Here is a 288,358-nt window from a genome sequence, read left to right as displayed (position 1 = left end):
ATTAAAAAATCTATTCCATGTCGTATCTGAGTCAAATCCTTTTTTTATGGGTTAAGCCGATAAACGACCAAACAGATCACCTGATGGTAAACAATCGCCGCTGCCCATGGATACCCGTAACACCAAGGACGTTACAACTGCATTTTGGGGTTAGGTTAAGGGTTGTTGGGGAATCGGGGATTGGGAAGGGGGTAATTGAGCCTCCGGTAACCTTACTCACACAACGAAACACAACGCAAGCGTTGTTTCACGTCGGTTTTCTGTGAAGTCGTGGTATCACTCCCGTCGATCCTACCCAAATGTGCCAAACCGTGGTTCTTCCATTACTTTTATCCCAGATTTAGCAACACCTGAGTTTTAGTTAAATGCTTAATTAGCCTGAGTTTTTCAGAGGCTGAAGGCAACAGCGCGTTATTTTTACTGAAGCGTGATGTTTGACGGTCGTATTTGCGTTCACCTCGGGCCTTAATAAATTAAAAAGGTTACAATATTGTTTTAACGTTAGTATAAAAACATTTGATCGCACTATTTACTTTATATTTTAGTAACGGAGAGTTAATTTAATTATATTGTTTCTTGAATAACTAAAATTTAACTAGAAGTCAGTTTAAATAACTATAGCTTATAAATGATAAAGTATAAATGATATTTATTTTTGCAAATAGGTTACAATGTAACTCTTTTACATGTCAATCTCTTAAATAACTAGATGAGGCCGGCATTTCCTATCGGACTACTCTGAGAAGAAATGCCGAAACAAACTCAGAGGTCATATAGTTATATTAATGAATATCTTAAGGTTTAAGGACATCAGATGTGACCTTGAAACGTCTCTTTATGATACTGGAGTGAAACTAATGCTGGAGGGTCCTTCAGTGTTAGTTTCAAAGGGACCATTAATACAAAGGAAATCCACGCTATTTGAGTTATCTGACAAATTTCTTCGAACTCTCAGATACTCCGAGAAATGGATTCGTGTAGTATTTGTTTCCCTTTAAGATATAAGTAAATAGAGATGAGTACACATTTCCAAATAGTGTGTTGTACCTTATGTTAGGAGCTCGTTATAAGGGACAAGTTTATTGTTATCGTAATGGCATGTTGAGATAATGGTAGATAGATAAGACGAAATGTATTCAATAAAATATATTTTACTTATAGTACTTACTTTATAATTTATTAGTTAACCATCTCTGAGTGTGTAGCATATTAAACTGAAAGCATGGCATAATTTTATTATGAACACATTACAATCACATAGTCAAAATAATTATCGAGTCATTCACTCGAATTCGACAAAAATGATAAAGTAAACGATTTTATAGTTTGTTGCCTACAACGCTTAATGCTCATGCCATCAGACAACCATAGATGGGGCTCAGTAGGGCTGATGCCCGATCTGAAGCTACAGACTACTTAGCGGGTTTACTGGGTTTCCGACGCGAAAAGCAGGTGTAGGAACTGGGTGGTTTGTTTTTAGTCAGTAAGTCTAATACTCCCTTTCGCCTCACCAAAGGCGGAATAAGTTATTGGATGATTTTCCATTCTTAAAAAAAGTCCAGAATAAACTGTCCAATAATAAATTTTGTGTACCTAACATATGAGTTTATTTTTTAAAGACCTACCCTTACAATTACGTACCAGCTCTGTGTCATATAACATCTACATGACATCGGCACGTTTTGGACCCAGTTCCGACACGTCCCCGGGCCAGTTTGTTTTCAATTACATTTCAATTTAGATTACGTATTGAATCACGCGTTTCCCAATTTTTCCCGCGAATCCCGTGTTGCGTAAAATCCGTGTTGTGACGTCATTTGTCCCCCGAGTTTGTCATTAAAGTGATATAAAGTTTTGGGCGCTGTGGAAGGAAGTCGCGGAAAGTGTTATGCTTGTTGTGTTACTAAATATTTATGTAGTCTTCAAAGTTTATTTACAAAAGAGGGTTCGTTTTTGATATCCATAAAAACTAAACTGATTTGACTAAATTAACTACAAATCACGGTTTACTCACGTCCGTACCATTAATGGAGAAAAGCTCTACTAGTTTCGAGTCACAGAGAGACTCTTTTCACCATTAATATGCGTGAGTGATTCGACTATTTGGAAAGAAGTCAGTCTTTCAATGAGAATTTCCTTAAAACCGAAATACCTTAATAACCCATTGCCTAATCTAGCAATCGGATCCGAGTTTGCTTGATATTTGCAACATCAAAATATAAGTTACGAGACAGACTTACAATCAAGAAAACGTCGCATAGTTTTAAATACTCTAAAAAGTCGATACTTCTAAAGAATCGGTTACTATCGAACTTTTATCTATCAGTATTGGAGCTAATAGTCTAGTATCAGTTAGCGACATTACTATTGTAAGTAGTTAACTATAACTGACGCGGCGCCTGTCACGTAGCGGCGCTGTACGTGCCGCGGGCAGGGTTGCTCGGTGCTCCGTATGTTCATTATTGATGCTCATTTACTAATTGTGTGTTATAAGAGCGATAAGAGATTTGTTATTTAAAGAGAGATGAGACTTGCAGGTTAGAGAGGGAGAGAGGAAAGAAATAAGTGTTTTGAAAGTTTTTAGTTCAGGTATACTAGTAATCTAGGTAGGTTGTTTTGGAGAGGAAATCATCCAATGATTTTTCTCGCCTTGGGTGAGACGAGAAGGAGTGTCAGACTCTTACTGACTAAAAACCATCCCGTTCTTACTCCTGCTTTTCGAGCTGGAGCCCCAGCAACCAGTAAGGTCTGCCGCGACTTTGTAAGCTATATAGGTATTACTTTTTGTTCAAAAAGGTTTTAACGATTGTAAATTGTATTCATTTTCATAACTTAATAGGGGTCTTTTACTAAACAACACTATTTTATCAATGAAAAAGCAAAGTATGTTGGTTGACGGTTTATTTGAAGATTGTTGTACCTTACTGGCTGAGGTAACAGTGAGGTGAGGTGCTACTGCTACGTGCAAATGGCGGTATCTTATCATTCATCCCTTCGTTTTCACAAAAACTCTTCTTTGGTCATTCTTTGTATTTCTCGATTTCTATCTAGACGTGTTTAAATCTAATTATAACTTTATAGTTCCCTGTAGAGTTCTTACAAGCAACTTAACAAAGAAAAGCTATTATTGTGTCCATTTTGACCCTTCACATTTATTTATTAGTTAATTACACACAGCCACACACGGCCGTGCAGAATTAGCATATTTACGACAAAACTAATGTTAGACGCCATACTACGAATATGACGTCACAATACATGTGTGCCGTCAGGAATGTTGGCGCAGTCCACACTAATTAAATACAACGAAACGCAACGTCACGCCTTTTATCCCCAAAGGGGTAGGCAGAGGTGCACATTACGGCTCGTAATGCCGCTATACAATGTACACCCACTTTTCACCATTTGTGTTATAAGTCCCATGTAATAGGGGTTGAGCCTATTGCCATATACTGGACACAATTCCAGGCCCCGTGCTACTACTGAGAAATTTTTGAAAAACCGAAAAAAGCTCAGTAATAATTTGCCCGACTCGGGAATCGAACCCGAAACCCCTTGTCCGGTAGTCGCACCTGCGACCACTCAACCAATAAGGCAGTCGTATCTATAATTGGCACTGCGGATGGCTCGGTTCAACCACATTGGCCGAATAGGGAACAAACTGGCTTCCTACCCAGCGGGGAGTAAAGCGTTCTGGTCCCTAGCCAGGGCGGTTGAATCGAACTTCTGCCGCCCCTCACTTCCGCCTCTCCTGGGGCCTGACGGGACGCTGGCTCACACCGCAGTAGAGAAAGCGAACTTGTTTGCTTCCCTATTTGCGGAGTCTTCACGTCTTGATACTAGTGGCGCTATGCCTCCTTCTCTACATAACGTTTGCGAGACAAAAATGTCGAAAATTCGCATCCGACAGAAGGAGGTATATAAGACGTTGCGTAATCTCAACGTGAACAAGGCCAGCGGACCCGACGGAATCCCAGCCGTGGTTTTAAAAACCTGTGCGCCTGAGTTGTCTCCAATCCTGACACGTCTGTTCCGCCTTTCCTTAGAGACGGGTCAAGTGCCGGTTGCATGGAAGCTGGCCAACAGCCTGTGCCCAAAAAAGGTAGTCGTGCCGACCCCAATAATTACCGACCTATCTCGGTCACGTCCATACTCTGCAAGAGTATGGAACGTGTGCTTAACAACAGGCTCATGGCATACCTTGAAGGTAACGACCTCCTCAGCGATCGGCAGTATGGGTTTCGCCGCAACCGATCTACTGGGGACCTTCTTGCGTATGCCACTCACATTTGGAGCGAGGCCATCGAGAAGCACGGGGAAGCATTAGCTGTCTCGCTCGATATATCTAAGGCCTTTGACAGGGTATGGCACGACAGTCTTATCGGCAAGCTTCCTGCGTATGGACTTCCCGCTGATCTGTGCAGATGGATTGCAGACTTCCTGACGGATCGGTCAATTCGAGTAGTCATCGATGGCTGCTCGTCTGACCAATTTGGCATCAACGCCGGAGTCCCTCAGGGGTCAGTACTTTCAGCAACGCTCTTTTTGCTGCACATCAACGACCTGCTTAAGCCCGGTATCTTTGGGTATGCGGATGACAGCACAGTTGTTGAAAGGTATGTGTCCGATGCGCGGACTAGCGGAACACAGATCCAGTCTCTAAGAGAATCAATGGTCGAACGGTTGAACTCGTCCTTGAAGGCGGTCTCAGATTGGGGTGACGCCAACTTGGTCAAGTTCAACGCTACCAAAACCCAGGCGTGTCTCTTCTCTGCCAAACGGAGTCAATTTCCGCTGACTCCTACTTTCCGAAATGTATCCGTTCCAGTATCGGATCATCTTGAGCTTCTGGGCGTAACTCTATCGCCAACGCTAAACTTCGGTTCTTATATAGAGTCGAAGGCGCATCTGGCTGGTAGGAAGTTGGGTATCCTCTCGAAGGTGAGACGGTACTTCACACCGAAACAACTACTGAGCCTGTACCAGGCGCAGGTTCGGTCATGTATGGAGTACTGTTCTCACCTTTGGGACGGCTCGGCTAGACACCAGTTGGATGCGCTCGAGCGCATTGAAAGGCGTGCCAAGAAGCTCATCAATGATGATGCGCTTGTGGAGGGCCGGCTTCAAAGCCTTGAACACAGGCGCAAGGTCGCAAGCCTTTCCGTTTTTTACCGGATACATTTCGGAGAGTGTGCAGGGGAACTGCACAACTTGATTCCCCTAGTCCTTTCCATCAACGAACCACAAGACAATCGGCGAGGCGTCACCGTTTCATGGTGGATATCCCACCCACTCGCACGAAACGCTTCGCTTCAAGCTTCTTTGTGCGAACTGCTAGGGAGTGGAACTCCTTGCCGGAGTCTGTGTTTCCTGATGGGTACAACCTGGGTGTCTTCAAAGCCCGAGTGAATAGGTTGCTTATGGGCAGACGTGCTCCACCGTAGGCCGCATCATCACTTACCATCAGGCGAGATAGCGGCCAAACGTCGGCCCATTCAATATAAAAAAAAAAATAATAATAATTAAATACAAACAAATAATATTTTAACTTTCTGGAAAGAAAACGTTAACTTAATGAACTCGTAATGACGTCAAACGCACATATTTTTCGAGTCTACTATACTTATATAGATCTGATTTGCATATTTATTTTTATGACGTATACTTAAATCACATTAGGCAGCATTCCGTTTTTTTATACGTGTAAAAAAATTACGCATATTTTAAGCACTAAATATAGTAAGTACGTAAGTAGTAAGTACGTAGTTTCTTATGTTTTAATTCATGTTTTTTTTAACGTAGGTACTTACACCGTAGGGGGCAATACACGATTGTGAACTTTTTGTTGTAAGTACTTATTTTTGAATTGCGCCACGTGTAGCCAAGAATTGGAAAATAACTAATTATATGTATTTAAAATTTCTTTGTACCTATATTTGTTTAACCTTTTGCAGCTCCTCTGGTGTGTCGAGTGTCCATGTGGAATGGTGGTGCTAGTCGCTTACCATCACAGTGAACTGTCTGTTCATTTGCTTTATACTCCATAAAAAGGTTTTATTATACTTTTCGTGAGAGATACTCAATTAAGTAATTATTTTGTTATCGGCTTACTCACGTAACTGTTTGACGAGGAACTCTACAAATTTCACACACGACGTAGCGATTGTCGCGAAATGCTGCTCATGAATATGAGCCTCTAGCATGGCTTGAAACTAGTAGAGTTCCTCATCAAACGATTATGTGAGTAAACCGATAACATAATAATTATTATATAGAAAGGTGATTGGAAGCTCGTCTGCTACGTTCAAGATCTAAACGTTGAACTCAGTATTATACTTTTTTAAACGTAAAATGTTTCTCTAGTAGCTCGGTTAATGACTGCAGTACGTTTGATGAATATCGATAACTTTGCTCCTATTTATATTTGGCACTTGTATCAAAAAGTGCACTTAAAATCAAAACGTGGTGTGACTACGGTCGAGTCGGTCCATTCGTGCCGAAGCATGACTCCCGGTCACTCACTTAATGTTCATCATACCTTGAATTTAAGAAAAAATATAATTTACTTATCTGTAGTTTTAGTCCGAGTTTGCTTTACGTTGAATGAAAACGATAGCGATCTGATTGGTTGCTTCATTCGAGCTGACCAATCAGAATGTCAAACAGTAATGAAAATGTTTGTTCTCTACGATACACGAGAAAATCCTAACGTGTTTTTTACAAACTATAAATATTAAGACTTTGACTGCCAACAAGAATCTGTTGAAAGCGACTCCTCCGCTAGCGCCGTTCACTTTTGCCCCCACCCAACATATCTCCTCCACGGAGCATCCTCAGGAGGTGCGCGGCGGCTCCCGCAGCTCGAAGCAGTTTAAGAAAAATACATTTATAAGCGGAATTAAAACAAAAATGTTATTGTTTTATTATTATTTAGTACTTCAAATGGTTCCTCAGTTCTATGCTGGAATGTTGACACCTAATACTTATTTACGTAAAGATTTTTCTCGACCTTCCATTGAAGTTGTTTTGCTAAATATTTGCCACGTTTTTATTGTTTTTCTACCAACAGTCCTTGTGTTTATTGGAATGTTTTGAGGCCCATTCTATCAAGGACAAGTTCTCTTTTAACTTGAACGGTATCCAGTTACGTTTGTGCTGTTATTCGATAGTATTCCAATATAAATGACTGTTTATTTATATAATATGAGTTTGTTTTTTTAAGTTGGTTGTTTTTACCAATTCTTATTGGAGTAAGTATAGTTATATTTTTTTGTTTTTTACTTTGCCAGCGTCTTACTCTTATATCTCTTTACCAATTATTAAATGAGCATTTAATAACAAGAGTCTAGTAATATCCAACACACGCAATTAATTTATAATAATCTGCAACGCATTGTGCCAAAGTTTTTATGAATTCCAATCCACCATTTTTTAACACACCATCTCCAATTACTCTCGACCCATAAAAGAAAAAGAAAAAAGGAAGACGGAACCTTTATCCCCATTAAACCACGCCGTGGCCCACCTACTTCCTAAACCCGCCACACGGCGCACACACGAACATTAAAAAACGTCACGTTTTTGCACCCTGCGTCTTCCTACGGAAGTACCACAGTTAGAAAGAGACCACCGATTGTATTTTTATATGAGGGAGCGAGACAGAAGGCGTGGGAACCGCAGGGGTAGCGATATCCCATAGGATCATTGAAGTGGGACGGTCAATATGACCCCATGGATATATGCATGTGTCCATCGGGACTCGGGTCCACACTAACACCTGTGGCGATGCTTATCGCTAATTTATACGACAAATGGCGAATCCGTTGGTATAAAAAGCTTATTAGTTTTAATTACAGGTGCAAAGGGTTGGGCGATTAAAAAGAGTGCAATGTACTGTTTGAAAATAATTTATTTTTTTCTCTTTTTTCCGCAAGCGACGCTTTATTTACATGATATGTACATTATGGTGCACGGAATCGTTTTAATTATTTTATTGTATTTTATGTTTAAAAGTTAGGGTTCAGTCTACAGTTATAACTCTATTTTTACTTGTTAAAAAGGTTTGATTTCGTGCACCTCATATTAGCCTATAGGCAATAAGCTATTCAATTCAAATACCTCAGTAAGCTTAGACAGTTATTGAAAACTTCACAACCTTTTTATCATAAGATACTATTTAGATTTTATTAAAAGTACAATTTTTAGAATATTGATATCAAAAATAGGAAACCTTATATCGAAATGCAACTAGTTTCGTTTCGACATATTTAAAGCTCAGTTTTTTGGTCCAAAATACATCTATACATTTATATATAGTGACTGGCAATAAACTTATACAATATAATATATAACTATCACACAACTTACAAAATAATACTTTATATAAAAAATATTTTACAACAGTAGGTACAGTCTCCAAAAATATAATTTAGACATTTTAAACTCTGAGATCGTTACAACAAGGTCCTGTAGCTGAGACACAAAGAAATATAATAATTACGTACACAGTGGCTCATTGTGAATACACTTCATTTCTTAAAACCATTTATAAAATGATTTTAGAGGGAAGGAGAGAGGGCGGACGGGGTCGAAAGCATTGCAAGAAAAGGTCAAAGCACTTGAGTGGACTCTTGAAACCCCTTCAAACAAAACATTAAAGAAATCCTTACGTTCTGCGCGACGTAAGTGCAAAGTGACATCGCCTTTGAAGGCAAAACGTTTCGATGGACCACTGAGATGTACTCGTTCTTTGTCACCCAGCCACAAGACAATAATTCTGATACGTATAATAATTTGTACACTCCTAGTAAGCTAGTTCAGCGCCCCACGGTCGGTAGGGCTTCGAACTGTTTTGGGAGTACTGGTGGTGAGGCGGATGGTGAGGGTATGGAGTGGGGTAGTGAGGAGCTGGAGGAGCAGGGTGAGGACCAGGAGGCCCTGGGGGCGCAGGGGGCGCGGGGTAGTGGGGATAACTGGGGGCAGCTGCTAAGGGAGCAGCGATCGCTGACATGGCAGTAGGTGCAGCAACCGTGGTCGCCGCTGATGTCACTGGTATGTCCTGCCTCGGTCCTCCCAGGTCTGTGTACCCGTGCTGCGGCTGAGGCACTGGCGTCGTAGGATATTGAGGATAGCCCCAGTTCGTTGACTTTGCTGCCAATTCTCTTTGAGCTGCGAAGCACTGGAGATGGCTCATGAGACGAAGTCGTAGGGGATCTTGGATGTCTAATCCTTCGCAGCTGACGAGGTACCGCGCCACTTCAGCTGCACACTCCCGGAACCCGATGTTGTGGTAGTCCATGGCGTAGCGTTGAGGGTCATAGGCGAATGTATCGAGTCCTGGAACAAAGGAAAGTCGAGGTTAGACACATTATTAATAGCCACATCGTTGTATGACGCAATCGTATAATATTAACTCCGCTCCGAGCTGTTTGTTTGAAAATTTAAATACAGAGAGTGCTCGAGGGGAAAGCGGCATGTTTCATTTAGAATAATTAACGACATTTATAAACGTTTCTGTTATGTTTTAAACTCGTGTTGAAGTATTTTTCTGGTCTTTTTTTAACTCATCGGACGCTGCAGATGTTATTTTACATATAAATAAGAATTAGACAATGGTGCCTCCGAATAAAGAATTGGGTCCTGGAAACGACCCTCCAGTCACCCTTGTGATTGTGCAATAAGAAAGAGATGGCAGATGCACATTTGGTCACGTGTGTAAGGGATGCAAAACCGTAGTATTGGTAACGGGAACCCCAAGTTTCCGGTCGTCTTCCGATAGGGATGGAGACAAATACAAGATGAGCTCTCCGACCCTTGGGATTGTTAACAAGATGTTTGAGATAAACGGTGTTTCATTGATGAGGGAAAGGTCAGGGTGAGTGGTGCTGCCAGTGTGCCACCGGGCCACGAGACCGAAGGGTGAAAGAAAACTGTCTGCAAGCATTTTTTATAATCACTCAACCAGTTTAATTTCTTTTTGATGTTTTTGCTTTGTCTGCATCGTCGTTTCTTCATGTTAAACTTTGTTTTTATTGTTTGCAGTACGAGTAGGTACAGGTTTTTGTTGAACAAAAATAATAGTTAGTAAGTATTCGGTCTGTATTTTTATAAATACATTTTGTTCTACATCTGTCTGGATTCGAAATATTTTATTGTATTTTCTGTTTTGAAATATCAAGTAACCCTTTTATCCTTATATATTTTAAAGGCTTGTTTTGATTAGTTTATATTTCAATTTACTATAATATTTTATACGTTACCATTACTTTTAAAATCTTTTATCTATACGTTTCTAATAAAATAATGCAAATACAATCGTAGATATTTTTTACAAATCCATGTCACATTAAAATTTAATCTACCTTTTGTGCACACATCTCTACTGAAGTATACAATTGTGTTCACTTCCTCCTTCCTAGGATCGTTTTGTTTGTGTGTGCGCGGGCGCAGGTGCGACAACCCTTTGCGTTAGAATCGCTTCCGCTTGTCACGCGGGACACAATGCATGCGCCACGTGATTGCGCGGCAAGAATGTAGATTAGGAGGTCTTAGTTTTTTGTCATAGAAAGAAATTGATGTAATTACACGTTCTAGAGATTGGTGGATCCGGTATGGAATTATTCTTTATCACATTTGAATGTTTCGTATTTTTAACCAGTCATAGGGTCATATAACTATCGTAGTTTTATTTATAACTAGTCTCTGTCAGCGGCTTCGTCCGCGTTCCTGGGATAAAAAGTCCTATCACTTAAGTCAGCCCTGTCTATACAGATACCTACATCTAAATCCATTCAGTAGTTTCAGCGTGATTGACGGACAAACAAACAAACTTTCACATTGTGTGATACTCATCTATTTTTAATTTCCCATTCCCACACAAAAATAATAGAAACCATTGCTAATTCGCCCACTATAATCACGATCCCTTAATCCCCAATCACAGTAACATAAGTTGCGATTAATTCCCCCTCGGGGTCAATATCACCATCCCTTGCCGTTTAGTGGTTAGCAGGGTGAGAGCAGCTCGGAGCACGGTTCCCACACACCCTGTATAAACTCGGTTACTGATTGATTGATGTGTGGGTGTGTGTGTGAATTAGTTTTATAGATTTTTGCCAATGCGAAAATAAGCTTTATGTTTCGTTTAATTGGGGTGATTTTGCGTGTATGCTTTTGTGTGTTCTAATATTTTATTTATATTGGTGCACGATAGGTATTCAAGCTCAATAATAAAAGTCAAAACCACACTATGTAAAGATTTACGATACACTTTTATATTGAAACTTTTTTTCTATATACCATTTTTTCATATTTTTTGTAAAGCAACAACCTAAAATACAAAATAATGTACCAAACTCAAAAGTTATTTAAAAACACATTAAAGTATCCACACGGATACCACACAAAGCCCATATGGGCAGTAAGCTGTTTGTTGACCGCCCGCGCACCGCGGCCTGCGCGTACGCATCATTTACGTCACACCTGGCGCCTACAAAAACTCAGGAAGTCGCTAACAGGATTGTGCTGATCCAGTTTTTGTCTCGCTCGCGCCGCGTGTGGGAGAAAGAGATAGCACTAGTAGATGAATATCGATACAGTTGATAGGGTGTCAATGTTGAAATCGATAGGAATTTGATGAAGTGACATCATTTGATATAAAAACAGATATGATATGGGTTATAAAAAACCCTTTGAACACGACTTCCGATTCCGACCGCGGTATCTTCTTGGACACAAGACTTATTAGTAAGAGTAAAAAGATAAAATAATATCAATATATTCATTAGCAAATTTTCTTCTTGAAACAAGAAGAAGTTGTAAACGTTTTACCATACATATATCTGTAGTATGTGGTGACACTGACCTTTTATTCGTGGACATGGTCACGAATGGCCGGCAGTCAGCCCAATTGTGGCCGGAAACTACTTCCAAGTGAGGAGGATGCGGTTTATCGTGCACTCAACTGTACACTGGATGGTGAACTACTTTTCAAGTTAAATGTTAACCGCAAATTGATTGAATACCACAGATTCCGTTGCAATGGAAGGATGGGACTATTATTTTAATTTGTGATATTTTTAAGGCTACGTTGATTTTGTAGTCCGTCGGCTTTTTAGAAGACACATTGAACAGTCTAAGGATTTAAAGTTCCATATATTTGTGTTTTGTAAAGGAAATCTTGAAAGTCATTTATTTTACAAAGTGAAAGTCATATCGTCACGCCTTAAATCCCCAAAGGGGTAGTAGGTAGTGCAAAGGTGCACATTATGGGAAAAGTTAAAATCAAATCATTTATTTCTATTAATTAGGCGCTTTTGAAACGTTTGTTTTGTCCATCAGTCTGTCGGTCAGTGAAGCGAGTTGCTTGTTCCAAAGTATAGCAAATTAAAAATTATCTCGTTTTATTTCTTTCAATGTTAACAATGTTACTGAATAGATTTTAATTAACTTCCCTATGATAAATAAGTATCATTTTCAAGTGTATACAATGCAAACTCATTTTTTTTAATCTCCACGAGATCATTTACAGGGTGTTACAAAAACTTGCGGGTCCACCTGCTCGCGTATGGACCCGGAAGGGACCCGTGGGAACATATGCAAGAGACCATTTGGCGATGACAGAGATAGCACTAGTATTGTGAAACAGCTGACTTTGTTTATAAGGGACATCGTAAATTAAAACTGCATTCCTAAGTTACTGATAGAAGCAAGTAAGTTCTTGCTTGATTTTTGAGTTTAATAATAAAATTTATTAAAATATGTTATGAAGAAATATTGTGGTTTTTATATGATTAGAGTTATTCTTTACAATTATTAGTTTCCTTTTCACAGTCGGGTAAAAATTTAGTTAAATGGAGTAATAGAGCTAAGAGAACCACATAAAAAGTTCACAACACAATATTATTCATTACTACATTAAGTTAAATGGGATCAAAAATCAATCACCCAATAAGGGCGTCAAATCAAATTCTGTTCAATTAGGTCAAAGCTTCTTAACACAGTACAACACAATGGAACGAGGTCATTGCCCTCGTTAATTAAGTAACAGCAAACTTTGTAATATTTCTTATTAAACAGAATTTACAGTATCTTGACTTTCGGTGAAATATGATCAATCAATTAGCGAGATCGAAACCCAATTAATACTGGTACAATGGATAACAAGAGATAGGATCAATACAACCTTTGATTGGGATTACTTCATTAAATATTTAGTAATTACAAGGTATCTATTGTTTCTAGGATATTATGAGTTCAATAGATTTACTTGGAAATCTGTATCGCTATTATCTACTCTACTACTCCTTGCCACTACTGATAAATTTTCGAAAGTCCGAAATACGGCCAACAATGCTATGCCTGATCTGAGAAACGAACCCGAGACTCGCGACCACAAGACCAATGAGGCAGTCAACTTGGAAATACATTGATGAAATGATATCATAAGAAGATGTGAAGGGCTGATGATAGTGAATATAAGAAACACAATATAACTCTTTTTTTAAACTTGGTTAAAAGTGAATCAGCCTTTTATTGCAAACATTTACAGTTAGGGAGTGAAACCTGTTTGATAATTTCTATTTGTACAAAGAGAACAGTTGCAGGTATCACAAAAGACAGGAAAAGCGAATCAAATGTGCTTGCTTTTGCTTTTTAACATGTTTTTAGCGAATCACCGTTACGGTCGCATCTTTTATTAATTTGAAGGAAACGGAAACGTACTGAACAGGTTTCTGACAATTTAATTATTGCGTATAAGTAACGGAACGGATAAAAATTTTACTTTTTCGAATCCATTTTTTTTAACGATGTTTTTTTTTTATTTATAGAGATTGGTTTTGCATTTGTATGATTGTTTGTTTAGTTTTGTTTTTTCTCGTTACAGCTATAACTTTGGGAGAAGGTTTATTGTATTTTTCAGTAAAGAAAACATAAGCATTTATTTTGTTTTATAAAATAACAAGCAGTCATTATAAGTACAGTTTGTAAACACTTAAAATGTTCACCATTACCTTCTTTACTAGGCTTCGTTTTGTATTCAAATATTTTTCACTTTTTATTACATTTCATTCGAATTCGAGACGAGGTTTTACTTTAAGGAATATTGAAATTAAATTAATCCGCCAGACAGAGCTAAAAACCTTTTAAATCTAATATTTCTATTTGAATTACTTGTGCCTATAGATCGTCTTTTTGACCTGAATTTCTATGAAGTTTTTAGTAATTAATAAATTGTTCGGATAGATAGGATTGGTAACTAGAATACTAAACCAATTATATTGATTTTTACCAAGTTTATTACTTGTTTAGTTAGTTTAGTTTCTTGTTATATATTGCCGTTTTTACAATGAAATTGTCGTTGAAAAACCACAAATTCATAAATACGTAATAAATTACTAGTTTCTGCCATCGCCTTCGTTCGCATTTCCATTGTATGATAGCCTATGTGTTATTCCAGACCATAATCTACCCCTGTTCTTAATTTCACCCCGATCCCTTCAGCTATTTCGACGTGATTGAGTAACAAATATACACACAAACTCACTCACAAACTTTTGCATTGACAATAGTAGCTAGTACTAAAGCGAAACTAACCTTTGGCATGTAACATTTTCAAGTGGTCCACGGTAAGCTGTAAGATCTCTGCTTTCTCCAGTTTGGCACTGCCCTGCTTCTCACACGCAGCTGGTACCAACCTCTTCAGTTCAGTGAGAGAGGTGTTGATGCGGTCCCGTCGCTTCTTCTCGATGACTCCTCGGCGACGCTTCCTCGTCATCAACTGACATGAGTCACCTCCTGGAGACCTGGAAATTTTGGAAAAGGACTTTAAGATAATGGAGATATGGTTGGTTTTAAGTACGATGGTATTATGTTACGTTTTGCTAGACTTAAAGTTGTTGATTGCGCCTGTGGATTTAGTTAAAAAATGTAGTTGTTTTTTATTATTTTGCTTACACCGTATTTAAGTAAGGATAGTTTTTGGGACTACAATAGTATACGTATCATATTGATTAATGTAGGGAATACATTAATCAATATTATATAATAAGATACGTATCGTTTAAACCGGTTTTAAATATCTTACTGCCGTACTCAGAGTCATTTAACAACTGTTTTCGGAACAAAATTGTTACTAAGGAATACTTTAATTAATCATTAAATGTCTCTAAGTGCGGAAGTTAGACAGTTTAGCTGGTTTCTTCAAATAATCAGGAAGACAAACGAGTTGATAGAAACAAACATAGTAGCATAACAAAGACAGTATTAAAGAAGTTAGTGTTATATGAGTAACCGGTGACATGTTTAACTAAATTCTTTGATAAAGTAAACAGTTAGTGGGAAAATTAGATAGGAGATAAGAATGACTGCTGTATGTTTGTCGTGTCATAATAACCTTCTAAACATATTTGTTTAGCAAAGACAAGTAAAATCGCAATTTTTCCTGTACTTTTAATAATATTGTAGGCTTCCTCGTTATCTGGTCAAATTCTTCCGACAATTTGTGATTTTAAAAAGGGTAGGCTTCCTAAGGATTTGTGCGCATGCCTGTCCCTGATATAGAACATTTTGAATATAGGCCAAATACGAAAAAGATTGTTAATTGCTACTGAGAAAATATTATATCGGATTGTCGTTTAGATGATGATGAATTCGTCGACTCTTAACTGACAGAGTGATAACTAGAAATACATTATTTAAATATAATAATATACCTACTAAATAAATCGTACACAGTACTAAATCTTCACAAACACTGAAACATGAACGTTGAACGCGTTACTCGGAATACAAAATCACAGTAATTTCGTAGCAGTTGCTACGAGCGTAGCGTAGCTCGCTACGCGGAGTTATATGGCGGAAAATTATAATTACGATCTGATTGAAAACTCATGTTTTATTTAGCTTATTATATCATCATTCTTGTATTAGTACTTTTACTAGGATAAAGCTAACGTACAATAATTTTTCTCCGCTTAATTAGATATAATATAAACGAAATATAATGTTATCCTGATATTACATTAGATGTTATTCGAATACAGAAATACATAATATTGTTTAATTTACTGGTAAATAATTAAAGGTAGGTAATAGGTAAAGGTTCTCGAGCCTATCTTTAAGAATCTGGTAATTTTCAACTTGTACTTACTGCGCATCTTTGCTGCTTTCTTCAGAAAAGGCATCGTCTTCACTCTCGGAATGAGTTCTCTTGTTACGTTGCGCAGGCGCAGGCGGTGCTGGAGCTGGTGCTGGTGGTCCCCAGCCGTAGTTCCACTGCGACTGGCTCTGCAGCTGCCCTGGCTGCTCCATATGCCGGTGGTGGTACTCCATTGTCCACAAAAACTTTTTAACACTTATAAAGTCAACACACAAAACCACTGAATTCTTCTTGGCCTAGTTTTTCAGTTATCACTCGTCTTCATCGGAAACTTGGTTAGTTAGGTCGAGGAGTGCGATCGTGTACGTAGGTCGGTCACGTGCGCGCGCGCCGGGCGACTGGCGCGGAGTGTGTGGCCGCGTGGCGCCCCGTGTCGCCTCGTGCGCCGCCGCCCCGAGCGACCTACCCTACACACACACCGCTTTATCTATCCCTCAACAACTATTGCTCACATTGCAAGTCATTTTGCACCTTATTCGTCAAGAGATAAGGGTTTTAAAAATTGTTGTTGTAAACTTGGTAATTTTTTTCACAGCCAAGATTGTAATTGCGTTTCTGATTTGCAAATATCAGCTTTATGTCGTTGTGGTAGGGAAGTTTCGACTGCGTTTATGGGTCACTTAGCGATATTAAAATTTATAAAGTTGATTTTTATTATAGTGCATACGAAAATGAGATTTGATATAGAGTATGTAGAGTATAGTTTAGTTTGGTGATTGTATTTGAGGGTGTATGATATAGCCGCGTGGCAGGCGTACGGTGGGAAACTGCAGACAATTAGGTAACGCAATTTATTCGCTCCAATATTTGTGTGAATGTGTATTTCATAGGGGAAGGGTTCCGGGGTAGCTGGAGAAGCGTGGGACGAAGGCACGAGGATTAACTAGTCGAGAGCATTACGTGCTCGGAGGGATTAGGACATGAAAGGAAAAATATGTATGAAAACATTTCAAATGAGAACCACTCTCACGAACTTTAATTAATTAGTGAGAGGGGCCAAAAAACTAATTCTACTGAAGCACTTAATGAGTCTGATTTGAAATCTAAAATGACTGCAAGTACAATTAAGACAAACATCTGCCGTCTGCTTGTCTTTGATCGTGACCTTAGAAACTAAAGACAAGAAACTAAAAACTTTATTTAAAACAATTTGAAAACCACAGCTCTGAACGCTAAATTACAGAAGTCACAAAACAATCTAAAAGTAATTAGAGAGACGTTCAATACCCTTAGTACGAGCTTGCTTTACGTTGAACGAAAACGAAACGAGAGCGCGTTCGGGGCGCTCTAATTGGTTGCGCGCATTCGCGCTGGCCAATCAGAGCGCTGAACGCATTTCGTTCAATGTACAGCAAACTCATACTAAGGGTACAGTTAACTAATTGTTACGTAATTACTGATGTCATTTAGCCGTCGCCGGCCGCAAGCCGCAACGACCGGGCCGGTCGCCGGACGCCCGGTCACGAGACCTGCACAGGCCGTGCACGGGCCGCACGAGCCGACAACGATTGGCACACGACCGCCGGATGCATGGCTTGTTGAGGTTAAATGCTGCATTGACACCTTTTTGAGATAACATTATTATCTAATGATGAACTGATTGCTCTTGTGAGTAAGGAATTTTGGAAACTGGATGCCCCTTGATTTTCTCCTATGTTATGGGTGCGTTTACAAACATATAATTTCCATACACATGATACCCAGACCTGAAACAACCATTTATGAACCACATAAAGAGTTGCTCCTTACGGTAATCGAACCCGCTGCTGATGGTATGTAATGTTTTTCTACACATAGATACTCGCAACACCAACGGAGTTTCAAGAGCATTGCCAGCCATATGTCATTGAATTACATGTCATCAATGTGTTTCCACGAAGTACCTTTGTTTCATTACAAGCATTTTCTTCCAATTTGTCCTTCTAGGAAATAATCTTATGTTCACTGTCGCCCATAACCCGGTGACTATCGACTTGTATATACAGCGTGAAACAAAATACCCATGAAGAAGCACTGAAGAATACAGGTTGAATAGAATCTCTACACAAAGTTTCAGCTTAAAATACGTTTAAAAAAATTGGTACCAAATACTTGGTGTCGCATGGTTCTTGATTTTATAAATTATTAAAACGTGTCACAACACTACAGGGGTAACTCGTAATTACAAAACATTTCTTCTGTAAATCTGATCGCCTAGTACCTGTACCTACCTAATTTTGATGTTCGGTTTCTGGAATTTTATGTATTGGAAAAATTCATAACTTCGTTCCATGAAAACATGAGTTTAAAAAACCCTTCCCATATCGTTTGTTATGTTATCTAGAAACCGTGCACTTGATATGTATACCCCTTTTTGTTACACCGTGTATAATATGTGCTCATTATTATAATATTGTTATTATGTAAACCGATATTATAGCAGAAATATCATTATTACGGATACTATCATTACATACATGTCAATAACCATTTACGGACATAAACGTATCTTGACTTTAGTAGACCGGATTGGTCACTCACCCTTGTATCGTTCTAAGAAAAAGGTAATTTATTTCAGAAGTGTACTAAATAAAATAGCACCTGTAGGATCAGAAGGGTCAGACGTGACCGGATTGAGGTAACGCTCAATATTCCGCCCTAAATACATGGGTTATGAAATAAAAGCATATTTTTCGTAGTACGTGGAGATCATATTAATCAATTCGTCTTGAGTATCTGAAGAGTATAGGTAAGAGCGCTAAAGAAGCAATATTTGATAGTCTTTGATCTACGCTACACAATTTTATGTATTCAGATTCGTTAGATCTACGAATATGAGTTTTTTTTTTTGAGTGGGGAAAATCATCCAATGACTTCTTTTACCTTGGGCGAGGCGAGAGGTAGTGTCAGACTCTTACTGACTAAAAACCACCCCATTCTTACTCTTGCTTTTCGAACCGGAGCCCCGGTAAACCCGCTAGGTCGTCCGCAGCTCCAGACAAATATGATTGGAGTAATGAAAATTAAAATCAAATTGCGATATTTTCCTTAACAACAAGCAATTTAACTAAACTAATTACTGCTACAGATTTTTCGACATAAGTTACATCCACGAGGCTCTTACAAGTAACAAGGTAAGCTTATTGAGTACAATACCTAAGCTTTATCCTTTGCTCAAAAAACCGGAGATTACTGCCGCCTCCTCGAACAATCTTGGCTACACATTACGGTTGAAAAAGCCGATCTTTGCAAACAAGATTCTTATCAAACAAGGAGTTTGTTGACGCAAAATCAGGAGAAAAGAAGATCTTACTAATCTCCTCCTACGCGTGAGTAGCACACAATCTAATGAGATATGATCACAGCTTCGGAGCGTGGAGCCGTGAAATCGTACATGCATGTTGACGTACACCAATCTTTAAAACTTCTTCAATAGATTTTCTATCTAATGGCTTAGGAATAATGTGGAAATTGTATTGAAGAAATTTTGCAGATGGGAGTAGGTTAGCCTGCTGTCGGTATATCACATAGAGGCCGGTTTTCATTGAGGTAAAACGGAGTACGGTATGTTTGGAAGATTTTTGCAAGACACGGTTTTTTTTTCTTAACGAGGCATTTGTTTTAGCGATTGATAGGGGTGAGAGAAGGAACCTTAAATTGGTTTCAGCTGATATAATCTTTCCTTGGTTTCCAGCTGCAAAAGCCTCTATTGTATTTACAACAGATTATTTAATTTTCTCTAATAATAGTAAAATGAATTTATTCATTTATGTATAATTCAAAACGATTTATACATATCTGAATAAAATTATCTTTTTTTACAAAAGATGACGAGGAAAACAAATCGCGTATGCTACAAAGTCTCCTTATTACTTTTTGATCAGATTAAACTATTTTTAGCAAATTAAATCAGAAAATCTTGTACAAAACTCCACACGATACCATTCCCTAATCTTTTTTCACAGTTTTGTAGCCTTTTTATCAAACAATAGTGCCGCGAGTGTGACAAGAGCGATCAGATTCTGCGTCGCACAGTCAACGAGTGGCATTGTGCTGTAATCCGTTTACTGATGATATGAAAGGGTCCTTTGTTGGAACACTCTCAGTAACTCCACCGACTGTGAAATTAGAGATCTTTAGTTCCAATGACATAAGGAAGAGTTCTTTAGTGGTATTGTTTTCTATCGGGTCTAAGAATGAGGTCTTAGCGTTTGATCTCCAGTTCAAGAAAAGTTTATTTGGACTTTATTAAAATCCTCATAAGTACTGTTAAACCTAAAAGCATGATTGGTGTTTGGGAATATTCTCATCTCCTATAAGATTTTTTGTAGAATAACAGACACAACATTTTTACCCAATTGTTAATATTATCATTGTCCCTCTCATGACTGACTGACTCATGTATCATTGTCATTCACATCATAAACACTACAGGTCCGACCCGGAGCTGTAGACTCCTAGCGTTACCGGGGCTCCGGCTCGAAAAGCAGGAGTAAGAACGGAGTGGTTTTTAGTCAGTAAGAATCTGACAATCCCTCTAGCCTCGCCCAAGGTGAGAGAAGGCATTGGACGATTTTCCCTACCTAAAAAATAAAGAAAACCGACTACAGACATCTTCACACCTACAAAACTATCAGACAGTACTATTACGTTAGGTACTTATTATTCCGACATCATCACTTCATTATCATTGTATCATGACGCAATGGCGAATGGCCATAATACCACATTTACCAATTGACCATCGTATCAATAAACGGGTGTGTACTGACGGAGGTAATAAGCTTTATCACTATACTTCACCTTGACTTTGCGCAATTTGGGGCTAGAGCGCGTCATGAGAGAATATTTGGTGATGCAAAATTAGGGTGTATGCCCATAATTAAAGTTAATTGGCTACTTAGAATGGGCCAGGAGGAAAATCTAGCTGGTGTCGATAAGCGAACTTAAGTTTGAAAATGATTATGAGCTAAAATGAAGAATTAATGTTTTTTGTACCGTGTAGTAGCCGTAGCCGTGTCCCTTCCACCTACAGCACGCTTCCTGGCTAGCCATGCGACTTTGCTAGTCAGGATAGTACGAGTGCCAATTGCGGGCATTATGCCCACTACCTTTTTCTAAGTAAATTACTTAGTGCTGGCTATGTGGTATTAGTTATTTATTTAATCGCCGCAAACTTTAGGTTTTTTTTTGTTAAATGTTTTATAGAAGTTAATATTCAAAAAGAAACTAACGGGACTGCAGCATCAAGTGAACTGTAACAATATGATATTCATGAGAGTAGTGTACACAATCATATCGACTAGAACTCGTCCGCGAAGTCGATCATGTATCCACAAATACAAAGGACCGTCGCATTCATTGTTACATTCAAAAAATTAAAGCAAAAACTGTGAGAGTAGTTTTTTTAATTCATCGAGTATTTGTGTATTAACCCGTTTTTTGTGGCGTGGGCGTGGGATAGTCCATGGGACTTTTGGACAGGTGGCATATAGTGGGCTGTAATCCCATTGTTGGGCAACACGGAAGGTTGGCCCAGCAGTCAATGGATACAGGTTTATTTTTACTAGTATTTACTCAGTCCTGTTTGTGTTTGGCGTTCCAGTCAATATTTGTGTTTATAATAAGCCCTAGGGCTTATGAGCCAGTCTGTTGTATTTTGCGGAATTGCGAAATGAAAAGGCAATTTGGGGCAACCAGCCTGGAGCACTGTCCTCGTTAAAGCTCAATAAGCAAATCTTTATAGAAAACAGATAATGTTTGAATGGAATTTATTATTTGCGAAAATTGATAGCTGTATAAATATACCTACCGTGAGGTATGGCTGTAAAAATAATATTGCTGTGTGACAGGTATATAGGGAATCCAAACAAACAAAAGAACAAACAAATAAACCTGGTTATAATAAGTAAGTAGATCACATTGATGACGTATATACGTATACCTTTCCGTGCTTGATAACAATGGGACGATATTACACGAGGTATCGTGCCACCAGGGTTAAACGCTACAAGAAAAATGTTCATTTTAGGCACTAAAAGACATTTGCATTGAAATATAATACCTAATGTTTGTTTGGTGGAAAGAATATAAACAAAGGGTTGATATTTACCTACTCACTGCGATGCAACTGGGTTATCTACCTAATGGTTTTCGTTGCTCAGTTCGTCTAGTAATCACAGTGTAGATTTGTTAGGTAGCACTCACACAAGAGCATTTTAGACACCTTTTTCTAAAACTAAAGTTATCTACTAAACGTATTTCAATTGACTCACACAAAGTAGGTTTACAGATCCTTTTGAAACGTCTAAACAGCACCAATACATAACTTTCCTTATTGAAGATTATAAAGGTAGTCTTTTTTTTAGGGAAGAATCATCGTTTGGCTTCTCCAGTCTTGGGCGAAGCGAGAGGGAGTGTCATACTCTTAATGACTAAAAATCACATACCTAGTCTGTCGTTCCGAGTCCGTAGCTCCGGGGTAAAGGTAGTTTAAGAGCTACTTCTTCTTCTAATATAATGAAAAGACACGATACAGAAAGAAGTAGAAAATGATCCTTTGTAGCGTATTTAATATTAAGGCAAAAATTATACAATTTTAATTTCAGAAAAAAATACCTAGAAAATTATGCTTGTTAAACATTGCATTAAGGCAAAAATAACATAGAAATGTAATTTGTATGAAAGGTAAAAAGAATAAAAGATAGAAAAAGCAATATTTACCCATTTACCGTTTCATTTCTTTTACGACAGGCGGTAACAGCAGCGATGTTTGTTTAGGTTCGTCTTTCATGATATCTGATATTACGGAAATTGTATTGGTAAGTACATAGGTAGGTAGATTAAGGTTAGAATGAGGATAATGATTTTTTTATGCGGTGTAAGAACTGTTTTCTTTATTTTTGATGTAGGTAATTAAGGTAAAGTGTTGTGTTTGAAGATTACATACATAGTGAAGAAATTTCGTACCCCGGATCAGTTAATTCTATTTGAGAACATAAAGAAGTTAATTAAACTGCATTTAAACTGGTTCCCAAATACATCTCTGCGTAAGACAGCGACAGAGATCAAAACACACATAGATATTTTTGGATGAAAAAAATGTAGGTACTCATATAATCTACAATTTAATTTACTATCTTCAAACACAATACTACTGCCCATTAAAGCCATTGCAGATACATTTAAAGCTCCTTATTTACATTTCGGTTTAAGTTCATATTTTAATAATCATCAGCGCCTACCTAACAGTTCATAATCTAAAATAACGAAATTATTATTAAGTGTAGAATTTTTTTACAAGGGAATTAGGTATCAAATATCATCACGCTTTACCATTAGTTACTTTACACGTCCCAATTAAACTTCATTTGTTCTTACACTAGAATATCATAGTGACGTCATCAATCATCCCTAACACAATCATTACACTCAGCCAATAACATAGAAATATACAAAGCAAACACTATTTATTATAAAAACCACTTATTTACCGTGTATACTATTACGACAAACTTATTCATACATACTAAACAACCCTTATTACTATAAACTTAAGGTTGATTTTCCCTTGATTGTCTGTAAACGTATCTTTGTACAAGGGTTCGTTCCCGTGTGAATGTGTATTGGGGGTGGTTTGTGGCGCCCAACGTGGGACTCAATTTAACTTCTTGAGTCATCACGAGCGCTTGGTATTCATCTATGTTAGTGTGTAGTTAGGCGTTAGGTGGATCCTTAGGGGACTTAGGGACTTACCTATAAGTCGTATAACTTTGATTATCGTGTCTTTATTTATAGACCTTTGATTTAGGTAGGTATTTCGATACGTAGGTACTTACTAGCAATATATACGCTTTCTGCTGCTTTGGCTTCTTTTAATGGTTTTGTAGCCTATAGTTTTCCTCGATACATGGGCTATCCAAATTTTTGTAAATGCGAACAGTAGGTAGTTTTGTAGTTTACCGCATTTAATCCAACAAACAAACAAGCTCGTCTTTCGTATACTAGCTACTCCTGTGAGTTTCCTATTTATTATGTCGTAATTTGTAGCACAAAAATAATTATTCAATTCCAACAAGTAGTTGCGGAGATTAGCTGTCTGTATGCCTAATTTCATCAAAAACCGTTCAGTAGTTTCAGCGTATAATTGACGAACAAACAACCAAACATCCAAACAAACATACTTTTACATTTATAATATTACGATTTACGAGTAGTGTGATTAGTTATATACCTACATATAAGTAAAGTTGTAAAAGTTTAGTAAACAAAATATAGATTACTATGATTAGATAATATTAGATGGGTACGCCGTAGTAAGCCACGTGTGTTCGTGTTTATAAGTAATATCCCCTCATCATTCCAGTTCACTGATTACTGAATCACGTGAGCGAATACTTTGAAAAGTTTCGTACCAACTACCTACAGAACTTTGTCTTGGCATGCAGTGATTTTTTTTTTTTGTTTTTAAGACTCCGTTGTTACTGCTATACAAGTGCATTTAATTCTACGTTTTATGTGTATTTTGATCGTTATTTTAAATTCATCAAAGCTTGGACAAGAGTCCAGAGTTCTGTCAAGCGACAGAAAACTGTGTAGGGCAAGTCCTTTGCTATCGTGGCCCATTGGTTCACACCTACTTGTGTTGTCCTCCAAGGTGTAAAAAGGATTAGTTTTAATTTCTTGAAATTAAATAAGAAAGTGTATACAAAATAGTACCATTCCAATATTTTTTTAGTAATTTCACGTACCTATCAACCAAAATATTTTTCCGCTCGATTGATCCAGACCCGCAAACTATAATGTTAGCTATCGGTCCCCTCCAATCATGTGTCGCGTCAAGTGAGAGTCGCGTGCGCAACGTGTGAGCTAGCGCGCGCCGCGGGTCGCACGCGCCGATGTCGGAAGTATACGGAAGTGACGTCGCGTATGACACTGCGCCGGCGCAGACCATCCGATACTGCTCACTCGCAGTTAGTTGGGGGAAGGGTAAATGATAGATCGTTTAATAGGTTTTTGTTGAGATTGCCTTTTCTTCCGGGTTATATTTTTAAATTGATATGATAACCATTTTAATTTTTTGGGGGACAGTTGAAAATGACGTGACAAAGGACATTGTATCGCCAAGTAATAGATTCCTTCTCATTCAAGTTTTATTTTCGTAAACTTGACTTAAGCAACCACTAAGGGTTTTTGGTGCCCGATAAAAGTAATATCGTCCCCGCTATAATTCAGTTAAGTACCTAGTTAAAGCGAAAACGTAAAGGTATAAAAAAACGTTAATTGAGAACATGCAAAAAATATCAAAACTTATAAATTATTAAAAAAGTTATGCTAAACCTACGTACTACAATATTAATCCTGGGCGATGATTATCCACAATTATTTAGTGTTGTCTGTCAATATAAGTCTCATATGAGACAACGTGTCAAGTGTAGATCTGCGTTCCGACATACAACGGGTTAATGTTTTAGTGATAATATACATAGAAAATAGAAAAAAACGCTGTAATTTTTCCTTTCAAGTTTTCATTTACCAACTATAAACGAGTAACGCCATCTAGCTTGGAGATTGACAACTAATCGCAGTTTTATACTACTGCCCTCTAGTTTAAGAAGAGGTAATCACGTTATTTTTTTGAGAGGAAGATAACTCCCGAGCGATCTCTGCATCACCCATAGGTTTTCATTCGTTATTTTACTACCATTTAGGAATGTTATAATAGAATAAAAAGTCAATGTTGATTCTTAACAGTTTTTTTATTAATATAGGTATATTTCTTAATCAATAACTAATTACTTAATGCTATTATTTAATCTATGTTATTTGTCATGACTCGACCGTGAGTCGGGATCCGATGCTACATCCCGATGTTCATTCATTTCCATTTCAAAATCATCTACGGCCATTGGGGTGTCTGAAAATAAAAGGATTTAGGAATTAAATTGCAAACCCACGCTCAGCCTTTGTGGTCCGTTGTTAAGTAACATTTTAGATATGTTTACTTCCCAAAAAAGGTTACTATTCATTTGAGATATGTCTCACTTGAGAAATGTAGTAGCGGCCCGAATGTTTAATACACCCGCTCCTCATGCACAAAAGCGCGGGTTCGAAACCTACCAACAGCAACCCGCATTGAGCAAGTGTGGTGATTAATGCTCAAAAACCTTCTCCATGCGAGAAGAGAGCGTTGGTCGGCAGTAGCCACTAATAGGCAGTTGAAGTAAGATAGAAGTTACCACGGTACTCACCTAGATGATCGAGCGTGACCCCCATGGCGGCGCGCAGCGCGGCGACGGGCGCGACGTGTCGCGGCGGCACGCGGGCCAGCATGGCGCGCAGGCACGCCGCCACCAGCCGCGCCAGCTCGCGCTCCGCCGCGCCCGGCCGCGCCGACAGCGACAGGTGCCACGGGGACGCCGCCGACAGTCTGGGGGAAATAGAAGATGTAATATTATTTTACAAAACAAAGCCAGACGCGTATTTTCATATAAATCAACTATCTTAATTCACATGTGTTGTAATTAATAATAGAACTTGGGTTGGTTTCCAGCATTTAAGTATAAGCTTCCCTGTTTTACTGCTAACAGCTTGTACATAGTTATAAGCTCCTATTTATTTTCTATACTCTTTTTTTTACGGAGTAAGCCGGCAAACAATCTCTCAGATCACCTGATGGTAAGCGATCGCCAACGCCAACATTCATGGACACTTGAAATACCTGATTTTATTTTCTCAAAGAATTTTCTGAGAGTTTCTAAATTGCAAACTGCATATAGTATGTTATATTTCTGATTATACCTGTCTCTCTGCTCCTTCTCGAGTTTGGCGAGTAGGTCGGTGGTGTGCCGCAGGGCGCCGGCGATGCCGTAGTCGTGCTGCGAGGCCGCCACGTCCTCCTCGATGTCGTTCAGGTACTCCACGTCGATGCCCAGCTCCGACAACGTGCGCAGCTGCTCTACGTCCACCTTCACCTTCGACAGATCCTGGAAAATAATGTCACGTTGAATAATTCTATACTTTTAGGTAATAATCTTTTCTAGTACATACTTCTATGATATCAAGCCTCGGTCACCTGATCAACATTAAGGCGGGTCCAGACATGTATCATTTGCCCGATCCGATCACCGCATCCGATCACCGTATCCGTATCTGCGTTTGTATCAAGCCCCGTATCAAGTTTTGGACGCCTCCGATTTGCTCCGTATCCGTATCTTCACAATAGTCATGATCGCGTATCAAATTTCTTCAATTCGCCAACTGGACACTCCAGTTCAACGGAGAGTTCATCCCAGGCCTCCTGCTTCAGATTCCTGTTGTAATAGCTTTTGTGGCTGGGGTCCCATAATACTTGCTTTTCTTTATAGGCCTCGATAAATTTAATAACATTTTCATTGTTCCAATTCATTGTTTTTACTTCACGGCAAGGACTGAAAATGACGCGCACGTGCAACCGACCGAGCGTCGCGAGTGACGCGTCCAGACTGACCCACGTCCGTATCTGTATCACCTTTGATGATCGGACAAAAACCGACATGACATGGGACGGGCCGTATCATAACAGCGTATCGAGATCGCGTATCATGATACGCGTATCATTCCCCGTCCACATATGCGATCATGATACGCGTCGACGATACGGATACGGTGATCGGATCGGGCAAATGATACATGTCTGGACTCGCCTTAATGTATAGTATTATTAACTATAGTCGGCACAATCTAAGAGGTCAACTCTGACGTTTGCCAGTCTGTGTACTGCTATAATTTGTTATGAACATCCTGGAATGCAGACTATAAGTTTTTCATTTTCAAAACAGTTCCGGTTTATGATAGTAAACAATAGACTAATGGTTTCTAGTGCATTACTGCTTAAAAGTGATTAGAAGGTAATATTTGATAGCAAAATGATTACATTTTCAGGTGGTGGTGTTTGTTCCTGATTCTTCTTATCCGGGAAGAGTGTCTCCATGTCGTATATGAGTGCCCACGGGGAGTCCGGGGCGAAGCGTAGCGGCTCCTCGGTGCTCTGACCTGTCTCGTACGCTGCACAATAACAAAATAACTAATTAGTTTCTAGCAAATAAACAAGTCATTAAATTGGTATAAAGTTTTGTTATATTGAAAGATTCGATAGACAAAAAGGATTGATAAAACATCGTGCAACATGCATAAACTCAACAAGCTTTGAAAAAGTTTTGAATTGAAATTCATGTGGTACATAAGTTAAATTGTTATGTATTAACTTCTAAGATAGTATAAATGGCAGATGGCCAATGACGATGTATGTGTACTCACGCAGTGTGTGGTACAGCATATGTGACTCCTCCTTGGTGAGCGTGGCGAAGGTCCCGTCGTAGGACGGAGCATACGAGCTGAAGGGGCCGTAGTTCAGGGGCTTCACACCTTTAGCCACATTGCGGCGGTCTTCGCGGGGCGCTGGAGAAAAAGTTGTTGGTTAGTGTTAATGCAAGACTAGTATCATTTTAGCTTAAAACGATATTTACATAATATGTGCTTTTGTCAAGATATTGAGGTGAAAATATACCTACTTATAAAAGTATATATTCTTAATACGAATAGTAGTACACGAAAGGATGTTATTAGTACTTCAACGGTTTAAGCTGTTTATATCCTTTAGTCAAAAGGATAAAAAAAGCTTGTAATTGTAACTTGCGTCAACGTAAAATTATTACTTACTATGTAATGTGCCAGTTCCTTGGGTAAGCTTCCCGATATATCTGCCGAGAGTGAGCGGCTTGTCGTCCCCGGACCCCTCCACGGTGTTGGTGACCAGGCACAGCGTCGTCTTGCCTTCCGCGTCCATGCGGGGGAACGCTGGACAAAACATATTCCATTTACATGTAGAAAGACATAAAATTAAAGACCTTGATTTAAATATCTAATAAAAAATAAGATAGGTAAGTCTAAACTATATTAGTTGGTAGTAGTATTAAGTGATAAATTAAATTGGTGTAGGTATGCATTAGTAGAACATACCTAGAATATTGGGCAACAGACTGATTTGTGAACTACAAAATTAACTAACAAATATATTAAATCCATTCCGCCATAAGCATTTGTGCTGATATTATATAAGAGAGAGAAAAACGTTCAAGACTAAAATATAATATAGAGTAGATATAAAAGACATAGTATGTAATTTTATAGCATGTGTTACCTTTCTTGGCGAGTCGTCGTCGATGCTGTTCCCTGGCAGCCTCCATCTGTATCTTGACGGTGTCCCCGGCGTGCTCCCCGCCGCCGTCGGAGGCCGCCTCGGCCTCGGAGCCGCCCGACTTCAGCGGACTGCTGCGCTTCAACACCTTGTGCTGCCACACACGGACAGTACACTGCAGCTGGCGCCGCCGCTACTTACTAGCTACGCGGGCCTACCGCGCGCACTGGACTGGGGCTTACTCACACTACTTTATACTTAGTAGCAAAGTATTCTTTGTGAAGTAATTTCAAGTATTCAATACGAAGTTTGTGCATGTAAATAAGTTACAAGTAAGTGCCACGTCCACTGCGCGCTAGCAGTCCGCAGCAGTGCGCATGCATTGCTCTGACGCCGGCGGTAGTCGCTCCTACCCACACCACAACACAGACGTCAACCGACAGAAGCAAACAAAATCTCGCTAGACCTCTAATACACGACTACGCTCCTATAATCTATTAATTATTTAAAGTATCACCTTTCTGCCGTACGTCCTAAGAGGCTGCGATGCAAAAAGTCATTTTATCAACATGTTTAGTTCAACTTCAATATAAATAAATAAAAGAACAAAACGCTTCTTTACTTCAAATACTCACTAAGCTTGTTTTCACAGGTATAAAGTTTGTTTTTTTGTGTTTAAGTAATTAGGATGGCAAGTTATGTGCGCGTCTGGGACTTGACTTTTGGCGTATTACAACATTTATTTGTACCTCGCAAAATAAAGTCGCATTCTCGTTTGTAGATGTTTTAAATAACAAAAGCCATGAAGGAGTACAATACCCATTGTCATGAACATGACTTACAGATAGCCAATATCATGTATAATAGACACAAGGATTTCAGCAACTTTATAATCCTTCAAATCCATTGCAAGTTAGCATTCTTTACTAACAACTAACGCAAAGCCAATACTGGCTATACCGCCTACACAACTTTACTTTGCGAGGCACATAATAAAACAATAAATAGTACTCACCACATCCATCTTGCCGATGTCAAAGCCGAGCTCCTTGATAGGTATCTCGTACATGTAGGTGAGCATGTTGCCGAGCGGCCTGAGTTTCTGCGGAGTGAGTTGCTTGAGGCCTGCGTGTAGCAGTCTGCGCGCCGCCTTGTGGTACACTGTACCGGGCTTGTTGTACTTCATTGCATTGTTGCACATTAGTTTGAAGTCACTCTGTGGGAGAAGGTAGACTTTAGTCCTTTTTTGCATTTATAGTTTGCAGTAGAAGTGGCTAATTATATTTATGTCTTAAAATTGTTAAGTTTTACCACAATGGGTGTACATCTTTTATAATGAGTTGTAAGCTTATTGTTATTGAATTCTTAATCTTTCTTTCAGTAACTTCTTAGGCCATAACATATTAGTAATTAATAAACAAAATGATATTTTTTAGCTATTTCTAACAAGTATTATGTTAACTGACTACCACTGCCCAACAGCTAGGACCAACTTTTTCAAATAAAACATTAAAACTTGAAATATGACTTACAATAAAACAGTTGAGTGACTTGTACTCATTATCATCAATCTTTTGCTTCATGGTGGAGAAGTCCATCGGTCTTCTGATGATATCTGAGTAGCCCGGTGCAAAGTTGTCGTTCACCGGCCACGCGAAAAACTGGTTGGGATCCCTCTTCTCTAGGTTGCGGAGTAGCTGCTCTAGAAGGCGGGATAATGGACGCCGCTTCTGACTAGCCTGCAGAGACAGAAATTAGAGAATAATATATTTTGGTGAAGAGTTAGTGGCAATATTTCAATTCTTTTCTATTTTTTATTAAGTATAGAAGTTAGTGGATAAAAGAGTAAAATAGTAAAAAAAGAACAATTAATAACCCAGATTTGTGAATGTTACAAGAAAACTCAAAGTGTCACAACAAAAGAAAATCAAACAGAAGAAAGACATACAGGAACGTAACAATCCCATTAGCATAACACAATGACATCAAGCAGTTTCAACAGTTACCTTAAGCACACAAGTGCGAGGTTCCCTGTGAGAAGCAGGAGAGATGGGCCCGGGGCCCGGACTGAGCCGACGAATGAGCTTCTTGGCCAGGCCCTCATCATCCGAATCATCGTCATCTGACAATTTAATCTGGAACAAGCCGTTCAGACATATTCAAGTAATATGGAATTGACGATAGGACAATTTACTTAGTTCATTGTTTACTGGAATTAGGGGAAGTGTTAAAAGGATGTGAGTGTTTGTGAATGATGTCACAGAAAGATGAATTTGCAATATTGTGCATTGTGCATAAAGGTTTATTGTTGATAATATGCTTTGTAGTGAAATAGATAAAATAACTATCAGGGATGTTGTTTGCTACTTAATAAAAGTTGATGTGATTTATTTGGTCTGAGAGATTTAAAAATAGGGCCCTTAATTTTGTTATGACACTTGTAAATTATGAATTTCTATTTGGAAAATAGGTATTAATTTAGAAAATGGCTCTAAGCTCGTCATAAGTGTTTAACTATGTGAAGAATTAATGTAACAATAACAAAATGGTTTCTCTGTATGACTATCGATCCTTACCATGTCAATTTCACGGCGTCGTCTTTTTCTTTTCAAGTTGGGTTTCTCTTCTATTTCTTTATGGTCGTCTGTGGCTGAATTCTCAACATCACTTGCTTCTAATTCCTCTTCTGTAAGTAAAAGGTTTTGGGTTAGCATCAACAAAATACTGCAACGAAAACCGCACCAGAATAAAGCCGGTTTTTACTTACTGCAGGTTATATTATCTATGTCATCCATGTTTACCAGATTTTATTTAATATTTCTACACCTAATTTAAGTTATAACAACTGTTTATATGGACAATAATCTGATTTTTTACAAAATAAAATAATTTCAAACATCCATTACGTTTACCAAGCCATTTGACAGTTGAAGATTTTTGAGTTCCACGACAAAAAATAACAATCATACAATATCTTGCATTAGAAAGAGAGATCCAATCATTTTATACGTGCATTAGAAAAAGACAAAACTATTAGAAAATAAGTATTTGGAACGCGCTCGATAGAATGTTCTCTATTACCGTTTTGATCATGAATCAATAGGCCGTTAACCTTATACAGGATTGGTTAATAATTCACATTTGTCGCCTATTGTACCAATCACTGTAGGTTAATTATACTATACCATGGTCTGCAAAACGTATTGTTATTAAATATAACGACTTCGTGTGGAAAATGGATAGACAGAAATGTCTTTAAATGCGTTTGCTTAATTATTTAAAGTTTGGTACGTGTTATTTTTTTTAATAACAAGTAACGAACGATTTGTGCCATAGTGCCTATTTCAGTTACTCATAGCTATGCTTGTGTAGATTCATATCATGCGTGTTATGGAAGCCTCCTCGGGTTGTCACGCTAACTAAAACCTTAATAAAAAGTAATAGATAGGCGATTTGTAATTAATTCTCACAATTATTAAAGAGAAGAGAAAGTGTGTTCTTTCTTGTAAGTTAAATAATAATAAGATGATGGTATAATGGTTATTGAGCACGAGCCGAGCCATAAATACTCAGATAAAACCTACTTTTACGAAGTAACCTATATTATATTATAGAGAATAGGTAATTGTTATATTTAGATACCGACTGCTACCGACCGTTTACCCGTCAATGCGTGTTTTTAAATATGCTAAAGTAAGTATTTTATATGATTTGATTAGTAAATGAACGGTGAAGTAGGTATTATTTAGATTAGGTAGATTGGGCCTGTAGCGGCATAGCGTATAAGTACCTACTTAAGGCGTGTCAAGTTGCAACGTAAACAAAGTTACAGTTTATATTTCGGATGTAATAAATTATAGGTATTGTTTATTTATTTCATTGTTCATTATGTGAACACGCGCACTGTGTATCCGTCTTATTAAGGAACAATATACTTTCAGTCGTCATCGGTCTTTCATTTGGTCTACACCTCAGATCACACACTACCACCCTCCAAATTGGTGTACCCGACGTGATTATTTTTCCGTAGTTGTGATAGTGTAAACAGTGCGCAAAATGGCTAAAAGTACAGTAGAGTCATCAGTGGATCTCGCAGCAATTACACTTACATCGAAGATCCCCGAATTTTGGGTCGATTCGCCCCGCGTTTGGTTTTACCGAATAGAGGCCATGCTGGCACCGCAAAAGTTATCGGACGACTCGCGTTTCGACATTGTCGTGTCGAAATTAACCAAGGAGGCCATCCAGCAAGTCACAGACCTTCTAATGGATCCACCCGAAGGTAAAAAGTTTGAATCGCTAAAGACACGACTTCTCTCTATTTACGAGGAATCTAAAAACAGACAACTACAAAAGTTGATAAGCGAGATGGACCTGGGAGACCAAAAACCTTCGCAACTTTTGCGTCGCATGCGAGAGTTGGCGAAAGAAAAGATTCCCGACGACACCTTAAGAATGCTGTGGCAAGGTCATCTACCTTCTCCGTTACGTGCAGTCTTAGCGGCCACGGAATTAAAAGATCTAGATAGCTTGGCCGTCCTTGCAGACAATGTATTTGAGACCACGCGCGCAACACACGTAAGCGAAGTGAGCCAACAGCAGCCAAGCACGTCCAAGGAAACAGACCTCATCATGGCTGAAATAGCCAAACTCACTTTGAAGGTGGAGCAACTAGAAAGATAAACGCTAGATCGAGACCGCAGCAACGGAATTGGAATCGTTCGAGATCAGCTTCCAGAACCGGTAGCCGAGCACGATCTGCGTCACGAAGAACTCCTGAGAGCCCTGACTGGTTGTGTTTCTATCATTATCGGTTCAGAACAAAGGCAAAGAAATGCAATGAGCCTTGTTCCTGGAAATCGTCCCCGGAAAACTAGCTCAGGTACCAACTGCGGCGGAGGTTTGTACCATCGTACCTAGTCACCGCCTCCGAGTCACGGATCGCAACAGTGGCTTATGTTTTTTAGTGGACACCGGTGCTGACATTTCAGTGCTACCTAGTAAGTTAGTGTTAAAAAACAATAAAAATAGTGAGTGTCAAGACTATTACCTATTTGCCGCCAACGGAACTAAAATAAAGACTTATGGTGTCAAAAGTTTAGTGTTAGATTTAGGTTTACGTCGCGCATTACGGTGGACATTTGTGATAGCCGAAGTGAATGCGCCTATATTAGGTGCCGATTTTTTAGCGAACTTTAAGCTTTTAGTGGATATAAGTGCCCGTAGATTAATTGACGAAGTCACAAACTTAAAAGTTTTAGCTTCCGTTGTAAGCAGTAATGAGTCGTCGATCAAAACCGTTGATATAAGTCACCCTTATCATGATCTGCTCGCTGAGTTCCCGGATATAACTAAACCTGTTTCGTTTAAAGAGCCACCGAAACATTCTGTATTGTATTACATAGAAATCAGCGGCCCGCCGGTATACGCACGATGCAGACCGCTGCCGCCTCATCGCTACGCTAAGGTAAGAGAAGAATTTAGGTTAATGCAGGAATTAGGAATTTGCAGACCGTCAAAAAGTGCATGGGCTAGTCCTTTACATATTGTTAGTAAAAAAAATGGTCAGTTACGTCCTTGTGGTGACTATAGAGCGCTTAACGCAATTACAAAGGCCGATCGCTATCCTATCCCGCGAATACATGATTTTACATACTCGCTAGCTAACGCAAAAATATTTTCACGTGTTGATATTTGTCGTGCATATCATTTTATATCGGTTAATCCTGCCGATGTGGAAAAGACGGCAATTATCACACCTTTCGGTTTATTTGAGTTTCCCCGAATGACATTTGGACTTAAGAACGCAGCGCAAACTTTCCAGCGGTTTATGAACCACACAGTCCTATCTGGTTTAGATTACATTTACTGCTACATCGATGACGTCGCAATATTTAGTAAAAATAAAATCGAACATGAGCAGCATTTACGAGAAGTTTTTAGTCGTTTAAGTAAATTTGGCTTAACAATTAATCTCGAAAAATGTGAATTTGGTAAATCAAAAATCGAGTTTTTAGGTTACGAAGTTTCCACGGAAGGCATTCGACCTCTACAAGAAAAAATGGATGCTATAAATAATTTTCCTAAACCAACAACTGTCGAACAGCTCAGACGATTTTTAGGAATGGTAAATTTCTATCGTTTACATTTACCTAACGCGGTAGAATATCAAAGTCATTTAAACCAGTATCTAGTAAAATCAAAGAAAAAAGATAAAACTAAAATAGAATGGACCGAAAGTGCAAACGAGGCATTCTTACGATGTAAAGCTGCGCTACAAAGCGCAGTGACGTTATCGTATCCACAACCTGATACTCCTTTAGCACTCATGACTGACGCGTCGAACACTTACGTAGGAGCCGTTCTTCAACAATTTATAAACAATAAATGGATACCTTTAGGTTATTTTTCAAAGAAGATGTCAAATCCGCAAACTAAATATAGTACTTTCGATAGAGAACTTTTAGCAATTTATTTAGCCATAAAATATTTTCAAAACATGGTAGAAGGAAGACATTTGATTATTTATACGGACCATAAACCATTAACGTTTATGTTCAAAAAATCCAATTCTGATAATGAATTACCGCGTCGCGTTAGACAAATTCTCTATATAAGCGAATTCTCTACCGACATAAGACATATAGATGGCGACAAGAACGTCGTAGCCGACACATTATCACGGGTTGAAACAATAACATGCGCTACAGTATTAGATTACGCCGCGATTGCCCAAGCTCAAGTAGACGATACGAACTTAAAGTTATTGCGTAATCAATGTAACGATAACAAACGTAATTTAATTTTCAAAGACATAGCGATACCGACAAGCCACCTTCCGGTAACGTGTGAAACATCAACAAATAAGATTCGCCCGTATATACCGCTAAGCTTTAGGAAACAAGCGTTCGAATCAGTTCATAACTTAAGTCATCCAGGAATCCGTACTTCGCGAAAATTAGTCAAGGAAAGATTTTTCTAGGAAGGAATGAATAGTGACATAGGTAAATGGACAAAAAGTTGCATTAAATGTCAGCGTGCAAAAGTATCCAGACATGTAAAAACTGAATTAGGACATTTTTCACTAGCAGAGCGATTTTCCCATATCCATGTCGATATAGTAGGCCCTTTACCTACCTCCATACAGGATTATAGATATTTAGTCACAATAATAGATCGCCAAACGGGTTGGCCCGAAGCTTATCCTACAAAGGATATCACAGCAGAGACTGTAGCCAAAGTAATATTCGAAGGATGGATTGCACGTTTTGGATGCCCTGTTAAGCTGACAAGCGACCAGGGTAGACAATTCGAAAGCAGTGTTTTTAAAGAACTTATGCGATATTTAGGCATCGATAAGAAAAGAACAACGCCTTACCATCCTCAGTCGAACGGGATGATCGAGCGTTGGCACCGTTCTTTAAAAGCAGCTCTAATGGCTAGGTTAAATTCAACGACTTGGGTAGACGAGCTACCAATGGTTTTACTCGGCTTACGTGCTGCCAATCGTGATGATACAGGTGTTAGTGCTGCAGAGTTAACTTACGCAACACCTTTACGTTTACCTGGCGATTTCTATAACGATACAGACACTAAAATTTTAGATAATTGCCAATATGTACAGAAATTACAAAATATCATTAAAAACTTAAAACCGAAGCCGATGCGACATAAGGACGCCCGCACATTATTTGTATACCCGGATTTAGACAAGTGCACGCATGTGTTTGTACGATCTGACAGAGTAAGGAGACCTCTAGAACCTCCTTACGATGGTCCCTTTAGAGTGATAGGTAGAAAAGATAAGACTTATTTAATAGATTTCTCTGGCCGTACGGCATACATATCCATTGATCGACTCAAACCTGCTTACATGTGTAAAGAATCGACAAGTAACATAGTTAGTAATAAAAATAAGTTAGATAATAAGAATATAGATATAAGTACAGGTCCGGCAACAGCGATTAGCGATAATCGTTCCGCGCTCGCTAATGAATCTGCGCCTTTGCTTACAACGCGCAGCGGCCGAGTCAGTAAAAAACCTGTACGTTTTAATTTTTAAGTAAACATATTATAGTAATAAGTTAATGTTATTTGTATTTCCTGTCTAATTTAGAGTTAAGATTTATTAGTGATTTAAGTGTATTTGTATAAACCTATTAAATTTCGAACCATTGTTAATTGTTAAACTAGAGTGTACTTGATAATAAATATACCTATTGTTGGTTTGTTAGTTTTAGCTATAATATTGTTTTAAGTGATTGTTAAATCAATACCCCGCTTTGTTTTGTTAAAGTGTTTCTTTTAAAAAGGGGGGGAGTAGTGTAGCGGCATAGCGTATAAGTACCTACTTAAGGCGTGTCAAGTTGCAACGTAAACAAAGTTACAGTTTATATTTCGGATGTAATAAATTATAGGTATTGTTTATTTATTTCATTGTTCATTATGTGAACACGCGCACTGTGTATCCGTCTTATTAAGGAACAATATACTTTCAGTCGTCATCGGTCTTTCATTTGGTCTACACCTCAGATCACACACTACCACCCTCTAAAGGCCAATGTATCCTGGAGACAAAAGGTTCTAAAATTGTGACCAACTACCACGGAGTGGTCATCAATGCCAGTAGTCCACAAAACTGTCCTTTAAATAGAGTAAGTGAGAGTGTATTAATTTGCTGTTGTTAACGAGCATAAGCATTCGAATTTTATTGCTAAACAGTCAACAACAATTAGCAATAAATGCAGCTATCACTGCGACACACGAAAGCAATTAATTACCGCATTAATTTCCCGGTAAAACAATAATGGCGATTTATGACTAAATACTCGAGCTGTCGATGAAATCGCGACATTATGACACCTCATACCTTGACACATGAGGCTTCATATCAAGATATACAAATCCAGTATAAACTGACCGTTGAATGATTGGAAATTTCATACGAAGCGAGACCAAGATTAACTGGTTTTGTAGAGCTTGAGTTGTCCCCGTGTCTGACAGGTCTCATGTTTCGAATTTTCGATATGAAGTAATTGCTCGATACATCGGAATCGGAACGCACAGTGTTTTAGAAACCCTTGGGGGAGGACATTTTTAGCTAATGGCGTATATCGATGTAGTTAGTCCTAATAACACAAATTGCAAAAGAAACCCCATGTCAATTATTTTTAGTTTTTGAGAAAAAAAATACTAAAGTTGCTAATTCGGAGTGTGGTTTAAATAGGTTTTTCTTTTATTTTTCTTTTATCTTTAAAATAAAGAGCAAAATTTGATATCCGGATTTTATCACACATATTTATGTGTTATTCAAGCTTTACAACACGTATGAATTGTAACTAGGTACAAAGATATTTGCAAAAAATCCAATTTTAGTTTCTATTTTTTATTTTTGTATTGACATAGTTTCCGCACGAAATCTTCATGGTAAATGATAGTTAGCCTTTTGTACTATGTACTTAAATAAAATAAGCCACATAATCCGTGGTATTACAAAATTATGTACAATTGAAAAAAAATCTAAGCGCCTTTATTATTACAAATAGCAAAGTCAACAATCAGCACTTTGCTTTTTAAATGATACTATAATTTTATCTAGAGAAGTCGACATTTTAGAAGATGATGCTTAAAATAAATTCTTATTTAATCTACCATTTAAATCTGTTTAATATATGCATGTTTTATTGTGTATTTCTTTCAATTACGTAGGTCCTAGTAATAGTCACCACACGATTTTTAATTGCAAACTATCATGACATGACTTTTGCTATATGGTAGATTAAATAAGAATTTATTTTAATCATCATCTTCTAAAATGTCGACTTCTTTAGATAAAATTATTGTATCATTTAAAAAGCAAAGTGCTGATTGTTGACTTTGCTATTTGTAATAATAAAGGCGCTTAGATTTTTTTTCAATTGTACATAATTTTGTAATACCACGAATTATGTGGCTGATTTTATTTAAGTACATAGTACGAAAGGCTAACTATCATTTACTATGAACATTTCGTGCGGAAACTATGTCAATACAAAAATAAAAAATAGAAACTAAAATTGGATTTTTTGCAAATATCTTTGTACCTAGTTACAATTCATACGTGTTGTAAAGCTTGAATAACACATAAATATATGTAATAAAATCCGGATATCAAATTTTGCTCTTTATTTTAAAGATAAAAGAAAAATAAAAGAAAAACCTATTTAAACCACACTCCGAATTAGCAACTTTAGTATTTTTTTTTCGAAAACTAAAAATAATTGACATGGAGTTTCTTTTGCAATTTGTGTTATTAGGACTAACTACATCGATATACGCTATTAGCTAAAAATGTCTTCCCCCAAGGGTTTCTAAAACACTGTGGAACGGTATCGCTTACCGGAATGTCATTGTTTGCGAAAATCAGTTACCAGAACCTAATTAAGTGTTACCTGCTCTCTCTTGCAAGACTGGTGACACAATTATTTACATATCTGCAATGTTTAGCAATATAGCATGAATGAGGAGCTAGTCAACTGATAATAAAGTCTTTATTTATTTTTATTTGGGTAAATATGAGTATATCAGGAGGATTCCTGAATTCCTGGTGGATAAAGATTTCAAAAAAAATTCTTCAGAGGATCTTCATTCTTCCGCAATTTTAAAAGCAACGGCAATTTTGATACGATTGGCATTTTTTAGATAATTTACCTAATTGATACATTTGAATATCCCATGCATTCTAATCGGATTCGGACACACTTGGAATATTCAAATTACCATTACAAGCTGGAATTAATCCTGCAATTTGTAACGAAAGAGACAATCTAATCGTTTCAGCACGATGCGACGCTTTGTACCAAAGTAGAAAATAAAATTCCCATTGAGGCAAGTGCTAGAAATATCAATAGCAGTATCTAATACCATTGCATGTAGCCTCACGTAACAAATCTAACACTCTACACTTTAATTTATAAGAATCGTGAACATTGTATTTGCAGCGTTGAGGTGCGCGCGCGCAGGTGCGCGGCCGGCACGAGCGATGATCGATACAGCTTCGCTATCGCTTTCGGCGGGAGCGCCCGCGCCGACGACCGACAATTAATTTAGAAGCACCATTTGTTCGCTGATAACACAGGTAATGCTGTGTGTTGTTTCTTTGATTGGGATGTGTTCCTAGTGGACACGTTCAAGTTTGACCTTCTTGTACAGGAATTTGAATTATTTTTTTAAACGTTGCCCCACACCACACTATGATTTTCTCCTGTATATTTTGTTTCTCTCTCTTCTGGAGACGAGGTCTAGGCATTCGGTGATGAAACATGGCAAACTAGATCAGATTATCAGAATATGCTCAGAGTGTTTTTAAAAGTTTTTCAATAACATTTGACCTAATATAGGACAAGGGTCCTTTACTGAGATTCACAACGTGATATGTTCAACAGAATCAGATAATTTCAAAGAGTTTTGCGTTCAAACAAATGTATCCACTTAATTCTACGTCTTTATCTTAGTCTATATCCACTTATAACGATTTCTAGTCATATAAATCAACTATGTAATATAGTTTCCCGACGTCCACAAACCTCCAGCCTGAACAAGACCTTATCAAAAATTCAGTTTGTTCTGTTGCCATTGCATCCTTCCGTGTGATCGGCTAATTAAATTGGCCGCAGCTGGCTAGCTAATGGAAAATCGCGGCAAATAAATCTTAAGTCGCGTCGAGTTCCACCCACCGAGTTAGATAGAGGACGACCGTGCTGTGTTCGACGCGCACTCATTAACGGAGATAGCTCAAATTCATTGTTCCACCTCATGCTGCAATTGCTTGTCTGATCTCTGGAGTCTGGCGTTTGTTACTACAGTTGTCTGTGTTTCCACCGCCAGATAATGGTGAGCTACTAGGTACTGTTAGACCAGAAGATACGTTCGTGTTTGAAGTTAATCTCAGATGGACCAGCTCAATCTTTTTTTGATAAAAGTTCCCAACTAGGTATCTAGCTACTTAACAATGTTAATGGAATGTTACACTGGTTACTAAGTACAACAAGCGTGCAGGCAGATGGAAGTGTTGAGAAATTATGAGCTAACTCGTTATTGCTACTTTGTTACCAATCTAATTGTGGAGAAGGGCTCCAGGGTAGATAGCACAATATGTTGTGCGCCGCACTCATAAAGCAATCTAATTTATTTTCCCGTAAAACCTTGTTTACTTGCTTCAGCAAAACAGAAAAAATATCGGAGCTATCTAAAAAATTCGATTGAGGTCCGTGCTGCCAATTAGCACTGCCGATGAAATGTGTGATGGTGTGATGAACAATGAGCATCTGCGACACTCCCGCGCAGATCGTCGATAATGGCGAGGTGCGCGGCGCGGGCGCAGCGTAACTTAGCGCGCTCTACACCGCGCACCCGCACACACGGAATTTCACCTTTCATTAACGCCTGCGTATTCGACCACACGCCGCAATCAATTTGCACCCCCGACACAAAAATATATCCGAGGAATTTCGATTCGGATTCATTCATCGAAAGTGTTAAATTCTGACTAAGAGGTGCGGGCATAAAGATATCTCGAGTGTTGAATGGATAATATATTTAGCAGATTTCATAACAATTGGACAGCGACACCCAAGATGTGGTGAGATCATCTTAATCTTGTGCTAATTGAGTATTTTGTAAGTCATTACCTAAAAGCCTAAACACTAATGACATAATAGATTGTACAAAAACATCTGGATTGTGAAAGCCGTGTGAGAACGGTGACATAGAAACCGTAAGACCGGCTTCTTCACTTCAATGATATAATAATCTTAATATATTTTATGTCTTTTTATAGATAAATTATTATAAAATGGTGATAGGAAGTAAAGATTAGGGTAATAGGCATTTTATTGAGATGTTACGATTTCAATTTAAGATTATCTGTCAAAATACCTAGTAGTAGAGTTTTAAGATGTCTAAAGCTTATGATTATTATAAGAACGTAGTGAAATCTTTATCGATTAGAGAAGTAAAGTTCAGAATTTTTATTTAGGTAGGAGGATTATTTTTATGATATGCCCATGGACACCCGAAAAACCAGATGCGTTACAAGTGCGTTGCTGGTCTTTTGGGATTTAGGAATTTAAGCGATGATGGGGAATCAAAGATTGGAAAAAGTGGGAAAGGTAATCGGGATTTTTAGGACCTGCAAGACTGAACATAAGTAGAGCATCAGAAAAGAGTGTCAAGTATCTGATCAGTTGATTTCAAGTAAGACGATCTTGTAACACAATGACAAAAATGGAAAGTGATCAAATTTTAATGTACAATTATGCGTACGTCGCGCCGTAAGGTTGACATTACCGTCTGTATTGGCAATCAGACTCGTGTTCGGAATTAACCAACGCTTTGTATTGTGTATTGTATACGCGACGATATGGAGTAAGAGTATTCCCAAATGACAAGTACTTATTGTGTCCAAGTAATTTAAAAATGAATGCAGCATTTGGAAGTCTGAGATGACAAACAGCACCGTTGGAATCTACTCTGTCAGTGGATTCCTGTTAGACAAAGGGCCAAATTTCTTTTTTATGAGTATTATGGGTGTAAGGAAGCACCCACTTTCTGTCTCTAAAATCACGCAGAAAATGCATTGTGTATATTGTTTATGTATTTTTTTTTTATATTTGACGGGTCGACGTTTGCTGCTGTCTCGCCTGGTGGTAAGTGATGATGCGGTCTACGATGGAGCACGTCTGCCCATAAGCAACCTATTCACTCGGGCCGTGAAGACACATAGGTTATACCTATGAGGAAACACAAACTCCGGCAAAGAATTTCAGTCCTTAGCAGTTCGCACAAGGAAGCTTGAAGCGAAGCGCTTCCTGCGAGTGTGGTGAATGACATAAATGGTTTAATCTAACAACCAAACCATTCATGAACCGTTGCCCAACACAAGATGATATTGGAAAAACCTGGATTAAGATGAACACAGTTAAATCCTACCAAACTTTTCAGTCTACCATCGACATTCCAAGACCTGGCCATGGTCACAGCGCATCAAATCCAGTGTATCTAGCCAGAGTGTCTCATCGTCCATGCACACATACCAACCCCGCCGCGCGGCGTTCCTCGCATTCCAAACTCCTTTAACTATATAATTCGGTTGCTTACGGCCGGCTGATAATCTGGGCCTTTGTTCCGAAGCCTTCATAAACATAATTGTGGAGTCAGCTCGAGTTATAGATGTGAGGGAAAAATTCTAGTGTTCTATCTTGCAGGAATTTCAACATTTTGTTAGATACGAGCCGGCTGCTCAGTGGTTAGTTATGCGGGCAGTCGCTACGGAAATTGGCTCATGTGTTCTGCTTGTTGAGTTAGGATTGTTTTGTGATACGTTGATGAGTACCTGTGTTACTGAAGGTTTCATACATATCATATTGTGTGGCATTTTGGGAAAATCAGTTGCTTTACATCTAGGGGTATATTTAGTATTATTTATTATGTTATCGGCTTACTCACATAACTATTTGACGAGGAACTCGACTAGTTTCAAGCCATCCTAGAGGCTCATATTCAGTGCCGGCGTAGGGGCCAGTGACACCCCGGGCGAAAATATTGTGGCGCCCACTTGAGGGAAGCAATACTAAGTGTTAGTAGTAGTTTTTAATGATTTTGGCTCCCCCCAGAATTTGTCGCCCTGGGCCATCGCCCCATCACGCCCCCCTAACGCCGGCACTGCTCATATTCATCAGCAGCATTCTACGACACACGACGCGGCGATTGTCGCGCTGTTAATAAAAAGGTTCTATATTTATTTTGAACTAATTTATCGTACCTAGATGTAAGACTAAAGAAGATCAATAATACCGTGTGAATTAAAGAATATCGATAGGTAATACCTACACTTTTCGATCCCGGAAAATCACAGTAGAAGTTTCACTCGGTATTAACAATGATTATATAATTTTCCACCAATGATCTATAAATTATACAGGTTCTCATATTTTTTGCGTGTACCTATACAATATACATTCATTAATTAAATTAGGTAATTCCATCAAAAGTAATCGTAAAGAATCAACAATATAACATGTATTTATTACAGTTTTGCACTTAATTACCTTCATAACGTCTGATTAGCCGAGTAACGTAACTTGCACACATACTGTATGTGTAACGCATGATGTAAGGACACCCTGTACTTGTAACTGCGTTGTAACGTTTTGGAGAAATGAGCTGCGTAATTTTTCTTGTGATTGAAAATGCACACATAAAGTTACAATTTATTTAGTTACAACATCATACCAATTATAATATTTTTTTTAATGGTAATTCGTCGTTTATGTACTTAGGTATCCTGTATCTTTGTTTGACGATGATGATTATGAAGTACCTATTATATTGATACAGCCTATAGGTTGTGGGCGGCGCGCGTCGTCGAATCTAATAAAGTTTAGGATAAATAAATACCTAAGTCTTATCTTTAATCCCATAAAGTCGAAAATATCCAAGGAAAAATATCAAAATTTCATAGGTAGTACATTGTATCAAGTTTTGTTATAAATAGTAAAAATAATTAAACTACAACATTGCATGCTCACGTTTTTGAAACCGTTTAGCAACGTTTTGTAAAATTTTATCTAAATCTGAAACCGTAACAGTGTCGGTGTACATGCGTGTGCGCAACGAAACAATTTTTACACAACACGCAGTGTTTCTTAGTAACGGCAGTAAACTTGTGATTTTGGTTATACATACGCGCAGACGTATCAGCTGGTGGTAAGCAATTGTGACCCTCACAACGCCAGAGGCGAACTTACAGGTGCATTACCGGCATTTTGGAGATTGGGGATGGGGTTTGGGCCTCCGAAACCAACACAAGCGTTGTTTTACGCAAGTTTTCTGTGAGGTCGAGATATCACTCCAATAGAGCCAGCCCTTTCCAATCTAACTGAACGAATCAGGAAACTATAGGAAGTGTGAAGATCAAATTGCATTTAATTTGTGTCCAGATTGTTGAGAGATATTTTATTTTTATTGGTGAGTTCTGGTCGTCGTGCTTACTGCTCCATATTTGGCGCGACAGATCGGCTATCAGCTTCAGTCATGTGGGTGTCAACTGCCACAGCTTAGGGCTGCGGGATATAGAGATATAGCAGAAGTGAAAAAGACTGGACATAGGTATTTTTATACAGTTGTCAATGATGGGTAGAAACTGTAGAGTATTATGATGAGAGGCGTAAAGAAAAATGCGTAAGGATATGCACATTTCTTCTGTCCTTTAGCTTCCACCTGACTTCATGCATCAGGTCAAAGAAATCTTTTGGTAAGGATCACTCGTCAAACAACTCCAAGTTCCACTTCATCAAAGTCAACTAAGCTTCATTTCCAATCTCGTGACAGCCCTATCAGAATAGCATCTCGCGGAAATGGTTCGCGGTGACGCAATCAACTCTTGCGCCGATGTTATAATAACAATCGCTTTAAAGCTATGCAAATTAACCACAAACTCGAACGATTTAGATGAATAATTTGTGAGATGGATCTATGTAGGACTCAGGGATGCTACGCCGATAACAACATGATTAATTCGGTATGTTTTGAAATCTGGTTGTCATTGAAAAGGTTATTAACTGTGAATCACTAAATCAAGAACCATTAATTTTCTTTCAAGGGGGAAATTCATCCAAATTTCTTCTCCCACCTAGGGCGAGGTAAGAGCGAGTGTTTTACTCTTACTGATTAAAAACCACTCCGTTTCTACTACCTCTTGTTCGTTAATCCGGGGGCCCAGTAAATCCGCTATGTAATCCGTAGCTCCGAATCATACGCCAATGTTAATTTTTTCCAAATTCGTATCTTCTCAATTTTTCATTTCGTCACTATCTGCTGTTCAATTTATTTATAGGCTCGTGACTGCATTATAATGGTTTCCGAAAGCGACAGTATTTATAATCAGGTGTTCTCCTGTATCTATTAACATTAGAACCGCATAAGTTTAAGCTTAGGGGATTATTGAGGTGATCCTGTACTTTATGATATGGTGAAGTGAAGGGTCCTCATTACAGACTCTTATCAACTTATTTATAACAGTTTCTAATGTTATTTATATGAAAAATAAGATTTATAATCGGTGGGAATACTCCTGGAATTATCTATATGATGTGAGAACTTATAATCGGATTACAATATGACTTGATAATATTTTAAAGGTAGTCATTATCATACAGTTTTGTGAGGAAGTCTGGCTGGTAGGCAAAGGTTGAGAGAGGTGTATTGAGTTATTTAATGCTTAGTAAGTGTTTTATGTAAATAGGAATTAGCCATTAACAAGAAGACTTAATGTTCCAGCGTTGATTTACAGTTGAGCTTGAACTTGTTTAAAAACAAATAGAATACCTAGCTATTACATCATATTACATTAAATCACATAACACATAATCCAAGTTAGATCATCTTAACATCGTTAAAAATACAAAACTCCATCTATAATCCGTTATTTTGAAGTTGATTCTCTATAAAAAGGTGCAGTGTGAATAAAACGGACATTTTCGTCTGACTCAGGCAATGAACCGCGTCCCACGCGTCTTACTACCCTAAATATCACTATCAGACAGTATTTATGAAGTAAGTAGTGTTACATAGTTGCTTATCTGTTTTGTAATGCGATGCAAATGTTATTTACATCTCGATAACACAGGTTTGGTAATCTTATACGAAGGCATTAGAGTATCGGTCGGATAAGTTACAAGTACTTGATTGTTTCCTTACTTTGGGGGTGGTGATAGAGTAATCTGTATACAGGATTAGCTGTTGTTAATATTTGAAAAACTATATTTTTATAATAACTATCGTGAGACATACTAAATTAACGGTCTACTCACGTAAATATATAGAGATCCAAAACTCTACGACTTTCGAGTCACAAAGGAACTCCTCATGAGCAGCGTGCGCGGACGCGGCGATGATGCGACGTCGCGCAGCCCACTCTGTATATTTACGTGAGTAAACCATTATTTTTAGTTAATTCAAAAGACTGTTGGAAATTGCAATGTAGGTTGTCTAGGTCAATATAAGGTCAAATGCGATTTGTTGATGTTTTAAGTTAGCACAATATATGCATGTCTGGATATTAATCTGAATTAATCAGCCACTTATGTCTAGTTTCTAAGCATTAATATCAGATGACTCAGTATATTCCAAGATACCTAGACCGCTAACAACTTTTGGTGCAACGACAGGACATCTTCCATCAATCTTTGCAAAACTCTCACTGTTCCACAATGAATCTTCATCAGATAAAGTTTGCAATTTCTCTAACATTCTTTGTCCACATCCTGATGACTTCATAAGTTTCTCCTGGTTTCTTTGACCTTGATTTGAGATCATTTGCACGTGTTGGCAAGGAGTTGGAGTCATTTCCCCTTGTTTAGTATGCGCCTCGCTCAAGGCCAGCGGTGATGCTACCGGCATAGTGATGAGCGGTGCGCTCTGTTCGAGAACTAATGTTTTGGTAATAAATGGGCGCTCGGCTGTTGCTTGCACTTGCAAATTGTTGTGGTCTACTTTCGTGTGGATTCTTAGAGGGGGTTATTAGAAAATGGTTGTGTGACCCGGGATTTACCCTTTTCGTTAAGTGAGAGATAAGCATTTGGTTAGTGGTTTTAATTTTCCTAACATGAGAAATGAGGCGATTTTTTGCCAACTGTGATTTAGACAGGCGTTTTTTTTCAGTTGCTACTTAGTTGCAGCAGATAAAAAGGGAAATATCCTGCGTGACCTAAAGTGACCCTTTAGAATCTCAGTCTCATATTCTCCAGTTCTAATAGTTTTTCTATTGCCAAACAAAATAACAGATATTTACACAAATGATCGCAAACGAGATACCAGGTAAAGGAATGTAAGGCGTAACTGACCTTTTATAAATGGCGAGAATGTTCCAGATCAATTACTTGAAACACTTCGGTGTAAGAAGTGAGGAATTCTATATGATTACGGTAATTATAAGGATGAGTGATAGGCAGAGATAGCGGCCAACTGGTCAAGTGATTGTTTATCTATCAATACTGAGATTTACTTACAGTTATGGAAATTAACGGAGCTTTAGATATTTTTCAACGGAATTTCAACCGCAGTGTCGTTCTACTTGATTGCAGAGAAGGGTTGCTTACTTTGCTTAGGTATGGCAACGTCTGCTTGCTGTGGCTAGGTACAGGAACTAACTTAGGTACTAAGGTCAATGGCAGAATTTTTTATCTGTTGTAGAATGCTTTTGTTGTATTCCCTGGTTTTCCCTCTTTCAAACGTCATAGTCAGTCATGGTACAGAAGATGTATAGTTCATTTCTTGATTTAAAGACATCCAGGTTGTACGGATCTGAAAGCAAGGAGTTTTAAAATTAATTTGTATGAAGATATTACATATTACAGATTATACATTAAACTAGTGGCACTTTGCTGATTGTAACGATGATGAATGCGATAATGAAATAACCTTATAACTGAACAAATCATTACTGGAGATTATTCGATTTAAAAATCGAAAAGTATTGAAACGATATTACCTATTTCCAATATGTTATTGTGTTTGATAATAATTAAAAAATGTAATTAGCAATAGACTCGACCTTTAACAATAAGATTCGTGACATTACGGTCTTTTTAAAATTGTTTATATTTAGCAAGTTATTTTTGAAAGACAAATTATAAATAGCTAAAATTATTATGAAAACTATGCGAGTACTGGGAATGCCTTCTGCATCAGCTAAGAATCCTGGAATGAGTCTCGTTATCATCATAAGACTAACATCCCGATAACATAGTATTTGACAGAAAGACCATCTTATAACAAACTGATGGATGGGCAGCCATGGTCAAGGTTTCCATTAGATCCCCATCAATGTAACAAAGAAACTGTTTGAGCTGGCCCTATCGTGTCATCTTCCATTTCAATAGATAGGAGATCTGCCGACCATAACCTAGGGCTCCTTGATGTGCTCGTGCCGTCCACTTTCCCTCCGATCGACAGCTTCCAGATAACATCGACCATCTTCATTGATAACTGGATGTGCCATAGAGTAGTGAGTGCAGATGTGTGGGTAGGTAGAATAGTGATACGGTTTGTGATTGAATTAATGTGTGGTTCCATGCATTATTGTTTTCGAAGTTAAATTAAAAGTTGATTTGTTTATTATTGTATGAATGTGTGTGCATGTGTGTGATCTTTTTGAAATGATCTCTTTGGTTGGTTAAGGGTCTACGAAAAATTGGTACGAAATTTTCATTTAGGCTCTACGAAGCCTACTACATATGTCATGTATTTTGCTTATGATATTTGCCTTAAGCACATGTTATGTTGCGAGCTCCATAGCTAATATCCGAGCTCCAGTTTCCAATGATACTGCCGTAACAAACAAATACAACAAACAGCAATAGGTAAAATTCGCAAACTTACAAAATGAAATCGAAATGAAGAAGATCAATGACTTGTTGCGGTTACGTCTGTGTCATTAACCGAGACGGGATGCAAACTGTAAACTTTCAGGTACACTCCGCTTGGCGAATTAATATCAAACCTTAGGTGGGACGTTCACGTAATTCATAGAGATCCCGTTAATTAATCTTTCGCAAGAAGCCATTACTTTTTGCCAAAAGAAATTATTGTCCAACGCGGGGATCTGCGTGTAATTTAATCATATTTTTTGTAAGTCACTTCTATCGGTGTACGTTTTAATCTTTGCGCATCAAACCGCGACCGCTTTCCAGGCTGAGCGCGCGCCGGGCCGACATAACGGCGCGACTGCCGACGACGCGCGCACGTACCGCCCACCTGCGCACGCGACGCGAGTGAAACACGCGTGTGAACATATACTTACGATAAAAGTGACTGTGCCAGTGAATGCTCCTGCTTACCCAACTCTTTGAGGTTCTGATAGACCAGTGATTGGAAGGTGGTCACCTGCCATCATCTTTAGGTAAGTGAGTTCGATTTCGCGTGCTGTTTGTAATGATTCGGCCTCTTTGATGCTGCAGGAATTGTTCTGCGGAATGTTATTAAGTATTATTGACTTTCTAATTGTGTTTGAATATGTTGATTTAAACATTTTCTTAATTATTCACATCGAATTATTTACGCTGCTTCTTTTTTTGGTGTTTTCTATTTGTTTGTAAATTTTTTGTTTATTAGACAAAATTACACTAAATCTATGACAAAATAGATATTTGTTTATATTGATGTTCGTTGTACATAAATTGCCTTATCATATTATTTTTATAATGTTTAATTTGTTGATCGCAATGCGCATACGCATGAAGTTTGCGCATTAAGTATTCGGCATCTACCCGCATTTGGTACCGCAAGGTCGACTTTTAAATGGGTAAAAGTTGTTTTATACACAGTTTCAATTTTACAACATGTTTGGCAATACGTTTCTCATATCAGAAGAGATCTTATGATTCCTTTACTAACTGAAGATGCTGAAACACTAGATATCTCAGAAATACAAAATCACTTTCCAACACATATTTTTTTCTAATATCAAAATTCGACAATCTACTTAATTAAGGTAAAAAATACCTTTCCCAAGAATAACGCATTCGTTTTAACAAATCACAATTTGCATGAATTTTCTTTGATTTTCCTCACAAACAATTTTACACAGAAAAACCTCATTGGTAATTCTTTACGGGTACCTAATTATTTATTTTGTTATAGGTAATTCTTTATTTTGTTATAGGTAATTCTTTAAGGGTAATTCTGTCTATCCTCGTATGTTATTCGTTAAGGGTAATTCTTTATTTCCTCATAGGTAATTCTTAAAGGTTATTTTATTCTTTACACTAATTTTAACATCATTATATCGTTATTTACTTGTCACAGATGTAGTGTGTTACTTGTAGGTGTAGTTGCGGTGTAGGTGTGGAAATCTGTCAAACGCTAATATTTGTTGCACGGACTAGAGATCGAACCGCAACACTTGTGCACACACGGAATGTAGGCTAGTGTTTCACATGCGACGCCTAATTTATTAACTTCACACTCGTTCCTACTTCATATTGCTAGTTTTGATAATTCTAATACTGTTTGTTGGTTCCTTCCTGGGAAAAGAGGGAAATTTTAAAGTAAAGAGAATTTATCTGGTTAGTTTTATGTGATTTGGTATTACTCCTTATTCCTGAAACTTGTAATGACAGTTTGTCTTTTTCAAAAAAACATTTTATTGACAGTTAAAAGGCTGATAGATCCAAGCGACATTCTTTTTAATGTATTGAGTACTAGCTTTTGCCCGCGACTTCGTCCGCGTGGTTGGTGGTCAAAATTAAAACGCCGTTCCCCATTAAGTGTCTAAATACAAAGTTTCACTGTTACAACTTTAAAAATGACGAATTTCCATATGACCATTCATCCCCTATTTTTACCCACTCTCCCCTATATTTTGCAATAAAAAGTAGCTTATGTTCTTTCGTTTCCCATTAAGTGTCTAAATACAAAGTTTCACTGTTACAGCTTTAAAAATGACGAATTTCCATATGAACATTCATTACCCGTTCTCCTCTATTTTTTTGCAATAAAATGTAGCCTATGTTGTTCTTCGGGGTCTATTCTATCTCTGCACCAAATTTCATCAAAATGTTCGGTTTACTGGTTTAGAACACCGTAATATAAACAGAATCACGACTTACTTTCGCGTATTTAGTCTAACTACACTAAATGTAAATGATACACTATTCACAAAAATATTACCTTAATTACAGACCATCTTCGCCAACCACCGCGATGCGAAACAAAAGCCTGTAGTGTGTACATTATGACTGTGTTAATTACATTCAATACTCGTATTAAATTTACCGAAAACGTTATAAGCGTTAACCTTGATACGAGTTAAACATTTAACTTTGTAATTAACTTTTGTTATTAAAATATTTTCGGTGCGAACTCACGTGTAGCGTGCATTGACTATGTTGCTCTTTCCAAGTGAAAACGGTTTAGGAGTAAAGATACTGATATATACTAACATATTATTAAAGTTAGTAATTGACTTATAATATAACATATATTGTGAAAAGTGGGTGTAGGTACATTGTACAGTAGGATTACGTGTCATAATATACACCTCTGCCTATACCTTCGGGGATAAAAGGCGTGATGATGATTTGAGTTAGTAATTTCAAAAAGTAAATAAATAGATACTACATACCATAAAGCATATACGGTGCGAACTCACGTGTAGCGTGCATTGACGGTACTGCTCTTTCCAAGTGAAAACGGATTTGGAGTAAAGATACTGATACATATTAAGATATTATTCTAGTTAGAAATTGACTTACAACATTATATTGTGAAAAGTGGGTGTACATTGTAAAGTGGGTTTACGTGTCATAATGTGCACCTATTTCCCTTCTGGAATAAAAGGCGTGATGACTTTCAGAAAGTAAATAGTTACTACATACCATAAAGCATATACACTTTATCAACAAACCACATCGACGGTATGTTGGAAAATAGGGAGGTCATTTTCCAACATACCGTCCCATACTACAAACACGTTGCCAATTGTCCACACTTCAATATGCCGCTTTCTGAGCACTCATTTGTTTTGTGCACAATCTCTACTTTGTACTTGCTTCATGGTCCATACTTATTTCACCGACTTCATCATAATATTATGATAAAGTAAAAATAAGACAAACATATCGATCCATACACCACCACCCAAGGGTCAGACAGGTAGAAAATGCCAACGGCATTATGTCCAATGTCCACCCATGTACATGTGCATAAAGCTTTAAATAAATAAATAAATAAATAAGCTGATGTTTTTTGTTTTCACTAGACTGAAGATTGAGTCTTTTTATCATACCATTACACTACAATCCTTAGTCATTAAGAACTTAGCTATAGTAATGTCTTTTCTCTGTTTCCGTGAACATCATAAAGTAAATGAGGAACTAGAGTCTATCGCCACATCTTCATAGATATGTAACATAAATACATATGTCATAGGAAATACGCCATACAAAGACAGTAACAATTAACAAGTTACTATAGGTAATTACTCTGTAAGTCTGTTCGTGGAATTGTGGATAGACTATCTCTTCGGTATAGTGTTTGAAAACGTAGTTATTCGTTAGGTTCTGTTAACAATATTATTGGATAAAGTATCTAAAGAGTTATTTATTGGACTTTCCATTTTTCATATTGTTGAAACAGCAAAATGTAGAAATGCGTTTAATGTATAGTGAAAATTATTTATGTATTAGGTTTTTTTTTTCTATTGGCAAATTATCGATTTAATAACAATTTAAAAGGTTAAGTTTGTATACACTCAGTACCTATAATACAAGTTATTTTCAATAAAGTGTAAATATTACAAATTTCACATTTGCCTACGTATGTTATCGAAAAATATTGCACCTGATGATCATGACATTAATTATATCAGAAGTTATTCAAGACAGACGAACTCAACGTGAAACGTTACCCCTCTGCCTACCCCTTCGGGGATAAAAAAGGTGTGAGGTTACTGAAGAAGATCAACTTTACCATAGTGATCCAATAACCAATACCACGCTGACATTACCAATGGTACATCAGTTCAAAACTGGGTCTGTGTCGCTTTCCACGCTCCATATGATCTGAACCATTCGCAATTACATACAATTAGCAGATACCTACATACATACATGTGCTATGTCTACTTTACTTGATACCTTACTTAGTACATACTTAAGAACATTTCTTAATTAGAGAAAGCCAGGTAAATTGATCGTGGATTATCTAGCTGCTTGGATGGTGGGCTATCGAAGTTAAGTTACTATAATGCTATTACGATTCTATTACATTAGATTTGGTTAGGTTAATTCGTAACTTTGAATTGCATTAATCAATGCTTGATTGAATTAAATTTGAAATGTCATAAAATAGCAAAGGTTTTAAAATTTTATGAAGAAGAACGGATTGTCATTGTATTTTACGAAGGGTGAATCTATTCATGAATATCATTCGTGTTTTGAGAATAATGGAGATGGTACCTATTATATTATGAAGATATTCGTATCCATTATAAAAACTATCAAAACAATGTTATTAGTTAGATATTTTCACGATTTTAAGATGCAATAATCAAAGACAGAATCGAATTTGAATATCTATATATATATTAATACGTGATGCAAAAACTTTGGACCGCTTTTTACGAAAATTGCGCGGACGTAGGAGCATAAAATTTGGTACACTTATAGTTTATGTGTAGGAGAAGTACAGAACGCTAATATTTTTCATAAATAATGCTTATAAAGTACATTAAATCAATAAATAAAACAATACACACACATGCATCTGACCATATTTGACAAAACGTCAAAATCGATAGACATTGCGATGATATTTTCACGTCTCATATGAATAGAGTTTTATAAAAGAGTTTGTTTGAGTTTGAGTTAAATAAAAATTATTATCCTTGATCGTATGTTAAGTGGTGTTGTAAATTAAATCGTAGGTATATGGTCGAATTTCGACCACTAGGCGACCACTAGTATTTATAAACATTTCAAGCAGTAGGTAATTAACTACAGACTACATGTATCTAATATTTAAGTACGAGCACATAACATATTGTACCGACTTTAGAAATCAGGATATTGTATCCAAAATAACTTCCTAACACAATCGTAAACAATCCATTACTTAAATCCTGCAATACTAAAGTTTTACTTATTTTTATTTACCTATACTTTGCCTTTACCTTTTAATAACTGCTTATTACTTGAGTGGTTCTAAGTATGATAGGAGTAAGATAGATAGATAGATAGATAGATAGGAGTAGGAGTACTATAGGAGTCTCAGGTTCACACAGGACCACCAAATTGTCCACCAAGGTCTGACATTGAGAGTTTTCAGTCGAAATCAAATCGAGAAAATGTATATTGGCGTTCTAGGCAGTATTACATATCTTGTACGTCTGTAGTCTTCGTATAACACAAATACACACACAATGTTTTGGTACCGGTTACTTAGCTAAAGTTAGTTTTAAGTTACAAATGCCCATCTGGTCCCTAATCCATGGTAATGTGTAGGGCAAACTGTCCGGAAGTGTATGCTATGCGCTAAGTGGCCGGCTTACACTCAGACCTTACGGTTTCTTTAGCTATGTGTTAATGTATGTAGCTGTCGTTTAATGTTCTTCCAGGCCCTAGCTGTGTTTATTTGTGTTATTCAAATGTATCTATATGAGTTCAGCCGTTTTTGAGCCAATATTTTTATATTTCGAACTTTTTATAAGAGTATAAGTCTAAGGAGGTTTTAATACTCTGTGTTAAAAAAACAACTGTTGGGGTTTCCAAATTCGAAATTTTCGCTTTATCTTTCCAAGGAATAAAAAGGTTGATAGTTAGTTTCTAATACAAGTTAACAGCTACGAAATATCTTATCATTACGGCCTGCGGATACTGAGAACCAGATATTTTGTCGCAATTCTCAATATTTGTCGCAACCACTCGTTATGAGTCTACTGCCCATTTACACATACACATATAAACCTACATACTATATACTTACACAATATATAACTGGTAATCACATTTTATACATACCTTATCCTGTTATTAGAATTAACAATTAAGCAGACTAAACTTGGTGATATATTAGAGAAGGGCCAAATTAAAAGTACCTTTAACCGACGAGCATGCATGAAAAGACTGATGACTGTTGATCAAGCGAAAGAAGTATGTAAGAATCGTTGCACATGCATAGCATAGCATAATAGTAGACTTAAGCTTTAATTAGAGTGTCCATCATCAGCACCAATAACACGCCACTGAGTTCCATCTTCAGCTCTTGGCAAATAGTGACTGCAAGTCTACCATAGCCTACTTATCAGATCATTATTGTTACTAGAAAATAAATTTTCGATATGTCATTTACCCCCGTACTCACAGTCATTTAATGATTACTTCACCCAATCCTTAGCAATTGTTTTCGGTACAAAATAGTTACTGAGAAATGGTTAAAGTAATCATTAAATGTCTCTGAGTGCAGCAGTTGGAGTAAGAATACCACGGATTTATTACAATCAGCTTTAAGATATTAAATGCTTCATACATACATATCGTCACGCCTTTAATCCCCGAAGGGGTAGGCAGAGGTGCACATTATGGCACGTAATGCCACTGTGTACACCCACTTTTCACAATTTATGTTGTAAGCCCCATGCCGGGCACATTTCCAGACTCCGTGCTACTACTGAGAAATTTTTCGAAAAACCGAAAAAAGCCCAGTAATACTTCGCCCGACCCGGGAATCGAACCCGAGACCCCTTGCCCGGCAGTCGCACTTGCAACCACTCGGCCAACGAGGCAGTCTCAGTCAGTAAATGCTTCATTAAGGTGCCACACAGTGTTTCTTTAAACACTGTTTCACATACTCAGTACATATGTATTTATAATTGTATTTACCTCGATAGCAAGCCAACCGTCATCGAATATCGTTCATTGTGCGTTTCCAACATTCCAACGCATCTAGTGTTTGCTGGAAAATTGAGACTGCATCAAATTATGAGCACATTCTACAGTTTACTGGTTTAACACGAATAGTATGTGGTTCTTACTACTGTATAGTGATTTCTACTATTTCGTTGAAGATAGAAGGGGTTTTTAAGGGGCGAAAATCATCTAATGCCTTCTTCCGCCTCGGGCGAGGCGACAATGAGTGACAAATTATTTCTGACTGAAAAGTTTCTGCCAGCGGCTTCGCCCGCGTTCCTGTGGAATAAAAAGTCCTATGTATTATTCCAGACCACAATTTACCCATATTCCAAATTTCACCTCGATCCCATCAGCCGTATTGACGTGATTGAGTAAACTCACAAACTTTTGCGTTTATAATATTAATAAGATTACAATCACATGTTTACTGACGCCACAATCAATCTCAACAGCTGAGCTTCGTCAGTTCAATAGTAAGAGTAAGAGTAATAGTACGACAACAATGTAATCAACAATTATTATGTGCACAACACAATATTGTTTATTGATAATTGTCGTATCTGCAATTACCTACCGGATTGTTATTGCAGCGGCTACAGCGGCTACAGCGGCCGGTTCACAAAAACAAGATACATTGTCGCAATACTCAATATTTGTTGCAACTCGCTACTACGGTATGAAAGTGTGGAAATTATTGGACCACGCTATATGTTCCTAGTTCCTAGTTAGGCTGTGTTTACGAAATGACAGATCGATTGCTTGCTGACTGCTGATACATTGGCTCGACTCGCTAATGATTGACACACGAGCACCAATGTTCTAATAGTCTAATAGATGCCGCATGACTGCTATTTGGGTTAAGTTGGGGTTGGTTTCTTGTTGGAGGAATGATTGTGGTTTATTGAGTAAGGTTTTGAGGATATTATATGGAATGAAAAGTAGGGTTATGTGACTTCCTAATGGTGACGTTCTAGCCTTCTTTGTCCCTTAAAAATTATTAATAACCTGATTTGATGATGACCGGCAACGCACGCCTCTGGTGTTTCGAATGTCCATGGGTGGCGGCGATTGCTTACCATCAGGTGATCCGTCTGCTCGTTTACCGGCTTATACCATAAAAATAAAAAAAGACTACGTATTTCAATTACCAAAAGGCTCGATGTACACTCTCAAACTAAGATTTTAAATAAAACATCCAAAAGTTTATAAAACTAAAGATTTTTACTTCCACCACAACCACGTAATACTTACCTAATTCCCAAAACAAAAAAAAGGGTGCAAAGGGCTTTTATTGTCATGGGAAATGTCGTAACACGGCTTATCTTTTATTGAATTCTATTACATCAAGAACAATTCGGATTTGTGAGTGAAAAAAGCAATAAACTAGCTCTCATATCATACAGAATATGTAATGTAAACAATAGATTTTCGCGTGTTTCTTACGTCTAGTTTCTCGTGGAACAATGCTAGACATTGTAGTCCGCCATGTTGGAACAATATCTAGTAGGTTCGTACCTACTTCTCATACGGCTTGCACTCGTTTTTGTTAGACTCAGAGGTCATTTGATAGCTTAGGATTATTGGATTGTATTGATTTACTTTAATTAAACTTTTTTGACTGCACGGTTGGTGCGGTGGCTGGGCAACTGGCTGCCGCGCAACGGGTAGCGGGTTCGATTCCCGCACGGAGCAACTCTTTGTGTGATCCACAAATTGTTGTTTCGGGTCTGGGTGTCATGTGTATGTGAACTTGTATGTTTGTAAACGCACCTACGACACAGGAGAAAATCCTAGTGTGGGGCAACGTTTTTTTAAAAAAAAGAGTGAAACTGATTTATTAAATCCATGTTGTTAAGTTTTGAAACTTTCATAAATACGTAAGTCTAATTTTAACGTAGGGATAGTTTTTGCTAAATAATAATAATATTTTGTTTTGTATAAGGCGGTTAAAGAACTTACACCTGATGGTAAGCAATACCGCCGAAGCAATAACTCTCCCACACTTAAAATAGCCATAAATATTTTGTAATCTATATTAAATAATTGAACATGCAACAATTTCATCAAAATTAAATAAACCTATCATTGTTTTGTGTAACATTTACATCAGCATTCCTAATCTAATTTTGACCGTATCAACATCTAAAGCAAAATACCTCACAAACTCAAAATTAAATCAACCTCAATGTTTCCTCTCGTCGTCCGATGTGGGGCGACCACAGCAGTGACAGTTTTACAATAAAAAACCATCGTTTAAATGCCATTAAGTTTGAATTAAAATCTAATAGTATTTCTCACGCTGATCAAACTCCTCTCCGGTTAATAGTGAGTTGTTTTTTTATAAACTTTCCTTTTCAAATTTCTTCGGCATTGTAATAAACATTTCGTGTAACTGGGTCACTTGAAAATGTTTTGAATTATTTTAGTTTTTGCTTTATAATAAAGATTATCTTTAAAAGTAAAGATTATCTACTATAGTACGAGTATCTTCTTAATAGATTATTAGTTTTGGTAAAGGAGTAAAACACACACTGTGACATGTTCAGAAATTGTGTTGACAACTTCTTATTCAATAAGAGTCAAATTATTCAATCTGTCACCTGTTCCTCATACGACTCATGAATAAAAGTCCAAAGTATCAAACTCATTCATACGAAAATGACTCACGAAATTTCACCAAGAAGGAATTCACAGAAATATGACATAAGTAATATACTTTCTACGGACACACCTGTTTCTGCTAAGCATAAATACCTGCTCATCAAACTACCCTAAACTGCCAAATTACTTCAATCAATGTTCAACCATATCCCTTTATAATTAAGTTTGAAATTACTTCGCTGTATATTTTCAGTACAGGATAGCTTGAAATGCAGTACAGTTATTATTTAACCAGGTGTGTTGGTTGCATCATAGTGGCATAGTATGCCAGCAGGTATCGACAAAAACCGTCCGTTGGGTAACTCGAATAACGTTAGTTCTTGGTACGGCTGCCTGTATGTAGTGCAGTAATTACTGATTGCTGTGCATCGGTAGTGTAGTGCTAGGGATTATGGAAGCGAGAATATAATAAAAAAAAAAACATTTGAACATTCGAAAATGGAACCGCCTCGAAAAATCTTTGAATATGGAATCAAACATAGCTGATGTTGGAAATAAAATTCATTTTAAAGATGTTCTGTAGAATTTGGGATGTGAAAAATTAAAACAATTTTCGTATTTATGAGATTCTTAACAAATGTTTTAGTTTTTCTAACTAAAGGAAGGTAGATGACTTGGAAAAAGATCCTTGATGGACTTATGATACATGACTTCCCATAGCGATTTCCTGTCATCACAATCTTACCCATGAAAGGCCACTTGTGTTTTTACCTTAACCAGTGATATCGACACTTGGTTCTTTGGATATTTATGTTTATACCAGCCACGTGACTGGGTGTATATTACCATTTTTTTGATGACAGGAAGAAACCTTCAAATAGCGCCTAGGATTTTGCGAATAAAAGACTAGGGTTAAAAGACTAGGGATAAAAGACTAGGGATTTTTACCCTTACTACCCTTACTTACACCTTTTGCACCTGTAAGGGGTACCGGGTCCTCTAAGTAGACCTCCTCGGGAGCCCCCACGGTACGGGAGAGTCACCCTAATTGATCCTGGATGCGACATAACTTCTTACTATCTTTAAACACATGAAAACCTTAGATTTATTCCCCCACACAACACACGCGTACCGTATCACAATTTGATCAAAACACATTAATATTTCCGCACCGCCATATCTAATGTAAGGCTATGTTTATTAATTAGCCACGTACACTAAGTACATAGGAAATACTTAACTATGTAGTACAGTTATTAAAGAAACGAACAATTAAATTGCTCTGTGTATAATGTTCATTCATAATCGGTAATTAGGGAGTTTATATTTTGTTGTAAACAACATTTTGCTGGTTTATTGGTGGATGTTTTCTATCTGACTGCACGAGAACCTAGTTTCACTGACAGATAGACTGATGGACAATTCAGTTGTGACGCTTCAAAAGTACCATAAGGATTAATTGAATTTAATGCTTTGACTTTGACTAAATTAATGATAATTATAATCAACTTTTCTTGTATAATCAACAAATTAATTATATTATAGGCAGATAAATGATCATAATTTGAGTATTTAAGATACTCTAAGGGAAGTTATTACTTAAATCGACACATATCTTAAGTACTTCATGCTCGATTTCACCATACTAATGTAATTATACCTAACTTAATAATGAATAGTGTTGTTTTTATAAGTCTTGTACTAAGTGACAAGAGGAAATCATTAATTAAATTACATTGCATCGCAATCCTAGAGGTCTAGAGGTCTTAATATATCTTTGAATTTGACTGTCCAATTTAGAAAATCCATTAATTAATTATTATGATGATATCGGCTTACTCACGAAACTGTTTGACGAGGAACTCGGCTAGTTTCAACTTTTCAACTTTACTAGAGGCTCATATTCATGAGCAGCATTCCGCGACACACGACGCGGCAACTGTTGCGCTGCTACTGAAAGTTATAATTAAATTAAAGCTGATTAGAGTTAGCTTTCAGGCTGAGAATTCACCGGTGAGTGAAACTTAAGTCATAGGTATTATAAAAGGCCTTATTTCTTTGTTTACCTATTTATATACCACGCATCCCTTAAATAACTTTAAAGTCTTTTTAAGTGCACATAATATTCAAGTTTCTGCTATCTAGATACCACAAAAGACCGGATTTAACCTAAAGATTTGGCTTCACTAAATGTCAAACGAGTTATAATTTTATGAGAATTCCCAGTACGGCCGAGTCTGTGCGTATATTTGATATCTTGACGACTGTTGCACGAGATTTCCATCTCGCGTTGCAGCGGCTGCAGTCCCTGCACAATGCTGAGATGTTCTCAAATGACGACACAGTCCCACCATCTTGCTATCTGATGGAGAGCTTCCATCCATTAATCTCGGCCGCGATCAGCAATCAACCGAGCTATTACAAGTTATTATAAACTTGTGTTATAAATTGCGTGCTGGAAAAGCCGCAGATTGCGACGTCTTTATGCGCCCTGTTTTGTTTATTGAGAGCTGTTCTAATGAAATAGTTTCCTTTTGTGGATGATTTATGATGAAGGTGGAAATGTTAGCTTATTTCAAGAGTTTGTCTGTCTACATAGTTGTATGTCTGAGCAGCTTCCTGTGACTATTCGTTTTGGTTAAAATTGGTGAATTCTCACGAACACATTGCGTGTGCCCGCGCCGTTTAGCGGTCCTTTTAGACGGTGAGTTAAGTTTTAAGATACAGCGAACTAAATCAGAATCACGAACCTTAAACATACTAAATCATTATCTCGCATTTAGCGTACCAAATTGCAAGCAAAAGCTAGCTAAAGATGAGTCTGTCACAAAGCTATTACTCCACAACAAATGAGTTGTCAAATCGATCAACTAATAAAAAAATACGTTCAATCCGTCAATGAAGCACAAACAAAAGCTACATCTGATGACTTTAACCTTGTAACTATTAAGATAAACGTACTTATAAACGTTGTATCCAACGACATGCGATATTACACAATTCGACCTGCAGTTACTGAGTCAATCAGAGCTATGAAACAATTGACGAGCGGATTAGATGTATAAGTGTAATATGTTTAACAACCGTTTGCAACACATGTAGCTACAACAGTGTGAGTGATCACTGTGTTTGTGGGAATAATATTGCAACAATATTATTTAAGACAACTTGGTATTTATATTGTTTTTTTTGTTTGTCTGTTATCTTTAGGACATTTTTTGACTAATGAAAGAAGTAATTAGGAACTGAATATTGGAGTAGATAAATATCGATCTCACTATTGGAGGTTGGAAAGGCTTGTATCGAATAATTAGGAAAAAAATGATGGAGTTACATGCTGATAGAAGAATTTTACTATGTTTATATTGATCTATAAGGTTAAAGGAAATTGATTTACTTAATATAGAATTTTGCTTTCGTAAACCATTATAATATTTAAACGTAAATATAGATAATGGAAATAATATGCATATATGCATAGATATTTTAGACTATTGTCTAAATAAAAGAGAAACAGCATGTCTGCATCCATTTTAAAATACCAGAAATTTATGTTTATTTATATGTAAATAAATACCCATAATTTATGTATTATTGATTCTGCTTTAGATGTCGATATAAAAACTAAAAATACAAGAACTTTTTATTTTATACTGTTTTATGTGAATACGTATAACTTTCTCCTGTCAAACCCACAAATAGTTATCAAACAAGATTCGATTTCGTTGGCAACACAACACGTGTAGTTGTTGTCTGCGCGCGCGCCGGCGCTGCGCTAACTGCGGCTGCGCAGCGCGCTGTGACTGTAATACTGTCGCCAAACAACTAACTGTTTCAATTGAGACTTGTTCCGTAGCGGTAGCGAAGCTTTACGAGCTGAGAAATATGGAAGCTACCGTGCTACTTACTGCAGAATAAAACTGAATACTAATAATTATTATTTTACGCTATTTTTCATCAATCATCATCACCATGATCCAATGATAACCACAAGCTATTCCTTGGGAGTAGAAGATATCCCCACGTCTGGCTGGTGACTTAGGGATCACAATTAAATTTTAATTGTTTAAATAATTTCGATATACTGGTCCTAACGCTACAAAATCCTTAAAATCATCCACAAAAACAAATATAGGAGTTACCATACTATTCTATAACGATAAGCACAATCGCTTTGTACAGCTTACATCGCTTAATAACAAAACTTAATTGTCGCTAACTTATTAGTTCTACTTCGTGGCAATTACTAAGTAAATTATTCTCCAGTAAGCCACAAAAGAGATTGGTAGGAAATAATCTGACGATTGTTTGTTCCCGTAGCGGCGTTTGCGCAGTGGGTCGTCGGTAACTGACACAGTTGAAATGGACGATGGATGCCGTTATTGTACACTTGCGATTAGACGATCATGATGTACGGAACATTCATGTTCACTGATTCGATTCGGTTAGCGTTCATCTTAACTCTGATTGCTCCGTTAAGGACCATAAGCGTTGTGATTATGATGCTGTGCTAGTACTGCTGCGATTGGAGTTCGTGGAAGTCGGTTAGTGAGCGTTTGATGGTGGTGCTGGCTTAGATTTTATAGAGTCTGTTCTTCTTAAAGTTGAAAATAGGAATCCCACCAAAAACATTCTGTAAAATACTAGCCAAGTTTCGATGGAGCTAATGAAATTAGACAAACAAAGATAAACACGCAGCTTCATCGGAGCTTGGCTAATTTTTTCTTCGCACGCGTCACGACGAGGACACTGCCGTGGACCCAAATTATGAGTTAGATTGGTTAATTTGTGAAGATGTAATTAGATAATTATTGATCTAGTATCTCATGTTTTATTATTTTATTACAATTATACAAAGTTTAACTTAGCTCATAATATTATATTTACTAAAATTGTTCTATGCTTGTAAAATAACACAAATAGTCACGTTCGTATTAGACATAATAATCAATACATATCAATAGTAGCTTGAATAAAGACATTTTCATATGAAACCTAGTAATAACTTAAATAAACACTAGAATACTAATAACTATCTTTTGATGATTTCGCAATATCGTTATGGAATTGTACCACTAGGTTACCGATGTACGTGAATATTATACTATTTGTCGAATCAGCACAGTGTTGTATGGCCTTGCATCAGCTTGCTCAGGAATGCACACTGTTCATGGAAAAATACATACATATTTACTAATAAATATAACGATAATTTTATTTTCTTCTTATATCATAAGCCTGCTTGGCTTATGATACAAATACAAGCCAAGGTTCGTCGGCTTCAACTCGAAAAGCAGAAGTAGAAACGGGGTAATTTTAAGTTAGTAAGAGTCTGACACGCCTCGCCCAAGGCGGAAAAGTAATTGGATGATTTCCCCACTCGCTACTTTTATAAATAAATAAATACGAATGATTGTTTGTCGATATCTATGGAAACGATCGTAATTGTTTTCTCATTGAATCGTATCAATCAAGATTTTTTCATACAGATTCCTTTCCGTCCCATTCGCAAAAACAATACATAGGTATCTGTGATATTATATTACTATCCTATGTAGGATTAAGTTCAACAATCTATTCACAGCCAAAACTGTCCAAAACAATATGTAAATGCAAACAACACAGCTATTAGCAGAAGCGTGCCATCTGCGATCAGGTGCCATATTCGACGCGAGCGCCATCTACATTGCCGAGTTATGACGTAACTAGCGATCTAGCTTGCCTTACACATCAATAAAGTTAGATTTTGTAACCATTTCGTGAGAAATACATTTAGTTTAGATATCGTGATGTGTATAATGTCTTAAGTCGAGCAATTGTCTACCTACTGTGTAAGTACGTGCATGTTTAATGCGGTACATTGCTCAGTACATGTAGGTTATCTGTGCTTGTATTAAGATGATTTAGATTCGTTCGTGTGCCGGTAATTTTGCCGGCACCCGAAGGTTTTGTTGAGTTACGTTCGGCGGGTAAATGTAGCTACATAGAGGAGTATTTTGAGATCAAACTGCATTATTTCATTGATGCAATGTTTGTTTAGTGTATTAGATATAATTTTATGAGTAGAAAATAAAAAATAAACAATGTTTTTACTGAACGTTCACGTGAGTATTAAGAAGCAATGAAAGTAAAATAAAAAAAATCACTTAATAAGATAGTTATCGTAAATTGATCTCCAGAATCGGTGGACACGTGAGCGCGGGCGCAGAGTGCGGCCCACACACAGTCGCGTGCATTTTCTACAAAGTTTACTCTCGAAAATGGAATAATTTTGGTCTTGGAATCTGATTTTATATCTTGAATATTTGCACGCATACCCTGGGCATTCTACAATGTTTCAATCCAACCTGTTTTGTGGGCAAACTCCTTTCCTAGATCAAAGAAGTAAACGACACGATCTATCATCATTTCATCAATTACGTCTTCCCCTATATTTTAATTTCACTCCGGCAACAAAACACATAGACGCTATTATTTATCGTTTTATTGTAACAATAATTACATCCTTAATGCACCATGCAAATTGTGTGACTTTTATACAAAACCTGTTCACGATAGATTATGTAGTAATAGTCACATGTGCGTTTTTCTCAAGCGTCGACTGTGCGTAACAATACCCCCTGGTGGTGGTACCGTGGTACCGTGGTACCTAGCTTTCTACCGACGACAATGTGACGTAAGGGTGCGCCAATTAACGGTGTCATGCGCTTCAATGGAAGCTCTCACGGTGCTCCAGCATGTGATGCTCAGGTGCTGCTGATCAATCAGGCTTGGTTACTGCATCTAGTAACAAGATGTAACGGTTGATTTTCTTCAATTGTGGAACGTTTGGTAGATTATTTGTTTTGTATTTTTAGGGGAAATGTGGAGATCTCAAGGTTATGTAGATAGATGGTGTTGGTTTTCAGTACGAGAAAATTGTAATTGAATTGCTTGAACGATCTTTCTGCTTATCTTCACTCAGTTGACTGTAATGGCTTGTCAAGGTTGGTAAGTAAGGTTCAATTTGTAATTATCGTTGGATATCTTCTAGTAATCCAAAATATATCACCGATTAAAGAAGTGCGTCTTTTCCTCTACTACACGACTCAGAAGTTCCCAAACGCCAAGGATAAGTAGAAAATAGTCTTTCTCCAATTCTCGTACGTATTCTAATTCAATTACATGCTTTGCGGTAAATATGTGAATGATGTAATGTTAGCGAACTCCGAGTAAATAGACGTTTGTCGTGAAATTTCGATAGTATTGTAAACAGCGGGCCTTAAGTGGTGGGTTATATAATATATGTTTACATAGTGGGTACGTGTGGGTAATCAATTGTTGAATTAGCCTGTACGTGGCATTCTCACGCCAGTCACTTTCCTTGTACATTTGCTTATGTTACGCGCTGTTCATACATTCATATGTCTTATGTATTTCCCGCTAAAGGTCGCTCGGGGTGTTGGTCAATTGTTTAACTTATGAATACTCGATGTTCCTCTTAGATTAGTAATGGTTTACTTATGTCATTCAGTCTTTCTTTTTCATAACATGTTTTGTTCGGTAAATCTGTTATTCTTTCCTGTATAGTCTCCATCTAGGCTAGATATTAGATATAATAATTAAAAACATAATAAACAGTTCTATGAATATGCCATAAGTATTTCTTTAGTTGACTCATAAACAAATCACCAGTGAGTACAATACTGTATCAAGTAATTACGGCGGGTCTCGTCGGCTGCGCGGCCGCCGGTGGTCGGTGGGTGCTTGTTGACCGGCGCGGCGCATGCGCGCCACACCGTGCGCCCGCGCACTTGCGTAAGATGCACGCAGTACAAGGTATAAGCGAATAAAAGACAGTTATGGTTAAGAAATTATAAACAAAGTTGTAATGTTTGTTAAGAGCTGCGTAGTTCAACTAAAAATCGTCCTTAAATTCGCTACAAGAGCATTGAGCAGGAGCTATAATATCAGTAGTTAGATTGAGTTTAAAAGAATTTTGTCAGAACTATAAACAATGCTCCACAACTTAAGACGAACTGCGTGCAAAGATCACATCATTAGATGTTCTTGTTCTTAAACTACATTTTTGTTACTTCTGTAACCGCGTCCTCCTGTGCCCTGAACCACGCACCCGCCGAATTCTCCCACGGCAGTCGAGAAATGGTGGAGCCTCACCTTGGGCCGGCAACAATTGCCACAATTAACCAATTGTGTTGCAACCTGTGCCATAGTCTGCAGTTCCATTGCTCGCCACCCAAGGATCCAGATTATTGCAGGGTTGGTATGTCTTCAAATATAACAATGGTTAATAGACACAGTAACTAAGTGGTATACTTACAAAGCATGTTTATTAAAATTATAGACTGAATGCCAGATGTGGGAATTTTGTAGTACTCGTATATGGTAATAGGCTCACCCTCTATTACATTAAGACAAATGGGGAAAAGTGCATGTTCATTGTATAGTTTTTTTTTTAAGTTGGATAATCATCCAATTGCTTCTCTCGCCTTGGGCGAGGCAAGATGGAGTGTCAGACTTTTACTGACTAAAAATCACCCCGTTCCTACTCCTGCTTTTCAAGCCGGAGCCCCGGAAAACCTGCTAGGTAGTCTGCAGCCCTGGTATAATGTACAGTGGTATTACGTGCTGTAATGTGCACCTCTACCTACCCTTCCGGGGATAAAAGGCATGACGTTACGTTACTAAAACGGCAACAGTCAAGCAATAAATTTCCACTTTTAAGTTGCTTGCTTAGTTTTTGTTCACCGAAAGTGTACATTTCGGTTGAAATTAGAGGTTCGTAGCAGCAGGCTGCTAATGATAGGCATACTGCTTCACGTTTTCATGACTCATTATTTTTTGTTTCAACATTCTCGAGATGAGCTTATGGGATTCGTACTGAGGTCACAGACCCCAAGTACTTACCAATTTTACTAAAATCGTTTTTGGTGAATATTGTTTACCAATATAGGTCTGTTAAGACGACCCGGTGCCTCCTATCCTGCTGATGATGACCACCAAAGTGGTTTGAATCAGGTAGAAATCCTCAAACTCCCAATTCTTTTTCTCCAAAAAGGTTTTTAAATACTTTCGTATTTCCCCGAAAACAGTTCTAGTAGACACTAGCATATCAAGTTACTCAATATCACAAATCGATCTTCATCTTTATTAATTAGTATTACAGTCGAAAATCAATTAAATAAATTGGTATAAGTTGAAGTGCGTCTGCACCTACTACACTTACACGCGTCACGCCCTCAGGCTACGGGGTGATTCGATAGAAAAGAAAGTAGTAAATATACGATTATGTAAGTAACAGTTTTATAATATTAGGCGTCGAATTCACAGGTGGGCTGTTGGTAGAAAGTGGTCACTTCATTAGAGGTTGGCTATGTACTTATGTATGTACCTTTTATTATAGTTCCGTGTAGAAAAGGCAGTTAAGTTTCGACTCCTTTGCATAAAGGTTGTATAAAAATAAATGCTACAAAATGATGAAGTCGGCAACCCTACTAATAAGGATCGGTCTACACGTGCAACATATTAAAAACCTGTAATTACATAAAGTATTGTTTGCATGTCAGTACATGCTACATACAAACCACTGTGTAGTGTCTAGTGTACACTCCACACACTCACGCTAAGGTTACGGCCTCAAATGTACATATAATATCTATATAATGACTTATGGGAGATCTGCTCGTAATATGTAATTATACATAATTATACACCTTACGTCACTCATATTACGGCTTATTTCACTTAATTACTGATTGTTTTTTATGTACTTTTCGCTTAATTGAACTGAGTATAGTGTTAGGTAATATTTGTTTAAAAGAAAGTCTTTATATTCTTAATAGTGTGTGACAATAGACGATGATTAATGTGACTGGAGTATGTGAGTGCTTTTTTCGATTCTATGAGATTCGCTTTACGTAATAATGTACTTGAATACATTCGAAACTTTGTGAACAGTATTTCATAACGAAATATAGGAAGATTACTAAACTTTAGAACAGAGATTTCCTGCATAGAACTATCTATGTTAATACCATTCATTCAGGAACAGCAACCCAAACATAGTAAATATAATCCGTGGCTGATAACGCATGATTCAGTCGTAAAGAATGGAGTGGTTTCTTAGTTCCTGTATCCCAATAATTACATAAGTTTATGTGTTTGGCTGGGCGGGGTTATCATTGGACTGCGTGGCCCGCCATTACACGTAGAAGTAACGCCCGCTGCCGGTGAGGCCACGTTCCCCCTTATCGCCGCATATCGCATAAATATCGGAAGGACACGGCGGCCAATTACACATATCTATGTGTTTTAGGGTTGCCAGGTTAGATCTGTATTGGTGTTAGAAGCTGTAGGCTGTATTTAAGGATGTTATTTGGACTTTTTTAGAGTAGATTTGTCTTTAGTCCATAAATATCGATGAAATCAATAGCGTGTGAGATAGTTTTCCATAATTGTAATTGTAACGATCTGTTGATTGCCAGACTTGGCAAAAGCCTTAATCAAGTCCTAGTATTAGTCGACATGGACTTCTTCAAAGTGTTTTTTAAAAACTGGGAAAGAAAATCTTTCTTATGACAAATTCAAATCTATTTGGAATATTTTTTCATGTAGGAGATATGCAATTTACTTTAGTTTAATTAGATTAGACTATTGATATAATAATAATTTACTCACATTAAAAATAAAATGTCAACTTTCAACCGCACAGTTTCCATGGCAACCATAGTATTTGGGCACGCACGGCTGCGCCCACGCAGGCGTCCGTCTTCTCACCTAGATCACACGATACAGCCATACAGCCAGATATCTGACTTACTCTGTGTTATCTAATGGTCGGTCTCACTCCTATGATTTCTAACGTTTTATTGTAGCTCCCATATTTATAGGAAATATCAAATTTATTCTATGTATTGTAGGCTGTAGGATATAGAAACTGATTAGTGCTGAAAGTTAGGGCTTAGCTTAATACCCTAAGTTCAGTTTCTCCATCAAAAATTTTGCTTAACGTATGGGGCTACTTTTTGAAACCACACAAGAATTTTCTTCTGTATCGTGACCCGAAGCAACAATTTTTGGGTAACATAAAAAGTTGCATTGTGCGGGTATCTAGTTCGCTACTCTTTGCACGGCAGCCAGTTGCCCCAGCCACCGCACTAACCATACAGTCGCACTATACAAAGCATATGTTACAAATTATGTCCACTCTGATCACCTCCTCACGTAGTATTTTGATTCTTAATTAATGCTAATCTAAATCACAAACGCTTATAGGAAAAGCCTAAAGAATCTAGACACACGGCAGTGTGTCCGCCAAGTTCGAGCAAAAAACCGACACACCGGCCGTGGGTTATATTACACGAACCATTTCGGGCCAAGTTCGACCCACCTATAACTCAAAATCTATTTTATCTACGCATATGAAATTTCTAGTATCTGTCGAGATCTACTTACTTATCTAAAATACAAAATTTCATTGAATGTACCTATTGTAGGTCTTGAGATATCGACGTCAGAAAATCACTATTTTTACTATACACTCACTGACTGACTCACTCATCAAAAACCTAGACCACTTCCAATGGTCGTATTGACTTGAAATTTGGCATGGAGGTAGGTCTTTAGGTCAAGGTAAAGGAAAAAATCTGAAAATGGCCAAGTGTGAGTCGGTTTTAAAAATAATGAAGGTGTAAATTCATACCCCTAAGGAACTAAAACAAAAAAAATATCTATATCTTCCAATGGTCGTACCGACCTAAAATTCGTTACGAAGGTTTGTATTTAGTCAAAGTAAAGTAAAATAAGAAAAAAAGAAAATAAACCTTACAAAAATAAATGAAATCCCACCCAAAACATAAATGTGAAAGGCTGCCAAGTTCGATAATATTGGAATGCTTCGCCTATAAAAGAAGTGAGATCTAAATAAATACCAAGTTCCATACACAGACTTCAGTTAAAAATGATATAACTTGGCAAGTTTTAATAGAAAATTATATACTTGACTCATTGCGTTTAGTAGGTTTATAACAAAGTGTGTGAAAACTTGCCAACTTGTTATATCATTTTTAACTGAGTCTGTGTATGGAACTTGGTATTTATTTAGATCTCACTTCTTTTATAGGCGAAGCATTCCAATATTATCGAACTTGGCAGCCTTTCACATTTATGTTTTGGGTGGGATCCAATAGACTAAAGTTCCATAACATTTTAACAGCTAAACTAAGCTCATAATGTTAAACGCAGTTTAAGTACATAATACTGTATTAACGTAAGACGATATAATAAATGCATTTTACTTGGCCCACCCACTTATAAGCACTAATGACAGCTTTTCGATAACCATGTATAATAATATAATAGTATTTTAGTACGTCTGTCCATTACTAGACGCATTACTTTATCATTTGTCGTCGCCTGTCGTTAAAGATCATTGCAATATGCTTTCTATAGCAAATGGCCTGTTTATTACTTGTAAATGAACAATTTAAATCTCTACATATCGTTTGTAAGGCTTTCTAATATGTATGAGAATCGTGGATATATTGGAAAATGTTGATATGTCATAGAAAATGTTGGTAATCATGTTCTTTTTAAGATGATTGACTATAATTATACAGGGTATTTGATAATGGCTAATCTATACGTAATTAATATATAAAGCTAAAGAGTTTGTTTGTTTGTTTGAACGCTGTAACCTCCATATGTCGAGGATCACTATAAAAACATCACGCTACGATCAATAGGAACCGACCAAAGCGGGTAAAACCTTGTGGGAGTAGCTAGTTGTTTAATAAAACGTCTCAAAACTGATCATAAAGTTTTAAATCTTAGTTTTTATGTAGTTAAAAGAGTTCGTATATTAGTCTTTATGTATATCACTACCTATAATGTGTATGATTTCGCACGTATTCCAGTTATTGTTACTAATAGACTATAAATTATGACTATCTAATCATGTATCTACCTAACTTCAATGTGTTACTTAGCCCTATGTAGTAAAAAAACTGCGTTATGCGTTATTTTTTACCTTATAAACCCATAAAAAATCAACACACACGTTTATCGATATCCGTATTACGCACAGAAAAATATTTTCTCACGTTATAATAAAACACATATCAAGTACTAAGGTATTTCCTATTTCCTTCCTTGCTTACAATAATAATATAAAGACCAGTACACACATTCACCCTACACACCCACGGCCGCAATCAAATCGGAGTTTAATAAATAATTTCTATAATAAATTACGAACTTTCTCCAAATGAAACTAATTGCTTTACAAAGTATCCTACGGTTACGTAACTCGGTTTAGTTAAACTAAGTATCGGTATCGGTTTAATCTGACCGTCGTTTAATGTGCTTACTATATTGTAATTAGATTTGAAGACAGTAGAGATATTTATAGTCGTATTAAGAATGTTATTCAATTAAATGATATTTTGACTTTAAATACTGCCTCGTTGGCCGAGTGGTTGCAAGTGCGACTGTTGGGCAAGGGTTCAGGTTCGGTTCCTGGTTTTTCAAAAGTATTACTGTCAGTATGTAAATGTGCACGGTAGTCTGGAAATAGGCTCACCCGGTATGACAATAATGAAATGTAGGTGTACATTCTACAATGGCATCACGTACCAAAATGCGCACCTCTGCCTATCCCGTCGGAGATTAAAGGCGTGACGATATAAAAAAACTACCTCAAAAATACTAAGATATACATTCTATGTATTTGTGTAGTAATTAATACGTAGTTAGTCAACCTACGTTTTTAATGCAAATTGATTCGTGTAAGGTTAAAAATGTTTTTATAAATGGATATAAAATATAGACTGGTGTGATATGGTATAATAAATAGACTGAATTAACCTTAACTTTTTAAAATCTTAGACAAAATATCAGATATCGCAAATATTGACATAATTTATGAATGAGTAACGATTTTATGAAAATAAAATATGTATACGAAAGTTAATTAAAATTCAGTCATAACCATTCAAATCTCTCGTATAACGCATATTTGGCAATAAATTATCATATTTTACAAGTGATTAAAATAACAATATCATAATCCGATCCGGCCATTCATTCCGACCAGGTAAACAATGGACATTTTCTAAACAAAATTATACTAAACTGTAAACTGCGTATTGATTTAAGGTGTAAAGCCGACAATGCGGTATTCGATCATTGTTACATAAGACGCACGTTGTCGCGCAGTGAATGGGTAGCTTCATTGCTAGTGAAAGCAATGACCGGTGTCATCTTTATAAAGAAAAAAAAAAGAAAAATAATCTTCATTTTATTTATTTATCTATGGGAACTTAGCGGCAGGTCAACCTGCAATCAGACAATTTCTATTTTTAAAGATTTTAACCTTATAACTTGGTGTTAAAGTTCAAAATCTTTTAAATGTTTGTTGGGATAGCTTGATGTGCTGGTCTTTACAATAGTATTGAATCATACGTGTGTTATATAATTGTTTTTTGTTATGTTTACAAAGGGCACGAGTACGACAGGTTACGGAAGTAAAAGATTAAAAGACAATGAAAGTTTTTGTTGCCGGAGTCGTGAACCGAAACTATTCAATTGGGGGACAGTCCAAGTACCTTTTGTACTTGTGGGTTAGTGGTGAGAAGTGTTCAAATGTTTACTTTTCTTATATTTAATTTTACTTTTAATTAGTCAGACAATGTATGAATGGTCAGCTATTGTGTAAGTTTTGTAATTTCGTAGTCTATTCGAAGCTGCACTTTGGAATGAGCTCCTAGCTTTACTGCAGCTTTGCAGTGTTTAGTGCATCTTTATAAAAAGTAAATCATAAGACAAACTAAATTAATTAAAAATCACGGTTTACTTTCGTTAATTAATGGAGAAAAGCTCTACTACCTTTATGAGTAGCGTGCGCAGACGTGGCGATGTCGCGCAAACTTAGGCCTTATTAGAAAAAGAGATGAAGTATGATGAAGAGACCCTTTCTGACTCGAAACTAGTAGAGCTTTTTTATACAAACGTAAAACCGTGATTTTTAGATATTATTTTTTTACCTTAAGTGACTATCGTATCTCATAAAGAAATTAAGCCTTACTTACTTATATCTTCTCTGAGACTCCTTAATCAGAATATTATACTTAAGTAAATAATAACTAATGTCTTTAACTTCTAAATGACATAATGAGCAATAATGCCTATTCTAACCGTTAGCGACGGATGCCACTGAGTTATGTGTATAATCTGGATCAGTGTGCTTAATCTCAATGTATAACTGCTTAACTTGTAGGTACTGATTACACAATCATAGCTTAGCTACGGGATTGTCAACATTTTTGTAATAGTTATTTAAAAAAAGGTTTTATATTGTATTGACTGTATACATATGTTTCAAGAATGAAATTAAGAAATGAATTTTGTTTGATTAAATCAAGGGTATGCGATAACTAATAATTATAAACAGAAATAATAAATTAGATTTTTTTAAATCATTTACGCAGCTTAATAAAAAATATAATTATAACAAAATTTGTATTGATTGATTGTATTTGTAACTAGCTTTTGCCCGCGACTTCGTTCGCGTGGAATAGTGACTTCCGGCAAATTTTTGGTTTTAACCACATAGTTCCCGATCTCGCGGGATCTCTTGAGATGAGATGTGGAAGATATTCCAGGGAACTCTTCAAAAATCAACATAATGAGCTCTGCGTTTGAATTTAATAGATGTATACTCACTTAGGGCATTGAAAAAATAGTTTAAAAACGAACTTAAACTAACTTAAAACTAAAGAAAGCTACGAATTACGAATTTATAACAATTAAAAAAGAAACTATATTACAACCTATCCTCTATGCTATAATAACCAAGCTTAAACTAAATAATTTAAAAGAAACGACTTAAATCTAATCTAATTAATTTATAAATTAGACTTACAATTTTATTAAAAAAACTAACTACAGTAACTACTAATAATCGATATCAAACTAAACCTACGTTAAATAGTTTAACCAGAAAACCAGGAAAACCCAACAAATAAACTTATTAATTGACAAATACAGAATATACGAAACAGCAGGACCACTACAGACAAATAATCATACGACTGATAATACACTTTTTCTCCGAAGACCGAAAAGCGCTCGGCCGATACCCAACCAAATGAATGTAACGAAACCATAGCGCGATCTATTTCGATCCCAACGCCATCTATCGAGGATAAAGACAACTTGGATTATTTATTTATACTCCGTTCGGACATTTTCTTTGTACTAAAAGTTTAATTATATTGATATTATTTTTTCATACCTTTTTACTATTTATTTACTTTTTTTCGATGAATTAAAACAATAACATGAACCGAAGTCGTGTAACGATCGACATAGAATTATTTATAAATGATTTATTTCTTATTTTTATTTTTTGATTTTTGAAATAAAAATATATCTATGTCCTTTCTAAGGTTCTAAACTATATCTGTACCAAATTTCAACCAAATCCGTCAAATAGTTGCGGAGATTAATGGTATAAGCATAGAATGTTCGACGTGATTCTTTAATTTGACATAACTTTTTTATTTATGAACCGATTGACATGAAACAAACACTAAATGTAAATTTAAGCATCCCACAATATATTCGCGAAAACCGCATCCAACTCGGATCAGCCGTTTCTGAGATTAGCGCGCAAAACAGACAAACAGACAAAAAAAAAGTTAATTACATTTTTGGGTTCGACATCGACATAACAATAACCCCTGCTATTTTTTTTATTTTTATTTTCAATGTACAGACAGCACTTTTCTACGATTTTATTATATGTATAGATCTATACATTATTATTGTCATACAAAAATAAACAATTAGAGAATATTATTCTAAAAATTTTTGACAATAATTCTTACAATCTAGAATTTCAAAATTTTCTTTTTATTTTTCAATTACGTAGTAGTTTTGGTTATACCAGTCAAAGGTTGAGCACCCCTGCTCTGGATTCAAACCTGCTACCTTGATGACCGTGTCACTAATGTGCGGGCGGCGTGCACAAAGAGCCTGCCATATTATTGTACTACAAAAACATAGTTTGTGACCAGTATATCTTGACACTTGGAGGAATACGGAACCTGCATACCACCACATCTTATTTCTATGTGTTCTAATAAACTTAGGCACATTTAATGTATGTTGTAAGAGATAAGCAGCTGCTTAATTTTGACTTATACTGCAATTAAATTGTTTTAAAATGTTGTTCAGCATATTTACATAGAATGTCTCTCCTAGTACTGTACCTATTTTTACATAGAATATTTTCTGCTTCTAGTTTTAAACTGACCTTGTACCATCGAATCATAGTTTTAGTGATGTTTACAAATATTTAATTATACTCAATGTAATTTAATCTTTTTACTTTGAATGACATCTTTAACTTATTATTTATTTGTATGATCTTCTCATCTAACGAGGTAACATATATAACACGTATCTGACGCACTCTAGAGAATAGTTTTAGTGCTATTCCTATTACTTAAACTATTCTTTAGTACACAGTGTAATTTATTTTTTTAACAATTGCTATGGCAATCCAGTAACCATCAACTTAATCCAACTTGTATGAACTAATCTTTCAACGAGACCAAGTACGTAACTGAGGCGGTAACTAATTTGCAAGTTCAAAAATGAGGGATCAATTTACCCTGGTCGACAGTAGCGCCACCATGTCAGGCCGCGGTAATAGGGTTAGGAATGTCGTCCCATTTCCTCGGCGACTGTTTGTAGCGCGGCCTGTTTTAGTGCATCGTAGATTTAATGGCCCAGGTGTCGATGTCTACGCGATTACCAGCAAATGATAGTGTCGACACTTGTGTCTGACATCTCGTAAATGTTTGCTTTAGGGCTGTTAACTTGAGTTATGTATCGAGGTTTTTTTTATATGTGTATCAGGTGTGTGGTAAAAGAAAATTTTATATGTAGACTTTTTGACTGATGTAAAATATTGTTTAGAGAATTTTAATTTGTTATTACCATAGTTTGTATCTATATATTATTATTATTATTCGTTGATAATCACTACAATTTTGCACCAATGAAATTATGATTTTATATGTTGTTCCTATTAATATTGCTAATTTCAATTGTTTTTGTTACAGGTGTTTTTCTTTGGGATTGAACAGAGCAGAACAATACACTGTAAGTTGTTTACATAACTATTACTATATCTATTAGAGCAGGGATAGCGAACCATTGATACGTGTGCCTTTAAGGGTATGTAGCACAATATTTTGGGCCCTTTATTGATCACAAAATACGAATAATAATATTATTATGTTTAACAAACAACCAAGAATATTTAATTATTATTTAGATGGAACATGTAGCACCTCAAAAACATTTCTTTAAAAAATGTCACGTAGTTACGTAAAGTTTCGCCATCTCTGTACCAGTGTATATTGATAAATCAACAAGTGATAACACATTAACTTTATGAGCAGCGTCAACAAAACCATAAACCAATCACATTTACACGTGACTACTGTCAACCACTATAAGTTGATCTCCATTAAACATCTTATCACATCTCAATCAAAAATCCTCCATAAAAACTATGAAATAAGTTCGACTTTCCTCTCATTAAGGTCTGCCACCCGGATCCTATCACAAAGCACATCTATGCCAATAGTTATACAGAACATGATCAGACTTGCGCATGAGTTGATTTTTTTGTTGCACGTTGCAGCGACATACTGACTCCAATGACTGCTCGTAGGAAATCTGCATGTATAATTTTAATTTACAATTGAAAGTTGGTGAAGTACACTATGGTAGAAATTCAGGTCTGTTTTACATAATTGCATATATGTTTAATTTCACGGAAAAATTGCAATATGTTTAGTTAAAATTGTAGATTGTATATGTTATTAACCCACCCACTATTATAAAGAAAGCATTCGTAATTTACAATTTATAAAATATATACCTATTTTCTCGGGGATCAAATAAGCACCTACTTTTCAAGCCAAGTTCCTTAAGTGGATTTTCAGACCCCGATGGTTAGATAGGTAGGAAAAAAGATAGGTTGAAATGATTTGTTTGTATATTCGCATTAGTTTTCTTCACATATTTCTCTATTCAATCAAAATTCTACCAGTATAGTCTGGCTTCCGTAACCGAATGTAATCTAATAATAAGCATAGTAATGTATGCTGGCAAAACATGATCATGCGCAGCGAATATCACTCTTCCGTAGTAAGTACACACGGGAGTACACATCAAGGTATGCACCCAGTATAAGCTGACCTATGAATGTGCGGACAGATCTTACAAAGCGGGACCATAATAAACTGGTTTTGTATAGGTTGATGTGTAGTCTGTTTACATGGCTATATATGTACTTATATCGTGAGTAGAATTTTAACTATGTAGCAAAATTTTACGTTCGTGCCAAACTTCAATGTCATGAATAATATTATTATTATAATAGTGTTTGTATTTGAAAAGTACGGAAACAGCGGAAATTGTAGTAGGTATATTTATATGTATGTATCTACGTTTTATAGTTTCGACACGTAATTAAAATTTATTAGAGTTTAACTTTGGCTTTTGTGAAATGCGGAGTTTGTAAAACATCTTATAATATTAGGACTTAAATAAAAACAAACACCTTTGTGAATAAATACTTAACTAATAAAAACTACAATTTAAACATTTTCATAAAAATTTTCATTTTGCCTCAAGAAAATCACCGATAGATGGCGTGGTGGCCAATTGAGCGTGGCGATCGGTAATGGCGGGAAGCGACCTGCGCAGGCGCATAGCTTCCGCTGCTGACGACACAGATGCCGTTTTAATGGTCAGAGAACTCAGTGACCATTACTAATATGCTTTGAATGTACTTAAGGGAATAGGTCGACGAACGAACTGATTGTCTTATTTTTTTATAATATTTTTCATCTATAACTGTTATGAAATATTTAGGAGGAAAACTCAATATTCTCTATATACTTCGTATCAAGTTTTCCGATGTAGGTTAATTTTTTGGGGTCTCTCTGTTCTGTAGTTCACTATGCCAGAAAGGTGACTAAATACCGTACTCAAAGTCTTTATTAATGATAACTTAACCCAATTCCTGGCAATTGTTTTTGGGACAAAATCGTTATTAAGGATTAGCTTTAGTAATCATTATTAAGGATTAGTTTAAGTACTCATTTAAATGTCTGAGAGTGCGGCGGGTCTTTGCTCAAATAACAGAATAAAATCAAGGTATACTAAACGCTGCAAACATTTAAGACCTTAATTATAAATGATATATTCGATAAAATATTTTCACTTAATGGCTTTTAAATTAGACTCAATAAATAACGAGTTTCATATTGGTAATTAAATCAAGCAATAAATCACGTTTTCTAAAATATATCCTAATTTTAAACAATTAAATATTTAACTGCAGCTTCTTCTGAATAAACTAATGTTTTTTTTTAATAAATATTTCTTCCGTTGCACGAAAATAAATTGATTATTTTAGTTATTTACTCACACGTTATGTTGGATAAACACGCAATCTATCCTATATTATTTTATACAATGTGATAGGGGTGGGACTTCTAACCCGTTAAGACTGAGTACTACATCTAATTTTATCGACAAAAAAAATAATATAGGGGGTTGAACCCCTAATTGAAAATATTGCAAAATAGTGATTTTTTCGGTAAGAATAATTCACAAATGATTTTTTTTTCTCACCAAAACATTATCAAACATATGAAAAAAGTAATGAATTAGTTAGCCAAGGTTATTAGCTAACGTTTGTCGTCTTTTTTTTGTTTCTACGACGCATACAACCTTTGATATCAAAAAAAGTAAAAAAAATATTAAAATAGCCATAATTTTTAGGGGGAGGGGATTCGACCCCTTCGACCCAGGACTTTTGTCGATAAAATTAGATGTAGTATTCAGCCTTAACGGGTTAGAAGTCTCGCCCCTATCACATTGTATAGGTATAATTACAACTTAAATATTTAAATGTTGACGATCTCGGTAATTTCTAAACGCTGCCCCATTACACATTAGGGTTTTCTCCTGTGTTGTGGGTGCGTTTACAAACATACAAGTTCACATACACATGATACCCAGACCCGAAATAAAAATTTGTGGATCTCGCAAAGAGTTGGTCCGTGCGGGAATCGGACCAGCTACACGTGGCCCGGCAGTCGCTTGCCCAGCCACTGCACCAATTGTGCAGTCAAATGTATACTGTTTGGAATTACGCCCGATATATGGTAATGGGGTTCACCCCCTCTAATACTTGGGTTTCATAATATATTATACGTTTTCCTCTGCCTGCCCTCTCAGAGTGTAAAAGGCGTGACTTTATGTCATATTAATACCTTACAAAATAAGTAGTATAATCCTTCACTTAATACTAAGTTAAGAATAAGTAAAGTAATCACATCTAGTCCGCTTCGCACTCATTGCCCCCATTTTTTACTGATTTGTGGTTTTAGAAACGTGACCATTTTCAACTGTCTGCTACACACAGTAAACATGTAGCTTACTTTGTTTTAACTTGCAGTTTAAATTATTTAGCTATGTTTCTAACTAGTCTTGGACAAGTTAGGATTAAGTTTAATTAGGGTACGGATTTTTAATCAAGTTTTATTTATTTCAGATTAATATTGTTGTTTAAGTTATATAGAATTACCATATTAGTAATTCTTACTCCATTAAATTATATCTACACTTAAACAGCATAAAAAATTATACGTATCAGTGCCTATCAATCAATCAATCAATTTTAGTGCTTTTAATGTCATTTGAACTTGTAAAACAAATCTTAACATACAAATAACAAGGTCACTAAGATATACAGAAAAAAAGTGCAAAAAATTTTGCGAAAAAAAAACATCGTCACAGATATTGATATCATAAAAATCCTACACCGACTTTTTTACAAAAAGATCCGGTCGAATTACCAGCAGTTCCGCTCTATTGGTCTCACACATCTTCCGTTATCAGTGGCGACTGGCCAGTGAACACGATCGATAACACATTCCAGTGTAACAGCCTAACAGCCGGTACTGACCAGTAGTGATTGAGGATTGAAGTGCGTGCGCGCAGCTCGCGTCATACGATCTCATCTGCCACATAGCTGCGCCGGCGGAGAGTTCCCACGAAACTGCAAACTATTTGCTAGGTGAAAGACATTTCGAATGATCGTGTTTTTAACAAGGATGTTGAGTTTGTAGACGTGCTGTCTAGTTGCACTAACTTCGTATAAAATACAGTAGGTAGCTACCATAGAATCCTTGGTAAAATTTCATTCATTGTTTTTATATTTGATGGGTTGACGTTTGTTCGCTATCTCGCCTGGTGGTAAGTGATGATGCGTCATACGATGGAGCACGTATGCAAATTGGAAACCTATTCACTCGGGCGTTGTAGACACCCAGGTTATACCCTTCAGGAAACACAGACACCGGCATTCATTTATAGCCATACAAGATACAAGTGTACAAACTTATGGTCTTACCAGTAAACAAAACATTTTTGCCTATCACAATAGGAAATATCCAAGGTTTCAATTGTATTCTTCAAGTAGCTACTACTACTATAGCTATACAAGTATACAACATCAATAAACTCTTCAGTTGCAACATTTCAATTTTCTTCTACTTTTTCTCAGATAGCCAGTTAACACAGTCGATAAACTTATCACAATGCCTTGTTTGGGAGAACCGCGTTAACATTGCTCTGCACACATTAATCTTACAAACATACGCATGTGTGTGTGTGTGTGATTTTAATGAAAAAAACAAAATCAGCGATGATGTGTGATCTACCTTCTACAAGTAAATAGTTCAGTGTGTGTGTGTGTTGTGTATCGAGCCGCGACGCCGCAGCTTCTGCGTCGCGCTCCATTTCCTGCGCCGGCGCATTGCACAAGCCGGACAATGGCGCCCCCTACACATGTGAGGAGCTGGCTACCTACTTGTGGGGCATTGTTTGAATATCACTATGACAATGGATATGGATTATGACCTGCCCGTTAGATAGCCGTTATTTGAATTCAAAATAATATTGAATTATTTTGCAAGCATCCGGAAATGTAAGAAATGTAGCTCAAGAATCGTGCTTAGTCATTTCTAGTTGTAAAATAGAATATCTTTTACTTTACTATCCTTTCGTTTATTCGTGAAACAATTACCACCTATAAATGTCAGTATACTGGCACTATTACAAACTTGACATGGTAACACACATTCACAATAAGAAAAACAAAGAGTTAAAAAAGCAATGTAACAATAACCAATAAAAACAAACTATATTTCTCCATTTTGAGTCTGAACAAATTTTCAGCACGTAAACATTAAGAATGATGCGACAACACCAACGACACACATGTGAATGTTATTTAATATATTTACAAATATATAAGATTGTTTGTATGCGTATGCGCAAGTATGCGATTCAATTTATTCTCGTCATAAAGTTGCGGTTCGTATCCGGGCTGAAGGCACCTGTGACGGCGCACGTTGTAAGAAACTGTCTGGACCTAACTGATTTGTTCTTGTATTTCCTGGGTTCGGTTTTTAGTTAATACATATAACAGTGATTATTGAGCTGTGGTGCAAATTATATAAGTAGATTTGTAGGCTGGCAAAGACTGGCAATTAAAAAATTCAAAATACAGATTATTCGTGGATTATTCTATGTTGTCCATCATTTCTAAGCTTAATCAACTTTCTACAGTCTGAATATCAAAATCGAGAATACTCAGCATAGTCAATAATGAGGTAAGTATTCTAGTCAAGTTTTCATTTCTTCCTAAGTACTGCTACAATTCCAAATTCTTACTAATTCTTACTCTTCTCTTTAATCTGATTAACGCTCACTCTCTATTTATTCCTTTTGCGTCTAGTACATAATCTTCTACCATACCTACATATATTACATTGCTATGCAATCAACAAAATGTACAGCTTTAACTACTTTACAACACTTGTTAGTCAGTTTACCCATATCGGTCCATTGCAAATACGTTCGCGATGGTGACTCATACTAGTATGAACACATCATCAATCTAAACGACCTGGCTCTGGGCAGACCTGCTGCGGAGCTACTTGAGAAAGTGGTTTCACTTTCATGGGACATTAGGTAAAGCTTGTAAGATAGACTTGTAGATGGCTAATTTGTCCTGTGTACCTATGTCGCTTAATAGACGATCTGGGATGAACATTCACAAGTATGTATTTTTTTACATCGTCAAGCCTTTTATCCCCGATGGGGTAGGCAGAGGTGCATATTATGGCACGTAATGCCACTGTACAATGTACACCCACTTTTTACAATCTATGTTGTAAAGTCCCATGTAATAGGTGGTGAGCCTTTCGTCATATACCGGGCACAGTTCTAGACTCCATGCTACTACTGAGAAATTTTCGAAAATCCGATAACAGCAAAGCAATACTTCGCCCGACCCGGGAATTGAACCCGAGACTCCTTGCCCCTTGCACTTGCAACCACTCGATCAACGAGGCAGCCAGCGAGAAGTAAGTAAATTAATTGAAAATCGTAGGTTCACTACATACTAATTTGGTGTTATCTTAACTTCTATAGTCGGCCTATTAATTAAGGACATGACTCAACTAAATACCATTAGCAGAGTGTCCCACATTCTCAAAGCGATCAACACCAAACATGGATACCTTACTGAATGGATTACTTATGCGGTTGCGCAATAAATGGCTAGCATCCTTGGACCATGTGAAGTTAACAGAATAAATATTTAGCTAATACAGGTAATGGAGTGACGGCGAGGTCGCCGAATGATTCTGTGTTGCCTAGACTTACAAACTTACAAACTGCAAACATCGTGATGGGAGTTATCAGATTGCAATAGACAAATCGATGCAACATCTCGCTCCGAGGAATTCATCGCACAGTAAAAGCGGCGCATTTTGCAAATGTCTCTCATTGCGGCCCGTTTTCTCGGCAGCAGGCAATTTCTCTCTTGATGCTTACGCCAACATTCAATACATTAGAAATAAACTATAATTACTAGTCCTCTCCTGTTGCTGTTTTCATTCTAACTCAAAGAGGCTCTCTCTCGGCTTTTCATCGCGATACGTCAGCGGCGATACAATCTATTAGTCACATAAAAGCGAATAGTAATTATTTATTGGCAACACCTAGCCAGAGAAACGCAGCCAGTTATTAATAACTGAAGAGTTTACCTTTACCTTATAAGCACCTGTTATAGTATTTTTATTAACTTAGAAAGTTAACTAAGTTCGAAAGTGGTTTGGTGTCTTATCAAATGGGAGTATGTGGTGCGAATTCACGTTTGCTGCTATAAAACGTAATGATTCACGATAATGGGCTTTATTGGTAGAGAGGGAAGGTTGATTGGCCATTTAGGGTGTGGCGTGTGTATGTTTGTGTGTATTATTTCGTAGATAGCGACAGTGGTTTGCCGCCGAGCCTTGCTTGTTACGTTCAATGGCGCCGTTGTTTTTGTTTGGTTACCGTAATGGTTGCATTGATCTCGAGTGCGTCGGCAGACATTTTTATAATAATAGTATATTGTGTTCAGTCGGTTTGTCTGAACGCGCGCCATCATCACGTTTTGTGGCACAACTTTAAAAAGTGAAACCAAATATTTGTACGATTAAATGTATTGTGTCGACATGTTCTTTTTTTTTAGTACGTATTATTGTATTGTTTTGTTTATGAAATCGATTACTTCAATTTAGTGGAAACATTACGACATGTAGGTATTAATAACTAAGTTGATACTGCGTTGTGTTTCGTGTGCACCTGTTGCAATTACCTGCCCTAAATACCTATTAACCAAACTACAGGTAAAGGCTTAATCAGAGCATTATTCTACATTGTTATTGACTACATAGTCATCACACAATCAGCAAATTCTTGAAGATGTTCCTAAATCCTAACAGTGTCTTCTTGTTTGGCAATCAGCACCCTTAGCTATGATTGGTTAGTTTATTTGAGCCCGCCAATCAGCGCGCCGAACGCGCTCTAGTTTCGATTACTTTAAACGTAAAGCAAACTCATACTAAGCTGTGTATATGAGTGCGTGCGTACTTACGCTACTTACCGCATCCATTGTACCGAATCTTGTAGCAATTTCTACAGATTTGTACCTTTCTTTTAAATTATTCAAAGATAATATACAATACTGACTTATTACAATAGGTTCACATTATTATAGTAAGTTGAAGTTAATCCCTAAGATCTAACGAACATGAATGACCATAAGCTCAGCCTCGGTTTATAATATTTACATATTTATGCGCTCTGACCCACTGAGACAATGCCAGTCGTCTCACATCGCCATACATACGCACTCTTGCGCAAACATTGCACTACATATTATTTTATAAAAGAACGGTTATTGAAACTTCACAAACCAACAGATAACCAAAAATAATGTCTCTATTTTTTAAAGCTTCTATTCTAGGATCTCGTTTATAGAATACGGGGCAGATAAGCTCAAGTTTTTTTAAAATTACTCTTATAGTTAGTGATCAAGGAACTACTACACTAAAATTGCTGAACCTGTGTTGATAAAATTGTCATTTAAATAGGTGACACACAGAATCAGGTGTAAAAGTAATTTCAGCTACCAACACCAAAACCATTGTATTCAAATAACCAAACATTGTTGTGTATTTATTGGCATGTCACTCAAAAAGCCACAGACAGCTTTCCCTGTAAACAGCCTCAAACTGTCCGTCAGTAGTCAGTGGTCACAAACATATTGGAAAATACACATTGCACTGTGTAATTTACTTTAAAAACTATGGTGGCGCCACTTGTGCACATCAAACAAGAACTGTCAAAACTCTTCAATCGAATAGCAACCTTATACTTGAGTTACAAGGTTGAAAGTCTATTGAAGAGTTTCTCAACTGACAGCTGTCAAATGGAACATATATTAGTTCCCAGTTTTCCCGCTACAAAGATGTTATGGCCACGCGTGTCACATTCTGCGGTCTAACCGACATTGTGCGAGAGAAAAGCGTATAATATTTAACGATAAACTGCGCTTGCGTCTATTAGTTTATGAAAGTTATATGCGTTTCTCCTTCATAGTTAGAAATTGGCTGGTCATCCAGGTTTTTAATACCTGGGCTATAACCCTTAGTATCAGGAGCAGCGCAGCGCCATATAATCTCTTGTTAATTTATGACTGAAAGTAATATCTACCTATGTATATTAGAAGGTAAATAGCTTATTTAGTTGGTTAGTTACGCACTCAAGTTTATGAAACTTTTTTGCACGAGCGGTGCCCGGGTGGATTATTTACTAGCGCCCTATACCCTTTTCAAAAATATATTAAGGGTGTTGAATTGTTAGAGAATACTAAACGAAAAGTTCTTACAGAAAAGGATCGATGTAGGCTTAAACAATGTCGTAAAACCATTTGAAATAGATAATTATCAACATTACTGTCATAAAAATAAATTAATTACTATTGGTGTCAATATCAATCAGTAACTTCTTGGTAATCAAAGGCTTAAGGTGTTATCCAAGGGTTTTTATAGCCTATTAAAGTATCAACCACCATGTATCGGCTGCTACAAAGTGTCGCTTCTGGTAGCTTAACTTTTACGTCCGACGTAAAATTTTCTATTATAATTGATTGGTTGATACTCCATCACATTAAATCCTTATTTATATGTTGTGCCGTAACATCTTAGCTTAATGAACAGTAATGTTAATGTCGTTTTACATGTTTATATACTACCTATTAATAAATAGTTGAGGTCAGATGAAAGTTTGACTTAGTAATAAAACTGTTGAATAAATTATGTCGTTTGGTGTTTAAAGGAAGATTTTGAAAAGTATTTATTTCTAAGTTTAATCTTAAATAGGAAATTATCGAAAAAGTTCCTGTGTATCTTATAGGTATATGGGCAGTTTAACTGCGATACCTTTCTTGAACAAATGGACTATCCGATGCAAAAACATTTTTTCAAATCGGGTCAGTAGTTCCATAGATTAGTGCGTTCAAACAAACAAGCTCTTCAGTTTTATATAATAAGTATAAGACTATAACGCTATCACAAATCAGCATCTAGCTTACCTAGTAGATCTACATATGTATCTTTCTAATAAATTAAGGTTCCCATTAAACCATTTTCTTCAATATATTCATAACACAGGTACCGACTTTCAACCAAACTTGGTACAATTGTTTTTCATACTCCTGGGCAGGTTACAAACTTTTCATCACGTACGATTAATAGGAGCAGAGCAGTGAAGGGAAAGTTGGGAAAACCGGAACACTCCATTTTTTAAGCGTCGGTCCGTGTGCAGCCTTAATGTTTAAAGATACTTAGAAATAATGTATCGACGAAAGTGTTCGCCATAAAATGCTGTACAAAATATTCCAGCGACAGCAAATGTCTATCTCTTATGGTTGACCCACAATAACACGTATAACTCCCGAAGCTTAGCAGTTCGGAGCTTTCTGATTATATTTGTCTACCTATTTTACGTTTATAACACTCATTCATTCCTATTAAAAAATGTTTACATTATTACCTATTTAATAAAAAGAATCATAGAAATCGGTACAGAAACACCAAAGATATACATGAATTACACTTAGTTTATATTAAGAGTTAAAGGCGTAAGTTTATATTAATTATAGGTATAGGTATTATTAATTATAGTAGTTATAGGTATGTAGTTTTATCTATACATATAATAAATCTGAAGAAGGGTCAATTCTGTACGTTGAAAATATTGAAAAAATTAATTGGAGGAGGAGGCGGGGCGCGTGAGAGAACAAACCTCCTCACGCCCCAGCCGTCGCGAATCCGGGCGTCGGGGATCGCGCGACGATCTTAAGTGCGGGTTTGCGGACGGCGAGCAAGGGTAGCTCGCCGCCCAACCAGAACCAGACCCGTGCGTGGGACGCTTTGTGCTCCGCGCGCGCCTCCAAGAGCCATCAGACCATCACAGGGGCCCAGTAGGGCTGATGCCTGATCCGGAGCTGCGGACTACCTAGCGGGTTTACCGGGGCTCCGGCTCGAAAAGCAGAAGTAGGAACGGGGTAAAAAATGGAGAAATAAAACATCCACGCGAAGACCGATATCCACGCGAAGACCGACATCCACGCGAAGACCGACATCCACGCGGACGGAGTCGCGGGCGGAAGCTAGTTGGTATAATAAAAGTATAAGACTATAATGCTATCACAAAGTACTACACTAGCCGACACATCTAGCTTACCTAGTAAATCTACATATGTATCTTTCTATTAAAGTAAGGTTCCCATTAAACCATTTTCTTCAATATATTCATAACACAGATACCGACTTGGCAAATTACCGTTAATCAACAACAAACAAATTACCGTAACAATTTCAATTGAGAGAGAAATCGTAACAGCCATGTCTGTTTGTCCGTGTTTGTGTTTACTTAAAATTGTATCGAGAAAGTGTGCGCCATAATGCTGATACATTAGCTGTAGGAAAGTGCTGATATTTTGTTTAAATTTCGAATAGGGCTTCGTGATTGGCCAGTTAGAAATGTTACGTGATTAGTGACCTCAGTACTTATAAAACCTGATTTAAGATGAAAATAATACAAGTAACACTTTAAACGCCGTGGTGGTCACCGGTGACCGACGTTAGCGTAGGATTTGCCTTCAATCTATTGGCAGTCAAAGACTTAATTCGATAAAGTAACGTAACAAAACCAAAAGCATATTTTGCCACTGGAAGTTTTGGACTAATTTAATTGAAAGTTTGGAATGTTCTAGTTGGTTAACTGCACGGTTGGCGCAGTACCTCGGCAACTAGTTGCCGTTCAACGTGCAACAGGTTCGATTCTCGCACAGAATAACTCTTTGTCGGATCCACCAATTAATTTCAATAATGATATCGAAACCATAAGTAAGATCACAACACAGATGAAGAGAGGAATGTTTGAATTGTAATAGTAATAGGTAATTAAGTATCGTCTAATTGAAAAATCAAATGAATTCATAAACACTGCTCAATCACGCGGTTGCGTGCACTGCACGATGTTCGCTATCAGGCAATTTGTCATGGCGCGCGCCGAGCTAAAATATGGAAAAAATAAATCAGAACTCAACGACGAATATTAAGTAAAATTTAATTACGACTTATGTATGATGGAGAGCCTATTATATTAAGATGTAGGTACAGTTAGCACTGGATTAAGATGCTAAATCAGTTGGATATATTTTTCAAATTCAGTGCAATATGAACACTAAGATTTTTAGTAGTCAAAACAAACAATGTTACTTGGTTGGACCCAAGAGCAAAAGGCACTTGCTCGGTTGTTGCATATTTTTTTAAATAACGTTATCCCATACTAGTATTTTTTCCTGTACGATACAGGGTACGTTTACAAACATACAACTTCACATAGATACACATGACATCCAGACCCAGAACAATAATTTGTGGATCACACAAAGAGTTGTTCCGTGCGGGAATCGAATACCTAGCCTCCGCGCCAACCGTGCAGTCAATGCAACATTCAACCACTCGACCAAGGACACAGACTGCTATTTACAATAAGCTATTAAAATCCTTTCCTTACTCAATAAAACATCTCTAAAACATCTGAACGAAAACGAAACAAAAGCGCGTTCGGCGTTCTGATTGGCCGGAGCTAATGAACCAACCAATCAGAGTGTCGAACGCGCTCTCGTTTCAATCTCGTTAAACGTCAAACAAACTCGTATTAAGCGTACAGATAAAAGTAACGTAATCATCACCCAAACATAACAACACAAAACCAAAAAGATAATGACAGCTGATCAAAACCACACAAAGAATGAAAAAGGTTAAAATGTCATAACATTTATTTAACGTAACAATTATAAGTGGTTGATACACGATCAAGAGGTGGCCGATGACTTTCTCGAATGGGCGCGTCTGCTTTCACAAGGCACCGGGTCCCACGACGGCCCGTGGTGGACCGTCTCAAGTGGAGGATGAAAGTCCCACATTGTTATGGAAATCTTTATTCAAATATGTGATTTATGGTTTGTGTGGTTTTGTATGTATTTCTAAACTAGCGGAGAAAAATTGTTAGGTTTATTTTTGAGTGTGTCAACTGTTTTGTCTACCTCTATTTCGCGTTTCTGGCTAAGATAATTTCATCGTTGTTAGGTTTCTGTAAAAATATACCTTATTTTAGATATTTAAGGTCGTATAGACACTTTCAGATTTACAAGCTTAACCTATTTATAATAACTGCCCTTATCAAACAAAACAATTGGCTGTTATCTAAAGAAAAGGTCGTATTCTAGTTAGGTATAATAAAACCTTTGATCCTTTGCTCACGATTTCGAGAAATCCTAAGTAAGCAGTGTTGTGCGTGTGCGTTGACACACAATATTTAATTTTCACAGTATCGATAAACCACAAGCCAAATATCCGATAATGTGACACCTTATGTCTTGTTAGGGTTGTCATCTTATATGTAGATCAATTTACTAAAGCTTAAGAGTCTGTCCAATCAGTTAGATAGGTATGCTTTGAAACTATTAATGTAACTCAAATTGTATTCTTTTTATGTTTCGTATCCTATAAGCAACTTCATATTGGCAAAAAATCAATAAATTCATCGATTTATAAATATCTCTAATGTTGGTTGAGAATATATCCCAAGACACTGTCAGAAACATTGAGAATTTGTGTCTATTCATCTCGGAGCATCTGTTTGTATGAAAAAAAAAATTAAATAAAATGAAGTCGGTAAAAATACAGATACCAAAGGGTCAGCCCTGCTGCGGTCGTGGTGGGACGAGGGCGCGGCCCTTGGCGCGTGGTTCGTGAAATGTTGACCAAACCTTCACATTTACATTACACCGCCGCCGCCATACCAATCCGCTGAGAAAAAATATTTACACACTATTTCGATTGTTGGAAATAACTAGCAGACATATTATCATAGTTTGAACTCACAGACTTACTGCAGTACTCAGATTAATTTAATGATTACTCAACCCGGTCCTTAGCAATTGTTTTCGGAGCAAAGTCGTTAATAAGGAATAGTTTAAGTAATCATTAAATATCTCTAAGTACGGCAGTTAGATCTCACGAGTGGCAGTGTGGATAGGTTACATAGGTATATGGCCAATCTAATCTAGAACACCCATCTGTCATTCGTAATCCTCAGCTACTATAAATCAACTCAACTCGTTTGACCAACCATTCAATTTGTGAACCAATTAATTATCCAAAATGCATCTAGTTTGTCCAAAATTAATTTTGCTAAAATGGACGCTCATTAATTATCTACCAATGATGAAGATATCAACATATTTTTCAACTGAATAGAATGCTGTATTGTGTAATGACAAATTCATGATGCATGAGACAGAAGTTTATTGTTTAAGTGTTCTCAATGACAGGTTGATTCAATGATTACAACGTATCGTAATTAATAAGTTATGAGATTCCATGTTACAGTAATCAGTGTTTATGTTGACGGGATGATGTTGATGTTACGACTGAGACTGTGTCACTACTTCGACACTCAAGATTTAATTTTGTACATCGAGTAGGTACTGAGATTTTTAAACTTTTAGGCAACAGATTTGTTCCGGAGCTGCGGACAACGTAACAGGTTACCGGGGCTCCAGCTCAACGCAGAAGAAGGAACGGGGTGTTTTTTAGTCAGTAACAGTCTGACACTCCATCCCGCCTCACTCAAGGCGGGAGAAGTCATTGGATGATTTTCCTCCCTCAAAATAGGCAACAGATTTGTAATTATCGAAAAAAATTTGTACCCTGTAACTCTTTGTATACCCTCTACCCGCACCACGAGACAATAATGACGAAGCTAAATAATGATAATCCAGATATTTCTATGTTTATCTTTACAACGTTGACGAAAGTTTAAGGTCAAAACCTAACTATGGATTTGAGTGAACTGAAGTGTGTCGAAGGCCCATCGGCACACATCAAGTGGCTTCCAATCAGATGGAATAGCAGGCCGTGCGTAAACTAACAATGGCGGCAAGGTGAAATCCAACGCTGTACGGACTCCGAAATGTGATACACACCAGCGAACAAATTATACCATGCTATCAGAATTAGCAGCAAAAAGAAGTACAGGTATCGACGCCGAGATGGCAGACATTAAATATAGCTACTCCCTCGCGGTTTCACCCGCTCTGCTCGGCTCCTATTGGTCGTAGCGTGAAGTATTATAGCCTATAGCCTTCCTCGATAAATACGCTATCCAAAAAAAGAATTATTCAAATCGGACCAGTAATTCAGGAGATTAGCGCGTTCAAACAAACAAACAAACTCTTCAGCTTTAGATATTAAGTATGGATTTTATGTCTCTACGAAATGAAGTATAGATCTAATGTTGAGCCTCTGGTTTACGATGTGCAACGTATGTTATGACTTATAGCAAGCATTCTTTAATACACAGAACCATTAAAATATAAATATGGGAAAAGTAAAAGAAGATGTCTTGAGCTCATCATCACAAGACTGCGGAAGCATCAAACTTCATTACAGAGAGGTACAAAGCGCAGACGACAGCATTACAAATCCTTTTCAAGTTATTGAATCATACCCACTTAATAGCATGAAACCAGTACTATATAACATTAGCATTCAAGCATTAAACGTTAGCGGAATTATGTAAATGTCTTGTATAATTTTGTTTTAAGATGATTCACGAATGGAAAGACTTTCTCTAGTATCCACAAATGTATTAGGAAACCAGATTTATTATGAAAGTCGCGTTGATTTACGATCGTTTTCGTGTCCCACCTGTCTTAAGACTCTTAAGTCGCGGTAAGCAACTTGATACGAATTTGTTCGTAGATTTAAGTTAAAGATATGTAGCGTGTGAACTGTGGCACGCTTTTTGGAATGGAAAGATGCTTGTAGTGTTTTGTTTCTGAATTGTATTTCATAAATCACTGAGTGTTGTGTTGTGTTATGTATCTAAATAGGGATCTATTAAATTAACCGACTTAAGGTGTGTGTTGAAAAAAGTGTATCTTCTTATCTTAACAATTATCTAACCAAAGTTTGATCATCGTTACCTTTTTTTTAATGTTGTTTTAAATACCGTGTTTATGGTGGGACAATTACAGGCGTATCGTCACGGTGCACATTACGGCACCATTACATTTCACCATTTGTGTTATAAATCCCATGTAATAGAGGGTGAGTCTATTGCCATATACCTGTGCTACGGCACGGAGTCTGGAATTGTGCCCGGTGTGCCTCTAAATTTTTCAGTAGTAACTCAAAAAAATTATAAAATCCAAACCCGACCCGGGAATCAAACCCCAACCCCTTTGCTCGGCAGTCACACTTACGACCACTCGATCAACGAGGCGTAAACTTCTACTTATTAATAAATAACATAAACCTCCAAAAAATATATCTAACGACCTCTTATAAAGATGTCATCCTTAACTCCTAATTGATACATTGCATTCAAATGTCAAACTCTGTCCAGTCGACTGCACAGATGAAGAATTCGGCATCAATGGCAGCTGACCCACACCCAAGGATGCGACCTCACTCGGTAACAAGCACAAAAACATCGATAAAAACTATAAAAACCTATCGATTTTACGGCACTAGTCAAATTACGCGCGACCGTTTTTTGTTCGACCGATGAATGGCTTCACAACCATTGTGTGGATAGTAAATAATACTGAAAATAGAAATACTTATTGATTTTTGGACACGTTTTCGTTGTAAGTGTAATCTCTATATTATGTAGCATTATAAGAAGCTCTCTTATTGATCTACTTGTTAGGAGTTAAGTGGCAGAACGCGATGACGTTTGGCGCAGAAGATATTTATTTACGTTTATCAATGAAAAACTAATGTTTTTTTAATGAAATTGTAGAGCGTGATGTGATTACGTTTGAGGTTGAAAGTATATATGTATTAGTTATTCGATGCATAAGTATCTAGGAAAACCTTTGGCATAAGGGATTTCTAACATGACTTATACCATCTTTAAGTATAATTTACTCAAGTATCACCTCATAAAACATCTTCCAAAACCTAATCTAAGTAGAAATCCTATCTCCATACTTCACCTCGAACTTAATCTTCGGAAACCACATCATAAAGTACACGAACTATGACGGAGTGCATCTTCAGTCATAACTCGAGCTGATGGGGCTGATAGCTCAATGGTTATTGGGTATCACTCCATGTAATACGTCATACAGACTTCCCAGCACTTCAAGCTACCCCAGATAGATCAAATTGTTTATTTGATTTTCAACTTTGTTGTCAAGTGGTAAGGTTGAAACTCTATTGAAGAAATTTGGTAAGGTCAGGAGAGCTTGATGTGCTGTTAGTGTAGTGTGTATGCAATCGACTCGCACAACTGTCAGGAATGTACAAGTCATGCGTAATTATGAGCCAATCGCATAATAGCCGTAATAATCGTAACAATATAACCGATTATCGAGTTCATAGCAAGAAAAAATGGTTTTGTATGCACGCATTTAGTATTTAATTATAGTATTCCGTGCTATTTTCTATTAAAAATCGATTAATTCCTTGTTTAGTTCCGTTTTCCCAATTTTTCGTATACGTGACATATTAACAAATTGTGTCAAAATTTGCAGCTGACATGACATGACAATACAAAAACAACCGCTATCAATGATTGCAGTCAAATTGTAAACGCAGTTGCAGTCGCTGTCATATTTCCCAACAGTTACACATTGAATTTTGGAACGTGCGAATTTGTGCTACTGTTTTCATTCATAGATTTTTTTTTCTATTACAAAATGAGGTTTTATCTGTTAGCGATAATTTCCAGTGAACGGCATTAGACGCTTACTGTTGCAAAGATCGTGATCTTAACAATGTAACAACTAGTTGTTTATTTTGTATTCACTTGCTTTGGTTGTTTTGCATTATTTTTGTATCGAGTTAAACTAAACTCTTAGAATATTAGTTACACTGTTCAAATAATAGTATTTTAAAATTAAGACACTTTTTATCACGATTTCGTATCACTTTCGTACGCAAAGTTGTGACACAAGTATTTTTTTTTGTCCATTATAATGATGATTATTTAATGCTATACTCGATTGATTGTTAATTGTAATTCTATATACATAATTATTGTTAATTATAATTCTATATCTGTTAACTACATTTTTTGGCAAATAAATAATTTCTTTCTTTAAAAAATGTATGTTTTAAGAGAGATTTCCTTTACAGGCCACATACAAGGTATTACATCGCTTCGCAAACCTGAATGAAATCAATCGTATCGGAAATATGCGAATGAACGAGTACACGTGTGGCTCCCAACGAGTATTACGAAATGATACGAAACGTGTTGTGATTGGTGCAAGTTACAAACTGGTTACTTATAAACAAGTACTGTAATACATAATAACATTACTTTCCGTTATGATTTATCATCTTTTTTATTCAATTTGATACTTTAGTTATTGTAATTAGTTTCATTTTTCTTTAACGATTGATAGTCGATGCCTATTTACCCGACTGCACCAGAAGAAGGGTTATGTTTTTCGAGTGTATGTATGTATGTATGTATGTATGTACGTATGTATGTATGTATGTATGTATGTATGTATGTATAATTGTTTGGCACGCTCTGCAGCCTAAACGGCTTGACAGATTTTGGCTTGAGAGGTGTCGTTAGATTCGTATTTACTGTGAGAGTGACACTGGATATATAAAAATAATAAAAAACAAAATGGCGGATTTTTGGCGCCAAATTCGAATATTGCTCACTCTCTAGCCTGAACGACTCGATGGATTTCCGCTTTATAGGGGTCGTTTGATTCGTATTTACTGTCAGAGTGACACTAGATATATCAAAATGAAAAAATAATAAAACTAAAAATAAATAAATAAAAAAAGTAATTTAAAAAACTAAAAAACCCGACTGCGTTTCTTTATAATATTAAAATGAAAAAAAAACCCTAAAACAAGAAAGTAATCGTAAAATTTAAGCAGTCGGGACCCATTCTAGAAAGCAAGCCGTATGTGCCCTCACAAAGTCTTTATATTTAGAACGGGTCCCGACTGCTTAAATTTTACGATTACTTTCTTGTTTTAGGTTTTTTTTTCATTTTTATATTATAAAGAAAGGCAGTCGGGATTTTTAGTTTTTTAAATTACTTTTTTTACTTTATAGTTTCTATGAGACAGGGATTTTAAGGACAATAATTTCAGTTTTAAAAGCAACGTCACGCCTTTTATCCCCGAAGGTGTAGGCAGAGGTGCTCATTACGACACGTAATGCCGCTATGTACACCTACTTTTCACCATTTGTTTTTTAAGTCCCATGTAATAGGGGGTGAGCCTATTGCCATATACTGGGCACAATTCCAGACTCCGTGCTACTACTGAGAAATTTTCGAAAAATCGAAAAAACCCTAGTAATATTTTGCCCGACCCGGCAATCGAACCCGTTAATTTCAGTCTTCTTAACATGTAAAGTCTATAGTTTGTACCGACACAAACTTGCGGTATGTAAGCAAAGTAGCCGGCCATTATCGCGGTGAAAGGGAATCAAAATATCACATGTTTTGTGCCGCGGCGTGTACTGGCTCTGTGTGCTGGTAACAGTCACTAACCGTACTTAATTAGAGCACCGCTTGTTGCAGCTTGCAGGAAATGTATCGAGCCTTGCAAGTATTCATACTAAATTTTGTAAATCTTATGTAAACTAAGAACCAAAACCGCCATGTTGTTATAGAAGCATTATGTGCTGTATATTTGCTGTTGACCAATATTTTCAGAGACGTTGTCTTAGAATCATTAATGAGGCTCAAATTTTCCATAATTTTTAAACACATTAAAATAACATTTACCTATTTACTAGTCAAGTAACATTCTTGTCCATTATTTGGGCCTATGCAGTGGCGTCTTGTATCAATAGAATAACAAGCATTGCTTATCGCATTTGTAATTAAATCAAAATTAGACTCACAATGTTTATACATATTATACAATCATCTCAGACCTTCAAGTCAATCGGAAGACCAGTCCTGAACGCTTCCACTTGTGTTGTCCATTGCACAACTGATTGATTAACAGCAACCGGTCGCAGTTGTTAATTGTTACGTGAGTTTCCTGCTAGGGTGGTTGTACCACAAACATATATACTTATGTAATGTTTGTCAAGATGTTTTGGGTCATCAATTAAGTAAATGTAATTATGTTATCAAGAAACGTAATTGATTTTGATGATACCTACAATAATTTGATGTTGATGACAGCCATTTTAATTGAATTTTATTTTGACCACACTTGAAACACCAGAGGGTGTATAAGTTACCGGCCTTTTGGGGGTTAAAAATTTAAGGGTTGTTAGGGAATCGGGGATTGGGAATAAGGGGTAATTGGGCCTCCGGTAACCTCACTCATACAACGAAACACACGCATGACTCTCCTACACTTTTTGTCTCGCGATTGACGAGGTAACTCGACTAGTTTCAGGTCGCGCTAGGGGCTCATAGAACATTGATTGTGTGACACTTACCACGCCAATAATGCAAACATTGTTTTCAAAAACCTTACATAACAGTAAGATAAGGTCGATGACTGACAGCTGGTCAGTATTCACTCAGCCAGTTCCGGTAGTGTGGGACCGAGGCAGTTGGCAGCCACTGCGGGTGAGCCTGCCAACCACTGAACACGGAGTCCACTCCTGGTTACTAAACAGTTAGCACCGTTAGATTAGGTACACGGATTACTTAATGGTTGTGTCGTGATGTGTTTTGTAGATGAGGATTGACGCCATTTAACAGATCTTGTGTAAAAGTATAGTGTTTACTCATTTTTAGACCTGTATGATGTGATTTAGGTCATTGCCAGACTATACGACGCCGCTATAAGATTTATTTTAATCTAGTCTTATTTATCTTTTTAATTTGTTAATGGACATCACAATAAGTCATAAAAAAACAAAACATCAAGTTTTGATTTTTTTAGCTACCAATGGTCTAAACAGTATGCTCTATGAAATTATGGTTTAGTTAATGTATTTTAAGTGAGAGTTCTAGAAAACGAAACTTGGAATTCATTTAAGAATATATTGATAGACACGAAGAAATATATATCTATCAATATTATAATGTTAATTAGGTATTTTAAAAGCCTAGAGCATACCAAACAATATTGTAATGTTAATTGACTGCACGGTTGGCGCGGTGGCTGGGCAACTGGCTGCCGTGCAACGTGTAGCGGGTTCGATTCCCGCACGGAGCAACTCTTTGTGTGATCCACAAACTGTTGTTTCGGGTCTGGGTGTCATGTGTATGTGAACTTGTATGTTTGTAAACGCACCCACGACACAGGAGAAAATCCTAGTGTGGGGCAACGTTAAAAAAAAAAATATTCGGAAAATAAATATTCGGAAATTAGGCATTCTAAAAGCCTAGAGCTGAAACTTTTTGTAATATTTACAATCCAGTTATTAATGCGAACGTTGAACTTATTTTTACAAAGAATCGTCTGCTATTTCTTAGTATTTTATTGTAAAGTTTTTCCAGTCTGTGGTCAGTAGCTGATGCTTTATTGTCTTAGTTCCAGAGAGATCAGTTTTCCTCGTTAATTGTTTAATCAACGTCTCGCTTCGACACAGCTTCGTTGAAAAAAGTATCAAAATAATGCCGTGGACGACTCGTGTAATCTAAAAATAGATTCAGTGTCATGGTTCGACACTAAAAATAGACCTTCAATTGTGATCATTTGTTACTAGTTTAGTATTTTTGGATTAAACTACATTAATTGTTTTTAAATTAAAACATTTGTGAGTAAAATTCTCACCATGTCTTTTTTGTCACATAATGTTGCTAATGAATATGAGCCTCTAGCGTGGCTTGAAATTAGTCGAGTTACTTCGTCAAACGGTTACGTGAGTAAACTAAAGAAAAGTGATTTAGGAATGTTTATTGACATCTTAAAAAGCTATGAACTATACACAGCCTACTTAATTCATCTTTATAGTTATCTCATATTGATTGCAAACAACAAAATAATTAAAACTAACCAAACAATATTTCGTAAAAGTGAAAACGTGAGAACAAACAGCCTATGGTTGTGAGATGTCATCGGTTTACAAGCATAACACTCGATGGTATGGAACGGCCGCCATCATCGGGCCACATTGTTTGTACCCACACCAAGGAACATCAAGCTCCATGGCTCCGTAGCCAACCACCATGATTTGTTAAACTCTTGTAACAGCTATGACGCAACACAATTTTTCGATAATTTCCATTAAGTAATTAAAATAAAACGAACGAGAAACTTTAATAAGAACGTCTGGGGAAATTGTTTGTTTTTGTCTTCGGATTTATATTTGTTATGGTTTGCTGTTGTTTATTTGTTTGAACGTAGATCTTGTAAGGAATTTGTCATTTATTTCTTGGTTCAGAGTTTCTTACTCTTTCTTCTTTGTAGGAATCTACGCTTTGAAATGAGCAGGACCGACTGACAGACAGACATTTAGTTTTTTTAATTGTAATATTTGCTTTAACGTTCAAAAGCGCCTTCCCGGTCTATTTGAAATAAATAATTTTGACTTTGACTTCGACTATGCAAGTTCTATTTCAAAGCCTAGATGATGAAGGTTGACCTCTAAGATGAAAGGTCTTCCACCCAAATACGGTAAACCAAGACCTAACTGTGTTCTAAGCTAAAGGTGTAAATAGTGCTTAAGTTAAAGTTAAGTTGTTTGCATGCGATGTCTCAATAACTCGCCAGTTAAATGCTAGTCATCGAACTTAACCGTACAAGTTAATAATATGGTTTAGTGAGGTACTTTATAATGCCAGCTATTGGTGATACACCTTATTGATATTATAATTAAGTCTAACTTTAGGAATTATGATTATTATAAACTGAGAGATCGTAATCCTTATTTATGTTCCAGTTACTGCTAGAACTAGAATAGGTACGAGTATACTAAAGACATTGAAACTGTATGATGACAGCATTGTAAGATACGATTGTTTCCCAGTTCTTACCGTGGGTATCCGTAGGAGTCGATTCATCATCATCACCAGCTGAGAGACATCCACTGCTGAACAAAGGCCTCCCCCTTAATTCTCCACGTAGAACGACTCCAATAATTAGCCATAAATTTGACAGAGACAAGGAAGCAGTACTCTCTGATAAAACTGAGCCTGTTAAACTGGGGTCTCTATCCTACCCGCCAAGAATGGAGATTATTGCAAACCTTATATGCTAAGGAGGCCTAAAGTCCAGGAGTATGACTAGAGTAGAGTAGACTATCACGGACTATCGACGATGATGATTGTCTAGTCACCTAGTACCTATAGTAGGGGCCGTAGGTACCTACACAATTCAATGATTGTACCTATACCTACTTCAATCGAGGAAAGTAAACATTTCTTTGACAGCTTCCGTACGCAATAACAAAATATTTTTTGTCACTTTCACTCTTTGTGTATCTCTTTCTTCAATGCCCTGATACGTGATCCCATTGTGGGAGGTACGTGAGCTCCCAGAGGTTATGGCAATAACAACTCAGTTCCGTGCCAGAGAAAGTGTGTACAATGTCGGATATTTACTTATTTATTTATTAGTGTAAATATAAAGCTTATAATTAATATTGTGATATGATGAAGAATATTTCTATTATTAATATGAATTAATAAAGTGACTTTCATAATGGAGAATATGCGTGTTTTTGTAATGAAATATAATTAGGTTTTTGACTAATGCATTTTTGAAATGCACATTTGTCACCACGGAATACTAAATAACTAGATTAATAATGTGACTGGATAACGGACAACTTCAAAAGAAAGTTACTCAAAGTTACTCAAATTCAAACCTAAAAGCTTTTTTCTATGATATAGGGGGCAAATGAGCAGATTGGTCACTTGATGGTAAGCGATCAGCACCGCTCATAGATAGGAACACCCGCTTCACCAGCAGAGTCACAGGTGCGTTACCGGCTTTTAAACAAGGAATACGCTCTTTTCTTTAATGTCTTTTCTTTTGTTTCTTTAATGTAAAGTTCGTAAGTAGAGAATAATAATGTACTCATAAAAGAACAGAGCTTAAAAAATGTAGCCTTGTAAAATAGACTACATAAATCTTGATTGAACTTAAATAAACTAGACATATAAAGCTTAATAAGAAACCGATAAACTAACGGTCGGTATAAACTCCCGTTTAGAGAGCGTGACAGACGCACAGACGTCTTCACGTTGCGTTCTTATGTATAGATCAATAAACTGCAGTGCTTTAGTAATCAGCTGTTGTATTGAGCAAATAGTATACAATTAGATATTAGGTGCACATACACACACACCAACACACACATTGTTTAGTTTTGCTTTGACACGTGTGAGAGTAAATAGTTAAAGGTACATAGAAAGTTACTGAAAATACATATATTATTATGATATGTATTAATGTGGTTAACTTAAGACACGTTGAGCTTTTTGTCTTTTGCATTTAAAGTTAACTGGTATATCTCATGATAGGATTACTTACAATACATATAATATAATAAATGCATAGTTAATACATAATACATTATAGGCATATTGTAGATGTACCTATTAAATAAATAAATACAATAGTGATTAAACGATAGGTATTTGCTTGAAATATTTTTTCAGATTTTTTCTGGAGTACTTACTCTATATGACTTAGTAGTTAATGGCGAACAAAACTATACTAAACTAATCTTAATAAATTGCTAAAAGATTAACTTGTCTAACAAAATGAAAAATGAAGTCACATAACGTACTATTAACTAACAACTACACGTAAAAAAGTTCGTGATAATCTGTATTTAATATACAATCGTAAATCGATTGTAATTCGATTACGTTAGCATTACATTCGCAAAAAAACTCGATGCTTTCGTTCCGTAGGCGCGGGCGGCGAATAATCGTGCGTTTTTATCGATTACAATTATCGATTGGACTCGGTGTCGATCACACGAATGTCACCAGGTGGTACCTTGGAAATCGATCGTTCTCACACATTGTTACGTAATATATAAATTGACTTGTGTATGTGAGAGTTTCTTCGTTTGATCTTTGTGTCCAATTTTCTGAAGATATTGTTCATCTTACTAATATTATAAATGCGAAAGTTTGTGTTTGTTACTTAATCACATTAGAAGGCTGAAGGGATCGGGATGAAATTTGGAACAGGGATAGATTATGGTTGGGAATAACACATAAGGTACGTTTTATTTCACAAAAATGTGGGCGAAGTCGCGGGCAGAAGCTAGTATTTTACATAAAGAATTATATTATACGTTTTGTATTATATACGTTTTATGTTATGTATTGTAATTAGTTGGCATGTAAAAACAACATAAAAATGATAAAACCCAGTCAGTTAAGCTAGTATTTTTCCATCTTTACATACCTAAACGGTTTATGTATTACGCAGGTCATGGTATACCTGCCGTTTTTGCCTGACTGAGACTACTAATTTATTCTGATGTCTATCAGGATTTCGGAATTATCGAGATTTCTTGTGTATTTTACATATTTTAAAAAATATAATAGAATTAATTCTCATTTTTTTTAACAACGTTGCCTCACATTAGGATTTTCCTCCGTGTCGTGGGTGCGTTAACAAAGCATACAAGTTCACATACACATTACACCCAGACCAGACCTGAAACAACAATTTGTAGATCACATAAAGAGTTGCTCCGAGCGGGAATCGAACCCGCTGCACGTTGCGTTGGCCGCTACCGCGCCAACCGTGCAGTCTGGTTAATAGGACTCATATTACAAGTTAACCCCTGTTCCTGAGCCCTTAGACTTCATAATATTTTTCACAAAGTAATATCAAATTACTATAATATATAATAATAAATGATGGTAAGCACCATGGTATCGATTGCATTGCCACGTCCCTTTCTGTATCACGATTTAATAACGCGAAATATGTTAATATTGTTAATCCTGAGCCGCCATCTTGAAATTTGATACCCTTGTAACACTGTGATGTCAATACTGTTGTTTATTTTCGAAGATTTTCTTTTTGTTTTGTCGATCTGAAAGCGTTAAATGGACATTAATGCATTATTAAGTATTTTTATTATTTATTTTCTTCAGTTTAAACAAGATTTTACAAAAATGAAATGATATTAAAATATTGTCTTCTCCACTAATCTTTAGACTTTTATAATTAACTAGCGATCCGCCCCAGCTTCGCATGGATGCAATGGTGATATATTATGCATGTATTATACATATAAACCTTCCTCTTAAATTACTCTATATATTTAAAAAAACCGCATCAAAGTTAAGCATACAAAGGGGACATGGAGACAGAAAAAGCGACTTTGTATAATACTATGTAGTGATATGATTTTAAACCTAAGTATTTACTTATGCATTATGGTTAAAAATGGTGTTCAAAATAACTAAACTATATTATAATACAATATCAATCTTTAAATTAAAATAAACACACACCAAAAAGTACGACACAAAACGTACGCAACTTTTTTAAAGAAAAGAAAGATCAACTCTTTCTCGAAGGCTGTACAAAAAACGAGCCGACAGTAGGTATTATATAAACTGAAAATAGTATTGAAGCAAAATATCAATCATCGGTTCGGTAATATAGTGAGCAGGTTCCATACTATATGTTACATAGCTACTATGTATTGCTATATACTATGTGTGGTCGAGGTCATTGGCCGATGTGCTGCGCTCTGAAATTTCACTTTCAATCGCTTCGTCTCGACCAGTGTCGCATCGGTGATAGGGTTGTTGATCTATGTTTGGGAATTTTGTTTTTTTGTTTGATGCTTAGTTCTATGAACTTAAGTGTTTGAAGAAAAAAGAAAAGATTGAAGAGTATGAAACACTTTTATGAATTTACATTCGTTAAATTGGAAATTAAGGCAAATTTCAGTATAACTAGACAGCGTGTATGTTCTGAAATTTGAAATCGCACATTAGATTACTCTAACAGAAATTCAGTGTTTCTTTTTATTATCATCAACCAGTTTCCGACCACTACCGAACACACGTCTTATTATTATTACGACCAAACACGATCTTTTATTACCTTTAAAGCTTTTTTAAAATACTTTGCAATATAACTGCAGTCAATTAACACGTGCACTAGACACAAGCACAGGTGCACTAACTTACTACCTATTATCTAAATAAATATTATCAATCAAGTAATATTTCCTATTAAACTTTCCCGTACTAAGGAAGGCAGATTTCGATACAAAGATAAAGCGTGACAGCCCTAGTACCGTTGGCAACGAAGGAATGTTGTTAATTAATTATAATATCTGAATGTTTTGCTATCCGTACTTTCTAAATCTTAAACTTTATTATTCTTAAATTGTTAGGAATTATTAAATAAATATAGACAATATTCATTAATGTTAATATGTGATTCATTTCACTCTTTGGCTTACCCCAAGGAGACTGGATGACATTTTACGTTAGTTTCATTTTTTTCGGAGAAATTTCTTTCACTTTGTCATGTGCATGTGTGTGTGTTTTGTGTTTGCTTTATAAATGTGTAATTTTATATGTATTTCAATGAAATGTTTTTTTTTTTTAATGGAGACACCACAGGTATAGTTAAAACTTGAAGTTCTTAGTGTTATCCTCAGTGTTCATGTGATAAATTGTCTATTATTGTGATTTAAAAAACTTAATTTCTAATTATTACCTAACTGTTTGACGAGGACAGAAACAGTTACGCGAGTAGGCCGATAACATAATAATTAATTTAGTGCCTCACGAAAGTTATAATAAAACTTTTTTTGTACTAAATTTAATATTTGTATTTACAATGGACTTATGAAACTATTGATAACAGCCTGCGTAATATACCTACGTAATTGACCAAGCGGTGCGCATCGAAAGCAAGTGTTGTGCAAATATGCGCGTGCGCAGCCGGGGGTCAAGTGCTGTTACGTCACTGCGCATCGTGTGCATTTTGTGCATTTCGGTGCATAATGCGTTGTTCTGATGACCCAGATCGATCGGTGGTGACAACGCATTCTTATGACCTGACCTTTTTAAATAAGTTGCATTTTGCAATATCTTTAGGTCTCCATTTTTTCAGGAGTATGGCATTTATTTTAATTTTTTTGCAACATGCTACCTTGCTCGTTTTGTGCTACTGTGCCAAATTATCTATATCAGAGTATGGTATGCTATGGTTGCTTATGGGCATACATGCCCCATCGTAAGCCGCATCATCACTTACCCCCAGGCGAAATAATGGGAAAATTTCGGCCCATCAAACAATAAAAAAAAATATCAGCGCAATCCTACAAACCAATAAACTTCACTTTTGTTACACATAAGTAATGTGATTAAAATCAAAATCAAATGTTTTTTTTATGTAGTATCAAACAACTTTAAGACCTAGTAGTTGCTTACAGTTACCGCAGACTATAAACGCAAATTAATTCATTGGAATACACCAAAGCTACTCGCATAAACGCAATTTAAAAAGTACCCAAAGAAAAATTCAAACAATTTCAGTGTATAATGTGGTATTTGTCGGGAGGTGACTTACAATATATATTTTGTTGTACAGGTGCTGAGCATCAGGTTACAGCCTCCACGCACTCCTCTACGTGACCGAACCACGAGTCGTTAAAGGTAAAGGCTGCTTAGTATTTACTTTTCTACCTACTTTGTAACCTGGCAGTATTGTTCTAGGATTAGGGAAGGTAGGAAGCTGGACTAGGAAGGTTTTCTTCGACGAAAAGTAACATTTACTTGCTTTGCTATAGGTATTCACTACTTCTCATAAGTTGTAATATGTAATTTCGTAGTAAAACAACAATAGAGTAAATTAATGACAAAGAAATTTCAAAAATCTTTTGAAATCCTAGTACCACATTACATAGAAGTCATACGTCTGTACTTTCGTAATGGTCCAAGCAATTGACCACGTCAAAGGTTTTCCACATCGGCGGTTATTGGAAGGGATTCCTAACTTCCAATAATTTCGATAATTAAGTTATCGTTACTCTATTTGAAACTTCCGCAAATTACGTGATTGATCAATCATCAGTCAATCAGTCAGATAATTAAATAAATTAACTAAATCCTCATATTTTAGACGTGTTAATAGAGAAAACTTGGGATTTCCTATTGTAAGCAGTTAAACGTGTGGTTGGAAATTTTATTTTGATGTCCGTTAAAGTATAAAATTGTTAAATCACACGGCTTCTCTAGTTGACCGTTTTCTGAATATGACAATATTAGAATTTACAATAACAATATTCTTAATAATAGAATATTATGACATATAGACTCACTACCTGGTACAATAAAACTTACAATTAGAGACAAGTTTGGAACCATAAATATGTACTTATACCTGAGAACGCTTCAAAAACACAAGAAATACTGCAAACGCAATGGAAGCCGACAATGCAAATACAGTTCAAGAAGATAATCAAACCGCTGAACTAGAAGTAGGGTGGTGTTGGGTCGTGGGTACTATAAGTACCGCGACACAATAGTAGCTCACATCACGGCCAGTGTGCGCTGATCGTAATGTGAACTGCATTGTTGAAGCTTGTTCTTTAGCTTATCTAGTGCCAGATCCGGCTGCCACCATCGAGACAGTAATTGCTGGAAAATGTACCCGTAATTACACTAATTAACAGTTAGCTCTTGACTTAATGAAGTACAGATTTTAAATTTTAATGAGGACTTTAGTTCACCTATAATTATAATACTTATTCCAATAAGCATTATAATGAAGCAGATTTAGAAACTTTATATGATGCTGCTGTCGTAAATTGGAAAAGAATAAAGGATTGAGAAATCAATTCAGTGGTTGACGTGAAACACAATATAGCTGTTGCAAAGTTTAACGAAACCTTCCTTTTACCTGAACTCAAACGACAAATGCAAACGTATTTCACACAAGCCCATGAATCAATTGAATGTCAAATAATACCCAAACAATACGAGAACGGTCAAAATTTCAATGAACAAGTCTTTAAGTCCAGTTTCACGAATGATTTATAGTTCCTAAATTACGCTTGCCCTGAGAATTTCAGATCGCATATCATTGTGGTGATATTTTAAGTCTGTGAAGGCTTTGGCTTTGATCACCGTAATATACTCGATATTGTGGAATGTGGAACTGTATAGATATTTCAGAATGATAAATAAACTCAACAGGCGACGGTATTAAGTGGTTGTTAGGTGCTGGTCTAGTCTGTGATGTATTTGCAAACTCTTTAGTATCACTATTTGCATTGTCTTCCTAAACTGATTGAAGTGATTCATTGTCTTTACTACATTTAATATTTACTTCTTATTTACGTTCAACTTCATTTTTATATTTCATTTTACCACCGTTCTATGTTTCATTCATTTGAAAGCTTGTAAGCTAGCGAGACATTCTGGTCGCAAAGCGGTTGCATATTAATTAAGGCTTCATTTCGCTCTCGAAATACCAGAGATAGTCAGCCGCGAGATGTATCGAGTTCCCACAGGCAACGCCGGAGTTTTTACATGTTATCGCCACCTCGCATCTGTGGCCGGCGAGTGATTGCAATGGCCGCCAATATCTGTAACACTGACTGTGGGATAAGTGTTAGGAATGTACGGAATTAGATAACTACCTGGATGCGCTTGTTTCTATTTTGTTGCGTCGTGTGGTGTGTGGTGCAAGTTTTTAGATTCTGTGTGAGTTTTCTGTTTTGCTTTTTCTTAATATTATATTATTATTGAAAGCTTTGGTAATTTAGAAATCTGGACATACTTATAATTTTAAATTATAAGTTTGCATCGAATTTAATTACCAGTCTACGTTGAGCAAGCGTGGGGATTTATGTTTCTTCATTATCTATATGTAACCTTTACACAACAATGAGGATGACAATTATAAAGTCAAAAAATTTAATAAAATATTCTAAACCAACACACAATTCAAAATCGCTACCGCTTACAACAGAAGGCACCGTCTATAGAACCGACCGGGCCGGCGCACGCGCTCCGCGTAATCTCAGCCATCGATCCTTGTTAATTGATCACCCGCACCTGTCCGGTGTCTGCCGTCTGTCCGGCCGTCCGGGTCGGTCCGGCCGGACGCTCTGTCCGGTGGCACGCCATCTGGCCGCGTGCCACAGCTATCTCATCTTCCACCTTTTAATATTAGCCGCGTGTTATCTGCCCTGAGGTACTCCTTCTTTTACCATCAACTGGTTTAGCATTGAATGAAATTTTCTCAGTTAGTATTTATTAGTTCTAACCTCAGTCTTACCTATGTCCTGTTTGTATATTTTTACTGTTTTTATTGTTCAATGTTAATTCTTACTTTTTAAATGTTGAGCTTTTCATATACAATCAGCTAAGAATTCGTTTTTATCTTCCACTCATTAATGAATAGTTAAGATTTACTGATAGAAGTCCATTAAACTTAAACGACCTTGGAACAAACCCAAACGATTGCGACTATTAGATACAACAACCATAATTTAATTTTCCAATAAATTATCGCCGTTGCAGTAACGTGTCAGATAGAGTAATTAATGATAGAAACATAAAAATCAAACATTTCAAAACTGGAGGTAATAAAGCAACCGAATATATGAATGGCAAATGTGTGTCGAGTTCACTTGGCATGGGCACGCTTCGAAATAAAATGCCATGAAATATCAATTTGTAATTCCTGCGACATGGTGTTGAGTAAGACTTTACCCGCACGGTAACAGTAGCATGTGACCACATACAGTAGAAGCCAGAAGGTTAGGTACACGAATACATGAAAAATGAGTAATTGAGTGAAAACATATTTCTGCTAAAGAGTCGGGTTTTAACTGTCTGTTAAAAATAAGGATGTATCTACCTACTTCATTTGTACTATAAGTGATAACTTAAAAGCTAAACCTTCTGCCCTTTCCGTATCGTAACAGGTCGAGCAGGGCGGGCCCAACGTATGCGCATTGCAACACACGCCATTCTGATTGCTCGCCGCCACAAACACATGTCCAACGTTTTGTAATTATCAATTGCCGCTTTTAATTGCTCTGTATGTCACGGAATTTTGTAATTTTCGTAGTTTTCTTAAAAAAATAGTACGCGCAGGTCACGATGGCTGAGATTAATTCACAGTTTAACACCAAACGTTTACAGAAACGCAATCACACGACGCAACAACTAATAAACGAGCAATAAAACGAACACCTTGTAGTAACACAGCACTTACGTTCTCGTACAATTTACATATAAATTGCTGAACAAGTGCCTGACGCTGCAGCCAGCAACATTCGGAAACGAGCGAAGTAACAAAGACAATACATTACAATCAGGATACTTGAGATTGTTGTACGCAGATACGACGTTACCCTTGAATAGAGCGAAATATAATTGCATAATGGCTCACGCAAGTTGAATGCGCCATTAGTAAAGTGGTGAAGTGGCGAAAAAGTTGTGTGAAACAATAGACGCGCGTGCGCAGGCCGGCCTAGCGAACAATGAGCGAGCAGCGCCGCGGGCAGAGGTGGTGCCGACCATCTGACCACCGCACCACACTGTGGAGATGGCATATTTAATAGTTCCGAGGTAGAGAGTTACAATGCGACATAGTTGTGATTCAATCTAATTAACTTACTACAAAATAATGTCATCACACTAAAACAAGGTACAGTGAGACTACATTTAGACATGAGAATGATAAGAAAAACGAGAAAAAATAAATAACAAACAAAATTGACAAAACATTTCCGAGCAACGAAACAAATATTGTATACAATATTCCTTCATTTACAGATATTCCTTCAAATGTTTTGTTTCTGAATCCCATGCCGCATCCAATGATTCCTAGCTGTGATGGTTGCGCGCTAGCTATTAGAGCGTTTGGTAGACAATATGGGAGATGTTAGATTGCGCCCATTGTTCCGGCGTCGCCTGCCGGCTGCTGGCGGCAAAAAGACCACTCCGCGTCGGTGCAGGACCACACCGAGCTGTGGGTCACTAGAGAACACCATGTTTAGTAGTTGCTACATTCTTATCCATTGTAACTCAGGAATGCAAGCCTTTATCACCTTCCACAATATCTTTTGTAAAAACGTCTACATCAACAAGCCGTATAGCCTCTAAAGCTTCATCAAACTGTGTGAGGAAATGTCTAGCAATCTGTCTTGAGTTCTGTCCTTCACTGATTCCTTCCATTGAGAGTCCATTACATCTTCACTTGCATGTAGTACCAGTGCCAGGTGTTCCTGCAGATCGCTCGTTAGATTACAGCCTCGCTAATCTGAAGGCAAATCTCTCCAGCATCTGTCGGTACTAATTCAAACTTCTAAAATTTCCTGTTCATGTTTCCTGGATTCCTGATTGACAAATAGATATGGTGTTTAGGGTTGCCAGTCTATCTTGGACCATGTTTCAGTTAACCATAGTCATATTTTTACTATTCTGTGGTTTTTCTACAGACTTTTCTGTGACGTTCAACACATGATTATCATTTATTGTATCTTATATAACTATGGTATTGTTAACATCTTCTTTTTGGTAGATGACCTTAAATAGATTATTACTATCAGTGTGAAATTTTAAAATGCCGCAAATATATTTGGAAACATTATTTGGCGTCATACTTAATCTCCTATTCAGTATAGAAAATCTTTGGCTAGCGGTTATTAAGGAGGAAGGGTATGCGGTAACTTGAGCTGATCGTCGCACGCGCAGGGAGTGATGTGCGAGCAGGAAGCGACCGCGACGTGTGATAGCGCGGCTCAAGTTACTGCGGCCGGCGATTTTATAGGAAAACTCAGATCGCGTTCCAGGGGCTGACACGTTCCTTACTGTACTTGTCATATTTAGATAGATCATCTACCAAAGCTATTATTTCTAGCTCATTCAAACTGCCCTATAGCTTCAATAGATTTCAAATGTATTGTTTAAGTCACAAATTAAAAATTTACTTACAAAGTAAATTGTGGATATGGCTAAAACTTAAGTTTTTATGTGGTCTAAATAATAACTATAATGGGGATTTATTCAGAAAGTCTGCTCAACATCGGAGACTTCAGATAAAATCTTAAAAGAAAACATAATTGCTAATATAAGCTTACGGTGTGACAAGTTAATTTTCTCTTACACTTTCATCAGTCCGAGCCTATTGTCTGTCATCAGCAGCTTCAACGTCCACTTTTTCTAGACCTCTATACTTAAAACAATCTAGAATACATAAGCCTGTATCAACAGGTCAACTTTCCTTGGTCACTTTTATCTTCAACCCTTTGTGTGGCATTTTTAATCACCAATTCTTGCATCATCATTCATATGATAATATTGGTTTTCAGTTCAATTTGAAACCTTAAACATACTCCAGTAAGGGTTAATTCATCCTGTTTTAATGATATTGTTTTAATTCCATGATTATCGCCAAGTCGTTATGGGAATGAGTAATCGATTTTGGTCTTTTGAATGAAGAAATCAGAGTTCATTTTAATTATCGATTACATGTGGGTGATTTTTATTAAGCCTATTGTGTTGGTTGTTGGGAGTTGAAGGGAGAATAATAACACATTCGTTTGGTACTTTACTTTTGATTATATCTTTAATGGCCGCTGCGTGATCCTTGGGCGCGGAGAGGACCACCTCAAAGCTTCTCAGGTTCATGGGAGTGCTGAGTCAGGTTATGTCAAGGTGGGCATTGAGTGACGTGTCAATGTGTAAAATAATGTGATATTTATATCCCAGATTACTGAGTTTGTAATTTGTCTTTTGTTTTATTTTTGAAACTTATACCTCTCAGCAAATATTTGCACCGAAGTGTCCTTTATAAAGCTGATATCTTGTCTGATGTAGTCACATTCTCACATTAAAGGGCTAATTAAGGTTCGCAAATAAAAAGTAAGGATGGCACCGCACCCTGCTGCCTCGGCCGGCTCGCTCATTACGCCATGTTTATCGCTTGACATTTCAGTTGCTTAACTCTCGTTTAACTACCGCAACGCATGTAGATAATTCCGAGTACTCTGTATTACACCGAGACACAGATTAAAAATAAATTTTAATATACTTATATGAAGATTCTCACGAAACAAAGCCGTATTAACGTACACAAAAGACGTTTTGTTCGTCTGTCCGTCAGCCGTCAGCAGCGGTACAAATAATGTGACATTTTGAGATAATCGCCGGACAGTTTTTCTAGAGATTGTCATTGTTGCGACCGCACGAATTACTATGTGAAGGAATGCCCGTTTAATCACACCACGGTGTAATTATTAAAAAATAAGCAAAATTTCGTTTGAACGTGTTTTCGTAATTAGTGGATCGTGTAGCGAGGGGGGGGGGGGCATTAGCGAGCCTCCACCGACCATTGCGTGAGGGTAATTGTTATCGTCTTTTGTTTTTACATTCGCCCGAAATTGTCGGCAAACTTGCCTTGAGGACTGACCACGTATGGGCTATTATCTAATATTCAAATTTCAATTTATTTCTCGCATACAAGACGGAGCTTAAATGGCTTTTACAAGGTGGAAAAATGTATTTCATAAGCATTCCATCTTGTAATTGAATTTAATCTTTTTCATATTACAAGAAAGACATAAATTACAGTTTGAAAAGTATCGCTAATAGAAAATAACTAAAGGCCTAATGGTATGTCTATTACTTTTTTTTCTTTTTCTTTACAACCATTTGCAAATGAAGAGAAGGCAGTTTAAAATGAAAAGTGAATGAATGAGGAGCAGCTTTGAGCCGGTTTATTATCATAACAGGGACATATTAATACATCAATGTGTTATGTCGCACCCACTCGTGCGCAGCGCGGGTGACGCACTCTAATGGAGATTGTAGATCTATTCATATGTAGATACTGTACCTAATAGATTTTTAATTTTATGGTATGTTGTAGACGTATCTTTACTTTTGTTTGGTTCTAGAAGATGTTGAATTAATTTAAAGATATTATTATTAATTATAACTGAATTAATTAATTATGGTATGGCTGCTTCCTTCTGCCCTTATTCCAAGCTGCTTGTGGTCACCATCTTCTTTGCCATTTTCCCTTTTAATCATCATTCTGTCACGAATATCTTTCCCTATTATGGGTTCTTTTACAATCTATTGTATCTTCTTTTAGTCGTCTTCCTTCTGTATTATCAGTAATAAACTCAGCAGTGACTCCTCGTTCGTCTATTAATTATATAGCAAATAACGAATAAAAATCTACAATAATTTATTCACCATGGAAATAACCGAAATCGAAAGTTATTTAAAATAGAAACTCCGGTACATGTGTCAATAATCTCAATAAACTGTAGTCCCAATTTGAAGGCCGTACACAGAAGAGGCTGGACACGCATCTAAATTCTGAAAACTATTAACATATTCAACCTACTAGTTCCATTACAGGCAGTGTCATGTCGACCTGTCCCGAGAAAGTGCGGATGCTTTTGTTGTGATCACTTTATGAGCTGTCAGTTTGTACAGTGCGTGGCGATGAATATTGCACATCGATCTGGGGAAAGGGACAATCAGCCAAATTACTGAGTATAGATACAGCTCAAGACTAAGAGCCACCACGACTAGTCGAGCAATCATAAAAAGTTTCTTTGTTATTTTTAACCGACTTCAAATGCAAAGGAGGTTCTCAGTTTGACCTGTAGTTATGTTTATTTGTATGTATGTATGTGCGCGATTATCTTGCGTTTAAGTCTTTGACTGCCAATAGAAAACTGTTGAAGGCAAATCCTCCGCTAATGTCAGTCACCTGTGACCACCACGGCGTTCAGTGTGTTAACTAAACGGATTTTGTTTTTAGCATAGTATTTTTTAGACTTACGAGAAGGTTATAAAAATATTCATGGAGGCATTAAAAAAATTGAAGGCTGTTCTCTTTTTTAAGTTATTTTAGTTAAATATGGTTGTGTTGTAGTGGACAAATATACGCTGTGTATAAATAGATGATCGTAATAATAACACAAAATTTTCAATATCCGATGTGCAATATTTATCGCCGTGCACCGTGTGCATGTATTAGCATACACGGAGTGCCAGCTTATTGTTTCCCAGCTAAATGTTGGTTTATTTTAGTTTTATGATCAGTGTGGGACTTTCACTGTAACTAGGTGGGATGAGTTGGGGGGCAAAGTGGGGATGAAATTGGTTTGGCTTTTTTGAGGGGTAAAATCATTTAATGACTTCTCCTTTTGAGGCGAGTGGGAGTATCAGGCTCGTACTGTCTAAAAACCACCCCGTCCCTACCCCTGCTTGTCGAGCCGGAGCTAAATCCGTTAGGTAGTCCGCAGCTCCGGATCAAATTGGTTAAGGATGTTCCTTGCTTGATAGCGATGTGTGATAGTTGAGAAACCATATTTGTGATTAGGTCTACTGAAATGTAATAAGGCTTTTAATTTGAAGTTATAAAATAATATTATAGCCAGATTATCGGTAAATGTCAGTTGCGTAGTTCTAATTTTATGCTCTAATCCTAAAAAAAAAATAAACCTATTTGTGTTTTCTAGTCGTGCATCTTTTAGATTCTAAGAACAATTTATATTTATCATCTAGTTTTATAACTTTAACATAGTGAACAAGAACAACAGGAAATATAAATTTTAAACAAATACTAAACTACGCATCTCGATCTTAAAACATGGCGTGGGTGCCCAGCGACTTATATGGACATGGAAGATCACAAATTAATTCTAAAGTTGATATCGAAATGTCATTTTTAATTTATAGAAATTACCTTACAAGGAATAAAAACAGATTTTTTGCATATACATATTTGTGTGGCCTTAAAAAATATGGTGATAGGTAAAACTAGTATAATTACATGATAATTTGGTTATAAATTAAGGACGAAACGCACACGACTGGTCCATTTACTTTGCATTGCTGCAAAAATGTGTGAATTATTTATGACGCAAGCAAATTAAGAGTGGAATAGTTAACGAGATGAATGATTTAGAGTCGAAATTTGAATAACAAATGACGTTGTAAATAAACTGTTAATAAATAGGTTACGGTTATTTATGGGTCGTCAGCTACAGCCTTGCATACTTGATATGTATATAAATAAATATTGTTAATGAGATCTCGAGATTTGCAGTTCCGATAAACGTGATTAGCGTGCTTAAAGTGATCACTGCTTATATTGTTGTCTAGAGGACGTACACACACATACACTAAGTTAACGCTAGATATAGTACCTAAGTGCTCACCAAAATTTGTTTTTGTTTGTAGTTTACACTCCAGAGCCTTTTAAAGTTTTAATTTGGTCCTTTGAAACACTTTGGACCTTCTAGCTTCACTGACAGACTATTCTTAACTTTTTATTTGTTGACATTTCAAAAATACCTATTTATGGTTTAATAGGATTACTCTATTTGATTTTGACTTTGACCTTGACTACTTTTCAAAGTTCATCAAAAGACAATTATGAAATTTACTGTTCCCAAATCATTCCTAGTAATAAATAGAAAACGGGGTTTATAAATCACAGCATATACGGAGAAAATAAGCAGGCTTTACCATGAAACCATGGAGGTGAGAACCTGTGACTCCCATGAGTTCCCAGGGAGTGTCGCAAGCAGTGGTGTAGGAATGTGTCGGTCAGCGCGCGGCGCGGCGCCCGCGTCGGTAATGCACGTAATCATTACAATTATATGCGCCTGCGCCGAACTTTGTCGAGCTCCAGATAGAGCAGCGGGACCGCTGCAGATTGGATTCTGTTAAGGAGAAGATGAGTTAGTAGAATAACTGCACTGGTATTAAATTGTAGGATTTGATTAAGGAGTGGTGAGAAACGTGTGGAATATGTAGAAGTGGTAAGGAGTGTGTTGTTTTAGCATTTAAATATTATTTATATAACTTACGTCATAGTTTTTTCATTAATTAATTTCTGTCAGTTAATCACCATCATGAGAATTTATTTAGTAATCATTTAAACAAAAAGCAAGCTCTCAATACACATAGCTTTTAAAACTTAAGTCGACCAACAATAAACACATACAAATCGTAATTTTTCACGTTTCGATTGTTTTGGAATAGTTACACAGTATGACTTCGCCTTAACAAATGTAGTGTGAATTCCGACAAATGATCAAACGCGCCGGTAACGTGCCACAGTAGGTACCACGACGCTCTATACTCTATGGTATCACTTGGGTGCTATAATTTTGGAATAATAGAGGCGCCATACTGCTCTAATCTAATTAAAATTGTATAGCACAAACATCTTTGTTACATCACACTTTGGTGCTATTCCGAGCAGAGATACGCAGAGAATAGAATACTTATAGGATGAGAATATTGTGCCCAGAATTGTGTACAATGTCAGATTTCATGCTATTACTAAGATCAAAATTAAAAGTATCTAAAATTATTTTCCCTTTTTTATGATATAAGCCGGTAAACAAGCAGTCGGATCACCTGATGGTAAGCAATCGCCGCCGCCCATGGACACTCGAAACACCGGAGGCATATCAAGAGCGTTGCCGGCACTTTGGGGTTTAGGATTTTAAGGTTTGTTGGGGAATCGGGGATTGGGAAGATTGGGAAAGAGGGTAAATGGGCCTCCCTGATTTGGGGATAATCTAAATATCAAAGAAATCATTGAAACGGTACCTAATCTAAGTACGTTAGACCGAAACGTGCACTTTCAAGAATATTGGAATTTCAAAGGACTGAAGTGAATGGCACATTCACGAGAACAATTTACTCAGTCGATACTGAATGTACTGAGTGTACTGTGTGCTGTGTGCTACTGATGGAATCGTTACGTCCTTACTTGGACTCACTCGGACACTTCTAAGATCTTAGTTAGGCTAGATCTTATATAGACATGCGTGGTTACGGAGACTTTAGACTTAGTAGTAGGTAGTACCTGTAAAATATATATGTACCAATGTCAAACGCAGCTACAGCAATGTAGCATAGCACATCTCTGGAGGAAAAAAGCAGTCTTAGATCGGTTATTGAAATTAGCAGTAAAGATAAACAATGACAGTATCAATTCATTTCACAATTTTGATGATTTACAACATTAGACATTTTGAAGGTCGATGGCACGGCTCCAAATTTTTAAAATTTAGCCATCCTAAATATTATCCTTATCAAAGACTAGGTCTAAAAGTACCTATGTGTTTCTAAAAAACACATAGGTACTTTTAGACTTAGGCTAACATACGTAACGTATCTATGTGAGTATATGTTAGGATTTAATCCTTAGTTTAGAAATAAATGACACATTCGTATTCAGGTCACCTCCAATGTACCGAAGGACTCAGTAGTATATTTACTTCACTGAGCACTTTATCAGTGCACTCAGCAGACTCAGTGCTGGCCACAAACAGCTGTGAACGCTCTCGTTACCTTTTAAAGGTGAGCGCATGCGCATGAGCACCGCCATTTTTGTTTCATTGACATTTTCTGGTCCAATTACGCACAATCTTATTGATGTGTTTAGATTGTTATCTTATGTGTTTATCCTCTTTATGTCAGGATCGGTAAAACGGTTGTATGAAATGTGTGTGAAGTAGCTTTTTTCTCTCCATAGGAATCTACACTTTGAAACGAGCAAATAGCTTCACTAGAGGACTGACCGATAGACAGATATTTTGTTTTTTTTTTAATATTGTAATATTTGCTTTGACGTTCAAAAGTGCCTTTCCGGTCTATTTGAAATAAATAATTTTGACGTTGACTTTGACTTTAGAGTTTGCCACTTGAGAAATTGAGTAAGTAGTCAACTCGGACCACATGCCTACGGCCCATTTGGGACGAGTTGGGGTTGACGGGAAATTAAAAATAAATTAAATTTTTAGTGGTCAACTCGTCCCACGTCACTACCACAATGAGATAAGGTACAGTCAGTAGCAAAAGGGTTAGTGTGGAAATAATAAATTTCTATTACTTTGTTGAAAACAAAAGATTTTCTAGGAACTTCATTCTATCTATGTTATCATTTACTTCATAAGTGACCGCCATGACCATTGTTTAAGCCACACATGTTTACTATTCTTAGTTATTTTGGAAAACACATGAATTTGTGCGATTGCTAAAATAAATTGAGCTAATAAATTATTTAACCGACACTAAAAAAAGAGGTTCTTACTTCGTAAGGATGTTGTAATATAAAATAATCTATAAATAAAACGAAAGTAAAGAAACAAAACAATAAAAAAATATTTTTAATCTTGTGTTGCTAACTGTACCAAACATTGATAAAGTTTAAAGATCCATACAAAAAAAAAGTGGGACGAGTTGACCACTAAAAATTTTATTTATTTTTAATTTCCCCAACTCGTCCCAAATGGGCCGTAGGCATGTGGTCCGAGTTGACTACTTACTCGAGAAATTTCCGTTTCTACGGAAATTATTAGTAGCAGTTTCTTCTTCTGTCACGTGTATTATTCGAGAAAGATTTTTCGGTACCAACGTTTCAGTACAAAAAGTGAAATTCACTATAATGCACACTGGTTAGAACAAATGATAGATAACAAGCAATTTATTTTTCTAACCCGAATAAAATTTTAGCATATGAACGAATTCTAAAAAAATCCGCCTACCATGTAACACACCGGAGACCGGACATCTATTCCACTAAACACTTCAATTAAAGTTATTAACAGTCCATCTAAACAGCACGTGCCAAACCAGTGATTTAAAAAAAATCGTTGAATCTCGAACTATTATGAAAGAACTCGGTCAGTCTCAATCGAGAATGAATACATGATGAATACAGAATATGGCGGTGGGTCGCCTTGGCCAAATTATCTACAGGTACCCACGACTACACATCAAACTATACAATACCAGTATAAACTGACCGTCGAGTGTGTGGAGAGATCATATAAAGCGAGACCAAGATAAACTGGTCTGTATAGCTTGTATCGCCGCTGGCCGATCTGCTCGCATACCACGAAAATAAACGGCTAATGGCAACATTCCCCATGTAATGGATGGCATTTGGCCACATTAATGGCATTTGATAGTTTTACCAACATTTGCACTGGAATTGAACGAGATCCGGCGCAATTTGACATGTTTATAGTCGTACATGGAAAAATAAGGACGCATTTCGCAATGGCGCATAAAAATCTATTTATTTTTTACAAACACGATTATCAAATTAACTTAAATCTTAAAAACAGGTATCGATTTAAAGAAATAAACAAAAACTAAGCAACTAAATAAAAACCTGAATAATTTGAGATGTAAATAAAACATAAAATAAAAATCGATATTCGTGACCCAAAATGAAATCGAAATCGGTACTTAAGTTAATCAATGTATATTCGCATAGCTATGCAAATCGATCTAATCAATAATATAAGGCGGGGCACAAACGTGGACACTTTTAAATCCGGAGCTGCGGACTACCTAGCGGGTTTACCGGGGCTCCGGCTCGACAAGCAGGAGTAGGAATGGGGTGGTTTTTAGTCAGTAAGAGTCTGACCCTATCGCCTCGCCCTGGTGAGAGAAGTCATTGAATGATTTTCCGCCCTTAAAAAAAACACACATACATACTCATTCGGAGCTGCGGATTACCTAGCGGGTTTACCGGGGATCCGGCTCTTTTAGTCAGTAAGAGTCTGACACTCCCTCTCGCCCCTCTCAAAGCGGCAGAAGTTATTGGATGATTTTCTCCTCTTAAACAGAACACACATATTATAATACATACATAAAAGCTTATAAAAAGTCTCTACGTCTGTACAGAGCCTAAAAGCTCTACGTCAGAGTCCGAGCTTTCGTCAATAATACCGGTTGTCATAACAACTGTTGTTCTCTAAGCGTTGCAAAACAACAGGTGCCGATTGGCTGCTGAGTTTAGTATGTGTGTGTGAGTGGTGCGTACGCGCATTAATGTGTTTTGATACTATCATTTAAATGTTATTGAGATGCGATTAAAGATTGTTTTGGTACTTAGGAGTAGATTAATGAGTTATTTTAATGTACATTACATGTTGCATTATCTACTAATAAAATGTTCTGTTGGTCAGGTTGTCCTTGGCCCTTTGTTTAGTTTTGACTATCACTATTATTAGGCTGGCATATACAAGGATTTTTGTCTGATTCTATCATTGTATTGTTGGCTGTGATTGGCAAAAACTGAGCGTCCTTACTAATAATATAAATGCGAAAACAATTCTGTACCCTTAGTACGAGTTTGCGAGAGCACGGTCGGCGCTATGAGTGGTTGGTTTATTCGAGCCAGCCAATCAGAGCGCTGAACGTATTTTCGTTTCGATTACCTTAAACGTAGCAAACTCATACTAAGGGTACTGTTTGTTAGTTACCTACCTACCTATGTAGCTAATCTCCTTGAAATGTTTGCATTACAAATGTATACGACAGAACTATGAGTGAAAGTCAGTTTAAGTGGTACAGAATTAATATTTATTGTCCAACGCTGACAATAGAACTTCATTTATTTCATTAAACTATTCTATAGTAGAAGAGAATTATGTTTACGTTCAATTCAGTCTTTATTTCAATACAATTCGAATAATGATAGTTCTCTAATAGGTAATTAAATAATAGTACCGGATTATGTCACTAGAACAGAGGTTCCCAACCTTTTTCTTGGAAAGGACCGCTTTTATAATTCTTGTTAAGGAAGGGGACCATAATTTAAAAGAAAGTCTTGTTCCACTATAGGATTTTATCCTGTATCGTGGGTGCGTTATCAAACATACAAGTTCACATGCACATGACACTTAGACCTGAAACAACAGTTTGTGGATCACATAAAGAGTTGCTTCGTGCGGGAATCGAACTCGCTTTGCGCGACAGCCGATTGCCCTGCGACCGCAAACAACCATGCAGTATTTTTATGTGATTTTCTAATAGACTGATTGTTGTAGTCTTGTGTATTTAATTTTCATTTCGCGGACCATTTTTTATTTCTTCGGACCACCAGTTGGGAACCACTGGACTGCAGAATAACTACCTTATACAATAACTATGACCTATAGCACATTTCCTCAATAACACCAGCTTTTCTTCCGTCACACTTAAATCATAAACAATTAATGGCACACACTATACAACACCTGACTACACTTACTTATGTAACTGTCGGAAAACATAAAAAGAGCTTCTCAATACCTTTACAGGCGAATAATAAATTGTTTTTACCTTAAAGTTACGCAAATTGATGTGAAGAGGACAGCTTATTAAGTTACACCACCAATATAAATTGATCTCTTATTATACGGGAAGTTTGTTGATCGCGAGGTCAGGTTATATTGGTGGGTCATGTTGTACTGGTCGCATGAAGTGCATCTTTACGTAATATGTCAGTTGTTGATCTCTCCCTGGAGCTGTCATCGCCGTGACGCATTTGTTTGAGAATCCGTGACGAGTATGTGTGTCATTTTGTGGGTAGGGTTGACACTGAAATCATATAATTATGACAAATTATGATAACAGTAAAATATTTATATTATAGTTATTCAACACCTTGAAAAATTATATTTATTATTTATTTAACGTCAGCAAACGACTGTTAACACATTACATTTTATAAATCGGTCTACAATATACATTTGCTGGTGTAACAATCAATTATAGCGATAACATTAAAAGTAATAATTCATTATGTCATCTTATTAAGAAACAAAATATTACTTTAATTACCATTTATTAAACCAACATATACCTATAAAAAGTTTACATTCTAATATTTATAGTATAAATCAATCTAACTACGACAAAAACAGACAGCGGAATTGGCAATAAAAAGGAAAATTGCGGATGTTGAGCAGCCCTACGTTGAGCGAAAGCTATCACATCACATAACAGTACATACATACCTACATAGTAGTATGTACCTACTTCACGACACACCTTGTGTGATGGGATGGGCAGTCGGACATACGCTTACGTGAACTTCCGAATGACTCGTGAGAGCTTTCCAAGCTTTATTAAAATTCCCAGCTTTTACGATAAATGTGTGTCGGTTTTGGTGGAAAAAGTTTTTAATTTTTACAGTAACTATCGTGAGACATACTAAATTAACTAAAAATTACAGCTTTTTTCCATTAATATACATGAGTCAACCGTGATTTTTAGTTGATTTAGTGTGTTTATTGTTGTAGTTCGAAGCCGCTCGTTTTGCTTACTACCTGCTGCTGGTTGCTGTCTTGAAAGAACTTGACGACTAATTCCATGATATAATACGATCTTAAGTTAACTGACATCATTTAATTCATGATAGACATTTTAAACAAAATAGAAACGAATATCTTGACTCCAATAGGCTATACTGTGTGTGTCACGGTGTCACCTCGCCCTTATAAGTAGCGTAAGTTAGTTGTATAAGACAATTAATTAAAGATATTCATAAGAACAACACGTCTCCTTCATTGCTCCCTAAGTCTCCACATTACTAGGGGATCAGAAACCAGACGCTTTAAAATGCTAATAACTTGTTAAGACCAAATTTCGGAAAGGACCAAATAACGCAACCATGTAAATAGACAGGTCTCCTATACACTCTAAGAAAACACTTCGATTCTACACAACCAAACTAAAGTGAACGTTTAAATTAAGCAATACTCAATACGAATATCAACACACAATAATAAATTAATGATAGATGAACTTATCATTGCATTCCATCTGTAAAATATCACCGTATTAATAAAAACAGCTTGCTTAATAAAACGCCAATCAACACAGCACGTTCTTAGCATAATATAATATATTAATGTATGTTTAAATATTACATCAGGTCTAATGATGAGGTTTATATGACAAGGAATACTTGTAAAAAGCACTTCATCATCATAGTATCATTGGTAAGTGTGTCAGTATCTATTAACCTGTTGAACTTTGGTTTAAGTTGTGGTTAATGCTTAGTAAGGGTTGCGTAATGTGGACGGTGGCAGTGAAATTGCTTTCTTTTTCGCTTTTTTGATGTTAGTTGTTTGCACATAGGTACGGTAATTAGGCTCTATTAAATATAACACTTAAATTCCTAACCCCCACAACGCGACGTGGAATGCTAGCATTTTATTTCGTTGTGTAAGTGAGGTTACCGGAGGCATAATTACCCCCTTCCCAATCTTCCCAAACCCCGATTTCACAACAACCCTTAAATACTTAACCCCCAAAAGCCGGTAATGCACTTCTAACGCCTGTAGTGTTTCAGTAACCAAACGTAAAACAAACCAGATAACTATTTAAAACTAGCTAGCCAGGCAAACCTCTTTCCGCCTTAAACATATTTTTCTCGCCTTTTAAACCATACTTCCAAAATTAACCAAATCGTTCAAGCTGTTTTCGAGTTTTAGCGAGACTAACGAACAGCACATTTTTTAAAACCAAAAGTTTTGGAGAAAGTAGTAAAAATCCTAAAAGTACTTTACTCGACTTTGCTCGTTGATCGAACTTGAGACCGACGACGTAGTTAAAGTAAGTCTTTGTGGATATTTTTCATACTTAAATTATATGTCAGTTAAGGAATTACTTACGTTAAATTTACGCAACTTAGCGTATAAGCACATTTACGGCTTAAACATTTATAGGCGAAATTTATGCAGACGCACCTCCTATGTAGTCTTACGTCAATGATGAATTGACAAGAAAAAGTATTACACAAGAATGGCTGGTTTTTGTTTGGAGAAATTGATACACCTACGTAATGATATTTATTTACTTATGCTTGGTCATGATGCAATACACATAAGCTTTTACTCTTGCTTCCAAATGTTTTCAAAATCCTTACTTCTACTAAGGATTGCTTTTAAAAACAACATAGCTCAATTTTCTGAGTTAAGTGCATATATTCAATATCCTTGGCTTTGCTCAAACAAATAAGGATTAAGGAAAAACACTGACAGCCAGTACGATTCAAAAACAAAAACAAATGTTCAAGAATTCGGCTACAGATGTCAGCACGCGCGACATTAAAATCTCCATCAGCAAGTTCTGTGAACGTTCATCATCACACTTAGTGCAATTCGCGCGCCCCACTTAAATCCGATCCCATTAATTTTTTCCCCCACATTTCACCGGTGCACAACATAATCTGCAAACAATCAGCTCGTGTGGGAAATCGCTGGGCAAACACTGCATACCACGGGATCATCACCGCTTCGCCCACAAATTGCCCCGGAATGACACAGTAATACCCCAGGGTCCACTTTTTAGACCGGTATTAACATGTCACCTCGTAAAAAGTGCTCGTAATTATTTTTTCTCCCCGTCTTCTCGGACAATAATACAGTAAATCTGCTCTCATTTAACTACCATTAGTCCCTGTGTTCTATTTTCTTGTGATAATCACCCTTTAACATGTCGTCGCGGTGATTTTTAGGCATTTTTGTTCGTATTTTAAATGGAATTAATATCGCGTGTTTACAAGATGGCCATTTTTGCGTTTATAGTTTTTAATTGCGTGTAATATTAGCCGAGATTTAATAATTAAAGAGGCTATTATGGGAACTGGTCTATCAACTAATTTTAGATTGAAACATCGGAGTTGTAAAGTATTAGCTAAACGTGTAGGCCGTCAATATCAATTATGTATCATAACGAGTATCTGGGGAGTGTAAGTGGGCGATTAGTCTATTAGTGATATAAAACGATTGGCGTAAGCAGACAGCCAGGCTCACGGGACTGTACTGAGGGTACAACATTATGATTAGCGCGGATTGCAGGAAGCATGTCATTACTTAACATCATTATACCACTAAAATATTATATCTAAACACAAATAACATCCGATTCGTATTAAGTTCTATAAATTCCATCGTAAACTCTATATTATTTGCCTTCTATTAGGTACGTAAGCGGATATTTATAACTCAATCTTAATCTAGGTTTTTTGTTACGAAAACCCATGATCAAAATTAAGTTAAATGTCATCGGATACTTTAAGAGTTTCCTCAATATGTTACAACGGACATTCCAATGTTTTTATGTGTCTACACACCGAGAGACGCGCTGTCAGAACAATTTAATTATTTTATAATTATGTATAAGTACAACTAAAATAACCGTCTGTAAATAAAAGGATGTTCGACGTTTCGATTTCTCAATAACTACATGGAGTCTAAAAGACTGATACAAATCATAGGTATAACTAGAGAAAAGTGCACGTTATATGAAGAATCTGCCTATCACTTTGATAATTAAAAGCTATGATTTGACTATGATTAAACATAGTATATAGCTCTCGCCTAATCCCACGTTTACGCCGGCACCTGCGCAAGCGCCGCACATTTGGCAGTAGGCTGTACACGTTACGACCTTTGCCTCGAACAATAGGGTTCACACTGTTGGGAAATTAATTGCAGCTTTGTTCAGAAATCAGAATATGTCTAACAGATATCCAATTTGGATCCCAAGGTCATATTTTGAAGGGTCACAGTAATTGGTAAAGTGCATTGTTTGAAATAAAAGAATGTTTAGATATTGTCTGTACATAAGTAACTAGTGAAGAGTTTGATTGAATGAATGGTGGGTGTAAAGGCTCAAGGTTAAAATATAATAAAAATATAAACTGTATGGTTATGATAGAAATTAGTTTAATGCAAGTTATAAATATACTAAATAAACATCTAAATTAACTCGACATCTTGTTTTCATCGACATCTATATGCAAACGCAAATAAAATGTATATAGGTAGATATTGTATCTGATGTCATGAATAAATGCATTCCAATACCAGTATATTAATATTACATTAATAGGTAAGCGTTAAATGCAATATAAAATATTAATTCACTACTTACTAAGTCACCACATAGTAACTTGTTAATTACTGGAAACCAGTTATTGATTTATTGAATGATGCACCTGGCACATCAAGCTACACCACCATACTCCAATCAATTTTCAACTTTAAAACAGAGTGATAAAGTTGCAAGTGTATTGAAAAATGGTGTAACTTGTAGTGCTGTCGTTTGCAACACGGGACACTTTGAAGAATATTTCTTGAATGGGCTGTAACCATCGGGTATTAGTTATTTATTGACAATCAGTAACTAGTTTCCTGCAATTTATTGATAAAGTGGAATGAGCAGTGGCGTAGCGTGAGTGTCGGCCGCCCGGGGCGGAAGACAATTTTGCCGCCCCTTATTTAGGTATTTTAATTTAATGTATACTATACATTCATCATCATCAGCCGAGAGACATCCACTGCTGAACGAAGCCCCCCCCTTAGTCCTCCACGTAGAACGACAAGCCGCCACCTGCATCCACTGGCTCCCCGCCACTCTGACGATGTCGTCGGTCCACCTAGTGGGAGGTCTGCCCACGCTGCGTCTTCCGGTCCGCGGTCGCCACTCAGTCACCTTCCTGGCCCAGCGGCCATCAGTCCTCTGAACGACGTGGCCTGCTCATTGCCACTTCAGCCTGCATTTTTTGAGAGCTATGTCTGTAACTCTTGTTCTTTGGCGAATTTCCATATTTCGGATTTTGTCGCGCAAAGATACTCCGAGCATAGCTCTCTCCATCGCGCGCTGGGCGACTCTGAGCCTTTCTAAAAGGCCAGCAGTTAGGGACCATGTCTCGGTACCGTACGTCATCACCGGCAACACACACTGGTTGTACATCCTGGTCTTCAGACACTGCGGGATTTTTGATGAGAAGACTTCATGTAACTTCCCAAACGCTGCCCATCCGAGTTGGATTCTTTGGGCGACCTCTTTCTCGAAGTTGGACCTACCTAGCTGGATGATCTGACCCAGGTATGTGTAGTGGTCTACAACTTCGAGTATATCGTTCCCAACGATAACCGGTACAGGTGCATCATGGACATTTGACATGATTTTTGTCTTGTCTATGTTCCTTTTAAGGCCCACCTGTTGGGAAACGGTATTGAGGTCGCTGAGCATGGTGTTCAGGTCTTCCAGCGACTCTGCCATTACGACTATCTCATCGGCGAAACGGAGATGAGTGATGTATTCGCCATTAATGTTGATGCCGTGTCCGCTCCAGTTCAAGAGCTTAAAAACGTCCTCCAGTACGTTCGTGAACAGTTTCGGAGATATCACGTCTCCCTGTCTCACGCCCTTCCGCAACTGGATTGGCCCCGTAGTCTCTTCCTGGAGTCGGATACGGATTCATAATAGAGACCTTTTCGGCAAGAACAGTCATAAATCAGAGCACTCCCCGTGGTATAGGTGATAGAAAATGCATAACGAAGGTGCATATCTACACATTGCCAAAGCGTTAAGTCGGTTTTAAATTTCCTGACACTTAACAATCCGATTCGCACGCCGCTGAACGCGGTCCAGAAGATGAACCTGGTACTGGGGTGCCCTCGCCCACAGATGAGTAGTATTCCATATGGGGCCGAACCTGCGCCTTATATAGAAGCAGGCGATGGGCTGGAGTGAAATACTGCCTTGATCTGTTGAGCACACCAAGCTTTTTCGAGGCTAAATTAACCTTATCCGCTAGATGGCCACGGAACTGGACGTCGCTCTAAATGTTGATGCCAAGTATCCCAAATATCCGGCTCGAAAAGCAGGAGTAGAAAAGGGGTGGTTTTTAGTCAGTAGGTAAGAGTCTGACACTCCCTCTCGCCTCGCCAAAGGCGGGAAAAGTCATAGGACGATTTCCAATACCGGCTGAGGCAGTCAGGGGGTACTTTGAAACTGACGTGAGACGACCAACAGCAGTTTAACGGCAGTCTTAACGGTAAACACGCAGTCTTAGTAGGGTTAAACTGGAACAAATTAAGTTCAATCTGAGATTCCCCGCAAAGAAGTCTCGATTTCAGACAAAAGTCTGTTTCGGTTCTCGTTGACGTTTTCCCGAGAAATGTTAGCGCGGCCGGTATAATAGGCATCACCTGTACTGTCATCCGCATAACAATGAATGCCGCAAATTTGCAACATATCATTGATATGGATGAGGAACAGGGTAGGTGATAGCGTCTACAGACAGAGAGTCGGAGCAGTCCCCGTCGACAACGACCTAAATGCTTCTGTTTGCAAGGAAGCAGTAGACCCATTCGCACAATTTCTCGGTAAGCCCATAGGAAGAAAGCTTCGAAAGAAACGCTTTATGCCAAACCCGGGCGAAGGCTTTCGCCACGTCCAAGCTAACTACCAACGCTTCCCCCTTAGATTCGATCGCCTGTGCCCAACGGTGTGTCAGGTAAACCAGAAGATCCCCAGCCCACCGACCTTTACGAAAACCGTGTTGTTGGTCATTGAGTAGTTGGTGATCTTCTAGGTACCGCAAGAGCTGGCAGTTGATAATGGACTCCATTATTTTCGAGAAGAGGGAAGTTATGGCTATCGGATTTGTTCGATCGCCTTTTTAGGAACCAAGGCTCGACTCTGTCTAGAAGTTCTCGGGGCAGGACCACTCGTTTAAGGTTCCATCCCCACTATCACTACTTTCTCCGATCTCTAGTTGCGAAAAAAATATAAAATGGTTGAAATATTTACAAAAAAAAAAAATATTGTTTAATTTTGCCGCCCCCTAAAGAGTGCCGCCCGGGGCGGGCCGCCCCTGCCGCCCCCACTACGCTACGCCACTGGGAATGAGCAGCTGGACAGCTGGTCTCCGCGGCTTCAGAATTAAACTGATACAATTTACTCCACATCTGCAGTTTGCAGATTAACATAGTACTGTAGTAAGATTAATTGTTTTGAGATCGTTCTTTGTGATAGAGAATATGAATTTTTAGATAAGGGACTAAGTGGTTATGAGTCGAACCATGTTTTATAGACGAAGTACCTGATTCTTTCGTTTGTCTTCTTTCAAATTTTATAGTATGTAACGGTGGTGTGATGACTAGATTTATCGTACCACGGAACTTTAGTTAATGTCAAACAGAAGTAAGATTAGGAGGATAGGGAGATTTACCCATACGAATAAAGGACTATCGTCCACTACGGACTAAAATCAATCAAGATTGTAAATATCAATTTACACTAGTTAGTGCACGAGTCAGTTCTCCCTATAGGTATCAGTGTCTAAGGGTACGTTCACACCGACCGACTCAGAAAGCATCGGAGCACATTTTTCGCCGGTCAGCTCCTTTTATTATTTCAAACCAATCGCCGTCAAGCATTTTAATGACAAAAACAGTGCACATTACTTAAAACTCTAAATACAATTACTTAAAACTATTTTCAACGTGATAAAAATTTGCTAAAAAATTAACTTCTTACAAATACTTAAAACTCAGTTTTCAACACAAATGTGCTCTTCTCTCCGAGCCGGTCTGTGTGAACAGGCCCTAACTAAGAAGCCAGACTCCACGATATCTGTTAGTTTGGACATCACTATCTTGCGCGGAAGTTGCATCAGTGTCTGTACATTGTCTGTATCTGCCCAGTAGCCGTGCAAAAACAGGGTGAGCAGAGATACAGCTCCTCGGTAAACAATGTTATCATTAACCTACGCTTCACCCAATTACACTGGATACTGTTGTAACATTTATATTTAGGTATTGTTATGTTTATGTAAATTCATGTAACGCTATTGTTAGGTAATATTATGTTCCTAAAATTGTAACTTAATGGTTTTGTGTAAATAATACGACTGCTTCTTTTGTCGAGTGCTTGCAAGTGTGACCGCCAAGCTGGAGATCTCGACTTCCTCGTCGAGCTAAGTAATAGAAGGTTTTCCTTTTCATAAAATAACATTACATGGCGAACAATTTATTTTTTTGTATTGTAGTTTTTGGAGAATATACAGCATGATGATGTATTGCCAAACACTAACTAAGTTGATAAAACCGCTTATATCCTACTACATTCTGCCAGAGGCTTCACCCACGTTCCAGTGGAATAAAAAGTATCCTATCACCCAAAGCTACACCCTGTCTGTATACCAAATTTCATCAAAATGTGTTAGATAGTTTCAGTGTATTGACGAACAAACATCCAAACAAACAAATTTTCACATTTATAATCTTAATGTGATAAATGAAAAAGTTGTATGTATGTTACGTAACATAACCAATGCCTACAATGTTCTTTACAGATAGATACTTCCCGTGGCCTGTGTATAAACCTTAATTGATATTGTTCTTGTAAACCACATATAAAGGCGTCCGCAATAACTTCTGATAAAGCGATAACATTCCATAGTTAAGACATTAATCGAAACGTTAAACTATGCAACAACTTTATAGTACGATCTATTACAAATTCGTTGCATATAAAATTGGGCATCTCAATTAAATTATATCGAATGCCTTTTGGTTTGACTTGAATGCCGTGAAACAACGCTTGCGTTGTGTTTCGTTGTATGAGTGAGGTTACCGGAGGCCCAATTATCCCTTTCCCTTCCCCGATCATCCAACAATCCTCGAATACAACCCCGAAAACCCTTAAAGCAGTTCCTAACGCCTCTGGTAGTCCAGGGCGGCGTGTCTGCTTGTTAACCGCGTTATACCACAAAAAAAAACGTTACATACATGTTATTGACATTTTTGTCACATAACTTATAAGCAGGACAAAACGGACATTAATTTTGAACTCAATTAGAGCATTTTTCAATAACTACCAAATATCAGTAAGCCTCGTGATACGTTTTGACTAGTTTTAAAAAATCCTTAAGCTACAGCAACTAATTGCCATAAGGAAGGTCGTAAGCTTCTCATCACCTCAGTGTTAAAAAGAATCAAACACATAAATAGGTATACATTTGTATGTCTGTCAGTATATTATTAACTGAATTAAGTTGTTCACACTTAAGTGTTACTTTAAACAACGACTTAGAAACGCCAAGGTTATCAGAAGGTTGGATTTTAGTCCAAGAATTTGAAGAATTTTAACACAACTTTAAACCAGTAATAATGTAGTCAATGGACCACGCCTATTTGTATAAAACAGAACAATAGTAAATTACCATATACAAAGAAATTTTAAGTTAAAGTTCACAAATACGCCACTAAATCATAAAAGTGACAAGGCATTGCACAAGCACAGAACCTGCTTACCCACGGTCGTTGGGTGCGGTTACTTAGTGTGCCTTTCGGGCTTGTTCGCATAATAATATTATTTACAACTAATTACTTATATTACGTGGGCGACAGATTAAATTGTGGTCATTTGATTCAAGTGCCGGTTCGATTTAGTTATAGCCTTTAGCTCTAAGGTAACAAGTCTGTTATTAAGAGTGCATTTCACAAGGTAAGTTATTTATTTAGGTAAGGGAGATAAATTAATCTTGTTAAAGTACATTGTTGCATATTTGCGGGTTTTAAATTTGTTTCAATAATATGATTTAAGTTTACTATGAGCTATTTGTGAAAAACAAAATGTTATTAATAGGTACAAAGAATTTTATTTCAAAAAGAATATTGCATTACAATAATGTATATAAACTCAGGTATCATAATTATATACAGGAAAATATAGAAAATGTTCATACATTTAAAAGTGACATAAGTTCAAATACGACACATAGGGCTGATTTTTGCAACACCAGATAAATTTTATCGGAGCAACAATTTTTAATATCTGACAATACTCATACATATACTAAAAACTGTCAATATCAATTTTATTTTACAGATAAGAATGATTTAATTAAACAGAAAATAAAAACAAAAACCCTACCTAAACCTAGGTCACAATCACAAACAATACCTAAGCACTACAAAACAAAACAACAATAGTCATACAAATGTCATTGAACCCAGCGCAACATCTTCAATCCATTACCGATCATACTACAGCCGGTGACCTTCACGCTTCTTCACTTAGTGGGTAGGCAGAAGGCCAAGTTTATTGACACTACGTGCCTTGTCGTGCTAGGTCAGAGATTACGGCCGGATAAAATGATAAACTTAAAGCTATTCGTTACGAATTAGATAATAATTGCTTATCTTTTTGATAGTGATCTATTATCACTATTATTTGATTTAGGTATTACTTACTTACTATTTAATAGTATTTTTTTTTGTGTTTAAATTTGACCTAATTTGCATATATTTTAGGTATATAATACATTTGACTACGAATACGATCGATTGGATTATCCTCTACCACATCCCTTGTTGCGATTTCTATGATTTGGTTTGAAACCTGATTCTTGTAGGTTTAATATGAACTAAAAAAATTGAGGAACTATTGAGTTCGTAGGAAATCTACAAAATACAACGAATGGATGATCAACACCAACTTGCGATTTTAAGAAAACGCTTTCAGAAATATCTTTCCACCTCGCAAGTTTCCCTTTCCCTATCCCCCAAAATACCACCAACACACATCAATCAACCTAAACCACGTTCACACAGTCATTCAGCTCACAACTCACAATACTATAGAGAGGTGGGCGTGGCCTGGCCTGCGCAGGCGCAAGGCCGTTCGACTCACGCGCACTTGTTCGCGCAGTTTCCCACATCACGGCTCGCCCACTGACCTATTAGTGACCTCAGTTGGACAGTCCCAGCGACCGATATCCACCGTAATTGGGTGATATTGATGGTAATGGCTCCAGCTGATTTGTTGATTGCAAATGTTAACGCCATAGGAAAGTGATTTGTATTGTTTCGGTATGAAAGTTATGATTTGGGGTTATTGGTTTTGTGAATGGATATTGTCTTATGTTTATGTGGTGGGTTTAATGGCAATGTTGCATAAAGTAGGTGCTCGACAGTTCTACGACTTTTTTTTGAGGGGGAAATATCATCCAATGATTTCTCCCGCATTGGGCGAGGCGAGAGGGAGTGCCAGACTCTTACTGACCAAAAACCACCCCGTTCGTAGGAACGGAGTGGTTTTGGGTCTTGCTGCCTCGGTAAATCCGATAACTAGTGACGCTAGTATTTGAATTTGACCACTCCGTTTGTTAGGTTTCTGTAATGAAACTAATTAATAGATGGTTCCTTGATCAATTCCTAGAACTGTCAATAAAGACGTGACGGTTCAAAATTGATTAACTAGACATTATTTTTTGTCCCAGTAATTTAATATAGTTACCGGCATGTAATCTAAGATCGCCGAATGCACGGCTTCCTTGTAGACACCTACTGTTCAGTGCTGCCATGCTAATGTCACGGTCACTGGGAAAAAACAAATGCCTTAAGCGCTATTGTAATCAAAAATTTGTATCAACTTTGTGAATCAGTGTTCTTTAACTTGTCAATTTGTGGTATAGATAAAATTATTAAATAAAAACAAAGAAGTTAAAAATAGGTTACATTTAAAAAAACACTGGCTGATTTAGTGTGAGAAAATAATTTAAAGCCATAAAAACTGGTGAAAAGTAAATCAAATCTTTTCTTTTCGGTCTGTATGAATGTGACTACAGCGTACTGGCCAGTGTCTGTTTACAAATAAATAGAACTATACCAAAGAGGTTTTCGCACTCTCCGTTTTTATTTCGCAAGATGAATCATTGTCAAAAAGTAGATTTGACATTGAATAGTCAAAATAATTTCACATCTTCCATTCTTTCGGAACACAATGATTAATGTTTGTATTGTTTTGTTACAGGTGGGTGGTCCATCATCTAATTACTAATTACAGTGAGTAATTAAACGTAAATAAACTAATGAACTTTTTAATTACAACACATAATAGCCCCGTAATTGTTCTGTAACTGTGAAGTAATCGGTTGTATAATAACTTGCCCGTCAACAGATGTTATGTGTCATGTCTGTCAGTACCGTTTGTTTCTTTGACAGCTGATCGAAGACTTGATAATTTAAAAAGTTGTATGAGATATGTATGTTTGTTTGTGTGAGGATATGGGTTCTTAAGAGTATTAAGCTTAAAGTTTAACTTATAAATCTTCAAAAGTTGCGTAATTAGAGACAAGCATTGTTCTCCAAAGACCTCCTGGGCTAATTACATCCCAGGTAGATTAAATAAGCCCAGGAATACTTTATTAAATTGAATTTAAGTTATTTTAGTTGAAACTTTCACTTCAAAATGGCTGCGTGTCTGAAATTAGGTACAATCCTTGTCGTGTTACCCTAAAGGGTGGCACCAGATAGCCACCGGAGGTATTTGAACGACACGCAACATTCCTACGAGATAGCCGGCGGCGTGTGCGCACGACATTGGACTTATTGGTAGATCCTGTATAGACATTGTTGAAAACAATTTAGAAGGAACTAGACATTGTATACTCATGGAAAATAGACATAATTGTAGTTGAACTTAAAAACTGAAAAAGAAAAAGAAAATTGTGTATCGTCACATCCCTGAAAGAGTAGGCAGAGGTGCACATTACGGCACGTAATGCCGATGTACACCCACTTTTCACTATTTGTGTTATAAGTCCCATGTAATAAGGAGTTAGCATATTGATGTGAAGAAAATAGACAAAAAAAATACAATATTATCAAGCTGTGCTAAAAAGAGGTAGTGAGAGACAAAATAAAACAAACGTTTTGTTCTAAATAAATGACCGTACAAACAAAGTATACTTACGCTCAAACATACTAACAAAATACTTATAAACCGTTTAAAACAAAATGGTATAATGGAAAATTCTTCGTGAGAAACACAAACCAAACAAAAACACTTGACAACAAACAGGCACCTTATTAATTTTAATCGAGAGATATCCGAAAACATGGCTACATATTTCATGTGTCAAACTTGAGTGCAAAGGAAAAGCGTGGGAGGGACACGCGACCAGTTAGAAGAACATCGATTGTTAACCGATTAATATCGATTAATTAACGAGTATAATCTAATTGTTTACTAACTAGCGATGGTTCATATGACGGAACTGTCAGGGTTGCACGTAAACTGATGTAACACGATTTATCTCATGTTTTACTAGATACTATAATAGGTAGCAAGTACCAATGTGACTTTTTCCTATGATGATTTAGACACCACTGACAAACGATGAAGGAAAATATTGTGAGGAAGCCTCGGCTTATAATTTCTGATTATTATAAGTTTTAAATCGCCTCTGCGAAACTTAGGTTTATAAGTTTTGATTATAAGTTTCGCCAACCCGCATTGAGCAAGCGTGGTGATTAATGCTCAAAACTTATCCGTGTGAGAACAAGCATTTGGTCAGCAGTGGTCGCTTATTGGCTGTTGATGTATGATAACAGGTAGTATTCATACCGTTTTTTCTGTTGATAGACCCAAAGAAATTGATCCGTGATGGTCAATTATGAAGGGTATCGTTTTCACGCAGACGCAACGAAATCTGAATCATTAGGTAAATGAGCCTTTGATTATGACTTTGTCATGTCATAACCGCTCTGACGAAAAAACTTGTTACAGTAAAACGGGGTGAATAGGGTTCGAGAGGTGAATAGGGACAGAAGAGGGGTGAATAGACACTATGAAGAATTTCCCTATACCTATTCACCCCTCTTCTGTCCCTATTCACCTCTAAATCCCTATTCACCCCATTTTACGGTAGTTAATTTTATTGGACTAATGAAATCTTTCCTCTAAACTCAGATAGGGAAATAAACCGATGCTTGTTTTAAATAACTAATTCGCTCTTTGTTCTCAATAAGATTATCCGGTCGATCTAATCGATAGAATCACTAAGATGACGATCTAGGATCTAGTTGCGTAGGCCACAATTATCCATTATCTATAGAGTAGAGCATTAATAGCAGCGAGCAGGTACCCGCCCACCACCCCGCGCCCGCCGGGGATCATTATAACGTTAACAGTTATGCGCGCGCGCACGGACGTGGAAAATTATTCGAGGTGCGCGCGCTTCCGCGCACTGCGTCTGCGCCTGCGCAAATAAGACGCTGGAGAAGTACCATTCAAGTTGTATGTGCGAAACAAAGGCCTATTGCTGAGCTTCCGTGTATAATGAATAGGTTGATTAGAAAACTAATAATACCTACCTCTGACGGTGATTTTATGTGGATGATGTATTATATTCTGGCCTACTCATTAAAGTTCTGTTTTCCTAAAACTAATATTTTTATTTTATTTTATAGCTTTTGCCCGCGACTTCGTTCGCGTGGAATAGTGACTTCCGGCAAATTTTTGGTTTTAACCACATAGTTCTCGCGGGATCTCTTCAAAAATGAGATGTGGAAGATATTCCAGGGAACTCTTCAAAAATCAACATAATGAGCTCTGCGTTTGAATTTAATAGATGTATACTTACTTAGGGCATTGAAAAAATAGTTTAAAAACGGACTTAAACTAAAGAAATATTATAATCTTTCCGAACTTAAGATGAAAACTAACTTAAAACTAAAGAAAGCTACGAATTACGAATTTATAACAATTAAAAAAGAAATTATATTACAACCTATCCTCTATGCTATAATAACCAAGCTTAAACTAAATAATTTAAAAGAAACGACTTAAAACTAATCTAATTAATTTATAAATTAGACTTACAATTTTATTAAAAAAACTAACTACAGTAACTACTAATAATCGATATCAAACTAAACCTACGTTAAATAGTTTAACCAGAAAACCAGGAAAACCCAACAAATAAACTTATTAATTGACAAATACAACGAAACCAATTTAGAATATACGAAACAGCAGGACCACTACAGACAAATAATCATACGACTGACTTTTTCTACGATAGTACCGAAGCGCTCGGCCGATACCCAACCAAATGAATGTAACGAAACCATAGCGCGATCTATTTCGATCCCAACGCCATCTATCGAGGATAAAGACAACTTGGATTATTTATTTATACAGTTGAAGCTCTTTATTCGCGGGGTATGCGTTCCGGAAATATGCCGCGAATACAGAAACCGTGAGCTGTATGTCCGGAATAAATTTATTTCTTATTATTTTTATTTTTTGATTTTTGAAATAAAAACTATCCTATGTCCTTTCTAAGGTTCTAAACTATATTTGTACCAAATTTCAACCAAATCCGTCAAATAGTTGCGGAGATTAATGGTATAAGCATAGAATAGTGTTCGACGTGATTCTTTAATTTGACATAACTTTTTTATTTATGAACCGATTGACATGAAACAAACACTAAATGTAAATTGAAGCATACCACAATATATTCGTGAAAACCGCATCCAACTCGGATCAGCCGTTTCTGAGATTAGCGCGCATAGACACACAGACAAACAGACAAACAGATAAACAGACAAACAGACAAAAAAAAAGCTAATTACATTTTTGGGTTCGACATCGACATAACAATAGCCCCTGCTATTTTTTTTATTTTTATTTTCAATGTACAGACAGCACTTTTCTACGATTTTATTATATGTATAGATATAGATTTTCGGATAGAAAAGGAGCAATTTTTATTTTATTTATGAACTACAGTTTCCAGCAACTTGAGCCTTCTGCCCCCTTTGTAACGGGCTGCGCGGGCGCCGGTTGGGAACAGCAGCGCATCTCCGATGTTCACTGTTGAGATGAGAGATAGCGTCGCTCTCATGCGTCACTTTAGTGTCGCACAAGATGACAGTGTTCCCCCTACTTAGCTAGGTTCTTTACGAAACTGTGGGATGAATATCTAACGTGCTTATTTTACAACTAATGTGCCTTTTATCTTTAAAACGAGATTCGGAGCTGCGGACTACCTAGCGGGTTTACCGGGGCTCCGGCTCGAAAAGCAGGAGTAGTTACAGGGTGGTTTTTAGTCAGTAAGAGTCTGACACTCCCCCCTCAAAAAATCTTTAGAATGAGATATGCCATACTGTATATGTCTGTCTGAAACTGTACATATAAACGACAACACAAATGGATAAAATAAAATACTTTCATTCAATTTTCAAGCCTCGCTTTTTACTATCTATCAATATTTTCCTCATCTTGTATTTATACCAATTAAAATTGGTTGAAACTGCAAAAAGCCGGTATTGTCGCGGGAGCAGACAGCACGTCGCGTGCGTCGGCGCCGGTTCATCGACTGCTCGGTGGGCAGTGGGCACTTCGCGTCGGATGCCCATTCACCGCCTGCGGGCAGCGGGCATGATGAGCCGCCGGTGGGCAATAGTCGTAAAACAAAGGTTGATGGACCCATTCTTGTTAGACTGTACACTGTTGACTAGTTAGTGTAATTGTTGCCGATTACTGACTTACTGACTGACTCTAGTTAATGTTAATGGTTTATTGTTTATTGTTATACTTTAAGTGATGATTTGTAAACTGTTGGTTTTGTTTTGACAGTAAAGTTACATCTAAAAGGTTTTTCAATGATTAATAAAGACGATAGGTACTATCCAATTATTAACTAAAAATCGAACTCTAATATAAGTTACAGAGTACTAATTTTCTAATAATAATTATATTTTCAACATTTGTTCCTATTGTGGGAACGTATTGTAATAATTACCTATTATTGCAATACAATACTAATAACTATTATTTCTAAACAGCATCACAAGTGAGATATCAGCCGGTGTGTATCTAGAGACAACGTTACCCGTGGTCGCGTGCGCGCGCGCACCTGTTGCTCGCATGCATGCGTTTGCGCAGTTTATCAAGCAGATAATGCGCAGAAGTTTTACTATACAATACAATACGTTTAATATAGTAACTATAATTAATTACAATTAGTAATTATTATATTTTTTTCATAAATAATGGTAAATCTTTAAAGTATTGGATTTATCTTCGCACTATATTTTATTTACTAAAACTTCAGCTGTCGGATGGAGAAGCATAATTGTGTTCAGCAACGGAAACAGACTGATGATGATAATATCAATGATTGACTAAAAACAACGGTTTACTCACGAGAACATTTTGATATTGCTTTCAACATATTATTTTTCAGACTGAGGAGAGCTATATTACCAGACTTAAATATAAAAATGTAGTCGCACCCAAAGTATTGAAGGCGGTTCCCTTTTTTCAAAAATTAAGTTTATTATTAGTTAATTTATTAATTTAGTATGTCTCACGACAGTTACTATAAATAAAGATATCAATACTAATGAAACACTTCTCATTTCACAATTTTTTCTAATGTGTTATTTATTATTTCAGTAAACCAGTACTGAATGTAATGAAACGCAGTTCCCGAGACCGCTAGTTTCTCATAAGTCATAAACGTCAGTTAATAAAATTAATAACTTTTGCTGTCGTTTGTAATTACAACCTTTCGTTGTATCTTAACATGGTTTCTAGTGATTTATACGAGAACTGTAATATTCAGGTAATGAGGATAGGCAGTAAAGTATCTGCTGCTGTATCAACCGCTAACTATACAGCTTGAAGTGAACTTCATTGTATTTAAAGGGAAAATGTTTTAATTAGCGCATTATTGGTAGAGGTTAGAGCAAGGAGTTTGATTAGATGCTGGGTCAGGCAAGGACGTTCTAAGCTGTTTGATTTTCGAAAGTACTTTAGGGAGCCTTCAATTGTACTCTGTGTTTAGTAGTATACCCATTCAATATTGTATGAGGTATACCTAAGAGTGTTTTTCGCCAGAAATGTGCTACGAAAATGTGATAGAAGCTGTGAAAATATGTGACCGTTTCCACTAATACTAAACTAAGTATGTTGCTGTACGAGTGTTACCAGTGTACACCAGTGTTAAGCTATGTGTACCTATGAATATGATTGGTGGAAGCCATAGGCATCCACAGCTACGTAGCATAGCACATCGCTGGTAGAAATTACAAAAAATGTCTAAAAGTAAGTGTTACGTTGATCTACTTATCTATATCCTTCACGAAATAACAAACAAGTTACTAGTTACTACCAAAAAATATTCACCAACTACTTATCTTTAAACAATCGTGACCCCACTCCTAGTAACTCTAAACCACAGACCGTAATACCTATTCAAAGTTACACCTAGATGCACTCAAATTGCTGACCAGTCTAGACTAGTATCTAGTACAGGATTAGGTTTTTTACTTTTTTTTATGAAACACGTCGGTAATCGAGCAGACGTATTACCTGATGGTAAGCAATCGCCGCCGCCCATGGACACTTGTAACGCCTCTGGTGTTTCTGGTGTGCGTTGCCAGCTTTTTGGGAGTTAGGAATTTAAGGGTTGTTGGGAAGATTGGGAAGGGGGAATTGGGCCTCTGGTAACCTCACTCACACAACGAAACACAACACAAGCGTTGTTTCACGTCGGTTTTCTGTGAGGCCGTGGTATCACTCCGGTCGAGCCGGCCCATTCGTGCCGAAGCATGGCTCTCCCACACTTTAACTGATGGAGTAATGCAATCGTTTCGGTTTCCCGTTAGGTATAAAGCAACAAGGTCTTATATCTCAAGATCGGTAGTTACGTGTTAGTACTATAAATGGTTGGTTACTATGTAATTAGTATTCTTTGGAGATGCGTTGACTATGTCTAATGTATTGCTTTTTAATTGTTATGGGTATTGTTTTTTGTTATGTGGTATGTTTTACAATTTATTAGGATCAAATGAATGTAATGAAATGAGAGAATGTCAACCCGCAAGTGTGGTGATTAATGCTCAAATCTTCTTCGTGCAAGAAAAGGCCTTTGGTCAGCAGTGACCGCTTATAGGCTGATGACATTTGAAATGAATGGTTTATATCATTCTCAGTATGTAACCGATATGTAAAGTTACTAAAGTATTTCGTTATAAAAATGGTGAAAAGTGGGTGTACATTGTATAGCGGCATTACGTGCCGTAATGTTCACCTCTGCCTACCCCTTCGCGGATAAAAGGCGTGAAGTTGTGTGTGTGTGAGTATTTCGTTAAAATAAAAAAAAATAATACTTCCTCAAACCAAACTCATAAAGATAATTAATTCATTAACAGTCCGTTGTTACTGGTTTACTTACTCGACACATACATAAATCACTTTCATCAACTCAAACATTTGTCCCAAAGTCAGTAATTACAGTGTCAGCAGATACATATCAATGGTTGTTCCATTTTCTCCTTCTGCCCGTCTCCTGTATGTGTGACATTTACATACGTATCTATGCATCTGGTCTGGTTCGCACTGCAGCAATCAGAGCGTACGGGACGCTCTCAAAACTAGTGGCTCTTCATTCGCAACCCGGTTGTTTGCGCTACTGTACCGTGTTTCGGATAAAAGTGAAAGTTTTTCAAAGAATACTTGCCTATCTAATCTATCTACATATTAGTAAAACTATTTAAAATATTAATTGTCTCATGTTTTTTTTTTAGAAAATGTGCTGATTCATTTCTATTTCGTTTTTATGATTTTCTCAAAGTTTAAGTAAATGGATTGAGTATTTCGTGACGAGGCTTGGTTTTCTCTTCGTTACTTATGTTTTGAGAACGAAATATTCATATATGCACATATGGGCAGATTACCAGAAAAAAAAATTGCACGTTTGTTTTGTTAGTCACAAATACTACATCCCAATTTTTAACTAGATCTATCTTGAAAATTGCAGAATGTTCCATGCAAACTTCCATCCACCATTTTGCACCATTCTCCGTTGCGACGGTGACGTAAAGAAAAGACAAAGAAACGCCCTTTCCCATTTATTTATTATTAATTTTTATTTATCTTAATATGTATTAGCTCATCCATATTACCTATGCTTTGTCTGAAAAGGTTACACATTTCCTAGTATCTATTACCATACACCAGCCTGCACTTATCGTAAACATACGCATCAATTAACATTACGACACATGCAAATCCTTCAATAAAACAATCTTCACATGAATCCATATGTATTTATTTATTCTATCGTTAAGTTTAAATTATTTATATTATATACCTACGTGAGAAGGGCCCCGTTATCAGATTAGGTGTCAGTGTGTCATAGGGCCAGTGACGGGCCCCTGCTAATGATTCCGATCCCAAATGTTTGCCTAATGCCGGACACCGAACATTGGACGAACCGGTTCCGATATTTTAAGTCAATACTCCTAAATCTGTTTACCCACATACTTGACACCATACTCTCACTGTTTGACCTGTATAGAAAGCTATATTACAAAAAGTAAAGGTCTTAGTTACAATGTCTTGTGTGTGCTTTTAGAGCCAAGAACTTAAAATCGATATGTGTCTTTTGTTTAGACATTTAATACATTAAAGTATTTATGATTGTAGTCAATTCGATTTTGGTATACTCATTTGACTTTATTAATATTTGTCAAAAATTAACATAATATGTGAATTGAATACATACAAATACATTGTTAGGGAAGTCTTTAAGTTACTAAAATCGATAAAATAACAAGTCTAACTAACATGATGTAATGTTGCAGCAGCAGTCTTAACAGCACAAATATAACAGCAGTCTTAAGTCACAGGCATATTCAAAACAAAATAGTATAATTTCCAATTTATTCTTAAATTGTACTCTACATTTATATGTATGTACAATGTATAATGCATTTATGAGATGGCTCAAAATTGCACTGCTGACCAAAGGCCTCTCTCGCACGCAGACTGGTGCTTTAGGTGATTAATCTCCACATCTTTATTTTTGGCCATAACACCAAAAATAAAGATGAGCACTCAACAATGAAAGACATACATTTCCCGAAGGTTTCCAAATGATTACCATACCGGGCCCTACGGCCTTGTGACACAGTGCCGACCAGTTCTGTCTGTTTGTCTGTGTGTTCGAGCTGTGTGACTTTACACACTGTGTTTATTGATTTACACCATTGTTTGCCTTCGACTGTTGGTCTTGCGAATGAGGACATGGGTTTAAAGAGATGATGAATGATAGATGATTCCGTATTCAAGTTAATGGTTGATGAGTAGGTATGTTTCGTATTTAGACACAGAATTTTTGTTTCGATCTATGTAAATCGATGAAGATTATATAGGTATTTTTTGTAATATTCGTACTACTTATTACGGGCAACGCATAACATGTTTAATGGGCAAATACTCAAACGTCACTTATTTTAGGACGCTCTCAAGAATAATTCTGTCTCTACAAATCCTTTATAAAAGACAGAGATAGAACTATATTTAAGTATTACTTAAAATTGAGTACCACTTCAGTATTGGGGCGTTAATGCTTACTTAAGACAAAAATGTTGTTTTCTAGTCAGTATCACGATTCAATCTCCTTTGAACATAAAAAGAAATTAGACGCCATCTCAGTACATCCTCCACTTACACAAGTCATCGTAAAGATCAAACCATAAATTAACAAAATCAATTAAAGAGGAAAGTGTAAAAGAAAAGTTTCTAGGAAATATATACTAATGAGGTACTTAATACTTAAGTAGTTGATTAACGAGATGTCCACACGTCCGCCTCGGATGAGAAAACAGAAAGCCTAACATCCTTTACATACAAAGAAAATATAGAAAATGCACCCTATTAGGGGGCTTCCTTAGTGGAAATGTGTTGAAAGGGACTCCAATTCCGGTGAATGTTGTCCACTGAGCTATTCAGTCATAAACTTGAACATATTAACTTATATTACTCACTTTCATTCAACCTCTCTCCGGGAACATACTTGTTTTAAGCTGTTCTAGACCTTACCTTTTATGGCTTAACTTTGGAGGTAATTTTTCCAATGTTTACAAACAAAATATTCTTAAGAACATTAATTATGTTGTACCTTATGAGGTGACAACTAATTATATCGGCTTACTCACGTAACTTTTTGACGAGGAACTCGACTAGTTTCAACGCGGCGAATATGAGCATCTAGTATGGCTTGAAACTAGTCGAGTTCCTCGTCAAACAGTTGCGTGAGTAAGCTAATAACATAATAATTAATTTAGTATACCTCACGAAAGTTATATAAAACTTTAAGAAACATATAATAACATAATAACAAGCTCATTGGACGTCTCAAAATTGCCTATTTAAAACTAAATAGGTTACGATAATAAATCTTTCACATCAACAACTAATGTTAATTTCCCGCTGGCTCTCCCAAATTGCCTACAATGCGTACTAATTGACCTGATCCGAAACATGACGAGCTTTGATTAACAAATTACCAAAGTTAAGCAGTGATTACATCGCACCCACTCGACACAATCATCACAATACTACTAATTACTTTATGTCAAATGCTAATGAAATAGTTATAAATGATCTAACGTGGAATTAGGCTGCGGCGTCAGAATATCAAGCCGACTCGATTTGATAGCTTGACTGACTGATGCAAGAACTAATTATTATTTGGAACTTTGAAAGGAACGTAGTTTGTATTTATCAGGATAAATATGTGTATGTATGTTTTATGCTTTGAACAAGATCGCCAAAATATTCAGTGGTCTAATTGCGATTCACCAGGCACATGCCAATTCTATGATATCACGAACGACCCGTAAACCATTTCTCAGCTAAAAGTTACTTACGTGGAGAACCTAAACTATCCCCTTACCAGTAGGTACCATTGGAAGTCACTTATAAATTGGTGATTTAATGTCTTGAAGTGTCAAAGTCGAAGTCAAAATTATTTATTTCAAATAGACCGGGAAGGCACGTTTTGAACGTTAACTACTACTATTAGACAATCCTTTTAGTATGAATACCGATAAGGTTTATTTAAGTAAACCTTTGTTTAAGTCAGTAGATGATAAATGTTTACCTTGATTTCTTGTATAAATAAAATATCGAGCTTTTTACACATTGTCGGGGTCAACAAGAATGATATTTGTGATTACATCATCTCACAAATATTAAGAGAATGAACAAGTTTGTTGAGACAATATGTTTGCACAGCATCTTATAGGTGAAGAGTTTTTGAAATTACATGAGCAAATATATTAACCTCAACGATTACTTTATGTTTAGAAGTGACTTCATATCCATAGTTTACGTATTCTAATGAATATTTTTTATGATATAAGCCGGTAAACGAGCAGACAGATCACCTGATGGTAAGCAATCGACGCCACCCATGGACACCCGAAACACCAGAAGCGTTACAAGCGCGATACCGGGCTTTTGGTTGGCAATTTAAGGGTTATTGGGGAATCGGGGATTGGGCTTCCGACCTTTTTACCAACCACTTCCAAAGATTTAAAAAATCCCCTAAATTCAAAATATATGATATTTAGTTACATCGGGTTAGTTTAGGTGCTATGTCATGCTAAGTTACTTTCAATTAAGAGATGGTTTAGGGATGGAAATTGTTTACCAGCTTGCCTTAAAATATAACTTGTTTTAAATACAAATAAGGAGCAGAGAGATTACATTAAAAATTAGAGAGTTACAGTTAAACTTCTCTCTTAAAACAGAATGCATTTGCTACAATAATAAAACGCATTTTTATTATTGCAGTCCATTAAAATAAATTAAACTACGAAATTATACAGAACTGCAACAAAGATACGGTTTTATTTCAAAATGTCTGCTTAGTTACTTTCATTCGCGGATTCTCGTTTCCAAACCATTTAATTTTGAACCCAGTTACCTATCTCATGTAGTTCATCTCGATTTCAATGCAAATTGTACCGGGATCTTTGTCGGATAATGTTCAAATGTTAATACTATCAAATAACCTGAAACGTAACCTTAGTCCTTTGATTAACATAATCAAGAATACAAATTAGGTAATTTTGATACACATTTACCTCTGATTACCGTATGCATGCAACAAGACCACTACTTACAAAATGAACTCGCATGTTTGTCACATACATTTTTCACATTTGTCTGGGCTTTAAAAGGGACGGCTCTGAGTTTGCTTAGGCATTTCTTCTCAGAGTAGATAGTTAGGAAGGACCTTACCACGGTCCTACCTAACATCTTCTATCTTATCTTCTTCTTCTATTATATCTTCTATCTATCCTATATCTTATATCGTAAGTAGATTATAAAGCGCTCTTTTTTTGGTTTGGTTTCCGAATACTAAAGATTACCCTAGATTCGAGCTAGGAACTTCTTACAAAAAAGTTAATAGAAAAACTTGACTAATTCTAGAATACTAGAGTTGCAAGGACGCGGCGTGTGATTCAGCTGGACTGTCGATAAATAACACGCGGCGGCCGATACGGGATCATTAATCGTTATTTATAGCATTCCTTCTCTAGCCCCCTCGTAAATCATACGCGATAATTGTCCACCGATATACGATTAAACGGTAAAGATAATGCAACTGGTAGATGTGCCAGATGTATGGGAATTGTCTTAAATGTTAAGGTAAATGCCTATTTCGTCACCTTCTTTGCAATAATGTGATAGTAAATAAGATGCTTTAAATATGTCTGTGAAGTGCAAACTAATTGAGTCTTTCCATCAGCTCAGTTCATCAGTCAAATAAGTGCAACTACAATCACCTAATTCTATTTACGTAATGACAAGTCACCAGTTCCACCAATGAATTCTAAAACATCCACATAGAATACATATTACAGTTTTAACAGCTAGTTAAACCTGTCGAACAATGACTAAAACCCACAAAAATAGGCATTAATATACAAAAGCACAATTATTACAATCTCTACTCTATGACGGGACCGTAAGGGATCATTTGCTGCGTACTAATCGCGTAATAAACGGATGTTTCTAAGCAGTGTATGGCTAAATAATTTTCCAGTCTCCAACTAGGCTAGTTATTACATGAGAAACGTGTAAGTATCGGGGATCTCGAGAATTCCAGAGATCTTAGGAAGAGATCCGGCTCTCGTGTGAAGCGGAGTGCAGTAGGACTTGTGGAGCGAAATAATGCACGAGTTATTAATATTATTTTATTTATTTCGTTTGTGATTATCTTTACTGATAGCTAACAGGAAGTTGGTTTTAGCTATGGTCGTTTTGATTAGAGATTTCCTAAAACCTTTCAAGACTAAAAACATTGTCAGTAATTTTTTTATACCCAGTTGAAATTACTGTACCTATATAGGTTAAGTATAGGCACATACAAAGAAGAATAAGATTAAAGACGGTATAATTTTAAGTAATATATGTTAAACTTGACACCCGTTAGCAAGCTTCCACCCACACATCCAAAATTTTCTTTAGAAACGCTCTCAAAGTGAAAGTTAAACCGATTTCCCCATAAAACCAATATTAAACTGTAACCCTTGAGGTGACACGACTCATATATAGTGGAGTGTTCATCTGTTTGTCTGTTTACTGCGTATGCGCAGATTATCATAAAGAAAGTGGGGCCGGACGCATCCGTGACGTCTCCGCGAGAAAACTGAACACAACGCACTCTTGCCTTCGATAATATGCAAGGAGTAGTAAAAGACATTTCACTCCTATAAATACACTACATTAAAATGTACAGTTACTTTCTGCTTGCTACATAAAGACTACATAAAGACAGTGACTACACACATAGACAATTATATCCGTACTTAATATTGTAAATATGTAGTAATCACTAAGCAAAGCTCCATGACACTACTGAAAATATTTTAATCGTATATTCATTCCAAAAATTGGTCCCAGAGGGCTCATGCTTGGCAGTAACAATTCTTGTACTTTGATTAATGAAATCTCCACACTTTTTTGAGGGAGAAAATCATCCAATGATTTCTCCCGCCTTGGGCGAAATCAGACTCCTGACTAAAAACCATTTCGATCCTACTCCAGCTTTTCGAGCCGGAGCCCCGGCAAACCTCCATACTTAGCAATGATTGTAAAACTACCGATAAACATTTCAATACGAGTACCTAGTCCGCAAATGGTAACTTAACCCAGTCCTTAGCAATTTCCCCAAATCGTTACTAAAGAATAGTTTAAGTAAGCATTAAATTACTTCCAATAAACAGTCTTTTAACATTTTAACCATAATGATATTAACACAAATGATCTCAATACTTATAACTTTATTCAATAATCTCACGTTTCCCAGCATCGCACGCGGATATGCTTTGATTCACGTTATACTGTAGTTACCGGCTATCTGTGTCACGAGCTGATTAAACTAAACCGCTGTTGTCTGTTACATATTCATAGTATTCATAGCGAGTAACTGTTCGTTAATTGTTTGTTTATTGTACCTGGTTGGCCCAGTGAGTGGAAGTGCGGCTGGTGAACATACGTACATACCTATATCAACAGCCTATAAGTGACCACTGACTGACCAAAGGCCTATCTATTCACCACGCTTGCTCAATGCGGGTTGGTAATGTCAAACTTACAATTAGAAATTATAAGTCTAGGTTTTCTCACGATGCGATATTTTCCTTCACTGTCTGTCAGTGGTTTCTAAGTAATCTTAGAAAGAATATATAACTTGAAAAAATAATCGCATTAGTGTATGGCAAAAGTAACGGGGTGAACCGCATTATTACATCGGGCATGTAACATTAATAATGAAAACTGTCCATTTTCAAAATTTACGTATCTCTACGAAGCTCATAATAAGAGCCCGATGCAGCTCGAAACCAGTCGAATAACCCGAAAAATAAAATAAAACCATTATTTAAAATATCCTAACACCTACTTACATATGTGTATAAGTATTACCTACAAAGCGTTTACTTTGCACCATTTATTCAATGGGCTGCATTAATTAATAGTTGTATCTAGTATCGTGGGAATTTGCACTTACTGTACGATAGTCGCTGCCTTGACTCCAATACCATCGGACTTATACTTATTGTGAACTTGTGATATTTAAATATATATACTTATTGATCTAGTGTCAGATATGTATTGTTGAGTGTTATGTCAGGTTGATCATTCCGCTCTGTTTGCTTGTTAGTATTTAGTTTAATTTGTTTTGAAAGCATAAAGTATTATAAGTTAATATACTCTCTACAAAAACCTCTTAGAAGAATATGGACACATTTTTTGCGATGTATTGTAAACGATACGTATTTATGTACTTCTACACACCGTAACTTAGGTAATAACTAAACACCTTATAAAGAAAACTCTCCTCTAAGTAGGATTTCGTTAAAAACAACTTTCTTCTAAATAAAAAATACTAGTCAAAGTGATAAATGTGAGAATCTAAACACATAGAAACTTAGCTACATCCACTACAAGGTAATCCAATAAATCCAATCTCGTTTGACCCCTAAGGGAGTCCTTCACTTACGCTGAGGAGAAACGCAGTTATTTTTAAATCTCTCATTAGAAGCCTCGACAGCTTTCCATTCCCATAAATCTAAACAGTACTGGTTAGTATAAATTACCTAAATTGTCGGTGTGGGCCGCACAAGACGCTCGGAGCCCTGTCCCGACCCTGAGATATGGGGGCCCGGGGTCCTTATTAACCGGGGACGATACGTTGAAGACACACCTACTCTAATAGATAAGAATTAGCCATTACACGCAGCAGATCAACCTACACTCATCTATCAAGGCATTTTAAACTTCATCATAAAGGTGTAAAGTTGAAATTCGGTTGTCAATTTAGTGTATGTTGATGTGCCTTCTATAGGTACTTTAACTTTAGGAAGCCCAACTAACTCATTAACTGTCAAAACAGACAACTGACCTATTTTGGAAGCAGCTCATCAAATACTGTCTAATAAAATATAATGATCTGTCTGTCTGTTCGTAATGATCCTCGTACAGGAGTCATAACAATATTTTGTAGATAATAATCTACAATCAAGTGTGTTTAAGCTCTGGGTGGCTGTAATTAGAGAAAGTTATCGAAATGAGTAACTGCCATGTTAAAGGATTAGTTATAAAATATTATCGTGGAGTCCATGGGAGAGATTACGTTACTCGTACTATTAATTATCAGCCCATAACTTATAATTATTATTAATCAAAATTGTATCTAATCTGTATATTTTTAAAGGTTATAATAGTTATATTGTTTTCGTTGACTTGAAACTTAGAAACGTATTTTTTTTTAAATAACGTGAGAGATTTTGTACTATTCTAAACTCTATTTTTATATATATTTATAAGAACTATCGTGAGACATATTAAATTATAAATTTTTTTTTCAAAGTCTACTAGTTTCGAGTCACAGAGACTCTTTGTCATGAGTAGCGTGCGCAGACGCGGCGACGCCGATATACGCCGATTAGATAGTTTCAAACTCTGCGTCGTCTTGTTGCTTTTATTATAATAACATACATAAATATTTACAGGGGCCTTAAACATAATTATCCACTCACTAATAATAATAATATGCATGCCTTGCAACCTCGTGTTTACTTTCTCAGAAATAAATATTTATAGTTTACGTTCCAAGCAAAAATAAAAGCGGGAAATATGACATTAAACATCGACCATAGAGTAAAATTAATTACTCTTTGTTGTCGATAGCGCAAGCTTTTTCAATAAGGAAGAATATCTTAAATTGTTGTATACTGTAATAACTTTCTCAGCGAAAGTTTACTATCGTAGTAAAACAATAATTATCTGGCTGTGTTTACAAGCCAAGCTAAATAAATGAGCGGTAATACTTTGAAAGGTAAAGTGAAAAGGTGTTAGAAGTTGTACGTATGCACACTATGTACTTACTTACATTGTAAATAGTACATAATTATTGCGTAGCGCTTCAGATTATTCTGAAACGATAAAAGGTTAGAGAATAGAGAATGTTTAGATATCTCTGTGTAGTAGCAAATACTATATAATTAGCAACCAGCTAACTTCATCATCTTCTTCAGATAAAAATGCTTTCAACACGAAGCTTTGCGAAGCTTTCAACACAAAGTTTTGCCTGCAACGAAAAACTTTAAACTTTACTCAAGAATCACACTACGGAATACAACCATATTAACAGCCGTTTTGAACAATTTTACAGTTTATCACAAAGAGACAGTCGCGGCTTAAAATAAGAAACTATGTTTTTTACCTGTACAATTTTGTATGCATTATGTTAATATTTAATTTACACTAATGGATGTATGTATGTTTGTTCCAGATGTGTGTGTAACAGCGGCGCGGCATGGGCCAGGCCGGCAGCCACGCGCCGCCGCCGCAGCGCGGGCGCCGCGCGCACACGCTGCCGCACGACCCGCCCCGGCTCGCGCCTAAGGTAACTAAGCCCTTATTTAATAGGTGATCTTACTTTCCCATCATATCTTAGCTCATTGTATTCATAATACACCGAAATCTTTTATCAAGAACCGGGGGAAAATCATCCATATCAAGGATACCAAATCATTTTGAGGGGATAATCATCCTATGTCTTCTCTCGCCCTGGGTGAGACGAGAGGGATTGTCAGACTCTTCCTGACTAAAAACCACCCCGTTCCTTTTCTTGCTTTGAGCCGGAGCCCGGTAACCTTTTACGTTGTCCGTAACTCCAAATTCTATCCGTTTAGGAGATAATGAGTTTATCTAGATCACCTCAGTTTTCATGAAATATGCGCATTAGTTCCAATATACATGTATCAATGCTTTAATGCTAAACAGTGTCAAACCCTACAAATGATAAATAATTTTATCATGTCTTGATCTTCAGGTGCTACCCACTCTATGCGAGTCGCCGCGCCTGCGCAGCACGGACAACGGTGCGATCCTGCACTCGGGCGGCACCATCAGCGGGAGGAGACCCAACACTATACACGAAAATGTGCCACACGGACATGTGGTAAGGAAAATTACTTCACAATAATAACTTTACCCTTATATTGTTAATCGTACTTATGTAAAAAAAAATATTGGTAATTTTATAGGAGGAAAAAGATCATTTTTGCCATTAAAAAAACAATTCTCACTATGAAAACAGTGCATGGTTCTACCTTCTGAGCTAATGTCTACGTATTGTAAGAACAAAGTAATAATATTTGTTATCCAATGTTTCAGCACGCGAACGTTTACCGATCGCGGTCAGCTGGCACCTCGGGAGACGGCAGCGAGATACGGTCCAGGGAGCGAGACCCGCTGCACCGGTCGCACACCAACCTCGAGCTACGACATGATAGTAAGTCACTCTTATAGATAACCATGTCTCCACAACACTAACTGTTGTCCATAAAAACATTTCTCTTAATCATAACTCTTGAAATTTCAGGCAGCAGCATAAACAAACGATTTGGATCTGAACCAGATCTAAGAATAGAAGAAGAACAGAAAACGAGAAATGGAAACAAACACTTCCGGAAAAAATACAGAGCACCCCCTCCTCCCACCAATGACGTAAGTAACAATGAAAGATAAATAATAACTCAGGACAATATTTCCAACCATATTATTTATTATAGAACACGCATTGTTCACAGAACTTCGAAGGTTCGTCGCCTGATTCCAGCGAAGGAAACACTAGACCTGAACCCCAGAGGAAACTAAGACTGTTCAAAACTAGAAACGAAACCAAAAAACTGAACGGCCAAGACAATTTACAGTTCAGAAATTCATATCACGAATACAAGTCACTCGATATGACCGATAATGCAGCTTTTGAACGAAGATATCGGTCGCCATGTAAAGATAAGGAACAACACTTCAAGTATCCTGACAACCAGGACATGGTGCAAAGCACTGCCTCACTTAAGAGAGAGGAACGACTCATACAAACGAAACAAGACTACAGGAAGACGAGGATAGACAGGATGAGCGGATGTCGGGCGAAGACGTCCAAGACCGAACAAAGCGAAGCGTGGAAGACGCCATTACTAAACAGGAATTTCAGGTACTCCGAGAGGTTCAAGAAAGATGACAATGAACTGCCCACGCTCAGAAGAGAGAGGACCTTCGATGAAACTCTAATGGCAAGTGAAAGAGAAAACGAATCCTCTAGAGCGGTCCATGAGAGCAGGATGAAAGCCATCGGCGAACAACTCCGGGGGAGCAAGGTGAGCCCCCTGGCGGAGACCAGCAAACCATTGAGAAAATCTCTTCCTTCACTATTGTTAAAAAATAATGAAGAAAAAGATGAATTTCAAGCGGAACTCAAAAAGGCTACGAGTAGAATTAGAAATCAATTAGGCAGTAAAATTAATGATAGTAAAATTAATGAAACCAAAACTAGTCAAGAGAAGAAAGAGCAGAAGAGCCCAACGAAAATACCGAATAAAGTCAAAAAGTCTAGTCTAACAAGTGCTGCCACCAAGCCAGACGCTAAGGTCGTCAGTAGGAGGCCTCTAGGTCGAGCTAACGAGGATAAAACTAGACAGACGAATAACAACATTCACGCCAAGATATCAGACAACAAATACAAAGCGAGCAGCAAGGAGAACAGCCGCCCGATGCCGGACAGAGGGCAGGCCTCCGGGAAGGAGTCCACGCCTGAACATTCACCCACCAGGAAATTGGACTCCTTGATTAACCCACCTCAAGAAAAGTAAGTTGTTAACTAAAATTAATCTACTAATGTTGTTACATAATTATTAACCTAATTGTGTTCGAAATAACAAAAAACTTAACCCTATCCTAACGTTAAATTGTAATTTCATATTTTTCAGGACGAAACAACAAGCTCCATCGAAGCAGTTTTACTTCGGTATGATAGAGAGCAAACAGACCAACACACATGAACACCTGAAAGACTTCCCAGGACTAGGGAGCCCCATCATCGAGGAGATCTCGAACTTCCACCTGATAGAACAAAAACTGCTCAATTATCATGAGGAAGACGCGGAATTTGATAAGTTTAATGCCAAGATCAAAGAGGAGACTAAAGTTAAGAATTGTAAGTAATATTTATCACTAGAGACATTATGTGTATAACTTTGATAATAATTAAGCCATATTCCTTTGCTAATACATAATGTTTTCCTTGTACACAGTATCATCGGAATCTGCACTATCTTCCGAGGGCTCGGAGGGCTCATGTTCAGAAGGTTCATTGGGTATTGCGCTTCGCCTGCGACCCACACTGCCCAAAAAGCAGCGCGCTGTGCCAAGATTCTCTCCTGCCGCAGCCTGGAGGCAGCTAGCATCATTAGATGATCATCTCGCCGCAGGTAGACTTTTGCTAAAAGATAATTTGTTGTAATAATCGATTAACAATGTCGGTGATATCAATCCTTCTTTTTTACACCATAGAAACTCAACCGCTAGCTGTAGAAACAAAAATGTCGGGCGACATATCGGCTGAGTCATCACCACGATCAGACCAGTCGGCTGACAAATCCGGAGACTCCGGTATCTCAGGCGACCATGCGCATTCTGATCACAGGATAGACTCACCATCTAGACATCATGTAAGTATTCACGAAATTAAGACAAGACTAGACAAATCATCACCATCGTCACATTTTTCTATTTTCATCAACCATTTGTGCTTCTCAGGCGCAAGACTCAAGTCCGGCAGCGTGGACACCACAACAAGACCTTGGTGACAGCAGTTCGGATGGAGCAGGTGGTGGAGTTGCCCTACTAGGCGCTGGCCTTGCCACCTACAGTCCGGGACACCAGCCCTTCAGCCTGTCACTGCCCAGGGACCAGCAGGACCGAGTGAGTACGGAGACAGGATCCGCGGGATGTTAGGCGAGGACTATGGGATTTGTAACCAATAGGAGAGATGTGATCTTAATTGGAAAAGGGTAACTAGCGTAACATATAAAAGTAATAATGAAACTAAAAAATACACATGTGTGTCACATAAATAACACTAATCAAGATTTAGACCATGATAAGGTTCATGAAAAAGAAAAAGTACAAACAAAATTAACAATATGCATGAATCTTTTAATAATGCTTGTAACTTAATAACCATTACTCTTTTCCAAAATACCTATTTATAAAAACAGGACAAAATGCTAAAGATTTGTTTAACTATGGAAGATTAAGATCCCATTCCTCCACAGTTCGATCCCTCATATTCCTATAATGAATGTTGTAGTAATTCTAGAGTAACGTGGTGACTAACAAACTAATCACTCCCCTGACCTCCCGCGGTCGCTGACGAGGAGTAAAGGTACTTACATGTTCTAAACCCTTGTGTTATGGTGATGGGCAGAATTTGTGGTGGTGGGAACTGAAGTATTTTGTTTTGGTAGTACATATATTTTTATGTTAATGGTGTTGGTTTAAAAGCTTTCTTTAATTATGAGAAACCTTTGATAGTTTTCCTTTTATTGGTACCGGAAAATTTCTTAGCTTGGCAATGGTAGTATTTATGTAGCTTTAAGGTTTATCCATTAATTTATTTACTGCTTTAGTTTATTTATTTCATTCTTTATTTTTAAGAATTTCTTTCCATCTCCTTTGTTCTACGAAACATTTAGCTTCCTATTAAATACATGATTCCAAATACCTATTTTCTTCCTTTCCTTTGCCTTATTTTCTTTGCAATTTCCCTTCGTACCACCTTTATTCCTCATCAGCTCTCCATGTGACTGATCACAACACTCTTCGCGTAGTTTAAAGCGATGTCGTGCTTCTACGATTGCTTCCAGGGCAAACAGTTACAGCAAGGCTTCAACAGTCTTCAGAAGCTTCGGAAGTCGGTGTCTGGTGCCTTAGGAGCGGCTCTAGGATCTAGAAGGTTCGACTTGGAACATGAACCGATGTTACAAGAGCCGGAACAGAACTGGTTCCTTACGAAGTCTGCGCCAAATTCGCTGACCAATCCACTGATGTTCCAACAACCTGCAAGAGCGAAGGGTTCTGAAGAGGATGCTATTAAAGAGGAGTCCTTACCAGCTTCTGATAAGGTAAAGTTTCTTTCAATGGACTCGTAATGAGTATCGTGTAAGATATTTGAATAATAATTGCTGTGTATGAAGTTGCTTTAATAATTTGCAACTATCGCAGACACAACTTATCACCTTTTATAAAGAAAAGCCAGTACAAATAGGTAAATCGTAAAAGAAGAATTAGCTACCACATGTACACAACAGTTTTTGCATAAATCAGAAGCCATCTTCACACTTGATGTCTCTTCAACAATCATGGTTCTAAAGCACTTCACTTATAATTTATTTCAACTGTGTTCATGTTATTTGCTATTGTTTTTACAAACAGACATCAGTACTTAGGAAGTGTTCAAGAAATTAAGTGATATTTTACAGCAAACTGTTGTTTAATGCAGACGGATGTTGATCATAAATATTTTGCTTAATTTCTTCTGGACATACTCGGTAGCCAGTCAGCCAATTAGTTTTTACAACTCTTTGTGTGGATTTAAAGACCAGTGGCAGTAAACGAACTGACTGTCGTTTAAGATACCTGCGTAATGATTGGCTACATTTTACCCCCTTAAAATTCTGTAGGTTTAATGATAGGAAACATCAGGCTTTTCGAAGAATTGCAAGCTTTGCTAGCTTTGCCTGCCTCGATGGTCAAAATCTCAGGGATTTTAAAATTTGCCAGTATGTACTTCTTACTTATCAAATCCCTATATTCTAAAACAGGAGGAGCTCGGCACATGGCGTCCTGGTAATTCGTACCTATCATGGGGTGGTCACGTGATGTACCTTCCACCTGCACCTGCCGCAGAACAGCCGCTGTCCATCCTCGGACCCATCGATAGACCTGTCAGGTATTATAAAGATTACTACAAAGTTAGTTTTCATGATATCAGAAGCCCCTTTTCAATTATCATTTTGTCACACAATCGATCAATCATATGTTTTGATTTCTTTCTGTTATCTTCAAGGTTAACACTTGTTTTCGTATGTATTTTTATTTTTTATTAGTATGATTTATTTAAGTAAATGTATTTTCGTTTGCGCAGGAGCAAATCCAGCGGTTGCCTGGAGGCGGGCGCACGGGCTGCGCGTGCGGCGCTGTGCGCGGAGATGCGTGAGCGCGAGCGGTCTGCGTCACCTGAGGTACAGCGCGCACTGCCAGCTAGAGTACTGCCTACCAACACTGTGAGTACATCACATTATACTATATTTATTGGTATACATTGCTATTGTTTTCTTACAGGCGTTTGTGTTTACTTCTACAACACCGTTTTGGTATAAACAGCGGAATATTAAGCTACTACAAAATGTTGAAATTCTTTGTTACAGTTTTTATATTATAATAGTAAATGTTGAAAGTCTCTAAGAAAGAAAGATGGAATAGTTCGATACGTAGGCATCACATCGCATCTGTACAAAAGCATAATTTTAATCTTTAAGGGTAAATATCACACAATATCCCTTGACCACCACAAAACAAACACGATTACAGACCTATATCCGTAACCTAGTTACACAATACGCAACTAATTGCCGAACCACGATCGTATGAAACTGAGCCCCGGACTAATGCCTTTCTCATGTCACTCGCAGTTCCGCAATGCCCAACACCGGCAACCTTCAATATCTCATCCGACATCATTGTGCAGATAACTGATCTTATTCATTGCCTTTAATTCCGCAATCGTGCAACCTATTATATTAAAGCATTTGTCTTTAAACTTTAAGATTAGTGGGGGAAAGATATTGCAAAAATAAGCTTTTAATATTAAGTAGTTATCAAAGCTATAAGGTTTTTTAAATTACATAGTGTCTTGACATTTAGGTGCCAACAGCGCTACCTTTTATTGTTTTAAAAATACTTATAACACAAACAATTATTCAATACTGTTGAGTTGTACCGTAGCCCAACAAACATAGGTTCGCTAATTTTTTAAACGTTGCTCCACATTAGGATTTGATCCTGTGTCATGGGTGCGTTTACAAACATACAAGTGTCACATACACATGACCCCCAGACCCGAAACTAACAACACAAACAGTTGCTCCTTGCGAGAACCCGCTACACTTTGCGCGGCAGCCGGTAGCCCAGCTACTGCACCAACCGTGCAGTCGAGGGGACAATCGAAGTGTTGCCAGAAAAAAACGCGTCTTTGAAAGAATTCCACAGTCCTACCATACATGCTGATAAATTTGACATAAATTACATAATGACCGTAATCATAACAAACCTTACATTGCATTGCCTTCAACAACTGAATCGCAATATTCTCAAGAAACAGGAAAATAAACAAACTCAGTGTTGTTGAGACAAGGTCCAGCAAGACATACTAATTGACATTGATTTTAACAGCTGTGTGTGTTCACGTAGAACAATAAAAACGATATTTGTTTACTACTGCATGCTGCGTGTTAATGATAATTGTGATGTATTTATTATCAAATAGATTATTGAGAACAAGGTGAATGATTGAATCAACCAATCATATAAGAATTTTCAATTCCACGTTTTAATGCAATTGGCTTAGTCGGTCATAACTTCTATTTAAAAATATTCTATCATTTATAATATTATCGGTTTACTCACGTAACTGTTTGACGAGGAACTCGATTAGTTTTAAGCCATGCTAGAGGCTCATATTCATGAGCAGCATTCCGCGACAAACGACGCGGCGATTGTCGCGCTGCTACTAAACTAGTCGAGTTCCTCGTTAAACAGTTACGTGAGTAAGCCGATAACATAATAATTAATTTAGTATGTCTCACGAAAGTTATAATATTCTATCACTATCCAAATGGTCATTTTCTATCATTAAACACGTCTGTTCATGTTAAGATTTCAATAAGACGATGTTTTTCTCATCTGTTCCAATTCAATTGTCTCTCAACACTTTCTTGTCCCTTGAACTGTGACTAATGACCTCATCGACCACCACTTATGACTATACGCCAGTCTCTCAAAACTACTCTCAATTCGACCACAATTTACATCTTTGTTACATTTATAAAGTCGATTTTCCACTTGAGATGTGCTATGCTACGTTGCTGAGGATGCGTTTGACTTCCACCAATCATATTCATTGGTACACATAGTTTAGCACTGGTGGAAACGGACTCAACTAACCTATGTTTTTATATGGAAAGATGCGTGTTGTGGATGGCTTTTCTACTATCGATACATCGCATACTTGAGCTACGCAACTTCCTCGTATAGCCACTTTGCGGCGGCGCGTATTTGTAGCGCAGCTAGATAGCTTAGTACCAGTCGAAACGGTCAGTTATAGCATAGCTACATAGCACATCTCTAATGGAAAAGCAACCTAAAGCGTGTCCTACTTCCGAATATGATTCATCAACACCATCTCCATCATCTACTTTATTGAACGCATTACTGAGCAATCTCTCTATACAAAATATGGAACGGTTATAAAAATTAACCTGTATTTGGCCGCAAGACTATTGTGTCGCAGTCTGGCGGTCGCATTGTCGGCGGTTCCCACGACTAGTCGCGTTGATTCCGCGTTCGTAGTTCGCAGTAAGGTGAGATGTTGATACCATTCGGTGTAACATGGCCTTGTTGTCCGTAATCCGAAGATGTTGCCGTGGGTGCAACGACTACTTGTGCTCATTGTTATGTAATTCATTGTAAAGCTGTAGGAACTGTAGGTGTTACATTATTGTGGTTTTGTTGCCTTTCGAGTTAACCTCGTTAGTGTTTAATTAATTTCTTGTATAAAGTTGGGAACTGCACCTACTCTAGTTTAGAACGACATGAAGTAAGAGCTTTTGTCGAAAAGCAGTTCACGTCAACGATAATAGGAAATAACAAAGTTTCCTAGCGGGCAATTTCAATAACCTATCTATCCGTACATTTGCCTACTAAAGTCACAATTTTGACACATTTTGTATGGAGCTTATGTCCTAATACTATCTCTAGTAAGCAATTTGGCCGTAAGCTAACCAAGGCTATCCAAACCCAAAGTTTATTGATCTGAATCTCATTACAATCGATCAAAACACCGTACATAGTGACGAATCCGCCAGAAATTGTATGTAAATCTACGAATAATTCAAACTAGTTCGCTTAGTATGCGCGTGGGCAAACTATTGCCATGTTGGACATGTTACGAGTTGCTAATACGACTCACGCTTTGCTCCTGATTCGAAGTCGTGACCCTACGGTGTGAAGCCTACTAGAGACAATGGAGATGTCGTGTCAACTTGACAATTATTTGTGGCGTCACCTCCTTGTAGTGTAAAATAGGAGCTGTTACAAAAAAAAGATACTTTAGATCCTATTCTGAATTCTGACGAATATTTCTAACAGATGTTTACCTTTTTTTTTTCATGAAGTGGCTTCCATCCTTAACCTTTTCGCTATTGATTTTCCACATATGTATAGGTACCTGAATGGCACATCTGTCCTATAAATGGAACAATCAGAGATACGCAACCTACAGTAATAAAACAATACACTCAATTATAATTATAGGTGAAACATCTGTTAAAAACATTTATTAAAATTCAGAATAGGGTCGAAAGTAATATTTTTTTCATAATATTTCCTAATTTACTAATAAAAGATCACCAAAATCCTCAAAATGCAAGAAGAATAAAATGTTAGTTAAAATCCTATATATTTAATTTGAAAACCAGATTACACTACACGCGTAAAAATCATACCTAAACATATAAAATATAATATGTATAACGAAAATAAAACTATCCAGTATTCACGTATGCAAATACATTTTCAAATTTTATAGCTACAATTAATTTTTATTTGTTCGGTGGCATCGTTTATATTTTACTACATTCATAGATAAATACAACAAACACAAACGCCATATCTACGCTCGTTTCATTAAATACTAAAGAATTTACGTATTTTTATAGCAAAACGAGAAATTTATGGAGGAAACGACTTAATTAAGAATCAGATTAACAGATTAATCTCGGTTTTTGTTGTTTATTGGTTGAGCTACTTTCTTGGATTTAAAGAATGTCGCTTTAGATAGGAAACAATAAAATACTTGGCTTTCTTTATTTATTAGTGTCCCTAAACAGTTATTTACTAATCTATACTACATATACATATGCTTAATATAAAACCCTGAAGAGTTTGTTTGTTTAAACACGTTAATCTCCGGAAACACCAGTTCGAATTAAATCATTATTCTTGTGGCGTATAAACCATTTATCGAGAAAGCCTTTTTTTAGGAGGGAAATCATCCCATAACTTCTCTTGCCTTGGGCGAGGCGAGATGGAGTTTCAGACTCTTACTGACTAAAAACGACCCCGTTCCTACTACTGCTTTTCAAGCTCGAGCCCTGGTAAACCCGCTAGGTAGTCCGCAGCTCCGGATCGAGAAAAGCTAGACGTTATAATACATCGCGCTACGATCAATAGCAGCCGAGCAGCGAGTGCGAAACCGCGTGCAAATAGCTAGTATTTCACTAACCGCTGCATAATGTTAGCCTATAGTCCTCATTTTCAGAGTACCTAGGTATCTTAATCCAATACAAGCCCATTGTGTGTTAACATCGTCAATAAAAAGAATGCTGCATGTCGTGAGGAATGCTGCGTGCATATCAAGAACCTACTTAACAAATTCTATAGACAATTTACCATCAGTTTAACGCAAACAATCACCCATGACTTAACCTACATGCAACAGGTTTACCTACTTTGTACAGTGCACACACAAATATCAGACTCATGTCAGACAATATTACTATACCGTCTTCTTTCCTCTAGCTAGCATTCACCAGCTCTATTTTTCTTAATTTTAATGAGTAACCTACCAAATTCGAATATATTTACTTGAATACCTTTTTTAAAGGGACTAAAATCATCCAATGACGTCACTCTTCGCCTTCAATGACTTCGCCTTGGGCGACGCAACAGGGAGTGTCAGACTCTTGCTGACTAAAACCCACCCGGTTTCTACTCTTTATTTTCGAGCCAGAGCCCCGGTAAACCAGCTAGGCAGTCCGCGGCTCTGGATCAGTCCTTTAATGCCTAAGAATTAAAACACTTGATATACCTATTTCACCTCATATATTATGGCACAAATTATATTATTCAATTTTTCTACCGTGACAGAAATGAAGATAAGTTAAGATTTTTAGTTCAGTTACCAACTGCAATTAAAAACCGACCAACAGATAATTGACAAAAACAACAATATAAACAATTCATATACAAAACTGAAACATGAACTGTACATAAAGATCAGTAGACATAAGTAGATATATTGATTGATGGAGGCATGTATTTAGCACTATTGTTGTCGGGCCACGCGATCTGACCCTAGTTGGTATGCAGAGAACACGAAGATCATAGCGAATCGATTGGGGATCCGTTCTTTCTGAACGGTTCATCATGGCGAAGGTGGACGTGCCACATTATATAGGAATTTATTTATCAGGTTACTGTATGTCAGTAGTATGTGTATGTTATATTTAGTAAACTTCGTTTAGTGAAACATACCTAATTTTGTATTAAGATATATGTATCTATTTGGGCACATGTAGATAAAACGGGCAGAGTATAAAATTGACGATTTGAGCTTTATACATTACCTTCAATCGAATTAATTAATATCAAAGCAATAATGAATTTTCTTGAGAACTCCAGAAACTGGCTGACAAAAATACCAGTCGTAAAGGATTTACATTTTATAACTATTTTTTGTCTACATCAATAATCACTAAAAGGTCAACAATTACTTAAAAATTAAAATAAAATTATCGTTGCCTTTCCAAACAAGTTAAACAAGAAAAAAATTAATATACATCGCATTTCTAGGCAGTTTACATTATTATTCAAAGTGAAATATTATTATTACTTTTCTTAACTTACTTAATGTGTAATCCCATAATAGAAATTACTAGAACAACATGTATAGAAATGAAATAAAATAATACAAAATCATATATTTGTAACTATTTCATTATTTCGCTCACTTTCATTTATGTAGCAACCTCGTAGCGGTTTCGTAGCAACGGAATAAACAAAAAAAATCTATGATATAAATCAATAAACATCAAGCTGACACAATTTTAATAACCTGTTATAATTTATTAGTTGATAAGGAGCGCACGAAATTGCAGTAAACTGGATGTAATGACATGCAGTGCGTGAATGACGTAGTGCGTGTAGTGGGAGGATGCGCGCGCGCCGTTGCGTCTGCGCACTGGCGTAGCGGGCACGTGGGCCAGCGCGCGCGCACCTGTCGTATTGTTATTACGCGCCTCCTTGCGAACACACGTAGCGCACGTTATTGAAATTATTTACTTACTGTAATTTGGAGCGGGTTGTAATCTGGTAAGGTCAGTGCAATTTTATTTTATTAATTGTATCATTTTTGTGCTACTGTTTCTTTAAAGGAGGAAATTAAATTAAGCATAGTATTTTTTTTATATTTGCTAATGATAAAAAATCATTTCAGTTATTTAAATTAGAAATTATTATTTTTTAACGTTTTAAAAAATAACGCAATTTTCTGTGAGTGTGCATTTGTAAAACCTATCGATCAATATATTATTATCATCTATTATACAAAAATCAAAAAACAAAAATAATTCAAGTGAGAGTGTCCAAATACTAAGTAAATATTAAGTAACCAGAACATTAAACAATCACTCCAATCTAATCTGCTGGTAAACTAATATAATCCCACAGTCGGATGCACTAGACAAATCTTCAGGAAGGAGTGCGCACTTCCGCGCAATTATTTACAATAAATATCATAGTACTCTGCTGATCCCATTTGCATAATGAAAGCGTAGCGAAGTGCGCGTTAATCTTGACATCATCACTTTCCATATATTTGCGCGATTTATTTCTTTCTTTCCTTCCGTTTCTTGTGGTCTTAATTATACGTTTTGGCAACTTTCGATTGGTGAATACTACTGAAAACGTTTTATCTATTTGTAGTATAAGAGAATTGTATATCTTTATATTTGAAATTATCATTTACAAGAATCTAGTTAAAGTACTAACCCTTAAAAAAGTACTACCCTTAACCTACTTAAGGGTAAGTTAAGTTTATGTATAGTTTTGAGACCACCAGCAAATTTTCTCCTCCAGGTTAACCCAATAAGTCAAAATCATAGAATTAATAAATATGCGGTTTTCCAAAACAACTTAAAAATAAGCAAAAACACATCTTTTAATTTAGATCTCGTGTTTGTAAATAAACGAGGTACCAAAACATATTTTTATCGACACAAACAAAAATACTCGTTTTCTAAAAATTCGTAAACACAACACATAATAGATTCTTGTTTTTATTTTCAGTCAAGGGCTTGAATAACATAAAACAAAAATAAAATAGAACTTCAATCTCTTTAGAATGATGTCATTTCAAGAAAAGAGCGTAATCCATATTAAAAAGCCGGCTACGCTCCTGTTTTTCCTTTGGTGTTGCGCGTGTCCATGGGCGGCGCTGATCGTTTACCATCAGGTGACCTGATTACTCGTTTGCCCACTATTTCTTTGAAATAATATGCACGCAAATTAGTAATTTTTGCAGCTAATTATTTTAAAATTGCATTCAACACACGCACTTTACCGACGGTAAATCGTAGTTAGTAAAATTACATTAAAGTAGATAGTAAAATTGTGTTAATGAATAAGTATTTTTGTAACAATAGTAATTATAGTTGTGGTTAAATTGTAGTATGTACATAGATTAGATTTATCATAAAAAAAAATTATGATAAGAGAAGAGAACAAATATAAATAGGTAAAAAAAAACACACGCACTTTACATTTTGATTAAACTATAAAGGAACACACACCTAATTACCCACTCATGAAGCCTTATTATTACCTAGTTAATATATTCATAATAATGTCCCATGTAGTTTTGTTTATATTTATGTGTAGTTGTTGTTGACAACCAATAGAATTCATGAATTAATTAGATGAGGCTGCTGTCCTTGCCTCTGATGAGATGAAGATGATACAGTACCTATATATGGTACCTACGTAATTAGTACTAAGTGGGTGTTAGGAACAATTAGTCATTATTTTGCTTGCTATACAATGGTTACCTATAGGTACTAATTATGAAAAGAATAGATTTGATTGTTCACTAGTTTGCATTGAATATAGGCTCCTAAACTACCATTGAAAGCTTATTTAAGGGAGCAATGTGTTCATTAAATTTAACCGACTTCAATAAATGAAGGTTCTCAGTTTGACCTGTATGTATGTTTGTGCGCAATTATCTTGCGTTTGGCTGAACCGATTTCGTTGCGGTTTTCAATATATTATTTTTCAGGCTTTAGAGAAGGTTTTAGGTATTTTACCCGAATATTAAATGCAGGTTCGCACTTCAACTATTGAAAGCGGTTCCCTTTTAAAAAAAATGGGTTTTTTTTCTTTTGTGTATACTGACAGATGATTATATTATTTCTTTCAGCATTTTGTTTTAACCATTGAAATGACTAATTAAAAATAACGAAAACAAATTACGTCATTCATGTTTTGAGTTTACTTGCATTCTGTTTATCCTCATAGCATTATTTTTTGTTTTAATCGCATCAACAACAATTCGGTAACCTACCATTATAATTTTATAGACTCGCGATAAATATTTTGACGCCTACGTCGCGTCGTCGTTAGAAATTATATAAATGTATTATTAATACGTATAATACTTAGTAATTAACCTCATGGTAAGGTCAGGGTCTGTGATACAAGAACAGGATTCCTTTACACGAAACAGATATTGGTTCTAAAGGAAAACGTTGGAATCATGTAGATATTTCTAGCAACTGATAAAATTATCCGCAAATACATATATAACGTGTTCTAAATGTATCCGCCACGGCTTTAATGGGAGGTAGTGTTGTTTTTGAAGATTACAGTAGTGAAGAAATTTCGTACACCGAAACAGTTAAATTCAAATTCGAGAAATCATATATCGTTCAAAAATACGCACGATGCGTCGTTTAGGAAACCTACTTATTAGTTTTCATTGACTAAGCCAGAGATACCTCTTTCAAAACAAACTCATACGTAGATTTTTTGTATGAAAACGAAATTATTCATAATCAAGAATCATTTATATCTACAATTGTAATCTTCAAACACAACACTACCTCCCATTAAATCCGTATCACATAGTTTTAAAACTTCTTATTATAAACAACAAAATAAAACCTATATTAAATCACCATTGATTAATGGTACGCAAAACAAATGCAACAATTAATAACTGTCAACTTTTTGTTCACAAACGATTTGTTTAATCAGTTTTTGTTATAAAACGCAATTCTTATAACCAGTGGACGTTCTAACAACGTCATAATGTCAAACATGCAATTAATATGACAAATAATAGTAATTAAGGTTACACTTTTTATAAAACTCTTGATTTATATGAGAAAAATAAAGTATACTTTTTTAATAGCCATGCCTATTGCCTAAGCCATAAATATCTGGCTCTCTGGGTTAACTGAAGTTATATAAAAAGCTATTAATATCATCAAAAGTCTACTATTAGCATATTTTCTAAATTATGTTTTACAACGAAACGTGTGCTTCTACTTTAACCTACAAATAATGTGATTTAGTGACTTTTATTTGAATTTTTAATGCGGGTTTTAGAATTTCTTTAAGACGTATGTATTAGGTTACCATTTCCTAAGGCGATTTACTAATTTATTTATTTATGAATGTTATTTTATTATTTAATCTTATTTTTTTTTTTTTTTAATCTTTGTAGGTTTTTAATATTATAACATACTAGCATCCGCCAGCGGCTTTGCCTGCATTCCCATGGGATGAAAAATATCCTATCACCAAAGTCAGCTCATACCCTGTCTGTACCAAATTTCATCAAAATCCGATCAGTAGTTTCAGCGTTATTGGCAGACAAACATGCAAACGGTTGGTTGGTATGGTGTGATAACCACTATAATCATTGAATGTGAAATTGAATGTCGAATTAACAGGATACAATAGCGGGTTCTAATCCAATATTCTGACAATATACCTATCCCTTATTTTTTATTCCTTCAAGGAACGGTGTAATATACAAAAATTGTTGAATCATATCACGATGATTGCTAGAAATGGTATGTAAATGAAGGGCCCGCTTGTGTAATCTGTTTGTTAACATGACACGTCGTACGCGCATTAAATAATATTACCTCCATGTTAACTGACTACTATGTTAATGCCATGACACTTTGTTTAACATTTAGTTACTACGTTACTTACTAACGTTTACTAATATTATAAATGTAGGATCACGCTGAAACTACTGAACGCATTTTGATGAAATTTGGTACTTTTTATCTCACGGAAACGCTAGCGAAGCTGCTTGTAGAAGCTAGTATTATATATTATAATTAAGTAAAAATACTAGTAGAGTGCTGTATCAGAGAATAGATTCACTCTTCATTGATCACTTCTTCATTTATTCTACCATACAGTTTAACTATATCTAAGTATGATAATTATTATAACTAATTTATTTGATTGGTAAAGTTTTCTCTTCATAAGATTACTTGACATTAGCATTGAAACTCATCTCCCATATACATAAATTACAAGAGTACATTAAAAGATGAACAATCGTCACTTCTTGTTTGAATTGATTTAAACACCATTGTAAGAAACAAAGTGTCACTCATGAGAAATCATGAGAGCCTCTCTTTGTCATCGGAAAACGAGGAAATAGACACTATTATACTTTTTTTAAGGGGGAAAATCATCCAATAACTTCTCCCGCCTTGGACGAGGCGAGAGAGAGACTCTTACTGACTAAAAACCACCCGTTCCTACTCCTGCTTTTGGAGCCGGAGCCCCGGTAAACCCGCTAGGTAGTCCGCAGCTCCGGATCAAAAGACACTATTGTACTAAGAATTACCTACATATTGTAAATTTTAATTTATATCTGGTTAGATAGGTCGTAGATATAAAACTTGAAACCTAAAGTTGACTTGGCAATAAATAGCGAATAAGCAAGAATACCTAATAAAACGCTCTATAACACATATTAATAAGTGTTGCACAAACAAACACACAACACTTGAATTCATATCTGATTGACATGCTTACAATTATGGCAGGATTCCGATGTTTTTGCGTGACACAGTGACGTGACGTGTTAGAGCCATCGCGACTATGATTTCATATGTTATTTATGTACAAGATGAGACGGTATCTTACGTAATATTTAAGTTTTAGCTTACATTACATTACAACGTATTTTGTTTATTTTTCTCACCATGTTCCTGGATTAGTATTTTCTCCTGTGCCGACAAAAACTTGTTGGTCACCTAAAGTACTGGTGACGTTTTAGGCTACTTTTCCACCTAAGATATGCTACGTTGCTGTAGATGCGTTTGGCTTCCACCAATCATATTCATTGGTACACATAGCCTAGCACTAGTGGAAACGGAATCAGTTAAGCAATGTTTTTATATGGAAAGATGCGTGCTTTGAATGGCTTCCCTACTATCGATACATCGTATATTTGAGCTACATAACACATCTCTGGTGAAAATGCATCCGCATACAGTCAGTCAGTCAAACTGTGCTAATTAATAGAACATTAACACACATCACTCTATCCGTAGTTTTCCATACTCAACCTTGAAAGGGCTCTTTAGAAATACAAACTGCATTTACTTAATACCTCTAATAAATTCAAGAATGTCGCCACAGACCGTTACGTCAGTATAATCCCAACAAAACACTGTAATTTATAACGTAAACACACTAATCGTAAACGCGGACTTTACGGTTTACGGTTTAAGTTTACCGCACTATGAATACCAAGGGAATCGAGTACGGACTATGAATTAAGATTCCTGTCATGGAGCTACCCATTCGCAGTTCACACCTCGTCGCTAAATAGACACTTATATTTGGTTAGGGCCATAAAAATATATGTTTTTATTATTTAGTTTTGAACGTAGCGCTGTTATTAAGGATCAATTGGTGTTCAAGTACAATGTTCTAGTCACCTCAATATGTAAGGATATGAGTTGTAAATTACATTTTGTGAAAGGCATACATTGCACTGTCAAAAATTAAAACGAATTTATAACTGTAACTATGCCTGACAGGCAGTCTAATTACTGAGTGTATTTTTTGCCAAATAATTGGTGAAAACATAAATTAATCGACGAGTTGATGCCGAGTAAAATGTTATATTTTCAACCCATAAGTAACGGTAGGTAGCAACTAACCTAGGTACTCTCACGAAGTCATATATCTATTAGAATTAAAGACGCATACGACCTCCAAACCTTCAAGAAAAGAGCGTATTCCTTTTTAAAAGGCAAGTAACGCACCTGTGACTCCTCTGGTGTTGCGGGTGTCAATGGGCGGCACTGATCGCTTACCATCAGGTGCCTTGTCAGCTCATTTGCCCCCTATTCCATAAAAAAAGAAATATAATCACAGTCATTAATAAAAATCAAAACATAATGATACAAGTACATAATACTCTCAATAAAACAATTTCCAACCCATGTTATAACTTATAACAAGTTAAATGATCATGTTGTTATTCGAAATGGTTTAATTATTACCCAATCCCACATCCAATTACCGAAGATTGGTAGCGTACAGTTAGTTAAACGCACATTCGTTACAATTAGTGATGTACCAGTTATTCGCGTTTAACTGCTTAATTGTTAACTGTTATCTCGATGACGATTGCTTAGAGATGTGAGATTACATGATAGTTGCAGCACGAGGTGGCTGCTGTTCTTATAACGGTTTAAGGCGGTGATTATTGTGTAACAGGTACTTGTTTAATAGTTCTTATTGCAAGCTACTCGTACATAATATTTTATTTGATTTAACCAAATAAAACTGCTTTGTTGATTGAGTAGCTGGTATTATGTTGACAGTTTTCTCAAGATTATCGAAATAAAATGTACCTAAAAAGCAATCTGTGTGTATCCTCAAGCCTTTTATCCCCGAATGGGTAAAAATCAAATATAAACAATAATTTAAAACGATAGAAACTTGTGCCTGCCTCGTTGGTCCAGTGATTGCAAGTGCGGCTGCCGAGCAAGAGGTCTCGCGTTCGATTCCGGGGTCGTGCAAAATATTTATGAACACTTTTCGGTGTTACGAAAATTTTTCAGTAGTAACGCGGAGTCTGGAATTGTGCCCAGTAGTATAATATGGTATTTTACAAACTCTAATATGAGAATAAAGTTCTGACAGTCGGCTGTTTGCTGATGTTTTGCTATTACAATTGTAAAGTGGAGGACAATAGCCGGATGCTGGGCACAGTGTGGGACAGTGTGGGAACCAATCAAATCACTGTCCACCATACTAAAGGAAAGTGTTCGGAACCACTTCTCTATAAGGAAATAGAGGGAATATTGAATCTCATATTTGCTTACCCAGATTGTTTATTGTTGTTCGAATAATAATATAATGTTTTATAACAAAGCAAGCTATCTTTCGAATATGTCACAAATGATTCTACCAGTTTCATCAAGTAGATAATGATACTTGTGCCTGTTGGCTGAAATTAACGTGCTTAAGCACATAATGACCTGTTGTTAATCCATGGTCTTCATTAAATTCAGCTGAACTGAACTATTGTGTAATCCACATCACATCAACAGCGTATAGGTGGCCACTAAATGCCTCTTCTAACGCGGAAAAGGTTTAAGCATTAATCATCACGCTTGATCAATACAGGTAGACGATTTCAAACTTATAATCAGAAATTATAAACCCAGGTTTCCTCACGATGTTTTCCTTTACTAAGTACATAATGGGAAAAGTGACATTGGTACTTGTCGCTCCCTCATACATGAGAAGTCATCCAATAAAATGATAAAAATAAGATTATGTGCTACTTAAGAATCCAAAGAGTAATGCTCATCCTTATATCCTGCTTTACACAGTCTTAATATAATCTTTATCACTTTCTCAGCCTTCATACTGCATTATACAAGTGAATATAATATAATTTAACATACAAAAGACTCGATGCACTGTCCGTACATCGATATCCTTAAATTATTATACAAAGACATACATTATGTTGACTTCCTGACTCCTGACACAAAGGTTACAAGTCCAGCTATGCAGTATATGTTTCATTGTCTAACCTTTGCATTAATTCGCTATTTGTTTGCGATCTATGACTCATATTCGAAGTCCATTTCGGACAATAATGTATTCGTTTTCGTAGTAATCAAATGTTAAGTTCAAATTAAACTTGTATGAATGAATAATGACCATTAATAATAGTGGTCACCAGACTTGTAAAGTGTCAACCAATATTATTATTTATTTATTGCTTGTGTCATCTGATCTGTCCTCTTGTCGGACTTCGATTGCAGAAAAATCGTAAATGATGTTTAATTCTACGTGATTACCTTTTATTATACCTATGGAATTGTGACCTCTTCCTATTTCTGGGGACTCTGTAATATCTAATTGGCGAAGGATAAATGTTGTGTGATGGTAAGCAATCGCCCCCGCCCATGGACACTCGAAACACCAGGGGCGTTATAAGTGAATGGGCGGCCTTTTGTGGGTTAGGAATTTAAGGGTTGTTGGAGAATTGGAGATTGGGAACGATGCAAGCGTTGTTTTACATCAGTTTTCTGTGAGACCATGGTATAACTACGATCGAGCCGACCCATTCGTGATGAAGCATGGCTCTCCCACATTTGATTAAAGAAATTATCTTACATTAAACTAGCAAAATACATTTTTGACACCATATTTAATAATTTCCTTACGACACTTGCTCAATCCGAAATACTTTCAATGTAGCTGATCGGCTCTCACACCTGTGCAAGCACACGTATTTGCATACTGATCAACTGTGACGGAACTGTTCACAGTACCTTCTTGGAATTCACTCTTGGGAAATATGTAACAAGTTACCTTCAGACAGTTTTGTTTGAAGAGCCCACAGACCTTGGGTCCTCAACCAGTACCCCTCATCATTTGTTCGTTGAAGCACTCTGTGGTTATAAATGTATTTCTTTGGAATTAATCGTCACTTGTACGTATGTACTTTGGTTAAGATAGTTTGTGTTAAGAGTTGTGTAACTGAAGATACCAGCCTTGATAGCATAACAGTTAAGGCGCGGTGAATAGACAACTTTTATGTATTTGAGGGGGTGAAGCAGGTGAAGTGGGTCTCGTGTACTGAGGGGTGCACCGTGCAAATTTCATTGATACGCGTATTCCATTTTATTTAGAAGCGTAATTTCATGGACATAGTTTCATGGACGATTGGCCCAGTGCGTTGCTGTCTAGATTCGCGTTCCTTTTTAACTCATCTTATAATGTTCCGTTGTGACGCGCGTTTTGGAAACGCGCGTCGCCGGACGTTTTTCTCCTACAGTGCAGTTTGTTGTCGTTTGTATCGATACAAACGCGCGGCACCAGCGCGTGTGTATCGATAACACGCGCGTTTGCATCGCTTCCGCATCGCTACACACGCGTGTTTGTATCGCTACACACGCGCGTCAGGTGTGCAAAGGTCTATAAGCCGCGTCTAACTATCGCGTCTGTAGCGATACAGACGCGATACGCACGCAAGTATCGCGTCAGTATCGCTAAAAACGCGCGTCGACGGCGCGTTTAAAAAACGTGGTGCAAACATAGGCCCTTAGAAGCAGTAGGCACTAATCTTTTAAAAACTAAAAAACGGACAGGAGGATATATAAATAAAACACCAATTATGTATAAAATATGTATTATTCATCTTCAATAATTAGGAGAATGTCATCTAAGAATTGTGTAGGGGGGGGGTACGTATATTTTCTTGGTATCTTTCCCAACTGAGATACCATATTATACAGGCTGAGATGCACGACCATGCGACCAGTCGCAATCGTACAATCTACACAGCGATCCATGTCGTCAATATCCGATTGATAGGCTTAAACAGTTGTCCAAAATAGAGAGTAAGGTAATTTAGAGATGCAAGATCCGTCAAAAGTCCTTTATAAAGCCGAGGTCGTGGGGTTTAACAATAAAACATGGAAAATACGTGCGCACTCAGAACGAAACACAACGAACGAGTGTCATCTGTCAATCGATGACTGACTGATATCAGACAGAAGTGTTGTAAGAAGTTTAAATCACAGAGTACTTATACGCATAAATGATTAAATAATCATTAATGTTTTATAACTTAATTTAAGTTTTCTCGCTTCCCAGATAGAAACAAGGTACCATATTTTGTGATTTCCTTTAGAAAAATATGACGGTTTTTTTAATATACATTTCAACTAGTTAACTGCTGGGCCCAAAAGTCCCCTTCTCCTTTCAAGAATGGTACGGAACGTTACTGAATGTGTCATCTGCACCATGCTACGCGGTAATAGTATATGAAAAAATTAATTGTATTTACACAACTTATAATTCAAATCGATTTCGTACAAAAAAATATACTGACAACCCAACTTAGAAAAAGCTAATTACAAAATAAAATATTACAAACAGCAAAAAGCTATGTTAGTGAATGATTATTTTCTGAGCGGCGATTGACACAAACTGACATAGGTCCACCAAGCAGCGCGCCTCAGCGGTCACTGCCGGTCCGCGTAGGAATGAAAGAGAAACGAATAGATGTCATGATCGGACGACATTTTGTTCGATTCGTTCTGAGTTATTTATCATGAATTATATTAATCCTTACAAATATCTCATTTCAATCGACAAATAAATAAGGCAGATCCCTTTATTATTTTAAATTACGTCACTGTTATTAATTTTATTAAGATATGTTCATAAATAATATAGTTACAATGGCTAGAATTTCAATTTAAATGGTTAGTTTATGATTTTTTTCTATCGAGAAAATTTATAGAAATCGTGTTTTGAAGAAGGTGGTCCATTCATAAAAATGATCAAGATTAACATATATTTTTTTTGTTGCTCTAACATTGGGCAAAAAAATCTGTTGAATCAATCCTATTTTGACTATGCACAGCGCCTTAATTAATCTTACTTTTTGTTTTATTACTGCGTACCGTGTTTAGATAATAGTCTCAATCGTTTAATTTGACACATTTTTTTAAAAGATGAAGTACTTTTTCCTTAGCATTAATTATTTGAAGGCATGTATATTAAATATCAAATTAGGTCAAATTAGGTTAAATATCAGGTGTCACCCATTTCATATCCGTATAGTTTTACCAGTTTTTTAGATAAGATTATTGCTATACACAGAAATTTCAATCTTAATCACATCTTCCCTTAAAAATCCTTAAGATCTTCTCTATTATGGTGTAATTTCACCTCCAACACCACTAAATCCTTCACCAGGTCGTTGTTCCTGCACTAAAACATGCCGAGTGCTACCATGTAAGTGTGGACGCCAGGGTCGGTGCGTTCGTCATACCATTGTCTACCACAAAGGAGTGTCCTTGAGGCGTCCTGTATTCAATACGTGGACTGGAGTAGAATAACTGTCTATAACAGACAGTATTTATTATGTAGTATATAGTCATAGAATGAGTATTGATGTCACGGAAAACTTGCTTCATATGTTGTAATACGTATTAGATACGGTGTCTTTTGTTATTTTATAGATTTTTCTAGTGATCTTCATGTGTTGTGGATATAGAGGAAAATGCTAAACATAAAATCAAAATACGTATAACATTGAAGTGAAATTGATTTAAATGCAAGGAGGAGGAGGAGGAAGATCTCAAACGTGTGTAAATATCAGCAATAGGAACATGTTAAAATTAAATTCAAATCTTTAACTCGAATAAACCAGATATATAAGTATACTAGCTCTTATGACACATCTTCGCCAATATATTCTCCTAAAATTAATATCACTCAATATTTTACTTGCAAAACCATAGAAAATTTAACTAAACAAAAGTATTGACCCAATTTTCCTCAAACACTTGAATCAACCTTACAATTTCCCAACCTTCATACTTGAAGATAAAAGAACCCGCATCGGTTTAAACCTTTATAAATAAACCAGTTTAATGTAGGACAGTAACAGTAGTAAACTAACTGAATAACTAGCACCTATTACAATTAACGAAAACATGTTGATTGCAGTCAATTTCACTCACAATTTTGATTAAATTACACGAAGAAAATTTTGTAATTAAGTACAGTTCATAAACGTTGATTATTTTGATTAAATCGTTTAATTGAGTATCGTAAATAGTAATACAGTAATTATTATACTTAATTGATGTTCAATTATGTCTAATAACATGCGAACAATTAAAATTTCTTTATTAAAAACTTGCTACTTGCGGTTTCACCCACACTGCTCAGCTCCTAGTGGTTATAGGATAATGTTTTATAGCTTATAATCTTTCTCGATAAATGTGTTCTAACGCAAAAATATTATTCAGATCAAACTAGTAGTTCCGGAGATTGGCGCCTTCAAACAAACGAACTGTTCAGCTTTATATATTAGTGTAGATTGATAGGCTTAGGAAACACATAGTCAGTATCATTGTGTGTTCCTCAGGTAATTTTTGTTAAACGTTTTTCTGAGAGTGCAATGTTAATAAGACAGCTAGCTAGTCACAAGTTATTCACACAATGTCTACCTACTCCACTTACCTAGTTATGGAACATAAATCTAACATTTTTTTGTAAGAAATTCCTCTTCATTACACTAAATAAAATTCCGTGTCAATTTGCTAAGCAATAATGGTGCAAATATGACAAAACTATCCAAATACCACTTGTCAGCTGTGTCTAAAAGACCAGTATTACAAGATCCCTATGTAATTCATAGAATTAACTAAATAAGATTAAGTTAGGGTTCATTATAAGTTGGTTCCTATCTCCCATTGTCACATTACGGCATATATTTGAGGCTAGTCTGTCTAGCTTTCACAAGTTATTACTTAAGCGTTCTACTTTAAATTGTAGGAACTAGCTACAGTCAGTAAGTATACTATTGTCCTCAAGGTGTGTAAATTAGAATTACTTAATACGCACTTAAGAACGCATTGTTTGTGCCTCCATAAAGTTTAGCAACATGACTCTGTTGTTAGGAGGATAGAGTCTAGTTTAACTTAGAAATGTTACTTAACTTCTCTTTTGTTTTATTGGGTAATTTTTATCTTAGTAATATTATAAATGTAATTATATTTGTTACTCAATTACGTCAAAACGGCTGAAGGGATCGGGATGAAATTTGGAACAAGGGTAGATTGTAGTCTGGAATAACAGAAAACATGCTTTGCATCTCGTGGGAACGTGGGTAGACCCGCTGGCAGAAGCTAGTATCTAATGACTATCAGATAGGTCGGTTGAAAACGACCTGCATCCAGCGGCTCCCTGCTACCTTAATAAAACAAAGTTTAACAAAACAAGTTCAAGAAACAAAAGTAGCTACAAATTCTTTGTTAAAGTTTTAATTTCTCAAGTACAAGATTCAGTTCCCAGCGTGCCCTTCCCAGTTCAGCTGTCACGCCCGCGAATCACGCTGCCAATGGCACATGACCGCACAAGTACAGGGATGTACTACAAACCAAGTACTATGGGCCCCATGCGAAAAGGGAGCATAAACAACCAAACGTCCCCCTCTTGACGAACTAAATATTTTATATTCGGTTAAAAACCATTTTTGATATCTTTTTTTTTTCAATATTAATTTGTACGTATGTCAATGATACGTCGTGGATCTTGTTATAAGTAAATTAGCTATGAAAAACTGAGTACTACATGTTCACTTCTGTTTATGCCTTCGAGAAACGAAAAGTGTGGTATTCTTAAATTTGTTAAAAGACATCATCACTTACCATCAGGCGAGATAGCGGCCAAACGTCGACCCATCTAACGTAAAAAAGACACCAAATCAGGGGCCCCTCAGTACATCTTAATCCGGCCCTGCTCAGATGTATTTTGCGTGCCCAATCTTGATGCACGTGACTGTATTTACGTGTAACCGCATCTCTCGCTAACCATCTCGAGAAGATCACAATCGACATGGATCCTTTGTTAACTACTGTAAATACACGTTGTCGAACCTACTACGTGTTTGTTTTTGTCCGTTTTAGTACTGCCTTGTTAAAGACAACTAGCAGTTTTGATGGTAAACTTTATTTTAGCTATTATTTTTAAAGTACCTACTACATACGTTTTAGTTTCGTATATAAATTCACGTCTTTGTCACATACCTATATCGTATCTAATTAAATTAGGGCTACGTGATATTTGTCCTCAACATAGTAGGTATCTGTTTTTTTTAATCATAGGAAAATATCCTTTAATTACCTTTAGTTTTCTAAAACCAGAAACATCCGTGCATACTTTACTGTTAGAATTAGAATAATAGTTAGAAAAACGTACGTATAAAAACCATCAATGTAGTGATTATTGATTTTTAACCAAGCAAGCAAAACAGAGAAGTGTATTTTTGACGTCTCATGTTCATACACAATATAGTAATTATAGACAATCATCGTTAATGTTTGCGGTCCCAGTTTTTTGGTGATCATTTGGAAAGTCATTAAACAAGCAAATATTTTGTGCTCGTCATTGGCGATCTAATGTCAACACTTGACGTTTGTCCTCAAGCAGAGAACTAGTAAATATTGGCTGAAACCGTGTCGAGACCCAATGAGGACAATATCGCAATTAGTTTAGCTTCGAAGATAAATATTAAGTGGAGAATATTTACAGAGTAACATTATACGTTTTATGTTCTTTGTAGGTCTTTGGTTACAAAGTTACTTTAATTCTTACATACTAAACTGTAAGAATATATAAACTGTAGTATGTAACAAGTCCTGTTTAGCCCGTTTCTTGTACTTTATCGATCTAACGTCAATGTTAATATTTTAGGAAACTAGGACCTAATTAACTTTACTAGACACACACACACACACACACAGATATCATACTAACAGTCCCTTTAATTGTCAACATAATGTAAGTCAAAACATTTCTTACTACAAAATCATTAAAAAAATATATCAAACAAAATAACATTCAAACTGTAGTACCACAAAACAAAACTAATGTAACAAAGGTCGGTTGCGCAAGCGCAGAGGATGCAACGTGTGCGCGATAGCGATCTATAAATTAGCGCATCATAGTGTGGCATCCTCGGGCCGCTATCTATGACGTGCGCTTCCTACACGCTTATTGTTGAGGCACACCATTAAAACCACTCAGATATTGTTCGCCATTTATTCCGCACCTGCGTTATTTTATGGGAAAATTACTTCACACCTCGTGAATTTGTTAACACTCCGTCTGGCAAGACGTTATCTCGTCGACCCAATTTACAATGTAGAGGCACAGCTAAGCAATCTACCCAGACAGACAGACACTATCGCCTCCAGTCTCCATCAAGCGAATTTCCCAACTTGCACCTATCAGCATCTAGCTCAGATCTTAAGAAAATACTGCGAATATAATCTAAATTACGATTTGTGTCTCAATGCAAGTAATTACAAAACACATTAACACATCACTTGGATTATCTAGTAAACTTCCTACACGGTGCGCCTGCGCGGGTCACACGCTCTGAATACAGCGTCGCAGTTAGAGCTGCGTGCGCGCAATCTCACTAATATTCACACCTTTACTTTCATTAGCTAACTCTAGACACCGTGGAAAAGAAGGTACAATAAAGTTTATGATTACGTTTTTGTGGGTACGACTGATTAGCATTTGAAAAATAGTAAGAAATATTTTTGGCGATGTATTTCGATTTCATGTAAGCAAACCTTGGTTTTGAAGGTAACGGCGAAATTATGTCAAGTGTTTGACACAGGATACTCAAGACTTAAGTAAATACACAAACTTGATTACTTTGTCGTAGATTAAAAAAAACCATTGCCCCACACTAAGATTTCCTCCTGTGTCGTGAGTGCGTTTCTAAACATACAATTTCACATGCACATGACACCCAGACACGAAACAACAATTTATGGATCACATAAAGAGTTGCTCCGTGCGGGAACCGAACCCACTACACGTTGCACAGCAGCCAGTTTCCCAGCTACCGCACCAACCGTGCAGTAAAGATACTATTCTTATATACATACATCTATTTTATCTTCCCACATTTAGGACTTGTCTTCTCTCATCTATTCTCTTGCCTATAACTACCAGTTGCCACCAACCAGTCTTGAAGGTGTGAATCACCATCATCAGATAAGCTGACTCTTTGTGATGCGGAAATGGCCACACAATTGATTTTGTAAAGTATTTTAACATTAAGATTGAATCTAAACTATCGCCTCTACAAACGATAGTTAGTTGTTGAAATAAATCTGTTCTGATAACAGATATGTATCCAATGCCGTTTAGAAATGTGCCAAGAAGAAATTGATGGCAAATTCTGTTGATAAATCTTGCTTTTAGACAGTTATTAACAGGCATAATATTATATTATATATATTGTTTTTTTATGATTCCGGGAAAGACAAATACATATCACAAAATCTGCTTATTTTGAATCATCTATTTGTATACTTAGTAACATAAACCATAAACATACTATGCTTAAACGTTGTTATAATAGTTTTAACAAACCAAAAACCACTTTTGAGCTTCAAAGAACAAAAATTAAAACATGTCTGTCGGTTCTTTAGTGAAGCTGTTTACTTATACCAAAGAATTTGTTTGTTGTTCAAAGATTCCTTTAGTCCTCCAACTTCGTTTAAACAAGCATTTTTATAACAATGTAAAGACGACTCTTTACCATAACTTACTTAGTACATTATGTAAGTCTCCAAGGTCGGTATGTGACCAGGGCACGGCGGTGACATGGGGCTCGCTACCGACAACCTCGCTATCTGATGCACATCGGCTAGCAGGCCATGGGGTCACATACCTAGGCTCACCTAGAACGACGTTTACCATAATGGGAGAATTATAAAACGTACTGCAAAATTATTATGTAACGACATCTTGAAGATAAGAATCTGTAAATCTAATATAATTTGTAATGTCTTCAGGATATTGTGAATGTAGTAGCGAAGTTTTGTGGTGTATCAGGGATGTTTGTGCTTTACCACGAAATTTAATCCAATAACGTAATTGATAAGAACTAGTTTCTATTCCAATTTTCCCATAAGTGTACTAAACAGGATCCCACTCTCCCATATTTTAGAGATCCATCCTTCATTAATTTTATCGGGGCTCCAGCTCAAAAAACAGAAGAAGAAACGTGGTGGTTTTTAGTCAGTAAGAGTCTGACACTCCCTCTCGCCTCGCCCTGGCAAGAAAAGTAATTGGATGATATTTTACCCTTAAAAAAATCCTACATTAATAAGAGAAATTAAATTATTATTAAATTAAATTCATTTATTTCAGGTGAAGTAACCCATATAAGAAATTATACAACACATACATATAAGAAAATATACAAACATACATGACAATAATTTTTACATTATAAATTAATTACATCAAAATTACATATAAATTCAGTTTAGATCAATTTATTATAAATATTGACGGACATAACAGAAAAATAAAATAAAAACATAAAATGAAATTAACAATACCAAATGAAATACCATTAAAATTATAATTCATATGAAATGCTAATACTATTTTATGTTGTTACAGCGCTCCTCAAACGCGACAGGCCGTGGCAAGCGGTTCACGTTCCAGTCGACGGTGAGACAGCTGGAGAGACGGCGGCTGGCTGAGAAGCTGTCCAAGGAGGCTGACCTCAAGGAGCAACAGAGAAGGACCGAGCTGGAGGCCATGAGGAGGTACCCTACTCTTTCACATTGCTCAAATAGGAAATATGTATTTAGTGCCCTTTCGAAAATAGTGTGTGCTATTTGGAAAACACAACGCAAGCGTTATTTCTCGCCAGTTTTCTGTGTGGTATCACTCCAGTCGAGATGTCCCATTAGTGTCAAACCATGGCTCTCATCTTAAAAAAAATATCTTATCTATTATACTTAATAATATTATAAAGCTGAAAAGTTTGTTTGTTTGTTTGTTTGCGGTAATCTCCAAAACTACTGGTCCGATTTGAATAATTATGTTTTGTGTTCGATAGTGCGTTTATCGAGGAAGGCTATAGGCTACAACATCACGCTATGACCAGTAGGAGCCAAGTAGAGCGGGTGAAACCGCGCGGAAGTCGCTAGTAGGAAATGTGTATCTAGTGTCCTTTCGAAAATAGTGTGTGCTATTTGGAAAACTGAACAGTTTTCTGAGAGGCATCACTCCAGTCAAAATGTCCCACTAGTGTTGAAACATGGCTCTCATCTTAAAAAAAAATATCTTATTAACTATAAACCCTCATCTCCTCAGAGTTGAGGAAGAGTTCCAGAGGAAGCGTGCGAGAGAGAAGGCGAACATTCGGCAACAGTTGCGACTAGTCAGCAGCGGCGCCAACAGCATGCCCACACACACCACACATCACACCAAGGTAAGTTATGTCACAGCAATTAGATAGATCTGATCAACGTCACGCCTTTTATCCCCGAATGGGTAGGCAGAGGTGCACCTCTACCTACAATCGCCTTCTGCTAAAAATTAGGTGCACCCACTTTTCACCATTTGTGTTATAAGTCCCATGTAATAGGGGGTGAGCCTATTGCCATATACTGGGCACTATTCCAGACTCCGAGCTACCACTGAGAAATTTTCGAAAAACCGAAAAAAGCCCAGTAATACTTTGCCCGACCCGGGAATCGAACTCAAGACCCCTTATTCGGCAGTCGCACTTGCGAACACTTGACCAACGAGGCAGCAATTAGTTAATCATACATAATTCAATGAATAATCGAGGTAGTAATAATCCTATCTACTTTTAATTCTATAACCACGCAAAAAGTGAACTACAAAAATTATTCTACCACCATTAAAATGCCAACTTTGTTTGATTAATCACAAAAAACATACACATTCTTAAGCATTATACAAACATTTACTCTTGATTAATTGAAATCGTCTTGGAACTTAATGAGGCGCTTTGGGAGTCATCAATCATTGGTGTCACACGTCCTTCCTCGCGCCTTGAACCGAGGTGACATGGAGCGCCAATTTAAGACATATATTATTCTGGCATTACGAGCGATATAATAATTATGTAATTACATAAAAAAATCTGAAATTACGTATTTTATGCCTCAAAAACTGGAGTGCACATACATACATAGATGCAACACCCACTTTTTGCCAATTTTGTTATACGTTCTATGTAATATAAATGTTACCTATAAATGTTATAATACTATTTAAAACAATGTTATCTATTATTATGTAAGTAGATTAAGTACTTTTGCGGTGCCCAAAAGGGCCCATAGTTAGGACCTATTACTGTATTGAGACTACACTGTGCTAAGGATGCATTAAAGCGATTTGATTTGATTTAATACACAATTTCAAAACCCGTGCTTAAACTGGTAATCTAATACCACTCGACTAACATCAACATGACAGTACATCATGATGTAATTATGACGATTACAACAAAAATGAGAATGATTCCACCACTACAACTGTATGACGGTCACCTTGCGTCAAACTGTGAGAACAAGTATATGTAACCTTCATGGTGTTATTTGTTGATTACATGTTATGTTATGGTCGTATTGTTATGCATCAATAGTTATGTTAATAACTTGTTATTGCATTCGATGTTGAGGTAAAATAAATAGACAAATAAAACGAAGTTTTTACGTTATCAATGTGTTTAAAACGTGTTGTTGTTTTTAAATCGTAGGTTTTTATGACAAGAAGCGAGTTAGTTCTATCTTCAATTCGAATTAGCCGACTCTGAACCGTAGTAAAGGTACCTACGACAAATATAGTTAGTCGCTCTACCAATTATGCTATAATTAATGACGTATATTTACTCCTTATGACAGCCTCGTGATTCCCCTGACGGGTCGTGTCGCGAGTCTCCGGCGCCGGAGCGCTCCCGTGACTCTCAGAGACACAGCAATGCCTCCTCCGAGATCAGCGGTCGCAGCAAGAGTTCCACACCTGTACGTATTTTAATCAATAAGTAGATTATGATTTAATATTAGTTTGTTCATAGACTTCTGCAGTTCCCATAAATGACTTACCGCCGTAAACTCAGTCATTTAATGATTTAGTTAAAGCAAAGTCCAGTGCCAATCGTTAGCAATCTATCCGTTTTGGATAAACGATAAAGACGTTACTAAGGAATAGTTTAAGTAATCATTAAATGGCTTTCGACGAAGTTAACTAGAATAAATTAGGGAATATTTATTATATTATAATACATTATTGTCTCCGTGCTACAGATTCGCAGCGTGGAGCTGTCAGCGTGGCGTACAAGTGGTGGAGCACGCGTATACCGCGACTGGTCGGCTGCGCACGCGCATCCCGCCGCCTGCGCACGCATGCCCATCGCATCCCAACAACTTTACAATGGTCAGTACTTACCTCTGAAAACTAACACAATCCTAAGTAGTGACTGAGACTATAATTACTTATAGGACAATTTAGAAAGTTACTATGAGTACTTACCTATTGCTTCGGATATTTAATTGAATGCAGGTCTCGCTCGTCCCCAATGCATTTAGATCTGGGACACCCGCGCCATAACTGGTGACTGGTGGCGATTCGTAATCGCCACCAGTCAGTGTTGCGCAGACATTTGTATGGGATAGTTATTACTGATATATAATTTTTGTAGATACAGATACTGAACATAGTAGATACAGATACTGAACATAGTAGATACAGAACTAATTAGTATTTTTTTTACTAACGAACATCGAGCCAGTCAAAAAGCAACATGAGAAAGAACATATTTTTTTCAGAGACCAAGAATCAGAATTAGGTAGCTTGCTAATATACGCAAAAGAAAACTCTTCACATACACAACAAAAATACATTTTCCACGTAAAAAAACGTAGAACATAAACAAAGTAACAAGACTAGCGTAACAATCCAGGTTATTGATAAGTAAGTAAGTAGCCGGCCGGGTCAGGGACATCGGAAGCAGGTACATTAGTGGTCTGGCTGACTGTCGGCGAGCCTCGCCGGCTTGGACACCATTAGGGCCGGTTCACACGCTCCGGGGACGTGCCGACTAACCTATGTTACGTTAAATATGGAAGAAAAGAATGAAAACTTACGTACATTATTTTATGCTTTGCTGCAAGTTAACTGGCAACGGCCACATTGAAATTGAAAGTGTGTACGGGGCCTTATACTCACGCATATTCATATACTGTCTACATTGCTACAATTTTTATTGATTTTATACATTTATTTTTAGTTACTTTCTACTGAATTTCACAAGTAGCTTGTATTGTGAACTCATGTTATTGTACAAAAAAACCGTCTACATATCTATTCTGATTCATTGAAGTATTGTTTACAAAATAAAAGTTTTATTTTCGTAGCACGTGCTACGAAGCGTCGTAGCATTTGCGTAGTACGAGACTTCGTAATCTAATAAAAACTTGTCCCGCGTAGTTTGATTGTTATGACACCTTTGTCATTACTTTTATCTTAAAGGAAATCTATTACATGATGAAGTTATTTCTACACATTCCACTACGGTACATAATTTAACATCAAGCAATTACCTTTTTAGGGATTATAGAGATAAAATTGTTCATTAATATCCATTTACGAGATTATACAGAAAAAATTGCTCATTCATCCAATTTCTATTCCAAATTAACCACAAAGTATATAATATACAGAGGGCTCAGGCTCTGCGTTCAGCGGTAGCCCGGTGTCGGACAACTATCGGCGCGAGTTTGCGCGCGGGCGCAGCTCCGGCTCCCCACTAACGCCCCGCGCGCCCCGCCTACTGCCCGCCGCAGACCGGTCCACCTCCGGCTCTGATCTATCCCTGCGACACCCCATCAAGATCAGGTATGTACTCCATACTATACTCCTCAAGAAAAAAATAAAGAAATGTGCTGAAATTGACTCTCATTGATAATTATTGGAAGTCATTTTCAGTACATTTTTGTTAAAGAGTTAAAACCTTCTAGTGCTTCAATTCAAAATATCTTCATATTAAACTTCTTATATAATATTTGTCTACGAAAGTAAAATCAATTCTAAGTGGTATAAAAATAAATTTGATGGAATGTGCATGAAACATTATTGAAACTATGTAAAAAGCATGTGAAACCAAAGAAATGCTTTAATTTAATGCTCGTGTAACTGTTTACATAACACTTCAGTAGTTAAACAGTTAATTAATTTACTTTTGCTTACAGAAATCAAATGCCTTTTATACGAACTTATTTAATGCCTATTGGACACCATTGGTCGCGCAAATGCATATAGCACATCAAGCTCACCTAATTTATTTATTGATTTTCGACTTTATCACCAAACGTTAAAGTTGCAAGTCTATTGAGATTGGGGTAGCTTGATGTGGTCTTTATGTACAAAATAAAATGTAAAGAAGGATCAATAAAATAGTTCAGTATAAAAGGTGTTTCCTATATACATAGTATGTGTAGTGCAGTGTACTGAGGTAGTTGTAATAATGTTGTTGTGTGGTGTTTCCGAAGGTGGTGATGTGTGGGAGTAGCGCTATTACCTAACACTAACCCTGCGCGCGCGCATACAAGGTGAGTGCTTGCCGTATGCTTACAACCCCCGTAATGATCGAAACTTAGCTTTGAAAAAACTAAGAATTATTTAAAATATTTAACTTACTCTTTTTAACATTACGTTGTAATAAAAAAGTAAGTTTTTTTTAATCAACTTAGTATCAGCTTTTAGTTTTAATGCCTGTGGTACCTTAAAGTAGATAGTAATCCCTGAAACTGCATGTAACTAAGTAAACCTTATCCTAATAAACGAAACGTTGAACAGGATGTAACCAAAGGTTTTAATAAAATAATGGCGACGCTTCCTACTAGACAAATTAATACATATCTTCTTCTCATCATAACATGACATTTTATTCAAGACACTAAAACACTCACTAAGAGTTACTCAACTTAACCCTTCACTCGCGTCTGCAGTGAGCCGACCAAGGAGGAACCCGAACAAGATGAGCCCGCCATCGTGCCAACCCTGCGACCGGCCGGACCTGCCCGCACCGCTCTACTCACTCACTGACACTCACTCACACTGAGTTACCGACACTCAAGAGTCGACCACACTCACTCACGTGCTGACACTCTACTTAGAATCATTGATTACTAAACAGCTCTGGAATTATGTCCTTGATTGAAAATGGAAGCAGTGAGCCTGATAAAAGTTGTAAAATGTAAAATTCAAGGACTCTTAATTAAGAACTTAAGCATAAAGTTGTATATGAAGACCTGTAATCTATGTAAACTTCTATTTATTTACCTTAAATACTTATTAGGAGTTTGTTACCTGATATGTTATTGGTTTGCCGTTAAGTACTCCACGATGGCCAGGACACGTGCCAATCCAAAAACGTAACATAATTGTAATTACGAAGAGTAAATATTAAGATACTAATAACATGAAAGTAATCCTTTTTATAAATTAGTTTTGGAAGTCATTAAAGCCGCGAGGCGAGCAAATGTCCGGTGTGCTGTGGGAGCCGGAATGGGTGTGTTAGCAATCTGTATGTTTGTTCGTCACGCGAGCCGCCGCTGCTGAAATTTGGGTCGGCGACCATGTATTGTGCTATTTTTGTTATTTACCCTTTAGTTCTCTTTCTTGACCTGAGGCCGGCGAGGTCACACTGTCTAGTGTATAGTTCAGGCTGCTTATTTAAACTTGTACACCTGCTCTTTAATAAATCCTTTCTTTCAGGCAAGCTCGAATAAAGCAGCCCGTGTGATTCATACTGTGAAACAAGTAATGTTCTTTCTAACAATTCACTTTGTTTTATTGTTATTTAATCTGTTAATAATTATACTTTCTACTATGATTCTACGTCGTCAATTCTCCCAAAGGTTCCATTAACAATTGTAATGTTTAGTACTTACTTCCAAATATAATTATTTTAACGAACACAGTATTGTGAAGTTATTGACTCCGAAGAGTGCTTTAATTCGCATCTGTTATGTACTTAAGCTATGTAAAACTTTGTATTGTATTTAATCAAGAATAGATTTACTTGTTAAACCTGTTTACACAAAACGAAAGGGGATTTTACAAAGAAGAAATGATTGTTGGTCATATTAGAGAGTTTTTCTTTTTGTGTAAGCAGTATATAACTAGTTTTAAAACTTAATGTTAATGTCTTCCAATGTAAGCTAAATACTGAAGCTTTAATATAGACTTAACTCTAGACTTATGTACTTAGTGGTGCTATTTACTGTCAGAATGTAGCGAGGATGCTGCTATACCAGCATCAGGCGCTACACTGACATATATACTGATAGGTGCTAAAATATATCGAATTTTGTATACTTATCAACTTAAACTGGCATATTTATTCCAATTCTCTACCAAAAAATGTTATATCACCCGTACGCAAGCATTTTGTCAGCTAATACCAGTCGTGATGGGACTCCTGCCATTTCCATTGTGTCCCATAATTGATACTTCCCCTCAAAGTAACCTTTGTGACAGGTCGTGGCTCGATCAATCATTCGCTATATAGTGTTCCGGGTCGCTCGGACCGAGGTGCGGCGTGACCGGGTTAGGCGTGAAACCTTACTCAAACTCACTGATCGATTGTCGCAACACTACTTTATGACGTGAAAAACAATAATGGGCGGTTTTTATTATAATAATGTTATACTATTAGGCTACCAACAACTATGTGAAATCATTATAGAGTGTTAAAGTCAGAGTTAAATTAATTTGAGGGATTTATTCGTAGACTGTAACCACTTTTTTTATAAAGTAGTGTATGGTGCTATGATGCGAGCGTGTTAAGTCTGCTGGTCAATTACGCGTATGGATGAACAATCTATTTGCTCAATAATAAAAGAAGGAAAATGCATGATGAATAAATTAGTTGAAATACTTATACTCCCATAAATATATAAGTTAATTCATTTATATTTATCATACAGCTCCACATACGTAATGAAATATAAATTAGTATGTTTATTCATTTTGTTATCATAAAGTTAATATAACAGTAAAATAAACAAGAAGTATTTTATATATAAGATTAATTAAAAATAAAATAAATCTAATATAAAACGGCTCAATTGTATATAACTTTATGAATAATCATTAATTAATATATTATTCATATTAATTTTGTTACTTTTATTGAATATGTACTCTGGATTTATTGGTAGCATTTTATATAATTATAAAAGAATATATAAATCAGTTATTGTTTTCGCATTGTCGTGTTTATGCTACAATATGGAAAAGCTATGATTATATGAAGTATATTATAGAATGTTACTGTAAAATCCATGTGGTTTAGACTTAAAACTTGTAATATAAGTAACAATATGAGATAACGTCTGTATATAACACGTAAGGTAAAGTTCGGTGCATGTATATAGTGTTTACAAACCGTTTATATTACGAGTAAAGATTTGTATAACAATTTATTTTGTGTTGTTTTTTTGTATACAATCCCATATTAAACCTCGACCGAGGTGAGGCTATACACTATCCCACAATCGATTCAATGTGAAGTTATGTTATTAATTCTTTATCTAGATTTTATTATATCTTCGACCAATATTCAATGATCAATCATTGGTCAAGATTTTCAACATCCTTCAACATTTTCAAAACTAAAACCAATACTAACTATATAAAGAAGCTTTTACTTTACTTACTTTGAAGTTATCCTAGTACTGTGACTATTGCCTCTCATTATTATATTTATCCTAATAACTTGTTAATTACTACACTACTGACTCTCTACGGAGTCCGAAATTGCATCGCCCAGTATGTGGCTAACCCTCTATTACATGGGTTATAACATAAATAGTAAAATGTGGGTGTACATCGTTCAGTAGCATTACGTGCCGTAATGTGCACCTCTGCCTACCCTTTATGGGATAAAAGAGGCGTGATGATACGATACGATGACTACTGACAAACACACCTAGCAAACGCGCTACTGCATCGCGTCTGGCATCTAACGCATATGAGTCACCTTTGTAACGTGGTGCAGTAACAATGCCAACGTGCAACTGTATCGCTATATTAATTGACTGCACGGTTGGTACGGTGACTGGGCAACTGGCTGCCGTGCAACGGGACGCGAGTTCGATTCCCGCACGGAGCAACTCTTTGTGTGGTTCACAAATTGTTGTTTCGGGTCTGGGTGTCATGTGTATGTGAACTTTGTATGTTTGTAAACGCACCCAAGATACAGGACAAAATCCAAGTGTGCGGCAACGAATTTTTAAAACATAAAAAAAAAGTCGCCGTGGACAAGGGCCCTAAGTACTATCAAACCTCATTTTTTAGACAAACAAAAGCTGAAACGATAGAATACTAAATTACCCACTTGCATAAACTGGCAAGACCTTTACAAAAGCCACTAAGTAAGCAGTCCACACCCAAATGTTTAACAACAACTTGAAAATATCGCGCATTTTAAAATGTCAACGTAACATTTGCAAATATGCTAATGATTATTATGCATCAAACCACGACAGGTTGCTGCAAAATTTTAATATCAAAGCATTTTAGCAACAAGGTTTGTGTATTAGGTTGCCGGCTGCTGAGCATAGAGTGGCGAGTTCGATTCCCGCACGGAACTATTCTTTATATGTTCCACAAGTTATGAATCTGGGTCTGAGTGTGATGTATATGTGAATAATTCTGTTTGTCAATGCATTTCCTACACAGAAGAAAATGTTAGTACATTAGACAAGGAATAGAACTATGTACTAAATACAATAATAATTGTATTAAAATATTTTATTGGATCTTTCTATAATTAAGTAAGTACTTTAAACATACATATACTACATAGGTACAGATAATGAAATTCATATAAAATTACATGAAATGAGGCTACGGACCATTACTATAATATGTTTATAAACCTATATTACTATTCAAATATTTGACCATAACTTAAGACCTTATTGGAGTATGTTGTCAACCACAAACTAGTTACAATAACGTTCCTATTACAAACCATTACAAGTTACTTAAAATGTTGACCGAATATTATAAAAAACTAAACGTTGTAATCACGGTAAGCATCGCCTGACCATACCCGATTACTCTGCTTACCCAATGAGTAGCGGAAGTTATTACCTTCAAAAATATATCACATGTGGAGGCACTCTTAAAGTAGGGAATTACCGGTCAACGCTCTCTAGTAGCCGGTAGAAAACTTCATAAAAACAAAATAAAAAATATGCACACCCCTCTGTACAACACTACCATTGCTTCTTCAGTTAGAAAAGTCTCCAATAAAGTAGAATAAAAGCTTCAATGTATGCTGTACATGTTGATATTTACGAGTGTGGAATGTAGACATGCGCAAAGGGTGTCAGAAGTAAAGGTTGATGAAAAGTTTTCAGTTTGAGCGCGAGCTTTCACTGTAGTGTACACATTAGTAGAAACTGTTCGTTGATATATTGGACACTGTCCAAGTATCGTACTCATTACAAATTCAAAAGTTAAGATTATTAATCTAACAAAACAATTCTGTGCATACTAAAAATCTTTGTCAATTTGTTAAACAACAATTAATAAAAATAAATATCAACATTGTAATCAGCTAAATATACTTCAACTACCTAATTACTTAACCGATTATTGTTTGTGATAAAAACTACGATTACAATCGACCTACTGAAATAAAAACACAACATTGAAACTAAAAAAAAAACACTTAAACACAAACTAGACTTTTTATTAGTCGGCCGAAAAACTTTAAACAGTGAACATTGACGAAAGTAGAGAGTCGATTTTAATTATTTCTTTTCGGAGAATTCTAAAGGAGATAACACACTATCCTTTACCGTGGCCTTTGAGGACGTTCCGCTCGGGTCCGGCGGTGCAGCCGTCCCGAAACTAACGCGGACCACATCAAGACAGTGCATAGCTTGCGACCACCGCGCCAAACTGCTGCCGGAGATACCAGAGCCGGTGTCAGCTCCGCCGGTGCTGATACCGACTCCCGTGCCCGAGGAACCGGTCTTTGTACGACAAACCCGTGAAACCGGCACCGTGATGACGGCGAAACCGGAGACCGTACGAGAAGTGCTGGAGGACAGGGACCCTAACAGCTTGAACCAACACGTGCAGGTTTGTTTGTTACCTTGATAGTTAATAAGCAGCTGCAGAGGTGTGATTTATCAAAAAGGTCATTGTTTGTTTGTTTTTAAATGTATCGATTTTCAATCTACCTCGTCCATATGCAACCTCTCACACCTTTTATCCCCAAAGGGGTAGGCAGAGGTGCACATTACGGTACGTAATGCCACTATACAATATACACCCACTTTTCACTATTTGTATTATAAGTCCCATGTAATAGGGGGTGCGCCTATTGCCATATACTACCTCGTCCATTTCACAATTAATAAAGTTCCTAAGTATACAATGCACCACAATGGACAATTTTCAGAAAATCCATTTCCCTACACCACAGTAATTGTCCCGCATGAATATGTAGTAAAACTTTTAAAATAGAATTAAATACATAGCTACGTAAATAGCACCGGATGTACATTAGCATTTGAAGCACTAACACGGGGTTGTTAAAATTCTATGACGTATTATAATAACGGTGAAGTAACTGCTAGAAACCACTCTACATGGGGTTTTTATATTTATGGAAATACACCTTTAAGCTTGGAAAACCTTTCATTATGTAGGTATTCGCCGGACCTTGAACTATAACGACTTTATGTTAATTTCGCACTAGAACGATGACGTCAGATAAAGAAAACAATAAAATGTTAAGCTGTTTTCACATATAACATCCCTCACCATAAACCGGTGTGGTTGCATGACCAGAAGCAAAAATGTGATGGAAATTAAAAAGTATACAAATATGGTAGTAGGTGGCGCTATTTACTTTTTGGCTACTCCTGCAAAGGTATCCGGAGCTGCGGACTGCCTATCGGGTTTCTGGGGCTCCGGCTCGAAAAGCAGAAGGAACGGGTGGTTTTAGTCAGTAAGAGTCTGACACTCCGTCTCGCCTTACCCAAGTCATTCAGTCATTTTCCCCCATCAAAAATATTCCAAACCCGAATTTCCAAATGAATTGTGCTTAGAAAATAGTTTTTGTAGTTATTATAGTAAACTCAGGTACAAAGTAAACAAAGTTATCATCCAATCAGCCTGAACTACAAACCTAGTATTACGTCGCTGTCGACCGTAATATATCATTGTCAATCGAAAAATAAACTCATTACTGTACGAGTAAACATTACTTATTTGTTTCGAAGTACCTTGACGAGACTTCGAACAGAATAAAATAAAAGTAGTAGTAGATAATGTTAAGGGCTCTAATGACCAAGGAAATGGTTCTAAGTGGGAAAAATATCACGGCAACATTATTAGATTATAATTTTCTATAATTCAATTAAGTAGAGGAATCCAACACTATCGAAACCCCGACAGGGTCTATAATTGCTATACAAATTGTAAAAATGTATTAATTTGTTGAATAAGTATTTAAGTTTTTAATGCTACGCGGCTACGAGTTCGGCTACGGCGGCTACGAAATGTCGTAGACAGTTTCAAACGTCCCGTTGTTTTATTATAAACCTAACTCTACCTCACTCTAGCTGCGGACTACCTAGCGGGTTTACCGGGGCTCCGGCTCGGAAAGTAGGAGTAGAAACAGGGTGGTTTTAAGTCAGTAATATTCTGACACTTCTACTCGCCTCACGAAAGCCGGAAGAAAAATTGAATGATTTTTCCACCTCAAAAAAAACCCTACCTCATTTATTAATTAACCTGATTGTATGATATCAGTCCAGTCAGACATTAATTCCTTCGAACCTAAACTTGACCTTGAACAGACCTCAGTTCGCAATAACGTAAGCAACTTCATAAAACACTGTTATACCATTCCTTTCGTGTCACAAATTTATGGCCAAACCATTCTCAACACCATTTTTACTCAAGTAGAAATGTTATCAAATATGCTAATTCTACAGAAAGCTTTAATTAAAAGTGTAGTGTAGTCAGCCGGACAAAGAACTCGAGACGTCGCGTGACTGGAGCACTGAGTTACTTCACTAAGGGGTCACTCGCTCCCGTACTGTTTAATTGTTCTTCATTAATTGCTTACTTTTCACCTTTACAAGGTAAATTGGCGAAATTATATTTAGGTTTTAAGTGCTAAGTTGAGTTAAGGCTGTCGAGATTATTGGTAGTGTTTATTTAAACGATTTTGGCAGTTTTAGTAAATAATTTCTAGAGCAGAAAGACTGCCTCGTTGGTCGAGTGGTCGCAAGTTCGAATGCTGGACTGTGCCCAGTATATGGCAATAGGCTCACCCCCTATTACATGGGACTTATAACATAAATAGTGAAAAGTGGGTGTACATTGTATCCATCCAGAATAGAGCATAAATAATATGAGCTTAATAGCTTTTCAAAATTAAAACTAATTCCGTTTAGAACTTCTAAATCCTATATTATATACAACGAAAGATAGTCAACGACTCGCTTTCCACTATACTGGCCGAACTGTCAGACTAACATTGTTTACTTTCTTTTTAATAATATAAGTGAAAAGACATAACTATTAACTCATATTCTCGTACCAACCTTGTGTTATTGAAAAACCAAAGTTCCCTAAGACCGTGACATTGACACACTGGCTTACAGCTCAAGTAATACAAAACTATGTCAAACCAATGTCTCGCCCACAATGGACAGTCGTACAATTCCATATGTTATTGATTTACCAAGTGATTGGCTTATTCACGGCCCACTCCATTGTATGGCCATTACGGTATTACAAGTTTACAATAACAACGTACATTCTAAGGATTAGACGTAAAAACAACGCAAGGACGACGTAAAATAACGTTCAAGTACATTGTAGGTTTGTTACATTTATTTTGTAATTAATTGAAATAATCTTAAAATTAAATATAAATAGGAGTTCTATTTTAAAATATATTTTTTTTTAATTAGAACTACATACATATAAGTGAATCTTACTAATATTATAAATGCTTGTTAAACAATCACGTCAAATTGCTGAAGGGACCGGGATGAAATTTTGAACAGGGGAAGAGGCGGGCGACCTATTAAATAAGACCATTGACAGCAGATTAATGTTGTAAAACCATTTGAAGATAATTTAATTAAAGGTCCTTTCCATGACTTGTAAGGCAATAAAAGTCCCTAAGATTGGACAGAACTAGACGCAGCTATATAGAAATATTGTTGGTAAATAGTTAGCGAGCAGGCTATTTTAAACCGTTTAATAATGTTATATTTAGATTTTTTCTAAATGAGCTTTAAAACCATCCCCAACAGATAGTATGGGACGACATAATCGGCGAGCCGGAGGGCGCCCGGAGCCCGGAGTGCGCGTGGAGGCTGAGCCACGCGTGCTTCCGCCACGCGCGCAACTGGTGCTACACCGTGCTGGCCGTCATACTGGCGCCGCCCTGCGCACTGCTGCTCGGCTGCGGGTTCGCTTGCCTCGCTTTTGAGGTAAGATTATTATGCCAAACACATTGAACGCCGTGGTGGTCACCGGTGACCGATGTTAGCGGAGGATTTGCCTTCAACAGTTTTCTATTGGCAGTCAAAGACCTAATGATTAATGAGGCAGTGTTTCTTAAACTGGGAAGGAACAAGGAGCTGCAGTAGTCAGATTCCTTTACTTTAAAACTTGCTTACAGTCTAACCCTGTTGTTGAATTTCGAAATAAAAATAAATCGTTATTTTAAGTAATTTCATTAGTAAATCAATAAAACCTACGACCGAAGATTAAACTAAACTTCGCATTCGAAAACCGAATTCGAGTAGCCCTACTGGTTCGGGTAAAGAATTGTTGTTTTCGATAACAATAAATTGACAATGAAGCTCGTAGTGTAATCATAATTTTCATGTACATTCCTGGCTGGCGAAACATCACATTCCTTTTCATTTACAGCAAATCTGGTGCACAGCGCCGTGTCTCCGCTGCGTGAAGATCTACTTCGCATCACTGCGCACGATGGTGCAGTCCTGCATGGCAGCCATTGTGGTGCCGGCTGCAGACGCCGTGGGACACGTCTGCAGGCACATCAGGGTCAACTTTAGGAAGGATGCTCCCGAGGAAAAGGATCTACTAATCATTTAAGAATGGAAATAGAGAATCTTCATCATCATCATCAACTGGAAGATGTCCACTACTGAGTAAAGGCCTCCCTTGGTGAACAACTAACCATTAACATTTTTTCTTATACCACGACGATGGCAAAATCACACAGCCCACCTGGTGGTAAGTGGTTACCGTGGCCTATAAACATTTACCTACTGAATTCTTGCGACACTGACAATGTCGTCAGTCCACCTAGAGGGGAGCCTCCCTACGTCTTCCGATCCATGGTCGCCACTCAAGGACATTCTTGGCCCATTAACTTCCATTTCTTCAAGCGAAAGAGTCTTCATAACGGAGGAAGAATTGACCAATACTCTTAATGATAGTGTAAATTATAAGGCGTGATGTACTGTGCCATAGTTGTAATTAAATATTTAAAGTAACGTCTTTGCTAAATGTCCATTGTATAACCTAGTCATAAATGGTAAGATAAACTTTTTAACTAAATATTATTAATAAAATTAAATATATCGTCCTAATCGTATTCAGTGTACTTAATAATGTAAGGAAACCTATGTTTTAAATGAAAATAGAAAACATGAAATATTCGCCATAAGTGCCTTGTAGGGAATTTATTATTGTTTAAGAAAAAAATATATAAAACCTACTCGTTTTTGCACTAAAATTTCTACTTGTCAAAGTATATTGTAATTAAATAAGGACTAGATAAAAACTTTAATTAAAAATATGGTTTAAAAATTATAAAATATTAAAATAATGTAATTAATATCTACTTATTGTAATAATGCTGTGTGTGAATGTTTCAAATAAAACGTTTTACAACCTGCACTCTGTTCTTTTTTTTTTCAAAACAATATTTTTCGTCTATGGTCAGCATCGACAAAAATATTTAACTAGTGTCTGGCAAAAGCACGAATACATTCAGCCTAATTGCACGCTCCTACTTAGTTATTACCTTAGTACTGCCGAAAATGAAATTATTTTATACATTATTTTTTACAATGTTGTAACTAGGTATGATTAGGACCTACTGATTACCGTAAACCCCAACAAAGCAGGCGATTGACCGCATAACGTCATAACAAGCGTGAATGTCGAATGTTCAACATCACGCTATATTTCAATTACTTACTTCTATGTAACTACTGAATATTTCATGAGTGAACTATCAACGAATATTTTAGTGTTTTAGTACGATTACTAATGGGCCTCAATCCTTAATTCTTCGATAAGTTTTTGTGAGGAAATAACTAAAGGAACTCACAATAACAAGAAAATGTCAATATTGAACATAGAATAACTAACAGAATAAATAAATATTTTTTTAATATAAATAAAAAGATTGGCTGGTAAGAGACAAAAGCTTTTGAAAAAAGAAAAATAATCATGAAATAAACATAAAATAAAAAAAAAAACGACTGCACCAAATAGCGGGAAAAATTAAAATAGGTACACACAACAAACGAACGTGAATTTCAAATTAAAATAAGAAATGGACGAAAATTCGTCAGACAGGACTTCAGACCCTGTGTTACGACAGACGAGCAGTAGCAGTACAAATAATTTGAATAACCAATCAGAAAACCATTTTGTTATTGCAAGTTGTCGGAGGTTGGTAAATATCACTAACATACTTAATGCCGTACTCACAGACATTAAATTTATAATGGTTACTTAAACAATTCCTTATTAACGATTTTGTATCGAAAACAATTGCTAAGGAACGGACTGGACTGGGTAACCACTAAATACCTCTGAATACGGCAGTTATACTACAATACTTTAGAAGATATGTAAATAAATAAAAATATTGATGAAATATTAATTCGTTTTAGAAATGAAGATCAAACAACAACTGGGCAACAAGAAACTAGTGAGGAATCTGACACGGAAGAGGTAATCGCAATCTAAAATTACTAGAAAAAGTAGCATAGATAGGTACAAACCAAGACCAACAGTCCTAATAACATACACATTTCAATTAATTAAAATCTATTAGATACATGTAGGACAATAAATTCTTTGCCGGAGTCGTTAAAATTTCATTTAGTTTGACAGTAGCAAACACGCTGATCTCCCTTTGTAAATTGGTGTCGATGATGTTTCCTGATGGGTATAACTTAGGTGTCTTCAAGACCCGAGTGAATAGGTTGCTTATGGGCAGACGTGCTCCATCGTAGGCCGCATCACCACTTACCAACAGGCAGAAGCAGCCAAACGTCGACCCATCAAATATAAAAAAGATAAATAAAAAAAGATACGTTGGTTCATAGTTACTTATATCAGAACAAGTAAACAAAATACCGTTACAGTTTGCCCCCATGTTGCTAATGTAAAGTAAAGCCAACACGCTATTCAATGCCCTCGTGTCATGTTACCAAACAAATCCCGATTAATTACCGCAGGCCGTGTCAGCAGGACTCTAATTAATTAGCCAGGTTTACACGTAGCTACTGATATTTGAGAACCAGGTTGGGTGCGGCTCGTGAGTGTCTGTAAGCTTTAAACTTGTAGTTAGTGTTTAAAATGGGACCTAAATTAGTGTTTTGTACATAATCTGTGGCTTTAGTTTCGGTTTCCCACGACGCTTTAAGTTCACGGTAGTACCTACTTAGTACTCATTTTTGAATTTCATTCCATATTAGAGAAATGAGGTAAATTAATGCTAATTTGAGAGTCTCTGTCTATATCTCGAGGCTCAACGTCATTCCTATGATGTTTTGTAAATCAAATACCGCAGCTCTATGTAAGGTTTTCTAAAAATGACATAACTAAATAACTATTTTCTAATTATAACTTACACACACTTTGATGTAGCTTAATTTCAACCCCAATATATTATATTCATAACTCACTTATACTATATGAATAGGAAAGAATAGTTCATACTTCAAATTACTCCAAATATCAAATAGGTCACCTCTTTATTACTACCGCAGAGGGTGTTGGTGGCGTATTGTCGGTCAGGCAAGCTGGGTGCGGCCTACTGCACCCTGCAAACGGGCGAGGTAAGTAAAAGATGGTTAAAAACGACCATTCCACGATAATCCAATACTTAACGTTAAGAACTGGCATAATATTATTATGATTTTAATATAAATTGCTTTTATACAAATCTTGATACTTGTAAGTAAACATATATACAATTTTGAGTTACTATCAAATTATCATCAACATAATTTAATACAATAATGATACCTAACCAAAAATACCAACATTAAGATAAAGATTTTGTCCATCTGGTCAGCTATTTATCCTAGAAGAGATAGTAGACCGTCCACCAGAATACCTGATGTTCTTGAGCCTGTATCGTCAAGTGGAACCGGTCTGTATCTTACTGGATGGGAAGAACCAGGGTGCCTTCGTGCAGACTGTCAAGAAGACCGTGTTTGACAGCGACGCTAATGATGAGGGACGATGCAAACTCGTGTTCTTGTCTTCTCAGGAGTATAGTGAGTGTTGTTGTAATTAGGTACTATTTTAAACTGTAGAAGATTACGTGTCTTCTGTGTATAATTACGGCTAACACACCGTAGAGTTAGTCACGTTTCATTTCTACACCTGAGCTTATGATTAAGGGCTCCGATCGAGCTCGAAACTAGTCGAGCATTCAGGTAATTTACGAACACTTAATCAGTGACACAATTAGGCACATCCAGTAGAGTAGAGACAGCCTAACAGTTTATTTTATTTCAGCAACAATATGAGCAAGCCGTTCCAAATTATTACCTTCATTTCTAGATTTCGAAGCATGCAAGCGACGTATCTCCTCACTGTCCCTGCCCACTGAGCCAGCGAACTGCTCTGACGACGAAAGGTCCCTATACCTTCGGACCGTCATAGACTACTCTCAAACACAGAGCGTACACGCATTAGGGGCCTTACTCAGATACTTGGACCTAAACTGGGCTAAGTTGAGCATGGATCTGCATGGAAAACCGCAATTTCTAAGTTTAAGGATCATTTCACTGTAAGTTACTAACTAACTTAAACGTTCGATTACGAAGTTCCAATTAAGTTAACCAGTACTTTAGGTCTGCTCTCTCGGAGCTGCGGACTACCTAGAGGGTTTACCGGTGCTCCAACACGAAAAACAGGAGAAAGAACGGGGTGTTTTTAGTCAGTAAGAGTGACACTCCATCTCGCCTCGCCCAGTTCGGGAGAAGGCATTGGATGATTTTCCCCCTTTAAAAAAGGTCTGCTCTCTATGTACACTGTGAATACGTTCATGATGCTGCGATATAGTGATGCACAAGTAAACATATTACTCTACCATTTTTTAATCATTGGAATACGGTGATTCAGTGCAGACATAGTAACAGTAGACGAGGACACGTACCGCGGGCTGCAGGTGTTCAGTGCCGTGGCCCACCCGAGCGCCTTCAAGCGAGGAGTGCGCGGCTCCAGCAGGGAGGGACTCAGCCTCTACCAGCTGTTCAGCCGCTGCGCGTCCAAACTAGGACAGAGGCGGATGAGGTAGACATCATGCTAATATTATAAATATGAAAGTTTGTTTGTTTGGATGTTTGTCCGTCAATCACACTGAAAGTACTGAACGGATTTTGATAAAATTTGGTATACAGATAGGGCATGAGCAGACTTGAGTAATATGACGCGGGCAAAGCCGCTGGTAGAAGCTACTATTATAAATTTTATTATAGACTATTTATGTTGTATTTTTCTATACGATTCGATACTACTTTCCTCTCCCTACTTTTCTCTCGCGACTACTCCAGAGTACTCCTACAACACCCGACGTCTGACTTGGCGACGCTGGAGATGCGGCAGGAGCTGATAGCATACTTCATGAAGCCGCAGAGCGACGCGCTCATGAGGAACATCTGCTCCTCCTTGCGGTACATCAAGAATGTGCATGTACGTTCACACTAAAGATAATTAAGTACAAAGATATATCACCATCTTTGTAAACTTTAACGTTTATAATATTTCAGGGAATTTTGACTAAAATCAAGGCACTGTCCGCAAAACCTTACCAGTGGAAATCTTTATACAATGTAAGTTACACCTTATAATAGAAATTATGGATCCTAGTCCTAAAAAAATACATTGACAACATTTTAATTTCTTTACAAGACACTATACAACGCGGTTCTAATCTGTGAGATGTGCGAGAGTGCTGGCAAAGTTAGCAAGTTCTTAGAACAACTGGCATGCTTCGACAACTCCAAACTATATGAGGTACCTAACTTTAAGAATAATGTTAAAGGACTATTCAAGTATAATAACAGGTTAACTGTCTAACATTAAATAATGTTTGCAGATGGCTTTATACATGAACAGGATCATAGACTTCGATTTGTCCAAAACAGAAGGAAAGTTTACCGTCAAGCCTGGAGTGGACCCCGAATTGGACATGAGTAAATATTTTTGTCGTTTTGTTGTTAGAAACAAACTTTTGCTTCAACTCTAGCCCCAGAGATTACTACGAGAAAATATACACATGTTATCAAGAACCAGTACCAGTGTACCAGGGTGGCCAGTATCAGATAGGACTTTCTCTAGAGAGGGGCTCTATGACAGAAATGAGCCCATTTAGGCTAAGGTCCAAAGATCCCTACCCATTCCCTACACATAGTCCTACATTCCTTCCACCAACTTATTCCCCTTCTTAAACTGCTTATCTTCAGAGAAACAGACAATGGCGAGCCTCCACGGCCTAATGTCGGAGACCGCGAAGGTGGAGATGGAGCGCCTGCCCCCGTACATACAGGAGTGCAGCATGCTGTACATGCCGCACCTCGGGTACTTGCTCGGCGTCAAGGTATGGGACGACAACCTGACTGCTGAGGATAAAGAACTGCCTGATATGAAGTTCATGGTAAGAAGAGATGGTCTCTTGTTGCTAGGCACTTCACCTTTTGTATTTATTCGTGAAGTGATTGATTGTGCTTTGTTGGTGAAATTGTAGCTAACGTTTTTATTAATTTTTCAATACTTATTTTCAGTTCCAAAACAACGACTACATTCATTACAAAAGTAAGGGATGTGAAGGTTCGTATTTCAATTCCTCCATCAGCATCGCCAACTTCTAAATCCTATAATTGTACCAAGCATTTACTTTTACGGATCTGTATGGGGTTTTATTGAAACAAAACCGCTTAAACTTGAACTTGGACCTGGTACGTATGTTCCGCAGAGCTGGACGTGCTGATAGGCGACACGTACCCCGAGATAGTGGCGCACGAGACGCGCATCATGATGCGGCTCACGGCCGTCATGCTGGACCATCTCCACACGCTCACTGCACTCGTCGACAAGTGCGCTGAACTGGACTGGTAGGTATCTGCTGCAGTCTAGAGACAAAATAGGATAACATTAAAACAAAATATAGCACTATGTCACACTATGTAGACTTTAGAAATAAAATTATTTTTCTCTTTATTACTAACAAGTACCCACGCTTGTTACAAAAAAAAAACTAGCAAACCCGAATTATTTAAACTATATAAAAAAAATCCCTGTTTTCCTAATTTTCTCTTCTATATTTCCCGAATTTTCTATAAACCTCACGGAACCCAAGACCTTTCCAACGAATGCAAAAACGTGAAAATCGGTTATAGCGTCAGGAAGGAAAACTTGACTTATATATTATAGATCATTAATTTCGTTCGGCAGCCTCATAGCAATATCGAAAGTATCGAAGGAGTTCAACTACGTCCGGCCCACGCTGAGCGCGGAGAAGGTGATCAGCATCAAGGCGGGGCGCCACCCCCTGTACATGCTGACGTGTGACAGCTTCGTGCCCAACGACGTGGAGTCCAGCGTCCACGCCGGGTGCGTCAAGATACTCACTGGACCCAACTCTAGCGGGAAGTCCGTTTATATGAAGCAGATTGGTAAGATTCTTGTTAAATAGTACAGATTTAAAAGGTGCCTATGTTGTTTTGATTCATTCATATTAATCGTTTAGAAGACCTTAAAAGTTCGTCTACTATACCTAATGCGCTCTAAGAAGGTGCGGCTGACAGATTCAGTAACGTTTCGTATCACTCTTGAAAGTTGCTGCGATTTAAAAATTATGCCTTAATATTTTAGCTGTATCACATTCGTATTATGTTAAATCATTCGGATGCGTAGTTAATTAAATTAAAACCAACCGGAATGTTCTAGTATTCAATTAAAATCTAATGAAATGAAAAATAAAGAAAAGTGTTATGCGTATAACGTAAAGCCATAGTCGTGTTTAGTGATGGGATGTACGGCTACGATGGATAGGTAGTCGATGTTTTTTTAGAATAAAAAACGAAAATCGTGCGTCGTTCAATTATCATTCTTAAAAAACCTTTAATTATGTTGGTAAATCCACTGTAGACGCGGCTCTCTCTGCCCAAACCACAGTGACATTATCTAAGCAGAAATATGTAGTAGGCATTTTTCTAGACATTTCCGGCGCCATTGATAATGCGTGGTGTCAAGTACTTAATCTAACATATACAAGCTAATATATCCTTGTTTTCTTCACGGTTCTGTAAAACTGTAACTCTGAAACACCTCAGGGCTCGGTCATAAAATATTTATTTTGACAAGTATATACACATAGTTAGACTGCATAACTAAATAACACACACATTTAATAAAAAAATTCAAGAGAATTAAATGTATGCTGCGAGTATCGATAGCGATAAAAAGAGATTTTTCTAATGTCCATCCCTAAAGAGAGACGTCAACGTCATACTGGCATCTGTCAGCCGCACCTTCTTAGAGCGCATTAGGTATATAAATATTTGTCCTATGCCTTTACTTCATTTGTCTACTAGCTTATATCATATCCTAAAATGTTCAAAAGAAATATTCCAGAACAATCACGTCAACAGGCCACCACCAGGTCGACCTAGTTGAATCTATCTTCAATTAACGCCATCTGGTGTTTCAAAAAACGATATTTTGAACTATAATAAGGAATTTTAATAGATTGGTGTCGATTGTCGATCTGTGGTAGAAATAATAAATTGTAAGTAATAGCTACCATATTAAGCAACGTGTCCAGGTCTGATAGTATACCTGGCCCACGTGGGCAGCTTCGTCCCGGCGGAGTCGGCCGCCGTCGGAGTACTGCGCCACATACACACGCGGATACACACCACCGAGTGCGTCGCCGCACACATGTCCGCCTTCCTCATAGACCTCAGACAGGTACACTAACTAGTCTAACTGTAGAATAGCGTTTTGATCATGAAATTGGAGCAAACGAACAAAGGGTAACTTGATGGTGGGTGGTCAGCCCTGGACAACGGATACACGTAACACCAGAACGTGCCGGCTAAACCAGTTTAATCTGGTTATGAATTATGACCTTATTAGAAATTCTAAGACTATTAAATATAAAAAAAAAAATTAACACATTGAACGCCGTGGTGGTCACCAGTGACCGACGTTAGCAGAGGATTTGCCTTCAACAGTTTTCTATTGGCAGTCAAAGACTTAACTTACATTACACTTGAGCATTCTTACCTCCCAGATGGCCCTAGCCCTCCAAGAGTCTACATCCAACTCCCTGCTGATAGTAGACGAGTTCGGTAAGGGTACCTCGGCTACGGATGGCCTGGCCCTGCTGGCGGCCTGCCTCAATACGCTGCTGTTCCGCGGAGACCAGTGTCCACACGTACTGCTGGCCACGCACTATCTTCAGATCAAGGAGTATATTGTCGACACGCCCATTGTTCGATACCTGGTAATGTTACAAATATTCATTAACATTTACTATCTAGAGCTTACTAAAACTAGACGTCACCGGCAGTTGATAGTCTATTGTAATTCTTCCAAAATAATCTCTGTATGTATGTAAACATAATTATTAAAGAAAACAGTATATATATAAAATATTTTTATTTATAAATAAAATATATATTAGCTTTCTAGACTCCACAAATAAACTTCTAACCAGTCAGTCAACCCAGCAGCCTCACGATACCGAATTTGAACATCGGTGAAATTTTATAGGTACATTTTCAACCTTATTTCAATGGGATAAGGTTGAAAATATATAAAAAGATTCAGACATACAACGTTGTCAAGTAATGATTTTCTTTTATCTGTTAGCGTTTCGAGTACGTGATCCAAGATGGAGAGCCAGTGTTCCTGTTCCGTGTGTGTGAGGGGGGCGCTACTTCCAGCTTCGCACTGCAGGTCGCGGCCGCCGCGGGACTTGGACCTGCCACCGTCGCAAGAGCAAAACTCGTCATGGACTCTGTCATGGTAATAATATCAATAGTAAGGTTCCCCTAGGCAGCGACCTGGGCCCAACCTCATTTTCAATGTACCTTTTTCGTTTCCAGAGCAACTCCCTGCCACCAGAGAACAAACAGATAACAAGCAAACAGAACATGTGCATAGAAAAAGTGAAAAACAAACTACTCACAGATATTTAATTATATTCAAAAATTGTTACAATACAATGTGTATAATGATATTCAGCTCAGCGCAGCTAACAACAATATTGGTATAAAATTTTAAACACATCAAAAAATTAAATTAAATACTACTTACGCTATATTGACTCTTAAATAAATTATATAGTTTATACAAAAAGCTGGAATGCTTCCAATGCATTGTCACAAAGCGATTCAATACATACATGTTTATATTTCAATACATTCTTAGAACAATAATCGATTAAGTGAAAAATCTTCGTATTTATTACACTAACACTCCAATAACTTCATCACAAATGCTTTAGCTTTCAGCTACACATACATATTATAAAACAGTCAAGCATCAGACACAGAATTAATAAAACAATTACGTTCCAAAACTTGCCGTTATTCATCACATTCCTTTTGAACTCGTATAAAAACTTACATACATCATATACATATTTTATTATAAGTATAAATTTATCATTATTACATTTACTGTCAAATAAATATAATAAGAATTTCACTTTGAGCATAGTCACCCTAATGTGTTATGGCCGATTAAGTATAACTTAATTAAGTAAATTTGTTTTATCCAAGAACTTTCCATGATCGCTAGCACATAATGCTTTTTCATACATTCAAATAAATGCTTGCATACAACCACAAAATTTGTTTAAATGATATGGAGTGGACCATCCACCGATGTACTTGACTGGTGATGGGCAAGTTTACATGGACTTCATCTGCTGCATCAGTTCTTCGAGAGAGAGCTCGGAGGCCGCCACTGCGCCACCAGTACTTGACTCTGGAGTGCTATTGTCTACGGGAACGCTGTATGCCACCTACAGAAAACAAGAAAATAATATTAATTGCCAATCTAAAATTAATGTATAGAATAGCGAAAATACATGCTCCACTAACAAAACAATAGATTTCTTCAAAATCAAAATCTTATTTATATTCATACCTGAACTCCATCTACTAATTTGAGGTGTGAGCAGTCATCATCCTCTGGTGTGTTCTCGTCCACTAGACTGATTCCTGTAAATATGCACACAAACATTAAAAAACTATCAAAGTGCTAAAACACTAAATATAAACAGCAAGAAGAGATCATTTGCAAGAGCATTTCTTTTCATTCTTACATATTAGTTAAATATGAACATACCCCATTCATTATCAGCATGCACTGGTGCTGAGTCCTCAGTGACCTCAGTGGCTACCTCCACTACAGGCCTCAAATTATGTTCCTCCCGACGCAGGCGGCAGTACATATCTTCGCATTGAGGATTTGGCTGAAAACATAAAGAATATTATATTTTTACAAATTACTTTTATTACTTAACTTTCTAAAAACTTTAAAACATTGAAGCTTACATGTTTTGCTTACCTTCAATGCCATTATGGGGAAGAAATCTGTTAAAGCGCTGTATCCCAGGTAATGGGTGACTGTGCCAAACTCTAGCAAATATTTCAATGTGTTTTGAACTGAAATAGAATACAATAATGTTAAAAATCATACTATAAACATTATGTAAAGCAATGTAAATTATAATTTATCAGTAAATTACCTAGGAAACCTGCCACAATGCCCATGGTCGTTGGAAGGCTGGCAGCACAAACTCCCTCCCTCTTCAATGTCTTCTCATCAATTTTAGATGCAACTACTAAAGGTGGTGCACACTAAAACGGTGAAATATAATTTTAATCTATCATCAGATTCACACAACACGAAACAAAGTATTTGGTTAGTCATTAAACTTATAGGCCAATTTTTATCTTTATTGCAAAAGGACAAAGTTGAAATTCTAATTTACATTTGAGTTTGACTGTTGGCATTGGTCTTTCTACATAATTACATAGGTATACATTTTAGACTTACAGCAAAACAGGCAGTCTGGCCTGGCGCAATGAACTGAATATGTCCAGATACTGCATTCTCACTGACACCAGACTCGAACCACTTCTGGTTGAGCTCATTGCAGGCTGTGTTGATCGCCATACGAGCCTCGAAGTTGTCTACACAGCTCAGCACTAAGTTTACTGGGCCGCCGGTCAAACTGCCAGTCCTGGAAAAAAATTGAAAATTGTCAGTCTAAAGGTAAGAAATTGAGCTGCGGACAATGTAAAAGGTTACCGGGGCTCTGGCTCAAAGCAGGAGAAGGAACAGGGTGGTTTTTAGTCAGTAAGAGTCTGACCCTCCCTCCCGCCTCACCCAAGGCAGGGAAGTCATTGAATGAGTTTTCCCCTCAAAAAAAATGATAAGAAATTGAATGACTTATTTCATAATGTGTGTAGTTTATGAGGATGAATTTTATTAATTTTAAGTCATAGTTTGATTTGGTTTAAAATTGATACTTAGATCAGTTAAATCTTACCTGATAGTATCACAGAACTTCTGGAAGTTCTCAACAGTGGTGATATTGTAATTGTAAGCATCAATGGTAACATCGGGGTTGATGTTCTGCAGAGTGGAGGCCGCTGCATCCACCTTGCTGAGCCCAGCCTGGTGCGGCTGGAAGAACAGCCGGTTCATGTTTGCCAACTCCACTTTGTCATAGTCGAACAGGATCAACTGGAAAAGAACATTGGAAATGAATAGGATTTCAAGTCACAAGTCATATTTAAAGTAATGTGATGCATACTACATCTTCGGCCACAACATTGATTACCACTAGGCGAGTTTGTGACCATAATATGCCATCCTATATTCAATAAAAAAAACAATATTCTTTGCATTATTTTCACTTAGGAGTTGCGCTGAATAATAAACTCATAACACTACACATTTAGATTAACGTTATACATTATATAGATCTATTGGACTCTTTAGTTCATCTTACCTTTCCAATCCCACACCTGGTGAGCATCTCAGCAGTGACACTGCCGACACCTCCGACTCCCACCACAGCTACGGACATCTCACGGATCTTCTCATAGTTGTCAACAATGCCCATACGCTTCAGAGCCATCAGGCGACTACAAGTAAATAATTAAACTTAAAAACCGGTTTGAACTGATAATGTATATCTGTGTAGCACATTATTTCAAACAAATTAATTACTGATGATATTATATTTCTTTAGATTTAGACGCGTCTAACTTCATAACAGATGGCGACATATTGACGACATTTTCTCCATGTTTTACACAATATTTTACGAAAATATTTGATATTTTATATCGCAGGTCCAGTATCTAAAACTACAAATCTGAGAAATTATGACTATAGCATCTACTGAAAGAAAATTGTGAATTACCTGTATGGATTAGAATCCACAACTTCGGACGACATCACATCAATTTTCTGGCGTGCTGGGCCAGCGTTCCCCTGGACCGAGGCTAGCTGGGCTTCCAGCTCCTTCACTCTCTTCTGTAACTCCTCCACGGTAGACATTTTCACTGAATTTTCCACAAAATCTAGTAAATCTCAGTGACTATCGTCAAGCCGTTTCACTCTTACTTTTAGTTGTCAATGTCAGAGTGACATTTCTTGCCACGATATCAACACGTTTCATTATACGCTGTAAATCCTACCTAGAATTTAGTACCCACATTTTAAAAGTTTACAGGATCAATTGGTTTTGGTTTTTGATACACGTAAAAAACTATGAGATATCTAATTATAATTATCGCCTATAGGTACTAAATTAGTAATACCTAATTCAATCTAACAATATTCAGAATTGGATCGTACCCTCAAATTCAAACAAAGCTTGTTATCCAGTCAACCCGCCAAGGTCATGTTCAAACAAAAAAGCTTTAGTAATAGTATAGGACTAGTTTCAATATTTTAATTTAGTATTTGCTAATTGGAAGTCTTCGATAATTATTTTCGTATAAACTTTTTAAAACATTTAAAAATCATAAAACACCTTCGTTAAAATACCTCTAGGTAGATGTTGAAAGCAGTAACATTTTCAGGTCTGCAAAAATAGCATTCATGCTAATTTATGAACTAGAATGTTACGACAAGAAATAAACATTTTGTTGTTTAGTAAACAAACAGGTTGTTGTCTACATTATAATCAGCGACCTTCATAGGGTCAACCTTCAATAAAGATTTGGATGAGGTGAGAAACATTCCAACCAAGGTAGGTGCTTATGCAGATTCTATGGCAACATCAGACAGTTGCTGCCCACAGATAGGCGGCTGCCTATCTGAAGCTCTTTCACCCATTTTATCAGAACTGTAGGTCAGATGAAAGAACCAGAACCTTATGTGATTATTTTCAGTTTACGTACCACGCCAATTTATTTGCCATGCATTATAGTAAACGACGAAAGTTTTCGAGCGTGTTCAGGTTCACTTTTCAGTTGATTGATGAGTGTTTCATAAGGAGCAATAAGTTTCATTTATATCGTATTATTGTTTCATGTGGATAGACAGAAAATTATAACTATAAACTAAATACAAGCTAGATGCCTGTCAAAACAGGAAGGTCCTTTAGTCTAGGTCCCTACATAACACCTAGGTACCCACATATACCTAGGTGGCTGCTTCTATCGGCACGAGAATTGAATCTGCTATAGATAGCGCTCCAAGAAATTATCAATCATCAACATTAAAAAAGTTCCGTAAAGTATGGTCATTTACCAACCACATTTCACTTCATGACGCAATAATGCGATTTTAATTGGAAAGGGCACTTACCTAACTTTCCAAACATTGGTTAAGAACAATATTATTATTATCTTATGTCTAATAATGTCAAAATGAAAGATTGGCGTATCTATAATGCATCCCTAACCCTAACTTACAAACTAAGTAGGGTGTCAATGAGTTATTGGTAAATGAGTACCTATCGAACTGTTCTTTATTTACCGAATTAAAACAAATAGATAGGTAAACAGTTCCTACTTAAATTCTAATTAATAGATGCGAACTCAGTGCACAAAAGTGCATGAAGAACCTGCGTCATAAATGATATTTCTACAATCTTGAAGGTTGATCACTAAGCAAGTCTCCTAGAAAATAATAAAACGCATGAAATATCAACGTCAGGCAGAATGCATCGAGCATTTAGCATACTCAGTACCCACCTAGCTCTGACTTAGGAATGTACCTACCAAAAATATTCGATCACAGTTAAATCTACGTCGTAAAAAATGTGGTCTGTGATCAAGATAAAAAAATACTTCCGTAGCTTTAAGCACTACGTTAAAATGATACGCAAACTAAATAAATGTAAGTAACTTTCTGTATGTAAATATACTAAACATCTAAACACAAAAATAAAGGTTCAACAGCAAAGGTCTTCCTACTATTTCGTAATATTATAAAACATGTCATAAAAACTGGTTCAAAAATGGTAGGGCCCTATAACCCGACCAAATTGAAAAGCTGTAACACAATGCTGCAGACCACGCCGATAGCTTTAATTAACATCAGCTGGGTTTTGTAAAGGCTCTTCATTACTTAGTGATAGGCAATGCCGTTGGCTGCGCGTTGACTTGCCGGTGCACGCCGTTCTTTAAAAAAGTAAATAAATATAGTCTATTCCATTTTCAACTGTTCTTTTTTTAGTTTTAAATAGTGAATGAATGAATGGATTGTTTAAAAATATAATGCAGTGAAGTTGTGACGAAAAATTGGTTTTTGTTTAAGAAAACGGAAAAGTTAAACAAGTAAGTTAATTTATTTATATATGTATGCTTTCTTTAGTACCTATCTAAGTTCTTATTACTGTAGTTTTATTCTTTTACAAATATGTAATAATAATAAGCTTTTCCGTTAAATCTTTGGCAACACATTCACCAAACTTTTTAATTTTTCGGGAAAAGTTCTTGAATGAATAAACGTGTTACCTGCCTACTGCCTACTTAACTATGCATATTTCTAGACTAATCCATTCTTAATGGTAATTCAAAATTATGGACTCGTAATAAAAAAATGTAGGTACCTATTAGCATTTTATAGATAGATAATGTTCCTCGATCAATTCATTTCAGGCAAATAGCTCTATAAAAGAAAATCTATGGCATAAGAACCAGTTATTTTGCGTATTTTTCCAAAGGCATAGGCGCCATATGAGATTAGATAAAAAAAATTAGAACCTGAAAGTTATTATTGCTTTTCTCTTTTTATCATAATGAGAAAAACATTAAAAAGACAAAAGCTTTGCGTAATAAATTAATAATACAATAAAGAAGTCCCTAAATGTCTGTGAACTGATTAATTAATATAAACTTCATTTCAAAAGTGTATTTTATGGTACGATTAACAACAGTTAGATATTTACTAATCAATAACATTGTTACATACTAATCCTAACGAAAATAAGAGATAAATGTATATCTGCTCTCTAATAAATAAGTACAGGATCAACTTTTAACAATGACTTTCTTAACATTACTTAATCCACTTAAACTATTGCTACGGATGTGAGCCCCTATATCACTGAAGCCTTTCAAATTCAAGTGATTAGCACGATCTCTTTTTACACCCCATAACGTAGAAGCACATGACTTCAACCCTAACCCTAAAAACTAAAAATAATGTCGACGGTTAAAAGGCTAATTAATTTAAGCGATTTTTTTCATACCAAAAAATTAACTGATTACGAATATCGCATATATTACCGAATAAAGCTCAATATCGCATAAAATAGGTACGCTTAGATCAATTAGCCTTTCAATAGTCGATGTAATTTCATCGTTTTAATGTTTATTTTTTTGTTAAATTCCTTACGGAGTCATAACAAGTCATAATGTGAAAAGTAGGTTACTTCAGATTTCAGATTGTAGTTTATGTTCACTTCTGCCTCCCTTTTCTGATATGAAAAAGCGCAGGGTTAATCCTACCCAGGTAGTTTTATTGGGGTAAAAATCTCACACTCCCTAGTCTTTCTCCGGAAAAGCTAGGAGCATTTTCTTTCTCCGTCATAAACGGCCTCAACTCTAGGTTATGGATAGTCGGATACTAGAATTGAATGCCAATATTACATAATAAATACCTACTTATATAAAAAAGGTCACTGCATGTCATTTCCCTCGGCGATGCACCGATTTCCTTTTTTATTAAGAAGACACGTGGTTGCACAATTTATGCAACCTTGGTCTGAGTATTAGGTCATAGATTTAGTACTAATTTACTTATTCTTATTATTTACGCTTCCTAGTTTATACCTAATGCGAAATTGCGATAGTGTTGCTTAGCGGATCGTGATGTTTTTTGCATTTTTACAACGATAACATGTAAAAGTGTGAAAAGTGGTTCTTAACTAACATTTCAATAAAATACGCAATACAAGATAAACTATGTTCATGTTACTTATGGTTCCTTGCAATAAAAGCTATCAGAAATAATATACGTATCGATTTCAATAAAATACTTAATTTCTTAACATATTTTGTAACTTGATTCGAATTGACAAAAACTTTTATAGACGTTAACCAGTTATTTCAAACTGGTTCCGCGTCTGATGGGACCCTTTGCATGCAAATAGTCGAAAAACTACATAGTTTACTATGTCAGGTAATTTGGTTTTGCTGCTAAGCGGTTTTCCGCCCCCTCGTCACGAGCTCAATAAGATATTCTCCTTCATCTTTATCCGATGAAGAGACACCAGCACTGGACACTCCATGCATTTTATATCATTGACATTTTACTTGCACAATAATAAACGCGTCTGCGTTGGTCCTTGGTGGTTCTTCATTAAAAACACCATTTCAAAAAGTATGTATAGCTCATAAACTGTCGACTGCTAGTAAGAAGTATTGAATCACAATAAATCACACCAAATTTCACGATGTCTACGCAACTCTATAATTTGTTTGACCTCTAAGATGTCCATCGTCACGCACGCATTCAATGGCTATTTGATGGCTACATCCGCAAGCCATTTGTCTACAGATGACCGTCGACTACAAAGGGCAAGACCCTACTCTACCCAGTCTAATTCAATAAAAATCCACTTGATATATCACCAAGAGTCTTTCTCAAAACGAGTTTACCAGTTTCTTTAAATAACCGAAAAGTAAGTAAAACGTGTGAATTAATCTATCATCGGGTTGGAGATAGGTACATGTAAAACCAATAAAATTACTCTGTAGAATAAAAATATGGTGTAATAATTATAGGGACCGGTTTAATTTTAATTAAGTATAGATATTTAATTGCTGCAATCAAGATTACCTGTTTAGGCTATTTAACTATTTCGCTTCATCACTGTGCCGAAAATAGTAACCACGTCAAAAATCTAACTTTAAACCATTATTTAACTCGTTTATTTTTAATACCAAGCCTTTTTACATGTAGTTAAGTAATTTATTTTATTTATACCTACTTGATTCACATCAGAAGTTTATTTCCTTTAGATAGATATGGAACAAAAACCAATTGATTCATCGAGTAATTAATATTCGAATTAAGTACCTATTACTTAATTAATTTTGCTAATTATTCTAATTACTTCTTTAGTATTTTAATTTTCTTTTATAAGTAATAAGAAAATTAACTAAGAATTACAACATTTACCCTAATCACCAGTAGCTCTACCTCAGGTCGATCTTTGCATAGTGTATCAGTTTTATTGTGGTCGCCATCCAAGGTCCACCATAGCGTGATAAAGTATATTTTTAAAAACATACGAAAACTATAAATCCTGTGCAAGTTAATACGAATAAGTTTTACAACCAAACAGCTTGATTAAGGTAAATATAACTTCTTTAACTGCATAATTAGAATTACTAATACCTATTTAATTTTGTTAAGAAAGGAATTTGCTTTATTTTGACCAGCAATTAATTAAAAATTCTGTTATTGTAACGTAGGTACTTTAATATTAGTCCCCTTTTTGGTTTAAATTAACATTAAGAAAATCGAATTAAAGTCCCAAAGTATAATTATTATTTTATATCAATACAATCGCGTCTCCCGATGTTTAACTAAACTAAAATTTAAATCTGCTCCAAAAAAATCACGGAAGAGTTCAATTAAGATAAAATCACGTCAAAGAAACGTTGTTTAAACCTGAGGTTAAATCAGTAATGGTATAGAGTGCAAAGTTTTAAACGAGCAATGAATCAACACATGGTGTAGTATCAGTTATCTCTGTAATCCATATGCATGCTATGCAGGAAGATAGCATTTTATTTACTCTAAGATATCAAGAAGTTATGAACGTGTTGTGTGTTTGATAATATTAAATTAAAATGTAAGAAATGTTTCTTGTGCGTATAATATAATTATAATTAGGATAAAGTACCCTAATACCGTAAGTATACGGTATACACCAGAGAGCTACGTTGCTGTGGATGCGTTTGGCTTCCACAAATCATACGTACACATAACATAACACTGGTCGAAACAGACTCAGCTAAGCTATGAACTACTATCGATACATCGCATAGCTAGGTACATAGCACATCTCTGTTGAAAAAGCACCCTTGATGTAATAAATTTTTCAATCACTTAAGTTAGGCTCAAAAGCACTCTTGTCGATGACGATATGATGTCAAGACGCGACATCACATCGTCTGATTAATCTACGCGATGATATAAATGTTTCCTTAAATATTAATATAATTCTGAACTGATAACGAAATTAATTATTAATGAACTCGAATCTCGGAGCTAACGTAGGTATAACTTTAATGAAGACTATAATTATGAATGGGACATTATTCAATACTAATTTGAGTTCTCGCTATTATTACGTAGTGATGTAAATGGGCTGACTTAAATCTATATGGGTCTTTGATTTAATAAAATATTTATTATCAGATTATTAATATTAATTCAACAGAGGAGGTCTCACGCGACTTCGGTTTTGACATCAGAAAACTCTAAAACTATACTTACTGCGAATAACTTGCCTTACGAGATATACGCGCATTAAAATGCATGTATATTGTATATTTTTACGGTATTCTGATGTAGGTACCTTAAACCTAATCTTACTAATATTATAAATGCGAAAGTTTGTAAGTTTGTTTGTGTGTATGTTTGTCACTCAATCACGTCAAAACGGCTGAAGGGATCGGGATGACATTTAGAACAGGGTTAGATTATGGTCTGGAATAACACATACGACACTTTTTATCCCATGGAAACGCGGGCGAAACCTCTGGCAGAAGCTAGTTGCCAATATCGTCTATCAGTTATTCAATTACATCAGAATTTTACATTCCTTTATATCTCTCCATCTCTCTCCTGATGATTAACCATGGTTGCTGTTGGCAGGTGATGATGCAGGCGACTTCGAGCAGCGAGCGCACCCCGCTGGTGCAGCCGACGTATGTCTTCGAGTCCAGCCTCGCGCGCCGCTACCAGAAGAGGCTGCACCACATGCAGTGCGTCATGTGTGTCTTCATCATGTAAGTGCCACCATGTAACTAAATCTAACCTTAATTTGGTATGACTATCAATGGTATAGTCAATAGCTTCGTAATCACTTTCTCACTTAATCATTTATTTTTAACTAAGACTAAGGCAGTTGTCCCACCAACGGCGAGTGAACGACTAACTATCGGCTATTTTCTCGCTCAAGAAACGTACAATAGATATACTTTCCGTGTAAACAAAAGAGATGCATATACAAATAGTTGATCGCTGACTGTTCACACTGCCGGCGAGTGCTCGCTTCACTTGTTTGTTTTTGTTTTCACTCGTTTTCACTCGTTTCTAGTTCTAGCTCTACTCGTTACTCGTTCATCGTTGCCGGTGGGACAACTGCCTAAGACTAAGAAGTTACTTAGCATCAGGGCAAAAGTTTACTCAAAAGGGGATTTTTCCCCTTTTCGATTTCATGACTCTCCCTAACCCGACTTGTATCCACTCATCCTAAGCTATACATACTACATTGCCTTCTTGTAGATAATGAAAACTTAATAAAATTGATCAAATGAAATCTTTTAAAGTCCTTGCTAATGCGCAAGAATTGTAGAGATATCTTTATTGTATTATTAAATCTCTATTTATTTATTTATTAAGTGTCACCAACATAAATACAGCAATATTGCACAATAAAAATAACAGTTACATATAAACTACCTTAGGCTTATCTGTATTTACAATTATAGGTAACAACAGCATGCGTATTATGATATTAAGTTAACAATAATATTAAAAAAAACTAAAAATCAAAATAAAGTGTGAATAAAAAAACTAAAAATAATCTCAGCAAAAATTAACAAAAACAGAACGAATTGCCGATTTTAAGCTAAAGTACGTCACTCTCTCTGATAATTCTAAGGAACTTAGGGAGGCGCTGGAAGTGAATATCAAGTTCTGGCAACTTATTTGTCAGGTCATTGTACAGACGGGCCAAACGTACAACCGGTGAATTACGACCCAATCTTGTTTTACAAAATTTGGGTTTAAACAATCTGCATGGGTATCTCGGTATTCTCGTAGGTACATGATATACAAACTGACCAACCAGTGTAGGACTATCAATTTTGTCGTTAATGACTTTATGCAAGAAGGACATGTCGAGACACAGTCGGCGCCTGGAAAGCGTATCGAGATGAAAATGTTTTAGTTTTTCTGCATATGTCTTTGCTGTGTTTGGTGTCTGAAAGCGGTACGATAGACTGCGAATAAATTTTTTTTGGACTCGTTCAATTCTATTTTTATGTATAGCATAATCCGGGCTCCAGACCGTGCTGCAGTACTCAAGTTTACTTCTTACATAGCTATTATAGAGCAAAATGAGTGAGGAAGGCTTTCTAAAGTCTTTAGTGTTGCGGAGAATGAACCCTAATGACTTGTTTGCTTCTTTAATGATTCGGTCAATGTGATTCGAGAAGCACAGCCGACCATCCACGGTAATACCTAGGTCTCTTATGGTGTCAACTTCTACCAGTCTGGTACCATTTATTAAACTTAAAAATAGTGCATGACGCATCTTATTATCTTAAATATTTACAAATGTAAGTATCCAATAAAATATAATAATACTATATGTATGTATAACAAATCGAAATAAAATGCTAAATCGGAAATGTAAAAATACCTATGTTAAAAGGTTTATTCTTATTTTTTCGTAGTTCCTCATTTATTTTAAGTTATTTCTCAAAAACTGGTTATAGAAATGAAAATTTTTGACTTAATATTAGTTTAAAATACTGGAATATTAGTCCATAATACGTTAATATCACTTAAATAGTATCTATCTGAATAATTGTTTCGGTAATGACGTACTTAAGATCTATCGGTGGTCAGATCGAGGGCTTGTTATTCAAAAACCATGGCCTCGACATTTTTTAGCCTGTTTTCGACAAGTAGAATTTTTATATTTTATTAAAGTGTTATTAATAGTATCTTACCTTATTATTCCACTACTTCAAGGCAGACTAAAGCAACCCATATTGTAGGTACTATGATGTTCACGGCCCACCTGATGGTAAGTGCATGAACGTTTATAACACTTGGAAAATTACATGACTCTTAAGACTATATAATGTTCACTACAACAAATTTATTTATTTATTTATTTATTTATTTCTTCATCACATAAAAATGAGTGAATGGCGGACTTAATGCCTTAAATTCTCTATCAACCATTGGGTGGTGCAGAAAATGAAGCGGATCTTGAATACCACACAGGCACAAAAGAATAAATATAAAAATACAATGTACAATACATAATAATTAAGACCAATACAATATATAATACATATATATATATACATATATAATACATACAATACATACAATACATGAATACACATTACATACATATACATACACATAATGGAGAAATAAGTGTCCTAATTTCCTCAATTGTCTTGAGTCTGCCAATCTTTCATTAAATGCTCGCGGACTTTAAATTTAAAGGAACTGCGCAAATTGGCAATCCCTATCATCCTTGAATGATCATATTGTATTGTAAAATTGAGAAACATAACGAATTGAATGAGAAGTTATGATATCTTACTTGTCAAGCTACACCTACTAGCTAAATCAACTACGATCTATTTAGACCTTTTCAGAACAATCTTCATTTAATCATACTTCCAAACTAATCTATTTCATTATTCTTTATTTTGTTTAGCGCAATATTAATGGTGGCTCTGCTGGTGACCGTGTCATACAATTTGAGCCAGGATATCGATGATGACATCACCACGGAGCCAACTGAGCCTGCACTGCCTCTACCAGGGGGTAACCTGACGCTGCTGAAGATGTCTCCAGGAATGGCAGGGTCTGGTAATCCTGGTAACCTCACTCTTGTGAACGGCACACTGATGGCTGTGCCACCTGCCTTGCAGCCACTACTGGATCAGAAGTGGCCTTTGAAAGGTATGTGTATATTTTTTTAAACCTGTATTAAGTACCCAACTTCCTATTTACAGCTAGACTTTTATTATTTTAAGCAAAGAATCTTCCTGATTTTGAAGGATCCCATATAAATATGTAAAGGTACTCATATGATAGCGGAAAAATAATACAAGTTATACCTAATTAGTATGATAAAGTAAATACGTAATTTAAAAATTCGACCGTTAGGTACCTAATTGTTTTCTCAATTGACTTGAAAATTCACACAGACAGATTGTTAATGAAAATACTAAATAGCATTCTAATCAGAAACTTGTGTAGGCAATTTTAATTTAAAGTAGCATCAACTAAGTAAAAAAGTAACATGATTGAAAATTCACGGTTGACTATTTATTTAGCTAAGTATTAGGTAATGTTTGTTTTGGTAATCAATGAATTTTTAACTAGATGTTCTAAAACAAACAAAATTTGTGTTTATTTGAGGTATTCCTCGAAGCGCAACTGTTTTGAAGCGCACCTCTCCAAGCGCACCTATTTTATTCCTCGAAGCGCACCCGTTAGTTGCGCTTCAAGGAACTATTAAAAATATTAATTTTTATTTCCTCGAAGCGCACCTATGTTTTATTTTCGACTAGAGAGGGGATTCTAACTGAAACTATCGATAATAAGATATCGATAATTTGATACACGTAGCGCTAACTATGCCCAGTAGGGCTGATGCCTGATCCGGAGCTGCAGACTACCTAGCGGGTTTACCGAGGCTCCGGCTCGAAAAGCAGGAGAAGGAATGGGGTGGTTTTTAGTCAGTAAGAGTCTGACACTCCCTCTCGCCTCGCCCAAGGTGGGACAAGCCATTGGATGATTTTACCCCCTCAAAAAAAAAGGTAGACATGGATTCTTCATGAATATCATACACCAGTTCCCGCACAAAATGGCTACAGTTTATCTGTCTGTCAATTTGTCTGTGTGTGTATGTGTGTGCGTGCGCGCATATGTGTACACTGCTCCCGCGCCACGTGCATCTATTGTCACAAATTAAAAAGTGTACGTATTATACTAATACTTTCGGTTAAGATCTTTGTCCACTCATTAGGATCATTATTAAAAAAAAAACTATGGTCGAAAGTACAGAGTTCTTGAATATAAAATAACTAATAAAAGTCGTTAATTGGCGGTTTCAAGCGGAACATCAAATTTCATTTTGGGATGTCATACATAGACAAGAAACTATTTTTAAAGGTTTAACTTTATTTGCTCATAGTTAGCGCTACGTGTATCAATTATGATATCTTATTATCGATAGTTTCAGTTAGAATCAATGAAAATAAAACATAGGTGCGCTTTAGGAAATAAAAATTAATATTTTTAATAGTTCCTTGAAGCGCAACTAACGGGTGCGCTTCGAGGAACAAAATAGGTGCGCTTGGAGAAATCAAAACAGTTGCGCTTCGAGGAATACCTCGTTTATTTAAATTTAAAAAAGTGGTTCAAATGCCTTCTCAAAAAAACATGATAAGTAAATTTGTTACCGGCCAAACCCGATTTCAGGACAAACTAGTTTTGCCTAGGCTAAACTAGTTCTTCCTATACGCGATAGGATTAACTAGTATAGCCTAGTTCAAACTAATTTGCCAAAAGCCTGATAGGATAGATCAGTTTAGGCTAGACCAAACTAGTTGATCCTGATATTATTAATGCGCACACTCTAGGATAAATTAATATGACCTGACTTTATTCGTAGAGTTCCCAAAACAAATAATTTCCCTGTTCAGCTATTTCTATCAAACAGTCGATTTCCGCACTTTATTGTAATTTGACGTGTTTGACGCCATCTCTCGCGGCTCTGACGTAATAATACTATAATGGATCATAATATCAATGAAATACATAATGTAAATAAACCTATATATGATATTATACAAATACATTAATATATAATACATTCATGTATGTTAATCTTAACACTTGGTCATCGCATTTCCATGTCTATTTTCTAGCTAGTTCATCAATTTTTCTTGTTTTTATGTAAGCATATTGTTTTATTATAATAATTTATATATTTATATTTAAATACAGTGCAGGAATGTAGGGGCATATTTATTCAGAGCTAATGGCGCTTACAAAGACTAAATCGATGAATGAAATAACAATGTACCTAATGAATGGAATTACCATTATTGTGAAGGTGAAACTTAGCAGGATATTAGGTAGTAGACATTAATATAAGTTATGGTATACCTACCTAGGTACTATTTTAATAACTTAAAATCCAAGCACTGTCTATTAAGATGACCCAGAAAATATTGCAGCCATTGCAACATTTTCTGGAGAATTTCTGTATCAGCTTCTGTATAGCTCAGTTCCCAATTTAGTTCGTAAAATGAAGATACACTAGAACATATCACAGAGCAACTCGTTGTTCTGTTACAAGTAAGTGTAGTAGTCTATACTCACCTTTAGATATTTAACAAAGATATCTAAATTTAACAAATCAGCAAATCAATAATAATCCAGGCGACCTACGTCTCGGAGCGAGAGGGATTGGGATGCCGTCTCCTCCTTCTGCGAAGCAGTCATGCTAGCTATAGGAGGAGGCAGAGCGCGTGAGGGAACAAACCTCCTCAAGCCCCAGCCGTCGCGAGAGACACTCTGGGCGTCGGGGATCGCGGGACGATCTCCGGCCACCGTAAGGTATAGCCTGCGGACGGCGAGCAAGAGTAGCTCACCGCCCGACCAGAACCAGACCCGTGCGGCGCGTCGCGTTCCGCGCGCGCCTCAAAGAGCCATCAGACCACCACAGATGGGGCCCAGTAGGGCTGATGCCTGATCCGCAGCTGCGGACTACCTAGCGGGTTTACCGGGGCTCCGGCTCGAACATAATACTGGATACAAAATTAATTTTAGACCATTGACCATGAAGTCAAAATATTTACTTCCTTGAAATAGGAATGAGCATATTTTAGTGCATCTACATGATATACGTGCATGGATTGACGTCAATGTGCCTCCACATAAGCATATAATATGTCCCACACCTTGTTTTATTATATTAAACAAATTAACATTTTCAAGCTCCTTCCTTCCCTAAGTTTGATTGAAATCAATACCAAGTCGATTGTCAAATCAGTCGTTTACAACGGTTGTATGATTTATTGCACCCAATATAGGGTGAAATATGATCTTATTTGTCACTCCTATGACAACACATAAGACATTAATCATGCGTTGTCACAAATAGAGCTTTCAACCGGAATGATAGTATGATACTATGGCCTTACAGAAAACCGTGTGAATGAGGTTGTCGGAAGCTCAATTCTTTTGTCTATCCATCCCCAATTCCTGAAAGACCGGTACCAGCTATTGTTATACCTCTGGTGTTGCGGTATTTCAGATTTCCATGGGCGACACCGATCGCCTATCATGAGGTGATCCGTAAGCCCTTTTGCGGCCCTGCCCTACTAAAAAACCTCCGTGTGAAGAATGCCAAAATCCTATGTAGAAGCAAAGAATTGGGTTTAGTTCTAGAATTTAGTTCTATAGAGTTTGTGAAGAGCCTAATTATCGGTCAAGAGATTTTGGATTAAGTTCGGTTATTAATTACGGCCTCACAAAAAACAAGTTATGAGACACTACATTCCATTAGTAACCGGATTTCAATAAACCACATTATAAAATGCGTTACACACCCACGTGTGGCGAACGCAAAATTATCTTCCTCCAAAGACTTCGGTGATAGTATTCACCAGAAGACAGAGTAAAATAAATTAATCGCACCCTTAGTTTTTCCAAGGTTGTAGGAAACACCCGACTAAGGGATTACATAGTTTACAAATATTATATAATTATTGACTAAGATACAGTGACATCGGGCAGCAGCCTAAAAAGGTAAAGGAAACCTAGCGTAGAGAGCGCGTTTGGCGCTCTGATTGGCCGGCTCGAATGAACCCACCAATCAGAGGGCAATAAAACAAACTCGTACTAAGCCCTCTGTAGTCCCGCAGATTGATGAGGACAATCCAAAAAGTCACAAAGATATAATCTATGCAAAAGCTCCCATTGGTATAACGCATTGGTTAGAAGAACCAGTTTAGTTCGAATTCGTAGTCACATAAAAAAAGTTATGATATGACAAGAATAATAATTTAATTACGACCGACGCTTTGTTACACGTGGACCTTTTCTATAATAATATCTAAAAATATCAAACTAGGTTTGAATCACGCCTCGCATGATTGAATATTTTGACTTTTAAGGCTGGCTGAGTGAGCCTCAAATAGATATACTCAGTATACACCTACATAACCTTCAAGGAATTATGAAACAGTATCTGGAAAAGCTCTTTCTCTATATTATATTCCCATTACTGCCGAATTTAAAAAAAAACATCCAAGTATGATTTCAAACGACTCATCACTATATTTTTTTTTTTTGTGAAAGGTGTTTAGCATATTTTTTTGAATATTCTAATAACGGGCCTGTATGTAAATATTTATAGATAAACAACTGTTTTGTTTGTAAACCAGTTCGGAATAGTAAATACACAACAAATGCGAGATTGTGATACAGTCGACGTAACGCCGCTCAAGATCATGGCTTTAATATGCTAAATCATAGAGACGTCCAATTAATTCAGCATTGTGTCTAATATTATAATTTACAGAACATATCAGGAAGATAATCTAGAGATTAGGTATCTTATTTCATCTCATCAGCTCTTATTTCATCGTGGTTTATTACTTAACATTTAGGCTATATTTTGTAAATATTGTCATTAAGATCTGCAGGGGAGCGGTCTGTTCTCAGACAACAATAATAACTGTGCCATATTAAAAGATGTTCTTGCATTTTTATTGATATATTTTTCACAATTTATATGTGTCTATAAAAGTATTAATTTGAAATTCTATCAGGCAGCCGTTGATCTACGTAATTATTTATGTTATCCAGACAGACAATATTTTAATATACTAATATAAACTCCACGAGTAAGATCGTTATCTGATCAGATGCAGTCAAACAAAAATATAATAAGCTGCGAATAAGGAAAATTATACTGATTGATTAGAAGTCTTTCAACTTCTCTCTACACTACAAATTATGTCTTAAACTTTTACCAATAAGATTTACTTTACAAACGCTTATTTTCCCTTTAGAACAACCACCAGCAGCATGGGCAAGCACGACTCCAAGCAAGGCGGAGATAGCATCAGCTCTTTTACAAGGAAAGGCAGCTTTGAAGGAGAAAACGAAGGCAGAATGGTTGCGCCGACCTCTGGCCCAGGACACGCCAGCAAATAGGGCTCAGAGAGCGGCAGCCACGTCAGCTGATGTGAAACCTTTAGCTGATTCAGCTTATGCTGCAGAAATTGCCACTAAAGCTCTCATGAATGGGTAAGTAGACCATGTCCTGCCCAAAACTCCACCAGAACTGGAGCCTAAATTCAGGTAGAGGCAGGAATTCTGACACTTCACAGTTCACACATTTTTTTATAGAATTTATATTATGTATGCTTGTTAACTTTTTTGATGGTTTACATTTTTATTAATTCATATTTTTATGTATTTTTGTACTTAATAAATGTTAAAAAAAGAATATAATTGTGGCTACTTTTTCATTTTTTAGCGTAATCGGTGTAATAGGTAAACTAATTTGCGAAACACAATGTTAAAAAAATTACGACACTGGACTTTTTGAGGCATTGATTTGTAAGATAAGCTTCGTTTGTTTATAAACTATCTAGATGCAAAAGAACAATACCTGTAGAAAAATATCAGAAGACAAAAATAATAAATTCAAATGTCAAGTTAATTCGCATAATTTAACGTTACGGAAAGTTTCCAATCACGTGCTTTTTATATTGCATTGTTTTTTACACACGTAGATATTATCTTAATTAAACCTATCAAAACAACTGCGTTATAAATTACAAGTTAACCTTTAAAAAGATTTAATTACTAAAGTATATTGGTACCTACTATCGACACTGTTCCTAGCCAACTCGTGCAATTCTCAGACATTATTTTTCTAAACAATATATTGTGCATCTAATAAGACATGATTAACATAATAATGTGCTAATTATGTTTGTATGTAAACCGATACTGTTAGAAAAAAAAAAACATTATCTACAGGCGGATCTATTCAGGTACACTTACAACGTGTTATAAAACAGTAGGGAACAATTTGAATGTGAATTATGACTGATACACGTTCTCACACTTTGACATTTTGCACGTTTTTTGCTTTATTTTGCTTAAGTAGCATGAAGGGCTTTTATAATTGTGTCATCCTCAAGGTTATTTTCTTTCTATCGCTTTGATTATTCAGATATTCAGTATATTAGTGTTACATTTTTCTCACATAGTTTAATAAATCGAAACGATGTAAACAAGAATTGTATTGTGGACCTGATTGAAAAAGAGTAACGGAGTTTCTTGCTCGTTCTTCTCCATAGGAATCTACACTTTGAAACGAGCAAAAACTTCACTAGGGGACTGACCGACAGACAGACGTTATTAATATTATTACGTTGAAATAAATAATTTTGACTTTATTTATTTATTTATTTATTTATTTAAGGTCAGCTAACAATTGTTTACACTTTACATTTTCTTTAAATTCATAACACATTACATTCATAAGTGTAACAATCACTTAAAAGCCAACACCACATGCCCTATATCAGGTTACACATTACTTTTAAATTTAACATTATTTGAATATGAAATAAATATCAAATGAATGTGAAACAAAAATCTAGTCAGAACAACTCAACAATAAAATAAAATAAAATTAATTGGATCTAATAAAATAATAAAACTAAAACAAATCGATTAAATCAATCAAAATGAAATCAAGGCATACAAAATTAAATTATATCAAACACAATAAATTAACAATAAATTAACAATAAATTAACATTAAATTAACAATAAATCAACATTAAATTAACAATAAATCAACATTCAATTAACATTATCGTAATGAAACAATAGAACTTACACTGATAAGTGGTCTTTACAATAGTGTTCGGTAATTTTTCTACAGAAGTGGGCCATACTATTGCAATGTACATCTATTATATCACTGCATCCATTGAGGACTTGACAAAGTCGAGAAATCGGCGAATTAGCTCCAAGAACCGTTCTGCGCAAAGGTGGATAAAGCGGTGTGATGGGATTACGAGGATACCGGGCTGGGGCACGAAATTTTATAAGACTCAGTAGGTTTGGACTATTAATTCTATTTCTGAGCAGTTTATAGACAAACAAGGCGTCCGTGACATATCTCCGAGTTGTTAGAGAGTGCATCTTAAAATGTTGCAAGCGTGTATTGTACGAGGGTAGGTCTCTAACTTTTCTTAGGGAGAACGCAAGATGCCATAAAAATCGTTTTTGGACTCTTTCCAAGAGTAGCTTATGGGTAGCATAATGTGGTCTCCATACAACACTGCAGTACTCCAAGACACTTCGCACAAAACTATTGTATAGCATTTTTTTTGTGCTAGCCATTTTGAAGCCCTTGGTGTTTCTGATTACGAAACCTAACATTTTTGATGCCCTTTTGGTCACATTTTCGATGTGAGGGACAAAAGTAACCTTCTTATCGAACAGAACTCCTAGGTCCCTTATAGTTTCCACTTCTTGGATCTTTTGTTTGTCTATAAAATACTCAGAGCAAATGGAGTGAGCCTTCCTAGAGTATGATAAATGGTAGCACTTTTTGGTGTTCAATTCCATTTTATTTCTGGCACACCATTCAATAAGCCTATTCAGATCCTCTTGCAGCAGTTTGGCATCGTGTGTAGATTCAATTCTTCTAGCAAACTTGAGGTCGTCAGCATAGAGAAAGCATTCCGAGAAGACAAAGCATTGAGGAAGGTCGTTAATAAATAATATGAATAAAATTGGAGCCAAATGCGATCCCTGCGGTGCACCAGAAGTCATGTAATAATTATTGTTTGACCGAAAACCATTAACAACGACATAAAATTCACGCTTAGTTATGTAAGACTTCAGCCATTTCAACAAAAGCCCAGTGATACCATAAATTGATAGTTTATGTATAAGTATGGAATGCGGAATTTTATCAAAAGCCTTGGTGAAATCAGTGTAGATCACATCGAATTGTCTGCCAGAGTCAATAGCTTCAGTCAGGGATTCCGAAAAGCAAACCAGATTTGTGGCAGTAGATCTTGATGCAACAAAACCGTGCTGATGGTCACTAATATAGAGGCCTACATGGCGCTGGATGTGAGGACATATCATAGATTCAAATACCTTAGCAAAGGTAGAAATTATCGCAATTGGTCTATAATTGGAGATTTTATCCTTTTCACCTGATTTGTAAACGGGAACAACTTTTGATTTTTTCCTCAAGTGGGAAAGTTCCGGTTGCCAATGATGTGTTAAATATTATGAGCAGTGGGGAAACCAGTGCTGATGCACAGGATGAAACAAATATGGGTGGTATTCCATCTGGACCAGCTCCTTTGTTGGTGTTAACGGAGCGTAGATTCTTAAGCAGGGAATCGCGAGCAAATTCCGGTGCTGTTAATGATTGGCTGTTAGAATCCAAAAAGTCGAGAACACTTGAGGCATTCTCGAACTTAGTGTCCTCTTCAGGGGTGTACACGGATGAGAAATAGTTACCAAAAAGATCACAGATTGTCGGACCATTTGATGATTCAGTCTGCCCGTCAGACATAGACGGCAGACATAGACTTTGACTACATCTTCATCATACGTTTCGAAGAATATGTATGTATAAAATTTGGATTGAATGGTTTATTCAATCCATTCCCTTTAAACAAATAATAATCTGTTTATACATTCTCTTTCATCTTCAAAACAAACAAACGCGATCCATAAATCCATCTGTTCCAATACATTGAGTGGCTAGTTCAATTGATAGCCAGTACTCATCCGGTCACCTAGATACGGTCAATTGGCTCCCCACTGCCGCTGCATAGCTCCACTGCATGCTGTGTACTCCAGACCTAAATTTAATACAATTGAATTAGCATTGTGCATCAAGACACAACGTGATGTAGTCTGCGTAGTAACGTGGTATTCTAAAAGCTGATTGATGTCGAAAACTGTCTTTAAAATTTTTTTTCAGGTTCAGAACTGAAGCTTTTTAAAATTTTCTTTAGTGTCTAACTACATACGTGCCTCACGCTTATCTCCCTTGGCAGAGACAACAAAACGCCAATTGCTACGAATCTTACACACCTCTTTCGCTTTTCGTGTCTAACTTTCTCTATAATTACAATAAGTTCGCTTCGACAGAAAATTACAGTAACTGAAAAAAAATTTTTGAGGCCAACGAAACCTTCATTCTTTAGTTAGTAGCGACCACTACCTATCAAGTTTCCTAAGAAAGTCAGATAAGCTTTTCTCCAAAGTGCTGATCACACAAACACATTACTTAAGTCGGTGGATTAAAAGTATTAAATAAGTACCTACATATTGTGGATATTGTATAAATCGAATAAGAGACAAATGAATAGTTAATATATAAAAATATTCTAGTCTTATTATTGAATACTAATTAACGTTGCTAATCTTACGTACCAGAAGGACAAAACCTACGCAGATAGTGTATAATTATAGCATCAAATATTTCAATGACATGTTAAACAAATCATAAAGGATATTTCTTTGACTAAAATGCGTCACGATACGTCGGAACCAAAATCATTTCGGCATAAATATCTAAGACAATGTTATTAATAAAACGAAATACTTTTTTCTTTGTTCGAAGTTGGTCTAAACCTTGGATACAAACAGTTGCAGATCAAGCTCAGTGGCGTGCTATTGAAGAGACCTCCAGCAGTCTATAGAAAAAGACTGACCATGATAATTTGGATGGACTAGCTGTCACACTCAGAGACATTTAATGTTACTCAAACTATTCCTTAGTAACGACTTTGGACCGAAAACAATTGCTACGGACTGGCATAAATAACAATTAAATGGCTCTGAGTACGGCAGTAAATTGGACTTCGTGTCAGATTATCCCACGAAACAATTTAAAAAACAGCACACAGGTGAACCCGCGTGGAACAACAAGTATTGATATGAAGTGTAGACAAAAATATCGTATGTCTGGCGGAATTAGGACGCTTGTATACCGGTGTAGGTAATTCGATATATTATCTGTGTTATAAAACCGCGTAACACTATCCCCGCCTCGGTTTGGCTTCACACCGCCTCAGTGGTCACAGGTTACCGAACTCCGCCAAAATATATCGATCTACTATTTAGTGTGTTGCGTATATATTACTGTGTTTAGGTACCTCGGGTTTAGAATAAAGAACTTTCAATATTTTAGCTTCTGATTAATGAGAATCACCACTGTATCTACTTAAATCTGGACGAATGGTAAAGATGAAGATAAACAGATGATAAATAGAAGATGGGGTTGATTGTGTGATGGCATGACGATTGGGAACAATGTAAAGAGAAGATACCGTGCTGATACCTCATATAACTTTGCAAGTACCTAAGCCAGGAAGATAAATCAATAGGGCAGGTAATAGTGAATTAGGTAGGTGGAAAGCAAACACTTTTGGCACATCAAGCAACTTTGGAACAAAATCAGGTAGGTATTGAAGTTCAATTAAGATAAAGATAAACTTGTCTTCATCTTACAAAAAGTAAAATTATATTTTGACGTCGAACCCCTTGGTCAAATATGAGAGAAATCATCAAAGCAACGTCGATGTCTGTGTCAACTAATGTGTGACACTATTCACACATCATTTCACTTACAATGCGGAAGATATCAGCTTCCATTCGGTCTCCATATTGCATAAACAATATCACTGTCTGTGAGAACAATACTTAACATAGAAACAAATAATAATAAATTAGAAAAAAAACCCTTCCAACTACCGATACCCAAAACTCATGTTTAAAGAGCGCCTGATGATCGAATATCATGGAAATTGTAAAAAAACGTATTGCTCTGATTGTCTCATCAATTATAGTTTCATTAACTTAGTTATTTTGTTAATTAGAAATTACTTACAACATGAAAGTTATTCAGTAATTTCAGTATTTAAAGTACTGATATTATACAAATTGAATTGTTATTGATATGAAATTAAGAAAAATATACCTAATTTTAGCCTTGTTTACCGGACCCATATTTACGAATGCGTAGCGCGAGCGCCTAATGATATTGTTAAACGTGTTGTTGTCGTAAACAAACTAGGAGCTATGTTATTTTACATTTTATTAACAAAAAACACATCACATAAAATCATTAAATGATCTATTTAGTATGTGCAAAACACAAATCCCAAAGTAAAACTAGTTAATTATTTCATTGTTTCGTAAATTTCCAACATTAAATTCTAGTCCATCTATCCTAAACCTACGTTCGATTGTGCAAGAAGCGCCTATTGATATCAAACATGATGTAAACCGTAAACATAATTATTTGCTATATTTTATTCTACTTTATTACAGCAAACTGTTAAACAAGTTAGTTACAAGTTGCGAACTGCTAGGAAGTGGAACTCCTTGCCGGAGTCTGTGTTTCCTGATGGGTATAACCTGGATGTCTTCAAAGCCCGAGTGAATAGGTTGCTTATGGGCAGACGTGCTTCATCGAGCGAGAGCGAGATAGCGGCCAAACGTCGGCCCATTTAACATAAAAATACCAAGCATCAACATACACACAATACACAAATTCCATCACATGATTCTGTTAACTGACGCTTTAAGTAACCTTGTATAATTCTTTCCTTCCAGCACAGACATTTCCTTGCGCCCTGGAGGAGCAGGGCAGGGTCCACCATTAAACGGCTCGTTCCCAGAGCCGGCCTACTGCAGCACCACGCCCATACCCTGCACTCTCTCGAGGTACAGGACCACGGACGGCACCTGCAACAACCTGGAGAATCCACTGCGGTGGGGAGTTTCCAAGACTCCCTTCCGACGAGTGCTCCCTGCTGACTACGGTGATGGTAAGTGTCGATCTGAGTAAAGCTGGTGAAGGACGTGTAGACAGCAGTTTAGATATGATAGGTAGTAAACAGATCCATGAGTGGGTTGGGTATAGACAACAGCACATTATACTACTCCATTGTGTCAATAGAGTTTTTGGACGTCATTGCAATACCATCGAGCTACTTATCACGTTTTTTGCAATATGAAGTAACTTGATATAAAACTTTAAGTTTTTGGAAGATTCATCTCCTAGGAGTTCTAGGGAAACTGCCTTTCTTGGGCTTGACTACGTTACAAACTCTAATGACCTAATCAAAAAAGTTCTAAGATCCCTAATCAATAAACTCCTAAGCAGTGAAATCATTGAAAATAGTACCATAAAATAAAGGTCATAAGGTAGATTATAACAATTTGCCATTACTCTTCCAGGTGTGAGCTCCCCCCGCCAAGGAGTGGACGGAGCAGCTCTGCCGAGCGCCAGAGACGTGAGTGTGACGGTCCACCGGCCGAGCTACGCGCACGACTCCGCCTTCACAGTCATGTTGGCCGTGTGGGGGCAGTTCGTGGACCATGATATCACTGCCACTGCGCTTAGCAAGGGTACGTAATAAAGTATAGTATATAGTATATAAGGTTTTTATGGTATAAGAGCCTACTGAACAGACGGATTATACACCTGATGGTAATCTGCAGCGCAGGTCATGGAGAATACATCCACTACGCCCTTTACTTTGTGGTCTATTTTATGTTTCAAAACTACCTAGAGGTATAAAGTTTTGAAATAAGTATTGCTGTTGTGTTTTTAAGAAATGGAAAGACTCATAAATTATTAAAAACATCTCCTCACCACCTTGTTATTATAGGTATCACGTTCATATCTTTTTCTAAATGTTGTTTATATCGAGATCAATTTATTGATGTTTTGCATTGATTGTTGTTTGTGAGCATTGTTAAGTCCCAAAAACATAGAGGTGATTACAACGTAATGACATTACGTCCTTGTCCCTACTTTTGTACGGTACGTGATGAGTACTTTGGGCTAATGGAGCTTCACAGCCCAAAGTACTGGGGGTGATCTGAAACTAAGGTAAATATAAAGGGTTTTTCAACAAGAACTTTGTTTTTAATTAGAGCAACACCAAGAACGTGGCAGTTTCTGATATTTAATTTTTGGCGGTATTCGTAGTAGGAGCTTTGGCAATTGCTACAATGTATTCAATTTCGCTCAAAAATTGCATTAAAATAATTCAAATTCACTTTGAAAATGGTCGTTCTGTTAAAGTTACATTTCGTAAAATTTCCATCTCTTTCTATCTCCAGGTCAAAACGGCACAGCGCTGTCCTGCTGCGACCCGACACAGACTCCTCACCCGGAGTGCTTCCCAGTACAACTGGATGAAGACGATCCGTTCTACCAGGACTACAACATCACCTGCATGGAGTTCGTCAGGTCTGCACCAGCTCCCACTTGTCATTTCGGTAGCACATTCATTTTACTTGGTGTTTAATAAATAATCAGCATTTGGGCTTCTGATGATCCTAATAGCAATTGTTGACCTTTGCATGCTCAACTTGTCCCTGTGCGGTGTGCTATGTGGTCTGGAAGAGCCAAGTGATTAAAGACTGAGAATGAACACTGTCAGATTTCCTGGTGGACATTTGTCAGATATCATTTTTCATTCATAATTGCCATTTTCTCTTTTTAATAGCAATAAAAATCATTTTCCAAAATTCTTTATTTTATTTTGTTTTAAAAAACAAAGTTCTTGTTGAAATACCCTGTACAATCTATACAATTAATAACGATCCATCTCTTTCTGATCCCAGAAAACGGCACAGCTCTGTCCTGCTGCGACCCGACACAGACTCCTCACCCGGAGTTTCCCAGTAAACTGGATGAAGACGATCGACCAGGACTACAACATCACCTGCATGGAGTTCGTCAGGTCTGCACCAGCTCCCACTTGCCAAATTACGAGTATGTTCATCAATACTTATTTCACAAAATTCATTGGATACCGTTAGCAATGTACATTTTCCCTTATGTGGAAAGAGCCGATTAAGGGAGTGCACATTTAAGAAATTAGTCAACAGCTTTATAGGAACCTTTTAAACTGCGATCTCCTACACGCCTAATGTGGGGACAATTATTTTTTTATTTTATTTTTATCAATAGACATGTCACGATTTGTTGATAATGTTTTTTTCTATTATCCTACTACAGATATTATTTAAAGACTTTCAAAAACGAATATAGTCCTTCATAATATCTACTTTCCAGGTCCCAGAGAGCAGTTGAACCAGGCCACAGCATTCATAGACGCGTCCACAGTATACGGGTTCGCCGAGGCCCGCAGTGCATCACTACGGTCCTTCATCGGTGGACAGCTGCGGATGCTGAAGATAGGAGCCACGCAACTCCTGCCGCCCTCCACTGACCCCAACGACAGCTGCAACACTGCTGAGATGAACGCTAAGGGACGATACTGCTTTGAGTCAGGTATGAATGTATGATCATATAGTGACATTGGTAAATGGTTGTCATACGATCTATCACATGTATTACAGCTAGTGAGGACCTAAAAATATTAGACAGAGGGTCAAGAATATATCAAACTAAATGAGTTATAGAAGGTAGATATCTCCCAGTAAAATACTGATATTGCGCCTAAAAGGGCCGACTACAAATCGAATAGAAAAATAATATAAATCTTGACTTTAGTCCATTATTGCTAGAATTAATGGACTAAAGTCCAAGGACCAAGGATCCAAAGCATATCACAGAACAAAACAAAATTACCAAGAATGACAAAATTTTACTAACACTATCTTCTGCCTCCGTGCAGGAGACGACCGTGCGAACGAGAACCTGCACCTGACGACGATGCACCTGATCTGGGCGCGGCAACACAACCGCGTGGCCGCCGCGCTGCGCAAGTACAACCCGCTCTGGGACGACGACGCCGTCTACCAGGAGGCCAGGAAGATACTCGGGGCGCAGATGCAGCATATCACGTATTCTGAGTTCCTGCCTAGTATACTTGGTAAGTTTGGCATACCAGACAAAAAGGGATAAAACAACTTGAAGGTGTTAAGGGTTCCATTATTCCGGAGTTGCGGACCGGAGCTCCGGTTCGAAAAGCAGGAGCAGGAACGGGGTGGTTTTTAGTCAGTAAGAGTCTGACACTCCCTCTCGCCTCACCTCAGGCGAGAGAAGTCCCATTTTTACTGGTCCAGATGAATAGTACTACAAAATAAATGAATTAAATAATTTATTTGTTCACTTTGTAAAATTACGAGAGTGCTCGATTAATTTCGACCCTGAACGGAGCCCATAAATAAAAATAATGTTGAATGTTCGTAACAGGATCGGACGTGATGTGGGCTCTGAACATGACATTGGAAGAGGAAGGCTACTCCGACGTGTATGACCCCACCGTGGACCCATCCATCGCCAACCACTTCGCTTCTTGTGTCTTCAGATTCGCACACACATTGCTACCGGTAAGATGAACTGAAAACAGAATTATCTTATGTCTTTTCATTATCATAGTCACTGATTCCCAGCAGCTCGTAACTTAAGAGTTGTACTATCGTTTCGTCGACACGCCTTTAAACCCCGAAGGTGCAGACAGAGATGCACATTATGGCACGAAATGATACTGTACAATGTACATGCCACCGTTTGTGTTACACGTCCAAAAAAGCCCAGTAAGTAATACTAGGCCCGACCCGGGAATCGTACCCGAGACTCCTTGCCCCGCAGTCGCACTAGCGACCACTCGAGCAACGAGGCTGCATTGTATTGTAATGTTTCGTTTCTTAGTTTAAGAAAGTATCTAAACAACATGCCCGATCCTTCCCAAGGGATCTTCCATGTGAATTAATTAATCTATACTAAATATGCGTTGAACCACCTGCTAATCTACTACAAGTCATTGGGACTGCCTATATATTCAACCGTTAACTGGTGGCTTAATGGACAAACATAACGATGGCATCAATGAACTCCACAACTTCTCTGTTCCAGGGTCTGATCCACAACACGGACAAGAGCACGGGCACGATCCAGTACACCCACCTACACCAGATGCTGTTCAACCCGTACACGCTGTACACTAAGAAGGGCCCCATAGATGCCGTCACCTCGGCCATGGCCACCCTCGTACATGCTGTGGATCCACATGTTACTACTGAGGTAATTTCATTCAAATATTATGATATAGTACTTACATTTTAAATTTATCAAAAGGTTATGGTATACTTAACACAAACTTTATATCCTTTGTTTCGTATTGTTTACAGAAGCCTTCTATTAGAATGTTTTTCCATTTGGTAATATTATTCATTCCTTGAAATGAAAAAAAAAGATTTTTCTACTACATTGATAATTACTTCTGTAAATGGATTCCAAGGAAACAGAAAAATTAAAAATCTTTAAATTACCGAATGAGATTATTTTTGGACCTTGCTTTTTAATCAGTAGGAGTTCAAATTGATACTTTAATGGCATCTTTCTCTTTCTCTAGCTAAGCAACCATTTGTTCGAGAAACCAGTGATAGCCAACACATCAGATGCTGATGCCAAGAAGCCGGGTCCATGTGGGTTGGACCTGGTCTCCCTGAACATCCAGCGCGGCAGGGACCACGGTCTACCTTCCTACCCTCAGTGGAGGGAGCACTGTGGACTGTCCAGGCCGAGGAACTTCACGGACTTACAAGCTATATTCGATGAGTCCTCACTCAGCAGGATTTGCAAGATTTACAAGTAAGTTTCCAAGAACATGAGATCTAGTAGACAGGTGCTTTCGATAAAATGTTCTTTGTTTCTGTAGTACATATCTTTATTGATATTTATAAAAACCTCAAACTGGCAACTGTTATTGAAATTGTCGAAGTTAAAAATATTTTTGTTCTTGACTTGGAATTAGGAACAGGGACCATTTTTATCCAACAATATCGGAGAGTTTAGAAATGCGTTGCTGATCTTTTGGGAGCGTTCAAACTAACCCATGCTTTTCAATTTCAGTTCTGTAGATGACATCGACCTATACACGGGTGCTTTAGCAGAGGACCCTAAGGGTCGTCTCCTGGGCCCCACCCTGACCTGCCTCATCGCTGACCAGTTCTACAGGCTCAAGGTCGGCGACCGGTTCTGGTACGAATCTTCAGATCCGACCCTTGCGTTTACTTTGGGTAAGTATCCATATTCAGTTCACTATTTTGTCTTATATTATATCATATCTACATAAATAAGTGCTTTGCCATTTTCAAAAAGTTAGCGACGGCAAATTTTTCTTTTCATTATTATTTAATTCCAAAGCTTTCAGATGCTTAGCATAATTTCCAAAAAGTAGGAGAAATAATTTCTATAGTAGATCAAAACTAAGTTAAACACGTGACTGAAGTAACACTTTTTAATGAAATATTTCTATATCCCACAGAACAATTAACAGAAATCCGTAAGACCACATTAGCTGGAGTTATCTGCGCAAACGAAGATCTTTTGGACCAAGCCCAGCCTCGAGTGATGGAGGCAGTCAGTGCCACCAACCCACTGGTGGACTGCAAGGAGTTGCCGCAACCAAACCTCAGGGCGTGGGGCAAACCCAAGGCTTCAAAGACACCGAAGTCCTAGGAAGGAGTGAGTAAGGTAATGTAGTGATAGCTAGTCCGATACGAGGTGGATGTTTGAACCTAAACCAGTCTGATAAATTGTATCCATGCTTTTTTACTCTAGTAAACAATGTCCAGAACAACTTTCCGAATGTGGTTCAGTTTGGAGGACAAAAATTACGCCTATGCACTTTTTTATTTTTTGTAAATAACACATGGCTCTATCTAATGAATAAATAGATATAATAACTAGACGAAATGTTTGTATAGCCATTTCACTTTGAGACGTTTTCAAATAATAATTTTGTAATTTTAGCGTTGGTCCCAAAATACGACCCTGAAGAACTCCTTGCGCTTAGATGTAAAGTAATAAAACTACAATGTGTTATTCTAATGCAGGGAAAAATAAACAGATTTCCCTGATTTTGTAATAATGTAGAAAAAAAGATAGGAAAATAAAAAACCTATCGTGTAAATTCTATACTTAGATTTTGGCATTTTAAACTATCGAATGCTGTATTGTGCAGTGGGTAGAAGTCCCACACGGAACAAGTACTAATACACAAGTTAATCTGTTGTTCCGGGTCTATATTGTGTTTGTCTATTGTATCACATACCAACTATATTTCAATATGGTAGAAATATGTTTGTAAACACACCCACGAGTAGAATAAACTTAGACTAGGTTCAAAGATACAGCTTAATATTAAGTGTACATAAAAATGCATGGTAAATATTGAATTAACGATGTCTTAAAAATAGTTATAAATGCTCCAATTTGTTGATAAATAAGTTATTATTTTTAAATTACAATATTGCTGACTAATACTCACATAGGTCAATATACTCAATACTCATGTACCTCCATTAATTTCACATTATGTAGATATTATTAATCCTTAGTAGCTACCTTAACAGATCGATTGACGATTGATGATCGACGAACGAAATCGATTAACCTCTTGTCTGTCGGTATACCGTATGGGGCAAACACATATTGCTTAATTTAAACCATATATTTGTTATCATCATGGCTGACAATGTACGCAAAATGAGCGATATATGCCCAATAGTCAAGCCATAAAACTACAAATCTTGTGGTTTCATTTAAATCATATGAGTGATCTCCATACTCTATGAGAATCTATAGAAAATACATTGTGTCGCGTAGATCTATCTCCTTTCCGACATACAACGGGTCAATTGAATACTAATTTATATACCTGATTATGGACAATTATATGTTTGTATTGTCTTTGTGTTACCTGTTTTGTAACGTTATTGGCAGTGTTATAAATAATAATTAATAGTTACGATGCCATTAGAATATTATTAAAATAATGAAATCTGTTTTACACGACATTGCTGAAATGAAATGCTTCAATGTGTTTATTGATATGAAGTAAAGTGGTTAAGAAATAAATTGTTGGTTTTTATTTGATACCATTGCAATCTATAAACGCAAGTTGATTGCACTCTAGACTAAATGATTTACCTACAACATCAACATCATCATTACCAGCCGGTTTCTGTCCACTGCTGGACATAGGCCTTTCTAATAGTACGCCACTGTACTCGATCTTCAGTCCTACATTCATCTTTGCAACAACATCCACACACATCACACCTACAGCCTATAAGTGGCCACTACTGACTGAAGGCCTCTTCAAGCATGGAGGGTTGCAGCCTTGCCACGCTTGCTTCAGACTTATAATTAGAAATTATAAGCCACGATGTTTTCCTTCACCGTTTGTCAGTGGTGTCTAAATAATCTTAGAAAGTACATATGTATAACTCGGAAAAAGTCACATTGGTACTTGCTGTTGTCAGTGTTCGACAACATCTGCAATAACAAATCAACAAGAATGCAACAGCATCCAATTTTGAGAAATTATACAAAAAAAGTTGCTATCCCTATTTTAAGGAAAGATGAAAAAAAAACGATCATATCGACGCTAACAAATAATAGACAAGGTCATTATCATATTGAAATGAGATACAAATTATCTAAATCATAGTGGTCAGCGGGAGGAAATCCAAAATTTGGTCCATAGCCACCCACAGAGGCAGCGGTAAAAAAGTGAAGCTATGTAAAACGCGCCAGTTGCCATCACAACGAATAGTGATGTGATTCGAGCAAGACTTATCTATTCCATATATTTTATCCTCTAGTATTGATGGAATAAAACCCATCAATTTTCTTAAATCCTTTGCTTCATAATCAAAAAGAAAATCCAGAGCCATCAATTCAAGAAAATCCAATCATAACTCGATTTCCCATTTGAACCATATTTAGGACATCTTTATCCTCTACCTTAACTGTGATCTTCTATGGGATGCTTATCGTTTCACTTTCCGCTGAGGTCTACTCATGTTACCATCTTTACTCAACAACATATTAATTTGTATCTAAAGCTATGAGTGTCTAGCTCATTGTCTTCACAATTACTTCCATCTCTAACAGTTAAGGGACCACCAGTGAATCATCTTACATGAAATACACATTATTCTCCATTATCCTGCACTTAAATAGACCACAATCCTTGCAGTCTTGCTGTACTGGCCAGCACTATGCAGTAGTGAGTCACTACCATTAGCATTGTTATATGGGTGACCGTAGGAGGACGATGGCCTTGTAGCCTCTACAAACTTCAAGCTTCTCGACAAACTCACACACTCATCTAAACTAAACACTTCATTCGCAAATTTGAACTTTATAACAACATAAATAAAGATGTGAAGAATTTTGGAAATGGCAAAACGGTATTGGTGAAAAGATGAAGGCCGGCTGATGTCAGGATTTGTTAGCATGTCCTGTGCGATTCTCTCAGGACCTTGAGTCCACCTGTCTTTGGCACATAATTGGCTAATATCCAGCAAGTTACGAGCTTAAATGTGGTATTACCACCTTTATGGCTTCAAGGCAGGGTTAGTAAGGAACAAGACAATGTGGTTGACCTCACAGCTGCCTTTCTTTCCTTACTGCTTAGTTCGTAAGTGTCAAATTAGCGGTGACCCTTGTTTGTTAATTTATGCCTCAATTTACCTGTACCTGCTGTTATTATTAGTAATGGTTTACCTGAAGTCTGAGTGTGTTTCTCGTTAAGAGCTTGGCACTACGTACTTCCTCAGAACATCAAGTGTTGTATTTCCTATTGTATAATGGGCTATATGGCTGTGTCTGTCTGCTACGCAGGGACTGGTAATTTCCCATGTTTATAGGACATGCAGATTGAGTTCATAATACAAAACAACTGTTTCTAACTATAGATGGTGACTTTAATCTGCGTGGAATAATAAACAACGTGCAGATGTAGTTTTAATTACTGTGTACACTTTATTTACAGAGATGATGATCTATCAAATAATTTAATTGGGAATGCAAAACGTGAACAAATATTGTTAATTGGTATTGGACAGCCTTTTATGGCTAATTTATTTATAGTTTTTAGGACTAAAATCTTGATAGAGTATTCAATACAGTGCCAGCTGTAGTTTGACTTAAACCACTGACCTTATCGGACATATATCGCAAATAAATGTCGACACACGAACATCTGCTGGCGGTTCAAGACCTAGATACAACAGATTGTGTATACAACCTACTTTTATTGGAGAAAAAATGGCTCGTTACGAATTTCAGTCGCAAAATATTATTATGCGGAGAATTTACACGTGGGAGAGACATATTTTGGCACAAATGGTTGAATGTTAACATGACCTCACTTAAAACTGGCGACAACGCTTGCATATAGGCATACATGTAAGCATTGTATCAAGCCAGCCATTCGCTATTATCTATCCCATAAACGCTACAGATCATATTCCGATTTACATTATTGGTATCCTCAAACACTACTGCTAGACAGAAAATCCTAGGTTTATTTCTGGAATCAAGCTAAGTAAATCGCACTAGCTTTAATCAATAGGTAAGTAAGTTATGCATATCACTTTTCAAATGGACCTGCTCATAAACTTAGTAAACAGAGCCATGCATAGCTTTGAATTAATAACAGTGTCCATAACAGTACACTAATAAAACCATTTAGACTGGAGTGAATAGATATAGGTACTAGGTAGCCACGAGGAGCATCTGCCACGTGTATTTATGAGAGTATACAAACGAGCCCAAGGTGTGTATAGACATGTGCTACCGGTGAACACGACTTCCTAGCTTCCTACCTACGTATGAAATTCCAGATGTTAGGAATCATATTGGCTGCGAATAGATAACAATAAAGTTTCATCCAATATTAATATCGCATTGCTATTTCAAGAAAATCGTAAACGTTTTACTACTTTTACTATCATTTGTCCACTAGAACGAAAATCTATTTCTATTTTCAGTATGTAGGGTAAGTAAAACAGTCTAATAGATACACGACAATGACACGAAACTAGTAAACAATAAAGTATTTATAGAGCAATATCTAATTATAACAAAATCAATACTAAACCACCTACTGAAGAACTGAGAAATGGCCTTTTCAAACATTATTATGTTTTCCTACGTCATTAATTGCTACGTATTTCCTTTGTGACAATATATTGGCACTACACAGGCGAATAGATACGACAACACATTAAACCATTGGCACAACAAAACATAGTAAGTCGTTGCCCGTTTTGGACATGACGTTGCACTACGGGTGTGATATTGCTATTTTCGTACTGTACTGAATGCGTGACGCTTTTGTTTCTATTTTCTTGCACTTATTTGTACTATTTAGGCTTACTTTGGAGATATGTGGATATGTTTGGTATTGGGATACTTTTTTTAAGGGGTATAATCATGCAATGTCTTCTCTTGCCTTGGGTGAGGCGAGACGGAATGTCAGACTCTTACTGAGTAAAACCACCTCGTTCCTACCTTGCTTTTCAAGCCGGAACCCCAGTAACTACTAGGTAATCCGCAGCTCCGGGTAAATTTGTAAAATTGAGGTACCTACTTTAGAAGAGTAGATATACAGAATTAAATAAAGTATTCTACATTCTAGAGTAGAGACCGCGTCTAGGTAAACGTAGGTGGAGTGACGATATCCGCAAGGTGGCTGGCAGTGATTGGATGCGTAGAGCTGCGAAGTAGCCTAGCAGAGAGACTGATGATGACGATGATTCTACATAGTACATACATACACCCTCATACATAAAGTTATGCGTATGTCTTGGTTTGTCTCATGAGGATAAGCCGGAACTACGTAGTTTCTCTTCCTTAACCTCCCATTACATTCTAAAGGAAGGTTTTTACTAAATGCCTACAGAATGTGAACAATGGTTATTCAAGATTACTCACTACAATTCTCTGAAACGGTGATAATGATCGAAATGAAAAACCAGGAAAACTCTCAACCCGTTTAGGTACTTACAATAAATTCATTTGGGTTATTTTAAGTTGGTGTTCATTTATGATTAGGAGTTACATCGGGACCGATGTAACTTGAAATTAGTAGCGCTTTTCCTGAATATTTAACATAAGTTAACTATGGTAGTAATTTTATAAATAGAAAAATGACTGTACTAAGTTAAAGAGGTACTTAAAAATCGATTACATAAACGGTTAATCCCTGCCGCTCATGTCGTATTGCTGCCACAGAGAACATGCATGATTTTAGTAGTTCTATTCACACGATTGCTCGATTTGCCTTTTTTATTCATCCCTATTTAGAGTACATAGAATAATTTTTTCGTAGTATTTTAGCCGCACGCTAGAAGTAGGTACAGTATGTAATTGATATTTAACTGGGCGCTTAAAGTAAAATAGTTCAAAGGAACATGTAATCGGGAATGTTAGTAAAACCACGTGTTGTATGACTACACTAGGAGATCTTATGCTGTTACTACAGTAATTGAGGTCATTCTAATAACAAAGACTTCATCCCAAATGTTAGACACACACACACACACACACACACTAATGACGATATCACTATTTTTTTGTAAAATATTTTATTTCACACTTTTTAGTTGCAATACTCAGTATCGCAACTAAAAAAGTCGGTTAAAATTCTAACACTTAATTAACTTTATTGTGATTTCTTGTGAGTATGAAGTTCCATTGGCCATTTCTGGTCTTCTTCATCAGTTCCACCTCTACAAAGGTTACTTTTTGACTGTAAATGCTTCAATTCTAGATGAATATACCAAAATCACTATATAGTTCCCTATAATATTTGAGGAGTTCCCTCGATTTCTCTAAGATCCCATCATCAGATCCTAACTTGGTGACAATGGGACCACCTCAGAACTATCTACTTTCGAACAAAAAAAGAATTTTGAAAATCCGTCGACAATTGACGGAGTATAACTTTATTGTGATTTCTATGTGAGTATGAAGTTCCATTGGCCATATCTGGTCTTCTTCATCAGTTCCACCTCTTCAAAGGTTACTTTTTGACTGTAAATGCTTCAATTCTAGATGAATATACCAAAATCACTATATAGTTCCCTATAATATTTGAGGAGTTCCCTCGATTTCTCTAAGACCCCATCATCAGATCCTAACTTGGTGACAATGGGACCACCTCAGAACTATCTACTTTCGAACAAAAAAAGAATTTTGAAAATCCGTCGACAATTGACGGAGTATTCGATGAACAAACATACAAAAAAAAAAAAAAAAAACATACAAACAGTCGAACATAGTACCTCCTCCTTTTTGCGAAGTCGGTAAAAATACCAGATGATGAGCTTCTCAATACTGTGTTGTTGTGTAAATATAATTAAATACTGTAGTTATTATGCTTAGTTTTTTACTTAGAGAATAACAAAGATACCGCTTTTAATTGATTAGGTATCAGATTGAAATTGTGATGTGAAATTGCATATTTGTAAACGCACCCACGACACAGGAGCAAATATAAGTGTGGGGGAGACTTTTAAAATAATAACACAATCAGGTTCTTAACTTAATCATAAAATCTTCATCTTGGTTACTTAATCTAATTACCTACCTATCTATTGCTTCTAAATTATAGATCTAATCTTTGAAACTATTCATTTAAATATCTTGTAATCAATAAGTAACTAAGTACTCATTATGTAGACATCCATTTCAGTTCACAATAATGGATTCGATGCCGGAATTGATTTCCCATTATTTTAAAACAAAAAACATTGGTGACTCACTGTTGTCACATTAGGAGCTGTGTAAATGTCAGGTGATGGCACGGGGCTCCGTTATGGTGTCAGTGGGCGCTGGGTGAACAACCTGCGGCGATGGAACACCATCGAGAGGACACCTGAGTCACTCAGTCAGAGGACACTCATGAGGTTTGCACTAAGACTTGTGCAATGAAATGAAACTCAAACTGTATCCGCTTATGAAGCTTAAGTAGTGCCTTTTAAAATCTATCTTTGTTAAAATAACTATTAATAGATACTCACAAACCAAAGCCATATAAGTGTGGGAGAGTCACGCTTCAGCACGAATGAGCCGATACGAAAGGAGAGATCCAGACGGACTCACAGAAAACCTACGTGAAACAACCCTTGCGTTGTGTTACCGGCAGCCCAATTAGCCCCATTCCCAATCTTCCTAATCCCCGATTTCCCAACAACTAAATTCCTAACCCCCAAAATGCTGACAACGCACTTGTAACGCCTCTGGTGTTTCGGGTGTTCATGGGTGGCAGCGATTGTTTACCATCAGGTGATACGTCTGCTCGTTTACCTGCATATACCATAAAAAAGCTTTTAAAGAGATGTTCGATTAAGGCAACAAAGTGTGAGGGGATTCACGCGGACTTTAGATGTTTTCCTGGTGCATGGCATAACAATGGGTAAGTTTATTAGGCAGTATACGTAGGTGCATACATACATGCACATTTAGCTCTTTGGAAAAACACAGCCACGTTGTTACGCTGGCCTTATTTTAGCATCAATTTATGTCTAGATTAATTAACACTTTATGCTCTTTGGCATGTAGCAATAAAAATACGCGCGCTATGATTGGCATATGCAGTAGACGCCATTATGTCATAGCTGCCCACATGTCGCAGAATCGAGGATCAACTAATAATAAATGAAATGTTTATCTCCGCCTGGTTGTCATTCGCGACATCACGACGGCACGCGTTGGTCAAGGACGCCACTACTTATCAGAAATAACTCCTGACGGAAAACTATAAGCAAACGATTGGAGAATGTTATATTTATCTATTGATGTACGAGTAGATATTATTTCGAGATGAAAGTTATGTCCACGCCTTATTATTATTGACAGTTTGATGGACATGTTTCTTGTGCCAAAAATACCGCTAAGTACCTACTAATGATCTACTGCTAAAAATCCTAAACCAATACCGTACGGAACGGTAACCTACTTATGATGTAAAGTATTCAAGTACCTAGTCTTCTTACCTAGTTTGTCGAGTAAGAAAATCGAAATACAATGGTTTAATAAGTCATAAAATAATAATGTCTTTATTTAACCAATTTAAAAACACGAAAATAATATTATCCCAATGCCACTGATTGGCTGTTAACACGCAAAGAAGGTTCCTGATAGATTCACTGTTTACGTTGAACTCTGATAAAGTTGTTACATTTAATTATCATAGATGGCGCGAGTTGTCTGATAATAAAGTCATGCTATTTTTAGTTTTAGATATAAACCGAAACCGCTTACGTTTACTATTTCCTTGTGTGTAGCTGTATAGTTCATTCGAGAATGTTACTATCGCTGTCTCGTGGAATTCTTGAATAATCTCATTGAGTAGTGAGATCCTAATAAACACTTAAAGAGAATTGTTCCATGAAAACAACGGTTCAAGGAAAAACTCAGTTTAATGTTAATTATTTTCGTTTTATTTCCATATTTACATAGGAACTAGTCATCAGTTAGCTGCATTATTAGTCATGCAGATAGGCAACAGACTGCGGTAATACCTAGTCGTATTACGTAAATGTAGAATCCACTGTTTATTAGGTAATATTAAGACTTGTGTCCAAGACCTTGGGGTCAGAATTAGAAGTTGCTGTTGAAGCTACTTGACCCACACGAGCCCACGACCGCAGCTAACTAATATTGCCTTTGAGAATAACTTTACGTGGGGAAATACAAAGCAAGATATCAATCAGATAAGTGGGCAGATATTAATAATGCTTGCTTTATCTATGATAAATATACTTTTATCAAAAAAATGTCTGATCCGTATTCATTGGCTATGAGACGTGCTGTCACCATTAACAGTGAAATATGTCTGACGAATACAGAAAAAAACATTTCAAAATAAGTTCTAATAATATTAAAACTGAAACGATACGCGCACAACAGTTTATTTTGATAAAAAAAAACTTTCGCACATACATATCAGCTGTTCCTAAAATAAATAATTATTCCAATAGGTCGATGACCTTTATTTTATCATTCACTTTGAATGAGAACTAAAAGTCATTCGTGTTCGAATGTTTTTAAATCCTGGTAAAATGTGAAATTAAAGATGGCGGATATCGGTCGGGTAAAGGATTGGCGCGAATTTGATGCAAACAATGCGTGGGTGGCGTCTCGCACTACGCGACGATCACATAGACACATACTGCACTGCATCGAATACCTACTCTAATGTGAGCTAATGGCACGGTGTATAGTTCACACGGTAACTTGATACTCATCATTGTAATGTATCTAAACAATTCATTGTATATTTATTTTGTATCGTTTACAACTCTTTTATCAATGTCAACCACAAGTGCTAACCTACCTCAATGGCTTAAACATAAACTTTAAGGACGAGAGCCTAAATTCAAGCTAATGATTTTCATCTTCAGGATAAAAAAAAACTAGTACGTATGACTTTTGGTACTTGCTAAGTAGTTGCATACCTATCAAGACTAGCATAACTGTACACGGCTATCAGAGAATGCAGGTGCTTTAAATAATATTTGCATATCAGCCGGGCGCGGACATGACGACCGCCGCACACCGCATTCGTCAAACCGGAACGTTCTTGAATCGTGACGACAAAACCCAGGTAGATACGTAGGTATATAAACAAATTATTAACTAACGCTCCTTCATAAAAACCCGTTATCATAAATTTCACGTGTTTACAAGGTAAGATAAGCAATGTTTTGTTTAGTGCAATCTATTTATCTATTTTAGTATTCCTAGGGCTGGCAGTAAACTACCTTAAACTTATACCTAGATGAGGATTCGTTATAAGGAAAATTACAATATTATGTAAGTTTAACAACAATCAAAATAAAATAAACAACAAAATCAAAACAATACAAAATGACACGTGATCGTGAATGACATAATTCATAATGTTGCTATTTCATTATTATTTTTCCCCAAAATTTGAAACAAAGCGATTAAAACTTATTTTCTCGTTTTATCTGTCGATTAGGCAATCATTTAGCTTAACCTATAAAGAGTTAAATTAACAAATAACGACTCGGACGTATCAATGATTAATCGTTGTTGTGATTTTAAATAAATTACTGTGAATTATCTTTGTTTCCATAGCCATTAAACCATTAACCACCGCACGTGCCGTCCTGCACGTACCTACGTGTGCAGACATACAAGTGATGGTTTGAATTTCAAAGACATTATCCAACTAAATAGGTACTCATGTTCTTTATTGATTTCTGTATATACAGACATACTTATGAATATCATGCGAATCGTCTGTCTGTGTGGATCCCATCAAAAACCTTGCTCATTAGGCTCACTTGCCATGTATGTTCTTCCAATCTGTCGAACGCAGTATGGTTACATTCAATGGGCTTCGAAACATACAAGGAATAGAATAGAACGTTGTATTTATAGATATGTTCTAGATATTCGTCCATGTAAAGATGTAGTTAACCTTCAAGAATCCTTTGCAAAAAATGTCATTATTTAAAATGTATGACACAACTATTTCTGTCCCATTAGCTAGATACATTTTAACAATAAATCTTTCAATGCGAGGTCAGTTTTTTACACGCTTTCTTGTTTATAAGTTTTTAGCTAGGGAAGTGGTTATTGGTTCCCCTCCTAAAATACAACAACCGAATGAATAGAAAAGTCGAATGCTTCTGGAACCGTCGATGCGCCGGACTTGCATTAGCGCTCGTTTGCACAGCATGTCGACAGCCCTAGTAACCGGTTGTCAACCACAAAATAAATCGGGGATCCAGAATATTCGTCGTTATCTCAAACACGTGAGATATCACTTATCAAAACAAAGCGTATTGCTTTATTAAAACCTGCAATTACTTAATTTGAACTTTATTTTGATAACGAAAGAATGCTATTTTGTTTATGCATGTGAAATATTGCCACGAAGCTTGGCGCTTGGGTAGAATGAACTACGACAGCTAGTAGGTACATTATGCGTTTTGGCAAATGTTCATAATGCGCAAAGCCAATGCGCTAAAAATGAGGTATGCACGCAGTAAAAACGAAAATAATAGCACATCTGGACGATTTCTCAATTATTATTAGAGAATAATGTGTAAAAATGCGACCACATTATTTCAGTCATTTTCTTCGAAGAAACAAAGTATTGTTTACCAAATATTAAAATCAATATCCATTCATTGAGTAGATGCAATAAATAGCCACAACAAAACACAAACATTCTACAATATCACCGAGTTATCATTAATAACACAAAGTAGGTACACACAAACACCTATCTATTTAATACTCATCAATAAAAACATGCTAATTTCACCCTTACAGACATTAGAAGTACCGGTGGCCGTACAATCGAAGCCTAAAATAAATCTCTAGAATAATTTGATAGTATTTAGTCGTTATCTCTAGTCATTGTGAAAGCTACGTCACGCGACGATAAGGACAATGATATTTGGAACACACCCGTGCGCCGAATCTACTTAGATAATTATGATATAACCTGAACAAAAAGATAGTTTACATTTTAAAGCTGAATGTATGGAAGAGGCGTATTTTTAATTTGGTCGGCCTAAGCGGAGGTTGGTGCAAAAGCATCGGTCGCGTGGCGTGGGTCACCGGTCACGTTTCTGAAACACGTGACGTTCCAGCGCACGTGTCTGTTTGATTGCTCCGTGTGGTTACACTCAGACGGCTACCAGACTGTTCGGGAAACTTCGACTACTTTCGAACACATTCGAGACGTTTTCCACGAACGAGGGCGCGCTAAGTAGTTTTGTATGAATGGAACTTTGCTTCTAATTTTACATCGTGCTAATGAGGTCGTGTTTTGTGTGCATTAAATAACGGAATATTAATAACTTTTTGTTAATTTAATAACAGGAACTTTTTTCGGAATTTTGTTTTTTGGTATAAATAATTATGTATGTTCTAAAATAATTTTATCAACCTGTGTACTATAATATACTTAAATTACTTATACATATTTTTATGTTGTTTCATTTGTTCTTTCTTTGCCTTAACCTCTAGACACCTGGAGTACTATAAATAGTATTAAATAAATGTTGCTGTAAAGGCCGAACGTTTTAGAACTTTGTGCTTCGAGTACGACCGGGCAGCCTTTTTATAGCATCAATTCCCGAGTGTTTGTTTTTTCCCGCTAAATAACGTTCGGCCTTTACTTCTTACATTTATTTAATACTATTTATAGTACTCCAGGTGTCTAGAGGTTAAGTAAGCAATACTTAATTTAAAATAAAAACCCGATAACAATATAGACAGACATGGCATCGGATTACGTAAATTTTGTTGTTGGGGAAAAATGTTTCTTGAAGCTGGCAACCCAATAACCCGTAATATCGTCTAGAATGCTCGGCTGCTCGGAACCAGTTCGGCCAACATCGCCGGCGTTGTGTTTTCTCGTCGCCGCGTCCCACCGACACTCCACAACGTTCTACGGTAGCTATGCAGAGCTGCAGTCTACAGCGCTGTGCCGTTAGCCGGCTTCTACAAATGAATATAAACTTTAATTTAATAGCTATAGCATTTACAATAAAAATTCATTGGAACATGTGAGCACGTAGTCGTGTCGATAACGGATAAACAATGCTGGTATCTCGAACTTTCCATGTTGTAATGTTATGGAATCATTTTATTCGGAGTTTGGTTCGCTTCACACGACGAGTGTACCATGGCGGTGGATTTTTGCGCTGTTGCCAAAGCAGTTATTGATCCGGTCTCCGCCCGGCAGGGGTGTGTTTTATGAGGACCGTCTGACTGCGCAACGATCAATAATTTTGCTAACACAGACTGACTTGGCTAAGCACTTGTAGACGTTGTTAGAAATGAAAAAATAAAGAAATTATAGTTAGGTAATAAAGAGACGTATTTGTTTGTTTTTCAGTTATTTCAAAAATATTTTATGGCATTTTAAGACGAGCTAAGGATGTATGCTAGTTACAACGTTAACTTGTAAAATAATTACAGAATTATTTTGTCAGGTTCGAACCACACTATTAAACTAAATACTATTTAACTTGACTGTACAAAAATATTGTAATTTATATACTTAGAGAAGCTAGGTACCTAGATCATTTATTTAGTAACCATAATCTACCTAATTAAGTAGTATTACAAATTACACAGCTGCAATAAGTAATTAGTACCTATTCACCTAATTGAAGTTTTTCACATATTCTAGACAATAATTCGTACAACTAGATAAAGTTTTTGTTTTGTTTTAAAATAAAATAGCACTTTTGTTTTCATTTGTACAAGACAAAGAACACAATAGGAAGAAACGTAGCGCACCACATATAGCATACAGTCTGCGGTCGGCACATGGATGGGGTGCGGATTACGGATGACGTCAAACTCTGAAAGGTCACTGTGGACACGTTCCGTGAGCCATGACTTCCACCCTCAGTAACCGCTCCCTATTTATAAAATACAAAGCCAGAGAATCTGCTATCTTCATTATAACGAAATGACTAATACAAAACAATGCGTACCTAGATAAACTTTCTTATAAATTCTCTAATATCGATCGCTCGCTTCGGACTTCGGAGTAACGAACGAGTAGACACGTGTGTGTGGCGCGTGTCTTAATATCTGATAATGAACGGTATATTTCTCATCTCACTTATCTACAACACCTGGAAATGTATGTAAAAACGTAGCTATCTACTTTAAACACACATTTTTTAGCATAATATTATATCAAAGTATAGGTAAGGTTCGTATTACGGATTCAATCATAGGAAATAAACATGCGTTTGGCCTCAAATCGTGATTTCACAAAGAAAATCTAAAATAAGCGTGTTATAGGTTCCGGTTTCGTTTACTCTACATAGTAAGTATCCCAGTTACAAGGCAATGAACTTGTGTCTAGTCTAGAAAACTAAATTCTGCACAGGCTACCTAGAAGATAGGTAGGTACCGTAACGTTTCTCAATGAAAACTAACAGTCTCATCTAGTTCCAAACTTATTTTAATCGCAGGATGTTTTAAAAATCTCTGATTATGATTAAACATGTCTCTAATAAATGTTGACATTTCATACAAGATCCCTCTAGGTGGTCGCTTGTCGCAAATCCGAACCCGACATTGGCGATGTGCCAAATTAATAGTAGCAAAAAAAAAACAATTTATTGAATAAACAGGGATAAGTAAATCTGTAAATGTTATTTATTAGATACAATATTTGAATTCCTGTTTATAGATTTTATAGTAGGATCTACAAACTCTTTTTGTTTGTACTTAGAAAGGTACACGAGTTCATTGAATGTAGGAATTAATGATCTTGTAGTAGATTTGAGCCTACAAACTAAAATGGCAGTGAATGTAAGTAAACATTGCTGAACAAACAATGAATGGCAACTCAGGAAGAGCTGGCCTTAGTGTATTTCTGGATAATTTTCTTGGCATTGTCATTTCCCGCCGTAAACGTTGCAGTTTGAGATTAATGTTTTAATAAATTCATTTTATAGCTATTTAATTTATACCGTAATCTTGTAAAGGTAATACTCCTGCAGTCCCTCCATATTACTCACACCTAGCTTTTATTTTGTCGATACAGACGGGAAGCGAAATTTTCGTCATGCTTAGGCTACGCTAGACACATTATTTTGCCATTTGCGTCAACGCTAATGTTAGACCAATGATATGATAGGTATTCAATTACGAAATTTTATGAATTGGACGTAACGTAATATAATAGAGACAGAGAAATAATGGCATTAATCCATAATGAGTAACGACAAAGTAAAAGTCACATTCTCTCTTGTAAGTAAGTTGTGTAGGTGTAGGTTACATGAATTCAATTAAAATAGACACTTTCTTTGACTCGGAGGTTGTTGTTACTCATACAGTACAAAAAAATACACAGACAGCCGTAAGTACCTGTGCATTGTAGTAACTGTAACATGAAAAAAAGTGTTTATAAAGTCGATCTCGATCGACTTGACTCTTTTCGATCCCCTGTCCCAAAATTGTTTGAAATGGGAGATAATGAATAAAAATGTTTTTAATAAGGGCAAAATCATCCACCACCACTTCTCCCGCCTTGTGGGAGGAAAGAGGGAATGTCAGACTCTTATTGACTAAGAACCGTTCGTATTTCTGCTTTTCTAGACGCTCCGCAGCTCCGGCAATTTTATAAACCTTATGTTATCTTGGATGCTCACGTTTTCATTGCAGAGGATCAATACGTTTTACACAATAAGTTAGTATGCACACTATCTAAGTACATGCAGATCGCATGCACGCCACGTAGGTAACATCTTGTGTCCATATCTACATAATTATTCAACACGTTTGTATCCATCCGTTTTATATAACTTCAATTCGATACAACATACCCAACTACTTTGTAACATTGCATACAAACGCGCAGTTCCTTCGGGATGTCGATGTACTACTACAAAATAGTTCTTTGTTCAATTGTACCGCGCTGCGGTCTAGCTACCTAGTACCTACATGTAAGATAAAGTATTAATGTATTTCTTAACTTATAAATAACTCTTGATTTTCATAGTAAAATCTGTTATTTTTATAGCTTTACAATCTTATGCAGTTAAATACTGTAAATAGACTCTAATAATTCTAATTGGGTACTAAATTATGAGAGGGTTATTCAAAACGATTGCCCTCAAAATCATATGAAATTAGCTTGTTTCTCTTCCAGGAATGTTTATAACATCACCATCAATATTTCTTCTTATAAATAAACTCCTGTAGGCGTCCACGCGGACGCCAGAACGCGTAAAATTGTTTTGAATTAATATAATTTGACAAAACAGTTTCTGCGATGTCAGACACCCTAGAGACCACGGTATGAAATTAACAAAGAAATAAAATTGGAGATAAGTATTGAATATTAAAACCTACGTATGCAATCAAAACATAACTGGGACCTACGTAAAGAAAAGCAACCTTGTTAAAAACCACTGACATTAAAGTACCCAGCGGCGTCAGATTTCCGATAAAATTTGCTTACGCACCGAGTGCGAAATTCATCAACGAGGGCCTGTCTTCCGGTCGCTATACACTCGAGAGATACGACCCAACGTGTCTGCGTTTAATGATAATCGAAGGAATCACGGGTAAGTATTATAATCACATGGTTTGTGCATTTCTCCAGCGTGCGAATGGTCGGGCGGGGCAAGCGCCGCGTATTTTTACTCGGTGACGTCAGGAGCTCGGCCTCCGCATGTTGTACGGTCATGAAAAGAACTCCCGAGCGACGCGTCACAGCGGAAAAGGGACTGTTTTAATTGATTTGTAATCAAATACTGATAAACAGCAACAAGTACATATGATAGTTAAGTAATTATTGTAATTTATGTTTATTTTGCCGATGACGAGTAAAATAAATATAGATTTATGTTGAATCGGGAAAGTGGAATAGTATCGCAATGATTGATTAAAAATTACAATGCATTTTTTAAGTAAGTATATCTTCTATTATACCTACACACAGAGAAATTACGAACAATTTATTGTTGTGACTACAGTTCAGTGTAACGTGCGCAGATTCCGTGGCCATACAATGCCATCAAGGTCCGTCGTGGTGGCCATGTCAACAGATCGGTCTCACAGCTGTTCAAACACACAATAATATTTTATCAAGCGCAATAACTAGAGGTTTCATCAAGAAAATCTGATTACGAAATCAATTTCATAATATAAAATCTGTACGGACCTAGGTAACAAGTACGAGCAAAACAAAAAGCGGAAGAGAAATTTTGACCAATACCTAGGTGTCTTACGTGCATTACTTTGCAGCAATAAGAGTGAGTTTGCCAGTTACTTATGACACAGATCGAGACTTTAGTGAGAGTAATTTTAGTATTTTTTTAGTTTAGTGAGACCAATTTATTAGTGTCGATCCCATAATCTGCATCACTTACCTACTACATTGTACGAAAATAAGTAATCGGTGAAAAAATTACGGCAATAAATAGATAATTTCTTAACATTTACGTAAAGAAAAATGCTTGTAGTCAAAGGAAGGAATTTCTGTGGTGTGATAGTTGAGATCGAAATTGAGAGGATTCACGTGCCGGCGGCAGCACGTGAGCAGTAAACTTGACATTTACATGATTATGTAACATCTAGCTCTCAGCTACATCATCAGTGTTATGTTAAATGAAACCATTTGAGTATAGTAGTATTTTGTTTATTAGTCAATTTTAACAGCAATTATAAGTGATAAGTTAAATGTCTCTTTTCACTACACAACTACGATAAACTCTAGCCACCATGTTACAGAAACATAGCCTCATATTCACAATAACAAAGCTACATTTCATGCACATGTCCAACGTAATTGCCAATTCCAAGTTTCCATTGAAACTTAAAACTTACAATCACTGTCATCATGTATTTACATTATAAAATATTTACAACTTAATCAGCATTAAATACATTTAATACACACTTCAATCAGTCTCACTTAGCTCTCCGTACTAAAACGCATGGAGTCTACCCAATCAAACTAAATTTGGCTAGCCATTCTTACAACAATTACAATCAGTAACGTAATTAGGCAACATAATGAGTAAGTTCCTACAACAACACTAGTAGGAATGTCCCATCACTAGTTTTGAGCATATAAACCAAATGCTTCTGACAATTCTTCCTGTAGAAGTCCAAACATGTCACTAGGATGATTTCAGGTTCAACAAAGTCATACCACTAAAGGCCTTCTAGTATGGCTTTCTCAGACCTAAAGTTTGAGAGGAACTTCTGTCAGAACCACCTTCATTATACACTTAAATCCACGCTAATGAGATATCCAGTCTCTTAATTAATTGGGTAGAGTATCCATAAGAATTTCTTTTGTTCCTGACGAAAGACGGTCAGGGAATTTGATGTCGAACACAACTAGCAAGTCTCCTTTCCGCGTTGGTTCCTTGGGTAGAGGTAGACCATAGCCAGGGAACCTCTTCACTGTGTGTGGCTTCACTACTTCAGCTTGAAGATTCACTGTCAGCTTCTCACCCGACATGGTTGGTACTTCAATGATGGTACCACAAAGAGCCTGCAACAAACAAAACAACATTGGTTATCATTATGTCACAATGAGTCATCCTATATGTAAAACTCTACTCAGTTGTAACTACAACACACAACAAAATGATAGAAATGATAGGAAGTTAATGAAGGGCTTACTCAAGGGGAAGGGTTTAGGCATAATAAAAATATGTATTCAATACATACATAGTAAGTTCCAATTAAATAATTTGCACAACTAAATGGAAAGTGCTAGACAATTCTAAAGACTATAAACATATTAGTCATCAGTAGGTCAATCAAGACTTTTCTAGAATGTAGTGTGTTGGCATTATGGATGCATGTTTATCAGTATTTAGTAAACAGACACTAACACAATATGTAATCAATGTCAATAAACTAGCTATCAAGTCATTGATGCTCACCTGTTTCAATGAGATCTTGGCTGAATATCTGATGTCACTGCCCTCCCTCTTGAACAATGGATGTGGTTTGTCTCTGATGATGAACACGATGTCTGCTGGGATCTTGTTGCGACCCTGGTCGCCCTCCTTCTGGAACGTGATCTTAGTGCCAGCCTTCCAGCCAGGCTTCACATGAATTGTAAGAACTTTGTCTTCCTTCTTAGCAGTGCCGTCAGGCTGGAGCACACGACGAGATATCTTCATCTTTTTCACACAACCACGCGCGATATCCTCTAGCGACACATACAAGTCGTGTTCGATCGGCGGGTCTTGAGTCTTCTCCTTACGGCTGGGAGATCCGTGGAAGTTAAAACTGTGACTGCGGAAAGCACCACCGGGGCCGCCAGGACGCGCTGTTCCCATTCCCATATTCGCAAACGGGTCCATGTCTACATCCATGTCACGATCGAAGAACATGGTGGTGCCTCCGCCGCCGTTCATGTCGAAGAATCCTTGGAATGGACTGGCTGAGCCGAAGAACTGTGCGAATGTCGCCCTCGGGTCCCCGTGGAACGTGTACGAGAACGACTGGCCGCCTCCAGGTCCGTTGTGGGATCCCATTCCACCCTTGAGTCCCTCCTCGCCGTGGGCATCGTAAATCTCACGCTTCTTCTTGTCTGACAACACTTCATATGCCTCAGCTACTTCTTTGAACCTCTCCTCGGCGCCAGCTGCCTTGTTCTTGTCCGGGTGGTACTTCAGTGCCAGCTTACGGTACGCTTTCTTTATGTCGTCATCAGAGGCGCCCTTTGAGAGTCCTAATATTTTATAGTAGTCTTTACCCATTGTGATTCCTTATCCTAGAACAAAAAAAACATTTCCCGTTAGCCTTAACGTCTGGCACCATTTTAGGAGATGTAGAGCAATGATCCGCACTATTTAAATTTAAGATTTTTTTCATTAATACAAATACAAACAACTAAATTCCAGTTTGGGAAGTTATTAACAACAATTATGGAACACTTACCTAGTCACTTAAAGCTTCAAATATAATCCAAGTAGTTATAATTAACGATTTTTGGTATTTCTCACACACAACACTTTTCACACCTCACTGTAGCAACTTCACGTTTCAATAAAACGCTGCGCCGTCGTTGCGCCAAAATATATACATTAAAACGTCTAGAACGTTCTAGGGCCTTCAACCTCTGTGAAAACGAGACAAATTATAAAACGCAATGGCGTCGCTCGTAAGTTAGAAAGAGATGAATATAAATTTCGTCGTTCAGGACTACAGAAAGTTGTAGAGTTCACGTCATTTATCACGTTCCGATTAGGGAGGCAGTATGTTCTCTATGACTCTTTGACGCTCTTATTTTTACTGGTTTGTTCTCATTTATTGTAGAATAATGTTTTGTTCTAGAAAATAAGAAGTAATAACAACAATGTGTAGTCTGGATCGTTTGATGATAAATAATCGTAATATAACGTAATAAATGTGCATTAAGTACCGAATGAACTTAATATCAAATATGTATTAGTTAAAATAGAGTTTTACTTTATTTTTGTTTCCTTCCTTCAATCCATTAAATGGATTAGAAACACTATTATGTTTGGTTCAGTCATTATTTATCATACTTTTTATGATACTTATAATCTATAATACTATATTTAAACGTTTTAATGTCTGTTGTCTCACTATCATCTCACTGTCACACGGAGAAGGAGAGATCATTAATCTATTTATCTAGTAAATAAGCATATTCGCTGCAATTTGATAACATAAGTTCAAAATATGATATTAAAAAAGCTAGTTAACTAAAATGTAAGAAATAGTTAATATTACCTACGTATAAATAATACTTTTAATATTTTCATACTCAATAACATATTTAAATTTTGGTCGATAGTATATAAATAATAACACATTTTAATATTTTCATACTCAATAACATATTTAAATGTTGGTGTTTTCCCGATAGACCAACTAGTAATAACATGGAATACAAATGGTACAATATGGCAATAGGGTCACTCGCAAATAAATAACTGGTAAAGACGTTAGTTTTTACTGGTCTGGATCACCTGCCCATTAAAAGATTAAGGATGAGATGTTACGAAGTCAGTAATAATTATTTATTTAACACATTGAACGCCGTGGTGGTCACCAGTGACCGACATTAGCGGAGGATTTGCCTCCAACAGTTTTCTATCGGCAGACAAAGACTTAAAAAAGGCTGGGAATGCACTTTTTAACGTCAAAGCAAATAATTATAATATTAGATATTAACAATGTCTGTTTGTTAGTCAGTTCTTTAGTGAAGTTATTTGTTCGTTCCAAAGTGTAGATTCCTATGGAGAAGAACGAGTAAGAAACTCCATAGGTTACTCTTTTTTTTCAATCAGGTTCACAATGCTGCAACAGAAAATGTCGGTAATGGCGACATTTTTAAAAAAATGCCAAAAAGTGGCAACATTATTGACTCCTCCCCTTGTCCTTGACAACTACCTGTCAAACTAGCGACAGTTGTCATGTTTGTAAATTGTATTGCCGATGTTTGTAACTCGTGTTATTTTTTTTTGTAAATGAAACAAATATAAATATTAAGTTAAGTGTTTATTTATCTAACAAGTCTTAAGAATAACGCGTGCCGGCAGCCTTTGTAATCTATGTCGTAGTATTTTTCGTAAAAGTCTTGTATGAGCTCTTCAACCTGTAAACAATGTCAAACGATTTAATATTGCAAAACAAATGTGCGGCGTGCAGCGAAATTGCCCACGAACCATTCATAGAGTGTGTTGAATGTGATATCAATTTGTGTACAGCATGTTTCGCCTCCGGTCAGGAAGTGGGAAGTCATAAGAACGATCACAAATATGCCGTGCGGAGGAATGACTTTCCTTTGTTCGACAACTGTAACTGGTCAGCCAAGGAAGAATGTAAACTACTCTCAGCATTATCAATATACGGCTTCGGAAACTGGGAAGAAATATCTAAAAGTGTACACACACGGTCAAAACTAGAATGTCAAGAGCATTATAAGAAGTATTACATAGAAAATGTTCAGTACAAAGAGCTGAAGCTGTTACCAGAAACAGAACAATCTTTGTTCCCCAAACCTGTGATCCCCTATTTGTATAGTACAGAAATTTGTAGCAACCCTCCCAGGAACAACAATGCAGATCAACATTTGGCTGGATACAACGCCTACAGGTCTGAATTTGAATTAAGTTATGATCACAATGCAGAAAGCATTTTCAATATAGAGGATAGCTATTCTGACGATGATGACGATGAGGATGATGAAGACTGTATGGATTCTTTGAAAGTGTCTCTGGTCAGTTCTTTGAACACAAGGCTTAGAGAGAGGCGGAGGAGATACAAGGTGATACAACACCATGGTCTGATAATGCCAAACAAATTGATATCCTGGCTACAGAAGTTTGAGTCAACATTGTCTAGGCAGAAGTGTGATAGACTTGTCTCCTTTATGCAGTTCATGACAGGAATGCAATTTGATGCATTCATGGAGTCAATCAGTTTGGAACAAGAATTAATGCAGAAACTAACACGGCTGTCAGAGTATCGGAGAAATGGTATTAGAACATTGTATTCTGCAAAGTTGTATAGACAATTGAAAAAGGAGAATGATCTAATTGTAAAGGAACAGAAGCATGCTACAAGTGTGATGGCAAAGAAATATGACAGTCAGTCACCAGTGAAGAACTCAATGCTATTTGGTAAGAGTAATCAGCTGCTGAAGTATAAGAGAACTTCAATGCCCCTGGAGATTGTGGACCTACCAGGGTTCAACTTACTCACAGACACCGAGAAAGTATTATGTTCTAATCTACGACTGGTCCCTGAGAATTACTTGGAGATCAAGCATCAATTAATTACACAGAACAGTAAGATGGGCTTCCTACGTTTGCTGGATGCTAGGAGAATAGTTAAAATAGATGTGAACAAAACTAGGAAGATCTATGATTATTTGTTGTACGAAGGATTTATATCTAAGCCACAGTAAATAAATAAGCATAACTTTTTTATATCAACCATTTTTCTTTTATTTTTTCAACGGTTTTAAATTCCTCCACCCGATTTTAGGTACCTATTGTCGAGTTATTATTTTGATGAATTACATTATTTTATTTGATTGCACAAATCCCAAACAAAACTATAACAAAATGTCTATGTATAATAATATCTAAAATGTATACTAAAAATAAATAACTAAGTTATAAATAATATTTAGGTACTCACTTTGAAACCAAACTTCTGATACAGAAATATGGCAGGATTTGTTGGTGATACATGCAGGGTGACATCTTTGCCTGTGCAAGTCTGTAAAATAAAACATACATTAATACTTCACTAAAATTAAGCACACGTAAATATACTGAGATAAGTTCTACCAGTTTCGAGTCACAGAGAAACTCTTCCTTATGATTACCTTGCGTTGGCGCGATGCCGATGATGTCGCGCACCCGTAGCCATGAAGAGCTTTCCTCAGTATGTTTACACAAGTAAACCGTTATTTTTAATTAATTTAGTATGTTTCACGATAGTTATTATAAAAACATTAATACTTAATATGGCGTACCTAATGTATTTTAGTCAAGAAAGGAGTTTATAGAGAGAAATAAAAATATTCACAATCATGTTAAAGTCGACATCCATTTGCTGCACTTGTAAAACTTGCTTAGTAAGAGCTTAGTACAGTCAATGGGCTGTTATTTTTTAAATATTGTCATACCTGTAGCAAGTGATACAGCATGAAGGTGGCAATCTTGGCGTTCCTCCACTCGGGCCGCGTGAGTACGAAGGAGATGTAGGCCTCGTTGTGGTTGACGTCGGGCACGAGGAAGGCGCAGCCGATCACCAGCCGCTTGTACGTCACCACACAACTGAATTCTGGGTACTGGAGCGCTTCTGTTACTATTGAAATATATACAGGATACAGGTTAACACATTGAACGCCGTGGTGGTCACCGGTGACCGACGTTAGCGGAGGATTTGCCTTCAACAGTTTTCTATTGGCAGTCAAAGACTTGATTATAAATACTCTCCTATGTTTGACTACTAAAAGAATCAGATGATGGTGGATTGATAAGTTTAGTGGTTTACTCACAATCAATACCCGGCCAGAAGAACTGTGCGCAGAGATTGTTCACGGCGGCGATGTGCTGCGGTCTCACGTACGAGTAGTCTATGGTGGCGCGCGGCGGAGGCTCGTAATCTTTTATGTGTCTGCAAATAAATAAATAACAACAATTGAAAATATATTTATGGACAACCAGACAGACATACTTAGTTTCCTTGATGTTCACATGACAAGCGTCTTTTTGGTCCAGATTATTAAAATAATTAAGTAACTTAGTAACTAATTGATATTGTAATCATCTATTATATAAAAATAAGTCGGGTTTTCCTTCCTGACGCTATAACTTCAGAATGCACGAACCGATTTCCACCGTTTTGCATTCATTGGAAAGGTCTCGGGCTCCGTGAGGTTTCAGGAAGGAAGGAAGGTATCAGGAAAAAAAAACATTGGTGGCGAAACGGAGTTCGCCGAGTTTGCTAGTTGGTAATAAATTCAGTATACCTATTGGTCCTTCGAAGAAGTTCATCGGTGAGTTTCAGCCAGGTTGGGGCGGAGTCCCCGTCCCTTCGTATGTAAGGCTTCAGTGTAGCCCCGGAGTATAAGGAGCGGTACGGCGTCGGCTCAATGTCTGACAGAAGCAGAGTTCCATAGTTCGTACTGGCTATTGTCCCGCTCAGATTATCTATCAAATACTGCAAGGGAAATATTTTTAAATACATTAAAAGATAGAGACTTAAGACACAGAAAGATTTTTTGTTCGTTTGCGCCATTTTACTTACCGATCTCTGGAATCTATCGAGTACTCTTTCCGAATTGATAACAGTCCTTGGGTCTTCGCTCACGTAACCACCTAATATTTTGACTTCTCTGAAAAATTAAATAATATCAGCATAATTATGTACCTATCTATAGTTTCCAGAAATAATTTAGATATATAGTTCTATCCGCAAGGTGGTTGGTAGTGGTTGGATGCGTCGAGTTGAAGATCGACCTGTGTGGCGTGCCATTAGAGAGGCCTATGTCCAGTAGTGGACGAGAACAGGCTGATAATGATGATTATGATGATGAGTTGCTCAAATTCTAGGCTAATAACAAAATAATACTTACTTGTCCAAGTCAAATACTGGTAAATGTTTATGTCTCTTCAAGCGCCTCAGTGCTAGCTTAGCTCTGAGTCTGCTCAAGTACCCTTTCTTATTTGGATCCTTGACCCTCAAGATCAAATTCTCCACTTTCTTCAGAAGCTGTATTTCTTCATACTGAGTCATTTCAATTAGATCCGGTTCTGACTTCGGAAGTGGGTCTTCCCAAGGGTTATCTACAGAATTAAGTTCAGTGGAGAAGAGAGATTCCCTTCTGATTGGTTTTTCTTCTACGACCGGTTTTTTTGGCCTTTCGAAGACTTTCCTGGTCTCTTGTTCGGAACCACTGCGTGAGTGGGAGTCTGAATCGTACATCATTGATGGTTGGAACGAGTGGATGCTTGAAGAATCACTCTAGAAGGAAATGTTATTATTTTATAAGTGTTTTTATCTTCAACAAGACAATCGAGCGGTCGCAAGCATAGTTAGTTACTGTGCAAGGGTTCTTTTCCTGAGTTGGGAAAAGCAAAACACTATAATTGCATCAGGGCCAAAAAGGCTTAGATCTTGATCTGTGCCTATATTATGTCCTATAAATAGTTTTTCTGATTAATAGTTGGAATACTTACTTGCACTGGTACTAGTCGGTTGGAGGGCGCAAAGTCGAACCCTCTGAACTCCAAGTCTGAGTAAGGGTCTTTATGTGTCAACAGGTTCAGCTGGTCATCGAATACATACTCGTCTGCCAATTCATTCCTACAAAATATCATTAGATTTAATGCACTAGTAAGAAAAGCTTGAATTGAGCATTTAAAAAGGATAGATAAGTAACTTATAAAAATATCTATTAAATCATAATTTAACGTGAATCATAAACCATAATAAGTTGCCATATTTTTAAAGGATGTTGCTACAAACATACTAGTTCATATACACATACACCCAGACCAGAAACAACAATTTGTGGATCACAGAAAGAGTTGCTGCCGAGCCACCGCACCGACCGTGCAGTCAACATAGTAACATTATGATTAGAACTAGTATTGGAAGCTTGAAAACAAATATTTATGATCAATATCCTATTTTTTATCCTATAATCATTTGAAAAGTTTGAGCCTGTCCTACCTTCCATCTGAGTCCTGCTGGTCATAGAATGAAGTGCTGGAGACAGCACTCAGCTCATCCGAGTCAACCCTTCTCTTCTTGCATGGTACAGGGTCTGATGGTGGCATGCATACACTGTTCTCGTTGTTGATCAAATCTTTGTATCCTGTGGATATTTTGTAATAGTAATTATTTTGGCTTCCATTTAATATACAATGGTTTTATTAACCTTTAAAACATTCACTGCTAACATGGGCCTTGTTGACTGAAATTAGTTATAATAGTTATATTAATATTTTATGGTTGTTTGTAACTATGGTGTGAGTAAATGATCTTATGGTGAAATAGATCAATTTATATGTTTGTTGGAGTTGATGAATATAAGAATGCAATATTTAAGAGAAATCTGGAAGTCATTGGGGGAGGCCTAGGTTCAGCAGTGGACATCTTAAGGCCGATATGACGATTTGGAAAGGACAACAAGATAGGTATATTAACTACTTACCCATTTCAGTAACTTTGGCTAAGAAGAGATTTTTATCTATGGACGGCTGATTGCGTGGTCGGACTTTGGGCTTGTCTTTAGACACTTCTTGTACTGAAACATAAAAGTAATTAGCATTATTATTTATTTGACAATATTGATAGTAAAATACAATGGAATATGTAGAGCACATGTTGAGATAGGAGAAACTGGTGTTAAAAGAATATCTCACTTATATGAGCAGCCACAGCGGGTGAGAAGTTGTGCAGGAGCTTCCACCAGCCTGTCTCCCCGAGCACTGCTGACCCGGACTTGAAGAACAGCTTGTTGTATACAGACAATACTCCTGCTATCGTCCCCACCCAGTTCTTTTTCTGTTTGCTGTGAAAAAATAGATTATTTTTGTTAGTAATATTTGTGAGAAAGATTATTGATTTCTACTTAATGTTTGTAATTGTAAGTATATTCAAGGTGCTATCTTCTCTTAAAACTTGGGTCTAGCAATAAAATATGTAAGTAAGTTTCCTTTATATGTAATAAGGACCAGATATACCAATTATTATTTTATAACATATAGTACATGATAAACAAAGAAAATTTTGTTTATAAAATAAGATAGTAAATTAGATAATGTAGTGTACTTACATCTGAGATCCAAATAGCGCCTGCCAGTACCGATCAATGAAGGAGCAGATATGTGTCTTGTAGTGGAAGTAGCCATGGTTGCTGATGCCGTACGACTGGATGTTCAGGTGGTGGAGAGTCAAATATATCACGCTGACCCTGCACACATAATTAAATAGTCAGAAATCACCACAATTTTGAATTAACCGTAGATAATAAGTCAGATATTTACCAGGGAAATCTGTTCCTTTTGAAGACCTCTCGGTTGGTTAGGGAGCAATCCTCACAAACGAAGTCAAAGAAAACATCGCAAGCAAAGTCACCGGGCGTGCTAGATCTCCGGAGGCAGTTAATATGTACGTAAGAAAAACAATTTCCGCACACAAGACTGGGCCGATCCTGTTTGTTCTCCGGCTCACTGCAGTATTTACACGCAGTACTCAGTGAATTCATCACTGCCTCTGGTATAACGACAGCATCTTCTGCCGGCACTGCCATGGTTTATAATACTTTATAAATACAACGAGCAGCAATAACAAACCCGGACCAAACAACAAACAAACATAACCTCGAAACTTACGATGACAATGACAGCCACCAAATGTCAGTGTCATTCTGTCAATGTCAAACAAATAAAAACACCCGGCTTTACACAAAAGTTTATTGTGATTATTGGTAAAAAAAATAAAAATTGTTATCCCCTGGGACTTTTCTAGAGAAAGCATACTATGTTTACTTAAATAACTTTAGTCAATTTAATTACTTGTTACTCAAAATCATGGCAAGATATTATTTTCTTTTGGTAAAACTTGGGGACAGAATTTTTGACATTGGTAGGAACAAAAATTGGTCCAGGGCATGCCCAGAGGCAGAAGGTTTTGTTGTGTTTAGCTTTGTTTTTTTAATTTCAAAGTTATTACTATTTCTTCTTTTACAATCATTGTATTTAGGAAACGTACAAGTTCCAAAAGCAGCTCTTTATTCAGTTTAAAAAATGTATAGGTCCTACGTTGCATGCGAAGTTCCTACGTAGTAGCGCTTTCTGGTGGTATAATTTATGGCATTTAAATCTTGAAGAGGGTCAAGTAAAACCAGATAATAAGTCACATTATTTAACAATTTATTAATTACAATATTTATACATAACAGTCAAAAATCACATTGCTTAAAATCTACGTGTAGTTGCCAACTGGTCTTTGAAATCCTGGATCCACCTGCTGATGTGTTGTTTGTGGATATTCCTGGCTATCTTCACTGGCTCGGGGTCGCTGGGGTTGCTAGGCATGAGGTCTAAGTGATGGGCAGAGTCTACTATTACCACTGCTCTCACCGATTCATTCAAGCTGTCGAGGATACCTCCTGCAAGTTGGTAAAATAATAAATAAGTTAAACATTTGCGTTTGTCTTAAGGGAGTAGGCAGAAACCATAGATTGCTGATATGGTCAGTCTATGTTTTTATTTTTTGGTGTATTATTAGTAATATTGGTTTTTTTATATACTTAAATTTTTCACGTCACGATAAGACCAAACTTCACTAATCAAGAGACATAATTACCTCCCGTCCATGGATCTCTAAGTCCATTACTGAACACAATGTTGGAAGAAGCATGCAGTCTGTTCCCTCCATACTCGAGCCTGGCCATCTCCACTCGAGGGTACACGTTGTACTTCTTGTGACAGTCCTCAGCAAACTTCGTGATGTTCCACGGGTCCGGCTCAAACATGTCGTTTACTCCATCCGCACACATCGGCATCACCATTTCTGTGCACGCCTAAAAAAATCATGTTTAGGTATAATAACGAATGATTAATAATTAGGTATTATGTGTGGAAGAGCCTTACTTCGGCACGAATGGGCCGGCTCGATACCACGTGATACCACGGCCTAACAAAAAACCGACGTGAAACAACGCTTAATGGAAGCGACACTTTTCATCGTGTGAGTGAGGTTTCCAGACAACCAATTACCTCCCCTCCTCGAATTCCCAACAACCTTAAATGTCGAACACCCAAAAAGCTGGCAACGGACTTGTGGCACCTCGGTATCCATGGGAAGCGCCGATTGCTTACCATCAGGTGATCCGTCAACTTGTTAATCGGCTTATCCCATAGAAATAGATAAATATTGGTAAGACCAATATGTAGAGTACATAAAAGTAGGTACCTGAAAGCCCCAGCCAGCAGCGTCCAAGTTGCCATAGTCGTCACCTTTCATGAAGTCAACGCACTTATTTTTCTTGTCATAATTTGTGTATATGTCAATAACTTTTCCTATACCCTGGAAATTAAGATAAACATTAGATATAATTATAAGAGCTTTGTATGTGCAAACGTAATTTAAATTTTTATCAATGTGTGTGAGAGTGTAGATACGTCATCTTTGTACATACCTACTTTTCTACTAATTTATTAGACCGAAAATTATAAAAGTATTTTTTGATATAGTCGAAAGAATAAGTTATTATTCCCATTTGGTGTTAATACTAGTTTCTTACCTCCAACAATTTGTCTCCCGTCAAAGTCTGGTTCAAATACTGGCAGACTACTCTCACGGGCTCTGCTGGTAGTGACGTGAGGAAGTCCGACGCGAAGGGATAGTTCACCATGGCCAATGAGGAGTACATGGACTGCAGGAACTCCATCAGCACTTCCAGATCCGTCGCATTCTTCACTGGGCTGCAGAGGTTGAATGCTTTGCGCAGTGCCTCCGACCCGTTCGTGGTTGAAGAGTACTGCCTGTCATGAAAGATTATTAAATGCCATTAGTTTTATTTTTGTTATTATAAACGTCCAAAATTTGCTCATGTGCCGTGACTGGCCGTGAGTGCATTGGCTAATACATATCCATACAATATCAATTTATGACTCGATCATACCAAAATGGATTTGGTGCAGGAATGAGGCACATGTTTGCGTAGTAGCAGTTTCGTCAGGTACTCAAATAGTTTTAAACTGCTTCATTGTAGCATCCAATCCAAGACCATTTACCTAATAACACTCCACGACTGCTTAATATTTTTAGAGCAATGAGTATCAGCGGATCTGAAGCTGGAAGTCACAAGTCTGTTGAAGACGCCACAAGGAACCATCCCGGTGAACATGTGGACTGGAGCCGAGGCTGCGATGGCACCAGCCACGATATGAGGGTACTTGATGCGGAAGTACGCTGCCAGCATGCCGCCGTACGACCCTGGAAGTAAAAGAAAGATAGGGAGATTTATCAGTTATGAAGACAGGAGGAGTATTACCTTCATATTATAATTTTAGCCTTTTATAATTTCTTCTACACAAAAAGTAGCAACACCTGAATCAATTTAGCTTATCAAGTTGATGTTGGTTGTTATGACTATCGAAACATTTCTATATTTTAGGTTAAACGAGCAAGTCAACGACCTTAATTTATAGTTAATATCTACAAAATAAATGAGTAGACAAACAAAATACTCATGGGTAGATATCGGAAAATTACCAACTCATTCTGTTAGTTCATTTTCTTAAAACTTGTTTATTTGGAATAGATAGTTTCTAATATAGTGTTTATTTATGAACATACCTCCAAATGCAATGACAGGATACCTAGGTTTGACGACATTTCCCTGGAGGTAATTGATCAGGTCGGCATAGTCAGCTAGAGCCTGTGCTGATGAAAGGTATCCAATGTGTTCATTGTCCAGGGACTTGTTGCCGAAAGGCATTGAAGCCCCATAATATCTGGAAATTTAGAATTACCTTTTACACATTATAATACATATATCATCATAACACAAGAATTAGGTGCATGGGCAGAATTAAACAGGGATTTCATAAAACCAAAGTTATAAAATAAATGAATGCATTTTGAAAATTGTAGAGGCTGGCTTGATCCACATCAAATGAAGTATTGATAACTGATAGAGAAGAAGAACACAAGATGAGAAGACGTATCTTAGATTGTATACCAGCACGTAGACTACACGGAGCGAGAGACAAAGATCTAGAGAATGTGGCTGGGGTAAGAGCTGATCGCTTACCATCAGGTGACCCGTCTGCTCGTTTGCCACACCTATTCCATACAAAAGGGCGATTATTTTGATTCCGAACAATCTCATCACCATGAGATATTCTCATGATTACAAGCTATTAGCAAGCTTTGCAGGTTTGCAGGTGATGGATAGCTGCATTACATCTAGCATACCAATGGACATTGGACACTCACCGATGCTCTGCAAACACTAGTTTAGCTCTGAATTCCTTCGCGATCTCCCACATGAAACCCGTGTGCTTTGCAAATACTTCTATTTGACCCTGAAACGTATATAAAATTACGCAAATTGTATTTCATTGATGTTCAGTCATTAATTTATTATGATTAAGTAGTAACTAATGTCAGCTGCAAAATGAGTTGCAGTTGTTTCCGTGGTATTAAAATTTGTTCTTGGGAATTACCTATTCAAGTAGGTACCTACTTGTAGTAATACAAATACTTTATTTATTGTTCATTGTTTTACAAAATTACATTGTAAATAAAAGACAATAAGTTGTTATCCAGTTATTTCAAATAACTAACGCAAATAATTATAATTGAAATAATATTAAAACCGTTTACTTTGATTCAGTTAACGCATTTATTTCATAGTCTGTTTCGCTAACTATAACAGTTTAGCCGTTATACATGTAAAAAACTTTAAGTTAAGTATAAAAGGTCGTTGAACTCGCTCACTGTACTCTGAGATCATTCTTCGAGCGCGTTTTTCTACCAATGTCTGTTCACTTTGTTCTTTCAACACCTGGTCAAATTTATTTGCGAATGAGAGCAACCTAACGTGTCCTATTTTAGCGAAAATGTAAGTGTTAATAAGTGAATAATTGATAAGCGAATATTCATTGCGATACGGTAAACGATTGACATTATTAAATAACCCGGCGTCCGATAACGGTCTACTGTATGTTAACTTATATGAGGCATTTTGTTCACTACTCTATAAAGTTATATAGTTAGTTGCCATTTACAAATTAGTAACTGCATACATATAATAAAAATTGACAAAAGCAAAAATAAAGTGATCGGGTTTTCATAGTTTTATTCACTGTAGCTAGGTTCTGGATACAGGAGTTGCAGCGGTTTCGGGAGATTGTGGCGGGCTTGTCCCAATAAAAATAGTAAAAAGAAAGAAACGGTAGGTACCTACACATATGACTGTTTATTTCAAGATTAAGAAAAAATGATGAATGTTTTGTAAATAAAATAGGTCTGTATTATATTAAAATGAAGTTCGTATTCAACAGTGGACGGAAGCGTCGTGATGATGACAAATATTTGTTTTGGCGGGAGTAGGTAGGAGTAGGTACGCTCATGTTGAACACAAATCAATTATTTCTCCAATTAAATAAGGCTATATGCATTCCGCTAGTTCAATTTGAGAAGTATTTGATAACGTTGCATATTTTGAAGTAAACACATATTATTATGTAGGTATCTTTGGAAACTAATGAAGTATGTACCTACCTAATTCAGGCATATAAATATACCTAGTCTGTTATGTAGGTAGGTTTACTAGTCAAAACAATGCAGGATAGTCAAAACAATTATAAATATAGAAAGGTTAGCAAGAAACAGTACCTATTAACTTGTTTATTGTAAAGTAAATAATGTAAGAATTAGCACATTACATCTGTTGGCTAATATAACCAGGGTTTAGCAGACAATCGCTCAGTCGGCAAGTAGGTACTTAAAATATAAGTACGGTTGTGTTAAAACCGTTTATTTAGGAAGGTCATCAGAAATAGCTCACTTTGTTACGTAAAGAATCACTCTTCGCATTAATAAATTATTTATTAGTTCTAAACGTTCTAATATTATCAGATCTAATGCAGGTACACTGACTCACCTCATTGCCGGTGTAGAAAAATATGGGTCCACTGCCTTGATCCCAGTTTTCATCATTCACCAAATATTTGATTTCAAACGTTTCATTCCTTTGGAAACCGAAATGGTCAAGTGGTACCCGAAACCATTTTGTTTCGTATTTGTATTCGGCTTGCACTATAACTAAGGACACTACGGTGTATAAAATAGTTTGAAACATGTTGATTTATAAGCGCACGTCCATACTGTTTGGGTTTCAATATGATAATGAGTGATCTCGCTCGCCTACCGAGCGTTTACTAGCTTGTGCTGTTTTGTACAGTCGTGTACACAAGTCGTGTGCTTTTGTTTGGTTTTATTATTTCTCTCATTATTTTAAATCGGTGTGAAGTTTTCATGAGATATACAAATAAATGAGAAATGTGCCATGTAGGTATTAATTTTATTTTCTTTAAATAATATGAACAGCTAAAGATAAAACTCTATGGCGTATTATTGAAAGGCCATTGTCCAGCAATGGACGGAAACGTATCAGGCTGCATGATGATCAAAATAATGGAATACCGGAATGATACTCATTCGCGTGAGCAATTTCGGACAAATAAAGTTAATCTATTGTCAATATTTCGGATTCAAGTCACTCGTAAAGTCTTTAAACCACTTCAAGGCTTAGTTTTTTCACGTGGAACTACTGACAAAAAGCAATATTACCTATTGTGACAATTGATTATATGTAGTTATGTAGGTAGCGTGGTTACATTATTTCTAAAATCTAATCAGTAGGTATACTTCAATTTATGTCCAATTGATTTATGTATAAATAAATATCCGATATGTATATTATGTAAACATAAATGTCATACAATTGATTTATGTATAGGTAAGTAAAGTACATAAATCAATCAGTAAGAAAAAATACATTCACTTTTGTGCTCGATGAGCCCATATCGTTATAATGTGAGTTCATTTGACCCCTTGTCTCGTGGGCAGGATGTACCGGCTCACCGCCACATACCGCTGGGTGCATTCTAAGTACAACATTTGTAACACAGACCCTTATTGAATTACGCTACCATCGACACAAATAGTAACAAGGTAGAAGACTTAATTACGTATCGTTTAAGTTAAATAATAAATTACAAAATGGTATAATTTTATTATAACTTTCGTGAGACATACAAAATTAATTATTATGTTATCGGCTTACTCACGTAACTGTTTATAGCCTCTAGCATGGCTTGAAACTAGTCGAGTTCCTCGTCAAACAGTTACGTGAGTAAGTCGATAACATATTAATTAATTAACAATAATTAATTAACTCCTTGTTTCAGGAGCTCGAACCAACCATCAACGTGTCGGCACAAAGACTGTCGGATCAGGTGCGAGTCATTCAGCGTAATCGTATGTTGGATGATATTGTACTTGATCGACTGCAAAGTGAAGAACTCAGGAGTCGTGTCATCATTCCGCTGCAACAAAATATAGAGGAACCAACACAAATTGAACCTGTTGTTGCACCGAATGATGATAGGACTACGGAGGTAAGTACTCACAAATGCAGTGAAGAATTGAGGAGGGCTTTGGAGGATGCGATTCGGGAATACCGGTTTATATCGCCCTCTCTTAGGCCGCGTTTACCTCGTCTGCCCATGCATAAAAAGAACAGGGCGCTAGTATGTGCCCTGGACTCGGAGCTATCAAATTATTTTGATAGTTCTGAGGACCTTATCGATGGTCATTCAATTCTGTACTGTGGAGCAATAGCAGCATGCCGTGTAGCTAACGTAAAACTACTCGAAAGAGAAAACAACAGCACACGGCAGAAACCAGCTGTACCAGCTTGGCAGTGCAGGATTGAACGACGTATCGATGAGGCTAGGACACTTATTGCCAAATTGATCTGTTTCAGGGAGGGCAACACGCGCCCAAGAGTGATGCGTTTTGTGAGGCGGGCGTTCCTGGGGATGGATATAAACCCCCAGGACTATGTCTCACATATTACGGAGCGTCTTGACTTCCTGAAACAGAGAATTTATGCATGGGCAAACCGTATTCGTCGGTATAAGAAGCGAGTGGAACGGTATACACAGAATCGCACATTCCAAAGGGATCAAAGGTGGGTGTATAGAAATTGGGAGCTAAAAGAACAGACTAGGACTGACACGTGCCTACCAGATGCTGATGTTACGACGTCGTTCTGGCGTAGCATTTGGTCGGCACCTGTTTGTCACACTGAAGGGGATTGGATTGAGAAGGTTAGGCAAAAATGTGAACTGGTACCAGAAATGGAACAAATCTCCATAACCACCGAAGATGTGTCTAATGCAGCCTATCCGTTGGCTAACTGGAAAGCTCCAGGCCCGGATGGGCTGCACAATTTCTGGTTAAGATGGTTTACCAGTTCGCATAGTCGCTTGGCATCTCAATTTTCTGTCAGCTTTGGAGTCTGGATCTTTGCCTCAATTGTTTACGACTGGGTTAACCCACCTGCTCCATAAATCTGGAAGTACCGCGGAACCCAAAAATTATCGGCCGATTACGTGCCTACCGACAATTTATAAACTCCTAACATCCATTTTGAGAGAAAAACTTAATAAGCATATTGAAGACAATAATATCATGTCTACCTCTCAAAATGGATGTAGGAATAGGTCCCGTGGTACTAAGGAGCTTCTCCTCATTGACATGTCCATTTGCCAACAGGTTCGTAGATCTCACAAGAATTTGTCCACATGCTGGATAGATTATAAGAAGGCCTACGACTCCGTGCCACATACATGGCTCATGAGGGTACTGGAGCTGTACAAAGTCGATACAGCTCTGCGTGCTTTCCTGATGTCATGTATGAGACAATGGAGAACAGTTCTTCGCTATCCAGGATGTCGACAAATTTGTGAGAACGATGAACCCATTAGGATAGAGCGTGGTATATTCCAGGGTGATAGTTTGAGTCCATTATGGTTTTGCTTAGCTCTGAATCCTCTAAGCACTTTGCTTGAGGATTCCGGGTTAGGTTACAGGTTGAGAAGAGGGGGAGAAATTATATCCCACCTACTTTACATGGATGATTTAAAGCTATTTGCTCCAAACAACTCGCATCTAATGAAATTACTAAATGTCACTGAAACGTTCAGTAATGCCATTGGGATGGAATTTGGTGTGGACAAATGTGCAATCATGCATGTAAAGAGGGGGGAAATTGTGGAATCAGATGAAACACGAAACTCTGATACCACAAACTTTAGACTTCTCTCTTCAACTGAAACCTATAAATACTTGGGTATGTCAGAAGCGTTAGGCATTGATGTAGCTGTCATGAAGCAATCGTTGCGGGAGCGCTTCTTTGGCCGCCTGAAGAAAGTTCTCAATAGTCTTTTATCGGCTTACAACGGTTGGGTCATGCCAGTACTGATGTACTCTTTTGGCATACTCAAGTGGACTCAAACGGAACTGGACGCCCTGGACAGAAAAGTCCGTTCATTGTTGACTGAGCATCGGATGCATCACCCACGATCATCAGTAATGAGACTGTACATACCACGTAAATGTGGGGGGCGAGGCTTTTTAAATGCCAAAACCCTACACAATAGTGAAGTGTGCAGTCTCCGAAAATATTTTTTCAAAATGGAGGTGGGGATGCATCGAGATGTTGTCTCAGTGGACAAAGGACTTACTCCGCTCTCCTTGGCTAATAAGGACTGGAGAGAACCTATAATACTAAGCACTAAGGATCGCAAGAATGTATGGCAAAGTAAGGAGTTGCACGGACGCTACTATCGGGCCCTACATGGGCCAGATACAGATTTCTTAGCGTCCGTATCCTGGCTACGTTTTGGTAACTTATTTGGAGAAACGGAAGGTTTTGTCTGTGCAATTATGGACGAAGTTATGTTGACGAACAACTACCGAAAGTATATTATAAAGGATGGAACGGCTGACATTTGTCGGGCATGTCATCGCCCAGGGGAATCCATTCGACATATAATTTCGGGTTGTTCTCATTTAGCTAACGGAGAGTACTTGCACAGACACAATCTTGTAGCCAGGATTATTCATCAACAACTTGCTTTAAAATACAAACTTGTTGAATCTGAAGTGCCGTATTATAAGTATCTGCCTGACCCAGTTCTTGAAAATGGAGATGTCACACTGTATTGGGATCGAACTATCATCACAGACAGGACAATTGTTACTAACAAACCTGACATTGTGGTGATAGATCGACCAAGCCGTCGCACAATGATAATTGATATAACAATCCCACATGACGAGAATCTTGTGAAAGCTGAAAAAGATAAAGCCAGTAAATATCTTGATTTAGCTAATGAGGTTGTCGACATGTGGGATGTAGATTCAGCAATCATTGTGCCGATAGTCGTATCTGCCAATGGCCTTATAGCCAAAAGCCTCGACCAACACCTGAGTAGGCTAACGTTAGATGGTTGGATCAAGAGCCTGATGCAGAAGGCAGTACTTCTGGACACGGCGCGTATTGTCCGGAAATTCCTCTCTCTTGAGCCCTGACCACCGGTAGCTTGGATTTATCCCGTTACTGGTGGGCTACTGCTTTTTATATTTTTAAATGTTATATATTTTTTTTCTTTTTAATTTAATATTTAAAAATGTAACAACCAAGTAAAAGAAATAAATGAATGAATTAACAAAATGTTATTTTGTTAGTTATTTTTTCATGCAAATGTTTAATGATGAATGTTTAAAGTGTAATGTTTACAAGTTAAATTAAAATAGTGACATTGTTATGTATTTATCATGGATAAAAGAAAGAGACTGGATTGGCCTTGTGGGCGGGCCACGCGCGCCGAGGGTGCGAACGAACGTACATAACCCTGTCATAACGCTTAAATGTTCATACTTACCGGCTAGCAATCGCTGTCATGTTTTGACAGCGTACGTATCTCCGCAAAAATATTATATTATGCCGTCTTGCGCTATTATAACGTGTCGGAAAAGAAGCCAGGTGTGTAGCATAGCACGAGAAGGAATTTCTTTTCACCGGTAAGTCCAAAATTATAAAAATACTTGTGATATTTGTAATTATAACATTAGTATTATGAAATTTATAGACAAAAACGATATAATCGCAAGCAGACTAATAGTAATACATTGCTTGCGATAGATGAGTACAATCTTGCACTACGTGAGCAATCGCGCAATGTATGACGTCCAGTGCGAGAGTCCCGAGTACCGAAACAAAAGTTCATTTCCACAAAATCTATGACATCGATAGTGTTGGGCAAATTTGTAATCAATGTCGATTGTTACTATGATACAGTCTATTATAATCAATAGCACACTTTATAATTAAAATAATAAGTATTATTTATTACGACTAATTAGTAATATAGATTTTGAGTGAGTTTTATGTTTTTTTTTTTTATAGAATGTGACATATAATTTTATTTATTTTATTTTATTTTATGTTTTAGGTTTCCAACAGATCCAGGTGTAAGAAAATTGTGGATTGACACAACTGGTAGAATTAATTGGATTCCTACTAAATGTAGCATATTTCGTTCGCAACATTTCGATGTTGATAATTACGTAATAACAAAGTCAGGGAAAAGAAACTTAAAATTAGGCGTTTATCCGCACAATATCGCAATGTGTAATTCAGTAAGTAAACTGATTTTATTTTAGAAAATTTTAAATTAGTCTCTTTAAATCAGTTTTTTTGTCTAAAAATGGCGATATTTAAAATATCATCTTTCGTAAATTTAAAAAACGAAAAAATGAAATAATATAACCATGTTATTTCAATGTGTTCTGTACTTTATACAAATTATTGTAAATGTGAGAGCCCTGTAATTAGCTAAATTAGACTAGTAGAATGCATTTGTGTCAGCTTAGAGTTGTCATGCTCACTCAAAGGTCTCATTGGCGGTGGCACGGGCATTGGATCGTTCGATTCCCTGCAACATGGTTGAGTTGGACGGTGCTGGTGTACGTGCCATGTTGGTGAATGAGCGCTGTCAACTGGGACTGGTCAGCTCCAGACTGTATTAATTTTGTTGTTCTTAAGGTTTTTTTTCTATCGCTTTGACTGAATATTAGTTTTACATTGTTCTCACATAGTTCAAGCAATCGATGCAAAGAAAAGCAATGTAATCAAGAATTGTATTGTGAATCTGATTGAAAAAGATCGAACGAACAGATCTTCGTTTTTCTCCATAGGAATCTACACTTTGGAACGAGCAAATAGCTTCACTAGAGGGCTGACCGGCAGACAGACGTTATTAATATTATTATATTTGCTTTGACGTTCAAAAGTGCCTATGATTTTTTTTTACAGATTTTTAACTTATTGAGTAATAAAATTGGTTTTAAAATTCAGTTATGTATTTTTTATTTATTTTACTTTTATTACTTGGTTTCTATTCCGCATGAATACAATTTCACAATATTCAACAATACTTGTAAAACAAAAACAAGATTACTTAAATTTTATCGATATCAACAATCGACCTTTGTCTCGCCCTAGCATACATGAGTTTTTATGCGTGTTAGAGTGTACGTCAAATGCAGTCATTGCGTTTGTGTGACAACCAATAGCAAACTCGAGATTTAAATGTGTGTTATTTATTTGTGTGCGTAATCCGCTCAGGCATTGGTCTCTTGCTTGTAGTGAAATTAAAGAGTAGGAGAAACGGCAACACGCGTTCTGATACAAATTAGGAACTATTTCATTTCTACTCTCTTTATATGTTCTGTGGTATTTATATATTCATCTTAAAATTAAGATAACTAGGTACGTAACATTTTTAATGTTAAAAGGGGGAGAGGTCAGTGACCAAATTAACTGATTGTGTAGATACATAATAACAATAACAAATGACGTAGGTACCTAAGTACTTGCCAAACGTAAGTATTAATAAGTTTTCTTATAATTTACTAAAATGACCGGATTAATTTTTTAAACTGACATGGTCACTAACACTAGCATTAGAATTTAAGACGGGATATTTACCATGTTTATTTATGTCTATGAGTTTCCGATATTTCGGCACTGTTGCATGCGCCATGATCATGGTAAATATCCCGTCTTAAGTTCTAATGTTAGTTAGTGACAGTTATACTGTCCTGAGTACTGATTTGGGCACATAGGATACGTAGCTTGAGCTGCTAAACGAGCCGACCTTGAGTCACTTCCACTGGAAGCCGGCGCATCCACCGGCCGGTGACTCAGCCTATGACGTCATCTCCCAAGTGAAACGTCATCATTTCATTGTTATTCATCTCGCGGGGATTATAAATGTGCATATAGACATTATATCCACGCAGTAATCAGGGACACACAAGTTAAAGGGCAATGTTTTATCTTTGTTCTGTTCTGCTTAGATGTAAATATATTATAGTAAAATATTATGATTTGCTCTTAGAATCGTCAGATATTGAAGATTACGGTATTTCCAAGTTAATAACAGTTATCAGCTAAAGTGAAAGATGTCACAAGTGCGACTCGACAAAGGGTCTCGAGTTCGATTCCTGGGTCGGGCAAAGTGTGGCTGAGGTTTTTCGGTATTTCGAAGATTCATGCACGGAGTCTGGAATTGTGTCCGGTGTATGGCAGTTCACCCTCTATTAAATGTAACTTATAATACAAATGGTGAAAAGTGGGTGTACATTGTACGTATAGAGGCCTTACGTGCCGTAATATGCACCTCTGCCTACCGCGCGCGAAATTAAAGTGTCGGAGATAAAAGGCGTGACAAAAAAAAAGAGAATGGTGTATTGTTTTTATATGACTTTATTTAATACCGAATCTTGTTTTAATAAATAGATATTAGATCTAGGTAAACTAAATTAAATAACTGAATTATTGTACAGATGTTGAAGGACTTATTTATAAATGTGGCCAAATGGTACCAGATGGTGACGACGACGTATGATGGTGACTTGATACGAATTGTTGTAAATGCAGGATGATTACTTAATTATAAAAAATGTAGATATACCATGATCTTCCGAAAGCTGCACTAAGTATCTACGTAAAAATTAAAGAAAATCCGCATTAAGTATAAACTTTAGCAACTACGCTACATTGACGCATTTTTTTTAAAGTCAAAGTCAAAGTCAGTTGATTAGAAATCGTGTACACTAGGGCAAGGAAAGCTTATGTTCTTTCAAATCTGTATCATCTTGCGTTTTATTAAAAGTCCTTTATTTTATTGGAAGTTTGTTGTAATTTCCTGGGGGATGGTCTACATCCACCAGTCCAATCATCTCCAGATCCTGCACGTGTTGTCCTTGGAGGCGGTGATGATGGCGTCACCTTCGTAGGAGAATGCACACGAGAAGATCTCACCCTGGTGACCTGACAGGACCTGTGAGGAAAGCCAGAAGTCAGAAGATTAAGGAGATATAAGGATCGTCGTCACCATCGTTGCCGTCTTAAAATATTCATTGGGTATATTTCATGCGCTGGCTACAATAAGTATACAAAAATATTTCTAAACACTATTTCTTTGATTCTTCTAGACATCGTAATCAATTACTTTACCTGAATGCAGTTCCCGGTGGTAGTGTTCCATATCCGCGAGCTTCTGTCTGCTGATGCTGTCAGGAGACAACCACCCGCTGGACTGAAGCAAACCTGTTGGATAAAGCTCTTTTAAGAAAACATTTAGAATGATAATTTCGATCTATATGAGCGCATAACTTTGAAAGAATTTTCTTTGTGCTCTTAACCGTTGAGGAGTTGTAACTTCCATCATCAGCTCGTCCACGTTTAAAAACATTAGTGCAAAGTTCTCACCAGTACAAATAAATCAAGCCCTAACACATGATACTCTGTAAGTCGTTGAGGAGTTCTCTCGAGCTGATGTGATTCCATGTTCTTACTATGATTGTATACACATAATTGCAAACCTTGGACACTTCGCCGCGGTGTCCCTTCATGACGGCGAGCTCCTTGAAGTCCGACTTGACATCATAGACCCTGGCAGAACAGTCGCTGGAGGCTGTCGCCATGCGCTGACCAGCCCAGTCGAAACATATGTCCAGCACCTAGGAATAGAATTTGCGATGAAAATTGGATTAATCACTTGTCTGTCGGTTTATAAGACACAATAGAAAACACATTGTGTCTCGCGTAGATCTGCGTTCCGACAGACAACGGGTTAATAACTAATTCGCAGGGTTAGACCGTATATACAGGGTATTTCAACAAGAACTTTGTTTTTTAAAACAAAATAAAATAAAGAATTTGGTGGAAAATGAATAAAATTTTGATTGTATTAAAAAGAGAAAAGTTTGACAATTATGAATAAAAAATGATATCTGACAAATATCCACCAGGACCACGCTGACAGATGTTGATTCTTTCATCCAAATTTTCAATCACTTTCCTAACAATCACACCTCCAGACCACATAGCACACCACACAGTGACACGTTGAGCATGCAAAGGCTTCTCAATAATTGCTTTAGGATTTTCAGAAGCCCAAATGCGGCAATTTTGCTTATTGCCATACCCTGACAAATGAAAATGTGCTTCGTCTGAAAAAATGATTTTTTGAAAAAAACCAGCAGGTTGTTCTGAGCAAATCTACGGCGATTTGAATGGTCGGTCAGGTTCAATTCCTGCACCAGTTGAATCTTGTAAGACTTCAAAGCCAAATCCTTATGCAAAATTCGCCATGTTGTGCTTTTGGATAACCCCAATTGTTGAGAATGTCGTGAAATTGATAGCTTTTGATCTTCTTCAGCACTGTGGCTCACGGCAGCGATGTTTTCTGTTGAACGACCTGGTTGAACACGTGTTGGTGTTGGCACATTTTGTACCGAGCCTGTCGACTCAAATTTCGCGACCAAATTCTTGATAGCGATCTCAGAAGGACGATTATGTTGCCCGAAAATATCACGAATTTTACGAAATGTAACTTTAACAGAACGACCATTTTCATAGTGAATTTGAATTATTTTAATGCAATTTTTGAGCGAAATTGAATTCATAGTAGCAATTGCCAAAGCACCTACTACAAATACCGCCAAAAATTTAATGTCAAAAACTGCCACGTTCTTGGTGTTGCTCTAATTAAAAACAAAGTTCTTGTTGAAAAACCCTTTATAACTGCATTTATTTTTCACCAGTTATGTTACTAGTTAGTATCACACGATAGGAGTTCTCCAGATAAAGTTCTCCAGTCCCATTTACACTTGCAAGAGTTTAGAATATTATTAATCTAGTTTTATTTTCTGTTTTATGGTGAGTCTGCTGTCGTTTACGAATTTACTGTGAAAGTTTCTAGAACATACTATAAAACTGTCCGGCCTGAGGCCTAAGTGAGAATCACCACAATAACGGTTGTGACTACTTGTGACCACTCGTTCTATCTATAAGGCAGTAAATTTACCAAGCTGAGGTTTTGTTTATAAGATTGGTACTCATAAAATAACGTAATATTTTCCAGGATAGGTCCTGCTTACCTCATCAGTATGTCCAGACACGGTGGCCAGACAGGAGCTCTGCCTGGCGTCCCACAGCTTGGCACTACCATCGAGTGAGGAGGAGCCTACCAGGGAACTGTCCCAGTTGAACTGCACGTTGGATATCTCACCGTCATGGCCGCGGAGCACTGATACTCGTCTGTTAAAAATAATATGGGGAATGAATGAGTAAATAAATATTAGTTCTCGACTAGGCTAGGTACATGGTAACGTAACGGTAAATGAAACTACGTATGATACATATAAATAAGCGTTTAAATACAAAACTGGTTGTGGATCACTAAGCATTAAAATATAAGTAAGAGCACTCGTTGAAACTAAAATTTACCTCAACTGCATGTTGTCAGCAGACATATTGCGCATAGTTTTCGTACAGGCGCACATAAATCAATTTAATTATTTCTCACTATAAACATTGATATGTTCACTATATACTTTTAGAAATAGACATATTTGTGTAATCGAACTTACTCATCGACCCTGGTGTCCCATATGGATATGGTGCCGTCGAAGGAGCCCGTGATCAGCCGCTGTCCCTCGTTGGGGTCGAACTGCAGGGCGATCACCTCGGCAGTGTGCCCGTTGTATGTGTGGATTTCAGCTCCTAAATAAATAAATATCAAAGCTCGAGAACCAATCTATTGTTCTAAGATTTGGACCGGGAGTCAGAAATGTATCTATTACCCCCTGTAGGTATCTAGTACCAAGAGTATCAAATTGCAGTAATAACAAATTGTATCTGGTGAATAAGTTGGTCGTCCTCAACTCATACCATTAATTCATAGATTGATGAAGAAAAAGTGCTTGTTACATTTTTATTAGGGCACTAGCTGTGCCCGCGACTTCGTCCGCGTGGAATAGTTATTTTAGGCATTATATTTATTTTTGCAAACAACTTTCTCAGCTTTATAAATTATAGCTGTTACCCACGGTTAATTTGTGCATTGAAAATTCGTGATAGCACTGGATTATGATTATAAGGAACAATTCACACTCATTTCTATACTACATGTGTTTCCACTGTTTTCCGGAAACCTGCGCCTATAGCAGCCACCCCGGTTTGTGTTTCAGAAATAAAATTCCTAGGGTACTTTTTAGATGGGCTCGCTACATACGCGTTATAGCAGTGGTAACCGGATACAGAAGTTTCGGTTGGTACCTGTTTCGGATTCGGCGGGCGTTTCGTCTGGGTGTCGTCATTGCGAGTACCGCCCGGAAGATATGGTGGAGCATAGTGGCGGTGTGCATTGCATGTGCTAAGCATCGTATGGCGATGCTCAGCACATGCAGAGATGTGAATGGCGACGGTAACCTCTCACGTCCGGCTCTAGTTCAGGCCAAGGTGCGGAGCGAGGGGGAAAGGGACGCCGTCTTCACCTTCTGCGAAGGAGTCATCCTAGCTAAGGAGGAGGCGGAGCGCGTGAGGGAACGATCCTCAGCACGCCCCAGCCGCCGCAGAAGACACTCCGGGCGTCCAGGATCGCGGGACGATTCCCGGCCACCGTAAGCGCGGGTCTGCGGACGGCGAGTAAGAGGAGCTCGTCGCCCGATCAAAACCAGACCCGTGCATACCGTGCGTCGCGTTCTGTGCGCGCCTCAAAGAGCCAGGCCACTACAGATGGGACCCAATAGGGCTGATGTCCGATCCGGTGCTGCAGACAACGTAAAAGGTTACCGGGGCCCCGGCTCAAATCAGAACGGGGTAATTTTTACACTCCTTCTCGCTTCACCCAAGGCAGGAGTAGCCAACGGATGATTTTCCCCCCTCAAAAAAAAAAGAAAGAGTACTTTCTAGAACAAATGTTTTCTTTCATACATGGTGACGCAAGGTTATGAAATCCTTAAGGACCATATTTTTATACCCTATCATATTTTTATGACAATAAATTGAAGAATTGGATTTTTTTGTTTGTCAAATGATTCAGCCGATATTATTGCACTATACGTAGAATCTGGTTGTACTTTGTTAGACAGCCACAATAAAATGTGGGCGTGTGGTAAACCGCTTTTTTGCCATTCTACGCTGTAAACAAACGCTTTCGATGGTCAATGATCAAAAAATGTTTTACTTCGTTAGTAAGACTATAATTTTTTTGAGTATAGTTACACCAGGCTCCGCGTTCGTTCGCAAACAATGCCTCTCCTCCTGGCAGCGTCGTGTTTCGCACATCAAGGCGGGTCCAGACATGTATCATTTGCCCGATCCGATCACCGTATCCGATCACCGTATCCGTATCTGCGTTTGTATCAAGCCCCGTATCAAGTTTTGGACGCCTCCGATTTGCTCCGTATCCGTATCTTCACAATAGTCATGATCGCGTATCAAATTGCTTAGTTCAGTTTCTGCTCTCGATCAAACATGTCGTCGCAGTTGGTTGAAGTGTACGAGAATTTAGCAATTTCATGTGACTGTTATTGTCTTTCACAATATTCTAACTTCAAAACCAAAACAGAGACGATGGTGGCAAACGGAATTATTTAGAAACAGATACAGACTTGGAGGAAGAGCTTTGATGAGAGACCTAATGACGCGTCCAGACTGACCCACGTCCGTATCTGTATCACCTTTGATGATCGGACAAAAACCGACATGACATGGGACGGGCCGTATCATAACAGCGTATCGAGATCGCGTATCATGATACGCGTATCATTCCCCGTCCACATATGCGATCATGATACGCGTCGACGATACGGATACGGTGATCGGATCGGGCAAATGATACATGTCTGGACCCGCCTTCATGCGGCGCGGGTGAATTTTATATCGGAGTTATTTTAAAATTGTAATATCTTCTAAGATGTTTATTGAAGTTTAGTGATGTCAAAGACAATTTTGTTCAAAATTAAATACCCTTAATGAACAACACATTTATTTCGATAAAGATTAATATTTTTTCGTTACTACAACTCTCAACAAATAATGCATTAATTTCGACCCAGTTTGATTACCATAAAAACGATTCTAGTAAGTTAATCCTAAAAGATAGACATATACTGTCGCGGAATTTTTTTAGATCATATTAAGAGGAATAATTCTTTCATACATATAATTTTCGTATCTTGAACCATTTTCGCAGCGCACGCAACGGAAGCCCTCAAGAATTAATAATTTCCCCCGTTTTGTCCACATTTTCCTTTATTTCTGCGCTCCAAATAGTTATAGCGTGTTGTTTTATACCCTATAGCCTCCTTCGATAAATGGACTATCCAACACAAAAAGAATTATTCAAATCGGACCAGTAGTTCCGGAGATTAGCGCGTTCAAACAAACAAACAATCAAAGTCAAAGTCAAAGTCAAAGTCAAAACATTTATTTCAATTAATCCTAAATAAGGCACTTTTGAAACGTCAAATTGAATTGTCCGTCAGTCTGTCTGTCAGTGAAGCTAGGCGCTCGTTCCAAAGTGTAGCTTCGAATGGAGAAGAACGAGCAAGAAACTCCATCGTTACTCTTTTAAAAAAGAAGTTTTTTACAATTTCTCTGATACACTATTTATCTATTGTATATATATGTAGGAACAATGTAACTACAATACGTCAAAACTAACGGGACAATAAAACCAATTTGTAAAGAAAATAAAATAGCGGGTTATTTCAAACATAGTGCCCACATATGTACACTTACAATTTTGAAATAATGCTTCTATACAAATAATAATAATATATAATTTAATCTTTCACATAAAAAAAAAATATCTGCTTGATGCCACAGGATCCCTAGACTGCATTGGAATAAATTAATACTTTAAGTTAACGTGTAACTAGTGATCGTATTTGAGCATTGTCTAGTGTGAGCGAGTGTCCAGTGGAGCCGGACCAACATGCTGCCACGCATTTTTATCCTCAATATAATCTGACAGTTTATAATATGCCTGTTTACACAGTTCACGCTTTATACAAGATTTAAATTTTTTCTCGTTCAGATTCAGTATGGTAGTTGGTAGTTTATTATAACATTTAACACAAAAACCCATGAAGGATTTCTGCACTTTGGACAATCGGAATTGCGGTATAGCCAACTTATTTTTACCTCTCGTATTAAAATTGTGTCTGTCGCTTCTTTTTTCAAACAATTGTTGATTTTTTCTTACGTACATAATATTTTCGTAAATGAATTGAGAAGGCACTGTAAGAATATTTATAGTTTTAAAAAGTTCTCTCAAAGATTCACGACGGGGCAAGTTATATATTGCTCGAATAGCTCGCTTTTGCAAAATAAAAATTGATTCTACATCCGCGGCCCGACCCCACAGCAAAATGCCGTAAGACATTATGCTGTGGAAATAGCTAAAATAAACAAGCCTTGCTGTATTTACATCCGTTAGCTGCCTAATTTGTCTGACTGCATAAGCAGCGGAGCTTAGTCTCCCCGAAAGTGCTTTTATGTGGGGCCCCCATTGTAATCTGTCATCTAGTGTGATCCCCAAAAATATAGTCTCCTTAACAAATTCCAACTTTTGTCCGTTCAAAGCAACATAACATTCGTTATTTTGTACGTTTGGCAAGCAAAATTTAATACATTTGGTTTTTTTCTCATTAAGCGCCAAGTTATTAATAGTAAACCAATTATAGACTTGAAGAATGGAGCTGTTTACGTCGTCAAAATTATTCATACGTCGACCTATCTTAAAAATCAATGATGTATCATCTGCAAACAGCACCATTTTTGGTTCATTTTCGAATATGAGTGGCAAATCGTTAATGTAGACTAAAAAAAGAAAAGGACCCAATATTGAACCCTGAGGAACGCCCATTTTTATCTCAGACCCTTGTGAATTAACCCCGTTTATATGAACTTTCAGCTGCCTATCCTCTAAATATGATTTTAATAAACGGAGCGCAGTGTTTCTAATCCCGTAATGATTTAATTTCAGCAAAAGTGTCTCATGATCAACGCAATCAAATGCTTTTGAGAGGTCGCAAAAAACACCTATGGCATCTTGTGCTTCCTCCCAGGCACCAAATATTTCTTTCATTAAAGTAACACCGGCGTCAGTTGTACAACGACCTTTAGTGAAACCATATTGCTGATGGTGGAAGATAGAGTTTTTATTAAAATGATGAAGCATCTGAGACAATATCAACTTTTCAAACACCTTGCTGAGGACTGGCAGAATAGATACAGGCCTATAATTATTAGGTTCTGTGGTTTCACCGCTTTTAAATAGTGGGATAACTTTGCTATATTTCATAAGGTCAGGGAAAACCCCGTCATCTATACTTTTATTAAAAATCATAGCCAGATAGGGCGCTATAGTATGAATAATTGTTTTACAGACTTTCACCGATAGTCCCCAAAGATCCTCAGTTGATTTTATCTTAATTTCTTTAAAAACTTTAACGATCTCTAGAGGATTCGTATATTGAAAACTGAAATCATCTTGACATGTTTTTACATTTTTTTTAAGCAAACTAGTTGAGAGTGCGGCTGAAGAATTTAAATCTCTAGTTATTTTAATAGGAATATTAGTAAAAAAATTTTCAAATTCCTGTGCTACATCATAATTTGAGGAAATTTGTCCATTTTCAGACATTAACTTAATTTCCGAATTATGTATTTTTTTCCTACCAGTTTCATTTTGTATTATTTTCCAAGTTGTCTTTATTTTGTCGTCAGCTGATTTTATTTTATTGCTGATATAAAGACGTTTTGCGGCTTTGCACACTAATCTAAAAGTCTTTGAGTACGATGTTACATATTGTTGAAAAAGGGGTCGTTATTATATGGTTTCATGCCATAAAGGTCAAAAAGTTTATCTCTACTCTTCCTAATACCTACAGTAGCCCAATCGCTAAATACAAATTTGGTATGAATATCTTTATTTTTGATTGGCAAAATATTGTTAAATTCCTTGTTTAATAATTCAAAGAAATCATTGTACAACTTATTCACATTACTAATATCAAATGTTTTTATACTTAATTTAGTAGCTAAAGAATTATTTAATTTCTCCAAATTTTTAAATGTAGTTTGTCTAAATCTTATTTGAGTTTTTAGCAAAGGTAAATAAGAGCTATACGCAACCATTAGTCCACAGTGGTCAGATGGCAAGCTATTTATAATATGTTTTTCTTTGTAATCACAATTGCAGAAAACATTATCAATGCAGGTGGCGGTAGTGGATGTTATTCTAGTTGGTTCTAAAAAATATTTTTTAAATCAAATGATCCAAATAAATTTAACAATTCCATACTGTTTGTACTATTTTCTAATAAATTAATATTGAAATCTCCACATACAATTACTGATTTGTGACTAATAGAAACCTTTCTTAAAACATCCTCCATGACAGAATCAAATAAAGCAAGATTCTGATAATTAGGTGGTCTATATACACAAACTACAACATGTCTATCCAGCTCAACACAGGACAACTCAATGGTGTGTTCAACTGAAAGTGCTACAATATCTTTCCTTTCTTTAGATTTAATACTATTTTTAACTAATATTAGGGACCCACCATGTAATATTTGCTTTCTACTGAAGTTACTAATTACCTTGTAATTTTCTAAATTTAAAGATGTTAGTTGGTCCTCCTTTAACCAATGCTCGGATAGACAAATTATATCATACTTAGTTTTTTCTAAAAACAGCTCTAATTCTAAAATTTTTGATAAACAGCCTTGAATATTAATATAAAATAATTTTAAGTTGTGCTGCTCCTGTGTATTATTATTCTGAGATGGTTTTGTTTTGCTAGAATTTACCTTATCATTAATATGATTTATAAAGGTACCTTCTGTTGTCTTATAATCTAGTTTAAACCTAGTGTCTCTGTGCTGTTAGACACTCTAGACAGCACAGATTTGTCACTAAAACTACTATCTGTTATATTAGTTATAACAGTGTTAATATTATTTGCTATAAGTATAGCAATTTTCTGTCTACATTTTTTTGAAAGGTGTATACCTTTCTTGGTAAATATAAGATTACTAATAAATTTATTAGTGTCAAAAAATAAAAGATTTTCATTTTGACATGTCAATTTATATAATATGCTATTTAGTACACCTATGTACTTATTTTTTGAATAAGAAAGTGTATTTGAATATGGGAAAGCGCATACAATTATTTTCCCTATATTTAATTTTAGTAAGGTGTCCACACCATTCACAACATCCCCCTTGTTAATCCTAAACTGTTACCTACCATTAAGACCAAAACTGATTCTTCATCCAAATCTGTATGAGTTATTTGTTCTATAATTTTGTTATAACTCATATTGTGGTAACTATTGTTTATGTAGCTATGATCAAGATGATCATACATCATTTGGCCAAATCCGGAACCTAGTTCATCACTATATACACATGCTTTATAGTTAATTTTACTATTTGACTGAGTTTTAATTAATTTTATTTGAGTTGGTACCGGTGTTATTGAAGTCTCAGGAGGCTGAGGTTGGTTCACACAACTGCATTGTAGGTCATTTGCCAATGACTCATACCTCTCTGCGTTGTACTTCACCATATCCATCAGCTCCGAGGCCTCCAGCAGGCGTTCACTCAACTGTTGTTGGGAATCAAACAAACTCTTCAGCTTTATAATATTAGTATAGATTAAAAACTTATTAAAATCTTTAAACTCAATGGTGTGCTATTGGAAAGGCTTATGTCCAACATTAACTGATACAAGTTAATGACGATGGCCAAGAAAAATGACCTGTATTGACATCAAACAGTTTGGCAGTGTGGTCCATGGAGCCGGTGGCAGCTAGATCTCCCTTGGCACTGAACTGGCAGGTCACCACCTCGCCGCGGTGGCCCCACAGTGTCGCCAGGCACTCAGCAGTTTCTGGATCCCAGATACGAGCTGATTTATCGAAGGATCCCGTGAGTACGCGGTTACTGAAAACGGAATAAAATTTGTAGTATGTAATAGAACAGTTTAAGTATTGACCAAGCAAGTTAAAGTCATAGTCAAAGTCAAAGCATTTATTTCAATTAATCCTAAATTAAGCACTTTTGAAAAGTCAAATTGAATTGTCCGTCAGTCTGTCCGTCAGTGAAGCTAGGCGCATATGTTCTAGTAATGCTCTTGAAGAACTGACCATGCTGGGAAGTTGAAGCCGACGGTGTAGACGACATTCTGGTGTCCCGTCAGGGTCTGCATTTCTTTGCCACTCTCCACATCCCACACCTTGCAAGTGCGGTCGTAACTCCCGGTGAGACATCTGTAAAACCAAAAACTCTGTAAAAGAGGCCAAGAGTTGATAAAGCATAATTCCCTTATAGTGATTAGACATGAAGCACTTGGGCGAATCCACAACACTGCGTTGAGGCGTCGCATCGAAAAGACGACGTCGAACCGCAACGCGATGCGAAGTCGCAATGCAAAAATTTCATCGGATACGACCCACCCACGATACCTACTGAACGCTAGCACGTGGTGTAGCAGTGTTGTGGTTTCACCCTTTGGGCGTATATAAATATTTTGAACTGAAGAAATTACATTGATAAGGTTCATGCAAAAAATTTACAAAATTTCGTAAATGATATTTTAACCACTGAAGGGCAAACACCACAACTTACGCGAATCAGAGCCTAAACTGACTAGAAAAGTGATCCCAGGATTTATTAAATGATTAATTAATAACAGCTAACTTCAACTTGGTGTGCTGCTTGCTATATTAACTAAAGCACAGGCTATTTATTATTTACTTACGTAAATGAAACCTTTACCTGTTCCCAGTTTTATCAAAAGCAACGTTCGTCAGCGGCAGTACATGGGTCATCAGCGTCTTGTAGATGTAGAACCTCTTGCCAGTGGGACCTTCGTGCTCCGTCCTCTTCTTCAGCACCTCGAGGCATTGCTCCAGCTGGTCGCGCACCTCCTCGGTGATCAGCGGCTCCTTCTGGTACAGCAGGAACGCCAACTCTTTGGTGTTTGTACTGATGAGAGAAAGGATTTAGATTTTTTTAAACGTTACTCCATACTGAAACTGAAATTACTCATGTGTAATGGGTGCGTTTACAAACACACAATTTCACATGCACATGACACCTAGACCCGAAACAACAATTAGTGGATCACATAAAGAGTTGCTCCGTGCATCCAGCCACCGCGTCAAGCATGCAATCAATTATCAATTAATGTAATAGATTATTTCTCTTAATTTCAATCATGCAGTCGTCGTCTTGCCTTTTATTCCGTGAATGTCTGCCACTGAGGAGTTCATATTCTATGCCATCTTAAACCACAGCGAAAGAAATTTCGCATCATCACAGCGCAAAATAGCTGGCACTCCACTCAATGCTGTGGCCGGGGACAACACGGCTACGCTATAGAGTCTACGGCATTAATTTTCAGTACCAGGCAGCGATGCTGGTTTTCAGGGTATACCTACTCTAAACTCGTTGTTAGTACATAATTTTAAAAAGTCTAACATATTACTTGAAATAAAAAAAAAAAAGACTTTACCAGTTTAACAAGGTTGCTAACTTTACCGTAAAGTTAGCAAGTCCTTGTTTATCCTGGTTGTCTTTAATCTACAGATTATTTGAAATGATATTTGAAAAAGTACAAGAACTTTACAGTTTAATACGATACTTAAATTCCTTACTTGGCGTTTAAATCCAGTAAATCAATTTCCTTGCTTTTCACCATGCCCTTCTGCATATACTCCAAGGTGATCCCTGGAGGATGGTACCTCAAGTGGAACCTCAACAACTTCATCCTTCCACCAGCTCGGGAGACTACTCACAAAAACATTTTTTTACTATTCTATTTTATTCGGAGTAAAATTATTTCAAAAACTGTCTGAATTTTGTCAATAGTTACTGTTGCCGTGGCAACGGAGGCTGTTTGTTTTTATTGAAGTAACTGGCATCGAGGTCAGGAGGTCAAAGAAGGTCGTATTTGGAACAATATTCAGACTGTAACTAGAAATTCCGATGATCGAATCTGCTGAACGGGAAAGTATTGTTTACTGATTGATTGATTAATATTACAATTCATAAGTAAGAATGTAGCATCAATGTGTTTTGTAAGAAATTACCAATTAAATTAAGAACTACCTCCTTCAGGTAAGTAGACGTTAACTGTGACACAAATACACATCTTTCTTTAAGACTTAAGTTA

General features: G+C 36.8%; 14 protein-coding genes and 1 long non-coding RNA gene across 24 annotated transcripts; 8 read left to right on the top strand and 7 right to left on the bottom strand.

Moving 5' to 3' along the window:
• Positions 1 to 7,891: 7,891 nt before the first annotated feature.
• On the bottom strand, positions 7,892 to 16,532 carry LOC118275363 (hairy/enhancer-of-split related with YRPW motif protein). The gene is made up of 3 exons (XM_035593287.2): positions 16,151 to 16,532; positions 14,596 to 14,804; positions 7,892 to 9,336 (listed from the first exon to the last, which is right to left on the bottom strand). The coding sequence occupies exons 1-3, from the start codon at positions 16,330 to 16,332 to the stop codon at positions 8,804 to 8,806; spliced, it is 924 nt and encodes a 307-aa protein (XP_035449180.2). The 5' UTR covers positions 16,333 to 16,532; the 3' UTR covers positions 7,892 to 8,803.
• Positions 16,533 to 25,877: 9,345 nt separating this feature from the next.
• LOC118277786 (bromodomain-containing protein 7) lies at positions 25,878 to 32,257 on the bottom strand. Of its 4 annotated transcripts, XM_050698856.1 has the most exons (13): positions 32,083 to 32,256; positions 31,892 to 32,001; positions 31,322 to 31,450; positions 30,848 to 31,054; positions 30,331 to 30,531; positions 29,833 to 29,856; positions 29,319 to 29,463; positions 28,838 to 28,975; positions 28,436 to 28,576; positions 28,053 to 28,183; positions 26,939 to 27,123; positions 26,389 to 26,567; positions 25,878 to 26,054 (listed from the first exon to the last, which is right to left on the bottom strand). In XM_050698856.1, the coding sequence occupies exons 1-13, from the start codon at positions 32,108 to 32,110 to the stop codon at positions 25,960 to 25,962; spliced, it is 1,713 nt and encodes a 570-aa protein (XP_050554813.1). In that variant the 5' UTR covers positions 32,111 to 32,256; the 3' UTR covers positions 25,878 to 25,959. The 4 variants fall into 4 exon arrangements, with proteins under 4 accessions (XP_050554813.1, XP_050554816.1, XP_050554815.1 ...); XM_050698859.1 differs by lacking the exon at positions 31,322 to 31,450 and having other exon boundaries at positions 32,083 to 32,257; XM_050698858.1 differs by lacking the exon at positions 29,833 to 29,856.
• An 829-nt stretch (positions 32,258 to 33,086) lies between these two features.
• LOC126911489 (uncharacterized) lies at positions 33,087 to 37,819 on the top strand. Its single transcript, XM_050698861.1, has one exon. It carries the CDS (start codon positions 33,372 to 33,374, stop codon positions 33,996 to 33,998), a length of 627 nt encoding a protein of 208 aa, XP_050554818.1. The 5' UTR covers positions 33,087 to 33,371; the 3' UTR covers positions 33,999 to 37,819.
• Positions 37,820 to 50,046: 12,227 nt separating this feature from the next.
• LOC118271800 (uncharacterized) lies at positions 50,047 to 187,945 on the top strand. 3 transcript variants are annotated; one of them, XR_004783325.2, is made up of 22 exons: positions 50,047 to 50,253; positions 77,491 to 77,530; positions 105,931 to 105,995; positions 150,892 to 151,005; positions 151,435 to 151,563; positions 151,779 to 151,896; positions 151,987 to 152,111; positions 152,195 to 153,255; positions 153,377 to 153,603; positions 153,701 to 153,877; positions 153,960 to 154,117; positions 154,206 to 154,370; positions 155,279 to 155,572; positions 156,272 to 156,399; positions 156,595 to 156,733; positions 180,096 to 180,244; positions 180,798 to 180,915; positions 182,360 to 182,479; positions 182,762 to 182,891; positions 184,178 to 184,352; positions 185,006 to 185,065; positions 185,465 to 187,945. XR_004783325.2 is itself a non-coding variant. In XM_035588021.2 (21 exons), the coding sequence occupies exons 4-21, from the start codon at positions 150,916 to 150,918 to the stop codon at positions 185,559 to 185,561; spliced, it is 3,600 nt and encodes a 1,199-aa protein (XP_035443914.2). In that variant the 5' UTR covers positions 50,047 to 50,253; positions 77,491 to 77,530; positions 105,931 to 105,995; positions 150,892 to 150,915; the 3' UTR covers positions 185,562 to 187,945. The 3 variants fall into 3 exon arrangements, 2 of the variants coding, with proteins under 2 accessions (XP_035443914.2, XP_035443922.2); XM_035588021.2 differs by lacking the exon at positions 185,006 to 185,065; XM_035588029.2 differs by lacking the exon at positions 185,006 to 185,065 and having other exon boundaries at positions 50,048 to 50,253; positions 155,315 to 155,572.
• Positions 187,946 to 189,872: 1,927 nt separating this feature from the next.
• LOC118276056 (caveolin-3-like) lies at positions 189,873 to 195,354 on the top strand. The gene is made up of 3 exons (XM_035594194.2): positions 189,873 to 190,619; positions 193,820 to 193,999; positions 194,445 to 195,354. Exons 1-3 carry the CDS (start codon positions 190,545 to 190,547, stop codon positions 194,631 to 194,633), a joined length of 444 nt encoding a protein of 147 aa, XP_035450087.2. The 5' UTR covers positions 189,873 to 190,544; the 3' UTR covers positions 194,634 to 195,354.
• A 701-nt stretch (positions 195,355 to 196,055) lies between these two features.
• LOC118271007 (mutS protein homolog 5-like) lies at positions 196,056 to 204,060 on the top strand. Its single transcript, XM_035586872.2, has 18 exons — positions 196,056 to 196,226; positions 196,451 to 196,511; positions 197,555 to 197,623; positions 197,863 to 198,067; positions 198,357 to 198,585; positions 198,921 to 199,091; positions 199,352 to 199,490; positions 199,568 to 199,630; positions 199,710 to 199,814; positions 199,897 to 199,993; positions 200,264 to 200,454; positions 200,582 to 200,627; positions 200,773 to 200,911; positions 201,252 to 201,472; positions 202,624 to 202,769; positions 203,095 to 203,307; positions 203,676 to 203,831; positions 203,912 to 204,060. Exons 1-18 carry the CDS (start codon positions 196,108 to 196,110, stop codon positions 204,002 to 204,004), a joined length of 2,463 nt encoding a protein of 820 aa, XP_035442765.2. The 5' UTR covers positions 196,056 to 196,107; the 3' UTR covers positions 204,005 to 204,060.
• LOC118276047 (ubiquitin-like modifier-activating enzyme 5) lies at positions 203,988 to 207,477 on the bottom strand. The gene is made up of 9 exons (XM_035594183.2): positions 207,253 to 207,477; positions 206,836 to 206,971; positions 206,371 to 206,567; positions 205,875 to 206,061; positions 205,564 to 205,675; positions 205,383 to 205,480; positions 205,161 to 205,287; positions 204,960 to 205,033; positions 203,988 to 204,834 (listed from the first exon to the last, which is right to left on the bottom strand). Exons 1-9 carry the CDS (start codon positions 207,387 to 207,389, stop codon positions 204,721 to 204,723), a joined length of 1,182 nt encoding a protein of 393 aa, XP_035450076.2. The 5' UTR covers positions 207,390 to 207,477; the 3' UTR covers positions 203,988 to 204,720.
• Positions 207,478 to 209,076: 1,599 nt separating this feature from the next.
• LOC118276246 (chorion peroxidase) lies at positions 209,077 to 236,220 on the top strand. Of its 5 annotated transcripts, none has more exons than XM_050699117.1 (14): positions 209,077 to 209,180; positions 214,179 to 214,312; positions 216,994 to 217,241; positions 222,374 to 222,611; positions 228,984 to 229,198; positions 229,611 to 229,781; positions 230,502 to 230,660; positions 231,463 to 231,681; positions 232,028 to 232,225; positions 232,549 to 232,685; positions 233,212 to 233,379; positions 233,711 to 233,949; positions 234,211 to 234,377; positions 234,626 to 236,220. In XM_050699117.1, the coding sequence occupies exons 2-14, from the start codon at positions 214,182 to 214,184 to the stop codon at positions 234,817 to 234,819; spliced, it is 2,484 nt and encodes an 827-aa protein (XP_050555074.1). In that variant the 5' UTR covers positions 209,077 to 209,180; positions 214,179 to 214,181; the 3' UTR covers positions 234,820 to 236,220. The 5 variants fall into 5 exon arrangements, with proteins under 5 accessions (XP_050555074.1, XP_035450402.2, XP_035450387.2 ...); XM_035594509.2 differs by lacking the exon at positions 209,077 to 209,180 and adding an exon at positions 209,361 to 209,474; XM_035594494.2 differs by lacking the exon at positions 209,077 to 209,180 and adding an exon at positions 209,393 to 209,620.
• A 16,086-nt stretch (positions 236,221 to 252,306) lies between these two features.
• LOC118273879 (dnaJ protein homolog 1) lies at positions 252,307 to 254,740 on the bottom strand. Its single transcript, XM_035591056.2, has 3 exons — positions 254,590 to 254,740; positions 253,584 to 254,422; positions 252,307 to 253,186 (listed from the first exon to the last, which is right to left on the bottom strand). The coding sequence occupies exons 2-3, from the start codon at positions 254,406 to 254,408 to the stop codon at positions 252,953 to 252,955; spliced, it is 1,059 nt and encodes a 352-aa protein (XP_035446949.1). The 5' UTR covers positions 254,409 to 254,422; positions 254,590 to 254,740; the 3' UTR covers positions 252,307 to 252,952.
• A 1,360-nt stretch (positions 254,741 to 256,100) lies between these two features.
• LOC118274549 (transcriptional adapter 2A) lies at positions 256,101 to 257,618 on the top strand. The gene has a single exon (XM_035592109.2). It carries the CDS (start codon positions 256,286 to 256,288, stop codon positions 257,588 to 257,590), a length of 1,305 nt encoding a protein of 434 aa, XP_035448002.1. The 5' UTR covers positions 256,101 to 256,285; the 3' UTR covers positions 257,591 to 257,618.
• On the bottom strand, positions 256,163 to 262,556 carry LOC118274541 (cysteine-rich protein 2-binding protein). The gene is made up of 13 exons (XM_035592097.2): positions 262,194 to 262,556; positions 261,983 to 262,120; positions 261,570 to 261,718; positions 261,359 to 261,451; positions 260,875 to 261,019; positions 260,379 to 260,505; positions 259,775 to 260,163; positions 259,447 to 259,534; positions 259,169 to 259,359; positions 258,695 to 258,813; positions 258,320 to 258,501; positions 257,827 to 257,907; positions 256,163 to 256,276 (listed from the first exon to the last, which is right to left on the bottom strand). Exons 1-13 carry the CDS (start codon positions 262,457 to 262,459, stop codon positions 256,184 to 256,186), a joined length of 2,061 nt encoding a protein of 686 aa, XP_035447990.2. The 5' UTR covers positions 262,460 to 262,556; the 3' UTR covers positions 256,163 to 256,183.
• A 504-nt stretch (positions 262,557 to 263,060) lies between these two features.
• On the bottom strand, positions 263,061 to 268,085 carry LOC118276721 (lysosomal Pro-X carboxypeptidase). The gene is made up of 8 exons (XM_035595228.2): positions 267,830 to 268,085; positions 266,158 to 266,246; positions 265,516 to 265,673; positions 264,951 to 265,152; positions 264,458 to 264,698; positions 264,127 to 264,240; positions 263,518 to 263,734; positions 263,061 to 263,320 (listed from the first exon to the last, which is right to left on the bottom strand). Exons 1-8 carry the CDS (start codon positions 268,025 to 268,027, stop codon positions 263,127 to 263,129), a joined length of 1,413 nt encoding a protein of 470 aa, XP_035451121.2. The 5' UTR covers positions 268,028 to 268,085; the 3' UTR covers positions 263,061 to 263,126.
• A 142-nt stretch (positions 268,086 to 268,227) lies between these two features.
• On the top strand, positions 268,228 to 270,305 carry LOC126911475 (uncharacterized). The gene is made up of 2 exons (XM_050698754.1): positions 268,228 to 268,236; positions 269,139 to 270,305. Exons 1-2 carry the CDS (start codon positions 268,228 to 268,230, stop codon positions 270,303 to 270,305), a joined length of 1,176 nt encoding a protein of 391 aa, XP_050554711.1.
• A 2,275-nt stretch (positions 270,306 to 272,580) lies between these two features.
• Positions 272,581 to 274,158, top strand: LOC126911451 (uncharacterized). Its single transcript, XR_007705992.1, has 2 exons — positions 272,581 to 272,823; positions 273,255 to 274,158. It is a non-coding gene; the product is annotated as an uncharacterized LOC126911451 (long non-coding RNA).
• A 1,396-nt stretch (positions 274,159 to 275,554) lies between these two features.
• Positions 275,555 to 288,075, bottom strand: LOC118277203 (dynein assembly factor with WDR repeat domains 1). Its single transcript, XM_035595924.2, has 9 exons — positions 287,841 to 288,075; positions 286,960 to 287,169; positions 286,329 to 286,451; positions 285,941 to 286,125; positions 278,746 to 278,878; positions 278,254 to 278,413; positions 276,694 to 276,831; positions 276,326 to 276,418; positions 275,555 to 276,149 (listed from the first exon to the last, which is right to left on the bottom strand). The coding sequence occupies exons 1-9, from the start codon at positions 287,951 to 287,953 to the stop codon at positions 276,045 to 276,047; spliced, it is 1,260 nt and encodes a 419-aa protein (XP_035451817.1). The 5' UTR covers positions 287,954 to 288,075; the 3' UTR covers positions 275,555 to 276,044.
• Positions 288,076 to 288,358: the final 283 nt, after the last annotated feature.

Source organism: Spodoptera frugiperda, chromosome 15 (assembly GCF_023101765.2).
Source record: "Spodoptera frugiperda isolate SF20-4 chromosome 15, AGI-APGP_CSIRO_Sfru_2.0, whole genome shotgun sequence".
NCBI classification, from domain to species: domain Eukaryota; kingdom Metazoa; phylum Arthropoda; class Insecta; order Lepidoptera; family Noctuidae; genus Spodoptera; species Spodoptera frugiperda.
Note: the sequence above shows the minus strand (reverse complement) of the source record. Positions and strands in the feature narration are given on the sequence as shown.

Excerpts from the sequence above, each read along its gene's own strand:
- LOC118271007 (XM_035586872.2), top strand. The coding sequence starts at position 196,108 with ATGGACGAAAATTCGTCAGACAGGACTTCAGACCCTGTGTTACGACAG. Across the intron at positions 199,491-199,567 it reads GGTACATCAAGAATGTGCAT|GGAATTTTGACTAAAATCAA; the intron begins GTACGTTCACAC and ends ATAATATTTCAG. Across the intron at positions 203,832-203,911 it reads TCGTCATGGACTCTGTCATG|AGCAACTCCCTGCCACCAGA; the intron begins GTAATAATATCA and ends TTTCGTTTCCAG.
- LOC118274541 (XM_035592097.2), bottom strand. The coding sequence starts at position 262,459 with ATGGCAGTGCCGGCAGAAGATGCTGTCGTTATACCAGAGGCAGTGATG. Across the intron at positions 261,452-261,569 it reads CGCTGTGGCTGCTCATATAA|TACAAGAAGTGTCTAAAGAC; the intron begins GTGAGATATTCT and ends TTTATGTTTCAG. Across the intron at positions 257,908-258,319 it reads TGCTGTATCACTTGCTACAG|ACTTGCACAGGCAAAGATGT; the intron begins GTATGACAATAT and ends TTTATTTTACAG.
- LOC118276721 (XM_035595228.2), bottom strand. The coding sequence starts at position 268,027 with ATGTTTCAAACTATTTTATACACCGTAGTGTCCTTAGTTATAGTGCAA. Across the intron at positions 263,735-264,126 it reads CTGCTGGCTGGGGCTTTCAG|GCGTGCACAGAAATGGTGAT; the intron begins GTACCTACTTTT and ends TGATTTTTTTAG. Across the intron at positions 263,321-263,517 it reads TAGAGATCCATGGACGGGAG|GAGGTATCCTCGACAGCTTG; the intron begins GTAATTATGTCT and ends ACCAACTTGCAG.
- LOC118273879 (XM_035591056.2), bottom strand. The coding sequence starts at position 254,408 with ATGGGTAAAGACTACTATAAAATATTAGGACTCTCAAAGGGCGCCTCT. Across the intron at positions 253,187-253,583 it reads CCAAGATCTCATTGAAACAG|GCTCTTTGTGGTACCATCAT; the intron begins GTGAGCATCAAT and ends TGTTTGTTGCAG.
- LOC118277786 (XM_050698856.1), bottom strand. The coding sequence starts at position 32,110 with ATGGATGACATAGATAATATAACCTGCA. Across the intron at positions 30,532-30,847 it reads AGTCACTCAACTGTTTTATT|AGTGACTTCAAACTAATGTG; the intron begins GTAAGTCATATT and ends CTTCTCCCACAG. Across the intron at positions 29,857-30,330 it reads ACATCGGCAAGATGGATGTG|CCTCTTAGGACGTACGGCAG; the intron begins GTGAGTACTATT and ends TTTGCATCGCAG.
- LOC126911489 (XM_050698861.1), top strand. The coding sequence starts at position 33,372 with ATGGCTAAAAGTACAGTAGAGTCATCAGTGGATCTCGCAGCAATTACA.
- LOC118274549 (XM_035592109.2), top strand. The coding sequence starts at position 256,286 with ATGTCAAACGATTTAATATTGCAAAACAAATGTGCGGCGTGCAGCGAA.
- LOC118271800 (XM_035588021.2), top strand. The coding sequence starts at position 150,916 with ATGGGCCAGGCCGGCAGCCACGCGCCGCCGCCGCAGCGCGGGCGCCGC. Across the intron at positions 151,006-151,434 it reads CGCCCCGGCTCGCGCCTAAG|GTGCTACCCACTCTATGCGA; the intron begins GTAACTAAGCCC and ends CTTGATCTTCAG. Across the intron at positions 153,878-153,959 it reads AGATGATCATCTCGCCGCAG|AAACTCAACCGCTAGCTGTA; the intron begins GTAGACTTTTGC and ends TTTACACCATAG.
- LOC118276246 (XM_050699117.1), top strand. The coding sequence starts at position 214,182 with ATGATGCAGGCGACTTCGAGCAGCGAGCGCACCCCGCTGGTGCAGCCG. Across the intron at positions 214,313-216,993 it reads GTCATGTGTGTCTTCATCAT|CGCAATATTAATGGTGGCTC; the intron begins GTAAGTGCCACC and ends TATTTTGTTTAG. Across the intron at positions 222,612-228,983 it reads ACTAAAGCTCTCATGAATGG|CACAGACATTTCCTTGCGCC; the intron begins GTAAGTAGACCA and ends CTTTCCTTCCAG.
- LOC118275363 (XM_035593287.2), bottom strand. The coding sequence starts at position 16,332 with ATGGAGTACCACCACCGGCATATGGAGCAGCCAGGGCAGCTGCAGAGC. Across the intron at positions 14,805-16,150 it reads GAAAGCAGCAAAGATGCGCA|GTCTCCAGGAGGTGACTCAT; the intron begins GTAAGTACAAGT and ends CAAAATTTCCAG. Across the intron at positions 9,337-14,595 it reads GAAAATGTTACATGCCAAAG|GACTCGATACATTCGCCTAT; the intron begins GTTAGTTTCGCT and ends CCTTTGTTCCAG.
- LOC118276047 (XM_035594183.2), bottom strand. The coding sequence starts at position 207,389 with ATGTCTACCGTGGAGGAGTTACAGAAGAGAGTGAAGGAGCTGGAAGCC. Across the intron at positions 206,568-206,835 it reads CCAGGTGTGGGATTGGAAAG|TTGATCCTGTTCGACTATGA; the intron begins GTAAGATGAACT and ends GTTCTTTTCCAG. Across the intron at positions 205,676-205,874 it reads GCCAGACTGCCTGTTTTGCT|TGTGCACCACCTTTAGTAGT; the intron begins GTAAGTCTAAAA and ends TCACCGTTTTAG.
- LOC118276056 (XM_035594194.2), top strand. The coding sequence starts at position 190,545 with ATGACGGCGAAACCGGAGACCGTACGAGAAGTGCTGGAGGACAGGGAC. Across the intron at positions 190,620-193,819 it reads GCTTGAACCAACACGTGCAG|ATAGTATGGGACGACATAAT; the intron begins GTTTGTTTGTTA and ends CATCCCCAACAG. Across the intron at positions 194,000-194,444 it reads TCGCTTGCCTCGCTTTTGAG|CAAATCTGGTGCACAGCGCC; the intron begins GTAAGATTATTA and ends TTTCATTTACAG.
- LOC118277203 (XM_035595924.2), bottom strand. The coding sequence starts at position 287,953 with ATGAAGTTGTTGAGGTTCCACTTGAGGTACCATCCTCCAGGGATCACC. Across the intron at positions 286,126-286,328 it reads GGCTTCAACTTCCCAGCATG|TAACCGCGTACTCACGGGAT; the intron begins GTCAGTTCTTCA and ends TTCCGTTTTCAG. Across the intron at positions 276,832-278,253 it reads TGTCTGGACATACTGATGAG|GTGCTGGACATATGTTTCGA; the intron begins GTAAGCAGGACC and ends TTCTATTCCTAG.